This window comes from Struthio camelus, chromosome 2, assembly GCF_040807025.1.
Source record: "Struthio camelus isolate bStrCam1 chromosome 2, bStrCam1.hap1, whole genome shotgun sequence".
Classification (NCBI taxonomy): domain Eukaryota; kingdom Metazoa; phylum Chordata; class Aves; order Struthioniformes; family Struthionidae; genus Struthio; species Struthio camelus.
This window is the reverse complement of record NC_090943.1, coordinates 160,323,318-160,595,952: the sequence shown is the minus strand read 5'-3', so window position 1 is coordinate 160,595,952 and position 272,635 is coordinate 160,323,318. Positions and strand designations below refer to the sequence as shown.

General features: G+C 43.3%; 2 protein-coding genes and 1 long non-coding RNA gene across 5 annotated transcripts; all 3 read right to left on the bottom strand.

Annotated features, from left to right (window-relative positions):
- Positions 1–92,468: 92,468 nt before the first annotated feature.
- LOC138066087 (uncharacterized) lies at positions 92,469–111,479 on the bottom strand. Its single transcript, XR_011139320.1, has 3 exons — positions 111,316–111,479; positions 95,218–97,893; positions 92,469–95,112 (listed from the first exon to the last, which is right to left on the bottom strand). It is a non-coding gene; the product is annotated as an uncharacterized lncRNA (long non-coding RNA).
- A 9,977-nt stretch (positions 111,480–121,456) lies between these two features.
- Positions 121,457–210,204, bottom strand: FER1L6 (fer-1 like family member 6). Of its 2 annotated transcripts, none has more exons than XM_068933227.1 (41): positions 210,110–210,204; positions 187,323–187,405; positions 184,328–184,451; positions 183,204–183,258; positions 182,977–183,108; positions 182,209–182,271; positions 178,882–178,960; positions 177,037–177,193; positions 176,672–176,858; positions 174,776–174,968; positions 173,368–173,717; positions 169,952–170,060; positions 168,005–168,191; positions 165,710–165,830; positions 164,559–164,659; positions 163,825–163,915; positions 162,437–162,556; positions 161,142–161,294; positions 159,603–159,789; positions 158,914–159,038; positions 156,639–156,773; positions 155,930–156,079; positions 150,424–150,534; positions 148,527–148,688; positions 147,435–147,618; positions 147,084–147,268; positions 145,565–145,687; positions 145,395–145,434; positions 143,478–143,596; positions 142,015–142,146; positions 140,930–141,055; positions 139,730–139,857; positions 137,731–137,901; positions 136,684–136,844; positions 133,975–134,117; positions 133,610–133,698; positions 131,595–131,693; positions 128,938–129,179; positions 128,428–128,591; positions 126,290–126,390; positions 121,457–122,153 (listed from the first exon to the last, which is right to left on the bottom strand). In XM_068933227.1, exons 1-41 carry the CDS (start codon positions 210,127–210,129, stop codon positions 121,967–121,969), a joined length of 5,589 nt encoding a protein of 1,862 aa, XP_068789328.1. In that variant the 5' UTR covers positions 210,130–210,204; the 3' UTR covers positions 121,457–121,966. The 2 variants fall into 2 exon arrangements, with proteins under 2 accessions (XP_068789328.1, XP_068789327.1); XM_068933226.1 differs by lacking the exon at positions 210,110–210,204 and adding an exon at positions 195,630–195,712.
- A 33,771-nt stretch (positions 210,205–243,975) lies between these two features.
- On the bottom strand, positions 243,976–272,354 carry FAM91A1 (family with sequence similarity 91 member A1). Of its 2 annotated transcripts, XR_011139319.1 has the most exons (25): positions 272,244–272,340; positions 269,813–269,897; positions 268,906–269,057; positions 267,929–267,986; positions 266,790–266,857; positions 266,304–266,417; positions 265,102–265,192; positions 262,767–262,829; positions 261,539–261,645; positions 260,702–260,740; positions 260,475–260,587; positions 259,378–259,496; positions 258,869–258,981; positions 258,571–258,657; positions 257,635–257,767; positions 256,794–256,942; positions 256,179–256,313; positions 253,716–253,829; positions 252,385–252,457; positions 250,877–251,026; positions 250,315–250,422; positions 249,896–250,019; positions 248,601–248,670; positions 247,218–247,324; positions 246,516–246,654 (listed from the first exon to the last, which is right to left on the bottom strand). XR_011139319.1 is itself a non-coding variant. In XM_068933225.1 (24 exons), the coding sequence occupies exons 1-24, from the start codon at positions 272,313–272,315 to the stop codon at positions 246,460–246,462; spliced, it is 2,532 nt and encodes an 843-aa protein (XP_068789326.1). In that variant the 5' UTR covers positions 272,316–272,354; the 3' UTR covers positions 243,976–246,459. The 2 variants fall into 2 exon arrangements, 1 of the variants encoding a protein (XP_068789326.1); XM_068933225.1 differs by lacking the exon at positions 247,218–247,324 and having other exon boundaries at positions 243,976–246,654; positions 272,244–272,354.
- Positions 272,355–272,635: the final 281 nt, after the last annotated feature.

Below are 272,635 nucleotides of genomic sequence, written 5' to 3'. Positions count from 1 at the left end.
GCAGGATTAAAAGCAGGGAAGTGTGGGAGAAAACATTATTTGGATGTTGAAACTGGACTAGTGAGAAAAAGTGAGGAGTCAACAAGAGAGAAGGTAGGAAAATTAAGTCAAGAAGCAGCAAGACCAAGTCAGCATGTGAATGACTATGGTTCTTCACAGAAGTACGTACTTATTTTATCTTGGTGACATCTTTATTGGAGCTCTAGCTAGCGTACTTTTCCTGAGGATGCGTGGGGAAGAGCAGCTGCTCACCTGGCTGTTCATAGTGTCAGACTCCACTCAGGAGTTATTAGTTCGTAGAGAAACATGAATATACATTGCTTTAGATGAGCATATAAATTGATTGCAAGTCAAGAAGCATCATTAATTGAAATTTAAAATAACAGTCGTTGCTCCTGTGGTACGTGTGCCATTTTTCAACGGTTTTAACTGAATTTGGGTTGCCTTCTACAGTGAGATGACTAGCTTGATGGACAAGGGGAGAGCAGTGGATGTTGTTTATCTTGTCTTTATCAAGCTTTGGACGCAGTCTCCCATAGCATCCGCACAGAGAAATAAGCTGCTGAAAATAGCATACCGTGTGTGCTGTAATAATGTTTGCGTGTGACATACCACATCTGGAGGTAGAAGAGCTTGCTGAGCTCCTGTGCCTCGTTTTCTGTGCTAAACAGGACCCTGTATCTCTGTTATTTCTTAAATGTATCTCTAATTTGCTGCTTATTTCTCTCTCTCTTCCCCTTTTTGTGTATGATGGGTCCCAAAAGGTGTTTACTCTCCAGGTCAGTCTGCTCTGTGAGCAGGCTGGGGGTATAACAGCTGCAGGGTCTGCTGGCCAAAAAACTGATCTCGGTGGAATGAGTTACTTGGAGTGCATGTGAGAAATGCAGCCTGATCCTCCTGTAACTTGGCACAAAATACCTCTTCTCTTGCAAGTCAGGTTTATCTCCTTGAAGCCACCTAACGTTATCCTTGCCCTCGGCCATTCTCCTCCTGAAAGCAGTTGTTTTCTAATCAGTGCTGGAGAGTGCTACTCACTTAGAAAATAGAAAAACTTGGCAGGTTGGGATTTCTCTCTGATATGGAGATAGCAGCGGTAGGAGTGGGCATTTCTTGTTCTCTGGAGGGGAGAGGCAAGAAGACTAAAGAATTGTATTTTAACCATCTTCAGAAAGCCTCAGCATTAAATTATAGTTTAAAGTGTGGCTTGGGAGGAGATATAATCTGCAGTTGCCTAGAGGTGGGCATAAGGAAAAGACTGGTTGTAGTGTAGGTCAAAAAGATGTTAGCAATAGGAACTTATAAAATACCATCTGTTAAATAGTAATATTGGGTTCCAAGTATTCTACCAATATAATTACTGTGTGAGTGGGTTGTGGGATTGCAGCTGGAGAAGAGGATTTTCTTCTAAATATATTTATTACTGTAAGTCAAAAAAACGGAGAGGAGGAGATTTTTTTTTAACTGATTCTGCAAGTCATCAGCTTAATGTGACTATTAGATAAGAAACATGTCTTGAACACAATGAGATTTTAAAGCTGCTGGATTAAAATCGTTGAAACAAGTAAAGGCTGTTATTTAATTGCAGGTCAACCCTGATTATCTTGAATAATTCTGCTTTTTATTCTTTTACTGCTTTGCAATGCCTGTGTAACGTAGGGGAGGCCATCAGACAGCTGGGCTAGCTAGTTCTGGATAAACGCTTACTCAAATCCAGAGTGACCCTGGGCAACACAGTGGGGGTGACACAATGCCAGCATGCTTTTTGTTTTTCCCCAGCTGTCTGCCTTAGGCTCCTAGATCTCAAGTTTCTCATATGATTAAGACCTTTGGGCCCTCTCTGGAGGTATTGTGAATTCCCTGTAACAGGGCCTGAGCCTGGGCAGAGGTTATGCAGGGACCTTGAATGCTGGGAGTGCTGAAAATCATGTGCTGGCTGCAGGATGACCCAGGTGAGCAGGAGAGCCTTTTTGGTGATCCCTGCTCATGGGAATGCAGGGCAGGGATTCCTTCAGGAAAGAAGTCCTGCCACCTCTACATAGACAAGGGAGGGGGATAAAGGCCTTTTTTAACTTTTTCCTCTCTTGCTTTTACAGTACTCATTGCAATTTGCATTGCCTGCCTGGCAGTGCCAGGGATGGATGATAAGCAGATATGGGGAGGCAAAAAATGGTCCTTGGCTCAGGAAGGGCTCATGTCCCATGTTTCCTCATGCCGCCCTGACTCTAAACCATATGATGCCATCTCAGGGCACAGATAACATTCGGGCTGATGCAAAGCCAGCGAGTGCTGGTGTTGCTGGACTCAGGCTCGCTACTGGGGGGGGCCTTCGCAGTGCACTGAAACTGGAGATAGGGAAAGAGAAGGGTCAGAGTCAGAAACAGGGAGGAAAACGGAGGAGGACGAGGCAGTCAGAGATTGCTGTGAATACGAGTTTGTCATGAGGGAGGTACGCTTGAAGTCTATCAGGCTTGGATCCTCAAAGGTACTTAGCTGCCAAAGGAACCTGAATACTTCTGGATATCTGCAATTGCCTAAACCTGAAATTCAAGGGAAAGTTAAGGAATGTCAAATGTTTTGGCATCCAGAGGAACTGCAGCTAACAGGCTTTGCAAGCAGCCTCCTGAACACTGATACTTGCAAATTTGATCCTATCGGAGGAAAGGGTATTTCTTACACCCACTTGGAATGAACTCTTAAGAACGCTTCAGGACTATCTAAACCCTGGAAATTAAGGACTTGCCAGGAAGTCTCTGTTGTACGAAGACTTTCCTCATTTCTAAGAATGGCTTTTGTGTATGTATGTCCTTAGAGGCTCCAGGAGACCCACTGCTTCAGTGTGGGAATCCTTCAGCAGGCCAGGCAAAAGCAGAGATTTGCTGTGCGTCAGCTCATTCCTTTGCTTAGCCTGTCAGGCTGGGTATTGACATGCAGGAGAAAGTTCTTCTCTTTCCATTATTTTCTAAGAATGCCTTTAACACTAAACCCTTAAAATTCCGCATGAGATGATGCCGGTCTTGTTAAATACTAGAAAATTGTTGCTGACAAGTGTTTGTGACAATTTGTAAACAAACGAGACAATATGGAACAAGGGCATGTGTGATTTTTGCATAGGCTTAAAGAGAATCAAATTGTGTTGCAATCTGTTCTTCAGTCTGGTGACGACTACCATTTCGCGAAGAAATTCCCATTTGGGATAATCATCTGTTGTGCCTTTGCTGGGTACAGAGGCTTTTCAGGTTATCGTTGAACCTGTCCCTGATACTAGTCAGGACTGAGAAAACAGAAAGACCGGAGATGAGCAGATGTCGGTGTCTAACATATCTAGGAACAACCCCCTGGAGCGTCGTGGTGAGGACTGTGGTACTTAAACCCATACCCAGAAATGAGAACGCAGCACTGAGAGCAGCAGCATTTATAGTACAGTAAAACCATAAGCAGGAGTCACCCATTCAGACCATCTCTAATAAGGATGCTGATAGAAAGAGAAAATATTTAGGCATTTGAGAAAATTAGAAGAGAGAATGGCATGAATCACTGCTGTTTGTGAGTGAAGACAGATATCCAGTGGTCAGCGGAGCTGTGGCGGGGAAGTGTCCTATCTCCAAGGTTTGGCGAGAGCCTTGACTTGGGAGCTGGGAGGAGGAACTAGAGTCACGTGAAGGGAGACTTTCGGGGGTCATTTCAGAGCATCAGTTGTTTGGTGTAGGCGATGTCTTTGATGTAGCGTAAGACCAAACGCAGACATTTTGCTCAGTTTAACCTAGTAGAGATGTCGCTCATCCTCGTTGCCTTTTAGATAAGGTGGAATTGAGGACAAATTCACTTTGGAGGCAGAATGAGGAATTTGTGGTTTGGTGAGCAGTTAAATTTTATTCCTAATTTTTGTAATCTCTGGAAGGGCTTCTGTAAAACCTGTGGCATCTCTTTTTAGTTTTTGGTATAAATCTGAATAAATGAATAGCCAAGAGTGAGGCAAAATGAAAATACAGGTACTGTTACATCTTTGCACAGGAGGAGAAAGCAGTCTCCTGGGTCCAGCAGGCAGGAGAATACAACGCTGCTCGCGGTGTGGCTGCTTAGCAGCTGAGCCCTTGGGAGAGACCCAACAGGCACTGCAACGCTCCTGAAAGTTAAATGTGGAAAGTCCCTTCCGCGTTTTTGAGAACAGGGGCTAGTTTTCGTGGTATGATCCATGTGTTTCCTACTTCTTTTGTACTACAAGCCAGTCCTCCTGCAGAGGAGAATAATCAAAAACAAGTGGTAGTTATCAGTTCCACGTGGGTATTTGTAAGGGCTTTGTATTTTGCAGCAGTTCACAGATATCTATTACTATTAGGCAGACTGAATCCAATCTGCAGGTGGGATAGTTTTCCAGTGCAGAGTGTAGTTTCATCAAAATAGAAATGTTTAGCAGATACCTGCTGATTTTTGTGAGTCTCTAAGTGGAAAATCTTTCTTCCATTTAAGTGCTAAAGTGTTTCATTTAGACTTACAGAGAGATTATTGCAATCTCTTCAGAGTAATAAAACATTCTCAGCTGAATGAATGGAAATGATGCAAATGGAAATGAGGCAAATGAAATATTCCAGAACTGTAAAATGTTAGAAATGTTTGTTCTATAAGAAATACAGATTTAAAAGAAAAACTTAAATTTTTGAAGTTCCTTGTCAGATGTGCTATTGGCAATGTTTGTGCTTATTACTAATACATTTTTGGGAGAATTCATTATAAATAACAATGTATCTTGGCTGTGATGATGTTTGATCTTAAGATATGACATATTTAGAGGTTTTATTGTAAGAGATTTAGCACAGCCATGAGATTATACAGTCTGATCTCATGGACTCAGAGAATTTCATTTTATTGTTCTCCTTCTGAATCCGGTATCTTATTTGCTTAAACTGACACTTGATGCATTGCTTGGGTGTTAGAACTGCGCAGACTGAGGCGAAATATAACACAACAGAGAAACCTGGGGGCAGATGAGGAGGCGTATGACTGACTGTGAAAGGCAATGCCTTTGAAGGCTGGTGCTTTTCTCAAGCACCAAGGATAAATCTGGCACATGCACTAGAACTCGTTTGACCTCCACTTTGCTTTTTGAAGCGTAGAATGTCTAACTAGAGGGTCCCAGACCTCCTGCCATGAACGTGTGATGAGCAAGTGCAGCTCTTGGTTGATCACCAACCTCCTGGACATAGCTATGGCATTCCCAAGCGCTGCCTGGCATTCTTCTGGTGCTCTGGAAAATAGTCTGGGCCTGTGTGCTCAGAGGCTGATGGGGCAATGTTCAGCCATCAGTCTTGAGTGATTAGCTTTGAAGATGTGCTGCGGTTTTGTAAAGATGCCAGAGTCTGGAAGGCTTTAGGATGTGGATTTATTCATTCAAAATATTTCCCTTGTTGATAAGCAAGATAATCCTCTTCTGGTGTGGCCTCAGGCACGGACTGCAGTGGTCAGTGCTATGAACCTCATCTTCAAGGGAAGCACCTGGTTGATCCTGTCCCCTGTACAGGCTGCACATCAGCGTGTACTTAGAGTCAGCCACAGAGAGGTTGTCCTGTACTGTCCCACCAAAGCACAGAAATGGGTGCACCCAGGAGGAATCCAGAGGAGTAGTGTGTGTCCCCACTAGGGAATCTAAGGATGGGAGAAAACCGATATACTTTCCCAGCTGTATTTATTTTCTTGTAATCTGCTTCTTTCTGCTGGTATGTTTTTTACACCTTTACTTTGCAACTTCTCTCCTTCATCTCTCTCCAAAATTCAGCTTGCATAGAAGGGGCAGAAGGAATGATTTCTTGTGGAAAGAGAGAATGATTTCATGGCTAAGGCAGCTGAACACACTGTTCAGTATATTCCTAACAAACTGGGAAGGAGAATGAATGATAGCATTATATTTTTTTGGACAGTAAAGATCAGACCAAGTGTGGAGAATAACAGGATCTCATGAGGCAGAAAAACAGATGATATTCAATATCTGTAAGTGTATAGGGATGTACGTGGGGAAAAACAATCCTAATTTCATGTATAAGATGATTGGCTCTAAGCTGAATATTACCACTCAGGAGTAACGTATTTGGGTTATGATAGTTTGTGCCATGAAGACATCAATTCAGTTGCTCAGCAATGGTCCACAAATTGGGTCGTCTAGGAACTGTTAGGAAAGAGATGGACAACATTGTTATACAGCTGAAAAATATGTGGCCGCACCATTAACGTTATCCAGCATTTAGCACTGATCTGCCATCTCAAAATGTTTCAGAGAGGATGAGGATGGGATGGATCCTTTTTGGGGAATTACAGTGCAAGCTGAGGCTCTTCACCCTGGAAAAGATTACCGAGGGCGAGAGGCGACAAAGAAGGCAATATCTGCAATTCTGTCACAGATCTCCTGCCCCTTCCTGTCTCTTAACTGCAGCCTGGGCAAGGAGCAGCCTGTTCTGTGACCCCTGAGCGTACGGATAGCAGGTGTCTGGCTAGGGCACGTGAGCCGGACGGCCACAAGAATGAACGAATACATGGGCTGGAGAGAGCAGGGACCTGCTGAGCTCATGGTGCAGCTTTTCCTTTAGCTGGGTCACTCGTTCAGGTGTCTCTCCTCTACCCAGCTACCTGTTTCCACAGAACTTGCAGAAATGCGGTATCGTATATCGTTACCGTTATCCCCCTTTCAAATGTGGTTAAAAGTAGTCAATAGATTCAAAAGTTATAGGGAGATTGATGGAAAAAAAGGTGATTAGAGAGAAAAATCTCGTTTTTTCTCCTCTATGAAGAAATCAAGCGAAAAAACAACTTGGTGTATGGAAAAGTGTTGTGCTTGGGAGCATTTAAGTAACGGTAGACAGGTGTTATTAGTAAGGGTGCGTACATCTGGGCAGAAGTGAACTTCTGTTGTCCATTCTCCAAGCTGATCTAAAGCCACGTGGCCACGCTAATGCAGTGCCAAACTCGACCTAATACGTCCCTCCTGTGAGAAGGGTTTATTACTTTGAGGTTAGCACTATTCTGCTGCAATCGCATGGCCTTGGGAGCACCCACAGAGCAATTTCACACCGAAAGACCATTAGGCGTTTATCTGTAAGCATCACTGCTAGTGTTATGTATAGCAGAAAATTTACCATGATGTGATGTAAGTTTTTGTCAGCATGAGTTCAGGGTTGAATGCGTTATTCACAGGAAGAAAAGCCACTGCTGAATTATTCAGGACTTGCTGAAGAGGTCTCACCAAATCACCACACTAGCTTAATTTTTAATCAGGACTATATTTCGTATGCCACAGCCTGCAAGGCAAGGGCCCTCTATCTATTGCATAGTTTTCCTCTGCAGACTTGGTGAGAAGAACAAATATTTAATGCATAAAAATATGCGTATAATGAAGCATCAGTGGTTTTTCTTGGTTATTGACTGCACGAATGTGTATTGCAGCTTGTTTCCATTTTCCGAATAGTTAAAGGAGCGTATCCGGAAGTTGCTCTGGTAGCTGAGATCGCAGCAGGACTGCCTCGCGCTTGCCGCTCTGTGCGTTTGTGGAGGGGAAGATGTCTCGCTCCTCTCCTAAGGAGGCAAAGACATCACAACCCTCTCCCTGCTCACACTCCCAGCGCTCCCTCCTCTTTCTTTGGACAAAAAGTCAAAGTCCTAGGCTGGTGCCTCTGGCAGGTGATGCAACCGGAGCAAAAAGGAGCTGCTGCAGAGCACCACCGACAGCTGCGGGATGCCTGGAGCTACCCGCCGATGAGCACTGAGTGCCTGCAGAGCGGCACCGTGGTCTGGTCCTGCGTGGGTGGCAGGGAGGGGAGGGAGGCTGGGTGCTGCGGTCCCTGCGTCAACATCTCCTGCATGCACTGCCTGCCTTCTGTGCAGTGGGAATTCCCAACAGCGGGAAGACCTGCACTGGGAATTTGTTTTGTTTTGCAGTAGGAAGCTCTTGTTTCTCACAACTGAGGTAAATCTGACGTTTGTTAAAGGCTGAAAATTACCCTGCAACTGAGATTTACGGGGCATTTTAAAGGGAAACTCCATGCTCTTGGGGAAAGGAAAGTGTTTTCCAGGTTTCTAAATTGTGGAAGCTTGCTTTAGAGTCCGGGCAGCTGCTCGTTTGGCATAAATAATGTGCAATTAAAGGGAAGCATGTACTGATTTTTGCCAGAAGAACATCTGACTTCATATGTAATTTCCTAAAATCTATTGTGGAAGGGTTTTCCTGTTACTCCCTGTGTAGCTGTAAGGATTTTCTTGTCAAGGGAGAAGATAATTGGCTGCTTATTCCCAAAACATTGACTAAAAGACAAAATAAATCATAACAGGTTAAAATGTCCGTATGCTTTCTGAAAAACCTTTGCACGCTTTCTGACTGCATAAATATACAACTTTGGGCCAGGCCTGTGGCTATATGACCTGCTGCTTGGTGTAAAAGACATCCCCTTCCCCAAAGTTTGGTGGCATTAAAGTGCAAGCCCTCACTTTTATAAAAGGAGGTAGCGGGAAGAGTGCTGCTGAGGCAGTCAGGGATAAATTGGTATTTTTAGGCAAACCACTGCTGAGTGAGAAAATTTAATATGCAGAAGAAGAGAACTCAGTATGTTAGTAACACATTTGAAGGGAAAAAATTGTCCTCTTATAACTTATTTTCTTTCCTTTGCACATGATGCACTGATATCCTTTTTAACTGAATTTCAAATTTTTTTTCAAGTTTGCCTGGCTAGCTCTATTATGTGGCCCTAAAATGGCTATTAAATAACAAAGCACAAAAAAGGTTTATGCTTGTAAGTTAAACCCGGCAGTGGAAACTCTCCCAAGTGACATTTTCAAATTTGAATTAAACATGCATATAGCTAATCCACTCTGATCTGGCTTTCTTACGGTTATCCATACAGATAAGAATTCTTAGTAAGCACTTTGATTTATCTCTCTTTCCAACCCATTTCAGATTAAATGTCAATTATTTTTTTCCATTACAGCTTATTATTATACCATTAAAAATAGTGAATAAGAAGCTGATATATGTAGTCGCTTCAGTGTTGTCAGAGGCAAAGTCAGATTGATAGCTTCTCTGCAGTTTCTCAAAATACTGGGTTCTTCCTCTATCTTAACACAACATATTGTCAGGCCACGTTTTTATTAGGCAGGAAGCAGTGATTTGGAAAAAAAAAAAACTCTTGAAGTCCTTAGCTTTGGTTTGAATGTGTGTCTGAGTCTGGGGTTCCAGCATTTCACTGGTGAAGGTTATTAAAGCTTATTAAAAAAAATAGGGTTACCTTTTTTTTTGTTGTTTTGACAAGCAGTTAAAACACATGGCAAGTTTATTTATGCAGTTTCTTAAAGTACAAAGTTTTGCTGGTGCCCTTTCTTTACTGGAAATGTTAGGCAAGTTTTCTCTGTCCTTGGAAAGCTGTAGGTTAAAGGCTTCAAGGAGGCATCATCCTTCTCCCCAGTACCTCCAGCAGGAAGCAAGGCTGGATTCGAATACCTAAGGAGTCCTACGGAAATCTAGGAAGCTGTGGACATCTGGGCAAGTACTAAATATCTTCCCTGCCTATCCTAAACAGGCTATATGTATCTCCTTTTTGTAAGCACTAAATCTGTGCGTCCTGTAGCTGATGTTTCCAAGCACGAAGGGTGGTTGCAATTCATTCTTTCAGAGTTGCACTGTCCCTTCCCGTATATTTCTTTGTTCATTTTCATGTCCTGAAACCTTCCGAAGGCAAATCGGAGCTTTCTTTTATGGGACAATCCGCAAGGGCTCATCCTAACCCCTCTCTTAGCCCTACTGCAGTGCCAGCCTGCATGGGAAGTCCTCCTGGGAGGATTTACAGGACCCACCTGCTGTCCCCATCAACAGCAGCGGGCTGAGGAGGGAGAGAGATCATGAAACAAAGTGATTACAAGAGAGATCCTTGTCATATACAGACAACTGCAGGATGAACATCCTTTGAGGACTTCATTATTGTCTTCTGCTGTTTTGCAGAACTTGGCTGTTCTGGCATTTTGCGCCTGGGTTTTCAAGTGTAGGAACTCGGTAGATTCTGGGGTCATCTTGTGGAAATGAAGCTCTGGTATACTACGGAAAACTGGCTTTTACGGTCTGAATTGGTTTCTTTTGTTCCCCATTGCCACTGACAGCTTCTGAACAGACCCTCTGACAGTGTCATGAAGAGTCTCCATTAATTCCACAGGGGTGGTAGATATCTATAATGAAAGTATCATCCTGAAAAGTCAAATCGGGTTTGTTGTAACCTTGTGCATTTGGTAGTTCAGTCTGCATAACTTTGTAGCAGAAAACACATCCTTCTTGTGGGTAAACTGATAAACTGAGTTAATGCTTAAGTTGTTTTCATTCTGTGATGTCTGTTGTAAGTGATTGCATTAAAACCCACTTTTTAAATTCTGTAGGCTGTTAAATAAAAATCATCTGCTTGGTTTAGGCCAACTATAGAGAGTCAGAATTGCTTTTGGGTGTGAATCATCATTAAGTAAGTAGTAATGACAGCAAAGTAATACTCCCTATAACTTAAAAACTGTTCTAATGAGCTGTGAACACCCTTCGATTACAAGTTTCCATTATTTTTACAGTGGCAACCACACTGGCTTTCTTAATTTGTCTAAGTGAAAGCTAGACAGAGGGAGACAAAGCAATGTGTGTGAATGGGCTAGAATAAATGCCTGAGCCCATATGCCTTTGATCAATGGCTTGTGCTTTTCCAAGGAAGACGCTCAGTTAAGCTTCATTAAGCTCATTTTATTCTTAGAAAAAGGTTTGCTTTTTTCTAGGCTTTGTGTCATTACTTTTTTTTGAATGAAGAGCAGAGTTAGTCTGGTGGTGCCTAGTTAGCACTAGTTCCCCCTATCTTCAGTGGAGGAAGGGAGGTCTCTTCAGGAGGTGAGCTGTCGCGCCTGCCTTAGACCTGCTTTTCAAATGGGCAGCATCTCCTTTTGGAAGACCCCATTTTCCTCTGCTGATTATAGGAGCCCAGACAGCTGGTGGACTCTTTACTTATCTTCTGGAACAGCCAAAGTTCAGCAAGATAAATTCCTGCCCACAGGCAAATCTGCATATCAGAATGAAACAAAATTTAATTTAGAAACATGATATAAAAGCATTTTACTGATACCCATTTCAGTTGAATTCAGTTATCATTTAAATTCTATTAAATTTAAAAAAACTACAGAAGTTCAATTTCTCTCTTTTGGAGACGTAGCTGGTAAAAATATTTTATTGGCACGAATTATATGGGTCATCCTAAAGGAGCATCACCATTTTACTTTGCAGGAAAACTGTATACTTTAGACCCCTTTACTGGAATGCTCCCTTGTGTTGTTTTTCTGTAAAGTTAGTTTGCTTTGTAACATAAGTCCAGCTGTTCAGATTGGAACACATATATATATATATAACTGAATACTTCTCGGACCTCTAAAAATGTGTAGGCATGTTTGAAAAGCCACAGGTGCCTTGTTTGAAACGCGAGTAGCAGCAGGCAGTAGTAGTCCCCTCCTGGTCCTAGTTTTTCACAGCATGTCCTGGAGCAGGTTGCTAGAGGAGCAGTAGAGGAAAGAAGTCAGCTGTTTGCTGGAGGAGTAGCAGGTATCAGCATCTTTCAACAACCCACGTTTCTGCAGAATATGCTGACCTGCTGGGGTGGAAGTTGGTAGAAAGAAACAGCACACCGGTGAAATGAGAAAAGCAATGGGTTTCTAATGAGGCAAGGAATGAGCCTTGGGTGCCATGGGCCTGGCCGTGGGTGCAGGTGAGCTCTGAATTTGTCCTTGGGATCCATCTGCGTGTTATACTGCTAAGACTTTTCTGCAGGATAGGCACTGAATTTTCTTATGACACAGCCACTCCAGAAAGACCCCAGCAAGAGAAATTTTGGTGACGTTTATTCATCTTTGCCAGGATGTGCTAGGGCAACTGCACTTGTGCAGTATGAGTGAAATCTTCTGTGAAATCAAGGACTAAATGTATTGCTCTTGCACCTGTGCAAGAGTAATTCTAGTATTATTTGATAGAAGGGGAAGCGCCTCAGATCTTACCTGCTTCCATCACTTTGCACACTAAGGGCCAAACACTTCAGTTTTCCTTCAGTTGCTTCACAGCACCAGGTTAACACAAAATTAATGAAATTAGATGCATTTTTTTCTCTGAAGCCTCATACATCAGTTAGTTGGTAGGTAGTAGAAAAAGGAAACGGAAATGTAACCTAGGTCGTTCTGGATATACAAACAGCTAAAGGATGGTGCAAGTTGCTGCATCTCATTCCCGTCACATCCTAGTGATGGATCCGGCACAGGGAATAGCACAGCATGGAGGAGTGGTGTGCAGGATATAGACCGTCTCAGGGCTGTGCATCAGCCTGCCATTTGAGACCTAGTGAGATTAAAGAGTCAGCATTGCAAAAGTCCAGTCCCACTTAGTGCACCAGCATGTGTCATTTCAATCTAGATATGAAACGGGAAATTTCAGATAGCAGGACCAGGCACTGCAAGAGTAACAAGTGGGCCAATTTCAAAGGAGTTGGGAATTTTCTGGATCATTATTGCCAATAGGAAAAATATCTACATCCTAGCTTGTGTCCCAGGGTCCATACAGCGTGCTTTATCTGAAATAGCAGTAAAGTTCAAGATAGATATTTGTCTACCAAGAGGAGTTGCATAAGTTACAAGGAATGGAAAATACAGAGCAGGGATCCAGCCATAACGGTGGAAAATCATGAGGAACTTGTAGGGTGCGGCTTTGACGTCAGGTGACTTGCTGGTTAAATCTTGTGTGTTTATAGGAAGGAGGGGAGTCTTAGGCCTTGGGAGCTCTCAGGCATGTCCGTTGGCTTAGGTGACCACAGGAAATCACTCTATCCTTCAGGTATCCAGAGCGAGCTCCAGGACTTCTCCTGGCTCTTTCTGTGCAGTGCCTTGGTGCTGCAGACAACCCAGGCTTACGACGAGCACTGTAAGGCTTGGTGTTCACAGATTCAGTGGCCAGAGGCACCCTCTCATCATGGCACCCTGGCACAGATTAAAGCCGTTCCTCTTATTTTCCCATTTCATATCATATCTCATCATATACAGGATACAGGCAAAGCACCAAACTATGACGAGAAAGGCCGAAACGCTCGTTCTAGCTCGAAGAAATGAACTGCGTCAGTGGGATGCAATGGCCAGTGGAAGGGACAGGGGCCCAGGAGACCTTTGCAAGGTGAGCAGATGATCAGCGCTTGCCTCAAAGCAGATTTTTTAATGTTTCGTGTTTTTGTTTACCTGTTTCCCTCATAAAGTGCCTAAGATGCTTGTGAAGTTAACAGGAGATTTATGAAGGCAGGAGGGGAAGATGAAGGGATGTGTGCCAGCTGGCACTGCACGAATGACAGCAGCTTCCTTAAAATAAATGAGGCTGCTAACAAATCACTGGATTCTTGGCATATAATTACTAACACACATAGGCAAATGAACAAATGAATCATTTCATCAACTTATTCACCATGCTGTATGCCCAGCGCATATGAATTTAAGCAATGAGATTGTAACATAGGAAGTTTTTCCTTCTCACCGTTATTTTGAGATGCTCAGTTACAATCTGAGGTGAATTAAGTGCCTGTGAAAACCTCCAGTCCTTGCAGAGTCTCTGCAGGAGGGTCATAAGAGAGTCAGATGAGAAACCTCACGCTTGCTGTAGGATGCAAACTGTCGACCAAGAGTGTTTTATTGCACGCTACCTGCATTGCGCAGACAGGGAGATGCAGTCGCAGGGCGGGAAGGTGAGTTGGCAACTCTGAGGAGTGACGTTTCCTCCCTCGTTTACATCAGGGATTTTGTACTAATGCAGCTACGTGCATGCGGCAAAGCTGGTATCCGTGCAGCTGCGGTCGGGCTGCTGCAGGAGGAGTTGTTTGTGCTGTGCCCTCAGGCGGAGCTGGGTAGCGTAGATGGGCTCCTACCTTAAACCCATGCTGGAGTAGAGCTTCCCCTGCTCGGCCACCGAACTGGCGTGTTCCCAGGGAAGACTTTGAACCTGTTGGGAAACAATGACTGGCTGGAAATTTGTGCCGCTGGGGAACTTGAAAGCATCTTGAGGCCGTCATAATTCTCTTTTTTCCTATCTCCCATCCATGGAGCAGACCACAGACAGATTTTCACAGGCTCTTAAGCTGATTTCCAGCAGAAACAGCGCCAAGCTCTTGCTGACTCGGCCCAAATTGAATGGGTGACCCTCCGAGGAGGTGTGTTTCAGCAACCTCCCTACAGCAAAGCTGTGGCGTCTTTGCTAGTGTCAGTGGTTAAAGGCCACAGCGCAGATTTAGCTTTGGCACTGTGTAAATGCATACCAAAATCCAGGCCCTTCTTGAAGAGTGTACAGTCTGAATAAGTGGTATAGGAAGTATTCTTTCTTAAAATACGTGTTTCTTAATGTATGTGTTTCCTCATATCCACGTACATCATCACATCCAGAAGGGTTTTTTCCTTTCTTCTGCGCTTATGATTGATTAAAGATCTACTGAGAACTAATTACAGCTTACAAATCTTGATTACAGAAGTGCTCTGAAGCAGTGAATTATGAGTGTAGCCACAGCCATCCGTAATTCACCCTCCTTATGCAAATCGACGTGTTCTTGCTTTGTATATTTTTTTAGTTAAAAAAAAACACGCTCCCCCTCACTAGAAATTTGCCAATCGAGGCTGAATGTCTTTCCACAGGTTGTGCTGCAGCTACCAAGTTACGGGTGGAGGTTAATGGGTGAAACTCTTCAGCTTGTATTACGTTAAAGCAGTAAATGTCTGCGTGCAGGAGAGACGGACGCACTTCCGCTTTGAAAGTTCACCTGTCTATCGCAGTCTCTGAGGCAACACTGGTCTTACGAGTGGATTCTTTTGATTTGCACTGATTCTGTCCTTGATGAGTCATATAACGCTTCCTTGTTCTTCCTGGTGTATTTTAGGGGGGTAACATGTGCCCTGACCTTAGTCTCTGACTTACTGAATACTATTTAGATACCAGGTTCCTTGGTTTGGAAAAGAATGAGTAAATGTTACAGTGTTGAAATGCACCTCTCTGAAACAGACCTTCAGACTGTATTTGGGGTTTAGCTAACTCTGATTTGCTTGAGCTCAACAGGAAAACTCCTGCGCGGTTCAGCAAGGATGCAAGGACCAGTGCTAGGTGCTTCTGGAAGTCTCACTGACTTTGTTTCTGTGATTGTCCTAAGAATACTGCTGTACATCAGGCACCTCTGGCCTGAATTCATGTCTCTCAATGTGCTTAGGTGGATCAAGGCAGCACATATCACGTTACCTTTCGCGAGGTGAGAAAGCTGAGTTACCAGTGCCACTTGTCTGCAGACTCCGTCATGCCAGAGGAGGCGGGGTGGGCAGTGGCTGGCCCATAACCTAATAGGCAGGTGAGAGAAAAGTTGCTGCAAGCAGAAAACGTTAAACAAACAAAAGTATTTCAGAGTTCTCAGACTATGTTCCTATGACTGTCACCATTAAATCAGCTCCAAAACGCACCCGCTTCCTTACATGCCTCCTGGCAACACTGATTTTGCTTAATATGGCTCAATCCCTGCTTAGGGCCTAAAGCCCCTTTGCAAATTAAAAGAAAAGGTCTTGTTTACACCTGGGACCAATAAACATTATGCTCATCGATTAAAAAAAAGGTTCCCCAGGTATTGCCCTACACTTCCCTCTCATTTTTAGCTATAACATCTATTTTTCCCTCCCCTAAAAAACAGTTCCATGGGTTCCCAAAAGTCATAATTTTCCCTATATATTTGTTCTAAAGCTCAGCAAGTCACTCTGACTGCAATGCGTTTTGGTTTGAGTTGTGAGTGAGAGAGAAGATAGAAAGTCAGGCTGTTAGGAAAAACAGGTTTCGTTGTCATGCCTTCGCTGCTGGGCAGTTGCAAGAGACTTGCTTCAAGTTAGCAACGAACATCCCCTGTTTTCAAAACAGTTTCAGGACTGGTCCTTCTTGTCGGATGTCCCCCTTCTCTCTTAACAGTAAAGTTGCCAGGTTCCTCGAAGCACAATGACAGCCGCTCTCCTGCACAGAAATGCTCATGTGCAGCAGGTCCGCCAGGTATCTCTTAAATGTGAAATATATGTGCTTTCTGCTTCTATTCAGAGGGGAAAAATGGCTCCAATATTTACAGTAAAACAGCAAATTCTGTCTCTCCATACTCCTGTTTATTCAACTGTGAAACAGATTTTAGAAACTCTTGCCCCCTAGGGGTGTTTTCAGCATTAATAATTGTAGAAATGCATTCCGGGCTCTGAGCAGGAAGTACTTCTTATGCTAAATGAAGACAAATCCTGAATTCCAACTTCAAATTTCAGTTTTTCAATTCACAACAGTAGCAAAATTTGTATTCGTTTCCCTTGGCTCATATTCTTGAACTAAGAAATAAAATTGAATTATTCTTTTCTTATTCCTCCAGAGCACGAAGGAGAGACTGGAAGCACATTTGTAAATGTGAGTTTGTAAATAAGATGGGGTTGGCATGCAGGCAAAAGAATTCAGGTACAAAAAAACAGCTGAGCGAGATCAGAATATAAGGACGACTCAGGAGTAAGCCGACTGAGGAGACGGAAGTACATGACCAGATTTTCTTTTAGGTTATCGATAACTCTATCATCTCTGAAAAAAAAAGCCAAAGGAAACAATATGAGATTATCACACCAATTTTTTGCAGTATGTAGAAAGTTCTGAGTAAAACCAATCACACTGGCAGAAATTAGTTTGCTAATGGTACAGTACTTGCAAAGAATATGCTGTTTTAAAGGGGCACTTAATTTTGTGCTTTGGGAACATCTCTGGTAAGGAGAGATGGAGACTTTCTTGCTCAGGTTATGCTTCCTCCAGGACAGTTTGAGTTTGAAATGTTGTGCAATAAAAGGGCGACAGGACCTTTCTTTAAAATTAACCTTGACTAATTAGCCTCATGCTGCAGCCTCTTTTGTGCCTAGTTTTTGGCCCAGTGCAGGGCGGGTTGTGAGACCAGTGCTTGACACTGCAGGGACTGGGTGAGCAATTTATATATATTTGATAAACTGAGAGCAAAGAGAGATGTATCTTAAAGATTTTCCCTCTGGTCTCACCCTGGATGGGAGATGGGTGTCTCCCTAGATGTGAGATAGGAAGTTAGCAAAGACGGAAAGTTCTAACATGTCCGTCAATCCAGGACCCATCAAGAAGTGATAGACGCCACACGGGCAAGCGTGGGACTCAGGATGGTGCAGCCCGAAGAAGAGGGGTTTGCTCTGGGGTGCTCCCCAAGAGTTTAGGAACCCCGGGCGCACCACGGCCAGAGCCACCACACTGTGGGGTTGCCGTAGCCTCATGAGTGCAGAGCACGAGTGCAGAGCAAACCGAGTCAGCAAAGGAGAAGTGACACCGCAGACTCACACTGTAAGCATCTAGATACCTTGGAATTGCGTACTGATAGCTGTTGAATGTGCGTACTGGTAGCTGCTGACTGTGCGCACTGATAGCTGTTGAACGTGCAACTGTTAAACATGCGCACTGATAGCTGCTGAATGTACTGATAAGCATCCTGGTGACCATCCTGTCGGCATCCATACTGTTATCAGCTAAGACCATCTGTTCCATTGTCCAGCTATGGTCTGGCACTGATCAATGAACTAAGCCCGGGAAGGATAAAAGGGGGTAAGCCACATACCTCTGTGTGGTCTCGGACTCCCCGTCAGTGGGCCTGCGGACCCGACAACCCACCCATCAGCGGGGACGCCCCTGATGCCAACTGCCGGAGAGAACCTGAATCCTCTTGGCGCAGCTCGAGCGTGGTGAGAACAATCCGGGGAAAACTATACCGGAGGGGTGGCCCATAAGGACAAGGAAGGGGCGAGAGCGGTCATTATACCGTGCATCCGAGAGCAGTCATTGTACCGTGCTTCCGTGGCTTAACCATAGAGCTCGGATATGTGTGTGTTTTTGATTCTTTACTATACTTCTTAGCTTTGTTATACTTGTAGATTGTCTGCTGTTGATGGTTTAGTGTTGTCCAGTGTCCGTCATATGTGTAGAACCGCTTAGATCTAATAAATTCTTACATCTGACAAAGAACGATCTCTCGAGTTCAGTGCAACTAATCCCAGAATACGAAAGAATCCCGGACGCCCCTCTAGTGGCGCGTCACAAGAAGTCGTTCAGAAAGGGCATTATCTTCCTTGGAAAAAGTATTTCAACATATTGTCTGGAATGGTTTGTTCTGTTTCAGATGTTTAGCTATAAGACGGATATGCTCGACGGTTTCGTTGAGCAGTAGATGATTTGCTGGTGTGGGCTATGTATGTGTATCCTATGAGTCTTGGGAAATGTCTTATTTTTCCATCAGGAAAAGAGAGCAAAAAGATCAAATCACTGATAAGTTAAAGATGTTGCTGTTTTAAGACTTTTCACGTCAGTTTAATGTCATTCCTTTGGGGCTTCTGCATATTAGAATATTGATGCCATGCTCTGAAATGCTTTTTTTATTAACTAGAATAATTTTTCCGACTGGCATGTGCATTTTGTATTTCTGACATCTCTCAGTGCTTTCATTCTGTATACTAATAGCTGTGTCAGTGAAAAACTCATCACAAATCTTTTGGTGTGGTATATATTCAGAGCCGTGGATTTCTTCTGCAGTGTTGGAGTAATTAGGATAATGAAAATTAGGACAGCTTGCTGCACTCTGCTCCTTAGCGCTGTCTCCAAAACGCAACAGAAAGCAATCCGATGGAGCATGTCACCTCAGGAAGTCTCACTTTTCAGAGTAAAATTTTTGACATTCTGAGGACTGTTTCTGAGAGATATAGCTTCTATTCTCTGACATCGAACACACTTCAGACTATTTTAATGCTTTGCTGTCAAAGAGCCATAGATTTTCTCCGTACGATGCTTATAAATATGCTTTGTTTATTCTATGTAAAGAAACTGGTTCCCTAGTACAATCTCCTGTATTCAAACATATCCTTTTGGATTGTGCCCGTTTTACCAAGCAATCCGGATCACTTTGCAAAGGTAACCTGTCCTCCTGTTTGTTTCCAACTTTGCCAATCTTCTGCATATTTTACTAGCAGAAAGCTTGCATCATACTCAAAGCATTTATCAAGTAGTGCTGGCTCAAGCACTAATCTCTGCAGAAGCCTGCACCAAACTGATCCCCGCTGGCTATCTCTGCACCCAGGAACCCTTTGAGACCTATCTCTGAGCCAGCCTTTAATCCGTCTAATGCTTGTTCCAATGCCTACGTCCCTGTTATGCACATTGATGAATCAACTCACCACGTAACAATCAAGTGTCTCAGAAGAGTCCAAGAATATAAATAGTGACACCTTACCGGATCTGTAATCTTGTCAGGAAGAAGTCAAAACCTTCCTTTCACAAGCCTATGCTGAGTTACAGGCTGGCCCCTCAGGATTTGCTAATCTATCCCCTAAATTAAATAGTCATTTCAGCAATCCAAGATAACCTTCCTACATGCCTGGGGTCACCGCTTTATTATTTTTTTTCTTGTGGGAGCTCCTACAATTTTTCAACTCAGGGTAATTTCCACAGTTTCCCCAGAGCTGTTTCAATATCTCTGGTTTCTCCCTCTAAGGTTCTTGGCTGCAAACTTCAGCAGATGGTGCTTCACCTCCTCCTCTGTTCTTCCTGTGGGCTGAACACTATGTTCACCAATACCACACAGGTTATATATATCCCCTTGCTTCATTTGCAGCTCGGCATGGACAAGCCAAAGCTGGGAGCCTGGCTAGTCCTTTTTTGCCTCTGTGAGGGCTGGGCTCCTGGATGGGCGAGGGCACATTGCACGTCCCCTGGAGATGGTGGAGTGCTAGCCGGAAGACTCCTCTTCTCAGCTCCTGGGGTGGCCAGGGGGCTGCCTGCCCTCAACGGGGTGCGCGGCAGGGTTGCGCTGGCGCTAACTTGCAGCAGGTTGAGCAGAAAAGGATTCTTTTTGAGGAAACACCAGATTTCGCCATTGGGCTCCACTGCCTTGGCTTCTGCTGCACACCGCGGTGCCACCAGCAAGGAGACCTAAGGAGGCTGTTTGGAGAACAGTGAGAGTGCAGTAGGCTGGGGTCCAAGCTGGTGTATCTTCTGACAGGGGTTTCCTGACCTTGGCCTGAAGCTGGTTTGCTTGGGGAGCCCAGGGCTACTGTTCCTCACCCTGCAAGCCTTCGTTCACGTGGGCTCTGCTGTGAACAAAAAACCTGTGCCGTGCTGGCTGTGTCCCCCTGCCCTTCCCTGCACCCTTGAAGCGTCTTCTCGTGAGTGGGCTCGCTACTTCTGCAGGCACGTGGAGGCTTCCTCAAGCTTCGACATTGCCCAGCACGCAGCACCCAGGCCGAAACACACAGCAGCCTTCCCCTCTGCACGGCCACAGCTTTGCAGTGGGGCAGCATGTAGGGCTGAGACCACAGAATACCAGGTATTTCATAGCAATCGGGGAATTAAAAAAACAAAACAATTGTACGATACCCTTCACAACTGTCTAAACCTACACATCAAAATGCGATGAGAGCTGATCTGAAGATTCTCCTTCAAAATGTCACCAAAATCAACATAACCTTGGTGTGAAAATGTTGCAGCTTTGTTGTACCCTGAGTTTCCTCTCTGACTGCTGGTTTCTTGAGAAGTGTTCGACTCTGACCCTCCAGTCACAATCTGAAGCAGTTCATGGTGAGGTGAAGAAGCAATGAAATTACTTTGATTTTCTAGGCACCGTGCTCCCCAGAGCGCATGCTCCAGAAAACCTGTAATTGAAATAGCTCAGCATTGCACAGATAAAAATCAATGATCTATTCGTGCCACAGTTGGGCCATGTTAAATTACCATCAGAGTAATGTTCCAGGCAGACAGCAGTATTCATAAGCAGCCCCCAATGTTTCATTCAGGGCTCTGAAACCTCTGTTAAGGGACAGTTTCAATAACCAGGAAACACTAAACAAATAAAAGTATTAAGCAGTCCTTGTGTAATATTACTGTTACATAAAAAAAAAAAATAAACCCATCAAAAAGAAGCACACTTATTAGGGCCTTGTTTGCAAAACTGAATTTGGCTAAATCTTTACTTATAGCACCATTGAAATGACTTACAAATTAAAGGAAAGATGTTTTAGCTTGGCTGAATAAATAATATAATTACCTATAAAATTTCTATGCTTTCTCGTTGTTTTCCTCCTGCAATTCAATTTCATCCGTAGTTACACTGTCCATTTTCCTCTCCCCAGTAAAGTTTCCATCTTCTAGGTCAAATAAAAATGTTGGGTCCAATGATGTGCAAGTATGACATCATATTGCTTTTAGCTGGAGATGAGTCAGTCTCACTATTATATCATATTTAATGGATGCTCCCTGCGTGCTAGGTGCTTTCCAGACAAATGAAATAATCCCAGCTTGCAGGCCATGATAATAAAGGCAGGCTCGGGGGCGATGGGAAGCTGCGCAGCCACCGGGAGCGTCTTCTGTGGATTAGGATGGAGAAGACACAGGGGCAAGTCACAGGCAGACCTGCGTTTCTCCTGCTTGGGGGCACCATGCTAATATTTGCTGCTGGTCACCACTGTCAGACAGTTCAGGCTTTAATCTAGCACCAACTGTACCTCGTGTAGGTAATCTTTTTTTTTTTTTTTAAATAAAATCCTTAAGGGTTACTTTTGGGCACACTTCTAAACATACACCTACTTTGGCAGTGTCTGCTTCATCTCTGGCTCATGGCCCCTGGTGGTAGTTAGGAGAGTGACAGAAGATGGAAGATTTTGGACCTCTTGGACATCTTGGGCACTTTAACTAGGCTAGAGAAGCTCTCTGTGGTTCTGCTAGTGTTTCTGGTTGCTCATTCCTGGTGTCAATGCCAGATGAGCATGAGGACAGTGGTGGGCTCCTCTAGCACAATGCTAACAACTAGCAGAGCGATATGCCTCAGCACACTGGTGATTAGGAAGGCTCTGACGTGTTCAGACTCACGGTTGAGAATGGAGACCTACAGATTTCAAGGCTACTTTATCCAGATTTCACTTTAAAAGGTGCTTCATATGCAGATCTCAGTCAGCCAGACACCTATAGACTGTATAGTCTGTGTAGACTTCTGTTACACTCAGAAATCAAAGGCAACAAGACAACAGAAGATAGCATTCAAGTTTTTCCTTTTATGCTTCTGTCTCTTGACTTTATCAATGAAACAAATGGAAAAAGGCAGTAAGAAACAGTAATTTTTGAAGGATGCCTCCTTAGAAGCATTTTATGGTGATCTTTACACACTTGCAAAAAAAATTGCAATGACCTTTCATCCACTTGTGTAGAGCCACTTACAGAGGGCAAGTAACTCAGAAAGCTAAAATATCTTGTAGATTCAGCAGAACCAAGACAGACAGTGAAGACGAAGGGTCAGATCTGGGTCTAGTTAGCAGCACAGCAAACTCTTCACTGCAGACCTACTCGTTGGTTTTCAGTGTAGCATACCTGTCCATAACACCCCAGGGCCAGATGATACTGCCTGCTAAATATAGGAGAGGAACTTCAGGCAATGACCACAACCTCAGAGAAATTAAGGCAAATATTTCAGGAGAGGTTTCAAGACTCTACCTTCTTGGCACCATATCTAGAAGCTTATCTTTGAGCAAGAAATTCATCTCAGAAAAATGCTTGATATGAGCTGAGCTGCCCCACCAGCTGCTGCCGTACTCAAAACCTGAGAGCAGAGTCTGGGTCCCCGGATGTAAATCTTCTACCCATGCTTTGAAGGGCCACTTTATTGCAATGAAATGGAAAAGGTCCCCTTTCTGCTGCTTGTGAAAATGAGCTGATGGGTGTCCTGTGCTGCCTTAAAGTCCCTGTACTGGAATGAGTTTCTTTTAACATACTGACTTATTTCAGGTGTGAAGGGCAGCAATAGCTCTCCCTACTTTTATTAGGTCAGTAAGTGCTCAGCCCACACAATATGGAAAATGGTGTCCGAAGGTGGGTAAACACCTGTCATCTCAGAAAAATGACAGAAGGCTGTAATGCACTTTTCTCCTAATTGGACGCACACATCAAATCCTGTGCACATATTTTTCAGCACCATCTCACTTTGATAAGGCAATCACGTTACTGGGGAACTAAAATCAGCCATAGAAAGGCAGATCCTGCAAATTCTTGTGGCCAGTGGAGAGAGAGAGAAAATGGACAGAGCTTTCTCAGGATATGAAAATCAGGTCTGCTTTACTTCCACACTAGGTGGTGTTTATTGCGAGGGGTTTGTTTTTGCTCCAGCACTCAGTTAATGAAAAGCCCCAAACCAGCAAGCTGCCCCCAGTGAATAAATTAACCTTCCAGTGACAAGCTATACATGAAGAGAGTTTTGCAGTGAATCTTTTTCTGTAGCTTTTTATCAGTTTGTGATTCGCTGCAGAATTAATGAGAAGACTATGCAAAGCATCTGTCTCCTTGCAAGTCTCCTACCATTACTACAAGCAGGAATACTGATGTGAGTGCAACTGAATCTCCTGAATCTCTGTTATTTCCTTGTCTTTCCTGAGGTGCCTATGGAGACAGTGTCCCCAGTATCTTGCTCTGTGTATGCATACCTGCAAGACTACAGCAGCCTGTGCCTTTCTGCTGCCCATATGGCTTCTGTTTCTTCACTTTTCAGCTGAACAGTGAGCCTTGTTGATTCTCTGCTTCTCCATCCCTCCCCCCCCCCCCTTTGGTAGAACATTTGGGGTTGCCTTGAATGCAAAGCCTGAACAGATTTTTTTTTAATCAAGCTTAAAAACCAGTCCATCTTTAAAATGATTGCCTCTGTAATCATCTTTGATTATTATTAATCATCCACTATTCTGAAAATAGCAAGTTATATAAACAAAATGCTCTTCCCAGCCTCAGAAACTGTGTTTTGAAAAGTATTTTTGCATTCACTTAAAATGTTCCTGTTGATTCATTTTCACTCTGCCTGCTCTAGACTTCACAGATAACAGTGGAGTTATATATAGTGACAGAGTCTGCCAGGGGGAGGAAGAAGTATTTCCCAAGGAAGCTCTCACTGGGGTGTGTTATGTAACAGCTGTAGCCACAATCCTGTCCCACCAATGCTGATGGGAGATTAGGCGGCCCAAGAACGTATTTTCTGTCTATGTCTTTAATAGTCTTTGCCACTGGAGATAAAGTCTCTCTGGACATTACCTGAACGGGACAAGAGTCACAGTTTCTCCACGATGGGCAGCAGCACTGTCCTCTAGGTGGGAACGCTGCACTGAAGTCAAGAGACCCAATCTGTTGCTAGTTCTGCTACTTTTTAGGAACGTGAGTACATAAATCTCAGACAGTCATTTACTCTCCACGAGCTTTTGGGAGCAGGCGGAGCTCCTAAATGGATTTACACAGTTTCTAGCGCAGTAGGAATTTCAGCTTGGCAGGATGCTATGTTAAATGAAGTCTTTACTTCCCATCACCTTTACAACAGACAAGGGAGAAGGGATGGGCAGGAACACGGGCAAGAACCTGTGCTGATGGTCCCCTGGGCTTTGGCGCTGCTAGTCTGCTCGCTGAGCACATCTGTGTGCTGAGTCCTGAGCACCACAAGGCACAAAGGAAACCGGTAACCCCTCACTCAGCTGTCTCACCTCTGCCAGGAGCAGCTCTGGCAGTAATTTCTGCAACTCGAATTACTTCACCTTCTTTGAAGTTAATTCGGGACTAACTCTTCTAGGTCAGCAGACGGGGCAGGAGAGTCGGGGAATGAGTTATCACTAAGGGCAAGTAGAAAAACAGAGGATAAAAGTTTGAGAGGAATAGTAATAAAAAGGTCATTTGTGTGGGGGGCTGTGTTAGCATTACAGAGACAGCTAGTGTCATTGAGCCAATATAGCTGGTTCAACATGGTCTTTCAGTTGGTTAAGGACACCCAAAATGCCGCTACCTGAGCAGAACAACTCAGCCTGGTTTCTCCAAGTAAACCATAAGGAGAAAGATATGTTGCTCAGTGGTTCAAGCACCACATCTGGAGTTAGGAAAGGGGAACTTGACTTATCCTTGCAAAATACCTCCTGGCAGCTCACTGGGCTACGCTCCCCAGCAGCCAGCAGTGGTGCAAACACGGGTAGTGTGCTGTCAAACACACGCTAATCCACGGCACTGCTGCAAAATGGCACATGAACACAATCTCTGGGTCCTCTAGAAAGATCCTGTGCCTTCCTTGTCTGGTGCAGAGGGTGTCTGCATGTTTTGTGCTGTCCTCCATGGGATGGAGGGCATAGGGCACATTTACAAAGCATTTTGAAACTTTGTAATAAGCAGGCTATAAATATGGAAGGATAGTAGCTGTTTCATTAGTGCTTGACTGTGGCTGCCTCAGCTTCTTATCTATTTTTGAAGGGCAGCAAAGCTTTACTGCAGAGAGAAAGAAAGAAGGATGTTTGTTCTTGAAAATAAAATATTTGAGATCTCTCACTAAAGCTGCACGTGAACTGGGGACTGGATACGCTGGACCACACCGCAGGCAGCGCTGGCTCTGTGACCAAAAGGGGGCCCGTAGCGAGGACGAAGGCTACTGTTTCCTCCTCCGCCACAGACTTTTGCTGTGACCCTGGCCAACACACTTAGCTCTGGGCCACATGAGGCTGATGAAATACGACTGTACCTGTTCCCAGCTCCTGAGCCCGCTGCTGTGGGGTGGCCTGTGTCTCCCAGACAAACCTTCAGAGCATGCAGCTTGGCCACATCCCGCCAGTTGGCAGTGGTGTCTGGTCCACACTAAGCCCTGAGCCATGCCTGGGAATCACCTGGGACAGTGCTAGCTGGCCTGGGCCAAAAATGTGCTGGGGACCATGGCAATCATTTAATAGTGTGGAGTATTGAGCTCTGAGTGCCAGGGAACGTTTCATTTAGTATTTCTGGAGAAGGCACATCTTTGGGTCACCAAGGCAAAACCACAAATGTGCACGTGTATATGTGTGCATAAGTTCTACACAATGGCATATTTATGAGAGTAAATATAGGAAACTTTTTTTAGGTGTTTGGATTTTTATCAAAGGTATTTAGGATCCTAATGCTCAAAGAAATAACCAGTGGGAGTGAGATATCTCTGTGTATTACAGATTTAGACTACAGCCTCTGCCCCAGAGGGTTTGTGATCCCACTGGATACCTCCTTGCTAGTAGGCGTGAAGGACCGACATAAATGATGATATGCAATTTCCTTTGATTCTTCCCCTGCTTAGCATCATCTTCACTTGATAAATATCTCCTTTTTGCCAGTCATTTCCCGCCTGCTGCTTTTATGCCAGACCACAGAGAGGAAGCTCAGAGGTACTTAACAGGGCTTTTCAGCGTGCTGACTATCTTGCAACCCCCTGTGCCTCTGGAGCAAAGCTGAGGGTCATAAATCTTACTTAAATTGCCCTCTTAATGTGATCCCTTGGGGCCTTTTAGGCTGGGGTTTTGCTAGAACTGCTCATTAGGTAATGCTCTATTCATTCATTTTTTCACCCCATGCAGCTTTCACCAGCTTGCTGATCTGTAACTAGGTCCGCGGTGTAAAACACCGTTTCTATTCTAGAGCATTGTCTGCAGCTTGGAGGACATGATTAGGGAGGCTGGATAACGAATGGGTGAGACTGCACTGTTCTGGGGATGAGTGCTAAGTCTGTCGCTTCTACGAGCCTTGCCACTCTTTCTGGGAGGCTTGTAAATTGAGGAAAGTCATGTGAGGCCAGTTCATTGGCACTTTCACACTGTTTGTTACTGGCACATTGGCCCAGCAACCCATGAACCCCTATGGCAGATATCCAAAGAAACCTTCACGTTGAAACTGTCCTCATCTGTGAGTTGTCCGCCAAGATGGACCAACAGCATAGACTAAAAGATCAATCTGCTTAAAATGAAGCTGGCTGCCCAAGTCAGGCTGTGAAGGGGAAAATCTCCATTAAAGTTGGACTGGGGATCTCCCTGCCACTGTGTGAAGCAGGCAGCCAACACAGGGGCATTGCTGCTGGTGGGGAAGAGCAGAAAAAGGAGAAAAGCAGTGAGAGTGCGTTGGAAGATACAGTCAGCAAGGCAATCCCCATTAATAATGAAATATAGAGTTAAAATAGAAGTCTTGACACCTGAGGGAAGAGACAGGGCTGGAATACAGACAACCTCAGACATAGAGGAGGTGGGATGGAGGTGGAGCTGGGAGAAGAGGGAGGAGAAAGACAAAGCAGGCAAAAGAAGAGAGGTAAAAAGGCTGAGTAGCAGTGGAGAAAGGGAGAACAGTAGAGTGATTATCTGTCCTGATGCACGTTTTACCAACTATATTTTTTTATAGAGTCTCAGGAGAATGGAAGGGCCGCTCAGAAACCATTTTCTCTGTCATTTTGAAAAGCAAAGCGAAGTTACCTTCCGGCACTAGGAGGAAAAAACAATAAAACAGAGCTTTGCAGAAGTGAACTGAATTCCCATGAATAGCTAGGTCTGCCCTGGCTCTTAATTCTGTCCTTATCTGGATCATGCTCTGTATCAGAGACCTCATTCATGTCATTTTTTGAATCGGATAGTCAAAACATGTCCCTGTGTGCCCTATCCCTGGATTGGAAGGGATGAAAATTTAGAGCTTGAAACAATCATATACATGAGGAAAGGGAACTTACCTTTCCTCTGACCCCATCATAATCGGATTTTTCCATAGTAGCTTTTCTCCAAAAATGGAATCTACACATACAAGAATTTACTTTAATGACCATATAATCCTTTTCCAGACATCTATTAAATTTGAAAGTAATAAGTTGGCTTATTGTCTCAGTTAAATTTTAAAAAATCTGTTCCTAATAAATACCAGCAACCATTTCCAAAAGAGGCAAGCCTTATACAAGGCGTGCATTTGAGCTGCAGGAGTATTGAAAAAGACAGGAAAAGTCTACATATACACTCCTATGCACACACACAAATTCAAACAGAAGTGAAAACATAGGCAGCCGTCTACCTGTAGAGTGAATTTCCAAGTTAAAACAGCTATTGGTTAAATCTGTCTTGGAATATGATAAATTATTTAAATTTACTGGACGTTTCTCACACCAGATGGAAACAGTTCTCTGCTGACAACCACCATCTGGAGACTTTGGCCCCACATCTTGGACATCGGTCCCCTCAGTCAGACTCTCGATCCTGGTACAACAGAGCCTGGACAGGCCACTTCTCTGATAATGTAGTAGGCAGGAAAAATCACAGAATCACAGAATGGTTGAGGTTGGAAGGGACCTCTGGAGATCATCTAGTCCAACCTCCCTGCTCAAGCAGGGGCCTCTAGAGCACATTGCCCAGGATCGCATCCAGACGGGTCTTGAATATCTCCAGCGAAGGAGACTCCACTGCCTCTCTGGGCAACCTGTTCCAGTGCTCTGTCCCCCTCGCAGTGAAGAAGTTTTTCCTCAGGTTCAGATGGAACTTCCTGTGGTTCAGTTTGTGCCCGCTGCCTCTCGTCCTGTCGCTGGGCACCACGGAGGAGAGTCTGGCCCCATCCTCTTGACACCCTCCCTTCAGGTACTTGTAGACATTGCTGAGATCCCCCCGAGCCTTCTCTTCTCCAGGCTGAACAGGCCCAGCTCTCTCAGCCTTTCTTCACGGGAGAGATGTTCCAGTCCCTTAATCATTTTAGTAGCCCTTTGCTGGACTCACTGCAGGAGCTCCATGTCTCTCTTGCACTGGGGAGCCCAGCACTGGACACAGTACTCGAGATGTGTCCTCATCGGGGCTGAGGAGAGGGGCAGGATCACCTGCCTCGATGTGCTGGCAACACTGTGCCTCATGCACCCCAGGATCCCATTGGCCTTCTTGGCCACAAGGGCATATTGCTGGCTCATGGGCAACTTGTTGTCCACCAGGACTCCCAGGTCCTTCTCTGCAGAGCTCTGCAGACATAGGCCCCAGCCTGTCCTGGTGCATGGGTTTCTTCCTCCCGAGGTGCAGGACCCTGCACTTGCCTTTGTTGAACTTCAGGAGGTTCCTCTCCACCCAGCTCTCCAGCCTGTCCAGGTCCCTCTGAAGGGCAGCACAGCCTTCTGGTGTGTCAGCCACTCCTCCCAGTTTAGTATCATCAGCAAACTTGCTGAGGGTGCACTCTGTCCCTTCCTCCAGGTCACTGAGGAATACGTTGAACAAGACTGGACCCAGGACTGACCGTTGGGGGACACCACTAGCTACAGGCCTCCAGCTAGGCTCTGTGATCACAACCCTCTGAGCTCTGCCATCCAGCCAGTTCTCCATCCACCTCACTGTCCATGCATCCAACCCACACTTCCTGAGCTTACCTAGGAGGATGTGATGGCAGACAGTGTCAAAAGCCTTGCTGAAGTCCAGGGAGACAACATCCACTGCTCTCCCCTCATCTACCCAGCCAGTTGTCCCAGCATAGAAGGCTCTCAGGTTGGTCAAGCATGATTTCCCTTTGGTGAATCTATGCTGACTACTCCGGATCACCTTCTTGTCCTCCAGATGCTTAGCAAGAAATTCTAATAGCGTTAACTCCACTTGAGTTCAGAAGAATTTCCAATGATGTCCCAGAGACCTTATGGTATCCAAAGAGCTTCTGCAAAGCAACACTTCAGCACTTCATTCACAGCTACCTTTGGCTAAAAGACCTTGGATGCACCCCTGGATGACCCTGCTTTGAGCAGAAAGGTGGACTAGAGACCTCCTGAAGTCCTTTCTGACCTGAATGGGTCCGTGATTCTGCCAATCCTGCTTTCGATTATGCTTTTGAAAACACTTTTTCTCTTTTCTTTCTGAAAGAGAGGATTTGCCTGTGGAGGAGACAACATAACAAAACTGTTTGTATTCCCACCGTTCTCAGAAAAGAAATCAAATGCAACAAGGATTTCAAAAGGTCTCTTAATCTCACCGTCTCGTCCTGTAGTCAGGGTCAGCGAGTCTTTGCGAAGCGCCATTACATGGGCTAAGTAAACTATAAAGCAGAACGAGTGAGGAGGAGCCAACAGGTATTTTCCTGCATTTAATGAACAGTGGTGAGTCTGGTGCAGTTGCATGTGTGGAATGAAGCCTCATTTTTATCATCTTTCAAAAACCCTAGTACAACCCCCCCAAGCAGGGATTGCGTTTCCTTTCAGCTGCACTTGTTTACCTTTCAGTGGATCCCAACAGTAACCCGCATAGCTGTGGCCCCATCCTCCATCGGCAGTGGGTGCTTGTGGGGCTTGCTGGAGAGCCAGCAGTCCTGCTTGGTGGCCCTGCATGATATGCTGGAAGCCTTTCATCCTACACATTGCTTCCTAGTTCAATTCCATGATATGTAAAGCTAGCCTGGAAAAGGAGCACTGAATTTGGAGCTAGAGCCTCATTCTGTCTTTAGGACCCACAAAGATGTTCTAGGCACTGCTGTTGTGTGAGATGATTTACTTCTCTGAAATGTCAATTTCCACAGCCTTGCTGCCTCATTAAAAAGTAAAGTTGCTAACTATTTCTCAAGTGCATTGAAGGCCTGGGATGAGAAATCTATTTGGTTAAACATCCTCTGATTTTCGTGTGGTGATGGTAAAGTGCCTGCTAATTACATGGCTGGCTTGAAAGTAGCCACCCAGTTGCCTGCAGGGGAATGACTGTGCACTCCAGACGCACGGTCTCTTTTTTTTTTTTTTTTGAGAGTAGTAAGTAGATCTATCAACAGCTTGTAGATTAGAGGGAGCTGCAACTTGGACATTTTTCAGTGCAAAGCATCATTTTAAAAAGTACCAAAGAAACACAGCTCACTTGTTCTGTGTATAAGATACAGCCCAGCTCTTAATGCTCTACTTCTTCTGCAGGGAAGCAGCCATGCGGGGTTTGGTTCCACCTTTGAGAAAGAGCTGCATGCCAGGAGGGTCAGCACATAGGGCACAGAATAGCCTCTGTACCAGGGGAGCGCTATGTGGCCGTAAACGCCGTTGCATGACAGACGGAGATTTTGGTGCTTGGTGGAATCTGATTTCCTTTTGGAGACTGACCAAAGCTGTTTCCAGAAGCATTATTAATATTGCCCAAGTAAGTGGAGAGACAGACAGCAACAGAAAGGCATAGGTCACTGCCCCAGAAGCTTGCTGTGGGAGGGTGGAGTTGTCTAAATAGACATGACAGTCAAGGAGAACTGGAAAGAGACACTGGGATACTGGTTTCTCTAAGCTCACCCATCTTCTGACTCCAGTGCCTGTCCTTCCCCAGGTTCCTCCTCCTTTGGGCAGTTACATGCTCATACTTCATCTTTCACATCTGGGCAAATAAAAGAAAAATCTTGCTAGAACAATTTTCTCTGGAGCACTGTGTGCTGACAAGCAATCTGTCTGCTGCTTATCGTTAACACACACAGCGCTAGAGAGAGTGTCTGTGTCTGTGTCTGTGTCTGTGTCTGTATATTTCTAAAGGTCATGCAGCTGATATGCAAATGTCTGACTCATCTGCATTAGCCAGACCTAACATTATAGTGAACTGTATGTACAGACTGACATTTCATTTAGAATTTTGAGGTCAAAAGCCATATAAAAAAAAAAGAGAAAGCCTCCATAAAAATGCTATAAATGAACTTACTGTGTGGTTGGTCTAAACCCCTTAGTAGCTGCAGTAAAAGCGTCACTAATATTTTGGAAGATAACAATATTCTGAAGCAAAACTCCTCAGAGCCTTACAAGGCTCCTGTATTCCCAGAACATTACTGGAAAATGAAAGCATCCCTCTGTCCCCATGCTTCTTCGTTCCTGCCCCGTGAGCACTGCCAGTGGCCTCCCCATAGATTAGTCTGCATTTGAGATCCTGAAGGCTTTATATCACAGATTTGCTGGCACTAAATGTGAGTGATATTCCTGACTCAGTTGTCTGTTTTAGGTAGTAACATCTGAAAGGATGATTTACAGCACAGATGTAGGAACTTAGAATGAAATCTACTGGGACACAGCCTTGTTCCAGTAGTAGCCTACCTTTCAAGGACTCTTTTCTCAAAGCTTTCTCTGTGTATGACTCTTATTATTCTTACTATTATTATAACTATGACTGTTATTATTATTAAGAATCATTTGAACCACCGTATTGCTTTGAGGTCCCTACTGGGAAGAGGATGTTCCTGCAGTAGACACAATGCACTTGTATATATTGAGAGACGATCCATGCTATGGCGAGTTTAGAGCATAAATAGGTAAGATCAGAGGGGTGGGGGAAAGCAGGTGCCATTAACTCTAGGCATCAGCTTAGTGACCCGGCAGGAGTTTGCAAAACACTTTGGCTAGGACTCTGGTAGGTCAAGAGGGGTGTTGTCCCCTCCCTTGGGGTTGGGGACTGGATCTTCTGAGATGTCCAGTGGTGTTAGATAGGTACGGAATTATGTTCTGTGTATGTTCATGAGAAACGCAGGCTCAGTTCTGAGCTCCTCACAGAGATATTTGACCCAAATGCAGCGGCTACCACGGTATCAAAATTCAGGGCAGTGATTTGGGGCTGCCAGATCCAGGATTTTGTGCTGTCACTGGGGAGAGGTAGCCTGAGTCAAGGAGCCTGTGTGGGATACACAGTTTGAATCTTGCCTGCCTCGTCCCCATGCCTGAAGGGAAGGAAAGGATTTCCTTGCTGAGTCGACTGAAAGTGGTGGGCAGTATCTCCCTATATAAAACTCTGCCCTACTTAGGAACCCCAGAAGGGTCCTTGACAACCATATGCTTGTTACTAGGAAAATGCAATTGTTCTCAAATCGTTACAGGGCACCATTTGCCCCTGTTATTTAGCTGGTGGGAGTACCATCCATCCGTCTCCAGCTAGCTAGAAGTTAGGCATCTAGTCTAAGCTAGTTTTCTGTGATCCTGCTCTAGCCTTGAGAAGGAGAGAGGAACTTATTCGCTACACTTGTCTTGGCCACTGCCTTTAAAACTGAATGAATCTCTCTTTGGAAGTGTCCAAGCTCTCTTAGATTAGAGCTTGACTTTTATGTGATCAAATTAATGGAGGTTAAAACCAAACTCCTAGACTAGGTGACAGAAGCAAAGGTTGAGCTTCCCCAACAACTTAGCAAATTATTGTTGAAGATTTTTTCATAAGCTCAAGCTGCAACATTTTAGATAGCTATTGCTGGATGAGTTGAGTTGTAACTCAACTAACTCTTATGGGAAAGGGCATATCCCTTCCCATGCTTTTGTTAAGGTTGTGGCTTTTAACCCAACAGCAGACGTGACTGGTTTTTTTGGACCTCTTCCACAGAACAAAATATACGTAAAGGCTAAAGCCTAAGGATCCACTAATGGGGCTGGTGGGTTCTGGTGCCAACAGAGAGACCATTTAAAGTCTCAGGAATCTTGTAAGAAAAAATATGAGAAAATCTGTAGAAAGGGGCAGGAGCATATAAGTATGTACAAGCACCCCAAATATTAAAATAGCCCCAACATTTTAATCCCTGTGCTATTTTAACTTAGGAGTACATTATATTAAAAATGCCAGCTGTATTTATTTTATTAAGGTGTTGCTGGTAGACTTGCAGTCTAACACAGTTTATCAAGGCAATATCTTTTTAGTGTCTAAATAGAGGTGAACAGATGGCTTTTTTCGTGTGTCTTTTTAAGAAATCCCCTTTCTGCAACCAGGGAATGTCAGGTGAGTTACTCACTTCACTAATTAAATGGAACTAGCTCGCACTTGTGTATTAAGTTAAATGTGTAGCAAAACAGAGTTCAATGTCAGGCTAGCTGCCAGTCAGCACAGGTAAATTAACTGAATTTCCAGAGGGTTCACAGAAGAAAACTGAGCTGGATATGCCCATTTTCGGGGTAGGTGTGCATTCAGAGCACATGTTGCCAGCAGCCCCTCCACAGAAGGTTAGCACCATCATCTACATGCAAAATCCATTGGCTGCAGTTTGATCCAACGTCCAAGGGCACTGGCAAATGGGACCAAGGAGCCTTTTCATCCTTGCTGTTATCATTAGGAGTTGATTTGATCCAGCCCAGGGTAAGCACTACAGTCGCTTGGAGTCTGGCTCGGATGATGAAATGGATCAGTGATGAACATATCAAAAAGATAGCTACAAAATCGCATTGAAGATTTAGAGATTTTGAGCCTAGAAAGAGCCATTCATGACCATCACAACCTCCTGTATGACAGAGGGAAAAGATTTTCATGTGGTAAGGCCCAGATGTGTTACAATGTATTTGACTGTATTAATAATAAAATCAAATATATATAAATGTATACAAAAACCTACAGACTTAAATCTCATGAACTGTATTAAGAATATAGACTTGAATCTCATGAACTGTATTGAGAATATATATCTATGTGATTATCCAGTGGATTGGTGCTACTGAATATGAGCGAAGATACTGTGATAGTCCCCACTTGGCTGTAAACGTCTGTGATAAGATTCTCATTACTCTTCGGGGAGAAATAGGAACTTGAAGGGCTCCTCTGACGCTTTTTAGCATCTTCATTATGATACGATGTCTAGAACCATAAGAGAGTCTGCAGCACTGCCCTGTTTGAAAAGAGGAGGTAACGGTTAGTACAGAGGTAAATGTTTGCATTGCAGCATCCATGTTTGGTAGGTGAATCTCGCTCTGGTTTAACTAACTGGAAGGTTTTTAGGAGAAAAAGGGTGTGTTTCTTAGAGAAACCAACTGATGGCAAAATGAAAGAGCAACAGCCAAGTAGGTAGAACTTTTCTTGGAAGAGTTTGTAAATTAGTCAAATCATTAAGAAGAAAAAGTCTAAGGCTCATCTGTCATGCTTGAGAATTAAAACAGGAAAAAAATTTGCCCAGGATCCAATATGTTCCAGGGATTTTCCTAAACGAAGGCATGTAACTGCTGATTGAAGGCTGACAGGCAGGCCACATTTAAAGCATGCTTCCTAGGGATTAATGTTTTATTAGCGCTAATCAGAACCAATGGCAATTTAAGTCACTTTCTTTCAGATGTGTAAGGAATGGTGAGCAGAGTTAAGGCAGTAATAAACACATGCAGCTTGTAGTCTTTGTTGTTGTAAGTAGGAGCAATTCTGCCAAAAGCAAAGCTTTAATTTAGCTTGAATATTCAGTCTGGCCTATTATTATATTGCACAAATTGCATAGCTTTAAGCTTAATATGTTTGATGCCTCTCTGAACAGGCAGGAAATTTCAGTGAGAGACAGGCATAAACCACAAGCAGAACTGTTTTATATTTGGCTGAAGATAGCCATGTGTCATCAAAGTGTCCCAAATGAGCCTATTCGCCTTTACTGTTTAAAGGTTTTTTAACACAAAGGTTAAAGAAAAAAAGAGTGAATTTTTGGTGATGGTGCTGAAACATGCCAAAATATTTGCAGAACTGCTCAAAAATATCTCCCATGAGGAAAGAATGGTAAGGCAAGGGAAGCGTTTCCCGTCTTACAAACTCGAACACAAAGCAAAATAATCCCTTCGCTTAGCAGAGATTTTGGCCTAATCTGCAACGCTGAGGTTTAATCCTCACGTCCTAGGGGTGGTCCGGAAGTTGTTCTCATCAGGTGGTGAGAAGTTGAGGAGCATCTTCTCTCCTGCTAAGATCCAACTTAGCAGAATGTAGGGGGGGGGGTGAATTTGGGGACTCTGTTTATAGAGCCGGACACAGGAACAAGATCAGGGACATATGTTTTATTTCTTTCAGCAGCTGTGGCTCACGTTACAGACTAAGCTAGGGAGCATTGGCACATGCAGATGCATATGGCAAAGGTATGCAGCCGCACGTAGCAGAGGGCCCGATGGTAATGACGCTGAGCCCTAGCAGCCCTCACCGAAAGCTCTGTGTTTGCCTCTCTGGGCACACGCGAATGGTTGACCTTATGCACTTCTCCTCTGTGCCTTTTTTCTTGCAGTTGACTGCTGACAGTAAATTGCCTTCTGACGCAGAAAAATAACTGGGCCAAAGCGCACTTAGGCAGGAAGGAGCGAAGGAAAATGTGTGTTATATTTATACATATTTTATAGCTGCTCTAAAAGCACTGGCTTCTCTGTGCAGTATTTTGGAGAGCTCAAATCCTAGTAACAGTAGGGACTTGGTGGGTATTTCGGGTATGTATTGTTCTTTAAGGGGGTTGGTGTGAGGTCACCGCTGCCATCCAGACTGGCATTTTTGGGAAAGGACACCCTGTCTTATGTTAGGTCCCTTGTGTCTTATATGCCCTCTCCCTTCTGCTGATGGCAGCAACCTAGCTATGTAGCAAAGTTTAGCTTCCACATCACTGCAGGCAAAGCCTCTTAACAGTGACTCGCTGGAAAGTTATTTGCCAGGAATGCTGATTCTGTGGCCCAAATCTGAGATCTTTTTCATATGCATTTGAGAAGAATTTGGCTGCCCTTCAATTTTGCCAGAATGATTTTCTCACTTCACACACTCTTGCATTTTCTAGGAAGATGAGGCAGCACAACAGCCATGCAGTGCAGGATGCTCCTCTTGGCAGTTTAGAAAATGACTGTGAGCAGAGAATGCCAAGCATCTTGTTTCCAAACATCCGCTGCATGTCCTCTACCTCTCTAAAAGTCTGTAGCCCTTATCCTGAAAGTGAGAAAACTTCTTCATGCATAAATACATAAAACCTCCTGTTAGGTACATGTAAGTTATTTGACTTAATTAAGGAGCAACCCAAACACAGGAGTGAATCTCCTTTTCTACAGACCTTCAGTCACCAAGCCAGTTGATCTGTCTGCTGCCAAGGGTTGAAACTCCATCCCCTGCTTGTCCTTTTGGCAGCAGTCTCATTAAACGGAGTCCTTCCTGGCATGGCTTTCAGGTAGGAGGCATTCAGTCTTATCCAAGTGTTGTCTGGAGGAATGCAAGATAAAAAGTAACGAGAAGAACCAGATAATCCCTACTGCTGCACATTAGACTCAAAAAGCCTTCTTGATGTTGCCATTAGTCTTGCTCATACACAGTGCTCTTTTCACATTTTCTAACAGTGTCTTGCATTGAACTAATAATATCTGACTTTACAATGGCTTTCGGTGTGAGATTTCAAAGTGTTTCAACACAGTGGATAAGCACTCATCTGTAATTTGCAGGTGACTTGGTGATTCGGTGGTAGAAGTAGAAACAGACCTGGGGCTTCCTAATTAGCACAATTAATACAGCTTAACAGGATGGCAGAACTCAGCTTTTTGGTTTGCCCATGCCCACATGTGCGACATAGTGAAAGGTAATTAGTTTGGGGGTAATAATCTACATGATATGACCACTATTTCTCTAAGGTCTTGGGGATCAGACCTATTTTTTCATTTCATGTTTGTCCAGTACCCAGCACAGCTGTATTGTGCTCTGTGACCAAAGAGCTATTCGTGATAACGATATCATCATAATTCAGAATGGTCTCTGCATTTTCTGACCTGCCGTTTCTTCTGCGGATTAAATAATTAACCATGCTAAAAACAAGTTAAGACCTGGTCTGCATGACGCAATGGTAAAATGTGGGGTGGAAGAAGAGAATTATGATCTACTCTTTCGATAGTCTGAACTGCAACACCACTGAGCACAGCCAAGAACTGCAGTAAGTTCAAATGTCCAAAGTATAGCTTTTGTGTGCGTATTGTTAAACACTGCCTGACAGAAGAGGATGTTTTCCTGAGTTAATTACTTCTTTTTTTCTTTTTTTTCTTTCTTTTTTTCTTATTTTTCATTAAGACTAGCTCAGGCCATGAATGCAATGTGTCTGAAAGCTACAGCAATATGAATGAACTGAAACAAGAAGGGAAGACAGAGGTGATTTCTTGTGGCAGCAGATCGCAAGATGTAGGGTGTACTAGTTGTGTCCAACAGAGCTGGGGGTGCTTGCAGACATATTAAACAGGATTCGTCTGACCAGCATCTGCGATACAGGGACACTAAGCTGGTTACTTTCCTTCAGAGTCAACTAAAAGAAACGGCACCTCCCCAACAAGAACCCTAAAACAGACATCTGTGTTGAGTAGAAAGGGGGTTCTGAATGACTAGCTCAACCATAGATATGTCTGTAGTTAGATCAAATATTTCGTATATACGTGGGCTTATGGCTGCTCATACTCCTCTGTGGAGTTTTTCATTCCAGGTGGTCATGCAGTATTGTGCATCTAAAGGACGTGAAGCTGAGAGAGGAGGAAAGCTGAGCTGATAGCTGGTGAGGGGCGGACTTGTTTACTGTGAAGAAATGGAAGTACGTAAGGAGGTTAAGTGTGAAAGGTAATGGAAAAGCTTGAATGGAAATATGAGGACAGTTGTACATGGATGGCAGGTAAAGATGGGATATGGTCAGTGGAGCAACTGTGAAGTTAAGCAGAACCTGATACAGTTTTAAAAAATAAGTGTACTGGCTTCCTTCTTTTTAATCTCTTACAGTCTCTGCTGAAACGCCTTCGTGGAGAAAGGCTAATGACATCTGATAGGACATGCTGGTTCTTGAAGGTCAGAGCAGGAAGGTTCAGGAGATGAGACTGATGTCTGGAAAGCCCCAGATTTCTGTACTTTTTATCAGACTGTAGTGAAAGGTAAGGTGGGCAGAGCTCCCTTCTCTGAGACCATCACTCATCAGGAGAAGGTATAACCTGCCTCTTCTTCCGCACCAGAATATTTTAGAATGAGGAGAGATGATATTGGATAGTCTAACTTGCAGGAATGCAGGGAAAACCCACCTCCCCAGGGAACAGCTTCCTTATTCCTGACTATTTCATTTCAGATGCTGTTTGAGAACTTTTGCTGACAGGCTGGGTAAAGTTGGAGAAGGTTATGGAACGGGCTCTCTGGCAGAGCTGGTTTGGGGTGGCAGCAGTTGCAGTGTCTCAGCAGGACAGGCTGAGCTGGCGCCCTTGTCCATGCTGAAAGACGGCCACAGTTTTCCCTAAGGAAAGAGAAAGGAGCCCATTCGGAAGTAGGGGGATCACGCCATAGGGAAGACAGTGGGATCTGCTACAGTTGGACACTATATTAGTTTGGCTTAAAGACATCGGGCATGCAGCCCAGCAGCAAAGGAAATAAGCTCCTGGGGTGAAGGCAGAGCGGCTTTCCAAGGACTGCTCTGGCCGGCTGGTTTGTCGATGCAGATTCTGCTTCAAGCCTGTCTTGCCCACACAAACTGTCCTGCACCTGGAAAGCGATGTCCTGATGTTTAGCGGTTGCCTGTATCCCTGTTATTAATTTTGGTTGTGTTCTTTTTCTCTGAGTCCTCTCCATGCACCGAATTAGATTGAAAGTGTCTGTTTGGGCTAAGGTTTTGGGGATTACCTGGGTTATATGAAGCCTAGGACACTGAGCAAACCGTCTTTGTAAATATGTAAGTATGAGTGATTTTCTACCATGGAAGTGGGATTACTGCTTCTATTCAGGCCCTGAACAGCTTGGCTCCTGCAGAAGACACGTCCCGTCCTTGCTTGCCAGTGCAGTTCAGCTCCAGCAGGACTTAGGACTCATCCTGACCTGGTGCCGTCCCCTTTCTGACCTGGGGGCTGTGGCTGTGCGAGACGCCTTGCCCAAGTCAGCTGCACAATTGCCCCAGAGTCCTCTGGGGCCTGAGGTGGGCTTCCCCTTTCTCACCTCTCATTTTGCTTCCTTGTAGTTAGCTTACAGTTAGCTTATAGTTCCCTGTAGCAGCTTCAGTGGCACTGATGGGTGTGTGGAGGGCCTTTCTCATCCCACAGATCTTACCCCCAATCCCAGACTCGATTAGCTAATTTATTTTTCTTTCTGCCCCATCCTCATGCAAGTAGCTGGGAACACTTGATACCATTTATTTAGGAATTACACTTGTAAAAAGTGGTTTAGCAACTAATTAGTGCCACATTCTTGGAATTAACGCAGCTAAAAATTAATCCAGGTGGCTTACATTTAGGGAACTGGAAACTCATCGTAAGCAAGCTTTAAAAAGCTGGAATCGTATGTTACTGGTCACTCAGAAACCACAGAATTCTTCTGAAAATGGCCAGTTAGAGCAGGACTACTTATTTTGCATAAATATTTGCTGAACTGTTGAAGTCCTTATCAGTCTGTGCAGCTTGAGCCAAATATAATCCACAGCAGGCTGAACCTTCAGAGCATCCTGCTTTTACTTGCCTGATTGGAGGGATTTCGGAGCTGTAAATTGATGTGCATTTAAATTGGTTGAACTCAGTGAACTGACATTGGGTGAAAGAGAGCCTGATGGTAACAGATGGCAGCCCTGCTGCTTCCCGGAGGCTGGAGCAGCACCCCGGCACCAAGAGCTGCTCTGCTGTGGGCAGGGACACTCACCCAGCGCTGTCCCTGTCTCTGCTCCTGCCCCTGCCCCTACCCCTACCCCTACCTTGGGCACGGCTCTAGAGGCTACTTCTGCTAGGAAGTCTCCTGCCTCTCTCATCTGTTACTTCCCCTGTTGCTCAGTCCAGCAAAGGCCTCTAAATTGGACAGTATAATTAAAGTTATTCCGTCAGCACGTTCCAGTGCATAGGATCTGTGTATTGGGGAGGGTGTGGATAAATAGCCAAACAAATTATAGCTCACCTCTCTTGCTTTTTTCTTCCCAAGATACAGACACAGTCCACTCATCTCTTGGACCTGGAGAAAGAGCTTTCTGGTGTTTTTACGGGTCACTGAGGAGGGACTTGCATAATAAGTGACAGAGAACAACTTTGCATCTGTGCAATGATTAGCAGGTCCTGCTACTGCTGTTTTTACTCGTTATCTCATGCTGCTGCCCCAAAGGCACAACCACCTTTACAGCAGGAGAATGAGTCCTGCTTCAGTATTATGGGGGAGAAGACCTGCACTCTCTTTTCCCCATCGGTTAAATATATCTGCTGTTTTTTGGTGAAGGAATGTGTTTTTTCAAATGATTAAATAGACCACAGCAGTCCCCACTTCTCTCGGTGAGACAACAGTGGTCTGCAATATTTAACAGTTTACACACACAAGTTCACATCCCTTTGTGTTGTAAAGATGGGTAATGAGAACCTTTCTGGTCAAAATCCCCAAATTGCCGCTCTGTTTTTGCTGGCCTGGTCTGACCTTCCTTTTCCACCTCTTTGAATGTCATGCTTAGAAGCTATGAGAGCTGTTAGAAGCTGAGGGGAAAAAAAAGTACTGCTTTTCTGGTCTTTGGTGATTTATGCATAGGGTTATCTGCTGGTGCTTTGGGGATTAGCAGTCACAGCTCTCAGGTCATCGGCTAATTCTGCAGAGGCCAGAAGCTCCGGTTAGAAATGTTCAGCTTCAGCTACTGAGCGCTATCTCCTGGGTGCATCTGCAGTCACTTCAGAAGTCCAAACATTTTATAGAAATGGGCCAATTTTTTTGCTGCAAAGCAAAGGGACAGAAAGCAGCAGGACTTACCCCAAAGAGATCCTTTTGCTGGGCGGGGGAAAAGGCGCCGGCGCTGGTGCAGAGCCAGTTGGGATAGCCCTGAATCCGGCCAACCTTCCCCACACAGACGTGGACGTTTGCTGGCGGTGGAGGGACTGCATAGGCCAGGGGGTGGCTGCACGAGTGCAGCGGGTGCCAGTCACTCACCGGGGGGCCCGGGCTGTGGTGCGTCCCAGCTGCGAGCCCTTGGAGCTGACAGGCGCCGCGGCTTGCTGCAGGGAGGGCCAGTCCCAAGCACAGGGACAACAAGCCCCGTCTACTGTGTCCTGTGCTCTTCAGCAGCCGTCAGTGCAGATAGCCTCGGGACTTAGCCTCGGGGCTTTGGCTGTGACCCCATCTAGGACCTAGCCCATGTAGCTTCCATGTAGTTTTGGTATAAAACAGCTACGGACCATATACAAAATTCCAGATCCCAGATTGCGTTTTGTTAGGGCGCCCTGCTGTCCTGGCTGTTGGACAATAGCCCTGTCCTCAGTCAGATGCAGAACAAATGTGTCAAACAGTGCAGTGTATTTAAAGCAAGAATGGAGCATTTCATTTGAAACAATCTAGATGAAGTGAAAAAAAAATCAGTTCATAATCACTGATTGTTCAGTAAGCAATTAAAGAAAAAGGCTATTCTTTAGATTATCTCATTAAAACAAAGCCAAGGAGACTAAACAATTCACTGACACCTATACGTGCGATTGGCTTAAAAGGTCTAATGATTTGTCTTATTTCAAATATCTGGAGTGATGTTTGCCATCCCTTTGCATGAAGTCTATAAAATACCTTATTCATGCTGCTAACTGTTTCAGAGAGGATTTAACCCACAAAATAATCTCTTTCTTCATTAAACAGTCTAACCTTGCCCCAGGCAGACAGAATAACTGATGATCTCTGCCTTACTCGAGTTAGGACATGGTTGTAATACACACGGCATTTCCATGGGCCACGGAACATGAATGTTGGCTATAGCAGCCATCGGTGTTGGAGTGAAGAGGGAACATTTTCTTTATCTAGCAGGATCACTTGGGTGTGAAGTGTGCGTTTACTGTGCCCTGTGGAAGTTTTCAAACAGCAATAAAGCTGTTTTCATTCAGGGCAGCTTGGGGACGCTGTTCTGCATCTTTGGTCAGAAAGCCAGCCAGACGATGGCAATGATGGCAGGGATGATCCCCCACATACCACCCCAGTTCCTCTTTTCAGCTCCTTTCTTCTGTGCTTCTTTGAAGCTACCTGGGCTAACCTCTCCTCTGGTTGTTTCCTGGCTAGTCACCAGTTGCAGGTGGGACACTTTCAGAGAGAAGAGGTGAAGGAGAACGCGGCATAAGCAGCTGTGACCTTGGGGCTACGCCATCAAAGCACTGGATGAACTCACCATCCTCACGACACAAAGGCTGTGATAAGAGACAATGAGCTAAGGCAAAATTTACAGCCTTTTGAAGACCTCTCATTGTCCCCAGTTCCTTCCTCAGGGCTCTTTGGTGATTTAGGCAGGCAGTTGAGGTTGCCTAGTCCCTGCTGAGCAGACCTATGTTGTTTAGGCTCCCTCTGCCAAGGTCTATCCGTGGACATCTTTGCATTTGATGCTGGGGCTCTCCAAGCTGTTTTAGCAAGGATTCCCATTCCTAGTTCGAATCTGGCATCTGAAAGTGTCAAAAGTCAGGAGGTGTGGGCCCATGGCTACTACTGAGCAGTTTCCAGCCGCAGTAATCATCCTTTATGTCACAGAAAGAGTATTCTTCATAAGTCTGTCAACTGAAAAAAGCTCATGCGAAAACCTTGCAGTTGTCATTGCCTTTGTGACTATGTCCTGAATTCTTGAGCAGTGCCTTTGGGCAGCCCAGAGAAGTAAACTCAGCCAAAGTACCTGAAGAAAATGCTGAAAGCAGGAAGTCAGAAGGAAGCAGTGAAGATGTTAATCTCCCTTATCACATGGAGGGAGACGGTTTCCAGTTTCTCTGTAGGAAACAGAAGAGTGCTGGGTAAATGGTGTATGGCATTTCCATAGCTTTGCATTAATGAAGAGATAAGTCCATGCCACAAATCACAGCAGCATTTGCCTTAACACTGTGACAGCAGTAATGTATAATACGTTTTATATCTGCTTTGTACTCTCAAAGCACTTTGGATGCATTATTTCTCAATATTTTCCACAGTGGGTAGATTGTATTTGTCCAGTTTGGCAAAGTACAGAACTGAGATGCCTTAAAGTCTCTGCATTTAGATTTGTGACGAGTGGAGTAACTTCATGGTCCCATTTTTAATACTGACTTCAGTCAATTGTGCCTTGCAATGCTTAAGTACCTTTTACGATGTGAATCCAAATGATTTGGTGAAGGATGTATGACAAGTTACTCTAAAGACTAGGTTCTGAATTCAGCAATATCTGTAATTCTGTCTTGGGCTGCATTTGCTAGACCACGTCCTAGAAATGATTTATGGTGATTGATGATACTGTGGGGATAATCATTAACACCACTTAGGGTTTCTTAGGTCTATCCATCTAAAAATTTTGATTAATTCATTTTCACAGCACACCTGAGGAGGTGAGTGACTACTTGCCTCGCTGAGAGAAGGAGAAAACTGAGCTGTGCTAATTTACGTCAAATTATACACAAAGAGTTTCAGAGCCCAAACACAGCCTCCATTTCCTGTGCTTCACCCATGAGGCCACTGTTCAGTTGCAATAGAAATTCATTCATTTTGCCTCCCTTCTAAATTATTTTATTTTTCTTCTCAGCAAATAGATGAGCAGAAGAAATTTCCTGGAACAAATGTGAAACTTGATGGTACTGGAAGCCAAATTCCCTGAACTCCACTCCCAGGACTGGCAGCAGGAATTTGGCAGGGAGTTCAGTAGAAGCACAATAGTGCTGATATTTCAGTTGCCGTAGGTTTGTAGTAAACATCCAACCAATAAAAAAGTGGTTTAAATTCAAATGGGGCTCTGCCTTAATGCAATTATTTAACTAAAAATGCCAAGCAACTTTTCTGCTCTAGCCATGAAATAACAATATAACATCCAAAGTATTATGTTTTTGCCCTCTAGTCCCAAAATGTTTTTGGAACTCAGCCAAGGTCTAGAAAGAAATATATGCTGCTTTAAAATACCTACTAAGCCAGGAAGAAACTTATAACAGAACCTATGGAAAAAAAAAAAAATCAGATGTCTTTTTCTTAAAAAAAATTGAATGAGCATTTTTTAGAGGAGGGTTTTGCCTAAACCTGCTTACCAAAACCAGATATCAACACGCTTCCAGATGGTGTATATACATTTATAAATTAACCGGCCCACTTCCTCCAAGTCCTTGAACAATGACTAACTGGTCAATGGAAAGTGAACAAGAATTGGAAAGTAATGTAAATTTTGGCTGAAGTTTTTAAGGAAGTGCACGTAATGCTCATTTTTTTAACAAGCTTTGAATAAATTGCTATTGAACAAAACATACAATCACATTCTAGAGAAAAATGCCCACAATAATTGTATGTATTAAACATCTCCAAGCACATATTACAAATGTCAAAAAACGGATTTTGATCTGAAATGTGCTCTAAATAGGCTCTCAGTGTCCTCTGTTCCTATATATATGAATGATCTGAGAGCAATTCTTTGGTGAAGGTCATTATCGATTTAGAAAAAATGTGTATGACTTCTTAAATTTAGAAATTGTATCTATTAAATAAATAAATAATTTTAAAAAAAAAGAGATTTGTCAGAACCGAAGCTATTTCCAGGAGAAGGTTGACTTTAATAGCTGTTTTAATTTTAAAAGACCTGGTGATACTTTTAACCCAAAAGGGTGGCATTTATGGCTCAAAATGGCTTTTAATTATTTATACTATTATTTTTTGGCAAATCCAATATAACATCAAACCAAACAATTTTCTAGTTGCGTCAAGCTTTTTTGGACTTATAGTTTCATGCTTCCAAGATTTGGACTTCTTGTCCTGATCTATAAAGAGAGGAAGGCCTTAAAAAAAAAAAATCACTTTTTTTCATCCCCAAGATGGGAAAGCAATCAGATAAGATTTTCATTGATCGTGATAACAGTGATGTGGGCAGTTCATGAAGCTGACAGCCTGCAGGGCTAAGCCTTTTCTGAAGGCAGTTAGGTCTGTTTGGATAATTCCAACATAGCCAGCAGTGTTTGTCCAAAATACAGCCTTAGGTATCTTAAGTGCTGCCTGTGATTTGAGGTTGCTCAATATATTATCATCCTTCCACACTGTGTTACTGAATGCAGTAGACATCATTTAGCTAGCCTATACCACAAAATAGTTGTTTTTAAATCTTGCTTGCTGTGCAAAACAAAGCATCTAAGTTAGAAGTGTAATGCGGAGGCAACTATTCCCATCAGCTGTCGGCCTGAGAGGCAGTGGAAGTTATAGGTGTAACTGCCTCCGAGGGGAGTCCTAATGAATCATTTTTCATCCAGACAATTCAGCTCATGGGTTGTTCAGAGATCCCCAGTGCTGCTCACATCCTTGTAGAGGCTAATTCCCTCAGGCAGGAACCTGCAGACGATATCACCCTATAAGCACAAATAGGATTTTTTAGCCTTTTCTCCACTTGGGGGACAGCTAGGGCTTGGGACAGCTCAGGGAAATAAAAAAGCCAGTGGGGGGACAGCAGAAAGCTTTCTACTCTGAAGGCTTTTGAGAGAAGGAGTTTTTATCGTTATGGGACTTAATTCCTGATACAATAGTCTTACTTTTTCTTTCTTTTAATTTACAAGTGTCCTTCCATGGAATAAAAAAAGATTGTTCTGTGATTCCCTGTAACTATACTTCATACTAATACCGTTGGGTTTATGTATAGATGTGCCTAAGCAGGTCAGAGGATACCCCTCCTTCCTACCCTCTCTCCTCCAAAGAAAGCCCTCACCCATGTCTCACACTCTGAAAAGAAACGTTCACCATCTCTAGTGAATGGTGGTTACTTTTTGCACTCAGTCTAGCTGCCCGTGGTGTCTAGAGAGGTGTAAAAGCTCTTAGTTTCATTCTTTTGCACATTAAATTCCTCAGGTGGTCGCTGTAAATGAAGGCCTATGGTGGGTTTTGCCGTGTCACGCTGAAGTTGGATGTTTGACAAAGTGCTCCTAGTGTGCGTGGATCATGACTCTGGGGCCTTTCTCTGACATTACCTCAGCTGCTCTGGTGCTGGCAGGGACGTATCTAGGCTTGAGTCATGGTGAAGTGTCTTCCCCGCTGGTCTGGAAGAGCTATCTCTTTTTACCAAGGTTTCCTCACAGTCCCTTCTCCCTGAAGGCAGAAAAGTCAGAAGAATAGCAGCCGTCTGATGGAGACAGTGTTTCCCTCTTGCCGCAGGCAAGGCAAGGGTTGTGCCTTGGTGAACATGTCAGGCAGGTCCTTGCGCTCTTGGTGTGGGAAGGGCTGCTGGCTGTTGTACCCCGTGGGCCATGCCAGCAGGGCTGGGAGCGGACCCAGCCCATCAGGTGCCCAAGCCTCCGTCAGTGCATCTGTGGGATCTCAGCACCCTGTTCTTGGGATTAAGACTGGAGAAGCCTCTCTTATGTCACCAGTGTCCATAGATCTACTTTCAAGATGAAAAGGTGGAGACTGAAACTTCTTTTCTTCTGTTCCTCTTTGTCAGCACAAGCCATCCTTCTCAGACAGTGCAGCTATTAAAAAGGAAACCTCCGTATTGCAAGGACTCCCACGTGGCCTGAGACTGACAGCCAACTGTCATGAGACACCAGACTGGTAAAACAGCAGCAAGCTCCATCCTCATCCTCTGCCTAATGCCAGTAAAAATAGTGCATACCAATCCACTCATAGCATGGACACCATCCTAGCTACCTTCAGCCATCGAAAACTGCAGAGATGATAGCCAAGGGAGGGGGACAGGCACATCTGGAGAGACTATCATCCTACCTGACTTAAGCGCTGCTTTTAGGATAGTGTGAATTACCCCCTGGAAGTCCCTTTTTCTCTCCAGTAACTGTGTGTGGAACCAGACTAGCCGGACATGTAGATTTTTAGAAATTGTAAACAACTGCAGACCAGGAAAACCTAACCACAGAGCATAGAGTTTTACCTACCTTCATGATCATGTTTTTTTGAAAGTCTGACCTTTATTTAACAAGACTTTATGTAGGTACTTGTCTTTCTTTACCACTCTGTCCCCTTTAGACTCATTATTATATTAACGGCAGTATCAGTACAGTCAATGGGTCAAAAACACTGAATCAGTGACGCTAATGTACATGGGCTCACACCGGTTCTGCTACTGGCCCCATATGTTATTGAATATCTGCCATGCTTAATTCTGTGAATACAGCTTCAGCAGATGGATGCTTCTGTTTGCTTTACCCTTGTGCATAAAGGTTGCAGGATCAAGCCTACTGTCCATAGGGATACACTACTAGATATTGATGTATCAGAGATACCGGGTGACGTGTGATTTGCAGACCTCTGGGTAATAGACTTGCCCGGGTTTCTCTGCCTTGTTAAGCTGCACCAGCATCCTTAGCTTCCCTGTGGGCTGCTACACACAATTTGAGTCATGGTGACAGCACTTTGAAATGCTGCCAAGGGACATAAAACCCATTTGCTGGGTGACACGTGCCCTCTACTAGCACCATGCATGAATATTTGCCGAAGCGCCTGTGCTTGTGTTCCTCCAGCAGCAAACCCATGGGGTCTATGCCTCATGTTCTTGCTCATACTTGAACCTTCCTGTGCAGAAGCTCTGGTGACTGGAAGCATGCTGTTTCTGTACAGCCTCTCCTGCTCTTTGGAGAGGGTAGCTAGCTCACCTCTGCATGCACCTGATTTCAGGTAAAATCTCTATTTACCTTCACACTTCTGCCTAGCCCATAAGTATTTAGGTGTAAACTAGCTTATGACTGGGATAAGCCCCAGAGCTGGGCAAAGAGGGAGGACACTGACCAGTTTAAACAAGGATGAAATTGGAGTGATGCATTGTCCCCAAGTGCAGCATTTCTCTGGAGCTTACGGCCACAGTGAGCAGACACCCCACTACCATGTCCAGGGAGGCCAGAGAGAGCCCTTAGAATTGGCTGGAAGGTGGTGGGAAACCACCAGAGAGCCAAGACCTCTCTGATACTCAGCTGAAAAAGATGACAAATTACCTTCTGAGGCAGGGTCAGGGTTCACTGAATCCATTAATTCATGTATTTCTTAGAGCCTCCAAAAAGTCACCTTTTTTCCCTATTTGGATGACAAATGATCATGCATTGGCAGGGACCAGAGGAATTCTGCTGGTAAAATAACTCATTTATTTTGAGAGCATGACCTGGCAGCACAAGGCAGCATTGACAAAGTAAAAACAGGACGAAGCAGCCAAAATGTCTTCCCATGTCAAAACTCCGTAATCAGCTTTGTTGCGTAGAAAATTCAGGCTTTTGCTGGGAATGTAATCCAACAAAGCACGTTTCAAATGAATAAATTGGCTTTCCCTGAGTGTAAACCATGTGCAGAGATGTACTGAAACATTCAGGGTAGCTATGGTGACAGTATCTTCCTGCTAACAAGGAAATACATTGGAATTAGAAAAGTATTGGCAAACAACCAATAAATGTGCATACAGACTACATGAGTTTGAAGAAAAAAAGGGCTGCAAAGTTACTGAATGCAAGTTTTCAGAATACACCACTGTATGTTGTGATTATATTAAGAAAACAGCCAAAAGCACCAAATGCCCAATTAGCTGAAGGGCTGTAGCTTGGTAAGGACCACAGCATTGCACAGCATTGTCATTTGCAGAGGCTCTGATTTATCTCTGCTTGCACAGTTTTCAGCTTCTTTGGAAAAACTGTGCTGAACTTTTCACCCAGCTGGTGTTTGCTCACAGCCTGGACGCTCCTAGGCAGAGCTGTCTTGTTCCTCACACAGCTTCAAGACGTTGCCCACACAAATCTCCAGAGATCTTGGAGCGGATGGGTAACTGAGGGAGAGTAGTTACAGGATGGTGGGGGGCAGCCACAAGACTTCTTAAGCAACTTCCTTATCTAGCCTATAGTATCCACCCGAAGCATGAATCCACCATGATCACCACCGCACTTAAGAAAATTCGTAGTCTACGCTGTGTTTCCCACAAGTCACCCAGCCCCTCCACACCTTTCCCCATTACCAGATCCAGAACTGTACCAAGATCTCACTAAGCTGGGCAGCTGTTCACTAGCCACTAGTACGGGGGTATTCACGCTCATGAGTTTGTGTGTCTGTGTTTTGGGGAGTTAACCTCTTTGAATTTAACAGTAATACCCAATCTGATCGCTTTACCTGTAGCTCATAGTGTCTTGAGGAGCTGTTCTTGCTACACCTCCTGAGACCTCCCATAATAAAGTAAGAAGACGCACAACAGGAAGCATTCACAGAAAAGCATGTAACTTCAAAGGCTGAAAGTGGGCCTAAACATTGGAGGAGAGAGAAAAGCATGAAAAGGCACGTAACATTGTCTTCCAGATCCCTGCAGAGCAAATGGGGCACTTGAAAGAGCCAGTGAACGAAGAGCCAGTGAGCAAAGAGCCTGAGGACCATCTTGACAGACATTGTACTGGGTGCAACCATGTCTGTCTCTGTGTGCCTTCCCTTCCCAGTAAAGTGCACCAGAAAGCTCTTGGGAAGAGCATTTCACCATTGGAGAACAGGGCTACCAAACGCATCTGCACTGTCACTGGTTGCCTGTAGGCACTTGGTTTTCTGAGCTGGTTATGTAGTGTCATTGCAGAAATCCGTCTTGTGTAAAAAGCCAAGCTGTTTCCTTCTCTTCTGGTGCAGATACTCAGTTTAACTCCCCCTCCTTCTGAGGAGGAGTATTTCTCTTCAAGGGAAAAAACCTCAGCTTCTGCCTCTGCAGGCAAAGAGTATCACACCGTGTATATTTGCTATGAACAGCTAGGGCCAACGGTGCAGCTGGGGCTCACCTCGCTCTTACAGCACTTAGGGTGATTCTTGCCACTGCCTTGCAGCTGGTTGCTGCAAAGCAGCAGACGGCTTGTCCCTCAGCCCTCCCCCAGCAATTACGTATCTCTCTTGGCCTCTCAAACAGTGTGCAAAACACAGAATGCATCGATAACAGAAATATTTGCCGGGTAGTTTCTAGTCTGTTCATAAGGCCTTTCTATAGGTCATTTAAACTGCCAAAGGGACACACCATGATCATCCAGCATCTGCTCTTTTAATAGCACATTTTTAGCCTGCTGTAGGACAGATCGTTATGATTGATATATTTCTTCATTTCCCAAGGAAGCGAGGGTATGGTAGGACCTTAGGAAACACAATTAGCACAGCAACACTGCCAGCATGACAATGGAAGTGTGGAGGAAAAGGTCCTCACTTGAAGCTTGTGAAAACATTTTGTGTCCCTGTGATTATTAGGGGATAGCCATCACTAGTGTCAGCAATGCGTCCCTGATGATCTTTTTTTAAGTCTGAGTTTTCTGACAAAGTCTGTAAAATCATAGTTTGTTCAGAGAAAGTGAATGGGGAATGAAAGGTCACTGTCTCTTCACAGCACAGATGAGGAGCACTACGTAGCAGGTTCAAAACAAACTCCCCAAGGTACTGCTTCTGGCCACATACACACACTTAAACGGTGCAGCTCTTGCTGCAGGCTGTTATGAATGCAAAGATTTTTAGGTGGGTTTGGTCTAGTAATTCCTTGAGGGTGGAAGAAAAATCCATTGAAGACTCTTAAGCTCCAAAACCTTACTCTCATCCTGTAAAGTCCCTGAGCAGCAGTTTGCTGGAGTACTCCAGGGCAATGTTGTGCTATGGTCCCCTGTCCTTCCTCCTAAGGCATCTGCTTTAGCCATTTCCAGGGACAGGATAACAGGTTTTCTTCAGCATTAGTCTGACATGCTGCAGCTCTTCTCACCTGCCCGTGCTGCACTGCCATGGGGATGTGCACTCGGGGACCACAGAGAGGAGAGGCAGAGCTCTCTGCATGGACCTGACCTGTTATCTCCTGCGTAGAGTGCCAGTGCCGAGCAGCCAGACGCTGCATGGCGCTGTGTGGCTGGCTAAGGGCTGCACTCACTGGAGACTTGTCGAACGCCAAGCCAGATGCCCTTCACAAGCGCGCTGTTGTGACCACCTCCTGGACTGGGCTCTGGTGGGTTGAGTAGGGCACACTGCCGAGGACCGCGGTGTCCCCATCCCAAGGGCTGGAGGAAGCTTTCTCACAGCATCATGTGTTTCCTCCTGGATTGGACACAGCAACCGTCTCCCTGATGGTCCTACTGCAGCCACATCCCAGGACGATGCAGCACATACACCAAGGGAATCAAACGTCAAGCACTCTGTAGGAAAAAAAGATGCTGGGAGCTATATACTGGTAGTGTTACAGCAGCCTACTCTAGATAAACCCTCTTTGTCTGGGTCCACTGCTGTTGCTACCAGTGGAGTACCGACTCCTGGATTCGGCCTGCTCAGCCCATTTTTTCCTGACTGCTCTGGGCCTTGTTGCGTGGTACTTGGTACTTTTATTCGCCGCCTCCCTAAGAAAGGTTAGATTGTGTGGTTATTATTAGCATGCATTCAAGCTCTCTGAATGGCACTGGTGGCACATGTAAGAACATTCAGTAATGTGACCTTTTGTTTGTGCCAGAGCATGGGCATGAGTTCATGGATACAGCAAGTACCTTATCTCCAGCCCTTTCTTACCTCCCTTACTCTGTTTACAACCTGAGCACATTTTGGGTATGGCGAAATGAATCAAAGCTGATTTACGCTTTATTTAGCACTGTAGCTGCAGTTTTCAGTTTGACCCCATCAAGCATTTTCCTGCCAGCTTCATTTCTTTCGGCTCATTGATTGATCACTTGACACCAGAAACGTGCAATCTTCTTGTTGCCTTATTTATTTTTGCCTCTACAGTTAATTTTATGAACAGGTTCTTCAAATCAGTAGGTGAACGAATGGTCGATACTTCAGCACGGCTGTTATAGAGAGGTGCGCATCTGATATTGTTACAAAACATCAGGAGGAATGAGCCAACAGATATATGTAAAATGTGAGCTCAGCTTGCTCATTAAATGCATTTTTCATGCCTTTTTTTTAGTATAGGAAATGATGATGTAAAAGATGATCATCTAGGAATGAAAAAGTAAACAAATCAGTAATAATATTTAGTAAGTGCATATCATCTTTCATCTCAAGATTTAAAAGTGCTTTATCAACGACTAATTAAGACTCAAAACCAGCAGGGTGTTGCTGTAATGAGGACTGAGACATCCTACTTCATGCTGGGCTGAAAACAGTTCTAAGCATGCTAATAGGTTTCTATTGTAGATATCCCTGGGGTCAATATTAACAAGGGCTGAAATAGCCTAGGCAAATATTGATGTCAAGGTAAAAACTGTTGTGGTTTACAAAGGCAGCCACAGCAGTTTCTTCTCAAAATGTCTCTGATGAACAACATTTTAGCTCTATGTTTATTAAAATAAACATTTATTTACCTAGCTGGGGGAAGGACCACCCTTTTTAAAATTTCAAAAGCTAAACGAAGTTCCAAAGAAATACGATATGAATGTTTTCAATATTTTCTTCTGCAACCAAGGGAGTAAACCTTTTTCTTTAAAATAGAGGTGTTCACATGACCAGGTGACTTCCGAAGGTCTGGTTTTAAGTAAAACATCAAACATTAAGAGATTGTTGACAACATGAGTAGAGCTAGCAAAGTTAGGAAAAAAGTACTTATTGAAACTCAAGGCAGACCAAGTTTTGTTCAATACTTGCTTCAAGGATCAATAGGGGTTGTAATGAATTGTGACTGGCTGTAAAACAGCTTCAGCAGAGGGATAATAAAAGTGTAGTAAATTCTTACTTGCACAGGAATCAAAACAGGAGGGAAGTGCAGAATTCTCAGTGGAACGTGATATTAGCTAAGCTGTAAAATCTGCAAATCTGTCACAGATAAATTTTAAGGAAAGTTTACCTTTCTGCTCTCACCTTCAGGAAGGCTTTGATATTTCTCAAGTCACCGTAAGTATCCCATCCAAGAGGTGTAAAACTTCAGGCCCAACAACTGAAAACCTAAGTAGGGTCAAAGAATGATGCTTCTGTGGTATTTGTTAGTGAACTAGGAAGAAGCACGGAACTCTCCCAGAAGAGAAATTAAGAAAATCTTCAGCAATCACATGACATCCTTCAAGTTTTTACCCAGATCCAAATAGTTAAAGCTCAATATTGCTGAACTCATCACAGATTAAACTATTGATGTCCCATCAAACATGCAGCTTCTGCCTGAATTAGAAATAGCTACTAATGGTTTCTGTTCATGAGTTTGTTATATAATTGTAAGATACTCTCCCCCTGTATATGATAGCTTTATACCCACCCAATGAAAGACGTACTTTGATTTGGAATTTGTTGTGTGCAAACAGTGGCCCTTTCCACCGATAAAGATCCACTGAGGTTTTTGCTACCCCAGGGCTGTTTGCAGCCTGGTTTGATGCATCATTCTGGCTTGCTCTTGCCCTGCTACCCCTCTTGCCTTCCATTTTCCACAGTAGAAAGGTCAAGAAATGAGTTTCAAAATGAGGAATGATCCCTTTGGACTCCTGATTGAAGAGCAGATGTAAACAGCTTTTAAAATCTGGAGAATGATGCCCGCTATTTTTTTTCTGATTTCTGTTTAGCATGGAATTTTTTCTCTTCTTTTGCAACTTAGCAAAACAAATAGGATCCCACCCAGTATTTGGCACTTGGTTGTTTGATGTATGCATAGGCAACTAACTTGGAACACTTTCCTGCCCATTTTTTGGTGTGCTGCAAATAATCCTTGTAAATAATGAAAGCCATTTTCACAAAAAATGATTTGTGCTTTGCGCTTGATGTCATAATCCCATGTATTTTGCTTGTGTAGATCCCAACACTTGCTTCTGTGACTTTGTTGGGACAAAACCTGTGCATGAAAATCGTTACAACCACCATCAAGCTGAGTACACAGCACTGACCATGGAGCTAACTGATGAAATGGGCCACTTAAACCTGCACTAAAACATTCAAAGTGAGTAGGAGTCATTTCATATCTATGCAGGGTGACAAAAAATGGGCTCGTGAGCCACTGCTTTCTGCATCTCCAGAAATATGTCTTGTAGTGTGCATTGGAAGGGGCCTCCTTTAAACAATTCTCTTCCAAACCCTGTGGCCTAAGTTCATGATGCAGGTGATACAGATATGGACAGATACAAAGTTCTCTGCTTCATAGAAAGGGGATCTTTCGAACCTTTTGCTTCAGCTCCAAAATGCCTGTTTTTTCCATATAGAAGAGAACAAATCTAATCACAGCTTTACTTTTTGTAGACGGTCATTGAATATCCTACTGCATTTAAAGAAAACTCCTGGCAGCCATAGATGCAGGGAACAGTTGAAGAGACACAACATTCAGAAACCAGCATATGAGGCAGTTCTAGTGCATTGACCCGCAAGCTAAGATTCTGACTTTATAATTACAGAAAAGTCATATTCACTTCTTTAAATGCTCCTCACAGCACACACTTGTCTGCTGCCTTAGGAATCCACTAGTTGTACGACAAAGTCCTGACGCATTTGGCTCTCACCATACAACAAGAGAGGTGTTTTCCAAGGGCGAGGGGAGCACGTGAATTTGCAGGCTCCAAGCCGGGAGGTGGAACAACCTGGGAGCAGCCTTCCACTGCTTTTGAAAGGACAACAATAATTTAGAAATAAGCATTCCCTCTGAGAGGTAGAGGTATGATAGCCTGGGATATCTAGGAAGCTTCCTACTGTCTCTTCCCTGTATGTAAAGCTATCTCAGTTTTTCTTTAAGTGTAGTTTTTATCTGGAAGAAAATCTGCTGGTCACAAGGGTGAGGTGACCTTAAGCAGACAAAGCAGAATTGGGCTTTTTCTTTCTATGTACAGTAAACGCGTTAGACTGTATGAGTCTGAGGTAGCAACTAATTGTAAAAGATTCAGTTAGTCCATTGTTATTTTTTCCATCATTTTTCTACTTTTGATTGATAAAAATAGTTTCTTAGCCTCAATATATGAATAACAGAATAATCAAATGTATATGTGAGCATGTGTGGATGGCAAGCTCTATTTGCATATCTATATTTGCAAAGTATATGTTTATATACATAATTATAAATACATAATATATATATTATGTATATATTATGTATATAATACATATATACATAATTATAAATAATAAGACTGCAAGAGCTGGGCCTGTTCAGCCTGGAGAAGAGAAGATTGAGAGGGGATCTCATCAACGTGTACAAGTATCTGAAGGGGGAGTGTCAAGAGGATGGGGCCAGCCTCTTCTCCGTGGTGCCCAGCAACAGGACAAGAGGCAATGGGCACAAACTGAACCACAGGAAGTTCCATCTGAACCTGAGAAAAAACTTCTTCACTGTGAGGGTGACAGAGCATTGGAACAGGTTGCCCAGAGAGGTGGTGGAGTCTCCTTCCCTGGAGATATTCAAAAGCCGTCTGGATGTGATCCTGGGCAATATGCTCTAGGTGACCCTGCTTGAGCAGGGAGGTTGGACTAGATGATCTCCAGAGGTCCCTTCCAACCTAAACGATTCTGTGATTCTGTGATTCTGTAATTATTTAATTTAATCATAACATTAAAGTATATATTAAAACAAACATTTTTTTTTCCTTTCTCTAATACATAAAGTAAAAAATCTCCACCTCTGTTTGGAAAAGTGAAAGATAGCATCATGTTTATCTCCAGAAGAAGCAGTGGCTGGCTTTGACTGGCGTCCTTCGCGAAGCCGATGCAGCAGTGCCGCAGCTGTGGCATTGTGCCTTGGCAAGCGGCAACAGGCCGTCGCAGGAAAGCAGCCGGGCAGGCTCGGCTTCGGGCATACCGCAGTACCTTCACCCGAACGCAGCAGAGCAAACTGTGTTGTTTCAGCTCTTGTTTGCTATATCACAAGAAGGCCACATATCCCCCTTGACAGGCGTGAATAGCTGCCCTGTTTGCTCCTGATCAGCCAACTTGGATATTTAATATTCATCTTTATTGCAGCCAGACATATTCTCCACTCGCAGTGTGCCAAGTCTTTCCCTCCAGCTGCAATTTAATCATCTTTCAGTCAATATGTGGATTTGCTTCCTGCCTAAGCTGGGCATAAACGTCAGAGGAGTTGTATACAGCTGTTATTTTAAAGCCATTTGATCGCTTTTTCTCGCACAGTCAAAAATGTCAGGAACAAAGTGTGCTTAGATGTTATCGTAGATCCATTTTTGAGGGGTGTAACCCAAATGCCACGGAAAGGTGGCAACTTAAGGTAACTGGCAGGAATACAGGGCAACTCTGTGCTGCCTTTGAAATCCCTACACTTCTACCTTTTTCAGTTAACTTTTCTGACTTGCCAGTAGAAATTGATTCTGTCAATTCTAATTTCAAGCAAGCTGCCCGTGGAAGAAAAGTGAGGGAAGAAATGAACAACAAATCAGTGCAGAACTGTAGGAAATTCAGTGCATTCTGCCGTGCTCTAGGTCAGTGCACGTTACAGAGGCCAAAACAGGCTGACTCAAGGGACGCTAGAACAGGTAGAAACAGACATAAAGAATATAGTCAGTAGACTGAAACCCTTAATCCTATGAATATAAATACTTCAGCTGCGTTGCTATAGGTTAAATTTCTCGTTCCCCTCTTGAGAAAGAAATATTGACTATATATGTTGACGAACCATGTAGAAATCAAAAATACACTTCCTCCCTAGTGAAACTTCCTATGGAGGAGCGGATTGGATATCACAGAGGGACAAGGTCCCAAAGTTTTGAACGGCTGCTTTATTCGGATGTTTGAGCAGGAGCTAGGAAAAAATTAGGCACCTGTTTGGATAACAGGAGTACCCACCATCAGAGTAGACAAAATAAAAGCATATGTGCATTTGTGGAAAGTATTTCTAGTTTATTGTTTGTCACAAGCTAATTAATACCTGAAAGGGGGTAGGAGGGAGCCACCTTTCTGAGCAAATCACTGCCTGCCCGTCCTGGGGGGAAGCTCCTGGACCTTCTGCATCCTGAGAGACGACTTTCCTCAGAAGTGAAGGACCAGGCTGTGTAGGCTGCATGAGGTAGATCTGGCATGGTAGGTACTGTATGTCCTACCTAAATGACAGGTCTGATTAACCAAACCACTACAAACTGCGGTGTGCTCATCATGAGACAGTGCTGTGGCTGACACCTACCTGGAGCAGTTGCATCCCACCTGTGTAACATCTTTCTGCAGCTCTGAGCGGGAAGAGAGAGGGAGCATTTTTTATCACTCCCTATTTTTACTTCTCTATACGACACACAGCCCGATTTCAGTGGTGAGTGAAGTGCCAAAGCTTATCTAGTAGTTTCTGAGTTTGCAAAGTACTTTGAAACCAAATGGGTGAAAAGCGTAGCAATGTGCAATTTCTTATTAAGAGGAAAACAAGTTGTTGGACGATCTGGCAATACAACATCCTAACAACGATTATTTGGCCTGAAGTTGTCCTTTTCCAGGTTGGATGGGTCAGAGAGTAGGATAACTCAATAATCCAGCTATAAGGATTTTGCTTGGGTAGTTTAATGGGCTGCACTGAGTCTTCACCTCTTCCCCCTTAATCCTAGATCAACAACCATTAACTAGTAATTATTACTTCTCATGGCCTACTTTCCTGCTTGCTTTTATACCTGTACTTCACAAAAATATATCTTCTGCAGTTTTAGCGTGATGAAAGCTGCTTTCTGATGCTTTTCATTTGCAGGCAGACAAGCTGGATCACAGGCTGGGTTGTCAGACTTCGGACGCAGGATGGAAGACCTTGGGCGAACACAAAGAGGCCCGCCTGTTTCATCGACACCTTTCTAGCCCAAAAGGCACCAAGCATCCTGGACAGTCTGCAAGGCTATTCCTCCCAGCACTTCCTATTACTTGGTTTTGCATATTGTTTCAAGAAGTGCAACCTCAGTTTCAAAGAGGCAGGCAGAGTGATCTGGGCATGAAAGACTGGACTTTAATACTCTTATTTTTGCCATCTGAGGGACTGACATGGCTTTAAGCCTGGTGACCATGGGCTACTCAGGGAGCTGGAAATGGCTCAAAACAATGCTGAGCACAGGAATCATCAGCGAAGCCCTCTCTGTCCCTTGGTTCCTTCCTTCCAGAGCTGTTTTCCAGTACTATTCTTGCCAAGCGGAGAGAGGAAGGCTGGCCTGCTTTATGCACCCGCACGGTTGTCAGAACGGTCTGGGATTTGGGCATATGCCACACCAGCATTTCAAAAGGGTACGTGGATCTCTTCCCAGAGGGGAAATGAGGTGGAAACAAACTTTTCCTGGGGTGAAACCATGTTGTCAAAATACCCACACAGCTACTAATAAATTCCCATTTTCATAGCTGCTGTAATAGCACATGCTCTGTTGAAAAAGTTACGGCCAAAGTATACGTGCAGAGAAAGAGAGAGGTCAGGGTATAAGAACTTATAATAATGATCTTTTTCACGTATGGCAGCTTGAAAATAATGGAGAAGGCATGGGACAAATTTCTGTGGTTCCTTGAGTCTCATATGTATGTCCCCTCTGGAGAGCCTACAAGGATTGTTTGAAGTTTTCATCAGTAGTTGGGAGACACTGAAGGGAGACATTTGGGAAATACTGGAGGTTTTAGCAGGAAGTCAGATTGCTTTCTCTGTGATGTTATTCACTTTGAGTGGGATTTATACTAGCTGTTCTTCTGTTTTGAAGGACTGAACAATTCCATACCGTCTGGGTTGTACAGAAGGGTTATCAGGGTCCTAAATGCCTATAAATGGGAAGATTTATCCTGAGGTCAAAAATAAAAGTTTAGGATGAGAGTTTTGAGGCAAATTTTTTTATAAGTAAGTTAATATTATCAAAATGCATGGGTGGCTGTAACAGTTTAGAGCAGCTAAATTTTGAAGCAGAACTGATACACTTTGTAATGTTACTCGCAATGTTTCTCACCATACAGAACTGGATTTGCTTGCTCTTGGTAGTGGAGTCTAAACTTTCTAATAAATAATTTGGGCCAGAACACTTTTTTTGTAAGCTGGACAGACTTTTGGTCAATTGAAGTACAGGGGGAAACACCAAACTTAACTCCTAGGCAGCAACCACTTTTAGTTTGATTATTACTTTTTACCGTGTTTCGAAAAGATTTAGGTAATAACAAGAAAGTTATCAGAGAGGATTTTTTAAGCCTGCTTTGCAATAGGACAAAGCTTATGCAATTGTATTTCTATCTGTCCATCTGTGAGTCATTTCCTCCCAGTATCTTTCAAATCCAGCTTTTAGACCAGTCTTGACAACGATGAGGAGCCTGGGACTTAGTAAGCACCAGCGAGTCTCCAAGAGGTAGAGAAGAGAGATATTGGTACCAAGGTACAAAGACTCACGCCCCAACGCAGCTTATAGCAATGAAGGAGCTCAGCATCCCGGAAGCTCCCGAAGGAGCTTGTCCTTCACTCTTCCTCCACTCCCAGACAGTTTTCCTGGCACTGAGAGGCGACAAGAAGGTCATCTCTACCCTCCCAGGTCTGGATTGGCAGGGCAGCCTTTTTCTCCCTCTTTGTTCTCAGCCTAATGGGCTCAGAGACGGTGCACAAATGGCAGCTGGTCATCCTTTTCTCATAGGACAGCAGGGAAATAGGAGCAAGCTGAGCTCTTCTGTGCTGCTGGCCTCTCTCTCCCCTCTGCCGTAGTCCAAATCAGCTGATCTCCCAATTTGTCTGGCCCAGCGTCACCTGGTAGAACTGCTAAAGCAAAAAGCTATTAAAGTTGTGGTGTCTGGCCTTTCCAAGGCACACTGCCCAAAGCAGGGGTCCCTGTGTGCGTATCCAGTTGCGTTATGCAGCTGAAGCATTTTGATCTCACTGATAAATTTTTTCAGGGGTGAATTTGCCAAGGCTACATTCCCTCTTTCAACGTTATCTGTCATGATGTGCGTCCTGCAGTTTGGACCCGCCACACTTGCTTCTGGTCCTATTCATTATGCCCACAACGGTGCTGAATATAACAATGTCAGCACAGGAAAACTGGTTTCCAAGAAAAGGAATTACCCCTTGTTCTTCTGCCCTCTCAGACTGTTGTCCCAGCACTCCTCTGACCCGGCTGGCATCTCAGTGCTCCCCACCTTAAGCCTAGCAGGAAAGCTGTAGCGAGGTCAAGAGTGCCCGTCTGACACAGCGAGCTGAGAGGAGCTTGGAAAGCAGAGATTACTCTCTGCAGAGAGGAGCATTTGACGTTCCAGTGCTATTAAAGCTCTCGGATATAAAAAGCATTGGCCTGTTTTATTATTTTATGGGTGAGCCCTGCTAGCTGCGTTTCTTCAGCGTGGGAACTAGAAAGCTGTTGCTTTCGGATCCTGTGAGTCACTGATTTACAACTCTGTTTTATCATCATTTCTTTGCTTATAGTCTCACTGCGTGTGCTTCAGCCAGAGCTGAGTGACATGAATCGGACTTCATTCCGTGTCTGGATCCTGTCACCAAAAAAGGAGCTATTTTTAGCCTGAGCTGTGTTACTGCTTTTCTGAGCTGCTTGACTGGAGACTCTTCTGTACTCTTCCCTCTTCTCCCCCTAATATCTCCTGAAGGCTTTTCTACTTTCTCTCTCCCCAAGCTCGCTAATGAGGACATAGGGAATATACCACTGCTAGTAGGGGAAGCAGTGTCTTGGGATTGCACTGACAAGACTGTGTCCCATTTTTTCGCTTTTTATTTTTCCGATAGCCTATAGGCATTTGAGGATTTAAAAAGAAATTAAGAATAAATTCTGGGTTTTGCACAATGCCCTGAATGTCCCAGACTCTCTGTTTTCTAAGAACATATATACTCAAGGCTTTATGTGGGAAAGTGCCATCACTGAATTATGAGCAATTTTTTTGTTTATTTTTAAAATAAAACTGTCCTAAAATGTTATTGGTCCAGATAGGATCTGGTCTTGACTTGCTTAGTGTAGGAAAAACTTAAAGGCAAGACACAGCTTCTGACCTCTTACATTTAAGGAGTGAAAGATGAAACAAAGCAGAAATGAAATGATCAGAAATTGCTGAAGGCATCAGCATCGTGATCAGACCCTGGTCTTGTCACGTGGAGATGAGGATGCTTTTTCGCTCTGCCTGTAGTTTTTCTTGCTTAGACAAATTCTCCCGTTTTTCCCATTCACCGTACAGCCTTCTGAAACAGATGCTGGTTTGAGATTGTGCTGCAGAAAAAAACAAAACCAAACACAAACAAACAAAAAAAACCTGAGTGCATAATGCCCCTTTTTCTTCCTTTTTCCTAGATATAGATATTAAATTAATGCCCACAGTTGCCATTTGAAGCCCTTGTTGATAGTAAAAGCTTGATCAGCCTCATTTATACCATTTAATATTTCAGCACTAGGGCAATATATAGGATAGCACTTCTCACTCTGAATCTGATCCATGTTGGCCCAAGCCGTGGGGGCAGTTCTCCAGAGGCAAAATTTTCCAAGAGAGCTGATTTCACTCTCTCAGGTTATAATAATATACAATAATAGCAATATTGACAGTAGCAGTATAGTACAAACCTCGGGCAACAGCAGAACAGGAAAGGACACGTAGCTTCTCCTGAGATACTGCCAGCGCCACAAGGCTGCCAGCCACCACTTGGGGCTTCGTGACAAACCCTAGCAGACAAGCCTTCGGAAGTGTGCTGGGATAATTTTCAATGCAGAGGCACAAGAGTTTATTCATTTTAGCTGCCTCGAGCAGCGGCTGTCCTTATGGGTACTCAGACTGTAAAGGGTGGAGGAGAGACTTTAACGAATGGCACACGGAGGTGGGTGAAAAGCTGTGGAGGACCATGCAGGACAGGGACTGGGTGGTGTGGTGACCCTCTGCGCTAGCTCTTTCCTGAACTTTGCCCAGTGATCAAGACATACCTCTGCCATCACTGCCCTGTCCTCACGTCTTCCAATAGCAGTTACAGCTACTGGAATAGCAGTTACCCAAAAAAGCCTTTCCTTTCTCTAGCTTCCCCAGACTTTGCCCCCGGATTACATTGAGCTGAGATACAGTGGGTAAGAGTTTGGTCTTCCCCAGGCCTAGCTTATGATATCCCACAAACTGTTGAGGACAGGAATGGGAAATTTGTCCTTGTGGAAAAGTTAATTCCATTCTTCCAAGATTAGGAACCAAAGTGTTTGCCAGTAGTCCTGTGTCTCCCAAGACACAGGCGTGTGGGAGTACCTTGGTCTCTGTAAGATAAGAGTTTTTAGAGTGTTATAAAGTGTCAGAGACATGGGAGAAGAGCCCTCAGCTTCACAGGAGCCATCTGGGAACCCTGCACGGCTTCTTCAGCCTCTGCTTCTGCAGGTCCACCTCTGCCAAGGCTGTAAATTAGAGCGTGCAACAGAGGCGCTTTAATGTGCGTTGGTTGGCAGCAGCCTGTGAGGACTTTTTGCAGGTCAGAGCTGCCATGCAGCCACTGCCTGCAGCTCGACACACCTCCATGCTCCAGGGCTCCGGCAAGTAGTAAGAGTCATTTAAACTTCAGAGCCTACCAAAATACGTGCTGCGTCCGGCCCCATGGGCTCAGCAGTGTCCTCTCCCCTGCCTCGTACTCTGTGACTCACGGGCAGAATGAAGCTTCCCTTTATACGGAAGCTATGAAAAATAATACCCAGAAAGCACTCTAAAATACCAAGCCTTCGCTTCCAAAAAAGTGTTACGAGCAGAAAAAGTGATAGCTGCAGCAGAATGGACCTGTTACTGACAGTCGCAGTGCTTTTAGCAACTGGACTTACAAAATGCAAGGGTAAGATTAGCAAGGAACTAGATTTAAGTAGTGTGCATGCATGTATGTGTGTATGTGTTCAGGTTTCTAAAATGTAAAATAGCAGAAAACAAGAAAAACCCTGCAGGAAAACAGCTGGGGTGTTTTCAGACCGGCACAAGTCTATCAAAAGTAAATGCATTTCTTCAATTCTCCATTTTTTGCTTGTGTCGTTTTCCTAAAAGGACTTTTAATGATTTTGTTGTAGCAGAAATCTGTAATCCTACCACCTAGATGGAGCAACAACGAAAAGGCGTTTGCTGCCATTCCTTACCAGAATATTAGAACAGACTGCGTTTCCTGCATCGTAGCAGCCCTCTCAAAGAAACTCTTGTGGAAGGGGAATATGGCAGTACATTACATTAGATTACCTTATAGAAAGGAATGATAAACTGAAAAACTAACGTGAGTAGTTAGACATGACAATAAAAATGGTGCTGTTGGATCACCTGACCTCCACCGGTGCATCACCACAGATCTTTTTGGCCAGACCACATGTGTCAGACTTAGCTCTATCCTCCCTAGGATAGTTATACAAAAATAGATTACTTTATTTGCATTTTAATGCGTCCAAAATTATCAAGAGCGGAGCTGCAGGAGACAGGGACTCTAGTTCCCTTTCTCCGCCAGCAGTAATGTGGCTCCAGTGTTTTTGTAGGCTTACTTTGAACTATGGCCCTTCCTAATGTGTTACCACCTCTGCCCCTTGATGCCTCTGTCATCTATATTATTTCTGTGTTTGAAGCTTCGTGAAAGTCATGCATTTTCAGCTGGCATCTGGTTAGCGAACCACTTAAATAAGAAGAAAGGCTGGAGAGGAGACAGAAGTCCAAGTGCTTTTGGGACTGAGTGTAAGGAGCCCCAGGTGACCTTGAGCAGCCTGTTGCATAGCTCTGCGCTGTCCTGTGATCCAAGGACCAAAATAATGTAAGTGGAGACATATCACATCCTTGTCTTGCCCCAGTCCCACTGCAAGCCCCGGCTGATGATCTCCAAGTGCAGGTTCATCTTTAATTGTTCTCCTTATTGCTATTTTTATTCGTTCAATGACATTGTGGGCTGAATCCAGCTCTTCCTACGGAGACCAATGGTACTGGTAAGAACTGCAAACGGAGCTCAGACGCTGACAGCAGGCTCATTTGCAAGAGTTTGGAGCATTGACAGAATCCGGGAAACATTCAGCGAGCAGTGTATAATCTCTCAGGAAGTTTTGATGAAGGATTCTTCTTCTTAGCTCTGAAATGACACTTCAGAATTACAGCTTTAATGGCTGTAACGTTAATCTTAAGATCAACAGAAGGTGCACATACACGCTTGTTTATTGTTATCCTCATGCAGTAACTTCTGCAGCAGCTTCAGGGTGCTCTTGATAATGCTTAAAAACGCACTTGCCTCTGTTACAAAGCGAGACGGATGAGTTACTTTTGACAGAGCAGGAGAAAGCACACAAATACACTTTGGCCATTTTGTAAGGTTGAATTATAAACAACTTCTAGTCCATTAGACATTAGAAACTGAAAATGTGTCTGGGAAACTATTTTTTTTCTTGCATTTCTTGAATGTAATGGCAAAGCTCCTGTTTGCTGTAAAAGGGCAAGATCGTAAACATTACGGAAAGGATGATTTCTTTGTTCTGGTCAGTTCTATAACATTTTTGCTGCTGCAGCATCTTGTTGGAAAACATTTCAGTTAGGTTGAATGGCAGATTTACTGCGTGTCTCTTTCTCTGACACAGCGTTTGGCGCTTCAGAGGTGAGCCTTGCCGTAATTAAAAGTTATGGTATATGAAATGGAAAGCTTATTCTCTAGCTTCTTTTATTTTTCTATTAAACAAACAATTTCAGCTGCGTGTAACTTCGGCATTTTGTTGTCATTTGAACTGAGATGATTCCTCAAAGACTGCAAATTCATCACTTTGTCTTCCAGCTCTATTGTGGTTTTCCCTAGTTCATTTAATCTAAGATCAGATGATACAAATAATCCTCTTGTGCTTCTGCCTCTGCTTCATTACAACTTTTGAGTCCTTTTCCCCCATTGTTCTCTTGAAATACATTTTCAAAGTGCCAAGATGCAGCCAGGGTTATCAATGCAGCAAATAAATATTGAGTGAGGTTTTCTAGCATCCTCCAAAAGGACTGACTGGCTAATTATGCTTATCTTAAACACACCAACGTGTGGAATAGCATATGCAGTTCAGGTCACCGCACCTCCAGGAGGAATCAGTAGACCTTAAAACAGTATAGAGAAGGGCAGCAGGGACAATTTCACAGCTTTCATATGAGCAAAGACTTTAAAGTCTGGAACAAAAACAACAGAAAGGGTATGTGACAGAGGTCTGTGAAATTATGAGTAAGAAGGTGAAGGTGAAAAGGAAAAAAGTATTCACTACTTTTCATAACATGTGTCCTAGTGACAATCCAGTTAAATTACCAGGTAATAGGTTTAAAGCCAAGAAAATGACATCCTGGTTAAGAGAATGTGCAATTTAACAGTTGGACTTTTTCCTACAAGACGTGGTGGAGACCAAAATACAAACAGGCTCCAAAAGGGAATAGATAAACTCTTGTAGTAATGGGCTATCAGTAACTATTAAAAATAGTTACCTAGATGAAGCTTCTGTCTAAGACATCAGCAAAACACTAATTGTAATGCACCCTAATTATCTTGGGGGACTCTCTGTGGACTGTCTCTAGCCTGGCTGGAGGCCTGAGTGCCCACTGGCAGCTGGCAGGCGGGAGCTGCCTGGGGAGCACCTCTTCTGGCTTTTTTTTTTTGGCTGAGAGGGATCCAGGTGCTCTCTTCTAGCACCGCTCTGGGGTACAGATTGAAGTGCAGGAGGTTCAGGAGATTTGCTCCAAAAGTGCATTCCTGATCTGAATCGCGGCGCTAATAAGGATTCACTGTCACACAGTTATGGATGAATGAGCACCCCGACTGCGGTGGATTCATTCTCTTGGGAAGCAGAGGATGGGAGAAAGACTATCCTCTTCCTGTTAGTATCCATACGGGGGCTGAGGCATAATATCCATTTAATGCATCTAAATACAGCAAATCACTAAACATATAGCGACGTTGTGCAACAGATAGAGGTGCGTTAAAGGCGATCACGCGTCAGCTTTGGGTGGGAAACGTGCTTCAGGCTCATGGCTGCCACAAAGGCTTGAAATTTTGTAGTTTCGTGTCGTATGTGTCTCCTCCTGATCCGACAGCAGAAATCTTAAGGGTCATAAATAAGTATTCATGATACACTGGGCTGTGGGTTAAGCTCAGGCTCTGAATTTCCTTCCTTTCAAAGCAACGCAGCACATACATAACATCTGTCTTGCTTGGATATATCAGAAATGGAGAAAGAAAGCAGAGGAAAACATTGGAAATTCTGAAATTTGGTCCTTTTTCACTGCAAAGATATACTACTATTTTTCACAATTGCTTTATCCCTCCTGCTCTAAGAGTGTCTCACAAAATGATTGAAGTTTTAAAATTCAGAATAGAATCTGAGCTCCTTGCTCAGATCTCTGGGCTCCTTGCTTTTAACAGAGAAGAAAAAGGAACAAATGCTAGTGGAGGCAAGAAAGAGATGCACTGCTGTTGTTTCTCATGGTTTTGATCCGGGTTTCCATCTGGTATTATTTAGGAAATTTTATTTCCAAAATCTTGTATTTTTATAATAATTTCACCCTTCCTTCCTTCTTTTTAAAAGTGTCTCTCTTACGTGATTGCAAGACAAATTGAAAACATAGCCAGCATAAAACATACAGGCTCAAGCAGCAGAAATCAGAGAAAAAGATGTTAAAATATTTATTTAAAGTCTTAAAAGGATTACATCAGTGGTTGAATTTTGCGGCCTGAGCAAAGACCTTCTAAATGCAGCCCTTCACTTACCACTTCCCCTGGGTCACTGCAGAGCTTGTAGCGTGCAAGTCCTGTGGTTCAGTGGGAGACCTGGCAACTCTCTCCTGCAATTGTGAGAAGCAGGAACTCACACTGATGTCTCATTAAATTCATTGCTAAGTCACTGGTGACCTAATCAAAGATTCAGATGCTAAAAGCATTTTAGTATTATGCAGTTGATTGATTGATTACTACAGATAATGCACATATTTACATTGTATCGGTCATGTTCCTAGAGAAATGTTAGGAGGTGGGTACAAGGTATGGACAACAGGTTATAAAACAAAACTAACTATTAACCTTCAGAATTTTATTTTAAGAACCTAGTCTGGGGAAATCAAAAGGCACATAAAAGAGGAACAGACCACAAGGTAAACCTGCAAGATTCCTACCTGCTTCTCCGCAGGCAATCAGTCAAAAAAGCACATTAAAAGTTGTTAATGAGATGCAATATTCTGAAGAACAGCTGGTTTGCAGAAATGGTGCTTTGAGTTTTGTATTTTCTGTCAAAACTGGGCACAAATTTTATTGCAGTCAGCATGGAAGGACAGCATGAGCACTACTTTCACCGGGACAGAGATGTGGAGAGGCACAGGGCATGCCAGTTCATTCCAACCTCTGGAAGTCAGCAAAGTCTATTTAGTTTTTCCAGCTCTTTATTGGAGACAGACTGACGCTAAGCTTAACACATATCCTGACTGAATTGTGTAACACCTGCTCCAAAGCATCGGGCAGCACTCAAGCTTCTTATGAATTTGTTTTTACAAGCCCCTATCAGGGAGAGGAGTATCATCATCGCCTTTTTTCAGGCGGGTACCTATGGTGTAGGAAGATGAAAGCCCACCACACAATCAAGTTACTGTTTCAGCAAACCCATGGTCCTTTTGCATACTTGAAGCCTCTGGAAAATGTATAGTCTGAGTTTGTCTGATCCCAGCTGAGAGGCTAACCTCACTTGAACTGCTTCATTGGAATTATACCGGAATAACTGTCTTGCAAAGACACAGCATTACACAGAGGGGAACAATGGTTAAATAGTTCAGCGGTTGAATAATGCTGACAAAATTCTTCAATTAAACTCAGAAACAGCTTAGCCAAAACAACTGGGTAAAAAATAGCAAACGAAATGTCACTCCCAGAGCATGGAGTAACCATTTACTAAGGTACCGGAGACAGAGAACGGCCTGCAGTCCTTGCAGGACAACGGTGTGCACTGCTTCTGAGGGTAATGCTCTTGTCTGCTGAGCTGTATAAAGGACTTCAGTCTATTAGTTGGTAAAGAATCGGCCAACTTGATAACGAAAACCTTCACAAGAAAGACGTCTGAAAGAAAATAATAAGATAAGCAATACATCCTCAGCTGGCACATGTGTTTGAAAAGATGATGTGAATGGCTTTTATATTAAGACTAGTCACCAATTTCAGTCACTGCGTTTCATGTCTGATCAGCAGGATCTCTCCCGCCCTTGACAATATTATCCTTTTGTCAGTTGTGCGAATGTGTTCAGCCCTACAAATACACAAAGCTGTACCGAACAGGAGGAGGAAACACACAGCTTGACCCTATCTTCCGACTACGTTGGTTCCATGCAGGAGAGAAGACCTTTTTCCAGCCTGATAGCACAGTATTGTAATTCATTGTTTGAATAAATGCATCCTCTGCTAGATATTCAACACTTCTAAGAAGGAGCTGATGAAACTCATTTGTACGGCAGCTAAAGGATTCTGCGATGCTAATGGGCATCCATTTCCATGAGTACTGCATCAGTGCTGTAACTTGCCAGGCACGTTGTAAAGAAAAGAGGCAGTTGTTGAATGAGTCTAACAAGGTTTTTGACGATCAGTACTGAAATTATATGAAAGGGAATTAAGTTATTTTGCATAAAAAGTGGACGGTAAAAGGCAACACAAAAAGGTAGAACAAAACCCTTACTCTTCAAAATCTGCACCTAGCGTTTGTAATGCTCATGTGAAAACGCATGCTTAGTGACTTTACTATTGCAATTTTATTCTCCAGAACCAGCACCTCTAGTTTGAAGCACAGACTTATTCCTGAGCTCCCCATGTACCTTTTATGTATCCGATTCTGAAATACAGTTTCTAAAAACACTCTTCTGATGCTGATAAACTTTGGAGGTTCCCAGGACAGTTTCATCTCTCTTAGTAAAGTTTCCTGGGCATCTGAATGCCTTTTTAAAATGCCTTCAAGTCTCTCACTCTTGCTAGTGCAGAACAGCTTGTCAATTAATGTGCCAAAGGCCATTAAGTTTTACAAGTTACTCCTGTCCTGGAGCTAATAAATTTTGCTTGAATAAAGTCATATATCATTAAAACCATTATTTCACAGCAGCTATAACATATAATGCTAAAATTTAAAGATCTGATAATTTAGGACTTGTTAGAGTTTCTTATTTCGTAGGAAATGTAAATCACCACCTCCCAGAACAATAAACTCTAGTCCTTCTTCTTGGTTTTTGTGCTACAAAACCGTTTGTTTGCTGACAATCTACAATATCTCTATTGAAAGGTTTCTAATAGCTCAAAACAACATGCTTGCCCTCCTGTGCTGAGATTTGAACAAATATATAGCAAATTTCTGCAGAAACCAAAGACCAAAACAAATGAAAGAGATAAAAGGAACATTGTTGCCCCATTTGTGGATGAGCAATGAACATACTACAGCTGATTTTTAAAGTTATTTAAGTTATGTTCACAAAACTGCAAGTGACTGTGGTAGCATGTATTTTAGGTGATACCATCACTCACCCAAAGCCTCCTTCAAGTGAGGTTTAAACGAATCCATTCTGTTTTAAGATTACAGCAGCAAAGCAGTGCATACATGGTCTGGTACTGCACTGCAGCTAAGAAGTGCATCTTCAACTCGGGCAGCTCAGTCACTGGGTGGCCATAATTGCAAAACGGGAATGCTCTTTGGCCACCGAACATACAGAATCTGCCTCTAAAGGATTTTCCAGCTTCACCCACAAAATCTGTAGGCAGGAATAAGTATTAAACTACCTGTTCCAGTGCTTTAATCTGAGAAAAGTTTTCCCCCCCTTCAGTTCATTCAGCAAAGACATTGGAGAAGCAGTCTATTGAATTAATTGATGAAGAATTGACCAAACAATTGAAGAAAAAGGCTAAGTGTGCACCTACAAAGCCTCAAAATTGTCTGATTGGGATCAGTTCTTATCTGGAAAGATATTTGAAAGACTCACTATTTCTACGTCCCACCTTCTGGTGGCTATTCTTATATATGCCTAGTTTGCCACAGTCTGAATTCCAAGTTCCTAGTCTTTGCAGCTGCAGGGTAAGACTTGAAGAATAAATCTAGTGGCTCAAATACCTAACAGAAGGCAAAGGAAAAGGATTTTTTTCTTTTTTTGTCTAGATCTCACAGTTTTAAAGATGCAATTCTGTGCCTGATTCTTGAAGTGTGAACATTTAGGAATAGAGAGAAACTCTAAAACAGTAAATATGGGAGCAGTTCTGCTGAGAGCTCTTCACCCAGAGACTAGCGTATCCATTACTTATCACTTTTGACAAATTTTCACTCCATGGAGAATTCCTCATGCTGCCCAGAAAGTACCAGAAGAACAGTAGATCACTGTTGCACAACTCCACTACTAAGATATATAATCTTCTTGGTGACAGTGATTTCATTCTCATTCTCAGTGCGGCGCTGGGGAACTTCTGAGCAAACAGCTTGCTGGATTGGACTGAATTATTTAAGCCACAGCTGTAATGTGCAGTCCCATCCATGATCCTGTCCTCTGCTGCGTCTCATATGAGAAGGATTTACAGGCAGGAAGCTGGGAGCGATACCTCAAAGTCAGGGGAGACAGCTGATCTACTTTTTGTACGTAAACTGTCAGTAAAGGAGGAGCGTTGTGTCAATTTGCTGCCTGGCTTCTTGGTCACAATGAAATCTAACCCTACCAAAGTGACGAGAGCAGCTGGTTATGCAGAGGCTATATGCGATATTTCTGTATTAAGGATAACTTCTCAGTGAAATGAGGCAGGAGCACCAGCACCAATGCGGTTTTCTCCCAGGTGTGAAGCCCTGCCTGGGTGGTGGTGGTGGGGAAGTGGCATGCTTCTGTCCCCTGCATGGGCAACGGGAGCCCAGCATGGCCCTGGGCAGCCTGACGAGGGGCACAGGGTTGTGGAACAGCTTTCCTGGGGCAACACAAGGGATGGGTGTGTGTGGTCCAGAGGACCAGGCTGAAGCTCGGCAGAATTAACCCCACAACCACACACAGTGTAGAGAAAAGGGTGTCACCGTCAAATGCTCTGATCTACCAAATTATTTGCTTGTGTAGGCGTTGCTAATGTGGGCCATGAAATGACCGCAAATGTCCTTATTTTTAACAACACAGCAATTCCCAGCATTATGAAAGACTGTCGGAATGACTTGAAGTGATGTTGTATAACCCCTTAGTATCCTATTTTCCCATCTATAAACCAAAAATAGTAGTGCTACACCTAACCACAGATGCTGTGAAGCTAAAAAAAACTTCTGAGGCTTGGCTCTCAGCAAGAGAGAGAGTTCAGGGACATTGGCTTTGATGATGCTACTCTCATCTCCAACCCTGGCTCGACCCTATTGACTGTTTGCTCTGATTTCTCTCCTTTGTAGTAGTTCTAGGTACTAGCTATAAAACAAATGGCAATATATTTTCAGATTGAAGGGTGAAGCTAATATCTCCAAACATTCAAAAATCAGGAAAGTGATACAATCCCACAAAATTAAAAAAAAAAAAAAGCTGAATAATTTTCATTTACTGTGTTTTTTAAAAATTTATACGGATAATTAAACAATAATAATTTAAACTTAATTTAAATAATAATTTCAATAATCTCATGTGATGTTCTGAATGGTAGAAGCCTAGACTTTCACCTCAAGACTTTTGGCCCAAGCCTAATAGCATGTTTTCAGTAAAAGAAGCCTTCCAGAAATGCAGCCAATTCTGTTGAGAAGATTTCAAGAGTTGCAGAAGAGTCTCAGTTCCACACTAAGGGTTAGCATGGAAACTATTTAAGGAAAAAAATGAGATTCTTTCTTTACCAGATATGACCTCAGCATCAAGGACTTTCAGAAAGCAACATTTTAAAGCCATGAGAGTTGGCAGCTGCAGGAATTTTATATGACTGCTATTCACTTCTAGGTTGCTTGTGAATCATGAAACAAATGTTTGCACTTCTAGTTGCATGCAGTCTTTCCAGTTTTGCTCATGTCCGCATGCAGTGGACAGCGGACTCAGGAGAGCTTGGGAGACCACAGCCTGGGACAGGCCCATGGGTGTTTCTGTAAATTTTCTAGCACTGTGCCATTACAGATGGACAAGACTGGCTGGTATTAGGGACTCTTTCTTCTCATTCCCACCTGTGATGCAGCCATGATGCAAGGGCAGTGGGGGCATCTAACAGGCAAACAAACAAGTGCCCTGAGACAGAAGGACCGTCCTCAAAGCAGAGCTCCCCTGATTTGGAGGCAAGGTTGTGGTTCCCATTTCCAATTCTCATCACTCTGGTTTATTTTTTGGGACATGGACAAAGCATCACTTTACCATTTCACCCTGCTGGTTGAACCTACCCATGTGAGCAGGAGATCTTGAGCTATTGCGTGGTTGGCTCTGCTCCAGTTTCTGAGAGCAGAGGAAGAGAGATGTACCTACATATTTTCCCCCTCTGGACTGACTGGCTGTATTACCATAATGCCTAATCATCTTCAGCATGGTCCAAGTTGAGTATGCTACATGACAGGTATGCAAATAGAATGAAAAACACCTGGCCTTTCTGGATAGTGCATTGCACATTCTGCCTTATTTCACTCTTGGCGGGCCATTGTAGCAGAAGCAAAACATATTAGTGTGAGGAACTCCCTTTTTCTAGCGCTGAAACCACACTTGTTATCTTGGTATTTAGTGGTCTGGCTAATACCACACACAGAATGCAAAGCATGTTATGGCACAAGGCTGTTGCTGCTGATTGATCTTTGGTTTACTAATGCCACAAAAGCTCTCCCTAACCTCCTTCTGCTGATCTATAGTGTGGAAGTACAAGCTGAAGGCATATTCTCGTCAGGAAATAAATTCTTATCTTATTATTCAAGTAGATTTTCTAGCTCCCAGTCCTGTACCTCCCCGACATCTTGCAAGGTCAGGAATGGCATGGTGTTTTTTTGAGATATACCTATTTGCCTCTGGCCAAGCCACCCCTCAGAGCTCCAGGGGACAGTGCACTCAATCAGAGCCTATGCAAGAAATGGGATTTTACACGGGTCTTTACATGGGTCTTTTATGTTAAGCTGTATAACTGAGAATAGGATTTCAATGCTATGGGGGGGAAAAAAAAAGGAAAATGATTGCAAGTCTGTTTAGAAATCTATCTTCATTGCAGACTTTGTCTGATTTTCTGAAAGTAAAATAAATCATTTCCACCATAGCCATCGGAAAGTTTTACCGTATGACCAAATGAATGTTGCAGACCAAAGCTGGACTTCTCAGAAGCTGCACAGGGCTCAGACAGTAACTAGAGAGCTGAGGCCCAACAAGTCCCCTCCAGTCACCTGAACTGGAGCAGCTGCCCATGTCACTGCAATAAGAGGTTAAGCCCCCAAAAGAGGAAGGAAGTCGAAATTCAGTAGAAGAGAATACAGGCCAACCTTAATCACCAGAGATAAAGGCTTAAATCGTATTACTTTCCAACTGGGGAGAGCTAATAAACTGTTCCTAGTCAATTATTAATGGACAGGCGACAAAACTATTAATGTATATTAAAATTGCTTAACTTTGTATGCCCACAAAGCAGCCTGGCATCTCATTCTATCTTGATGGAGATAGAAACTTGTAGGGAATGATTCACCCTATCTGTTTTAAATATCACTGTAAAAATAGACAAAATGCACCTTCAATCTGCCCAGTCTGACTCTACCGGGTGTCTAGATGAGCAGTTCAGGTGGAGACATGGGGAACGTAGATGTCAGCATTTTGTCAGATGAATCCTGTCCATATCCACACTACCTTGTTTAAGACTCCTTAACATCGTGCATAGCTCAATGCTAAGTCGCTTAGGAGCACTTACTTCATTTTGGATTCGCTGATCTGCAAAAATAACAAAAATTGGGTCATTTTTCAAAGTCTTGACTACAGACTGGAGAGCTGAACACAGCTAACACACAGCTGTACACTCGCGAACTCACACACCCTTCAAAACACTAGAGGTAAATCTGAAAAACTATTAGCATAAGTTCATGCTGATTTTCAGCAATGGTTTATTAGGTTGAAAGGTACCCAGAGGAAAAACGTCATTTAGTACTTATCTTGCTCTGAAATAGAATTCAATTACTCAAGGATTTTAAGAGCTTTTCTTTAAGTGAGACTCTTTCTCCAGATTATGCACATTAGAAGCTTTATTTTCAGAAAGTCTTGCACAAAAATGCACAAAAAAAGTGTGCGCAACTCTGCCCTGATTTGTCTGCACGTTCAATGAGGTCAGACGCGCAAGCCACATATTTTCTTGCAACCACTTTCTTGCATGAGTACAAGGAGATATTATGTCATGGGTACCCACGAACGTAGCTTTCCAGTCCGCATTTCCCACCGACTGCTATCACCAGGTCCCTAAGTCTCCATCCCTAAGGATCTCCCTGAGCAGTTTTTCTCCACTGTAGTAGTTTAAATCATTTAGTGTCAAGTCCTACTTTATGATTCAGGTGCGCTGTTCTTTTGATCTGTCCTCTTGTTTAGTGCTAGCCCTCAGTTATTTGATAGCACTGTCAAATACGATCGATATTGTGCTGCCCCTTTCTCTCCAACTCCAGAGTCAATAGAATCACTCTCTCACTCTAATTCAGCCCAAGATTTTCCTCTTCCCCTCAGCTTGTGTTTAACTCTCAGGAGCTTTCTACAGTTGTGTATGAAAGACATAATGTAAAAAAAATTCTTCCCCAACAAATGGATCAAATATCCTCTTTGCCCTGTCTCTTGCTGCTGCTCGTTATATCCTCCATTTCCAGTAAGATTTAGAGCTATTAATACCTGCATTATTTTAAATGGCTGTTTGATGTGATCACAGCACTTATTAAAGGGAGTACTGGCAAGCAAGCAGACTACGCAGTGGATTTAAGGTATGAAATTATGTTGGGAGAATCCCTGCAGCCTGGGCACACATTGATAAATAATCATTGCCTTTCATTCATAATCTCTGTATAGAATAACTATCCCCTTAAAAGGTTTTGGGAAATTGTTATCTTCAAATAATTTTTTAGAGAGGAGTAGCTAATAGGCTCCTGGTTAACTAGGAAAGATCTTTGGATCTGATTCTCCACCAACCCTCATCTTTTTCAGTCCTTTATTTCAAAGTGAATGCAAATGCCTTCCAAAATCAGAAGAGCAACATTTCTTGCTCACTCCCTGCAGTGGAAGCAGCATCATAAAGTGCAGGGCTGCAGAAAAGGAGGCCCTGTGGTCCCCACATGTGGGAGTCACTGCCCTCCATTTTATCTGTCTCGAAGTTAGACGTCAGTCTGAGATCAGTGTCTGGACTCCCTCGGCAGGCCAGGGAAAGACGTGAGCTTTTCTTATCCCGGAATAGGCTTCTGAAGTTGGTGGGACCTCCTGCCTACTTGTGGGTGCCCATCTCTCTCCACTCTGGATGTGAGACTGCTGCCCGCGTTTGATGCAGGGAGCAGTAGTTAACCGCACTGTGTAAAAAAATTTGATGTTACACCTGTATTATGCAGACAGAGAGGAAAACTCTGCCCAGTTTGGTCAAATGAAGGGCTTGGTTCCCTAGTGCAGATCCAGCGCTGCAGCTGCTCACATCAGTGTATGCAGCAGGCAAACCAAGTTTGCACTGTCCTCCACCAGGTCTGGGTTCAGCTCTGGAAAAATCGATGTTTCCAAATTGTTTCCCCCCAGAAATTCTGAAATTTTCAAATTTTTCCCCAAAGCAATTTGCAGACCTGAGGAGAAAACGATGCAAGTGTCCCACTTCAGAGGAGGAAACCAAGAAGGTAAACCTTCTCTGATTGCAATTTTGCCCCTCCTGCTGTTCTCACAGGATTTGGCCCACCTGCTCTCCGCTGTGTTGCATGAGCAGAAAGCAGTGTATATCTGGATGCCCTTGAACAGTCTCCCAGCATGTTGCACAATCATTATGTAAGTGTAAATCACAAGTGCATGACCTCGTTGGACAACACTTAATGCTGTCCACGTACCCTTGCCAGCACGGTTCATGTAGTCGTTCTGCAGCCGCTTCAAGATCCATACCTATGTGCAGTGCAACGAGGACCAGCGCACTGGAGTGCTGAGAAGAAGGGAGGATGAGGCAATTTAATGTCTTCTCTACCGCCCTTGCTACGCACTCTAGAGAACTCAACATGTGACATATGGCAGCCTGCAGGAAAGTCCCTGTGGAAGAGAGTGTGAAGCAGGTCTCACAGCCACTCATGACCACCAGACTTGGCAACTATCAAAATGAGCTCTTCACAGATGACATAGTGAAGCTGCTCATAGCCTGCCAGGATCCCCTCAGGCCAGAGAAGGCCTCTCTGGACTATGAAGGGCATGCCTTCTGCTCTGGCCTGCCCAGCTTACTGCCTCTATCTCTGCGGCTGACGTTGACCTTTCTTGGAGACAAGTATGCCCTCTGCCTTTGGGAAGCCAGGACCTTTGTGTGTAAATTGGCTATATTAATCTTTTTTCAAGACACAGCTGGTCTTTGTTTTCTGAAGTGCAAAGCATACACCAAGTCACAAAGTTTGTGGAATGGGTTAAGCAGCTGGTAGCGACGGCTCCTCTGAAGGACTATTTAAGGAATAGAATTGGAATGGCATAAAGACTTCCTGTCTGGCTCAGCTATGAAGCAAAAAGCTCGTGGCTAGAGCTCCAACAGCCTTCAGGAGATTAAGGGCTCCTTCCCACTCTCTGTTCTGCTGCCACTTAATTCTGCTGTGTTTGCTGGCTCCCTAGACCATGCTCCGAGATACCTAGCACTGTCCTTGCACTGCACAAAGGGGACTTGGAGCCTAACTTTACTGCTGTGAAGTCTGAATGGTTGAATCTGTTGGTGCCGCAGGGTGGTGTTGGACCTACCCCAGTAGCTGCACCCTGCGGGACAGTGGGACCAGGCCATGTGGATCTCAGTGACAGGCCAGAACAGGAAGTATTATTTGCCCATTAAGATCCTACCTGCAGGTGTATTCTTGGTAGTGCATTTTCATGACTTGATGGGCTTTCATTTCTAATTACATGGAATTTTGTAGCACCATTTTAAAAAGAAAGGATTTGTTTTTCCTCATTAACGACTTTTTAAAAGACTAAGATATTAGAATGGTGGAGGAAACTTTGCCTGTAGCACACACTGAGCAGTAATAAAGGACTGAAAAGAATTTGAATGCTAACAGACTACTGTTAGGCATGTAATCGGGCATGTGGGTAAGGATTTGGAAACCTCGGATTTTGGGCAGATGAAGGATTAGGGCTTGGTTTGACCTGAATTCATGGGAAAAAACCTCTTTGCACTATTTATTACTTGTCTTGAAACAGCAGGATTACACTGTGCTAAGCACTGGACAAAGAACAAGCAAAATCCCTACCTGAATGAATTTACCATTTAGAGGAATGTAAAATTGCTAAAATAAAAAATTTCAGATGAAAAAGAAGTCAGTTGTTGACTTGTGCAAGAAACACTTGTGCTTAAAACTTAGCAACACGAGATCCTGGGTCATGCCTGTGGCATGTATGGCCACAGAAAGATATGAAGATCGTAGTTAAAATAGGCACAGAAGTAAGAACTAAAAAATACAAAACAGCAATCAGCAAAACGCAGTGCGCTCTGTATCTTAAAGACATTAGAAAAGGATAGGGACCTCCTATCCTTTTCATTTCCTCCTCCTCTCCCTTTCGTTTCCAGTCATTACCGCGTAGTACACGTGGCTAAGGCACTAGAGAAACAACCTACCAAAACTCATAAAATGGCAACAAGACTGCACACATGAGGAAATGTAATCCCGAACCTAGAGCGGGGTGGGACTGCCGGGCTGATTGTAGCTGTGGTAATTCCTTACAGACAGGAGTTCAGTCAGTTTAAAAATAGAAGTTGTCAGGCGAAACAGCAAGTGCTGGAGGCAAACAGGTGGCTGCAGCAGATTTCTGTTTGCAATGCTATGGTAGGGGCATTTCCATCTTCATTCAACCTTTTTTCTTCTAGCGAGTCAGAGGAAGACTGGAAAGCATTTTGAAATCTCTTGGCTTCCTATTGAGCATGCCCTTTCATGGGAAAACGAAGCTACAGCCCAATATAAAGTATTGCCACTTGTCCAATCATTGTATTGACGTTGTCTTTGCTTCCACAGTTCAGGAGGTTACTTAGCGGCCAGCTACCTCTTATAAATACAATTCATACCTTTTTTGTAGTTTCTGCTGTGCTCTGAAACACCCAACTGCGTCCTACTAATGTTTTCAGCCAGCTGCTTCTGACAAGGAAGGAATCTAGTCCTAAAGTCACCAGATTATGTCAGAAATGGGAGTAGGTAGAAGTAGACAAGCAGCAGCCAGAATAATCTAGTAATCATTCCTAAGGAGCACTTAGCAAATAGTCTTAGTGCCCTCACAGTGCGGGAATTTACTGGCAATGTGATCAAATAAAACTCAATACGTTGCAAGAAGAACAGAACGTGTTCATTCATTATATGCTACATGCAAACTAATAAGCAAGTCCTCAAACTACGTGCTTTTGCAGATAATTCATTTTAAATTGATTAGGCATAGACTTTTGTGCCTAAAATATGTCTGCCGTGGTTAAATACAGAAAGACACACCTTGCAGTTTGAATGGCTGTAGTGCTCTTACCTCCATCTGAGCTCCTCATCCTAAGCTCCTGCTATTGTCAATTTAAAGAAAAAGTAGGCAGTTTAAAATATGATTTATATGTCACAGATACTAACTTTAGAGTGAGATACCAGACCTTGATATGCCTAGTTCTCTCCACTGACTAACAACTAAGCTAGATGAGTGGCTCTGATGTGCTCTTCTCTACCTTTGACCAGACGAACCCCACCAAAGGAGCAATTATCTGAACCTGCAGTGTTTGCTGATCCTCTGGGACAATTTCACTGATCTGCTAGAGCTAGTAGTGTTTGATCTTTGTCTCAGTAATTCCAGGTAAAACGGTCTTTCTTCTCTTACGCATAGCAATAGCACAGCAGAGGAAGGTCTTGTGGGAGGGCTATGACTAGGAATAGACCATATCTGGGCAGCACCATTTGAAGTAAGTCTCTTTTTCTGGACTTTTGGTTTATATGTATTACTTTGAGGATGCCTGAGCACTGCCCCTTCCACTTTCTAATGATAACAAGGACCATAAGAGCTGTACTTTACAGAGCACATTACAATATATTGCTAAGAGGACAAGCAGTATAACGTTTTCTCACTTTGCTGAAATAGTTGTTGATAGCAGTATACCAGCAAAACTTTTCCGGTAGAGATTTCAGGCATAGACAAGGCTGGCGAAAAGTCCTTTCATCTTCTATAGTCAGGGTATTTAGGTGACCAATTTCCACTTGGCTTCTGCTGCAGATGTTTCCTGCTCTTCCAGTCTTTCTCCTGAAGTTTCTTGCCAGTTCTTTGTTTTCCCTTGAAATTTCTTCACTTTAGTAGTCTACATTTCTTGAAGGGTTCTGGCCTGAAATCAGAGTCTGAGAGTGAACAGAATCACAGAATCACAGAATCGTTTAGGTTGGAAGGAACCTCTGGAGATCATCTAGTCCAACCTCCCTGCTCAAGCAGGGTCACCTAGAGCATATTGCCCAGGATCACATCCAGACGGTTTTTGAATATCTCCAGCGAAGGAGACTCCACCACCTCTCTGGGCAACCTGTTCCAATGCTCTGTCACCCTCACAGTGAAGAAGTTTTTTCTCAGGTTCAGATGGAACTTCCTGTGGTTCAGTTTCTGCCCATTGCCTCTTGTCCTGTTGCTGGGCACCACGGAGAAGAGGCTGGCCTCATCCTCTTGACACTCCCCCTTCAGATACTTGTACACGTTGATGAGATCCCCTCTCAATCTTCTCTTCTCCAGGCTGAACAGGCCCAGCTCTTGCAGTCTTTCTTCATAGGAGAGATGCTCCAGCCCTCTAATCATCTTGGTAGCCCTCCGCTGGACTCTCTCCAGGAGTGCCATGTCTCTCTTGTACTGGGGAGCCCAGAACTGGACACAGTACTCCAGGGGAGGCCTCACCAGGGCTGAGGGGAGGGGTAGGATCACCTCCCTCGACCTGCTGGCAACACTCTGCCTAATGCACCCTAGGATCCCATTGGCCTTCTTGGCCACAAGGCCACACTGCTGGCTCATGTTTAACTTGTTGTCCACCAGCACTCCCAGGTCCTTCTCGGCAGAGCTGCTTTCCAGCAGGTCAGTCCCCAGCCTGTACTGGTGCATGGGATTATTCCTGCCTAGGGGCAGGACCCTGCTCTTGCCTTTGTGGAACTTCAGGAGGTTCCTCTCCCCCCACCTCTCCAGCCTGTCCAGGTCCCTCTGAATGGCAGCACAGTCTTCTGGTGTGTTAGCCTCTCCCCCCAGTTTAGTATCATCAGCAAACTTGCTGAGGGTGCACTCTGTCCCTTCCTCCAGGTCATTGAGGAATATATTGAACAAGACTGGACCCAGGACTGACCCCTGGGGGACACCACTAGCCACAGGCCTCCAACTTGACTCTGCGCCACTGACCACAACCCTCTGCGCTCGGCCATCCAGCCAGTTCTCAATCCACCTCACTGTCCACTCATCTAGCCCACACTTCCTGAGCTTACCTAGGAGGATGTGATGGGAGACAGTGTCAAAAGCCTTGCTGAAGTCCAGAAAGACAACATCCACCGCTCTGCCCTCATCTACCCAGCCAGTCATTCCGTCATAGAAGGCTATCAGATTGGTCAAGCATGATTTCCCTTTGGTGAATCCAGGCTGACTACTCCGGATCACCTTCTTGTCCTCCAGATGCTTAGTGATGACCTCCAGGATGAGCTGGTCCATCACCTTTCCCGGGATGGAGGTGAGGCTGACAGGCCTGTAGTTTCCTGGCTCCTCCTTCTTGCCCTTTTGGAAGACTGGCGTGACATTGGCTTTCTTCCAGTCCTCAGGCACCTCTCCTGATCTCCAGGACCTTTCCAAGATGATGGAGAGTGGCCTAGCGATAACATCCGCCAGCTCCCTCAGCACTCGGGGGTGCATCCCATCGGGGCCCATGGATTTGTGGATGTCAAGTTTGGACAAAAGATCTTTAACCTGATCCTCCTCGACCAAGGGAGAGTCTTCCTTTCTCCAGCCTTCCTCTCTTGTCCCCAGGGTCAGGGATTCCTGAGGACTGGCCTTAGCAGTGAAGACTGAAACAAAGAAGGCATTCAATAACTCTGCCTTCTCTGTATCCTTTGTCACCAGGGCACCCGCCCCATTCAGCAGCGGGCCCATGTTTTCCCTAGTCTTCCTTTTGCTATTGATGTATTTGAAGAAGGCCTTCTTGTTGTCCTTGACATCCCTTGCCAGATTTAATTCCAACTGGGCCTTAGCCTTCCTTGTCGCATCCCTGCACGCTCTGACAACGTCCCTGTATTCCTCCCAAGTGGCCTGTCCCCTTTTCCACATTCTGTACACTTCCTTCTTCTGTTGGAGTTTGGCCAGGAGTTCCTTGCTCATCCACGCAGGTCTCCTGCCCGCTTTGCTCGACTTCTTACTCAGAGGGATGCACTGATCCTGAGCCTGGAGGAAGTGACGCTTGAATATTAACCAGCTCTCTTGGACCCCTCTTCCTTCTAGGGCCCTACCCCAGGAGATTCCCCTAAGTAGGTCCCTGAAGAGGCCAAAGTCAGCTCTCCTGAAGTCCAGGGTTGCGATCCTACTCATTGCCCTGCTCCCTCCTCGCAGGATCCTGAACTCCACCATCTCATGGTCACTGCAGCCAAGGCTTCCCCCAACCTTCACCTCTCCAACTAGACCTTTGTTCGTTAGTACAAGGTCTAGCATTGCACCTCTCCTCGTTGGCGTCTCCACCACCTGGGTCAAGAAATTATCATCAATGCTTTGCAGGAACCTCTTTGACTGTTTGTGCCTAGCTGTGCTGTCTTGCCAACAGATGTCAGGGTGGTTGAAGTCTCCCATGAGAACCAGGGCCTGTGATCGTGAGGCTTCTTCCAGCTGTCTGTAGAAGGCCTCATCGATGACTTCCTCCTGATCAGGTGGCCTGTAGTAGACCCCCACAACAGTGTCACCCATGTTACCCTGCCCTTTAATCCTTACTCAGAGGCTCTCCACTTGCTCTTCATCCACCCCGAGGCAGAGCTCCATACATTCTAGTTGCTCCCTCACATAAAGAGCAACTCCACCACCTCGCCTTCCTGGCCTGTCTTTCCTAAAAAGCGCATAGCCATCCATGACAGCATCCCAGTCATGTGAACTATCCCACCATGTCTCTGTCACTGCAATGAGATCATGGCCCTGCGACCGCACACAGATCTCTAACTCTTCCTGCTTATTCCCCATGCTGCGTGCATTGGTATACAGGCATTTGAGAGAGCCAGTCAAGCACGCAGGCTTCCCAGGAGAGGTGCAAGAGGATCCTCCATAGCCATGTCCCATGCTGTCTCCCCTGGTTGTATGCACCCGCTGGAGGCATCCTGACTTGAGCGGTGTTTTACTGACTCCCCTGCCACTATACCACTCCCCTTCCCCCATCTTGCCTAGTTTAAAGCCCTCCGTACCAGGCTGGCCAACCTGTTGGCAAAGACACGCATGCCCCGCTTTGTGAAGTGGATCCCATTTCTTTCCATCAGCTGTTGATCTTCAAACAGAGTCCCATGGTCATAGAAACCAAAGCCCTGTTGCCAACACCAGCGGCGCAGCCAGCTGTTAACTTGGAAAATTCGTCTACTCCTCCTCCCATCCTTTCCCCTCCCAGGCAAGATTGAGGAGAAAACCACCTGGGCTCCCAGACCCTTCACCACCATTCCCAGAGCTCTGAAGTCCCGTTTGATGGTTTCCAGTTTGCCTTTCGTGTCATTAGCACCCACATGGAAGATCAGCAGAGGGTAGTAGTCTGATGCATGGACAAGCCTTGGCAGTCTTTCCACGACATCTCTTATTCGAGCCCCTGGCAGGCAGCAAACCTCTCTGGACAAGAGGTCAGGTCGGCAGATAGGCGCCTCTGTCCCCTGCAGCAGGGAGTCACCCACAACAATCACTCGCCGCTTCTTCCGGGGGTTCCTGCACGGCACAGGGTCTGCCAGGCCAGTTGCCTCTCTTGGAGCCATGCCCAGCTCCTCCTCGGCTTGGAGGGCGCTAAACTTGTTCTTCAAGGGTAAGTCTTGAGGAGGAGCAAGAGCCTTTCTCCTTCTACGAGAGGTCACCAGCTTCCAGCCCTCTTCAACAGCATTATGATGCACCTTTACACACGGTGCTGAGCCCTCTGACATCTCCGCTGCAGTGGGGGCAGGGGACTCCCGGAGCTGAACAGTCTCCGAGAACACCCTGTCAATCTCCCGCTCATCCTCTCGGATGCTACGCAGCCTACTAACCTCCTCCTGTAACTCCTTTATCTGGTGACGCAACTGGTCAACCACAGCACACCTCACACAGGAGAGCTGACTGTCAGCCCAGGCCTCGCAGAGAGGCCCCAGGCACTGCCTGCAGCCTGACACCTGCAGAGCTGCATCTGCTGTCTGAGGGTCTGTCTGGGTTGAGGCCTCAGACACAGCCGATGCAGCACCTCCCGCAGCCACTGGGGAACGTGCTCTGCGGCGTGTCATGACCATGCCCTGGGGAAGGACACACCACTGTGCAAAATGGAGAGGTGCCTTCCTTGCCTTCTGCACAAACTGCTGCCTCTGTTCGCTGCCTGTGTTGGCTGCGCTCTGGGCCTGGCTCTTCTATAGGCCTCTGCCTAGCAGTGACTCACAAGGGTGCTTGACCCACCCAATGAGGAGCCACCTGAAACAAAAGCCCCAACTCCCTCTGACCAGGGCAGCCCAGAGAGCTCGTTAGCAGCAGCCCCACCTAGCTAGAACTTCCCAGGAGAAGTGAAGTCAAGGTCCCCTGCAGGAGTCCTTGCCCAGCTCTCCTGGGAACGCTCCTGTCTCATTTCCATCCTTTGAGCTTCCGGAATGGCAGGTTCCATCACTGGGAAAATTTAGCATTTCTGACTTTTCTTGTCATTCCAAATTGTAAAGAAAACTCAGAAATTTAAAATTTTCTGCTAATACAGATATTTTCAGCTGTACCACTATGCCAGGGAATTAAGGAGAAATTTTTGATTCCACAAAATAAATATTTTTCAAAGGAAATTTGCTAATCTGGGCATTTGGAGCGACAGCTTAATCAAATCTATCTCTTCATCCAGTTCTGACTTTCTTCACTATACTGCCTTGACGAAATACTGGCTTAAGAAAGCTATTTGGAGAGATTATTCTGCCAGCATGCTATGCTGCAACATTTGCTAATGTTACTCAAATAGCTTTTCTCCAGATAGCCCATCAGTAGCTGGAATAAACAGTAGTATATATATTGTGACCCTCCTTTCGATTTCAGAACAAGATTAGGTTTATTTGCTATTATCATGTTTGCTTGGCAAATAGCTTCTGGTCATAAACTACCGTAAAAACTGGGATCACCTTCTGTGTTTGTGCAATCCAAAAGTAAAGATCAATCTTAAAAATTCACGATGCGATGCCAGTAATGACCTTATTTGCACACTCAGTTGATTATTTTCCCTGCATTTCTTCTTATGCTAATGAAGTCTCTTTGTTCTAGGTATTGGCTTTTCTGTGGCAAGGGTTCGAATTGCTGAATGCATTCCCAGTGTAAACCAATGTATTTAAATAAGGGACAGATTCGATTCAGTGAATTTGAAGAGCTTTTCTCCAGCTGATAGAGAGAAAATATGGGTATGAAGAATCAGAAAGAGCACAAAGGGATAGAGAGGGATTTTGTTCTGTGCATATGTTAGAGAAAGCAATATGAGTGCATATATTTGCATGCTCAGGATACACGAGGGAGCGGACTTCATAAGGCAGGCAATTAAAGTTTAACTTTGCAGTACTCTTGGAGTTCCAACTAAAGCCAATAGACCTCTGCCGTGTGGCTCCGAGTGAGCCAGCCCTGCTGGGATTGTAAAGCCGTCGCCTCGCTTCACCTCTGTCCTGGCCTTCTAACATTTCCTGCTGCGCTTCAGTGTGAGCTCTGCTAGTGCCAAAGCTTCACTGGCATCCTGTTCCTAAATCACTGTATGAAGGGATCTCATTGGCAAAGCGCTTCAACCTTTCCTCCTCCTCCCTTCCTTTCTTTCCCATTCTACTCTCCGCACCTTCAGCCCCAGGGGAGAAAACTGTCGTTATGAAATCTCTAAGTGAAATAAATAATTAGAATACCTAATAGCTCATCATCACAGTGATATAGGTGTCTATATCATAAAAATGGATGTTTTGTGAGTCAGATTTCATGCACTGTGACAAGTGCCACTGTTCTCTGAGGCTGGTTCCGACACACCACTCGAGTCTACTTGCTGGCCTGAGACGTATGCCATGCTCAGACTCTGCTCCAAACTACAAATCAGACTGTGTAATGTTGCCTGGTCATGGACGCAACTTGTAGTTCTTATCTTATGGATTCAACAAGCTCTGTAACTAAAAAGTTTTACAACATAGTTGACTACAGAAGCCACCCATCACCAAAAAACTTCTGGGTAAGAGGGTAAGAAAACAAGATAAAAGGACCATTTTTGTGTTTCACAACATTCTCCATGTAGTGAATTTTAGAACCAATTAGCCTTGACGAAGGAGGATGAATAAAAAGAAAAAGGAAAACCTGGACAAAAGAAAAAAAAAAAGACTTGTAGACTGCTGTAACCACTGAAAGCGATGTCACTCCAAGAAGAGACCCTGGTGTAGTCTTTGCACAGATCTAGGCTTATCCAAATTTGGGCCATAACCATTCCCAGGTAGGAAATGTCCTGCTCTGAGCTATTACAGTCTATCAAGCTTACTTAGTCTTAGCCAGTTCACCAGAATCTGCCTTCAGTCTTGCTGACTGAAGAGCTTTGGAAAACAGCATTTGTAGGATTGACCCTGTGCAGAGCCAGGACCTCTAGGCAGCATGAAAAAGACACATTCACTTCCTTTTTCTTTTTTTTCTATTTTACAATCTGTATCATAAATTTAGAAAACTTGGCATGACCTACACTATATTAAAACTAAGTACTTTTTAACTCATTACATTTTCCAGTAAAGAAAAAGCAAGCCGCATCTGCTGAATAAGCAGTGTAGAAAATGGCTCGTAACTCTCTGAGACACCTCATCTCAGCACAGCCAGCCGTCTCAGGCTGGGATGAATTGCACCTTAGAAGCACTCATCTGTCTCTGTACAAAGAGCCTTAGTGACTAGCTTTCATTAACTACTAATTTTTAGACTAATGAAATCATGTGAGGTTGATCCCATCCAAAAAGATAAATGTGAATATTTTGGTTGCCGCTAATCGAGTGGCTCAGTTTCCAGAACTCTGACTTGTCACATCTCATTTTCCAAGCCTGAACAGGGAGAGTAATGGAGTGTAAGAACCATCTTTCCATCTTTGTCCATATAGCCAGTAGGACACACGTCTTCTTAAAATCGTCTTGTCCATCTGCCTTGCTTCTCCCCAGGGCAGGGCAGAATCAGCTCTACCAGAGCCACAATGGGCATGAAGTCTTGCCTGTTTTCAAAGGAACTGTTAAACGAGCCCGTTTTGTGGTTATGCCAATCTCTCCTTATTCTTCTCTTAAGTTAAACTGATTGAATTCATAGTGAGAGGAAATAAAAATCCCAGAAAAAAAAATTTAAATCTGTTCAGCCAAGGATCCTAGTGGACTGACATTGTCTTATAAGTCACATACCTTGTTTAGTACAAGAAACTCATAACTGACACACTGCCAGCTCTCTCTTCTCACAAGGCTCATTAGGTGTCTTAACATGGGGGATTTGCTCTGTGTAAGGGCATGAGCAGAACAAGCAGTTTCAGACTACAGGCTATATTTGCTATCTAAAGCTCAGCTAGCTGGTTCACTGAATGGCTTCTTTCATTATCTGGATAGAGTGGACCTTACCAGATCTCACCTGTTGGCAGCAAGTGAAAAGAAAGATAGGGCATGTTGTGCTTGGAAGGTACCAAAAAATCAGTATTGGCTGTTTTCAGAAATAGGCTTCTGAAAAGATGGGCATGCCTTAGGGTTACTCCCTGATACTCAATCCAGTCTGTCTGAGGAGTCCGTGGGGAGGCTTGTCTTGACTTCAGTAGATGCTTCATTGTGCATCATTTCCCCACAGAATTATGATGGAGGAGGTAAACTGACTATTGATGGATTTTATACATACTGCCTGCCACCTGCATAAATAAATGCCAGATTTCTGCACACATGCAGAAATGTAAAATATTCCTAGGTAAGGTCCTCTAATGCATTTAGTAGTATAAGACAAATAAAGTATGTTACCAGACACATAAAGAGATAACAAAACTCTCTTTCCTGGGTACCTGATTATATAAAAAGATTGTGATGGAGCAATGCAGGCAAAAGGGAGGAGAAGAGGGGACTGAGAGTGTTTCACATAAAGAGAATGAGAAATCTAAGCAGGTGACCTGGGGAGAGATACACGACAAATTTTTGCTGGAGTCCATCTTTGGCCCATTAGCCAGTTATATTCATAAATCCCTCTCCCTGTAAGGGAAGACTTGGGTTCAAGGATGAAAGTTTCCAGTAGATGGTCGGCGTGGCAAAGCTGAGCATAACTACATTTAAAGACCTTTCAAGATCTGGGCTCCTGTGATTTATAGAGCTGAACTGCCTGTGACCTGGTGATGGAGTAACCAATCTCAACGGGGCCTGTGGCACATCTATCCATAAAGATAGCACTGTGCAGCAGCCCTTAGGGAGTGAGGGACACACTAACCTCTTCTGGCCTTTCAGCATTTGAGGAGTGTTGTGTGATATCCATGTATCAGAGCTCCACAGAGAAGGTGCCAGCAGATGGCACTCGGGAATACATAGACCAGTCCCTGGGCAGCATGGGCTGGAGAGAAGTTCATGCCCTTCAAATGGTTCCTTTCGTGCAGCACTTTCTATCAGCCTTTCTCAAAACACATCCCCAAAAAAGAAAAATCGGTTTCATTTCACATTGCAGTTCTTTGTGTCTATATTTTATTTATTTTATAGCTGTGAGAGTGAAGATATTGTTGCAGACAACATACCAGGGAAAGAGAAAAATACATGAACATTCAGGTGGGAGCATGAAACAGGTCACTTCTATCAAATTCCAAGACTGCAGTGCACAGGGTGAAAGAGACGGGAACCCTAGCAGGCACACATTTCCTACTCCACTCCAGTGTGCAGAAGAGTGCAAACCTCGCTAGAGAAGTCTTAGAGAGGAGTAGCTGAACCCCTTTTCCGGGAAAGGAGCAAATAGGATTCTCATGTTGAATTTTCAAGTGCAAAAAAATTATTTCATTTTATTTTCCGTGGAAGAAAGTTAGAAGCAAGGAAGAGCGAGCCACAAACCTCAAAGTGGAACCAATATTTGTTGGTGGATAGCGACTCAACTCAGCCAAGACCAGTGACACAGCTGGGACTAGGCAGTGGGTCTTCCCTATCCAAATCCAAACTATTCTACCTCCCTTATCCCCTTCATTCGGCAGTTCTGCTTCCTGGATCAAAAATACACCAGTTATTATTTCCTAGAGCACGATTCCCCTACTCTATCACTTAGTTAGAATTATGCGGGAGCTGCAAATGAGAACTTATATGCTCTATGCTGCTTGTGCAGTCCTGCTTTCATGATCCACATTTTCCAGATATCCACGTTTTTTCTTTCTCCTAGGATGACCATCTTTTCCTCTCTACTCCCTTCTTGAGTATTTCATTGCCTTCTCCTAGAGCTTTATTGATTTCCTTCCCTCTATCTTCAAAAACAAACCAAAAAAGGAGGTAGATGTTTTTAATGACTGAGTTTTACTCCTGAAGAACACAAGGCTGTGAACTCAGAGGAAAAAGGAAATTTCATAAATTTCTGCAGTTAAATGAATGCCAGATGCTGTTGAGTAAAAGAAATTAAGAGGTAAGAAACTCGCCGCTGGGAAGGAGGCTTTGTTGGCATTCTGTCCTCACAGAATTTTCAGTGCTGGAGAAGGATGAACTGCTGTGTCGATAGAGATACATTAGGGATTAATTTGGTCTTTCTTACTGCTTTATAATGTCATATACAGAGGATGTTACATGACAGTCTGAAGTATGCAGTTTTATTGAGACTCGTGCAATTACCTGCTGCCTCCCACGGCCTGCAAACAAGATGCGTACAGTGTGCATTTGCATAGGAGGACCTCTGCCTCCTTCTTCCACAAGCTCATGTGTCAAGGGCAGTAGGCTGAACCATCACGGAGGGAGGATCTTCATCTCATTCCTACCCCATTTATATTGATCTATTGCTGTGGGATGGCTTATTCTGGCCTAGGTACTGCGGGAACAGCTTTAGGCTGCCCTCCCAAGACCCTGTTCCTGGCCTTGGCAGAAGCGAGGTGCTGGGAGGCCAAGAGTCACGTTAGACGCAGCCATGGCTAATGAACCTCCGGACCCCGTGTGGCCTTTAGCTCAGTGTAGAGAGGACTATCTTAAAAGTTAGATGTCCTAATCTAAACTAGATCAGGAGCTCCAAACCAGCCAGAGAAATATTGCTATATTATTCTGTGGAACCTCTCTTTGAATAAGAATGTGAAAACTGCCATACCAGCTCAGAGCAAACACTCATCTAGCATATTTCTGCCAGGAGCCAGTGGCTGATGCTTAGGAAATAATGCAAGTCTCAAGGAAATAGCAGAGCGTACTTCCCTCAGTACTGTATTTCCAACCTCCAGAAATCATCATTTGGGGGGCTTTCTGTGAGAGAGGTTGGATCTGAACTGCCATGTTAAGTGGCTTATGATGTATCCATCCCATTATAAATTCCTTCTGGCCTTTCTTTGAGTATTTTCATATATTTCACCTCCGTAGCATCTTGAGGCAAAGAGTTCACAGGCTGATTTGCTACAGTGTGAATAAATGCTTTCTTTGGCTCATTTGAAACTGTTGTCAGGTATTATTACAAAGAAAAACCCTACGTGCTTGAAATTAGGTGAGGTGAATCCCGGGGAAAAGGCAGAATACGAGATAACGGACACAGGCAGACTGTGACAGGGCAGGGATATGCCAGACAACAGTAAAACAGTACCGATCAGCATGTAAAGCAACAGTCTTATGAGCTGCATACTGTAACCCATGTCAAATGTGCTGTAACAAAGGGGCAGTTTAAGGAGGGACCTGAAGGAGGAAAGTGAGTCAGCTCTGGAGTTGATAATCAGTTCTCCAACCCTGGGGCAGGTAGCACAGGAGAAAACAGAAAGTGATGGAAACCAGTGTTATGGTTCTGTGGAAGGTGGAAGTCCAGCTCTCCACGTGGGACTGGGGTGCAGAGAGAACTGGATGCAGATAGATCGATCAGTCAGGCACTCACCCATATAGATGTCCTTAGGACCCCACAAAGCCAGGCTCTTCTGCATGCCTTTGCTACACGGCAGAGATCTGTGCTCCCCGTCTATGGAAATTCATGCTTAGAGCGTTAAGTCCTTCCCTGAAACCAATTATTTCCTTAATGTGGGCCCCATTTCTGCTATATAACGTCTTGAAAAATAGATTTTAACTTTGTTCCCTCCACCTCGCGCATTCTTCAAAAGCACCGAAGCCGTGGTATGGTTATCGATTCAACTCCTTAGCGCTTGCTGGTTATACAAGGTTAGATGTGTAAGTGGGCTTTGGGAATCACCACAAAGCCTGGCAGACACGTAGTAGCACCGTGCGGAGGCATGCATCTGACAGCTACTACGCACATGCCCTAATCTGGACTGCTGATCATCCTGGGGGCTACTACAAGCCTACACAGCCCCTTTGATTCTAAGTTTATGAATGGCCTCGTGTGAATGGACACCTGATGGATATATCATCTCTTCCCAATCCATCATCTCGAGGGAGAAGTGAAAGGTTTTCTTTCTCAGCCATCTCGTGTGTCAAGCTAACTATGCTCTATATTTGTGTGTATCAGCATAACAGGTAGGTTTGGTTTGCGTGTATATGGCCCCTGCACCCCACCACTTCTTCACATCTTTACATCAAACCATCACTGGATGAAAAAAAATATGTCATTCTGGGAGCAGCTTTTAGGTCCTTCTGGCTGAGGACCCTAACCATGAGGGACCTTACGGCCCCTGCCTTTTGATTTCCTGGGCACATAGCAGCCATTAATTACAGGCAACTTGCTGAGGTGCTAAGTCATTTTTACCATCTGACTTATGTACCACAGAAACATGGGCCCGTGAGTTTTTCTGCAAACATGGTAATACATGGATCAAATGTGATGTTGTGGATCCTTCCAACTACTGGCCATTAATGGGAAAATTATAAAAGGCACTATCTGGGCTCATTTAACTTGCTAATTTTTAGGTAACACACTGAAATGGTTACTGATGTTTTAAAATAGTGGCATTTTAATAACCTATGTTTTAACAAATATCCTTTGTAGACTTACTCATGCCAACTGAATAGTTGCTCCTAACCTAGCCAGACCACACAAGAGAAAGCTTGGACCTGTCTCACACTAAGAACAGGCGTATGCAGCAGGGAAAGTGCTCAGCTGTGCGTTGCTGATTCCTCCTGGGCTTCATCAGCACGACAGCCACAGAGGAAATACTGAGAACATCAAGTGGTATGTGTTTTTGCAAGAAAGACTACATGAGGATCATTTCTTTCCTTTTCTCAGAAATAATCACTCCAAATATATATCTGGGAAGATCCTATTTAGGGATGATTAATCCCAGTCAAGGCCTATTTGGTGAGTGATATTAGAGGACTATACAAATGGAGGCACACAAAAAATGATATGATTTCTTGTTTGGGGAAAAAATTGAAGATGCTGCTTTTTTCCTAATGCTAGATGAGTCTATCCAGTTTATAGTTTCACCAACCCTTTTTTCCCTGTGTCTTTTTTACTGCCTGGTGCTTTTCGTCTCAGCAAATTGATAAAGCTTTTAGACTTTTAGAGATCTATTTTGTTTTCCTGTGTTACTCCTGTTGTACTCAAAATCCTGCAGAGATTTTTAGGAAGCTTGTCTGTCTCCAGATATGGTTATCTTGCATGAAATGGTTATTTGACATCATTTGCCTGCCTGGAGGGACTGTTACAGGATTCATCATCTCACGTTGATGAAATGATAGGAATTGAGTCAGAACATCCTCTCATCCTGCTATTATAGCGTCCTGACAAAATTCTCCATGAAACCTAGCTAGCCTGTGCATAACCCCTCTTAGGTCTGTTTGCACACAACTATCAGTAGAACTGTTGCTTCTGTTATGTGCATTTTCTTCTCTATGGTAATAAAAATCCCTGGGTTTTTTTCTTTTTCTTTTTAAACAGGATTACAGAAAAAAAGCATTAATATATTGATTCCTGGTATATCCAAACTCAGTTTACGACATTGCTGTTGTAAGTGTCTTATGTGATCAAGGCCGAAAGCTGGAGCATCCTCCAGAGCAGGTTTCTTTCTCTGGAAGTTATTCTGTGGTACTGCATAAGTGCAGTGCTTGGAGTTGTGTCCTGCGTTCAGGTTTACCTCTAGGTACGTATGTGCTCCTATGCACGTGAGGTCATACCCTCTGAATACCAGCACACGTGTGCCTGTGCTTTAGGCCAATATGGCTTTGCAGTAGCAGACCTGAGAATAAAGTGGAGACGATCTCAGCTACCGTAAGCATCATCAGAAATAAGCCCATCCAAATATGGCTCTGGATTAAAGTTGAAAAAAAAATGCTGAATCTTGGAGTTCAAGACACACAGAAAAGTTACGTGCTGCAGGATAACTGACTCTTTGTTTTTTCTTCAAGTGATAGTTCACACATAATTAATTTTACAGAACTAGCAACCAGTTATTGCCTACCTGAATGTGGGAAAAAAGGCCCTCCTTACAGAATGAGTATACAGCAACCTTACCAAATTTAATATATGATATAGATACTTTTATGAGAGAGAAATGGGACATAAACACATTACTAAAGGTCCAGATTATAGTCTTGTGGATTTCAGCTATTGATCGGTAATCAAAATAAGCAGAAGAGGCTGTCGGAGCCCTGGCTTGACTAACATCTCCAGGAATATAATGAAACAATAAAAAGCAAGGTGCAACTAATGTGACAAGGTTTAAACAGCTGCCTTAAGATCAGTTAAAATTGTACCCTTGAACAGGTGCATTATATCAGCTCCAAGGGAGGCCTGGTTTGCCTAGCTCAGAGGTAGGCACCTTTATCTGCAGACATTTACATTTAGCCGTTTAAATCCTGCCACAAGCTTTATGGCAGCTAGCAACCCAGGTGGACAACCTCTGGGGTTGTCCCTATAGGATATTCTAGAAAAGAGAAATATGGTGTGAGAGCCAACACAATACCAACTGGTAGCAGTGAAAGGTTTGGCTGTCCAAGTGCTTACTGTCATGAAATGGAAGCAGCACTGCTATATTTTGGTGTTAGAGCAGAGTCACCGGTGCCAAGGCTGTCTGTCCCACATGGACCTTCCCAGCACAGAGCTATTCCTGATGCAGAAGGAGCTGTTAATGCTCATCTGATTTGCTTGGTCAGCCCGGAGGTGGGGATTTCTCCTGGAGCACAAAGTGAAAGAAGTGTCTTACTGGAGAAAGTGGACCCCTCTGGAGCAGTGGGGGATCCTTCCTTGCCTTCCCAGGGCTAGGAGGAAAGGGTCTGCTCTATAGCCATGACCAGGGAGCCCCGGGCAGGCAGCAAGGGACAAGGACTTTCAACCTGTAAACTCAATGGAACTGAAAATAGCTTTTCAAAATAGCCGACACTCACTCTTTCCCACATGCCGATTAATGGAGGGAGCGTTTTTCCCTGTGGTCTCACGTGTCAGATCACTTAGATGCTTTAACACAACTTCATACATGAATTAAGAACTGCATGCTAATAAAAAAAAGAAAAAAGGTTTTTAAACTGAAGTAAAAGTTTCAGGTGTGACAACCCCCCAAGGAAACACAAGTGGCGTGAGACCGAGACTCCCTGAAGTGCCAGAAGCATTTCAAAAGCCAGTGAAGAAGATTTATACTGGGGAGTCTTCTCCTCACTCAAGTTGATGGAACATATCACAATGAGACTTATGGTGTGCTTTTCTCAGAGCCTGATTTTAGAGGAAGTCTACCCTGGTCATAGCGCTTGTTCCAACAAGGCACTGCAATCAAGGATGAAAAATAGGCATGAGCAGATTGTGGGTGTTCAGTAAGGTGTTATTGAGAGAGAAATCATCTTAATATACTCAGAGATGGAATCTAAATAAGACCTGAAAAAGTTCTGTGCTGGGAAGACTTGGGGAAGTGGCAGAGATTCTGTGGCTTTCCTCGGTACATTTTTCTGCTGTTGAAGAAATTATTTTCTAAGGCTGATTTTTCAGCTTCACAGGAGGTTCCCAATAGCTGAGTCACTGCTGAGAAAAATGCTTGATTACATTTTGTTTCTTAGCGTATAATCTCAGTTTTATACATAAAGTCACACTGAGCGAGGAAGTCCTTTGCCTTTGAGAATATGTCCCACTAATAGCAGGCAGCTTTGAGAGTAGAGGCAGATCCTTCTCCAGCAGCATATATCAAATAGCAGCCTTGGTCCGTTTGCCAGCTGCCAAGGGTTCGCAACACTGCTCTTTGAAGCTAACAGGCCAGCCTGAGCGAAGTGATGGTCCTTAGCCGCGGGAACAAGCCTTTGAAGCCAGTATTGCAGTACAGCAATGGACAGGAAGATGGAAACCTCAGCAGCACCAATAACGTTGTAACAACTCTAGACTGATGAATGAAGTAGCATAGTTCCCAGCACTGGCAAGAGGCTCCTGCTCTGAATGAAGAGCTGCGAAACAGTCCCAATCTGATCGCCACACCATACCTTTCGGGGGAACACTGTGCAGGTGTAAGCCTACCCAGGCTATGTGACTGTCTTGCTTCTGTGGCTGTAACCACAGCACATCCAAGTTCACACTGGATTCTTTTGGAGCTGCCCTCAGACAGATGTAAGATCCTACGTTCAATTAATTAGGATCCTAGGGACAGAATATCTGTTTTAATGACAAAGACAAGTATAACCGTTCTATAGTAGTTGATTCTCGGCCAACTTGACGAAAATAGCTTACAGAAGTTATCCTTACCACAGTCCTTGGTAGACAGAGCCAGAGGCGATGGTCTTGGCTTTGTGGTGATGTAACTCAAGTGGTCGCAGTGAGGTTGTGCCTGCTGTAGGGCAGCTGGATTGGCACCTGAGATACCATGTCTCTCTGCTGAATGAAGAAGAAGATTTCATGGACATACTTTCACGTAATGGCTCGTATATTCAGTAAAACCAAACTCAATAATAGCAGGTTCCATAACACCAAATGACTTTACGAATCCACTTGAGGCTTTGCTTTAGTTGATCGTTCCTGTAAATACAACAGTCATTACTGAAATACCCTTTTTATCTGACAAAAGCACTCTGCCTTCCAGAGGAATGCTCTTACTCCTAGATAGATAGTGTGTCTGGCACCCCTCAATGCCCAATTTAAAAGGTTTCTATTTTACACATGTAGGTAAGTAATCACTGAACATGTTATACCCTTATTTTAGTTGGCCAGGTAGTGATAAGAAGGAAAACCCCAGAATCCTGTCATACAGGTTCCATTAACTTATTGTCAGATGAAACAAAGCAGAGTAACAAAACAGTCCATTTTAAGTAGCAGATGTACTTTCTTGTTCATGACTTCACAGGCCAAGCCTTTAAACGCAAGACAAGGCTAATTCCTGCAACAAACTCCACGGTTTGTCAGTCTCCAGATCCCAGCCTCACTTTTTACTGCCTTTGCCTCCAATTTAAATATTATTAGCATCCATTTGGTTACATTTAAAAGCCTTGTCACGGGTGAATCCTAAATAAAGTGATTTCTGACTACCTTTTGAGCTTCTTTACTGAGAAGTTTTGCGTCTGTGATGCTTTGTCTCTTGTTAGTTGCAGTATCACACCTTTTATTTTGCCATTTCTCACACTTATTTGCTTACAGTATTCCAGCCATGGTAATGAGGGCTCTGACTGAATTTACATCTCCTTATATTGGCATGGGAAGAGTAAGAAAGATGCCAGAAAACTTAATATGTTACCTGCTCATTAAAGCAAAACGGAATCTGCATACACAAAATGGCATTACTTTGGCTATATTCAAGCCTACAGAAGTGACTTTTTCTTACTGACCAAATAAGAACTTGGACAAAATGAAAAACTCAGATTCTAATTTTGACTACAGAAAAGAAAGAAGCAAGATTTCTGCCTCAATTTTCTGCAGCTGAAATGTTGCCATTGCTGGGTGATTGCTCCGTTTAGCGAGTAATGGGACACAAACAACTTCTTTCACTGGTTTGCATGAGAAAGGCATTAACTGCAGGGGAAAATTTATAGAGAAAGGTGTATGCAGCCTGGGTCCTCCCTGCCACGTGCCCTTAGGTGGCTGCAGGAGTGCTCTGCTACCTTATTTACCAGTCTGGCATTTGTGTGACCTCCCTTAATGCATCACGTCGAGAATTTGGGTTTCCAGCCCAGGACAGGGGATTCAGTGCAGGGGCAAGTGGCTTGGTTCCTTTGGCTATGAGGCTGCGTGCCGCACGTCCCTTCAGTGGGTCTCATAGATCCCCTTTGTGGATCTCACTCTCTGATCTTTAAGGACCCTCCACACTGACTCACTCCCTGTGCCTGCTTCATCCACCCTCCCATCTCTGGAGGTTGCCAGCCTTAAATGCTTTAAAGGAACTTCTGGCCTCTTCCTGCTTTGCTTTTAACCCTCCACATAGGTGTTCAGTACTGTCGGAAGCAACGGGAGACATGCTCATCCGATGATGATCACAAGCCTCAGTTTATTTGCACCTTTTCATGACTTATATAATAGAGTTAATTAGCTCATACATATTGCAACAGCCAAGCTCCTTATAGGTTGCTAACATTAGTTACTTATCATGCCCGACAGCCAGATGCGGTCAGCCTGTTTGTACCGGCATTTTTGCTGATACAAAACCTAGCCTCAACCCCACATCCGCTCAACCAGACACTTCCCCAAATCCACGCGACCCAGGCGCGTTTCACATTGCCTCCTGACACACAGTTACATCCAAGCAGTTCTTGCAGCCGTGTCTTCATGTCTCTCGTCACGTAGCCGACTTCCCAAAATACCTTCCACACAGTACCTGACAGGTGCCACGCAGGCCAGCATGGGACTCGGAATGGTGCAGCCCATAGAAGAGGGGTTTGCTCTGGGGTGCTCCTCAAGAGTTTAGGAACCCCTGGTGAACCATGGCCAGAGCCACCACACTGTGGGGTTTCCCGAGCCCTCCAGTGACTCCATGAGTGCTGAGCAAACCTAGTAAGCAAACAAGAAGTGACACCGCAGACTCACACCATAGGCATCTAGGTACTGTGATATTTCGCACTGGGTTATCTGTTGAACATCCGTACTTCTATCCGTATGTGTACTGTTATTTGTTGACTGTACTGCTGAGCATCCTCTCGACCATACTGTTGGTATCCATACTGTTATCGACTGAGGCCATCTGTTCTATTGTCCAACAGTGGTCTGGCACTGATTAATTGAATAATGAACTAAGTCTGGGAAGGATAAAAGAAAGTAAACCTCATACCTGTGTGGACTCGGACTCACCGTCAACTGGCCTGCAGACCCGACAACTCATCCATCAGCGGGGACACCCCTGATGCCAACTGCCAGGATGAACCTGAATCTTCTTGGCTCAGCTCGAGAGTGGTGAGAACAATCTGGGGAAAGCTGTACCGGAGGGGTGACCCAAAAGGACTAGGAAATGGCGAGAGCGGTCATTATACCGTGCAGCCAAGAACAGTCATTATACTATGCATCCGTGGCTTAACCATGGAGCTCTGATATGTGTATTCTGTTTTTAGTTCTTTAGTAAACTTTTTAGCTCTGTTATACTTGTAGATTTTCTACTGTTAACTGTTTAGTGTTGTCCAGTGTTTGTCACATGCGTAGAACAGCTTAGCTCTAATAAAGTCTTATATCTGACAAATGATGATCTCTTGAGCTCAGTGCAACTAACACCGGAATCTCAAAGAATCCCGGACGCCTGTCTAGTGGTGCGTCCCAGCACCTTGCTTGCAGACGAGCATAGCCGGAGCCAGACCCTTCCATACGCCACAGAGCGGAGAGACACATCTAAGACAGTGTTCCCAAACTGGATGCGCATTGTTAACACTATCCTTACTCATACACAGGGTAATTTCTATTCAAGATAAAGGTATGAATTCTGGCTAGTTAGTTATTCACAGCATATACGCTTTTGGAGTAGCTTTTTCTCAGAGGGCTCAATGGTATGTTACAGGCATCTTCAGGTCTTCAGTGTGCAATTGCCATGCTGCTATTATACACTCACTAGTATAAGGTTGCTTCTTAGAAATATTTTTCCTTAAAAATCTTCTGAATCTGACCCTTTAAACCTGAACTGCTATGTAGCTAAATCCTTTCAATATCCACTTTATATCTCTTTCTAGAAAATGTAGTAACCATTTTACAACCAGGACATTCTTTTCTTCCAGCCCGTAGAAACCAGCTTATGTTATACATTATGTGTCTTTTAGGCTCTGGAATATTTTCTTGCTGCATTGTCACGCATAAAGAAGCTGCAGTACTCTGTAGAAAATATGAAAAAAGAATAATCTTATTAAACAAAAGAATGCATTAAATAGAAGTACACTGTTCAAAAAAGCTTCTTTAGCTATGATTATGCAGCATATAACCTCATATAGTAGAATACTGGTGTAGCTCTACTGGCTTCATAGCTGATTTACCTTGGTTAAAATAAGAGTAACTGAGCAGAATTTTAAATGGATTCAGCAATCACCTAGCCAGTAACTTTTGAGCTAGAATTACTCATTTTAACTAAGTCCTTCATTTCTTTTCATTCACTGCTCCTTGGATAGCTGAATTACTGCCTTTTATTGCACTAGAAGAGGGATCACAAAAAAACTGATAGGTTTAATCAATCTTCTGCCTCGTCTGTCAGCAGTAATCCACTATTGACAGAAATGGGAGGCTGAGTTTGCTTTAGAGACAGCCTTTTGGGAATACTGTTGTGTGGTCTATTTTATGTCTGATCTACAGAGATCATCTAATAAATGCAATCTGATTTGAGGTCTCTATACGACACAGAATTTAGATGACATGCAAATAAGCCACATGCCTGTCCTTTTCTTTTTTTCGAGTGTTCATGTTCCCTCTGAATCCTTACAGGAACATTTCTTTTGCCACCACTTCTGCTCAGATTCTGCCTGTAAGTCCACTCTGCATATATGATAAAGTGAAGTAAGAAAGATTTTAAAATGCCCTGGTACAATGAGATATCTTCCACTTCTCAGCATGCTGTGCACACACACTCTTTTGCTTCCCAAACACCTTTCAGCTGAAAGGTTTTAAGGATGGCCTTATAGATCCGCTGAGATTAATGGTGGGGAAAATAGAGTTCTTTGACCATTTCTTTCTCTCCTTTCTGCAGTATATGCCTCAGAAACATAAAAAATGGTAACTGGACCTGCCTCACTCCACCTCTGCCTTTTCCCAAGCATTAGAGCCTGGGATGGTCGCACCAGGCTAATTATTAAGATGACCCTTACTTGCCTTCTTTGAAGGTAAAAACCCTTCCAGTCCTCCAATTTGCTTTGTAAGGATCTGTCTCCCGTCGCTTCTAATTTTGCCCAGATGTAACTATCTGAGCTAAAATTTCCCAGCCTGGGAAATCTCCTTGGGTCTGAGTTTTAGGAAAACTTTCAGCCCAGGCAAAGATGAACACAAAGGTTCAGTTTCTACCACTTCTCTTTTCTCTGTTGCTTATTGACTTGAACTGGAAGGACTTGAGTTTTGGAAAACTGCAATCTCTACTGCTATGGATCATCCAATCCTAAGTGGCCTAGCTAATTAGAAAAAAACAAACAAACAGCTCTGTACATACCCAACAGAGACATTTACGTTTTGTCTTTATTAAGCAGAAAGGCTCCAGGTTGAGTGAAATAAGCTGAGCCCCTCACAGCTCTCGAAACAAGTGATATTCAGTCAAGTGTTAGAGAGGTTCCTTCTATTGCTACTTTTTCCTGGACACGGAAGTCACATTAAGATGCTTTTGATGTTTCACTTGCAACTTCCTTTCCCTCTAACATAAGTGAAAAAGTCAGATAAGTGTCACTCCCTCTCCCAGGATCAATATAGGACCTATCTCAGTTGATAATTTCTGCTACCTTTAAAAGCCCTCCTTGCATTTGGAAACTCAAATGAAGCATAAGCCTTTGGCATCCGTTTGCCCAATGTAACTGGATTACAGAGTCACACAATGGTTGACGCTGGAAGGGACCTCTGGAGATCATCTAGTCCAACCTCCCTGCTCAAGCAGGGGCCTCTAGAGCACATTGCCCAGGATCGCATCCAGACGGGTCTTGAATATCTCCAGCGAAGGAGACTCCACTGCCTCTCTGGGCAACCTGTTCCAGTGCTCTGTCCCCCTCGCAGTGAAGAAGTTTTTTCTCAGGTTCAGATGGAACTTCCTGTGGTTCAGTTTGTGCCCGCTGCCTCTCGTCCTGTCGCTGGGCACCACGGAGAAGAGTCTGGCCCCATCCTCTTGACACCCTCCCTTCAGGTACTTGTAGACATTGCTGAGATCCCCCCGAGCCTTCTCTTCTCCAGGCTGAACAGGCCCAGCTCTCTCAGCCTTTCTTCACAGGAGAGATGTTCCAGTCCCTTAATCATCTTAGTAGCCCTTTGCTGGACTCACTGCAGGAGCTCCATGTCTCTCTTGCACTGGGAAGTCCAGCACTGGACACAGTACTCGAGATGTGTCCTCATCGGGGCTGAGGAGAGGGGCAGGATCACCTGCCTCGATGTGCTGGCAACACTGTGCCTCATGCACCCCAGGATCCCATTGGCCTTCTTGGCCACAAGGGCATATTGCTGGCTCATGGGCAACTTGTTGTCCACCAGCACTCCCAGGTCCTTCTCGGCAGAGCTCCTTTCCAGCAGGTCAGTTCCCAGCCTGTCCTGGTGCATGGGTTTCTTCCTCCCGAGGTGCAGGACCCTGCACTTGCCTTTGTTGAACTTCAGGAGGTTCCTCTCTGCCCGTCTCTCCAGCCTGTCCAGGTCCCTCTCAGGGGCAGCACAGCCCTGTGGGGTATCAGCCACTCCTCCCAGTTCAGTATCATCAGCAAACTTGCTGAGGGTGCACTCTGTTCCCTTCATCCAGGTCAGTGATGAAAAAGTTGAATAGGATTGGATCCAGTACTGACCCCTGGGGGACACCGCTAGTTCCTGGCCTTCCGCTAGATTTTGCCCCACTGATCACAACCCTCTGAGCTCTGCCATCCAGCCAGGTCTCCATCCACCTCACTGGCCACTCATCCAACCCACATCTCCTGAGCTTGCCTAGGAGGATGTGATGGGAGACAGTGTCCAAAGCCTTGCTGAAGTCCAGGGAGACAACCTCCACTGCTCTGCCCTCATCTGTTCAGCCAGTCATTCCATCCGAGAAGGCTACCAGATTGGTCAAGCATGATTTCCCTTTGGTGAATCCATGCTGACTACTCCTGATCACCTTCTTGTCCTCCACATGCTTAGTGATGACCTCCAGGATGAGCTAGTCCATCACCTTTGCAGGGATGGAGGGGAGGCTGACAGGCCTGGAGTTTCCTGGCTCCTCCTTCTTGCCCTTTTGGAAGACTGGGGTGACAATGGCTTTCTTCCAGTCCTCAGGCACCTCTCCTGTTCTCCAGAACCTTTCCAAGATGATGGAGAGTGGCCTAGTGATAACATCCGCCAGCTCCCTCAGCACTTATGGGTGCATCCCATCAGGGCCCACGGACTTACTGGTGTCAAGTTTGCCCAAATGATCTCTAGCCCAATCCTCCTCAAGCAAGGGACAGTCTTCCTTACTCCAGGCTTTCTCCCTGGTCTCCAGGGTCAGGGATTCCTGAGGACTGGCCTTAGCAGTAAACACTGAAGCAAAGAAGGCGTTCAGCAGCTCTGCCTTCTCTGTATCCTTTATCACCAGAGCCACTGCACCATTTAGTAGTGGGCCTGTATCTCTTCCAGTCAGTTGTCAATCTTCAAACAGGGTCCCATGGTCATAGAAATCAAAACCCTGTTGCTGACACCAGCTGCGCAGCCAGTTGTTTACTTGCAATATCCGTCTACTCCTCCTCCCATCCTTCCTCCTCATTGGCAGGATCGAGGAAGAAATGACCGGGCCTTCACACTTCTTAGCACCATCTCCAGAGCTCTATAATCCCATTTCATACTTTCCAAGTTGCCCTTAGCAGTATCATTGGTGCCCATGTAGAAGAGCTGCTCCCATTGCTGTGCTGCAGTAAAAAGCTCCCACACCTTTATCTCTGTCCTGCTGATGCTTTTAGAGGAGAAAGACCATTCACACCTTATTAGCCCTTCTGAATAGGGTCTGTTCCCTGCTGCCATTCATGGGACCAGCATCCAGCTTCTGGGTTGGTTTCATGATAAAACTGGCTCTACTTCGATCAGACACTTATTTACAGCACATCATAAAGTGTACTTATCATACATACATTGTAGGTCATCCACAGTCCTACTGAGCTTTATTTGTCCACAGAGACTGAAAGTGACGTTACCAATGCAGAAGATGGAGGGGTCCAAACTATTCTCTCTCACACCTGCCTGCATACATACCACAGTGCACTCACTGGGAAGTAGATACTTATTTATTGTACAGTGGGGTATGTGGGAAGCAGCTGAAGGGGTTCTCATTACTTCGGTCCGTACTTGAGAGCAAAATGTTTTCCTTATTGTAAATAACAATGAAAGGCCCTATTGCCAAAATTTCTGACACTCGTGAAAGAATTTTAATTTCTCCTCATCTCTGTGATACAGTGTCACTCTCCTGAATTTACCTATGAGTGCTAAGTATTAAGTATTACAGAGGCCTACAGCATCCTGGGCTGTATTAGGCAGAGTATTGCCAGCAAGTTGAGGGAGGTGATCCTTCTTGTCTACTTAGCCCTGGTGAGATCACATCTGGAGTGCTGGGTACAGGGCTGGGCTCAGCAGTATAAGCGAGACATGGACATACTGGGGTGAGTCCAATGAAGGGCTGTAAGGATGTTTAAGAGACTAGAGCAGTGCTCATATGAGGAGAGGCTGAGGAAGATGGGACTGTTCAGCCTGGAGAAGAGGAGGCTCGGGGGGAGCTTATCGGTATATAAATACCTGGTGGGGGGAGAAAAGAAGGTGCAGCCAGACTCTGCTCAGTAGTGCTTGGTAATGGACCAAGAAGCAATGGGAGCTAATTGAAATACAGGAAATTCAATTTAGACGTAAGAAAGAAGTCTCTTACTGTGAGGGTGGTCAAACACTAGAATAGGTTGCCCAGAGAGGTTGTGCATTTAGGGGAAATGCATATGATGGGCACTGAATTTCATATCCAGCCGACAAAGAAGTAGGTGCATTTGTAGGTGGAACAAGTTCTGGTCTCACAGTGAATGTTATTCTGGAGTAACGCTCACTTGTCAAATCAAATAAACACCATTTTGCAGGCACTTAAGGGAGCTTCTTTGTGATTAGAGAAAAAAAATCAAGTTCTGAATGCCCTGGTACCTGTAAGTCCTGTCAGTTCCCTATCAGTTGCCCAGCACAAGTGTATGATGGACTGAGAAGTGTGCCATGCACGCTAGCCCTCTGTTCAATAACAGTCTCTTTCTTCATGCAGGACACGTGCTGGTTGTATCAGCATTTTCTGGTAACTATAAAAGTCAAATCTTTATTTTAAGGTTTCTAGGGGGTGTCTTAAATTAATTGCAGCAGGCGTAGGCAAGCTCAGCCACTCAGCTGAGCGGCAGAGCACAGGTGTTCGATCATTCTTATCTAATTAACTTACACTGTGATTAATTGAACCAAGCTGATTGCACACAGTCCCTCACTAGTCTGCCTTCTTTCTTCTCCTGCCTTTTGTGCCAACAGCAAAGTGTCAAATTCAGCATTGCTACATATCCATTACATTCACTAAACTGGTCTAAGGTGAAAGTAGGAGCAAAATGTGGCTCAGTACAGTGTGTTCCTGGGTTGGAAGAGGAAGTCTGGGACCCTCAGCACCTGCAGTAGGTAAATACAGCAGCAAAGTTGGAAAGGGCAACAGCATCCGCTGTCAACAAGGGATATTTCCCCAGTGTTCACATTTAATGAGAACTGTTTCCTTGTTTTACGAGAACCCTCAAACGCCATGAGCAGCGCAAGGACTACTTGCTTCTGCTTCCCCATAAGAAATGTGTTGAAAAAGACAACGCAAAGCCAGAACCATGTACCTGCTCTGTGACAGCAGCCCCGGTACCTCACAGGGAGCAGTGTGTCATTCTCCAAATCATTAACTGAATGTTCAGTGCAAAAGCTATTGCAAAAAGAAACAACTGTGCAGCCCTGCATTATGTTTTCTTAATAGAGCATGGGAATCCAGTCTTCTGCATTAATTACCTAAGCCCCAATTGAAGGGGAATGATATGGATATTTGGAAAAAGCCCATAGTGGTCAAGGAGAAAAAAAAAACCCTCAGATTAAATTCGAGATCCAGCCATGCTGAGCACCCATTCAGGACAGGAACATATGGTGACTTTTCAGCAATGTAAAAATAAAATGAAAAAAGCTGCCCATTTTTCAGAAAAACAATGGTCCTCAAAGAGGTTTGCACCTGCAGTAGCTTGACTGCAAAGACTTATTATTTAAAAGTGTTAATTTGCAGACACTTCAAAGGACAAGTAACTTTCAACTGTAATTGTATATTTTGAAAATAGTGAAGTGATTCCCAAGGCCAGCACAATATAGTTAGTATAAGTATGGTCTAGTTCAAAACTGCTGTTGCTTCACTAGACTTTTGGTGGCCTTGGCACAGAGGGGCCCTTATTCTTTCTGCCAATGGACCAGACGTGAGTTTTATGAGCTGGAAGAGGCTACAATGCTACACTCGGTAGCGCTGCAGAAACCTTCGGCACAGATGATGCAGGAAAATCAAGCTACGTTCACTGTGCAGACTGCTTAGTGCAGTGAGGGGAGGCTTAGGAGCTCTGGAGGACGGTAATCAGAGAGTCTATTAAGAGCATTTAAGCAGCAAGGTAGTCTAGAGTTCACCTGTCTCTAATTTGGGCAATAAAGCATGTGCCCTTTTTCACAGCCCCTGTTTTTTCGCAGCCCCTACTGTTCTGCACTCTGAAGCTGAGATTTGGCAGCTCTGCAGTAGCGGTGATATGACTTCTTCAGCATTTTTCCAAAAGCATTCAACGGAGGGGAAGAGGGTGAGACGGTAATTCTACGCATATCTCAGAGATTTAAGCGCATCCCTTTCTATGTTTCCTCTTTATTTCAGTACATCTCCCCCCGCAAAGTGACATAAGGTATCACTTTTAATTAGCAAACATCAGAGTTGCTCTTATTCTCTTGTCAAAAAGAAAAACTCTCTCCCTTGTCTCCCGCCCAGAATCTGCTATGCCTTTTCCTTAAAGAAAAATGAAAAGCAAACTTGCAGCTTGGCAGGATCAGCATAGTTACTGGAAAACTCTTAGAAATATTCAGGTTTTATGGATCATTTAAAAGTGCCTCAGGCTTTACAGCTCTTTCTTTCTTCCAGACAGTGCTTTCGCTCAGCTCCCATCTCCAACACCTCTCATAAGTATAGCTGGAAAAGGATGGAAGTCAAATGAAAGTATCTGAGTTGCTAAAGGTGGTAAATTTATTTTTGCAGGTTACGGTTTATTCTTTCTCAAGACAGAGCCTGCTATAAGCTAGCCTCAGGAGAGCTTGCGTACCCCCTGCTCAGATGCTGTAATTTTTTTCAGAGTTGCCTTTGTGCTCAGCTACAAATCAGATCTGAGTGCCCAATTTCACAGCATTCAGCCTCTCTTCAGGAGGCTGCAAAGCTGCCCAAATTTTCTTTTTCTTTAAGAAGCAGGAGATGAGGAGAAAATTAAACCTTATTTAAGAGTGTAATTCTTGCAAGTTTGAAAAAAGGAAAAAGAAAGGAAAAAAGAAACTTCTGTAGACTAAAAGAGGTTTTGTCCTTGATGTTCTATAGGAAAGTACTTGAAATGGGACTCAGGCTATCTTTGCTGTCTCTTAAAAGTCGGATGTGTCTGTCCATGCTTCCTCTCCTCTCCTGGTGGCTTGCGAAGAAGAGCTTGGCGGCTCTCATGCCTCCTCAGAGTGCTCCGTGCTATCTGAGACTAGTTTAAATACTACAAAAATAGGTTTATCCCAGGCTTATTTTCATTTGAGACTTAGGGAAAAGGCAGATATTTACCTCTGAATGAGTCCATTACCATATAAATAAGCCAGGAGCTGTTTTTATTTATGGGAGGCAGCGTATCTTAATGGCAGCCTGCCAAGAGTTTGAATTAATTTTCTAAGAAAGCTTCCTATTTGTCTGTTTATAAGAGAAGGTATCAGTAGCAACTTCATGTTGAATCAGGGCTAGTTCTAAAATCTGATTTGCACCCTATCTGATCTTGATTACAGCAAATGAGTAGCATAAATGGGAACGCTGAGAAGAGCGAACGAAGAGAGCACCTTCTGCATAACTGAAAAGTACTGGGTCCTAGCACCGGTGGCTGTTTTGGAGGCTAAACTGCTCATTCCAGCATGCAATTGGTTCCCTGGCAGCTATCATTTGGCTATTTTGAAGCTGTAAGAAATGCAAGGCTCAGTGTTATCATGAGGGAAAGCTGCAGTACTTTAGTTGTAGGACGGGTAGTTGAGCGTCTTCCAGGTTCTCTTTGAGTGACTCTCCCTCAAACTGTAAATGATTTATTTTCCCTTGCTGTAAGTGTTAGGAGTAAATTGTACTGACTTTTTCCTTGCTCTTTCTTGTTCTTTGTGCAACTTTCTGATGAACTGCAGGCTACAGTTCAGGAGTCACTACATAAAGAAAAGCCTCAGTACGATTGTAGGCAGTCCCCCAGAACGGAAATGTTAGTCATGGGTTCAAGCCCACTTCAAAGGGGACACATCAAACAACCACTTAACGACGACACGTAGAGCCCACAGTGAACATAGAGAGTAATGTGAGCGGGAAGGACATGAAACTTCCTCTGCACACAGCCGTTCCTCCTGTTCCCAGGAACAACCCGTTTCTACCTACCCAATCTATCTCACCATCAAACTTCTGCTTCTCCCCCAAATCAGTTCCCAGTAAGTGAATTTACACACAATAAGGATGCTCCTTCTGTCCTCCCTGAAATTATTCCCCATCCAAAAGCCCTCTCTATCTCTTGCCCTCACTTCAGGCAGGCAGCTCTCCTGATAAGCCTCAGCTTTGTAGGAGCCTTTTTGCCGCTATTGCTCGGCGAGACAAGGATGGGGAAGGATCTGAAAAGCCAAACCCTCCCAAGCAAATGGTAGGCAAGGGATATATATTGCTCTGCTTGCAGTTTGCCCTGCTTTCTGCCTCCACTCAGCTTTTAGGAGGCACACGAGCCCAGCAAAGAGAACCTGAGGCTGATCAGAAAGGGGGCAAGTTCCTCCTGCTCTGATTATTCATGTTGACCTAGCAAGGTTACCCGTGCTGAGCCCTAAAAGTCTTGGAGGTATGAGCTTGGTCCTATAGAAATGATGCTGGTCCCGCCATGGTTAAAACAGCCACCTCTGCTTCCAGTAGCCACATGGGGCAAGTATCACACAAAGCACTGAACTGGGCAACACAACATGCCCTTTTGGCTACAATGCTCTACATTTCTATCCTTTCTACTAATATCCTTCCACTTGAGAGATACCAAACACCTTTCCTTCAGAGACTGACTAACTGATAAGTAGCTAATCAAACTCTAACAACTTTTCTCTGCTCATATTCAGCTTTGAAGCCTGCTGCTTCTATTGCAGATCTGAAGAAACTCTTACGTGCCTAAAAACTTGCCTGATTTTTCCTTTTGTGCTGGTTGGTCTAATAGAAGATGATGTTTTTACTTACATAGCTTGTCTTCCATTAATAATTTGATTTTTTTTTTATTTTTTTAAATAAATATTTGCATGGGGATTTGCTTTAGGAGGCCATAATGTCTGAGCTTGGTGCTGCAGTTTATCTGCAGTATATGGAGCGACACAGTTGGGTTACCAGCTTCCTCACTAGCCTGGGTGGATTTACGGGCCGCTGCAGTCACTTTACTACACTTTATTACACTTTAGTAAGAGTTTTTCTTCTAAAGGATTTACTCCAAACATATGACTGCTTATAACTGTGAATTACTTATCCTGCAAACAGGAAATGGAGAAAAAGGAATAGATAGTAATGCTCTGGGTAGATGACTCAAATGTTGTCCTTTAACGGAACCGGTCACTTTGTGCTTTATCAGCCGAGCCATAGTGAGCCACTATATAAACTTTCTGGGACTGATGATGAGATAAGACACTTCTGGCATGAGGCGTCTCCATTTCATTGAGTGTGATCAGTGAAAGAACAGCACGGATTATGGGAAAAAATTGACATTCCAATAAAAATGTAATGAAAATGATAGATGTGGCTGAAAATCACAAATGACATGGTAGAATTTTCTCCATCTCATTCATTTGGTCTTATTGTTTACTATTACTCATTTTCAAACTGAAATGCTACTCTTTTGCAACTGCTGAGATATATTTATTTGGAATTTACATAGACTACTTTTCAGCTTTTGCAATAAAAGGATTGAAACCAGCAAAATAGGATGAAGTAGCTTTGTCTATTGGCCTAATTTTGCTCCACTGAACACTCTGGCTGTTACCTCAAGCACTGCCCCGTACCCATGATGGTTTGATTCTTAGGTTTATCGAAATGGCTTGTTCCGGGTCTCCACGGCAAACCACTCTGAACTCAGTGGATTTCTCTCCACCATCACTCAGACAGGCTGTAGCGGGTGCTGTATGTTCCTCTTATCTGGCACTGGGACGCTTTTGACTAAAAGTGTTCAGTTCTGCAGTCACTGACCATTCAACAGGCTTCCTGGGATCACTGGTCCCATCTCAATAAGACCCTTTAGGTGCTATGGCAGCAACAGCTCATTATACAGCCTTGGAGGAGCATCTGCACATGCAGAAAACACAAACCTACCAGTGAAGATGGCGTGGTGTCCCCTGACCAGGGCACTAAAATGAGAATGGTGGGGTGAGTGCGAGTGACCGTCTCATTTCCGCCTTTGCCCCACAACACCTTTGTAACAGTGTAAAAGGGATGTCCCATGCAGACTCTGCCTCAGCGTCCCATGAGGGACACCTCTGCGTGCTACCTGCTCCTCGAGAGCTGCACCCTGCGATCCTGGGGTGAGCCAGATTGGTCCCTGGGGCTGCGATCTAACTGCAGCAGGTTTCCAGTTTGGAAAGGCCTTCTCTTTCAGTCGTCATCTTGAGTCCTACAGTACAAAAAACAAATCCCGAACCTACTAGCAGCTTTTTTATAATGGAGCATCTGATCACAGTGCCTTCTTTTTACTATGTGTTCAAAACACACATTTTCAATGAGAGGCAACAGAGGCTTTTCCTAGGCTTCAGCAGGGAAATTACTTACTCTCAATCTGTTGACTTATTGAAGTCAGTCAGTCTTAAGCTCTACATACATCAGATACAAAGACTCCCACTGTTTTCGGTGACAGCAGAATTAGTTCCCCATGTAATGCTTTGCTAAACCAGGGGCTGAAAGCTTGCAGAGAGTCATTTCGGATTAATGCTAAAGCTGTGCCAAGGATGATTGACCACGGAAACCGTATTGCTTACTGCGTAATTAGTCTAGCATACATGCTCTGGCATACCAATGTTTCAAGAGCCCTGCTCTGACTTCGGGTTTCACAAGGATAGCTTTACAAAGTGCAAGCAGGGCTTGCAGGGCTGTGTGCAGCTCAGCAGATGACTCGCAACTTTGCATCAGCCGTTCAGAGCCCTACTCAGTTTGCTTACCTTACAATTAGGTATGTGGCAATACCTCACGAGTAAACCCACCTCTCAAGAATGGTTCTGTGAAAGATCTTAAGGCCTTTGGATGAAAAGCATTTCGATGGATTAAAAAAGAGATCATAGTTATGCATAGCCAAAAAATTAAGAGCTTGGTTAAAACTCTGAGCTGATGTAATTATAAGCAATGCAATCAAAGAGGTCTCACATCTAAAGTAGTCCCAAGCCATTCCCGGTTAAAATAACATTTTTCATTGACTTAATTGCCTTGCCTCTTCAAAAGCACTGGAAAAATGTACTGCCTGGATTTCTGAGACCGTGATTTATTTAACTCAAACACAAAAGAAATTGCCAGTGGTTTTGAATTGCCCGTAGCCTGTGAGAAATTTGCACAGAACGAAGATGGGGAGAAAGCACTAGAACGGCATCTGGGCCACAGAGCTGGGATTAGATCAGGTCACCTGGGAGTGGGCTGGTGCTGTCAAATGCTGATCCCGATCAGCTCTGAGAGGCCTCTGCAGCTTGCGAGTCAGCCCGCTGGCACACATCCCACAGGGCACCTAATTCAGCTGCTAAATCTGCTCCTGTCCGACTCAAGCTGTTCTGAAACCTGGGGCTAGCAGAGCCAGCTGTGAAATTTGGAGCAGGTTCCTGATTTAAGCTTCTCCTGTGGGCTAGGGAAGCTCAGAAGTTTGGTTCAAGTTCCGGCAACGATTTGTGCTTTCAGCTCTTCTTGCAAAATGCTCTTTTTGTAGCTCATTTTCACTTATTTCCAAGCAGGGTGCAAGTTTGTCAGTCTAAAAGACTGTAGAGATGTGATACACCTGCTTTTATCCTTCAGTTTACAGCCAATTACCCAGGTAAAGATAAAAATACAGGTTCGGTAAGGAACATGCCCTGAGTGCTCTGCGTCCCACAAAGCAGCTCTGAGCCCAGTAAAACCCAGTGTACATTTGCTTTTCATTGCTGATGGGACACGAGTCTGCTGGATCAGCTTTTAAAATGAAACGGGCACTAAGAAGCCGTAAGGCTGCTTTCTTTCAAAGAGGAGGAAATGACTTGTCCTTGCAGTACGGGGGCTGGGTGGTCTCCGGTGACAGAAATACAGTTTTTAGTGGATCATTTGACAGCAGTGAATATGTAATTTTAGCGGTGAGTGAAAGCTGGTTTAGAAGCCCTGTTACCCTGTGAGCAGGGACTCCAGGGAAGGCCTTGTGCCCTCGAAGCGTGCAAGCAAGTAGTAGTCTGAAAGCCGGAAGAGACCCGAAGATAAATAACTGATAGGGCGAAAGCAAATGTTACCGTTCGTGTTGCATGATCTGTTCATCCTTAAGCCCTGTCAGATGGGATCAGTTAGCAAGGACGGCATCAGCAAGGTAGGTTTAACATCGTAACTCTTCCATGAGCAGATCCAAAGCATGAATCAGTATTTCTTTTCCCAACTGTCCGTCCCTCAGTCTGTCTGGGAGGGCCTCAGGCTGCTTTCCAGATGAGTCAGAAGGAACTTGCCCGCGGTGAGAGTGAAACGAACGGCAGTGAACTCAGAATCAGTCCCTTCGCTTTTTGTGAAGCTGTTGAAATGAAAACGATGGCAGCAGTTAGTCTTTAGTTTTGTTTGCAGCAGCATAATTCTCCCACCATGAATGCATTAGCATATCTGAATACTAACCAAGTGGAACAACCTTTCAGGCAGATGTTATACCTTTTTCATTCTGTCCCTAAAAAATATTTTCGCTCTGGCAGAAGTATTTGAGTGTCTCAGGTCTGACACACCTCCAGATGCCAATCAGCACCCTGATGATTACTGTTTTGCAGGTGCAACTTACCTTTCGGTCCAATGGAGAAAGCTCCTCAGGTAACTGGGAAATAATTTGTCCAATGTAGTCAGAAAAGTCTTTGGCAATGAGGTGTTCAATAGTGCAAGATCTCACAGCCTGGAGTGGAAAGCTGGGGTGGAACGCTGGAGTTGATGTCTCCCAGTCTGATCTGTTGCAACAATCCCATGCTTTAGTCAGCCTGTGCTTTCTTTTTCCAAAATCCACCTGATTTCTTAAACCACTGAATGGAAATGGAAGAATTAAAACAAAACTGTAAAATTTCAGTCCCAGAATCAGAATTAATTTGGGAAAAAATAAAGTTCTTGGAAATAAACAAGATGTGGGACTTGACCTGAACTGAAGTGCTCTACAATCTTTAGAGGAACTTTAGAGCGCTGAAATAGAATTTGGACCACATTCTTTGGCAAATATGGTATTTCTAAACTTGATGGGTCATATTCCTTTTTAGCTGTCTGCGCAGCCTTTATTCTTACAAACCAAAAGCCCTGATCAAAGCCCGTGGAGTTAGTACAAAGGTTTCAGCCTTGCTGTCTTTCCTCTCACTGTCACATATGTGAGAGCCACGGAAAAGATGCTTACAAAGAATCCCTGCCTTACTTTTCAGAGCAGGAACATTTTAGGCATGTCCAAAGCTCAAACAACTGCAGCACCTAATAAATTCTTATTTCCTGAGCCCATGAAATAAGCCCATGTGCTGATCATACCCTCCAAAGGTTTGTCCTGGTGGGCAGTGAGCGTCACCCATGAGAGATGCCACTAATCAGCATCACATGGACTGCACTGGAAAAAGAAAATGCTCAGCTCTGCCAAGGGCCTACCATACTCCTGGGAAGGCAATCACAGTGCCTGGCTTTTGAATCCTGAACTCCATATTCTCATGTTTAAAGCATCCAGTCCATAAGCACACGTCACAAATCACATTAGCTACTCCAACTCGTTGTGTCATGGTGTTAGCTGCTGTGCCTGAGTGGGAAGAATTGACCCCTGGTACTTTAAAATCGGCTCAGGCTCCCAGAGCAGTGAATAGACCCTCCTCACGGTCAAAAATGCCGACAGGCCATCAATAGGCTTTGAGAAGTGTGTTGAGTGCAATGAGAGCTTATTGCAATGGCTAATTAGAAGTTTATCAGATGCATCAAACACAGCCAAGTTTCCTTTGCCATACAGTAATACTGACAAGCAAATGCTTCATCAGTGTATTAGAACTGTGTGCCTGTTTCTGGTGGATTAACCATTGCTTATCTATCAATCAGGAAAAAAATATCATCACTGATAATTAAGTAAATAAATAAATACCTCCTTCTCTTATTATATCCAGGCAGTCTTTGATTCTCTCTGCTTTTGGCACTTTTTCTAACGTTTTCCTGAAATCTGGCATATAATCTGCAGTGTACAACTGTAAGGTTCGTACCAGTGCGCACTTGGCACAAAAAATCTATCCGGATTTCATTGTGTCAGAGAGCACAGCTGTCCTTTAGCACAGCGGGGGCTTGCAGGTGCAATTGCTGCTTCTTGGATGTGAGATGCTTTGATCAATGGTGAAGGTTGCAGAGACAGGGGCTCCAGACGAGATATTTAGACCGGCTGTATCCACTTAGGCTGCAGGTAGCAAAAGTGAGTGAAGGAATGCTGTCTGAGCTGTGATACTCTAGAGTGATAGACTGCTCAGATTTGAGGAGCTAGAGCACACAGAGGCCCTTCAGGATAAGAATTTAACTGAAAGCAAACTGCAGAGAATAATAAAGAAGTGGAGCAAAAGGAAACCCCTGGAGGAAGGCAACAGCAATATAACCATATTGTTAAACCATCCCACCTAGAGAAGCAGACGTCCAAAGAGCTCTTCATCTATATTTGTAATATATGTCAGTAGTTCCCAGTTTCCAATGACTATCTGTCTTGCTTACTAACAGATTCCAAATTTCTGGATATATCTTTCTTAAAAGTGATTTGGGTGTGAAGTCATAACATCTGTAGACAGCCCCTGCAAGTTTTCCATATTTGCATTTTCATGGATGGCAATGGGAAATGCAGGACAGAGGCTGAAATGGAAACTAGAGATGTGTCCTCTGGTTTCCTTCCTCTTCAGCACCTTTCCCATCATTTCAGCTTCTAAACCAGCAATTACAGAATCACAGAATTGTTGGGGTTGGAAGGGACCTCTGGAGATCATCTAGTCCAACCCCCTGTAGTCAAGCCAGGTCAGCTAGATCAGGTTGCCCAGGACCATGTCCAGTCAGGTTTCGAACATCTGCAAGGATGAAGACTCCACAACCTCTCTGGGCAACCTGTTCCAGTGTTTGATCACCCTCAAAGGAAAAAAATGTTTTCTTATGTTCAAGTGGAATTTCCTGTTTTTCAGTGTGTGCCCACTGACTCTCATCCTGTCACCGGGCAGCACCAAGAAGAGTCTGGCCCCATCTTCTTCACACCGCCCCTTCAGATACTTGTACATATTGATCAGATTCCCCCCCACCCCCCCTCCGTCTTCTCTTCTCCAGGCTGAGCAGGCCCAGCTCTCTCAGCCTTTCATCGTACGGGAGATGCTCCAATATCTTAATCATCTTTGTGGTCCTTCGCTGGACTCACCCCAGTATGCCCATGTCTCGCTTTCACTGGGTAGCCCAGCACTGGACACAGCACTCCAGATGTGTCTCACCAGGGCTGATGAGGGGAAGATCACCTCCCTCAACCTGGTGGCAATACTCTGCCTAATGCAGCTCGTGAGGCTGTTTGCCTTCTTTGCTGCAAGGGCACATTGCTGGCTCATATTTGACTTGTCCACACGGACTCCCTGGTCCTTCTCTACTGATCTCCAGCTGGGTTACTTGCAGTGCAATTGCACTCTTCCACTTTGCTAGCCAGGAGGACCCAGCTGCTTGCAGCAAGAGTATCAGCCATCAGTGCAGCAAAAGGGGGAGACATTGCTGGTAACGGCATCCTCCCATGCAGGCAGGTCAAGCACAGCCCTTTTTAAGAGCTGAAATATGAAAAGGTTCTGTGGTGTGAAGGGAAAGTTACTTTGAAAGACCAGGATGCTGGAACTAGCATGTTAATTACTTGTCAGCGTCATCAGACAGAGTTCAGCCAGGGTCACTGAACTGTCTGCAGGAGAGAAGGGAACAGCTAGAGAACTTTCCAGTTTGCTTTCAGTGAAGGTGGAGCTCTGTTAACACCAAGAAGTCCTGGAGCCTTGGCAGAGAGGCATCTGGGGAGCAAATGCACAGTTTCTGCTAATTAATATAGCTTTGACTGGTCTCTTGGACCTGTTTGCAGAAATCCTTAAAAGACACACAACCTGGAAGATCTTTATGAATCATCATTTCTCAATTAGAAATATGTGAAAAGTTGTTTGCTCATTTGCTTTTGAAATGGGGGCTTAATTAGAAAGAGGGGAAGGAATAGATGGTTGTCATATACCAAATGTCTAGGAGTCTGGAACCAGCTCTTGGGTTGAGCTTTTCCCTAGCCACAAATAACAGTTAGCAAATGTATAAATTTGTCTGGAAAGAGACAGCATTCTATACTTTGGAGCTGAAGGAGAGCGGGGTTTTCAGCCAATCTCATAAATATCCCTTCTGGAGCTCACAGTATGCAGCACGATGAGGAGCTTCTCGTGGTAATCAGAAGCCATTTCTGTGACTAACGTGGAGGAAACAAATTCTTATACCATCTCATCAGGGAACTTGTTTCTTCCAAATGTAAGAGTCATTTTAATGTAGGTATTAGTCACTACAGAGACGAATCCACCAGGTGCAGTGCACTTTCCAGGCTGGGAGCAAAGCACAAAATCTTCTGCAGAATGCAGAGCCAGGCAAACCCGCAGTCTCTCACTGATCCTTTCAGCTTTTACGACCCCAACTGAACTACCTTCCCAGCAAACTCTTATTAGCATAACTCAGAAGAAGCAGCAACTGCAATGCTACAAGGTATTTCTATGCTTTGTGGAACAATCTGAGGCTACAGACTGTGCCCTGGGATTTAGGTATGATTTATAATATTCCAGGTAGCACGTGTACAGCTGTCTCTTACTTATATAGATGGCAGAGTGGTGACAGCTAAATATCAAAGGGGACCTTTACACGTGGAAAAAGATTCAAAGGTCTGGCTAAAGCCTTCCTTTTTCCTGTATGTCCTTAACACATCCTGAGAGGTGGTGACCACCTTTCTCCCTTAGGTGGTGACCACCTTTCTCCACTTCCAGGGTGGAAGTGGAGGATACTCTGCCCTTACTGAAGGGTACCAGGGCTGGCCTGAGCCTTTATAATACAGGCCACGCAAAATCATGGGACAGCTCCAGGAGGTGCAATGGCAGGGAGAACCCCAGGTACTCAGCCTTCAGATAAACTAGTCTCTTGAGCTATGATCACATGAACATCAATCATAGTGCCTTCAAACCTTTTCTGAGTAGCAAATAAATCTCTTTGCAGAAGAAAATCTCTTCAATTTTCCCAGAATTTTAACTTTCAAGAAAGTTCAGGTGATCCCTTCCAAATAAATAATCCTCCCTCCCCACGCAAAACCTGAAATCTAGGAGGTCTTGAGCTCTCAGGCAGTTTCATATTGGCCTTAAAAAAAAACGAAGTGGCACAGTGTTTTCAAATTTGTTCTCTCAGAAGAACAATGTTGTCATTATCACATGATAAATATGTATCCAGTCTGTTTTGGAGCTTAGTTTTTCCCCCTTGCTTTGTTTTGTAGGATGAATTGCTCTGTCAGCGCGTGAGTTCAGTATTCAATATTCACTACAACAATAATGCAGTTTAGCTATAAAAAGCTAACTTCAAAATGGTAATCCCATCAAAACGAATCAAGTAAACTATCCATAATTTCTATCAAACACATTATTGTCTTCATTTTTAAAATGCTTGCAAGAAGCTAAACAAAATAAAAAGATTAGACTTTCAAAAAAACTTACTCTTTCCTTATACACTGAGAACTGGAAGATGCATTTCCAAAAGTTGACCTTTCACTTTTTTCACAGTTTGGTCCCTGCTTAGGTGCCTACATGGGAAATATTTTAGATTTAATCAGTTCTTGATACTTTTCATGTTTCATATGAAAACCTGACTTGCTGTGCCCTATTAAAAGGCAAAGAGGAGTTCCATGGTAGAACCAGGAAATGGTGTTAGATCTCCCCATTTGCGATGGTTTCCTGCACAGAGAAACAGAGGGATGTACCGCTGCCAAGAGGTCTGTGCTGCAGCTAAGAGTCCGCATGACAAAGACAGGAAAACAGGACTCCGGAGCAGATCACTCGAGACAGTACTAAGCTGTAGACAGGAGTGTAGCCCCCTGGACAGCCAGAGTACCAGCCAGGTCCAGAGCTCTGTTGGGAAACAAGCTTGTGGTATGAAATGTACACTAGCTTCACAAGTACAGAAGCTGCAGAGGGCCCAGTGAGCTCTGCAGAAACAACTTTGCAGATGAAGGTGAGCGTGTCCTAGCTAAGCTCACATGAACCTGAGCCTGAAACCTCATCTTCCAGCACGGAGTCAGAGCTGTGCCTTTGCTGGGGACCAGGCCTGCTTTGGGACCCTGTGGTTGTCATGCTCTTCTGGGTGCCTTAGCCCCCATGGGGGCCCGGTGGGAACTTGGCTCACAGTGAAATCAAGCACAGCTTGTTTCTGTCTCACCCAATGGGTAGCAAGGGGAAATCAGAAAGACAAGGAAAAGAAATTATAATTTTCACCTAATTTATTTTTATCTCATGATAGTTTAAGCTCCTGAGCTGTGGTGGCAGAAGAGAAACCAATGCTTGAGCTTTTCTGAGGGGCTGCAGCACTGTGAATTGAGAATGGCTGCTAGTGGGTGCTGCACGTGACCCCATCCTTAACTCCCTGTGAGTCCAGTTATCATTTCACAATATGGTATTTTCCAGAGCAGCAAACATAAACAGTTGGTCTTCAGCAGGCCTTTGGGCTGGGATAGCTTTTGCTTACACAGATAAATATTATTTTGTGCTGAATATTTCCCTAGCAAGAGCCAGGAACAGCAAGTTTATCCTTTGGAAGTTGTTACATTGTGAAGTGTAAGCGTTTAAGATTTCTTTTTTTTTCTAACAAGCTACATGGTAATGCAAAATTGTAAAAATTCATCCTCAGCAGTACGACTCACCCTTCACCACTGCTGACTTAGTTACCATGCAGCCAAATCAGTGGTAACGGTTCTTCTCTGCTCTTAAAGTAGGAAATGAAATGAGACTGTGGTGACCCCACTGTGGTGACTCCATCATGGTGGTATTACTGGTAGTTGTCTGATTTTATTGGCCATGAGTGTAAGAGTAATATCCTGCCTTTGGTTATACTCTGTGGGTCCTGCTCAAAACATCTGCTGCTGCTTAAATGTTTTATGGTCTTGCTTGCCTGTCGTATTAACCTGTCAGTGTATATTCCAGAACTGAGCCAAAAGAAGTGACAGAGGTATAAATGAATAGATATTTTCCTTGAGGCCTTACAATTCCTAATCTGTTGCGTATATTTGATACTGCTCCCTTTCATGAGAGGCCCTACTGGCAAAGATCTGATAGCGTTTTTATATCACTTTCATCCTGCTCTGTTAAAGTGAGTAGTTTTTTCACATCTCCACACTGCAATGGCAGTAATACTGCATCCTCCTGACACGTGTAATAACAACGTTTCATAAAGATTTCATTTTCGTATGCTTGCGAATATGCCTGGAGCTGAGCTTTTCCTGCAGAGGACCATTCCTCTTTTACTATCACTTTATATCTTGATTATACCTTGTTTTTCCTCCCTAAAAGTAAACTTTCCATTTCCTTTCCTCGAATTTTTTTTCCAGCTGTATCATCGGAACAGGCAGAGGTCATCTTCCCCTGCTGCAGTGTCTCTGCCACTGTGCTGTTCGGCGTCTGTGGGGAGGATTTATAGACCTACGCAATTTAGTTTGAAGCAAAGATGCTTACTACGGACTGAAAATGCTATACATCCACTTAAAAGCAGTGGTTGCATGCATGGGTGATGACTGACTACTGTTTGCTCTTCCCATTCTCCCCTTCTCTGGACTGCAAGCTGAGAACTGTCTTAGTTTCGTGTTGTGCCCTGATGTGTCCTGTTGAAAGCATTTCCATGTTTCCGTGTTTACAGACTAGAGCTAGCTTCAGTATGGTCAACACAACCCTCTGGCATGTCTGTCCCCAACCAACATCTGGATGTGCCCGTAGTTTCAGAAAGGTCTAATCAGCTGAAGACTGGAAGCTGTAGAAAGAAGAGATGATCAATGGTCCTCTTGCTCTACAGATACTAAATGACAGGACTCTGCTCCTTAGATGTTAGCAGGAGGTGGGTTCACATCTAAAAATCTGACCCAAGCTACCTGAATTTGACTCAGAAGTAAATACACCCCAAACACGAATTCATCATCAACAGTTTCGGCATTAAGTCTCTCCATCTTTCAAGTTTGGCTCCCCAGAAGGATAATATCTGCTCCCACCTGAGAAGCTCTTTGGAGGGACTAAGCAATGTTTATTCTTGCAAGCCATATTACTCAAAGCAGGTCATGCCTTTTTAGATCAGCTGTGGCAGGCTATTATTTCGAAATATTTTTAGGATGCTTCCTATTCTGAGAGCCTAGCCTTACATCCACAAATCTTGTGTTTGCCAGTGGCAGCACTCGCTATTTAATGAGCTATTTGTGGTCAGAAATCTGTTGATAAAAGACCAAGTTGTACCAGCTGGCCTCAGAACTGAGCCAGCATAATTGTAGATCAATGTTGAAATAACTGCTCAGGACAAGGATGGCTTCTTTCTGTATGAAATAAATATCAGCCCCTGACAGTAGCAACAGTCCTTTGTATATACCTCACTCCCTATTAACCACAAAGCCCATGCTACCATAAACTCACTTCAGATGTAAAACCATAACATCTGGCATCTGCTTGTGTAGCTCAGCATTGAGAGATGCTGTATTTTGTCTCTCTGATACTTACTGACAGCTTCACCTCTCCAGCTACTTTGCAGCCATCTGGAAGACCAAAAAAAGAGGTATTCAATTTAGCTTTGCCCCATGGGATGATGCTATCCATATCAGCCGACACATGTGGAGTTTAACGATAAGCCTGAAGAGTTTAAGACTTATAGAGGATTTAGCTTGCTTACTCTGTGGCTGAGTGATGCTGGTTTTAGCCCAGGCTGCTGGGCTGTCCAGAGGCAGCAGGACTCCAGAGCTCAGCAATAAAGAAAAAGGGGGTTCGGGAATGGCTGTGCTGCAGGGGTTGAAGACTCCAAGGGCAGCAGGGCTGAAAGAGGTGGCTATTTCTCCTGAGGATACAAGGGAAGGAGGGGGACAGTATCAATGCAAGGTCGTGGCTCATCCAGACTCTGATCAGGACTTGTAGTGTTTCAGTCTCTTCCTAATGGCACTGCCATTGTATATTTGCTGCTGTGGTCCAGAGCCAAGGCTTGGTACCTGGAGCTGTGCAAAGCAGTGAACGCTAACCCATGTAGTGTGGTACTTTGCCACACATCTATTTGTAATGGCGTTATTCACATGCCGAAATAATTCAGCCATATTTACCAAATACTTAAAACATGAAAGCCTGAAGAAACATTAAGTGTCATCGTCAGCTGGACGGGATGTGGATGGGATGCTTTCGACTTACCTTCAGCCATCTGCCTCTATCAGCAGTGGAAAGAAGAGGCACTTTCAAAAGGACAGTTCACCCCATCTGAAAAAAAAAAAGCCTCTAAAATGCTTTTAAAACGTAAAGGGGGAGTTTCACTGCCAGCCGTTTCTCATGACACTGCAGTTAGCTGTGTTGTAGGCCAGACGGGATAACAGAGCTTCTTTGCACAGCCTTAAAACAAGCTGAGTACAAACCAAAGCCACGCCAGCATCCCATAGAAGTGACCCCTGAGAACGATGCCCATGGTTAAATCTTCGTTCCTGCACCCTGAGCTTGGCAGCACTCTCAGCATTTCTAGGATTACTTTATCTTCCCCTTTGATCCTTTACAATTTGCAAAGGCTGCAGAGAAGCTCAGAGCTGCATAAGAGTTCATACTCTTCATTGTCTGTATGACAGGAGAGTGATGGAAGGCTTTTTCTCAAAGGTCACCTTATGTCTAACCACAGATGAGGCCAAAGGAGATTTTTATAGCTACTTCAAACTCACATTCACTCATTTTAAGGGCAATCGAACCATTAGATTATCGAGCCTTGCCTTGCGCATGCAAGAAGCTGCAGCATTATTTGTATTCTCAAGGAGGATGAATATTTTGACATTGACAACAATTGTGGAAGGTTTCATTGACTGTTTTCTTCAGTCCTCTGTGACTCTAGGCGCTCTGCACCCTTTGTCTTCTCCATCCCTCTATCCACCCATTCACCTAGCAACAGGAGTCTCTCTGTTCCCTGTCCTTTACAAGGACCATTTGCTGCTGCAGTGCCTGCAGCTGAGTCCATCATCCTGCAACCCTCCAGCAACCTCCCCCTCTCTCAAACTACAGCTGGAAAAAGGTCTTTCCACCTCTGCTCCTTCCTCCTCCCTTCACTGCCACTTTTATCATTTACAAATATGCAAGACCTGTGTTTATAGAGCAAAGAGCCCTATTGAGAGACGCACGAAAAAATCTGCAAATGACACAAAGTGAAAGAATTAAATACGGATTTTTTTAAAATAACCTTTCTATCTCAGAATAATGGTACCTTTACCAAGTCATTGAAAACACTTAAAAGAATTGGTTACAAAATTATACAAGGACTGAACTGTAGATCTATCTCTGTGTACAGATTTTGCTCTCAGTATTTAATCACTTTTATATAATAGTAGTAATAATAATAAATACTTGATTTGTCAAGTCTCTATAGTATTAAGTAATTTACTTTCAAACTCAGTCTCAGATGCAGGATCAAACTTTAATTGTCACTAAATCTACAGTGGTTTCTTAATGATAATGGACATTAAGGTTGAGTCTGAATGAGCAGACAAAGAAGTAAAATCTTAAACTATTCTAAGACAGCTTCAGTTTCTGCTAGGACTAGTTACATTTTCTATTTACAAGGAAAGAGACGTGTTTCAGGCTCATTAATTCTGCATGCCTGAGTTTTATTTTTAACTGAAGTATTTGTACATGATTAGTTACGACGAGAACCATAATCCTATGATGATCCTACAACTATCCTACGACTGACTGCACCTGGCAACGTGTAGATGAAGAGCACCAAGAAGATAATAATAATAAGCAGGATTATGCCGATGATGATGTACTTCTTGTAATTTCTCCAGATCAGGTGATACAAACACTTGAAAGGATTTACAAACCAAGAGAAGGAGGTATCTGGTCGGCTAAAAGGGAAGAAAGCAGAAAAGAAAGAAAAACTTTGGTAAAGGCAGATTCAAAGCAACCCCATTGCAAAACTGAGTCTAAAAAGGAACTTTAAGTCTTGGAAACCCACTGAAGGGTTTATGAACTCTCCAGAGGTAACTTCTATGAGTTTTACCTACTCTCGGGTCACTCTTCTTCTGTTAGCCCCTGAGCCCATGCTCCACACGCCGCTGGGAATGACGTTCCAATTCACACTTCATAACTACTCCCGTTTAAGACAAGATAAGCAGTTCAAGATTACAGGCAAGACCACCATAAATTCTAAAGGATAAGTGCAGCTACCCCGAGATTCTTGAGTATGAAGCTCTCTATTCACTGCGATGAATTTAGCATTGCAATAGAAGTAAGGAGCCAGTACAACAAATGTGATTCCTTGGTGACGGTCATAGTGCTGTATCAGGCACAGAGAGAACCCAAAACACCATATTTTCGGAAGCAATTTTAACATAGGTCTCCAGACAACGAGAGATGGACCCCCAAATCTATTTTGTTTGTCTGGCTACATAAAGGCAAGAAGAGACACCTTTTCCTGCCTGAGAATATCTGCACTCTACCATCCTAAATTTTTCCAAATGTTGTCCCATGTCATATTCTCCTCCTAAAAAGCAGGCTGATAACCTGAAGTCCCTTCACACTGTGCAACAAAGCTGGCTGGGTACAGAGAGGAAGAGCGTCGTCTCCTTAGGAAAAATGCTAGCACAACTTCTTCTCCGGCATGACCCACAGCCTGGGAGGTAATTATGCCTGTGGTTTTGATAGCTTTACCCCTGCAACGAGCTGAGCCAACATCTGTCAGCTGTGTACAATGGGATGCCCTGCAGAGGACAGTGGTGCCAAGCAACATTACCAGCAGCAAAATTTGGTGCACATTTTCTTTCCTATCAAATATTACTATAATTGTGCGGATAGAACAGTAGGGAAAATAAAACTAAGAATAGACACCACAAAGAGCAATGACTATGTCTTACTTCAGAAAGCTGTTAAAGGAATATAAACAATGTCTCAGTCATCTTGAGAATTCAGTATTCACCAGGATGTGGAGGTGAATGCCAATCTGACAGAAAGTCAGGAAATCAGAAAGGCCAACTGAACATCTTTTAATTAAAAGCGTTTTATACTGAGGGTGGACATGGCTCAGAAATAAATCGACAAAGAAGCCCTCCAGATATAAAGGAATTATAAAGAAAATGGATACTATAAATAATAAAACTGATTGTACAGTACACTTGAGTAAGAAAGCCATTATTCTACGTGTTCCAGCTACTCAAGGGCTTTTCATAACTTTTGCAGACAGAAAAAACCCAAACCTTGTCTCATTCAACTAGTTTCCCGTGCAACGCAGGAATTTCCCCTGCTAGGGCTTTGAGGCTGAAAGCTTGCATGCCAGAACGGCCAGAAAAGCATCCTGTCGTGATCAACAGAGTTGAAAAGATGGATAACCTCACGGTGGTTTGGCCAGTAGGAAATTACCCTCTCTGTTAAAAACAATGCACTTTATTTCTCATTTCCATATTTTGCATTAGTCCCCATTTAGTCTTTGTCCGCCCTTATTCTGGTATATCAGAGAGTCAGCTACTGTCTAGTAGCTTCTAGAAGATAATGTAGGTTTTGAAATTATTTTGTTTCTTAATTTAAAAACTTAAGTATGTAAAATAAACTGAAAATCCTATTCCTCTCAGTGTGTTTGACAACCAAAGTGGGAATGTACAGGTACTGGCATGGAGATGTAGAAGTCCTAACATATACTTCCTTGAGACCCACCTCTTCCTGGAAATAATTCATTTGAAGTGCAGAAAGAATTTTCCTTCACCTATCAGTTGATTTTGACTACTGTACTTGTACGAACTTTGTATGCCACATATAGCCCTCGGTGGTACTGAACTGGTAAACTTTCATATCCAGTTCATGTGTGTTTCTGAGCTAATATAAAGGAGAGCCTTAAAAAAAAAGTGTGTGTTTTCTTGAACTGAGACATGTAATGTCTTGAATAATTAGTTCATTTTTTTGCAGTGCCTGACTATCTGACTGAGGCAGCATTTGCTATCCATCTGCCAGTATAATCTTATATGCTTTAGGATCTATCTTGCCTAGCTTTAAAAGTTAGGTGTCTGGTCTGGTGAGTCACGTGGGCTGCCTGTACAGCCAATATGGAGAGGAAGGACCTGCCAGAGGACAATTCATCTCTCTCCCCAGCTTCCCGGTGGTGACTGCTCCCATCCTAAGGTAGCTGTGTTAGGCAGGTGGGATGACTCCCTGCTCTGTCCGCTAGCAGTTATAGAAGGAGACTGAAAGAGTAGCCTAAGACTTAATACTCTCTTCTGAGATTCATAGACTTAGGTGAGACAATCCCCATCCTAAATTTAAACTAGGGCATACATCACAATTATGAGTTGAACTGGGTCGAGCCATGTGTTGCCTGTGTATTTCGCCATGAAAAAACATATGTAGAGCCTCTCCCGTAAGTCAGAACCAGACCCAGAAGACGACGCTGGCATTGTGAAACACCTCAGGACTGGCCGTGCAGCAGAGAAAGGGACTCCAGGCTAGTGACAGCCTTTTTGCACACTGGCACATTTGCAGCTAAAGTGCCCTTGAGGTGAAACCCAGGGAGCCCGGGAGCGCCAGACCAGACTGACTGGGGTACACGGACTGAGCCTAGTGATGAGAGCTTGGAAAAGGAGAGGCCTTTGAGAGTCCTGCTCTGGGCGGGTAGACTTTTCATTAAGCAACTACACTCCCTCTTAAAACTGCCTGAACTGGTTGCTTCCTCTACATGTATTTCAGAGCTATCCCAGACCTCCTTTCTCTGTAAGAAAGCACCTTCATTTTCATTCCTGTGAATCTTTCACACCGACATCTGTCAGGGATAGCTCATCCCGGCTGTGGGTAAAGATATTGGATTAGGTGATTGACTGAAGTCTTTCCAAGTCTAATTTTCAATGACACCTCTAATTTTCAGCCTAAATTTATACCCTTTTAAGGGGTATTGGCGATTCCAGCTTTATGCTCTTTTATTCTTTTGCATGTTCATCCTGAGCTATATAACAAGCAAATAAAACATAAATAGAATATACCACAATTACCATTATTACTTTCAATTGATTTTTAGGAAAAGAAATTAGAAAGAAATTCCTTTCTTTAGGAAGAAATTTAATTTCAGTTCTTTTCCTTATTTAGTTCATTACTATATACAAAGTATGTGAGCTAAAATGGATTAAAAGTACTTTTTACCCGAATACAAAATTCTCAGCTGTTTTTTTTTTTTTTTTAGCGTGACACATACTGAAAGGTAAAGTGCTCCTTCCAGATCACCTGCCTTTGTTAAATCACTTAAAATATCCTCATTAGAAAGTCTTATGTTGAAAAATAAGTGGCTTCATTCTTTGATTATAAAGCACAGTACAATTAGAGATAGATTTGTTACAGTTGTATGATTCCTGTATGCCCTGATTTTCGTAGTTTAATGTGCCTTTGTTTGCATGTGATCAGTTTATGCAAAAAACACTAGACATATACAGAGGTCAGTTTTCTGTTGGTATGTAGCAACTAAGACACTTATATGTGTGCAAATAATTCTTGTTTCCTAATACTCAGAGAAGTCTGTCTCCTAATGGTCAGATTAATAAAAACTGGTCATAGTAAAAGCTGAATACAATCATTTCAAAGTACTTAAACATTAGCCACTTATACTTATCCTCTTAATATAATGAATATCAACCCTCTGATTTTTATACGTGGTCAAACTGAGGTGTCAGGTTTATGAATAAATTACGGTGGTGTAAGAGCCAAATCAGCTGTGGCACTGGCCCACATGTGAACTCTAGCTGAGGACAGATGGAAAGTAATATGGGATTTATTTTGGCTTTATTTTGGCTGAAAGACATTTCAGCTCACCTGGAACAAGCTGCCAGCTATAAATGCCGCCAGCCCTCCCCGTCATAAGGGCGCACCAGGACTCACAAGTAGGCCAAACGGCTTTCTCAAGGTTATAGCATGAAAGAAGAGAAAAGCCAGGAGAAGCGCAAGATCTGCTCTTCCCCGGCTCCCACTGAATGCCTCTGCCCCCAGCTTGTTTAACGAATATGCTCCTACTCACTTGGGCTTTTCCAAGGGCTCAGGCTCCTTTCGAGCTTTGCCTACAGGATTCTTCTCAGCTTCTTCTGCTGTGACTAAGTGAAATTCAGCTTCCACCTTGCCCTAGATCAGAGAGATCATACATAAACATGTAATCCTAAGTTATTACAGTTAAATCACAGCAGAGTTTGGCTTGTGGAGAAATAAGGGAACCAGCCAAGGGTGAAGGAAAGTGATTAAAGAAAATAAGAGAAAGACTTTGTAGTTAAAAAAAAAGGCATAAAGGAGAATGTAGGCACCCAATTCCCAACATATGCTCAAAGATCAAGAGGAAACAGGTAGGATGTTTTAATCTGGACCTATAAAAACCTTTCCTGCGTCCTAAATTACAAAGGATTCGATCTGGAAAGACCCATTGCAAAATCTGTTCCTGTTCACCTGAACTATCACGTGTCTCTGCAGGGCTGAATAGTCGAGCTTGGAGCTAGGAGCCTGGAGGGGACAAGGTGCATTGCAGCAGCGGGGGAGAAATTTAGCCAGCTGTGTAGCTGGAGCAGTCAGGCTGTGGGGTCTCAGCTCTCAGGAGGAGGATGGCTGGAAATAAGATCTCTGTGCAGAAATGTCATGGAATGCGAGAAGCAGTGTTTGGGCTCTGTTCAGGTAATAAGAAGGCTAAAATAATGTGAGTCTGGCAGGGGGATCCAAAGTTCACTGGAGATCTTCCAGATGGAGTCAAAGCAGGGATCTGGGATGGGAGTCTCTTCATTAAACTTGTGGAAAGTAAGCAGTCACCTTCAGTTTGAAGAGGGGAGTGAACGTGAGGATGGTGCCTTTTATTAAAACGTTCTTCTTGCTGGAAGAGACAGCAAGATGAAGGACGGCAAGGTTATAGAAAAATGGATAGCGAGAACCCTTGGAGAGTCAATGAAAGTCTAGAGAGGGAGGGAGAGCCCCTAAAACAAGGCCACAGCAAGTGAATCTGGAGAAGATGGTTATTTTACAGGAATCTAGCTTGTAGCTCTTGGTCTCTGTCCTCGTATAGATGGAGTTGAAAACACTTTGCTCATGCTAACCCCAAATTTGAAAGTGTAGGGATGGGGTGCAGGGATGCCCAGGTTCAGCTCCAAGCTCCCAAAGTGCTCTGTGGCCGTGTGAGCTCACCAGCTCAGGTCTTCCTTCGCTAGCTTAGGTAGCTCTGCTTCATGGTAGACCTGCCTCAAAGACCATGTGCAGAGTTAACTATCAGGATGTATTTCTTGGCTAGATACTAGCAGCGTACCTAGGAAACAAAGGAGGAGAACTGTCTCTCGTTTACACTGAGGACTCCTGTGCTGCTGTAACAGTACAAAGAAGCCTTAAAGAGAGGCAAAAGGGAGAAGTTCTAATAAATACCGAGAATTTCACTGCAGCTGCAAATCATAAACAGGAAGCACTCCAACATTATGGAGAGAAGCTGTAGCAGAAGACCCTGAAATGAATGGATAGGTATGTGCTGAGTGAGTCTCACACCCTGCTGCAAGCACTGTTGCACTAAAGGCTGGCTTTAGGTCAATGAAAGTTAGTGTGGCTGCAATTGTAATCTTCTTAGGAGGATACTCTTCTTAATGAGATTTGCAGGGCTTTGAGGAAGCTGTCATTCCCCTTTGCATTCCTTTACCAGTTCCATCTTGCCATTAAAACAAAGAAATAATTGGCCTAGGGAGCATGCTTCAAGAGGAAGAGTGGACCATGTACTTTCCGCTTGAGATGCATCACCAGCAAGGAGAGTGATAGTAGACTCCAAAATCAGGACCTTTGTCCTGCTTAAAGTGTGAAATAAGTAGAAAAGAAATAAATAAGCAAATGAGATTTCTCCCAGGGATTCTTCAGCTGGCATAAAGTTGGCTGCAAACACCTGCTTCTCCACTCTACCCATCCAGTGTGTTGGGAGATGAGCAGTGGAAGGAAGCAAAGGAAAAATATAAAGTGCTCTATTTGCCTGAGATCATTTGAACCCAATCTACAGAGGACCACTGAAGCCTGTAGAGAAGTCCTATGGACTGTCTGTTCTGGTTTACTGCAGGCGACCTATCCAAAATTAGCATCTGTCTCTCTCGGGATTTCAGCAGAGCATATCAACCCAAGAGGAAAGCTTCCGTAAACCTCTAGGGAGCTGCCTACCGTGAGCTCTCCAGCCTTGACGAAGGGCCACCAGCCTCTGACACGCTTCTGCTGAAATATGGAGATCTTGTTTTCTTCACTTACTGCTACAACCATGTTTAGGTCACAACTCTTGGCTGTCTTGGCTGCTCGAGGGAACCCATTCAGGTTCATTTCAAGAGTGCCTGGAGGGAGAAATAATGCAACATCACTCAGAGACCAGACAGACATGAAAATACTCAAACAGCAGCTTCCAGCTAAGATACGCAGAGCAACGCAGCAGCTTGGGCCCAAGCTGCCTAGCTGCGAATCTTTCTGTACCATCAGACATTCATTCATATTGCCCTCGCATCGTCTCATCTGAATTCCTAATTAGTCACTCTCCAAGAAATGGTATAAGGTTGCAATTTGGTACTTCAGAGAAATATAAGCAAATGTTGGATGCCAGACACCTCCTTGTATGTACCTCTATAAAATAGGGGTCTGGGGAAAACCTCAGATGATGTTCAGACAGTTTCCTTGTATACTTACCCAAGAAATCATCTGAAGATAGTCTTTCAAAGTCCCACACCTGAAGAACCAGCTCAGCAGGTATTTTGCGCTCTGTCTTTTCCAAGGAAAATATATTTTCTCTTTTACTAACCACCATTTGTTTCTCTGCTGGGAGATAGTGGAAAGGGAACACAAAGCGCCAGTTGAAGTTCCCCTCTCCCGTCAAGGAGTTGTAATGTACATCTGTCTCCTGCTTGTCCTCTTCCAGGCCCTTTAGCCACCTACGGCAAGCACATGGTTGAATACATGGAAGTCACCAGGGGAGCTTGAATTGTGTTTTTTAGCCTTCAGTTACAAGAATGATCATTTCCTAGCTCTTTCCCAGTCAGTAGCACGTTAATAGCACAGTTCAGGACTGCGGCAGCGCAGTGACAGCTGTGGCTCAGGGGTCTCAGCTACCCCTCAGTCGTGGCGCAGGATGCAACCACAGGCAGTCATGATCAAACCTTGAGAGTGAGAACACGAATTTTTTTTAGATCAGACATGCAAAATTCCAGTTGGCTGTTCACTGTTGCCAGCCTTGTTTTGGACAGGCAAAGAGAGCATCATTTGTATATCCTTTCCTAATCACCTTCTATTCGTGCTGTGCCATGCTAATAAATTTTGTAACAATGCCCCAAGGCTGATTTGAATGCTTGGTGTGAGAGTCCCAATTGTTTGCAGTTGCAGTTTAAGGGTGTAAACGTGACATAAACATGGCTGGAGAAGTCTCCCTGCTTTTTCTTCTGTTTTCCCCTTGTTTTCTGATACAGTGTAAAAAACCTCTGACGTACAATGCTATGTTACAAAAGGACAGTGCTTTCGTGAGTATACACTGTCTTCTCTTCTGAAGCTAATGACGCAGCTGTGTGTGCTTCTGGTCTGAAGATGATTTATTACAGCTTGAGTACAGATTAAAATGTTTTGCTGTGCAGCCAAAAGCGTGGCCACCTCCATGCAAGCCCCATTATTTCAAAGAGAAATAGTGAAAACCAGTAACAGCTCCAAGTACAGTGCTGTCTCTAGTGCAGATTCATGCCTGGTAACAGGTTCTGGTGCCTGGGCTGCTAAGTGCGCTACCTGAACGTAATAAGATTTATGTCTTAATCACCAGGGCGCAGAAGTTCTCCACTCTTGGTTTTCCTTGTTGGCCAGCTCTGATGCAGACAGCAATGCTGTCACACTATAACGCAGCTCAGCCTGAAGGGACTGCCTGGTTATTTCCTCAGTTTCTAGCCTGCACTGAGTTTTGTGCTATCAGAGCTGCTCCGCTTCTACGCTGAATGCAATAATTTATTGCTAAGGTGTGTATGTCCATGTGAATGTCAGTAATTTCAGACTAAATGCCGCTGAAGGAACTGCCAGGCAGGGTTTGCTCGGCCAGTCTGTGCAATAACTACGCTTCTTGCATCCCGGGAGCTGTGTGGCTGTGTTAGTGCGCTTTGCTCAGGATAGTATCGCCTGCTCCAAAGGACTGGCACCGTTCCTGGTGCCCCTTGTAGCTTGGTCAGAGCTAGCTCAAGTTTCTCTGGCAAAATGCCTGGAGGTATACCCTGCAAAGGAATAAGAGCTGCTACCAGCCTGCTCTGTCCTTAGGCTTATTTTGGCTCGCTTATTATGTTCATTTGACTCCCAGAAAGGGCAAAGTGGAAAACATCCTTCCTACCCGCCTCACTCGGTCCTAGTGCCCCTCCTGCACCTCTCCACATCTGCCCATTCGCAATGCAGGAGGTAGTAGGCAGGAGATTCATTTTTCCATTTGCGTAACATCCTGGAAATTCATATTGGTATCTATCTCACCCTCTGCTATCACAAACACAGCAAGAAATCTAAGATCAGTCACTCATTGGAGATTTTGAATACTTGCTACTTCCCCTTCCACCATAATTTCTCCCTCCTCCCTCTCTGATACCTTCGTTCAAGTCCTGATCAGAAGCAGAAAGTGCACAGCACTACTCCAAAAAAGGAAAGTAATTTTAAGCAGAAATGTGCTGCAATATCAGGAAAGAGCTTGGTTGAGTGTTAGGCTCCACTTTCACTCTCTCTTCATTTTATATAAGTGAATTTCTTCCCTTTTCCTGTTTATCACAGTAATTGCTCTGAAGCTGACACAGGCTTTTAGGTTGCAGCAGCATCAAGAGGGAGAGCATTAGCTGCCAATGCAAGGTTCTCCCCACCGTGTTCACGGACACTCACCCACATAAGGAGTGACTGATTAGAAAGAATTTTCTATAGGGATATCCTGGGATACACCTCCTTTCTTGTCAGAATTCCTTTTCTCTGATTATTTCTACCTCTCTGCATCTGTGTAAGTCCTTATGGTTCAAATTCTGTAAGTGTTTGAGCTAAAGTGTGGGCTTGGTTCTCTTCTTATGTCATCTCTGCCTGAGCAGGAAGTAAGGACTAATGTCATTTTTATAGTTATTTGATTTTAAGAGAAAAAAATGATGAAGCAGTATCCAAAATAGATGACTAATTTGAACAGGCGTTCAGAGCAAAGGATCAAGGTCACAGAAATATTCTCACATATTCTCACATATTCTCACATGACATATTCTCACAGTGTAATTTTTGTGATTGATTTTTGAATCATATGTTATTTGTCCTTTCAAGGAACAAGTAGCACCAGTATGATGATGCTGTCCTGAAGAACTTACCCTTTTACATAGATATCACTTGATTTTTGCCCTGTAAAGATATTTTCATCTTCTAGAATTACATCCTCTGTATTCCAGATTATTACCCTCAGTTCATAGCTGGAAAAGAAAAGAAACAGCATTTTGTATAGCTGAGTTTAAGACCACACTAGCAAAAGATCTCTTTTTTTCTTTTTTAGCAGCCCTGTGCTGCGTGCAGACACTGGTAGAAAGCTGTATCAAATCATATTTTTATAATGTAGGAAATGCTATACTTGTGCAAATCTCTTAAGGCAGGATTAGCCTCAGGCCCCTTCTGTTTACTGGAGTGTCTAGCTATAGAGCAGAGAGGGTAACTCCTCTCTCAGCTCTGTGGGCATGCAGAATGACCAAAGGTATCACCGCCAGCTTTGGAAGATGGGAAGAGTCCTTGTTTTTCTACCTGCATGGTTCTTTTCAATTCTGTTCACAAAAATGCTGCAGTGAACAGGGTTAAGTTGGTTTGAGCATCATCATCAGAGCAGTCTGCAAAACAGCGAGCTAATAAAAGACAGAACTCCCTGGGAGGTGATTTTGTAAAGAAATGACTAAAATATGGTGTTCAGTGCAACCCAGTGCATTAAAAGGCAAGAGAAGTACTATTTAGAAATACTTCCACTAGGGAAGTTCAATCATCATCTTTAGGAACAATAATAAAAGGAATTCAACCTTTTTCATGCTTTCTATGTATGGATATTTATAGTGGTCATCAAGAGCTCTGGAAGCTTGAACTGAAATGTAGGTGTTGCAAGTGACAGAAAAAATTGGTATTCGAAAATCTGGGTATGCCTTGAGTCATTGTGTGAACTGCAAAATAAAAGATATGTTTGGAAATAACGACAAATGATTTTTCTGAAACGGCATGTGCTATTTGGGAAACACCCTCGTTCTTAGAGCGAACCAGGGTCTGCTGGAGCTGCTGATATATCTGCCAGTTTCACATCTAAGATCATTAACGAGAAATGTTTTCATAAAGCATCCCCGGGCCTATAGAGCCTGAAACCTGTTTTGCTGCAGCAAATCTGCACTTCTCTGCAAAACATGTAACCCATGTTTGCATGTTTTTCTTCTTTCTAATAAATAATGGTTTAGCAATATTTTTCCCTGTTTTTTTTTCTCTTGCAGGTATTTCTAATTTTAAATCTTTTTGGCCCTGTTGTCAAAGTATTTTACAAATACTTGTGGTCTGAAGAAAGTAATTGTTACATAGACTCTTGTTTTTGTCAAAGCTTGGATCTTTGTAACGTATTATTTCTTGTTCAAAAATAAATAATAGAGAAATAGTATCTGATGCTGCTTCAGATATAAAATTCCCAGGAAAGACCTTATTAAAATGCTGGAATAAGACTGATACGAAAAGAGGTAAGAACTCTGTTGGTCATTTTTTATCATTTACCAACATTTAACTAGCTTGAAGAGCTCTGTATAATATTGCAAACAGAGCTGGAGAAGTAGCTATCTGTAATGAGAGTGACTACTATTCCGAATGCATCTCAGTCTGTTGTTACTTTATGTGTTTCTTGAGTTTGCATTTGAAGCCTGTACTGGAAATCCAAAAGGTGCAATACCGTTGCATCAGAATAAAGATCTCCACCATGGTCAAGTACACTATCTAGCTGGAAGGGGTAATAAAAACAGTATTACTCTTTTCAGCTCAGAAAATGGATGATAACATCAGGATTATTAAGGGACTCTTGCCTCTAGCCGCTTGAAGTCCTATATGAAAATGAGATATCTTCCTAAAAGAGGTGTGATAGCCCTTGACGCAAAAATTGCCAACCCTTCTTTGACTTGTTCTTTTAATGGAGGAGACCGAACTAAACGCTTTCTCTCAATTTGAAATTGTGCACATCTAGGAAAACTTTTCTCAGGGTCACAGAACTGCGTGATAACAGTTCTTTTAATAGTTCTTTCCAGAGACTTAAGAAAAACTCAGTCTTTGAAGATTTATGCCACTGCGTGGCATGACACTGTGGGAGGAATGCACAGGTTATTACCCTTTGGGTTTTCTTGGTGAAATGTCCACTGGAGGTCCTGGCAGAGGCATATCTTTAGGAAACATGTCCACCCACATCTGTACACGACCCTTGAAGAAAAGAAATAAATATCTTTATGTGTGTGGCAATCTGTATATTGTCACATTATATATATATTATATAATACTCTATATTGCACATATTGTATAATATTGTATATATTATATATAATTTATATCGTCATAGTTAATATTGTGCGCAGTTTCCTGTATGATATAGCACCTGAAAGCTATCTCTGCAAGTCTGCAGATACCAATAGAAACCAGAATGAGTGGAGGAAAACTGCTCCTGGGTCTAACGACACCACCCTCTGTGAGCGGTCCTACCTGTTCAATGCCTGGTTTATCCTTGTGAAAGAGAGGCCGAGTCTCAATGTGCTCTGGAACCAGTTTGCATCCAACTCCAGGAATTTCTTCCCAAGCACGTAAAACCTTTAAGGAGAGATGTTCGTACGATTCAACTGGCTCCTCTATGGGAAAGAGTAAAACAAAAGGAACAACCAGAGCTGAGTTTCGTATAAAATCCCTGAGTAATATGTCCATTTAATTATTAAAGACCGTCATTAAAAATTTGCTTGAGCTAAAAGCAAGGTTTTATGTATCCCAGCTAAAAAGAAAGGGGTCTTAAAACACATTTAATCCCTGTAAATAAGGGTACCCACTGGGGTAAATAGAAGATTAGCACTTAGGTAGCAGTTAATCTATAAAACACAATGAATCATTTCACTGTTACAGCAACGACTTCTAACAGGAAGATGGAAGCACTCTGTGCAACTTCCCTTCTTCTTACAGATAACTGCAAATGTGAGACGTTACGGCTCATGAAAGACAAGGAGGCTTGGACTTTGATGGAGCTGTCAGAAATTAGTCACTAAGTCTTATATCTATACCTCGTTTTGCCTTGTGATGGCAAGAGGAAAGACCTCCCTGGAGAAGCAAACCACACCTGAAGGGAGGAGCAGTGGTGTGAGGGCTGAACAAGCCATGAGCAAGCGCATGTCTCCTCCCGAGAAGTAGTGCGCTCAGCTTGGCTGCTGTAGGAGCAGGAGACATGAGTGAAGGGCATCTCCACGAAGGAACAGTCCAGACGGTGAAGACGGGTGGATATTGAAAAGCAGAGAAAGCCTTTGAGTCCTTGAGCTTCTCTTTACTCCTTTTTTGTGTGAGTTCCACAAAAAAAGGAACCCAGAGATCTGAAGAGGGTATGTCTCCTCAATTAGGAGAGAAGTACCCAAGTGAGAAGAAAGTTAGGATCTCTTTGTCTTAGCAAAACAGCTTTCACTTTTCCTAGAATGTTACTAACTCTGAGTTGCTACTAGATGACAAAGGGCTTGTTTCAGATAGAAATCGTAGTTATCAAGCCCTTCCTAATAGCTCAGCGACGGAGGAAGGAGGATCCTACGGTTATGAGACCCAGCCCTCCTCTGAGTACCGGCATGTGTTTGAAATGTGATGCATTTCATCTAATTTTAGCCAGCCAACAAGGTTTTTAGGCTGAGCTACTCAGCCAGGCGGCCTGCAATGTCAAGTGGGATAGATTGTCCCTTGATAACCCCTCCTCTTTGTCTCAAACACCTTTCTAAGGACCATTTTCACCCTTTCAAGATAGCTATTTCTTCCCATTAGCTACAGGTAGACGAGTCTTTCTAGACTAGAGCAGGACCAACACAGACGCATCAGAGCAGCAGTCTGGATGAGGAGAATGCAGAAGGTTGAATGCTGTATCCTATTTCTTTATGTTGAAAAACTTGTGTACACAAGCTTTTCAGGAGGCAGGCTTTGCCATCTGTTTCTGCATTTCGTTCCTGTTGGTTTTCATCATCTTGTCTGATGTTGATTGGTCTGAAGCTCATTTTAGTGAACCAGAATTTTCACCTAACGATCCTGTTGCTGGCAGTCAAGTTCCCTCCTCCACTAGGGAAGAAAACTAGCAGGAATACTGGAGTCATAAAACATCTGCCCAACAAACCCAAAATGGATCGGCTCCTCTCCCTCCAACAGTGCTACCTGAGCAAGGTGTGAACTACGCTTTGTATCTATCAAAGGGAGTTTGACCAAAGAGGAATAAACACAAAGGAGTGAGAAGTAGAGGTTGCCCTACACTGCCTCAGTGTCCACTACTGTCTCCAAGACCAGCTGCTTTTGCTCCCGCTTCACAGTCTCCATCCTCACATACCTTTTCCTTACTGTAAGTATAAAACTGAATCACTGACGGCTCTGTCCCACTCTCCGCAAATGAGATATGAACACTCCAATTTGTAGTAGTTTTGCCCGTCTTTTCACCTGGGAGCCCTGAAAGCAACTTCAGTCCTGCCCTCTGGATTCATGGATCCCCCCCCCAGGTACCTGGATTTGCACGGGATCAGGTTAGTGCTTAAAAAGAGCAGTCAGAATGATAATAACCAAGAGGAGAATAACAACCAAGAGGAGGAAAGCCAAGCAGGTAAGGTAGGACCAGCAGGTAAATGGCCTGGAACACCAACATCTCTGATCTTGAGCAACTCACTTCACCTCTGGCCTTGCTTTCCCCCTACTTCTCACTGCTCAAGCCATGTCTGCCCTAGTGTGTCAGTTCAGATAGGGAATGCATTTTGAAGAGACTCCACCAGTTATCCTGACTTCCCTGGCTTTTCTTTTTTGTGTGGAGCAGGCTCAGAGCTGCAAGCTGCACTCCTTTCAGATGAAAATAAACAAGAAGGTAAGTTCCAGGAGCATCCTGTGTCCTCCAGCCACTCTCACGCACCCCATCCTTGGTACCGGGCAGGAGCTAGTTCAAAATACCCCCACTACCTAACATGTGAATGTCAGGTCCTCACCAAAAAATGTTTTCCTCTATAGATTCTTTCCCATTAAGCTATGCTACTAGGTAACATAGACACTGCCTTTATCACCACAGTCATGCAAGTGTTTCAGAGCGGAGACTGGCTCCAGTAATCAGACTTCAGAGTGCATAGGACAACAGGGCCCCAGGTGCAGCTGGGGCAGCCTCTAGGTACTGCTATAATGCAATCAAAGAACAATGAACTACTTCATTACCGTTCTCATCTTCAGTGAAGATCGTTTGTCCCTTAAAGACTTTTGTTCCTACTTGTATCTCTCCAGGCCTCATGAGGGGACCGCTTATTCTGTAGTCCTTACACAGCTTAGTTAGGATCTCGCTTGGCTTGGTTGCATCTCGCCATGCGTTGTACCCTTCTCTGCAAGAATGGAGTGGAGAATAAGGAGAAATAGGTAAAGTTTTCCTTCAGTAAAGTGCTCTTGACAGTTCTCAGATGGAGATCCACTTTGTGGCCAGTGGTTCCGCTATCAGCTTTTTCTCTGGATTGTCCAGTGCTACTTCTTACCTGAGATACATTCCTGTCTGCTCAGGTCCTGAAGCCAATACTTCTTTTTGTCTTTCCTTTCCCAGGACTGAGCAGGGCTCACTTTTTATTCTTAAAATACAGGAGAAGCTGGTGCAGCCTTTATCCCCAGCTCAGATAAAACGTCCCAGTCATTGGCATGCTCCAGTCATAGGAGAAGAGCCCCAAACTCTCACCTCCTAGCAAAGTGCTCCAACCTCAAGGTGCTGGAGTTAGTTTAGTTTGCTTTTGCCTGCATCAATCAACCTTTGTGCACAATGGCACTGCAAGAGCCGGCAGTCTGGTGCGGCTCCTGCTCACCCGCGGGTGCATGCCAAGATGCACAGGCTTTGCTGCAATTACTCCGGTTGTAGCTGCATAATGGAGGGCAGAGCTGAGCCCTTTCACAGTTTCTCTGACAGATTATTTTTAATTTGCCCTTTCCGCCCATCCAAAGGCAGTTTGTCAAGCAGAGAAGTTATACACAGATCGTTTGCCATCTCAAACACTTTATGAACAAAGATTAATGAAAAATTAATACCAATTAATTTTAAAATACCCACTTCCTGCTCAGGTTGGCAGCTACCCAAAGCCACTGCTGAGCTTTTTGGTGAAATTCAATTAAAATACTTCCTACGACTTCTGTGCTGGGCAAAGCGTAATATTTGGCAACGTCTGGAAATTCCCCTTCAAGTCCCTCATTCACTATGTACTGCTTTCTGTAACAGTCTGAAGAACTTACATTTCATACTGACTTTGTAACCCACAGGTTGCTCGATGCCTGCTGTAGAAACGATTTTCCAAATCAATTTTAGTTTCTCCAATGAGGTCATCTGTTCCCACGAAGTCATGGTCATAGATCAGAACTGTGAGCAAGGAATCCTTGGGCAATGTAGCCTGGATTTCGAATGATCTGTGGCAAAAATTGAGAAGCACGTGCTAGTCAAAGTGGTTTTGAAACCTAAAAGACTAAGTTAATGAATATTGTGCAAACAACATGTGGACATTACTCTTACCCTGCAAATTGTCTCATCTAGTAGGCAACGTGTTTTTGTGGGTAGTGCTTTTCGTTTTAATAAAATATCTGAACATACTGGAAACATGCAGGGCAAAAGTAATTTCTTTCTCCCGCTACTCTACCACCTCCTGCTACAGTTCTGAGCTTGTTCCCAGCTACAGCAAGCAGAGCGATGGGAGGGAGCTGGTCAGCTGCACTGGTTATCCTGATGAGGTCATATTCTTCCAACAGAGGTGAAAGCGTGAAAAGTATCAGGTTAAAGAAGCAGTATGTATGAGAGTTCTTGCACATTTTTCGGAACCTCAAAAGGGACAAAAGGGTCATCCGAGTCTTTTCTGGTTTCCTCCAAAAGCTCCAGATTAGATTTGGAATATAGGAATTTGGGGGAAACCGATGAAACGATCAAGCAAAAGTTTTAAAATAAGTTTCAAAAAGCAAAGAATAGAACCTGCTTTTCACTCAGAGCATATTTCTGTGGTAGTAATGGTATAGGGAAGACAAAAAATATAAAGTAATTTTAAAAGGGATTTGATAAATTAATGGAAGACAGGGCCATCAGCCCTACATTTGCTCCAGGTTTCTCCACAGCACAGGCAAAACTGATTTTTGTCTCCTGAAGGAGGAGTTTAGTCCTCTCAGAGCAGCCAAAGTCAATTTTGTAGCAGCAGCAAAGCAAGTTCTGGAGGGGACAGAGGTCTGGGAAGGCTCTGCAGCGGCTGTGGGGCCGGTCGGGCCATGCTGACCGATCTCAGGGCTGCTAGGGCAGTGAGAGCTCGTTGCTGCTACGGATACTACTACTGGGAAAGGGTTGCTGGTCCAGCCCCCCCCCCAATACTTTCATTGGCGGCAGCAGCAAGAGCAAGGACTATCCAAGTTAATTACCATCAATTACCATCAGTCAATTACCATCTCATCTGGAGCAAATAAAGCCGGCAATTTCCCATTCCATCTATATATCTAGTAATGGACACGCATTAAGGTTTATCAGCCATGATGGCTCAGTCGCAGCCTCTACTAAGGAAGAGATTAAATCACAGAAACTGAGAGTTTGTGTATTTTCTTCTTACACTTTTTTTCATTAAGTCTTTGCTGTTGCAGACAGGGCACTGGGCTGGGGGCATTTCAGTCCAGCCTAGTATAGTTCCTATATCCTAATGTTCTGATAGAATAACTCCATCCTGATGCAAAACATTTTCATCCTTAGAACAAGTGGACTTAGAAAAAAAATCATGGTTAGTAGAAATAAGCATGGAGTATTTGATAGCACAAAGCTGATGCTTCCTGAGAACTTGCCATTGGTGCTTACATTTGGAAGACGGGGCATTTTCAAAAACCTAATATTTTGTCTTAATCCTAAATTTATGAGATTTAGCTGTCACTCTGTTCAACTTGAAATGGCAATAAATATTTTGAAATCACACTTTGCTATGCTGATATTTATTTCACTTTAAACTTAACAGTTAAGAACATTTGACGCTTCATTTCCTCTCATGCTTTAGTTTACAAAACCTATCACAGATTGCATTTCAGGATGTGTTTTGACTGTTACGAAAACGAAACAATTTATAATCATAGGAGGTGACACTAGCTCTCAACATTTTAATCAGTACCATTACAAAACATTCAAGCAGGCAGACATCAGCGTATAATAACCACCCAGTGCTTGCAATAGCAGCAGCAGAGGTAGAAGCACCCCTGAAAATAAAATGAAGCCATCACTGACCTTCCAAATACTGGGTTTAGCTGCTTGGGAATATAGTTTTCCCTGTCTTTAATTTCTGTTTTGCCCAGTCTCAGCACAATGTAGGGATCTGACTTGCCATCTGGGTCAGCTGGGCTGAGGTTAAAAGCCTGTTGGGAAGAAAGACTGCGTCATCAAGGTTGAAGGCAATATGGTGACCACACAGGACTCTGGGTTTTCCCTGCAGGTCCTGGGGTGTCCTGGAAGTGCAGGGTAAAGCTCATCTTGCCTGATGTCGTAAAAATTCTGGCATTTGGGTTTGCAGACTATTGGAGAAAGATGATCGGGAGAAGGAGAGGGTTTCCAAAGGTGGAGCAGATGTGAGCCCCCTCCCCGGAGACCGCTACTGCTAAGAAGGGACAAAAAGTGAGAGGGAGAGGCAACGCTGAGGAAGAAGCTGGCTGCACTCGTGTATGTAGGATCCAGGAAAGGTTTTCCATAAAGATTGGATTAGATCCTTGAACAGTATAAAACACCACTTCCCAGACTGGCTCGCTGCATTTAAAAGAGAGAGCTTGGGAGACTTTACACTCAGGAAATAAAGTAAGCACTTCTATGCTTCGCATTTGTTTTGTTTGTTATCTTTTCTTTAGCCACCGTTCCTCCCCCCAGTTAGATCATCCGAATCTCTCCTGTTCCTCTGAAATATCCATCTCCTTCCGTCTCCTCCTTTCAATTTTCAAGTATGCTTCTTCTATATTTGATCCTCTATATTTCCACCTCTTCTTTTCCCTCCCAGGACCTTATTCACAACACCTACCACTTTGGTTTCTCCCAATTCACAACCCTCACAATACGTTCTCCCACTTCCCCCTTACTGAGAATGTCGTATTTACATACGTGCAAATTCAAAACCCCTCTCCTGATTAAAACTGGCGGCATTTACGTAATGTGACTGGAACTGGTTGTCCATACTACATTAATTACAGCTCTAGCCCCTTCAGTCTGAAGAAGTGAAACATTTCTCCATTCTGAGCTAGCATCTTGTGATTTATTGTGAGGAGTGTATAATATTTTCTGCTCTAAACATCCATTCCTAAAATATGGAACATTGTCTGAAATACAGTAACAAAAATTCTACCACAGGAGGTTTTCCAGAAGCTCCATTGCAAAGACGCTAGAGGTAAACTGAAAAGCCACGTGCAAGTTACTTCAAGGTTAAAAGAGCATCTGTCTACTTACCGCCACAATGTACACCCTGATGAGGACTTTGACGGAGTGGTTTGGCGGTATCCCTTGCAGAATACGGGGCTGCCCTCCCTCCAGCATGCTGGAGTCTTCAGGGCATGGGTATATGCAGAGGGAGCCCTGGGAATATATCGTGTTTTATTTCCATTAAAAATATATCAAGTGCAATACAAAAAAAGGCTTCAATGTGCTAAGCCTGATCTTTTTAAATATTTCTCTTCTATAACATACTGCTCTCTATTATTGCATCTAGATTGCTGCAAGAAGTACCTGCAAGCTCCTAGCTCTGCATTTTATTAAATTAATATAACAGCTGCAGGTGCTCTAAGTCTATTTTTGTAAGCATTAATGTTCTAAAGAAAATATTTTGCTCTTAATGGCACATTTGTAAATTGATAATTCCACTGAGTTAAATTCAGTCTGATTGGAACCCAGCTTGGAACCCAATATTTTCGCAGCTACTATACAAGCCATATAAATCAATATTGACTCATGCTTCTGAGAAAATCATACCGCCTGAAAGCAACTGGCAAGTCATTTGAAGAGAAATTTCCATTGCAAGCTAGCTGAGGAATTAATGAGTTTAAGATACCAGTTCCTCTGAAGTACAAAGTGCTTGAAGTCCTCCTAATATTATCTATGCTTTGAACAACATTTGTAGATTGCTTAACGGCATCCTGGATCAGGCTGTGCAATTGTCTCCAAAAGGAGCAACTATAAGAGCCTTCATGTAAATTAGTCAAAATTACATACAAAGTACCATAACTAACAGTGTAGAAAAAAGTTGCACTAGTGGAAACTGGACTACATAATATGTCTCTTTTCCTCCTGCTGTGATTTAAAACTTTTATGTAGTTCCTTATTTCAAAACAATAGCGAACACCAGGTGCTTGAAAGATGCTGCTTTCATCTATAAGATAACGGGAAAGGAAAAATACGATTCTAGATCCAATAAAAGAGGTAACTCTATTTATAACAGGCTGTCAATGTCTTTGTCTTTTGCCTTTGGTACACCTGAAATATGCATGAAAATATACAGCCTCTAAATTATCGCCCATCTAATTAGAATTTGAGCTCACCTTAAATTTTCCTATTACTCTGTCCTCCGATTCAGCATGAACTTCATCATTAGATTTTCCTCTTAAGAGCTGGAAAGTTTTCACCCAGTCTTCAAAGTTATTAAATTCACTCTCCAGGTCTCCTTCATAAATCTTTGAAAATAAGAGAATGCTCTTTTTTGTGGTGTGGTGAATATATTTATAGCAACTGCTTTATTAGAGGATGACTTGAAATCCAATTGTGATACAAAATACAGGTTTTAATAAAACCAAAGTTTTAGAAAACTCCTTGAGGAAAAGTAGTCCATTCCTCACTTAAAACAGGAAGAATTTTGTTCCTAACCAATGTCCTGCCCAACTACTGGAACACTGCATTAATGTAGCAGATAAAAGTGGCTTTAGAAGGCCCAGATGAACATTTATAAGCACTGATTTGGGGAAAAAGCAATGCAGATGGCTGCTTTTTCCTATACGAGAAGGCTCTGCAACATGCCTGTCACGTACTTACCCTTTTTGACTGTTTTGTTAATGCATCAGAACATGACAGCAAAAGAGACAATGATAAAGTGTTGTGGTGACAGAGCTTTAGCATAGGTCGAAAAGACTGAATAGTCTTTAAAAGGACAATTTTATCCTTCCCCCGCTATCTGTAATTTAGAAAGTGCTATTTAGTGTGAAGGTACGGGGCCTAGTTTAATGCCGTCTCTTGAAAAATGGAAGCAGTACTGACAGCTGTTTCAAACTCCTCTTTATTCAGCTGCTGTCTAACGCAGGCAGTCCTTATCTTCTCAGACCTCCACACATCTCTAGTCATTCTGCATGACCATAACGTTTTCGCTGAACTCCTTCTGTTGTTGCTCAAGCTTATCTAACGCAAGCTGAATATTGCCTCGCCATCAGGGAGGATGCACTGGCAATTGCAGTAATGTTTTCCATACTCTTTTTAAGCCTTTCTTAATACACTGCAATCTTTCCAACATGACATGCCCCAGTAACTACATTTCAGTGCTGGCATTGTTCCAGAAAAGATATTTTTAAGCCAAACTATTAAAACAATTAAGTGAATTGGCTAGGTGAAGTGACCTCATGGTGCAGGGATACTTTTGATTGATTAATTATATTTCCAAACATCACTACAACAGAGAAGAGAAGAAGGGAGAGGCGTTTGATATTCACAGTGACTTAATTCAGGTAACAATTCAGGGTTTTACAGAAGGAGAGCATGAAAACTGAATTTCACCTGAGTCTCACCACCAACATCTATATTGGAAAACTGAAGGTCTAAGGTCAAATGGGCCTACATGGTCTTGGCTCTCCTCTGGGCCCCATGTGCTGACGTGCACCATCACTATTATTCTATGTGTTTTATTCAGTTCAAAGTGTCTGAAATAAACGCAAGGAGGAGTATTACTTAACTTGGTTCCTGAGGACAAGCTTTGGGGAGACTGCAACTAGCAGCCTTACCTGTTATTCTGTTCTCTTACCTCCAGTGTTGCTAGGCTGGGAGCCTCTTCCTTCAATTTCTTTTTGAATATCTTATCCTTCTTCTTTTTGCCTGGTTCCTCTTCTACATTCAATGCAATGTGGTCAGAAGTCGACTTATCTGCAGGGATTTCATGACATCATTTAGGTTTTTAGTGATGGATGCCCATCAAATGTTTCAGATAAGGATGGGAAATACATCTTGAGGATTCCCTCTCTGTCCTCATCCATTCACTTTTACACTGCCAAGCAGCAGGTCCTCTCTTTTCCCACCACTCCTCCCAGACAGAGAGGTCACATGCTAACCCATCTATGCCTGACCCAGTCTTTAAGATGAGCTTGGGGTATCAAGCCTGATGTTGACCCATCCCATTCCTTCCCTGCTGGCTGCCTCCCACAGTGCTCCGCTCCTGCCTCTCTCTGTCCTCCCACAGAATGAACTAACAAACTTTTTTACCTTTCATGCAAAACGTCAGGCTTATTTAAAACTCAAAATCACTTTCAGGCTGACTGGTACCCTCAGATTTCCAAGTCACTCTTTGTCTACTAAGAGGCATCACAAAAGGAGCTTATCTCACCTTGAGAAAGCCCAGAAGCATGAGAAATGGGAGGAAGTATCTGACCAGCCTCGAGCCAGATTCCAAACACTGAGGGGGGACTTCCCAACAAGAACAGGATGAGCCCTCAAAGATGGTTCCATGATGGTTCAGTTCTTGGGCTGAGGTCTGGATTTTGAGTTCACTTCACTTTTGTTTTTTGAGTAGATCATGTATCTTTGATATCAATACCGACAAATATTTACAACTATAGAACTAATATAAATCTCAGTGCTTTCATATATGCGTAATGCTTATGATCACAGGTTAAACTTTGTAGCAAAAACTATCAGAAGAGATTTTACAAGGTCTTAAGTCGTCAGTCAAAAACAATATGCCACAACTGCCTGAATAGCACATGGGTGGATGTCACAATACCAAGCAAAAATCTAATTGTAACTGAACATCACGCCTTTGTAGAATGTTTTCTACCTAAATATTTCTCGCATGTGGATAGGAGAGCTCTCCTCAGAAACTGTTCTTTGACTTGTCTCTCAGTAGCACTGATGATCACTGAAACAGTCAGCTGCCGTTTCCAGAACGCTAAAACCTGACAATTATATGGAGCCTTCCATCCAGAGAAATCTCTACACCTTCTTTAAAATAGAAATCACCTCAATCACCAGTGAAGCCCAGTCAGCCCCAGCACAGAAAGATGCTATAGTTTAAGTCTGAATGGTAGTTCTGTGCAAACAGTGAACATTTGTTTTCTTTCTCAGTCTGCTCAAGCGGTTGCATTAGTCAACACAATTTGCTAGAGCTCTGTTTCACTGCGAGGAGACCTGTTAAGCCACGGAATATTTCCTTCTCCTAGTATATATATGTGTACACACACACATATGGGTACATATATATGTGTACACCCACACCCACACCCACACCCACACCCACACAGAAGCCAATGCTTTTAGGATCTTGTGCAAAAGGGTTTCCAGTCGACCCTAAGATAGACACAAAGCTTAGCAGCTGTGGGAGTGGCACACATGATTTGGGACCGTCCTAGCAGAATCTGCTCCCCTGTCGTTGATCCTAAATTGTATTCAAAATGGAGAGAAGTTTCTTTTTTTGAATCTGTTACAAGTGCAACCTACAGTTACAATCATCTCCACTTTCCATCACTTAGGACATGGAATCGGCAAATCTTTGTGTATGAAATTTGAATGTTAACCCAATACTGCCTGTGAAGTTTTAATGTACCCACCATCTGATCAGCTACAGAGGAAAGTCTTACTGGCATGATTCTGTTATCAGACATTTATTGTGAACAGTAACATAGTACAAAAGCAAAGTATTAGTAATACAAAATTCAAATAATTCACTCACTGTTTTCAGGTTTTCCCTCGTTGGAAAAAAGTTCTTTTGCCTTTCAAAAGAAAAAGATGATGGACAAGCTCCTTAGTACTAATGTAATAGCAAAAAAGAATCATTTAGCGGTAAATCTAGCTTTATAACACCGCTCAGCTATGTGACTTTTGAGCTGAGAGGTAACTTACTTTTTGCATTTTGAGCACAGAAGCATAGTATTTTGACCACCAATCAATAACATTTTCAGCTGATTCATCTGCAATTGTTCTTCTTTTCCTCTTTGTTGAGCGTCGGACAGATTTTTTCAAGTCCTAGCAAAGAAGAAAGAAAACACTGTTGAACTGTAGGACTAGTTAAAAATCGCCTGAACCGTGACATCAAGCATGAACAGATGTATATGGAGAATATTTCAACCTCCAAAAGCTAATTACTTAGCTAATAAAAGACAGTTCCTCTGTCTTTTATTCCAACACACTTCATCACAATTATCATATTATTAAAGTAATCTTTAAGCATTACCTTCTGCTTATACCAAAACTTTGAGCATTTTAAGTATTGTCACAGGAGCAATCCACACAAGAAGCAAATTTACCCAGAGAAATAGTAATGATGTTTTAAGTATCCTGATACAAATTGATTTTTCCTACCTTGAGATCTTTAAGTCTGCAAGTATTTTAAGAACTCCCATTATCCGTATTATCTTTTGGAAGAAGAAAGATTCCCAGTAGCTGCTGCAATTCAGCCGTTTTCTCCTCACAAAAAAGCTAGAGTCGGATCCTGAAAATCACCTGCTCATGCAGCAAATCATACGAGCTTCATTTCTGTTTAAAAAGATTGGCCCTAGTTTCCCCTTACACCCTTACTGAGAGTTGTCAGTTTGGCTATGGAGGTAGGAGTGTACACAGAAAGGTGGCAACGATAATTAATATGACACAGACGGCTAAATTACTAGGTTCCATCTAGGAATCTTTTCTTACTATACTTTGCCCTTACACATAAAAGTTGTTCTGTAACAGATGAAAGATCCAGACCGGGCAGCATCCATGCAGCTTCCTTGGCCTAATTATGAAGGATGCTGGAAACTCCTGACCATCAATAAACCAGGGGCTAAAGGAAGAAGTAGATGCTTTATGCTGCTGGAGAAAAACATCTTCTGAAAGGAAATTGAGACCAGTTTCTTCTGCTTTTCCTGTTGTTAATGAAAGAGTGATTGCAATAGGAGACACTACAGAGAAACAAAGAGCTAAAGCACATGCAACTGAACACAAAAAAAGTGGACAATTTAGAACATATACTACACTGTAGCTGTCCTGCTGACCAGAATTGCCTTGTTTCCCTGTGCTTTCTTTTCTGCTTGTACCCACCAACTGATATCAGTTTTATACTTTGACTGTAAGCTCTCTGGGATGCAAACTCTTTCTGCTCCATGTTTGTGCAGCAACTAACACAGTGGGGTGCTGTGTGCAAGATCCTGTGGGTGTTCCCAGCCATACCCAGAATCTCCAGCAAGTTGTTATCTGGAAAACTGCTCTGTTATTGCTATGACATCTAAGGATGTCATAGCTAATCATGACATTTAAGATAAGAGTTCATGAGTTTAAGATAAGACATTGCCATTTTATAGATAAGGGCTCCAGGCTACAAGATTGCAGCAGAAATAATAACATTTCTAATTGCAAGTTAGCTGGCAGCTTCAGCTATGCCCACCTTCTGTTTTCTCTCTTTCCCTGGTTGAGAGCCAGGGTGCTCTGATTGAGGAGCAGGAAGTGGTGCAGGATCTGCTTCTGGCTCTACTACTGTAGATTCACCATGCTCCACCTCAACATAGATATGACCAGCTGAAGATGCTTCTGCTAGGGATAACTCAGCAGGCTGGGAGGATTCAGCTGAATCTGAAATTGAAACTTTCCAAGTTAGGTAAGATTTGAGCCTACACTCGACCCCAAGACAGCACATCTTCTAAGCACATGCATAATGTTAAGCCTCTCAGCAGGCCCTTCACTGTTTTCATGAAATAGTGCTTTGGCTTTTCATTCGGGGTCAGGATTGGACATTTACCTGTGTGGGTTTCGGCAACGTTTAGTCTATTTGATGTAGTCTGAGGACATGGCTGAGCCTTATAAAGGAATTGCTTAAGGCAGTTTATGGTGTGCGTTCCAACAAGAGTACTCCTCCCAAACGCTCTCCAGTCGACTACACAGATACTGAGCGGCGGATGCAAGAGCTCATTTTCCGGCAGTTCCTAGTGGAGAAGGACAGACAGCAGAATAGAGATCATGCTGTAGAATATTTGTCATACACAGCAGTGAGGCTAATACTCCTCCCTCCTTTCTCCTCCCCAGCTATTAACATACTCAAAATGCAAAACGCATACAACCTAGGCTGTGTTGCTGAGTCCAACCCCATGCTGTCACTGACAATCATCCCATATCAGCCCTCTGGGAGAATCAGGAACATTCAGAGGGAATGAATACGGGCTGGAGGTTGTGTTAAGGCTGCTGATTCAGTATACAGCCACTGCTATTGGGGTTTTGATCTCCTCGTGCCTTATAAATATACTTTCATCTCTGTGGATAATGCCAGCTAGAGGAAATCAGACAGCATTTTTTTCTGATGTTGACCTTTGTCCAGTGAAACTACCAGCTCTTATGACCCAACCAACAGACCGTAATTAAATCCCCAGTCCATAACAGCAAGGGCTATAATGTGAAAAAGCCCAGAGCTCATGAGCCAGATACGATCCATTCACTTAAAGCCCAGCAACACACAAGGGAAAATTAAGAGGTCTGAAAGAAAATAAAGGAAATTGAGCTCTACCTTGCAAAATAGGAGAGCAGGAGGAGAAGAGAAGGGCTAAAAATATGCCTGTTATCTGGCAACAAGTTCCAACCTATCAGTAAAAGCTTGATTGCAACATATTTGCTTGCCTTCTTGAGACATGATTAGGAACATCATTTTCTTTTATCATACACTTGTAGCAGAGGTCTTTTAAAGCATATTTGAATCATTAGCTTTTTACACGAGAACTAATGTTCCTTAATATTTAATCAAGGCACAGAGGAAATGACTTGACAGGAAAGGATGGAAATTAATAATTAACACCTTGCCTACCACCGAATGGACAAGCAAGGAGCAGCATGCTGTACGCACCACTTCAAACCAGTCTGCAAGGACACTGAAGTTGGGATTTTTCTTGTAGCTCTGGATGACGGAGGATTTCACCCCTTTCCCTGCACATTCGATGAGAACCTGGGGGCGATCTACAGAGAGGAGCTGGACTTTCTTCAGTTCTCGGACTCCCCAGAACAGAACCTGTCGTAGGCAGACAGAAACCATCAGAAGCACACAGAGTCTCCTGCTGTGACCCTGTCACCTCATATCCCTTTGGGAATGCAGGATTGCCAGGAAAAACAAGGTGACTCTAGTACTCAATAACCATCGGGATTATGGTGGAAGTTAAAGCAGTTAACAATGTCAGCTTGTTGGCAAGGGGGTTATTGTCATCAGCAAACAGTAACAACCACATTTGCAAAAGTCTTCTTTTCAGCAGGGCAAAGAAAGAATCAATCCAAAGAGCAGAGCCTCAGATTGTTTGAAGTGGCAGAGCTGTTGGAGGGGTAAACAAACTGAACACAAGCAGAGATGGCTAACAGCACTCAGTTAGCCCTCAGGCCTGCAACAGGTGGGGCAGGTCTCCAGGCAGCTTTCTTTCAAAGGCCCATTCTCCTGGTTTGGAGGAGACTTGTTTTGTAAACCAGGGACCTGCAATTAAAACGGGGCTCTAGATGGGACGTAATGGAGGGACTCTGAATGACTTGAACACTGGGAGGATGGGGGACTGGTGTGAGTGGGATGCAGCAAGTCACACAGGGCCCCCAAAGTCCTGTTGGTGGCAGAGGGCTCTGGAGCAGCACAAGGGTCTGTGAGGTCCTGGGAGGGTGGCTGCTCTGCTCAGCCGACCAAATTAGAAGCCTGCAGCAAGGGTGCTTCTAGGCTGGGTACCGCAGAAATAAGTGGGATGAATTTCACAGCACTGTCAAATAGACAGTGTTCCAGCAGCGCAAAGCAATCTTATTGCAGGGGCAGTGGGAAGGCCTTCTCAGTACAATACTTACAGAAATATCTAAGCTTCAGGATTTAAGCTGTCCCTTTAGCATCAGTGCAGTAGCTCATGGCCTTCTTTACCTCACAGGTTTGGGTGTAAAAGAGATACTGCTAAAAAAAACTCTTTCATGTGTACAGAGAACAGTAGTTAACTAAAGGATGCAGCAGAGCTAGCTCCCCTTTCATAGACCAGTTGTTTGATCTTTGAAGGCAAAGCAGGAACAGCTTCTGAGCTCCTGCAGAAGTATTTTTTAGGAAGTGCCATCAGGTTACACAAGCAGAGTCTGACTTGGCACAGCAAAGTGGGCAAATATGCCACTTTTGCAAAGGCTGCAGGATGAGTGACAGGGAGTGGTGAGGTTGGGCAGAATCCAGGCACTGTCCCGACAAATGAAAAGCTGCCACATTTCCCTGCTTTTTAACATAATGGCACTTCGGGCCCAAATGGTAGCTGACTGAGAGGAGCTCATAGAAGCGCAAACGTTCACAGACAGGCAGGAGACATCCCTTGGCTGAAAACTGGGACCCAGAAAAGCCTGGGAGGTGGCTGAGGCTGAACTTCACTGCCAGTGGGGTCAGCTGCCAGGGGAAGGTCTCAGTTTCCCACAAGCATTTCCCTCGGCTGCACAGAGCGTGGGAGAGGAGAAGCAGCACCACCAGGCACGCTCTGCTGCGTCAGCTGTCGCTCCCCCGCTGGCCATGACTGTTGTCTAGCCCTGACCGGCTGCAGGAAGAAGCACTGCCTTGCATGCCCTGCACTGGAGAATCAATCCGATCTGACTTTACCTCCTATATTTTGGAAGTCATATGCTATTTTTGCATTATGTGATTCCCACCGATTAGAATTTAAAGATCATCATCACTACATAGTTAAAGCTTTATGGTTCAGTGAGAGAATGTAAGGATATGAGATTTTAAAACAGTCAGAAATATTCTAACTCACCTCCACTCTATATCTGCTTAAAATAGGTCGGATATTAGCTGGAACTGGGTAGATCTGGCTAACATCAGGTGGATCCAGTGGGGGAAGACTGTCTGGCTCTGACTCAGGAATCTGAAAAATTCAACAGTAGAGGCTTAGGTTGCCCTGTGGAAGAATAAAACAATATCAGAAATATCTGTGAATGGTACTTTAAGCATCAATTTAATGCAGCTTTTCAAGACACGTTGCAGAGCAGAGAAGTTACACTGTGAGAGTAATGTGACTTGAATTGCTGTCTGTCCTGCTGTGATGCTAAAACACTTGGCAGGAAGTGCGATCAATAGACTGAGTTAAAGCACCTTTCCAAAAAAAGACTCTTTTGTCCTAGTAGGACATAATCTGCCCTAAAGACAAGCATGTACTGATGAAGCATGGCAATTCTATTTAATAAAAATCCTGAGTAAAAGCTGCTGAGAAGACTTTTGTAGGAAAATTCTAGATCTGATGCTAGCTACAAAAAAGGCTGATAAGTTTAATACGGATGAGCAGAATCACATATTTGCCAGATGGACAGAATGCCAACACTTTTCAGCCATGTTATACTTTGGAATAGCAGTCTTGCATTATTCTGGAGACATTATTTTAGCTATTTGGTCACACCTACTATCTGCACACATAACAGGTCAGGAGACCTGCCAGTCTGGAAAACTTGCTGTCACAGCATCTGAGAACATGCCAGTCCCGTTTCCAATATTAAGGTCGGGTCCTCTGTAACTGCAATAATCTTGCCGCATGCAGCGCTCACGTTCTTCATGTGCGCTTGTGCATGAGCTTGTTCCACGTTCAGGAGCATATTTAGCTGTACTCAATGACCCTGCGTCAAGTGAATGGAGGGGCACGTATGCCACCATGCCTCTGGGGCTTGACGATCTCACCCTGCTCTTGCCATGCTCCAGACCCTTTTCCTCACTATGGGAAAGCTTTCTGTGCCTTCTGTAGGAAAGCCTCCTGGCTTCATTTCCCAGTCCCTTGCTAATTTTCAACAGTATATTGCTGATTCCTACTGATGGAACAGCTAATCCTGGATACCATTTCTAAGCGCATGAGGTACAAAAAGGTCATCAGGAGTAGTCAGCACGGATACACCAAAGGGAAATCATGCTTGACCAATCTGGTAGCCTTCTCGGATGGAATGACTGGCTGGACAGATGAGGGCAGAGCAGTGGAGGTTGTCTCCCTGGACTTCAGCAAGGCTTTCCACACTGTCTGCCATCACATCCTCCTAGGCAAGCTCAGGAGATGTGGGTTGGATGAGTGGCCAGTGAGGTGGATGGAGACCTGGCTGGATGGCAGAGCTCAGAGGGTTGTGATCAGTGGGGCAAAATCTAGCGGAAGGCCAGGAACTAGCCTAGTGTCCCCCAGGGGTCAGTACTGGATCCAATCCTGTTCAACTTTTTCATCACTGACCTGGATGAAGGGAACAGAGTGCACCCTCAGCAAGTTTGCTGATGATACTGAACTGGGAGGAGTGGCTGATACCCCACAGGGCTGTGCTGCCATTGAGAGGGACCTGGACAGGCTGGAGAGACGGGCAGAGAGGAACCTCCTGAAGTTCAACAAAGGCAAGTGCAGGGTCCTGCACCTCGGGAGGAAGAACCCCATGCACCAGGACAGGCTGGGAACTGACCTGCTGGAAAGGAGCTCTGCCGAGAAGGACCTGGGAGTGCTGGTGGACAACAAGTTGCCCATGAGCCAGCAATATGCCCTTGTGGCCAAGAAGGCCAATGGGATCCTGGGGTGCATGAGGCACAGTGTTGCCAGCACATCGAGGCAGGTGATCCTGCCCCTCTCCTCAGCCCCGATGAGGACACATCTCGAGTACTGTGTCCAGTGCTGGGCTCCCCAGTGCAAGAGAGACATGGAGCTCCTGCAGTGAGTCCAGCAAAGGGCTACTAAAATGATTAAGGGACTGGAACATCTCTCCCGTGAAGAAAGGCTGAGAGAGCTGGGCCTGTTCAGCCTGGAGAAGAGAAGGCTCGGGGGGATCTCATCAATGTCTACAAGTACCTGAAGGGAGGGTGTCAAGAGGATGGGGCCAGACTCTTCTGCGTGGTGCCCACTGACAGGATGAGAGGCAACAGGCATGAACTGAAACACAGGAAGTTCCATCTAAACTTAGGGAAAAACTTTTTTTACTGTGAGGGTGACAGAGCACTGGAACAGGTTGCCCAGAGAGGCTGTGCAGTCTCCATCCCTGGGGATACTCAAAAGTCATAGGGATAGGGTCCTGTGCAATGTGCTCTAGGCGACCCTGCTTGAGCAGGGAGGTTAGACTAGATGATCTTTAAAGGTCTTTTCCAACCTCAACCATCCTTTGATTTTCTCATCCCATGTAAGGCCAATCTGAAGCCTAGCCCGGTCTAGTAGATCTCTACACAGAACAGCTAAACCTATGACGTGATGATCACTCCTACCAGAAACTCAGGCTGTGATAGCACATAGAAGTAGGAACATTGGTTTAACAGGTGAACTGACAACCTACAGACTTAACTCTCTTTGGCTTCTTTGTGAAGTACAGTACCTAAAGAGTACTGAATACATATAGTCAAGGAGATGGATGCAAAATATCTTACATGAATTTAAAGGAAAATAGAATAGATGAGCTCTGCTGGGATGTGGACCAAACACCTTTGAAAACGTCTGGGTTCTAGGAAAAAGAAACACAGCTTTTGGAGTGCTTCATAGTTACTAAGCTTAATTGTCACTGTTGAAAGTAGAGATATAGCTCTCAAGGGACCTGTAAAGTTGAAGCCGTCTGCTTCTTTTAACTGGGCCATCTGTCTGTTATATACAGCTATGTACTCTGCTGTGTAGGATTTTAATTAGCATAAGGAAGAAAGGACGTATTTCTTAGTACCTTGTAGGTGAGGGAGATGTGTGGAAAACACATTTCCTAGCACAGCACCTGCAGCATGTGCTAGTAATAACATAATCAATAGCCATAATTCACATGAACATGTTTACTGCCTTTTATTCATGAGAATCCAAACCAGTTCATTTAATGGATTTCACAGAATTGAAGGCCAGAGGAGAACCTTGCTCTAACCAAGTCAGTGGCTCCCAGCACATTTCCTTACGGGTCACCATGGAGCAGTAGGGCCTTGAGGAGGGTCTGGTATGTGCTACGAACGGTGTCTAGCACTTGGGACATACCATGGCAGTATCCCAAAACTGCAGATGAGGAGCCAGGAAGATATAATCAAATGGGGTCCTTTTGAACCTGTAGCCTGGTATGCATGTCAGGGTGGCAGCAGAGTATCTACCATTTCCTCAAAGATGGATTGGAGACAATCTGTAAGTAGCTAGTCCTTAGCTATCAAACTTCATTCAGAAATTCTGACTTTGAGCCCAAAGGTACTCCCCCCCCCTTTTTTTTTTAAAATTTGTGAAAACATAAAAAATTATAGATTAAAAATCAACCTTTCCAGAAATTTCACACGCAGAAATTGCTGTATAGTATAGATGAACTTTTATCTTTCCTAAACCCCCTTAGAAGTTTAGGCATCTACAGGCCTCAGGCGGAATATCGCCAACATCTCCAATAAAAGTATCTCCACTAGCATCTTAGCACTAAATCATTATCCATTTGCTGGTAGGGGTCATGTAGCTCACGCTCACTGTTAGCACTTCCCTTTGAGTTCTGGTAATGAAGCATTGCAATCCAGTTCAAGTTTTTCCTTGCATCTAATGCATATTTCTAATCAAATAGAAATGTGTTTCTAATCATTTGATTAGGATAGATCTAGTTTTGCTGCACCAGTGTGTCTGGTTTCTATCAGCCACCTCCGTGATGCTGTTTTAAAACACAAACAGAAACATACAACTTTGTGAACTCTACCTACCTGTCGAGAAGTCCTGGCTTTAATTATATTCACCCTTTCTAACTGTGTATTAATTAATACTCAAAAATTTACCCTATACTAGATTAACTTATCCTTTGAGAAGCAAAATAATAAATGAATAAGAGGCAGAGACCACCCGAACCAGGTGTCATGGCAGATGTTGTCTCCCTGTACCGATTCCCTCCCCAGGGTTCTCAATTTCATTGTATTATCTGACTTAGATAATGGTGACAGGTGATCAAGAAAACTATGTTCACCTACAAGATAAAGTGACTTACGCATATGTAATTCCTAAACTGGCACATTTATCGTATCTTTTTTAAAACTAGAAAGCAAATGGCTATTTGTCTCTTTTCTAACAGCTTGAGAACAGATTACAAGGGCACAGCTTAAGAGAGGAAGGCTGGAGAAATCTCATGTCTCAGGACAAAATAGCCACATAAAGGGTTTTTTTTTTAAACTACTGGAACAGTCCCCTGAGCTCCAGGACTGTAAACCCTGTGCAGACCATGACATACGGTCATGTAAGACTGATACCAAACCTAGATTCCTGGATCTTCACTTTTGTTCTTTTTTCATATTGCAATTAAATTAGCAGTTCTCCAGTACCTTGCAACGCCCCTAGTTTCCCAAAATCTAACGATTACTAGTGAAGTGGAGAGTGCTTCTGCGTTACACAGTGAAACTCCATTAATTTCAGTGGAATTAACTTGGCGTAACTCAGAGAGGACTTTGCTTCACGGTCACAGTGAAATTGCACCGAACAAGAAGTGAAGAATGATCCAACGCGCTTAAGTGAAAGTACAGGAGGATATCTACCATCTATCTACCTTACAAGAGGACTTTGTTCTTTTGATTGAAGAGAACCGTTTTCAGCAAATCTCGAGCCCCCCTGAGCAAAAATGAAGGCTCCTAGTACGCATTAGTTGGTCTTGTCTTAGTCTTTTATTTTTATAATGCCTGGCTGCTTTGCTATATACATCAGTTTAGCTTCTAGCACTGACCCATGCATATCAGCATTGTTTTGACAAAGAAGGGTATAGCTCTTCCATTCTGCTTCTCTAACTGGACCAAATGGTATTTGCAGATCAGAATTATCGAGAGCATAAAGGGTTATGCCGGAAGGGGTTAAGAAAGAGGTTAAAAGAAGAGGAGAATGAATTAGTGATTAGAGATTTTCATGTCCATCCTCACACAGATCATCACACATGCACTGCTCCCATTATCAAAGAGAGAAAGTGGTAGTAAGAGAGTTTGGAGGTTGCTGAAATCATGCCGTGCATTATGGCATAAAGTAGGTTATTGCAGTAGCAGCGGCATTTTCACAGTTGTCCCACAGGCCAGAGTCCTACGTAAGATGTAGTCACTGGAAGGACAGCAGGGCAAGTTGGCATAGAGCATACAAAGGGTTGGCAGGGCTGCGTGCATGGGCAGTGGCCCTTGGTCCCCCAGCACGATGGGAGGAGTAACATTCAGAGAGCGCAACGGCAAAATGATCTTGCTCCGGTTGCCGTTCCCACCAATTTGGGAGGGTGGTGTGCTCAACACCATGGCTATTATTTTTAGCAGCCCGTAAGTTAAGAGTCCTGTGAGAGAGAGCTAACTGTCCAGAAAATCTAGTTTACCTCCAGAAGCTCAAATGTAGCAAGCAGGTCTCCTCCAGAAAGATTTCCACAGTACACCGGGTGGTAAGAAAGTTTAGGTGGTTCATACTTCTGAGCAGCCAGTTTCACCCCAGGGGCAGCCACTGTAGACCCAATATATTCTGCTTTACCCTAGACAAAGGAGAATACGTGTGTCAAGTGTCTTTGAACGTAACAGCCATCTCAGGAGCCAAGGTGATGTAGAGTTTAGTATTTGTGATCAAAACCTTCTCTTGAGGTAAACAGCAAAATAAAATGCAACGGCAGCTATGAAAATGGGGCAGCTGAGTCCTTTTTACCTTTTCAGGCATCCCACGTTTCTGAGCTCTGCACTAAACCAGCGAGATCGTGTCAGAGCTTTCACGACCAGAGATAAATCAAGGTCTCCCAAGACACAGATACAATATTTACAGCTGTATATAAGGAGGGAGGAAGGTGCTTCTAATTTCTTTAAGCCTGTCTTTGGATGGAAGATTCACTTGGGGAAAACAAAGCTGCAGCTTTGCAAGGATATTAAGTGAGTCTCAGGACTATATTCAGCTATAAACCATTGTAACACTGAGCTTCATTCAGGAAGGTCATCCAGATTGTGTGATAATTGTTTTAATGCCTATTCAGTGACACAGCTTTGTTTTTATGCTGTTGATAAGATGTAATAGCTCAGGATTTTTACTAAGAATTTCAAATTTACCACTGCATCGTCATCATACAGCTCTATGACAATCTCTGGGGGGAACTGAGCGATTTCTTCTCCATCGCCATAAAGCACAATATTGTTGAAGAGCAGCATCTGGTTCCAGGTGGGGGATAACGTCTGAGGAATGATCTAATGAAAACAAGGAAATGTTTAATATGCTATAAATAGATTGACTGGGAGGGCTTCAGCAGGATGCGCTGACACACTGGTGACATCCTTTCCCATGGCAAAGGTTGTTCCCAAACAACTCAGTTTCTGAGCCACTGCATTTTTCAGCAGCTATTCCCACCCAAAAGAACATGATTAATCTGCCTTGACGTCTGTATCTCCTAATTCTCCTGAAGTCTTTCTGTTTTCCTGTTCTCTGTTTGCCTCATGGACTCATCACAAACATTTCACTGCGTGACCTCCATTCTTTGTATAGAAAAGACTCTGAAATAAATTAGAAGAAGGCTATTGGTTTAGGAAATCAGGGTCAGGCCTAATGCTGTTAAATAAAGGCCTTACTGAAAAATGAATCCAGTTTTCACTTCTCCAGAATACATTTTTTCTGACTTGTTTTTTTTTTTCAATATAATAACACACTTTTATAAAAACACGATATTTTAATGAATCACTCATAATAAATCACTAGTTTTTAGTTTGTTATGCTTTAACTTTCATGGATGCTTATGGAATTTCATCACAGACAATGTTTTAACTGCCTTGGCAGGAAATATATTTAACAAAGATAACATTTAAAAAGGAAAAAATATGCCAACTGCAAAATGACTCATAACCTGCTATCATTCTTTTCAATGGAAATAAGGCTTTTGACTACAGTTTATTGTCACTTGGCTGACAATCTTCTAAAAACATGCAAGTTACTGTTGCCTGCAGTATTTTATTCAGGCAGTGAATAAACTTCACACTTCTGTGCCCATTAACTGCTGTCTTTCTGGGCCACATTTTACTTTCGTGAATCTGGTGCCTCTAAACACTAACTTCAATAACTTTATTCACCAGCTTCTATTGGAAGTTAGAATCACATTGGAGGAAAAGCATCAGTTCATACTCTCCAGGTAAAAGCAGCTTCCAGTAGAGAAAGTTTTTTGCTTCTCCCTCCCCTAATCACGTGCTGCAGAACTTTTTTCCAAGTAGGAGCTGTTAGAGATCATTTTAGGAGGACAGTGAGGACAGCCCAGAAAGTACAGCTGGGTTACGTTCTAAATCAAGTCTTTCCATCGTGCACATGATCAGCAAATTCAAGGTGCCACAGAGCTAACAGGTGCCTTTTCACACTTAAGCAACTCCACTGGCCTCTGATGATGAGCTCCTTAGTGCATAGCAGACACTGTCTTGCATTCAATAGTAGTATTCAAGATAAGGCACCTGCTAATGAAATTTAGCCAGGCTTCTGCAGTAGCTTTTTTGGGAGAGGGTTGGGGGGCAGGGAGGAGAGGTTTCCCAAGGGATACCGTGTTTGGCCCAGCAAATTCTGCTTATTTTCAGAGCTCCAAACTCCATTTGAACTTCAGGGTAGATGTGGAGAGCTCAGGACCTCTGAAAGTCAGTCCTCCTGTTCTGAGACGGACTATCCTCCCGACCATTTGTCAGGGCTATATTTTAACTCCTCTTGCAGGAGCTGTGTGGAAGTTCCTCCGTTCCCTCTAGAGGCTCTACTGAACACCCACATGATGACCATTCATCCCCAGAAATGTCTGAGAGAGAGGTGAGACCACTCCCCGTGGGCACAATTCTTCAGCATTTAAAGGATGCAGATCTCACATCTCACAACACCTTCAGCTCATTTCAACTTTGCCACCCTAAAATCATCCTTGTGCACTGCTGAATTCCATCGCCAAGACCAATGCTGACTTACTAATATGGCTACAGAAGCCCTATAAAGTTCTTCTTCTTTCTTTCCTCTGTCATTGCACACATAGACAGTAGTAAAAGAGAACCAAGGCGGGTTATCCTCACACCAAGCAATGACAATGGCCCAAACTCAAAAGGAATAGATGGAGAGAAAGGTAACTCACTTGCTACAGAGGCCTGATAGACCCAGGGAACCTGACATCTAAAGGAGCTGAGATAAACAAGTACTACTGCACCTCACAGAGTAGCTTACACATTTACCTTGCTCACAGTGGACTGTTAGGAGCTGCTCTTTAACAGCAGCCCTCTAACTTTTCTTGCTAGGTGCTTCCTTGCAAAACCAAGATTTTTCCTTTTCACGGCCTGATTGAGACAACTATGTTTTCATAGTGAAAGGGACTTTGCAGCTTACCTTCGTGGTCTGGCAGTGTGACATGAAAGTAACTTTTGCAAAGGGGTCGGAAAGTCCAGTGCTGTCAGCTGCAATGAGCCCCCTCGCCTGATACATGTGGGCTCTCAGCTGGAAGAGGTGCGGGGCTATGTCATTACAATGAAAACAGTAATGTCAGCTTCATGGAAATGATGCAGCACGCACACAGGAAGTGAAGCTCAACCACCCACCATCCAGCCCGGGGTCTGGACAAGGGGAACTGTTGCTAGCACCATTTCTTTAATGAAACACCTGATACACTCAGAAGTAAGACTCCTGTGTTCACTTAAAATCAACGCCTGATAAAAGTATTTACTGCTAGATTGTTAATTGTCAATTTTTATCTCCCATTACTTGTTTACCTCTGAGATATTCAACATGGTAGCTCCATCAGGAGACCTGAGGGATGCTTCCTCATCATGAGAAGATAGAGCCATGGGACGGGGAACAGAAAATGTAAGATAACAGTTCCTTTCTCTCCCAGTCAGTGGCAGGACTGAGAATCGGCAACAAAACGGGTCTTTTGTGATCAGAAGATGCCAAACAATGATCATCTTGAAACAGCTACTTTAAGCAAAGGTGTTGCAGCCCTCAAAATTAGAGGTATTTAGGCTTTGTGTTTCTTACAACCCTTCTTACATTGCCACTATACAGAAAAAACAGTGTCTTACTTTCATACAGCAGGCAGGCAGGCGGGTGCACCGTGCTGTGCCCTAGGCTGGTGTTGGATGTTGTTTTTGCCTGGTATCCCACAGGCAAGTTCTCCATGATGCTCTGGGCATATCTGGCAGGTCCAAGCCACAGGTAGGTGTCTACTTTTGCTTGCACGTTCCAGCCTGGCGGGCGTTTGCCTGGTAACTGAGGCAAAAATACCCATTATCAGCAAGCTCAAGATAGATGACTGGCTGCTGAGTCCTGCCAAGACAAAGTAGGTCACTAATTTAAAGGAGCATTCACTGAGTTGATAAACTGACAAATGACATGTCTCCACAGCGGGTGGTCCTGAGACCCATTTAGCACAAGGAACGTCTGTGACTCTTAGGGAAGTAATGACTAATTGACTCAGTTGAAAGCCTGCGTAAATGGTATAGTGGCTAATGTGCACAGGTTTATGCGAACTGGGTAATAGCTGCAAGCATGTCAATGCTATTTGATATCCTCCTTTCCTCAGACTTTGGCCCACTTTACACTGCGTGCGGTTTTGCCAGTCTCTGATAGCTGGTCCGGTGTATTACTAAAAATATTACTTCATGAGGCAGGTCAGAAAATATATTCTAATATACAATATTACTAGCCTTAACAAGAAATACCCATAATATTTCTTTCTTCTCTCCTCTAACTTCTTCCAGCTCTACTTAACTCACTGTTTCATATTATCTGTTTCTAAGGTAATTATTGATACTGACGTGACTGGAGAATGAATTACGTTTATTTTTTTTCTGCTTATGCAGGCAAAGAGTACCATGCTTAACAAATACCTATGACAATTTTCAAGAGGTTAGGTACTTCTATCTGCTCTTTAGCTACGCTTTATGGGAGCGCTCCCAACCACTCCTGATAGAAAGCAGCAAAAATGTTACTATACGAATTTACTATTGCCTAACGTGTTCAGGCTTTACCTTCTGGCCGTAATAAAAATTAGACTGCAGAATTTTCCACTGCTGGGTACTGCAGGTCGTATTGCCTTTGTAGGAGTATGATATCCACTAAAACTTTCTTCGAAAATAAGTAACATTATAAAATAATGTGGACAGGTACTACAAACACCTGGGCACATTTCAAGTAGCAGGTACTGCTACAGTACATCTGAATATCTAGGTTTCTTTGCTATCTTGAGCTAAGTACCTGCTTATCTTTTACCAAGCTCCTCCTGGGCTTCATGTGCTGTTTTCTGAAGTCTTTGACAGGAAAGAGGCTGTGCTTGTTCTACCTGTTTTTGTATATATCTACAGACAAACCACAGATCTTGCTATAACAAGCAGCAAAGGAATGAATCACTCAGACACCAAGGGCCTTGGTATGATACCGTGGTTAAAAAAGGACAAGCATAAATAGAAGAAGTAAGCCCTAATAACGGATGGCAGATATAAGTATGTGTACATTTTTAGTACATTACAAAGACGAACATGTAAAATACAATCCCTGGGTGAAATGTGACTACTAAGGGTTCCCAGAGAGTTACCTACGTGCAGGGAAAGTCCCAGACTTACTTTCAGGAAATGGGTTTTAATCTTCCCACAGTCCTTGCCTCTTTGCTCTTTCACTGGGGAATAGAGTATGGTTTTTGCTGGGACTCTCGCATACGCGACTCTTTTGTTGTTGCTGAGCATCCAGATGAACACGTCAGGCACTGTATTCTGTGGCTAGTAAAAGACAAGGAATATTGAACGAGCAGACTGAATTCTTCCTGCGAGCCACCATCACTTTCTGTGAAAACACTAGCTACCAAGACCCTAGTCCCATGCCTCTCCCACGGAGCAGCAGATGCACGCTCCGAATTGGAGAGGCTGTGCCTTCACGCCGTTGCAGTCCAGGCCTCCGTTCCTAAGCAGAGCCAAAGGTAAATGCTTTGTGTGGGTGCTTAAGGAGTACGTGCTCCTAAGAGTGAAATTTCAGGGGAAATTAAAAATCTGAGCGTGACCCTGGCTCAGGAAGCCCCTTAGCCACAGAGTGTGGAAGTTGGAAGTACCTACTGGAGAAGTATCAGCAACTTCATTTACATCAGCAAATCAAAAGGGACCAGGGACAAACTCAGGCACTGGTACACAATTATCTATTCTGCTTGTTAGGATGCTCCACGGCATGGCTTTGCCTTGCTCCAAATTTCCCCTAGTAAAGCCTGAGTGCGGTTAAAAGCAAAGAAAAGGCCGGGAGCTGTTCCCAGGAGGCTCTATGGACAAGGTCACCCTGTTTTGGGAAGGAAAAGAGTTTGGCAAACCATGCCAGGCCATGCCACTTACTCTCTAAGCCAAGGAATAGCTATAGCTATTACATAGCTCCCTGTTTTCTTCGCTGGCACAGACACAGCCCCCAAATTTGCCAGTAGACCATGCTCAGGGAGTAAACACTTGACCAGCTGGGTTTTAGTCTGATCAGATATGTTCTTACGCTATCCTGAACCTTAACAACCTGTGTATACAGCGTCTGCACTGTGAAGGATAGTGCAGAAACCCCTGAGTTCATAGCAGTCCAAATCAGTGTGTCCGTACAAGTGCAGACATGAATTTAGATCAGAAAGCAGGCTGTCTCTAAACCACCACAGCAGACATGGGGTGGCTTTTTTAAAAAACAAACAAACAAACAAAAAAGCCCTGGCCGTACAACCTAGCCTTACGTTTCCTACCAGTCCATTAAGAACTCCATGAATCGCGAAACAGGCTTGGGGCCGGAAATCCAAAGGAGAACTCTTTAAATAACTAGGTCAGGGCTTATTATTCACATGGGATTATGAAAATCAAAGTCTAGTCCTGGATTTCAAACTTGTTTAAATTTCTGTGTGGTTTACCTCATCAACTAAGAATCGAATTTTATCTATAAAGATCTGAGTCTCACGCATCATTTCCTCCAGTGACACCTTCTTTTTCTGCTGCTGAACAATTTCCTTGGCATCACTGGACATTGCTTCCTGCAATCAGGGAAGACAACATGTAGTAGCTACATTATCATGTAGTTTGAACTGTACACAGAAGCAGAAAACAGTTTCAGACTGAAGTTAAAAAAAACGCGGAGAAACTCGGTTCAAGGTAATTATTATCTTCTTTGTCACAACAGAAAGCTCCCAATTAACCTTGGGAGCTGAATGATACAAAATGTGAATCTCTCCCACCTCCTAATCATCTGTATGTATACTGGATTTATGTAAATCCCCCAAAATATGCAATTACTACCTAGAACTATAGGGCCTCAGTCCTGAGAGAAGGCACCACTTAATGCTGTGCTACAAACAGAAAATAAAGCTAATAAACGTTCAAAAGACCTTCATCCAATTTGGTTTCTTCTCACCAGTTTCCTTGGGAAGGTGACTCACTGCCCATAATGGAGTTAGATACTTAAACCCAGCTGATCCCCACGGTGCATCCTGTGTCTTCACATTCCTCACTGAGAATGCGTCTCATCCCTTCTAAATTTAGGCCCCAACAATGCAGGAATTCAAAGCTTGCTTTATATACAATGAGGAGAGATAGATGCCTTTAGCAATGACTTGTCTGGACTGTTTCTGATATCTGCTTTAATGGAAGATGCCCATAAATCTGCCTTGATAGGTAATACAGAGATAGACATAATCTCAAAAAAAAAAAAAAAAAAAAAAGATACACAGTGTAGGCAATTCCTCCTTTGCTCTGTTTAACCTGATCCAGATCCTGACTTATGCTCACATCCCTCTGGCACTTAAGGGAGGGAAAATGTGCTGGAGCATTGTAAAAGAAACTTAATAATGCGTAAATAAAGAACAGACTCAAATTAGAGCACACAGAAAACATACTGAAATCTATGTGTATATTTGCATGGGTCCAGGAATACCAAATGTCAGATTCTACTAGTCTTGGAGTTTACCTCCACCACAGTAGTTAAATAGCTAACGACAATGTTAATTGGGTATTATTCCATCGAACTCAGCATCATCCCACTGTAAGATACATTGAAAAGAAAAATCAGCTCATTATTATACTTTCTTATTTGTATTAAAGAAGAAGAAGTTCTGAATTATTTCAGGATATCTTAAAGCTCATGCACAGAAGACTTTACTAAAAAAAGAGTGCTCTTGGATATTACATTCATGCTAATTACAAAGCACTCCAATAAGGTGAAGTCAAATACTAATTAACATGTATACAACCAGTGTGCTTTCAGTTAACATCACTGCATCGATGCTTAAAGAAAAAACATTCATACCAGCTCTTGCTTGAACAGCATGAGTCTCTTTTTATCCAAACTAGTGTAGTTCAACCCTTTGGGCTTCTTTTCAGCACTGCTAATGAAGGCCCTAGGACACAACAAAAACAGATTCTTTATGTGAGTTTTTTCCGCTAAAATAGGTTGGAATGAAATGTTCTCTGTCTGCTGCAGTGCACAAAGCAGAAGACAGAGATGCTGAAATGCTCAGGCTAAAATAAATATTGAGCACCTATGCAAGGGTCAAAGAAAAGAGTTTAAAAAAAAACTGTATAGCATATTTCATGAATCAGGGTTAATACCTATAAATTAGGATTTATATCTACTTTGAGCTCAGTCATGACATCTGGCACAGGGCCCATGGAGAGGTTATCGCAGCATGTGAAATCCTTTGTTTTTATTTTAATTCTGCATATTTTTACAGTATGCCTATCACACACTTTATTCCTTCCCACTTATTGCCATACACATTCTATTCTTAGAGTCCAGAAAGCCCAAATAATAAGCCAGTGATTGGCAGTTTTCTATTGTCAATACCGGATATTGAAAATAACAACAAAATATTTTCCCTGTGGCAATTTGGAGAGCCCTTTGCTTTTATAGCAGAATAAAAAAATACATTTCAGTCAGTTCACTGTATTCTCCTTTACTATCACCAGCTTCCTAGTCTAGCATGGAATTTGTAGCCAACATATAAAGTTGATTTTCTGTGTGCATCTGTTGAATACAGTTACCTGCTTTGACTGATGAAATCACTTATGGTCTTCATCATTTTCTCCTCAGGTGCAATCTCCGAAACTTTGATCAAGTCTTTTACTTGCTCTAATGACTCTTCCTAAGAAAAAGACGTGAAAAAGCTGTTATGTAAAGGAGGGCACTTAGTCATTGTGCCAGTGTTATAATACCATTATTCACTGTATGACTAGCAAGAATGAGGGAGGCGACTTTGTAACCTGACAAAACAGCACCTTTGAAATATCACTAAGCTTGAGGCACACAAAGAGAAGACTCCAGCTGCATGATTTATTTTGACCTTTTCCGTGGCTCCCCAACTATTGCTTGGAGCAGCTTTGATTTTTTCACTTCTTTCAAGAAGGCCAGTGGGTAGGAAACATTCTCCACTAGCAAGATGGAAAACTACAGTTCTCCTCGTTTTGTTTACAGCCCTACTGCTTGCTGTAGCAAGTGACTCGTGCAACTTCTCAAAACTTAGCGGGTACCTGTATCCATACACAGGTCTACCCCAACACCTACTATCATCATTGAGAACTGGAATCTGTCCTCATATACTTAAATAAATGGCTGGTTTTCCAGCAAGACTGATGAACATATGCCTCTCTCTATATATTCAGATGCTTCATTTTCAGTCACTCTAGTTTGAAAATGCTGGCCTATAAGCGACTTTCTTCTCATGATCCAACCTTGCATCAGTATGACTTCAGCGTTATTGTTCATAAGACTATACGGCATTTGGTATCTATCAATGTCTTTAGGAAAATTAAAAACAGCCTAAACACATATGGACTGGGTCAGAAGATGCCAGAGGAAAAGCCATAGGAAACAAAACAATTCTAAACACCACATTTTAAATGTTTGGCTGTTCTGACAAAGAACAAAATATTTTAAAGGAAAGAAGACAGCCCTATAGCCAAAAAAAAAATTTCCCCCCAAAAGGGCAGTCAGGAATATTTGACTAGTCAGGAATATATCTGACAGACCAAAGCAAATTGGAAAAAAGAAAGGGACTGATATCTACTGCCCTTTCACAAACTGAATAATAATGAATATAGTTGGGGTAAATTTTGAAGGCATGTTTTGGGGAACATGACCTCTCACTGGCATACTCTGCTGAACACCTGAGCCTCAGAAAATGGTTGCAACTTACCAAGTGATCTGCTATTTTCTCAAGAGCATTGGAAGAGTACAAACGAAAGGTCTGGTCTCCCCAGTAGCTCTTGACACAGATGCAGGGCTTCCGCTCATCATATCGCAGGTACTGATAGTTCCTGTGAAAATAAAATATGGAGCAGAGCATACAAGTGAGCATGGAGTCTGGGAGAGGTACTGGAAGGAAACACGCTTTGATGTTCTCTCAAAGCACAGAAACCGAAGACGTCACAGGATGTGTTCACACGCGCTGCCCAGTAAATGCATGAGAAGAATGAATACAAGCATCAGTTAGGCTACCTGTGAGGTTTCTGAAGAGAAGAAGCTGAAAGCCACTGGATCTAATGTTGGCACTTTCCAGGGTGGGGAAAAAGCCAAGCCGTGCAGACAAGCTCTGAAATGTGGTGTTGTGGGAAGCAACAGGGATACAATGCACAGCACGAAAGTAAGCAAAGAACGAAGAGTAAAATCTGGTTACCTCCTCGGAGCATACTATTCAACACTAGAGGTCTCATCATCTTCCCTACTAATAATGGGGCACTGGAGAGCTCCTTAATGGAAATGAAGCTCTATCAACTGCTCTATGCTCTTCTGGGAATTGCTCCAAGACTGTGCCACCAATATGTGCTCTGCAGCACAGCGGAAGCTGTCCCACAAAGATATTTCTGGTGTGTAATCTTCTTGTGATCTTTCAGTATTTCCCCATAGAAAATAAAGGATAAAAAGAAAGGTGAAAGCACTTGGCATGGAGATGAGACCTGACTCCTTCCATTTCAGGGTGTCTATCTGAGTGGAGGCAAATTTTTAGGAAGTTTTGATCGTCCAGCTCCTGAAATCCAGAGCCCCAAAGGCTGAGCTGCCTAAACATGGGCATCCACCCGTGGGCCCAGAAAGGGCTGGGTCTTTCAACAGTCTTGTGTCATATTTACTTGTAGAGATATCTCAGATACCCTAGGTAACTTCAGATAGAACTGGGCACAAGTGTTTAACCACTAAACAAAGCTCAAAGAGATCAAATCCCTTGTCACTTGACAATCCTAGCCATATGTTTTAGCTTCCAGGCACCCCAATAGGTTTCTATAAGAGTTTTTCTGTTCCAAAGAGATGATGATCTTCTCTACCACCTCATTTGACTGTCCTATGGAATATCGAAAGAGAAACAGAATTTCCTAACTACTCTCTCCTCAATAACCCACAGCAAAGTGAACATTATTCATTAAATTATGTGAGTAGCAGAGCCACAAAGGTCTTGGGCAATCATAACTTTGGTGGTTTCATAATAGGGAAGAACGATCCAACTATCGCACACTGCCAGGACTTCTTTCCCTGAAATCCACAGAGCTCATAAATCCTTTAATGGGATTTGTTACTAAGGAAATTATATGGACATGAAATCGTTCATAAGGATTGAGTTTATTGTTTATTATTCCCTCTACGAGATTTGAGAGGATCATTTTTTTCGTTGTTAGTTTACCCTTGCTATATATTTTCATATAAATGTGAAAAATCCCTAGCAAATTCATAGTGTCTGTTTTGGATGTCGTAATGTTCTGCCTGTTCTTTTAATTAGCTAGTGGTTTTAATCTCCAAAAAGAGCTTCTGTTACTGTTTTCTACTGTTCATTTATGACTGTAAAATGTAGTGTTTATTTTATCTACTAGATATCCCATTAAGTACTGATTAATGCTAAAAATAGCCAGTAGTGAGACCTGTAAGATTCCAATACGATGTGATGGTCACAAAGTCACTATATGGCATCTGTGGCTGGCCAAACAGTTACAGACAGCACAAGAGGGGGAAAAAAACCCACAACATTTCACATCTCCATAATTTGAGGAAAAGTGGCCCTTAAAAGAGAAAGCTTTGCTAAAGCTGGAGTGAGCCAAAAAGCAAGTTGCAGATTTGAAGAATGATTCATTCTTTTACAATAGTTCTTTAACTCTAAATTCTTGTTAAGGGAAAAACTAAAAATCCCATAGTCTGCCATGGAGGATAATAAACCAGCATGTACCCAAATCTGCAGTATTGTTAATGAGGAGAGGCAACAATCTTTCTGTCAAACATTGTTTTTTCTCCTTCTATTTATTTATTTGCTGCAGAAGTGAAAATTTCTACCATGATATTTTCATTCTTGTTTTGTTTCACTAATTCTCATTTAATTTGATTGACGCACTGATTGCAAGAAAGGATGAGAATATTTTTTAACTCTGTGGAGGTTCAGAATCTAAACACAAATCCTTGTTTGAACTTCCCAGGGTCCTGCACAATGAGGTTTTGAAACACAGCTCCTCACCTGTTCCCATCTGTGACTAGTGGCTTCTCGGGGTGTGTGGTGGATATCAGCTGTGCTCCAAGGTCCTGAGAAATTTCATCCTCCCTCTCATGGAGCAGAGGGGCACTTTCTTCCACTTCTCTGTCAGGTGCTTTCTTTTTCCCTCCCGCTCCTGCTGATGCTCCCTCAGTAATATTTCCAAAGTTGCCTAGAGGCACAGGATTACAAAAGAAGGGAGGAATGAATAGGAGGTGACAAACCTCAGTGAGGCTTTAAAAAGTGAAAGAACAATGATACCAATTGAAAGTCTTTGTCATCTCTTCTTCATTACCCTTTTCGGCCGTACCACAGCGTATAAAGGTCTGGCAGGGCACGTCAGTCCCGCTCTCTGCTCAGACTCCGCAGCAGAGAAGGGTGCTTCCTTACCTGCGGTACCCGGCAGTACTCAAACACATACTACACCTGGCTAAGTCACGACTTCTGCTCCCCCAAGTGAAGGGCTCCTTTTGTTGCTGGCCTCAGGAAGATCATGGGATCTTCTTCTGTCCCCTGGAGAAATTCTCGGTATTTCTAGAATCAGGAGCCCCTGTGTGTCTTTGATTTAAATAGCAGTAGTGTCTCTTTTTTACAGCGTTACAAGGTCTGACCTCAGAAGCGCTAGAGCTTGTTTACAGCTGAGTAAATTCAGCACGGTAAGGCTGCAGAGGGGCCTTCACTAATAACAACGCTTGAGGGCCCAGCTTCGTACCTGAGGCTGGACAGTTCTGCTAACATTACGGCCGTCTTCTCTGATAGCAATTTGCCTTAAAAAGGCAGTTATCAGCAATAGGAAAGAGGTGCGTCTATCAGACTGGCAATTACAGATTTTATTAGACAGAAAACATTGAGGGAGAGGGATGTGCTGAATCACCCCATACAACATCCTGACCTCAATTTTGATTCAGCCTTTTGTGCAAATAATGGTCTTTTGGTGAATTTGGACCCAAATTTCAACTGTAGAGGAAGCTGGAAGATGTTCAGGTCAAAAGTTCAGAGCCAGACTCACCTTCAGTATTAATTCCAGCAGCATCATTTCTTGTCCGAGTATACAAATGAGTTTCTTGTTATTCCAGCCTTGCTTCTCACTAAGGTTTCGGCATGAATCGGTATCACGCGTTGACCAGCGTTTGTCATGGAGATCTCTCCTTGCACATCCCCCACACAACTGAATGCAGCCAGGTACACTAATGCAAAGTTGGCAAGTGCCAGAATGCTACTGTGCACTGGGGGTCTACTGGGACTAATACAGAGATGAGCAAAGCCCCGCAAGGAAAATAAGGCCATTTAACGCTTCTCTCTCTCGAGAAATTTCCTCTGTTTTGAAAATATTAGGCTGATGTTCATGGACATGCCTTCTTTTTCTCTTTAGTCTCCTCTCAGGGAAAATTCAGCCCACCATGAGGAGGACCCAGTGCAGTACAGTTCTGCTTTACACAGAAGGAGGACAGGACTTACCAGGAGGATTTTAGTGGACATGCTGGTATGTTCTTTCTCAGGCTTGGCTGTGCATCACCCCTGTGCCACCCTCACATATCCGCCATATCTATATATCAACAGGGTTGGGCAGGAGGGTCCTCCTGCGGAGGAGCTCCATTAGAGCCAGGGACAGGTCACGGTGGGCATTGCTGAATGACCTCCCCTCTGAGAAAAAATTTTTCGAGTTGGAGGAGATTGCTGGGTGAGTAGCTGTGCATCGGGTGAGATGGTATAGATTAATAGGGGGCACCTGGGAGTAAAGACAGCTAAAGCAACCTGACTGGAAGCAGTGTGGTACTATCCGGAGAAATGATGTTCACGGTTTAATTCAAACATAGAAGTCCTTATCAGAAGCCAATTCCTGAGCTCTGAGACGTGCCTATCAATAATACTCAGTGTCCTCTTGCTACCGAGACTCCCTCTCTGCTTTACAGAAGAGCTTAAAACACTTACCAACAGAAACCTCGAAGATTATCGGCTTGTCCCCAATCTTCCTATCAATCATCGTGGCTTCAAAAAACGTCCCAAAGAGGAGGAATTCCTCAGGCTTCTCTTCATAGATCTGTTGGAGAGGCATGAGGTAGAAATGATTTATTTTACTTTCTAGTCTTTTTTCCAGCACAGAGAAGCTTTTAGAAATCACTAACAGCTGTGTTATTGTTGTAAATCTGTTAGTCTGAGGCTGAGGTGAGACAAAATTTGTAGTGAGAAGTAATATCTCTTCCTGGAGAAACTTATATGATTGGAAAAAGAGATGAACCTGTGTGCCTTCAGTCTTGTCAGTACTATGCAGCTATATCAGCCAATCAAATAAAAATCATTACCTCCCCCTCCGAACTCTGTCTCACCAGTAGTCTCTATTAAAGGATTTCAGTATCTTCACATACTGTTATACCATCATCCAAACTGTATATCTGTAGCAGTTCAAGGGCACAACAGCAACAAAGCGTCACCATCCTGATTTAAGTCATTTTACAGTGAGTGGGGCCGTACTGTTTCTTTGCATTGCCGTGGTAAACGCTGACATTGTCATGCACCCAGCCAGGGGAGAGTTTTCCTAGCTCTGCTTCCCAGGAGAGATGATTTTAACCTACTGGCTATCAAGATTGTACTATCTTGATACTATCAAGATTTCAACCTGGCTCGGAGATGCTCAGCTCCTGGTGAAATCAATAGGATTTGAAGATCTCTGGCGTCCACATTTTATTAGACGTCACCCTTAGGACAAAAGCCTACTGCAACCAAATGGATTTATGCTGCTGTGCTCTGAACCACAGGCACAAAGGTGGGCTTGCCATGGTGCCGTCCTCTGCGGTTTGCTTTCCCTGGCATCACTGCACAGAAACTGGTAACTCAGTTGTCAGCTTTCCAAAAGTTTGGAAGCAGAGAAACCAAAGGGTCCTGACACAGCAGCACACCCAGGAAAACGTAATGACCTCCCATGGTGTTTTGAGATACTGTTTGGCTCTGTATAAACCTCTCGGAAACCCATCATCTACTTGCCCCAGCACACACTTTTGCTCAAGGAGGGTTAGCTAAACCTCCAGTGCTCTTGGGTCATTAACAAAACAAGCTGTTAGCCCCAAATCAAGACTAAGCTTAATGAAGCTGAATTATGTGCTTCCAGTTCTGCCCCAATATACATGCTGGCTGCCTCGGTCTCCTCAGCGTCACCCCACTGATTTCACTGCATGAATACCAGTATACTGAGCCCTACCAGCAAGACCAGAACTAGCCCCTTCTGCAACAGAGAAGAGAGCAAGGCAATGAATAAGATACCAGCTGTACCAGCTGTTTGTTTCCCAGCCTTCTGCCAAGCAGGTAACAGCTTTTGACACGGTCGATAGTCCCTTCATTTAGAAGCACCTCCTCCAGACACAGCAAAGGGGCATAGGTCTTCAGCAACAGCATTAGCAGCAGCTCTTCTCAAACCTAGCACTAAAACAGACTGCAGCTGCAGAGTAGCTTTAGCTCCCCTGCACCTGGATTATTTTCAGCATGAGCACAGAGCACGGTGTGCCTAGTAAAGCTGAGGCTCAGAGATTTTGACACACACGTCTACCTCCCTTCATAAAGAAAGCAAATTGCTGATATTTAATGTCTTCTTGCTGTTGGACTCAGTTGCTAATACTGGGCTATAGAGCCAGGTAATTTGCCTCTTTTATCTCAGGGGCTTGATGAAACATTTTTTGCCTTACTTCTAACGTCTTCTGTTCCTGCTTTTCATTTTAGAAAGTCATAATGCAATTACTGTGTCTGCTGTAGCATGAAATATTGCTGAATGTCAAAAACAAAAAAAAAAACAAGCAGTGCCATTTTATGTCATTGCCTCTCACTCATTCTGTATTTGGAGTTTAGACACAACTGCCAGCAGAACATCCTTATTATTACCATTAATATTTATTGGTGCTACAACAGGATTTGTTCATCTATGTGAACTATTCAGCTACAGTATTTGAGTCTCTCACAGTAATGCATTTTCTCTATATAAAGGAAAATAGAAATAGGCTTCTTCCTATGTTACCTCTAGGGCAATCTTCAGAGGAGAACTGAGGCACAGAGGCGATTTAAATTTGTATAACTATATAAAACAAGTCCAGGACACAGGTTTACACGCTGGCTTGCAATCATCCATACCACTTCATTCTTAGCACACTCCCTGGCATGGTTTTGACCTGTCCAGCTAGCACACATGCAGGCAATGACAGGGCACAGCCAAAGGAAAAGCCCTTGTCAAGGACTGCTCCCAAAAGTGCTCTAGGTATAATCACTCGCTTTAGGGAGAAAGAGAATTGAGGTATACAGATGCAAGCAGGGCCGCGCTGCCTAGTCTCAAGGCCAGACAGAGAACAATCCCTCTGGTTTTATTTACTAGTTAAGATTCAGTCAAAAGACCAAGAATCAGATCCAATACAGGACTCAAAAGTCTTAGGCAGTGAGGTGAGACTCCCACTACAAACACCAAAACTGTGATCAGTGATATACTGAAGTGGGAAGAAATTTGGGTATAAGAATACTTTTCTTCCTATTTATTGGGTAAAAAATGAAGTTTGTGTATGTAGCGATCTGCTGCTGCTCCCAGGCACAGTGATGTGATGGAGCAGAAAGTCGAAGCTGTGGTTCTCGAGTATTTGCTCAGCACCCAAGTCATGTCTTCCTACAACTGGGCAACCTTCCCAAAGCATTGTAGCACAGGTCCTTCCATGGTGTAAATCAGAAGAAGAGATGAAGTTAGCAAAGTTACATCAGTTAACACCAGTTGAGCCTGACAAGACAATTTGCATCCCCTCTCCTAAACAGATTATCAATCTAACAGATTATCAGTCTAAAACTAGTACTACCATGAGGGGTTAAAGGAGGAATAAAACATGCACCCAGCTAGGCTGTATCTCTTTGCACTTGCACCAGTCTTATATCAGCGAGCCCCTACTGACTTCAATTGACACCTTCCGATATTCTCAAATAAAAGCAAGAAATCAGACTTCAAAATTACAAGCTCTCCTCCTTGGCTGTCTACCATTTAGCTGGTATTATGTCACTTAAGTTTCTAGTAGAAATACATGGATGCAGCTAGTACAGAAGGGGCAATAGGATAAGAGACTAAGTTTTACGGAAACAGAGTCATGTGGAAAAACCTTACCTTAACACTATACTCATGGCTACAGTAATTACTATCCTACTCAAGATATTCTATGAGTTACAGGTGTACACTAATGCTCCATTTGTGCTTACGTCGTTGTGGAAAGGTCCCAAGACTCTGGTAGCAATGAAGAAGGTAGTATTCCACAGCCTGATCCAAATATGTGAATCAGCACCTACCTCGGAGGTTTAGGGATGCATGCCAATCAGTCTCTTAATCTCGTACTAACCTCTGAAGGCACATCGAACGGCTCGACTTCCACTTCAGTTGAGTTTGTCTTATCTGAAGGAGAAGCTGACTTTCCATCCTCCCCTGCTTTGTCATTTTTGTCTTTTCCTTTAGCTGCTTTGGAGTCTTTATCTTTAGATGGCAATTTAATATCTTTGACAATCCTTGAAAACATTGACTCACGGGCTCCTCCTGAAAGTATCTCAACAGCGATCTCAATGAGGAGACGTCCCCTGAAGGAGACCCCTTCTCCAAAACCTTCGTTAAGCTCCTGGTGATCGTACATGAGGCTGTGATTCCTGGGTGAGCCATAGAGATTGATCCAGGCAGGCCCAAAGGTAGGCAAGAACCCTGGAGATAAAATACATTTTCAGACTTTCCATTCAGACATTAGCAGGCTCTCTTTCACAGTCTGCCCAAAGAAAGCCTACCTCCATCACACTAAAAGTCAAAGCTAGACCCATATCTATTCAGGCAGAGATCATTTCATACAGAGCACTGTTTTGCAGGGCAATACTTAGGTACTGAAGAGAGACAGGGTGAACCAGGAACTCTGCCAATATGAAGCTCTTTCTCAGGAGGAGAGTACTAACACTGCCTGTGCTGGAGGCACGGAGTCGATAGCAGTTCTTGAGAAAAGGGGCTTGCTTCCGCAGACTGAGGACTAGGTCATGATGGGAGAGGAACAGAGGCTTTCTCACCTTGTACAAATGGTTCCCAAGCCCATGCTACTACTCACCTTAAATGATTTATTTTTTATTTTTTGATTAGTGGCTCAGACATACACATTTGAGTTGTCAAGTTTAAGGAGTTACTGTGCCTTTGCTGAGCTGTGATGAATGACCACATTCCACACTAAGATAAGGTAGCATAAATAAGGTTATACACGTTAGCTCAAACATCGGTGAAAAGATTTCAGGTAATGAACTTTATCTCACACACGTGACAAGCAAAAACACCAGCCTGTGGTAGTTCCTTGAGCTGTGATAACTCTTCACCAAGCCCTAACTAAATGCTTAGCTCTTCCCGGGTAGATCAGAAAGGGAAATCTGCTCAGCCCCAATTTGCACTTTGTACTTTCACTGCCAGGCAGAAACTGGCACAAGCTGTGAGCTTACATCAGTCACCCCTAAGGTATTAGAACAGATTATTGCCACAGGCACAAAAAGGTACAAAATTATGTAGTGGTCCTATAGCAAGAAAGGCATTGGCAGACCACCACACACCAACAAGTGCAATGTGATACAACTTCAGTTTAGACAAGAGAAGGTCTCCCAGAGCCAAAAAAAAGGTCTAGATGTTCACCTGACCTCTGTGCATCCCTTAGGTGGGATTAGTCAGTGCCTAGATCTCAAGCAAGTGGATTCTATCCAAAGGGCATATTTTGGAACAGACGTTTCCCCCTTCACCTTTGTCACCGTCTTGCTCATTTGATATTTTCTTCAAGTCAATGAAGTGGGTGGCTAAGGCCACATCATTCATGCTGCCTTCATCCCAGACCTGGATTTTGACTCTTCGGCAGAGTGGAGGGAACATTTCCTTGAAGACAATCTGTTCATGCCATACAGGATCTGCACAGTTTTTCTGCACTGTTGTCCGACCCTGAAATAAAAGTCCAGCAACTTTAATCCTAGCATTTAGGTCAGACTCTGGAGAATGATGATGAATGGAGTTCAAACTGCACTTGACAGCATTTCTCTGGTAAACTTCTAAGCGCAAAAATCCTGTCTAACATAGGTGAAACCTGAAAGTACCTCTGCTTTTCTATTAGCTAGTCTTAGCATAGAGCGTAACATTGCACTAAAGTAACAAACGCGGAAGATGTTCCTGTTTGCTTCTCTCCATATCTAATAAAAGACCACATTATGGCTTAAGAAGCCTCACTTGCACACAGCAGAGCTGGGAATAAGGTCTAATTCTTCAGGGCCCTTATGCACAAAATGTATTCGTGCAGCCAGACCTTGGCAGTTGTGTTACAAACTACACATCTTTAAATGGCCATTGAAATATCTGGATAGGAGTAATCCAGCATAATGGCCTTGTAGAAGATGGAATGCATTATGACTGCCAGGCTGTGTGTACCAACGGAACTACCTTAATTGAGGCAATTCATCTAGTATAACAGTTATTGTGGCTCACGTTCTGGGCAAATGCCTGCATACTAGGCATCAGGAGGCTGGAGCTATCCCCCTAGGTCTGAAGGAGATGGCAGGACCGTTCCAAAGATGTCAGGGCAACTACAGGCTGTCGCAGGTCTTCTACTTACATATTTGATGAGAGAACTGTGACAGGAATCCCACCAACATCTCTAAGCCCCCATGTTACATGACAGCAGGCAAACTCACATCAGTGACCCATTCTTACTTCTTCTTCAGATTTCTTCTAAATCTGAAGTCACTGCATGCATCTGATCATAGATTTTAACCCATACTAGTTCTGGATGTCATACTTTGCTATTTGGCTTCACAGCGTAGCACACAGTCAGCACCATGGGCCTCATTCCCATACCCAAACCATCTGTAAAGGACAAAACTGATTTCTCCCCAAAGTCTCCTTGCACATGGAAAGCATTGCTGGCCTAAAAACACATTCAGTTTGATTTTTTCTTTATTTAGATCAGTAATCAAGACAAGCTCCCTCTTACGATGTTACACGGGTTTAAGACAAGAATTAGACCCTGAGGCCTCATCTGCAAACCACCTAGTCAGAATAGCCCTCTCAGCAGGTCTCTGTAGCATCACATTGCGTGTTGCAGTAGCTACAGGAGCAATAGCGCCAGGTAACACTGAGGTAGTGCCTACTCAAGTGTTTCCTCTTCTGCTGCTCCCAGAAAATTTGCACTAGTCCTGAACTACAGCATTGTAATTCTCTAGTGAATACGCAGCCCTACAGTCCAAGCTGGACCATCTTTACTGATCTTAGTCCTGTTTCCTTTTTCCACTCTAAGGAGACCAGAATATAGCACTGATGTAGCACTGTGATGTATATCACAGTGTGTAATCCACTGTCTCATAACTTGATGCTTTAGTAACCAACTTACAGAATTGTCTTTCCTACTTTCCTACTGCCATCTGACTCTAATCTACTGCTATGCTGCTGATATTGGTCCTTCAGCTGCCATTAGATGTTTCCTTCACTTTGTTCCTACATAAGTTAGGAAGTGAGAATTTCTTGCTGATGAAATAAAAATGTGTTTTCCCTAATATACATAACAGTAAGTGAAAGTACATCAGCTCCGTTGCCTGCCTGTAACACAGCTAATAGGAAAGAAGGCCTACATTTGTGATCAAGAAGATCCCAATTACCATTTGACCTGCAAACATGACCACCACATAGGGATCCACAAGGTCCTTACTGTCGCCTATGAACGCTTTGGTGACATTGGCCATGATGCTAGAGTTCATCTTCGGAAGTCCTTCTGCTTTGTAAATTCGCACATAAAATCTGGCCCACGGTCTTTCAGATGGAAATCCTTTGGGGATCAAGAGGTTCCTGAAAGGAGAAAGAAGCCATTTCCCTAAAATGGAAAACTCAGACAATAAAGTGATTTTTTTTTTTTCACTACAAAATTGTAATTTCAAGTTAGCAAGGTAAGGACCGAAAGGAGAGCAGAGGACTTTTGAGGTACTCCATAGAAAAGGATGCAGGAAGAATGAAACTATTGCAGTACTTTTCAATCTGTTCCTCAGTATCAGTTATTTTCTGAGTGGCTTGTATTGTATCTCCTTTCCCAGTCACATAGATGTCACACTTCAGGTATCCCTTGGCTCCCGTCCTAATGTCAGCAGGGTCTGTGAGAAGAGCCCACTTGTCACAAAACTGATGACCTGTAAAAATACAAACACTCAGACAGATGATGCAAACAATGCAAACCCTTCTCCTCTCCATCCCCAGGAAGGACATTTCCGAAGCCAGAAAGCTGCAAACAAGCTTTGTGCTTTCAGGAGGACCTTGCTGAATTACCCCTGTTTATCAGATACATTGGCAAGCTCCAAAATGTAGTGTGACCAAAAAGGCAAAGCAGAGGATTGATCTAGAACTCAGCAGAAATAAGCTTATTTTCATCAAGGGTTGCAAAGGTCAAGGACTGAAGATCAGTAGAGGGTTGGGTAAGAATTCAGCATCCAAATTAAGGCTAGGGCTTTATGAGGAGAGGGCATCTTTCTAATGAGAACTGTTTGAAGAGATTAATACTCTTCTGTAGAAAAAACCTAGCTGAGAAGGCAGAGAGCCATCAGAAGAAGCCAGAGGCAGCCTTGCTTGAGCTACCCTTCTCGAGGAAGGTCCTAAAACCTTTCCTGGTGACGCGTATGGACAGGGATGAGACCCACTGGGCCAGCTACGTTCAGGAATATCAGAAGGAGAGGCAACGCAGCAGTGGGGGGTTCGTTGTGCAGCAAAGTCACAGGGGGCGAGGGCAGCCCCTGTGTTACTGGAGCGGGAGGTGGGGTAAGGAAACACAGTCCCCCCAGCCTTGCCTCAGCTCTCCTCTCCTTTCCCTCATTCGCCTTCACTGCTCTGTTTTCCCAACACCTCATGGTTCCTAATTCACTTGCATTCAGCCATTTACATTAAGTCCTTGGCTGTTACCTCGGCTGTGTAAAGGAGAGGGAAGGATAGACCAGAGTGAACTAGGCTGCTCCGGGATCCCAAGGATATGAGCTCAAGACTATCCCTCAGACACAGCCCTCCTGTAAAACTATGAGCAAAGAAATATAGGGCAGAATTCAGAGACTAAAGCAGTAGCCTGCCCGCTTCAGGCAGGCTGTTTCTCTCTATTTACTTTTTCCAGAGCCCTGAAAAGAGAGTGGTCTGAAAGACACATTGCTCTTAACTTTAGATGCCATAACTGGTTGACATCTATAGCAAGTATCCTAAATACCTCCACTCCTAAAGACTGAGAAGACACCTTGAGTAACTAGGGAAGAAAGAAAGAGAGGTGTTTTGTGGATGGCTGTAAAAACAGACAGGGGCCAAAAAGGGGTCCGTGAGCTTTATTTAGTTTAAAATTTCAGAAAGTGCTGGACAGCTCTGAAGATGGCAAGTCAAGTGGAAACATGCTCGCCTTTCTTTGTCGCGTCCTTCTTCTCTCTCCCTCTCCGGCTGGCCTCTCCTCTCATCTCCCGGTCCTTCCACACTCCCTCCCTCCTACCCCAACACAAACATGGCAGATTTTCAGCCACTCCATCATGACCAAGAAGAGTCAGGCTTTCTAAGCATTCAGCTCCCCACTCTGACCCCCTAAACAAAAACCAACTTTTCTAAAGTGCCCCCAGATCTACAGTTCCCACCAATGGGCAGATTTTGAAGGCATTTTCACTGCTGAACTCTCTTTCCAAAATTTAGGTGTTACTCTGGCATCTAAATAGGAAAGTAACTCTCCTGAAAACCTTGCTTCGCTTACCTCTTGGCATAAACCCCAACCCTCTGAAGGAAAAAAGCCATGCAGTTCCCTTTCCCCTACTCCCCTGCACCCTCATTTAACAGAAAAGAAAGCAGAAAATGTACTGCATACCTGGCTGACCATATACTGTCCCCAGATCTACTTTAAAGGAGCCTATCAGCACACTCCCGATCAGTTTATTATGCATAACCTGTTAGAAAAAGGCACATTAAAGAAAGATTGTCATTTTCTCTCTTTCCCATCAGCAAGAAACAACAATCCGTACAATGATCACATTTAGCTCAAAGGGAATTAGTAGTTGCATCCAGCAGTGGCCAAAGACAGATGTACCCAGCCAGGGTACACAGCAAGTACTTGAAATCTCTTCTTCACCCCCTTCTTGGGCCAATTTAGGAATCAGTTCAGCAGTATCAGGCGGAATCACCCAGGTTCGTCACAGGTCCCAGGTTCAAATAGGCTGGGATTAGGCGGCTGTGTCTTCAAAGCAGACACAGTTATATTACTTATACTGGCTCTTTTAAATAAATCGCAGTGAGTATAAACACATGGAGTACAACTGGTTCCACATTAGGCTGCAGAAATTATACCATTTTCTACACAGGTTCCATATAAACTGAGTACACTCACAGGGGAGAGAATTAAAGTGTTTCTTTCAAACATTTCAGTGTGCACATAAACCAAGAGATTCGATTCTGATTTGCCATCACACAAATGTAACAAAATCAAAGCAGCAGTGTAGATGTAAATGAGTATGAATGAGATGGCAAGCAGGCCCTGTTAAGTCTGTCTCCTTATCCTTCTTGTAAGCAAAGGAATTTAATTTAATTTAATTCAATTTAATTAATAATGTTACTTTGTTAGATAATTCCTGGATCTACGTACTCTTGCGTCTGGTTTTCAAATACATGCTTTCAGATTGCTATGATTAAATGTGTGCTTCAGTTCATAGACAAGGCAGAGGCTAGCAACGTATCCTAAGGCAAGACTGGCTCCAGAACCGTTATTTTCAAAATAACAGACATCTCACCTGGCCTGAGAGTGGTTTAAAAGATGGAAAAGTTTCTGAGTGGGCTGACTCTTCTAACAAGCCTTGGCCAAACTGCAAAGATAAACTAAACCCCTGGGATCCAAGGCCATCAGCAGGTGTTGAGAAATGGATAAACTTATTTTCCCTTCCAGTGCAGGACTTGAATGCAGCTAGATTAACTGCTGAACTGATAAACGATAGTTTGATACTTTTTTGTTTTCCTTGAGCTTCCAGAGGCAGATTTTTTCAGATAAAGATTTCAGATACAGAATTTTTTTCACAGATTAAGTGAATTCAGTGCATGAGAGATTGCTAGCAATGGAAGCTGTTAGGCTCTGTTTCTCCTTAAGTGAGGCTAAGCAAGTGCTAGGAAATTTTCCATCCCCCAGAGCTTCCTTCCTTACCAGCACACATTTCCTCACTCATTGGTGTTACGCCTTCACCTGATATAAATCAAACACTTTCTCTGAGCCTGATGAAACTATGCTGATTTATACCAGGTAGAGCTGGCATATTCCCATGTACAACACACTTGGAAAACTGGTATTTTCCCCTTTATCACTGGATATATGTAAGCAATATGAAAAGAATTTGAAATCCAACAGACTGCCTGCATCTTGGAGAAAAATGTCTCTGTATCTCAAAGCAGCAGCAGTTCACAAAGATTTAATGCCCCTCGGGCATTAGCAGTCCTGACTCAAACCATGTCAGAAGCACAGGGCCGTATGATGTGATATAAGCCATAACTGTGAGATGACACTGCCTCCCATGCAAAAAGACGAACCCAGTTTAAGCAACATTATCAGAACTTTGTCCTGAGGGAGAAGCAAAAGTTAGATCTACAGACACCCTATGCAGTTGTAAATGTTACTTCTGTGTACTGGAACTGTGTATGTGGTGCATTGCATCTGAGCTGGAGTTTAGGATGCAGGCTGTTAATATACTAACAGCATTGAACAACCGGTTCTCTAGTCAGCCATGTTTAAATGAAGGTTTTTGATTTGTGTAGCAAGGAAGTCACTTAATTAGCAGCTCAGCAGGCACACAGTGAGAGTCTTGAGGAGGTTTGGTACAGATGCCGTCCTATAGCTCCTAAGCTCCACCTGGCTCTACCAAGCTGGCATAGACCCTTTCCTGGTGTACAAATTTCCTGGGAATGGACACAGTCCTTCAGGGCAAAAAGAAGGACCTTCCCTGGGGCAGCAACTCACCAATCACTTCTCTGGCCAGATTGCAGCACTTTTCACAGTAGAAATGTAAAAACACTACATGAGGGGCTTAGCTTATGATATTTCTAACTAATCCAAATACTGCACTGTCCAGAATCTCATGAGCTCTTACCGCACTCATCTCCTGGTTTGATATATGTATTCAGTTTGCTAAACATGGTGAAAAAGTCCTAGAGCCTCAGCTAAGATAACGAGCATGGCTTCTTAGACTCGGCCTCCTAACCTGTAAATCAGCGTCTAATTCCCCAAATCCACATTTCTTTTAGACATTCTGAGGAGGGCAGACCCGGGTCTGACCTGGCTGGCAGGTGGGAGCAGAGGGTATTCTCAGAGCCACATGGCGAGGGGACATTTGTCTCACAGGCCATGGCAGACTGCGACAGGAGGTGTCCCTTTAACTCTAGCTGGTGAGCCCACACTTCCCTGTCACTTTGAAGCAACTGAGCTTGAGAAGTGCTCTGCCACTGGTTTATCTTCACCGGTTTTATACTCGAAGCCTGTCAGTGCTGTAGGAACCTGATACAATCTTTCCAGCAGTTTTTAGGGGCTTATTTTGGCAATAGATTGACAAAAAGAGAGCCCTTCCACCAGGGCTGTTCTGAGATGCCGCATTGCTTCTCCCAGATTTGACTTAGTGCAAGCAACGGAAACAGCACCGAATGCTCGGAGCCCTCTTTCCTAATTAACACCAGCAGCCACTGAAATTCCTGGACAGTGCAAGAGCCGCTGCTGAGGGTAGGATACCTGGATATTTCTAGCTAAAAACCACACTGTACCTGAGGAACTGAGATAAGCCAGAAGTTTCAGCTCAGTAGTTTGAAATAAGTGGCAGCTTGAAAATGAAGGGATGGAGATAATGCTGAGGACTCTATTAAATAAGGTGAAATTTTTCCTTCCACTCTGCAGGTTGCCAAGCTAGCAGCAAAAAAAGCTCTTCTGAAAAATGCACTCTTCATCTTCCCGAGGGTTACATTCCCTCAAACTGCTGCCAGCCGCCTTTCCTCCTTTCCCTCTCCCCTTCCCTTTCCCATTCTTCAGTATACTTCATGCTGAATTTCTAGCACTCTTAGCACCTAAAATTATTTGTCTTTTTAATTACACTAAGAAGAACCATTTAGAGCCAATGTGACACAAATAACAGTGGATCTTTACTTATAGTGCTAAGCTTTCCTCGGTACTTACAGAGATGTTGATAATTTTGTCGAACAGAAATACCTGTGGTCCAACGAAGTCAAACACGAAGTACTGTGGGAGAACAGAACAATGGATCAGGTTCGCCCTCGTGCTGTTGGCCAGTAATGCCAGCAACGTGGTTTGGCTTTCTGGGCTATCACACACAGCCCTGGTGAGTTGCTGGGGCAAAGGTGGGCACAGCAACCCCCTTTCCTTGCGCTTCACTCATCACCATCGTGGCCCGGACCTGTTTGCCACCACTCAGTCTCTCTCCTCCTCCTGCTGCTGCACGGCGCTGCCGTTTGCAAGTACCCCTGGTGCTCACTCAGCATCAGGAGATAGAGTCAAAACGGACAGGAGGTACTCAGAAGCCCAAAGGTGCACTTTGTTTTAGGAGCTGTTTTGGTCAGCAGCTGGGGAAAGCAAGCTTCAAGGGAAGGTTTAAGTGGGGAAATGGTAGAGCAAGGAGGTTAGGGGTCAGTTTAGAAAGACCTTCCAAATGGGTCATTTGGAAAAACGCACAGAGGCAGTAGTAGCAGAGGAGGATGTGATGGGGGGATCAGGGTGGACAGAGCTTGAGAAGACAAAGGAAGAGCTAAACCCAAGGGAGCTGTTGCCTGTGTTTTGCCAAGCTCAAAACTTAAGCAGCTCCTAGACAGATTTCACTGCTCAGATATGTAGGTGCTGCCAGCCTAGTTCATCTCTGTTCGAGCTACCAGGAGGTGGTCACCACCAGAACCATCAAAGAAAACGCCTTCTCCAAGACAAAGCACCTACCTCATTGTAAAAAGGGGCATTTGTGCCTTCCTTTACTGTTGTTTGCTTCTTCTCGTCACCAATTTCTATGATCACCACAGGGTCAATGTTCTCACCCACCAGCTGCCTGGCCTCGATGATGGTGATGGCAATCTGTGGGGCACAAGGACACCACACACACTCCCAGGCTCAGATTCAGCCCATCTGGGAGTTGCACAGGTGCAAAAAGGCCCTCACCCCGCACTCACCTGGTAGTTCTGGGTTTTCATCTCCTCCCCATGAATTCTGGGCACCAGCTTCGCCCTGTTTAAATCACAGATCAGATTATTAGGCATCTCCAGGCAAGAGCTAGTGCTTAACATGTGCTGAAAAGACTTTGTGTCACTAAGCCTATATTGTTTATGGGAGGTAGTTTTCTACGGACTCTTAGACTTGATTTCACCGGCGGTCACTCAAACGCCATCATTGGGATGTGCATTGTGGACAACAGCAGTCCAAAGGCTCAGATCTGTGGTCAGACAACAGCTGCGTAGTGAGTTGAGCTACAGTAGCAGACCATGGGCAAGGCCAATGCAAATAGAAAGAAATGCAAAATGGCGTCCTTCTCTTTGATACGAAGCTGGCTTCATTGTGTTTGCTTGTATCTCTGAGGAGGTCAGAGCACATGGAAAGACACTTGCTGCGGCTCACCTCTGAACACAGCAATTTGGTAAGCACCGTAATTTGTACTCTGGCAATTGCACCTTTCACTCAGAACAGCACCCAGTGTGTCTTTAACTTTTTCTTACTGCTTATTACGAGACATAAGAAGAGCATGGGATGCTCTTATCCAGCCTGCATAGATACTTAACAAGGAAGAATCTGGTAGAATCACTCCTTCAGTAGTAAAGGATTTCACCCCTGGATTTGCATGACACATTACTTCAGATCTCTCTCCATCTCTCATACATTTGGTAATGGGGAAACACTGTGCATCCACACAGCCCAGTGCTGTGTCTTGCATGAGAATGATTTCACCTGTTGATCCCATTAAACCTGACTCTATTCCTCCCCACTATGAACAACTACACAAACACATTGGCTCCTGTCTCCTTTGGTTCATTTTCATTAAGCAGCACAGTTTAGGCTCTCTCAGCTTCCATTTCAATCTCTCTCTGCAGTGGATAGCGTCTGGTGACAATCTGTCTTGAGCTGATAATATTTTGCTGACAAGTACATCCCACTCTGTCAGGTGGAAGTACAGGAGTGGAGAGAGAGGCGCTGTCAGCAATTAGATTTTCTGTCGGAAGATGCATTGCTCTGTGGCAATACCATTCCAGAGAAGGAAAGAAAATATGTTTCGGGATGTGAGGTAAGATATGCCAAGCAGCACCTTTTCCTCTTTGGGCTTAAGGGTGCAAAAATGCTGGACGATGCATCATTGCTTGCCACGTCTTCCTTTCCCTCTTCTTGTCTTCCGAGAGTGTCATGAAGATTTTCACTTTCGTTGTGATCATCTGGTGAACAAAACAATCAAGAGAATAAATTCCCCTCTGATTTCTGCTTGCAGAAAGCTAGCTTGGAGCAGAGCAGTGAATTCAGCAGCATGAACTGAATATTTTATTTATTTGGATATCACGATTAAAGATACATTTGTGCTGTGCAGCATTGACAACAGCAGTAGTCCCCCTCCTGCGCAAAGCCATATACTGTTTATAAATAGTGCCCACATCCCCTCTCTTCACTGCATGTGTACCCACACCGAGCACACGCACATCAGAGGCAAGTGACTGCTCCAGCTCTCATCTGGTAGAAAGATGGTGGGACAGATTATCATCATTTTTCACACATACTACTTCATAGCAGTTAGTCTGCCATTTGCGGTTTGTCATAGCAGTACGAGACCCTCCAGTCCCTTCCAAATGGCCAAACTGGAGCCTAGCTTGGAAAACATTTCTCGCCTTTCCCCTTTGCAGAGAGGAAAGACTGGAAGACAAAGCACAGAAAGAGAGAGTTGAAGAGTCTGATTCACATGATCTCTTCCAGACAGCTATAGACAGATAAGATGAATTGCTTCCAGAAGTGCCTATTTTTCTTTCTGACCATAAAGAGAATCTCAACAGCTAGCTCAGATATAGCCATCCACATATGACCAGAGGAGCCCTCCCCACACCTCTCCTTTTTGTCCTCCCGGTCCGGCAGAAGTCCCACCAGTACCTCTGCCCCTTGCCTGCCGTGTCTGTGTTCAATGCCTGCCTTAGGAAGGGAGTTATATGTTATGGGTAAAGGTTTAAAATTTATTGGCAATTCATTCCGATATTGATATTTATAAGTAGGAATGTTTAATGACGTTGGATATGAGCAGTCTCTGGTCTGGAAGTTATCAAATGGTATTCACAACAGTAAGGATGGCTTGGTCAGAAATACCCAGTGGCTTAGGTGACCTTCTGGAGACATCCCTGCAGTATACGAGAGGAAACACATCCAAGTGCATTTTCTGCACATAGCCTATGACACTGTGCTCCAACTACAGACCTAGAGAAAAGGTTATAATGGTGCTTCCCTATCTCTTTGCAAAGATGTGGTCACTTGAGGGACACTTATAAACTGCAGTGATGATAGCAAAGGACCATCCATGGTACAGGAAAACTCACTTAGATTTCTTAATCACAGGTCTCATCAGGCCTGAATGCATCTGTGCCTTTTTTGGCCTGGCTTCCCTAAGCCCCTATGTCAAGGCAGGTACAAACAGATGTGACTTTGGCCTGGTGCTCCAAGCATGAGCCAGCTCTGGTTGAGGTGTCCTGCTGCCCCGTTAGGGCAGCTCTGTGTTGGAGCTGATATGTACAGTCTCTCCAAAAAATCTCTACACTAGCAATCTCATACACCATATATGCTCTCTGACCGCCCCTCTGGCTCTTGTCCAGCCTTACCAGAACATAGGGAGGGTGAACTTGTCTCCTGGTCCGTGTAAGCAAGACTACTTTTCACCCCTTGAGGGCAGAGTGTCTGTCCACAGATTTGCTCTGCATCTGTAGCACCAAGTTCCCATGACTACCTCCCACATCCTATTTACTCTAGAGCAGGGTGTTTGATCACGGTCTTGTAATACTCTGTATTATTTGCTTTGTAGGCTAAAGTAGATAAAAATTGCAGGCCGGCTGGGACCAGGCGTGTGTCAGTGTGACGCGCTGCCTGGACCAATCTTTGTAAGCTCCATTTTGTTTCCATTAAGATGTAATGTCTTCTTAAAGTTTCTTTCCCTTCAAGGTTCCATTTTTCTAACATTTTTTTAAACACCTGAACGGGCATCCTTTTTTCCTCAATAATGGCATGTATGTTGTGGGTAACTAATCAGGTTGCAGAGGTGTGGATGCTTACAAGGAAGACTGAAGCAAATTAAAGTACAGTGTAGATCATGGTATATCTTATCGAGTGTAAGATAACAAACTCTAAAATATCTGTAATTGCTTGGAAGTTTAATGGTATTTGGCTTTCTCTGTTCCAAAGCCCGTGCTGTAAAGGCCAAAGGAGAATCTTTTTAAAAGTAGCACCCGTTAGCTGAACAGTGCTTATGATACAAAATAAGTATTTCTGCTTCTGCCCGGTAGCGGCCCAAGATATGGATGGCTGGTTTATTGCAGTACTATAATTCCTGGGCTGCACTAAACACTCAGGAGTCCATATTTTAAAAGACCCCGCGAAGTTAGAGGCAAGAGACCGTAACACACAACGACGGAAGGGGAATAGCTCGCTCTGGCTGAAGTACCAGTTGTGTTGAAGGTGAACAGGAGACTGTTTAGACAGGAAAGAGCAACAGCAGCGGGTGGGTGTGCAGGAGAACGTCTCATTAGCTTGGAAACCAGCAGTGCATTCAGAGGAAGAAACAGGAGCCTCCGTATGTCTTGTGGACGTGCCCATACCAGTTAGATAAAGATAAAAACAAAACCCTTGCACACGCTTAGGAGGAGAACTGCTGCTAGATAAAGCTTGCAGCCATCACACACCGCTCAGGCTGTGTCCTTACGGTTTCTAGCAGAAACAGATCTCCTGGATGGAATTACATACCTGCAATGACTTATCTATCTCTAGATTAGAGAAAAACCTTTCAAAACCTGTTGTCTTTCTGTGGGAAGAACCAGGCTAACATTTTTATTTTGCTCTATCAGATGCGGCAGTCTGGGCTCGCAGGATCTGAAGGTGGCTCTAACACAACAGCTAATGCAGAGGGAATACACTCGCTCTTTACTTGGGAGTGATAAGGAATTTACTGCTCATTTTATCAGTTACTAAGTCAATAGCCCTAAAGCAATTCAAAGTTCACTGCGAAATTAGTATAATCCCTATCCTGCTCTCACCAGCTGCAGTATTGATTTATGAGGCCTTACCCAGTGCGTCTTTGTTTGCAATAGTTAACCCTTTTTCGCCTTTTTTCTTCTTCTTCAGCTTCATGCCAGCAAACAGCCCCTTTCTGAAAAAGTAAAGAAAATTCCTCATTGTAATGCCTTCTAGGCCTTTTCTGTACTGGAATCTAGTTTAATTCAAGGATCTGTTGAGCAGCAGTTTTAATTTCCCAGTGAGATCATTTTATTTTGATTTTGATTTTCCTTTTATAGAAAGTAAACAAGGGAACGCTCTGGTTCTGTGCTTCACCTAATTTTGTTTCACTTCAACATTTGGCAGCACACAGGGGAACATACTAAGCAAAGAGCTGCAACTTCTTTTCAAACAAATGCAATGAATGAGAAGCAAAGAAAGGAAATCCATGATAAGCCTCCAGTCCTATTGGCTTCCTCCCCGCTCCCCCCAATTCTTCTGCCTCTGATGAGACCAGAGATAAAAGCGACTTGCAAATAATAGGTTCCAGGTCAAAAGCAGTTTTCCAGTGAATGAAGATAAGCATAAAAGTGTTTGTTTAAATTTCCTTTGTGAGGACGCCCACTGTGCCGGTGGCACACACACCACAACAGCTTTTGCAGTCTATTTATTTATTACTCTTTACTTATTCTTTACTTTTGGGGTTGGACAAGAACTTTCTCCTCAAGCTGCGTTACAGGGCTGCTTCAGCCCAACATCAGTCCCAGCTAGCATTGCATGCAGCTTTTCTGCCTCCTTCACCTGCCTGTAGCCACTTCTCCCTTCGCTTGATTGGGGCAATAATCCAGCCAAAAACTGACCCAGTTAAAGCTTTGGAGAAGATTTAGCCAGATCATTTCTCAGATAATGCCTGGTTAAAGTGAGGTTATATTCGTAGCCTCATTAAAGTTTCCTTATTTCCTATATTCACCCAGTTTTGGTCTCAACACCTTGCCACACGCCCATTATGCTTGTCCAGGACCAGGGAGCTTTCGTGAGGCAGGACATATGCATGGCCACAAGCACGCACTGATAGACTATCAACACACTTTTCCCCCCTATCATTAGAGTAATTATATGCTTAGATTGCTATAGGAATAAAAAAGAACTTTTCTGGAAAAGTACACAGCCCAACTAGCCCAAAGAAGCAGTTATGTAAACCTGATACCAATCAATGCTCAAACACCCAAAATCAGAGTGCTAAAGAGTGTGTTTAGCTCTAAAGGAAAAGTTACTGAAAACTAGAAAGGGAATCTGATAAGGTTTAAACATCCTATTCAGATTAAGCAAATTCAGCTGAGTTGCCAAGTCCAGGAGGAATGTTAGCAACGCTTAACTCTACAGCAGAGAGTGGACAACTTCCATACGGAGTCTGGCCAAAAAAAAAAATCATTACACACATACGACTTGCTGCAGAGAATCTCCTCCATGTAGGTCTAGCCTAAGTAAATGTTTTTTTCAGGGAACTGAAGGTATTTATCCTTCACAATAGGGGCAATCCATCACCTTAATACGTAAGCTACTTGTCATTCAGTGATAGCACATGTGCCCCACAGATTGTGCCAGAGCACACAAATAGCATGCCTAATGTGCTTAGGAAAGTCATTAAAACCTTTTGAGACTGTTCTATGGATATTATTTTCCTGATAGAAAAATTGTTCTTTTGGAAAGATAAAATGAGTAAACTTTCCTTGAATTTCCACAAAGGGTGTTTCTTTTCACCTCAGCGCCAAGATATAAATTTGATCAGCTGCTGAAACCTGGAAAATTACTTTTTCTTTCCCCCCACAAGACTGTGAAAATGTTTCAAAGGAGAGAAAATCCCAGGCATGCATACAGTTTCACCGAATTTGATTATGTTCCAAAAGTTATTCATACCCATTTGTTATCCCCAAAACAGGCACACAGCTGTGCTTGCCACCTCTAGGAAGATGCAAAGGTGTTGTGAGGAGAGGGTTTCCAATGCTCCTCGCATAACCCCCAAGGCCTGGTGGAGCACTGTGGGCAGTACACCTGGGGTGATGGACCGAATGGGGTGTCCCACTTTATTCACCTTTGTTCCACCACCTCCGCAGCTCAGTGCTCAGGCCCGCCTTCCCACATCTCACAGTGCAATGGCACTGCCACGTCCTTGAGCAGTGCCCCACGGGTCTTGGCGTCCCAGCAGCCTGCCTTCTCCCAAGACCCTGCCACAGCACCTCTGGAGCAAAATAATCATTCTTATTTCTTTAAACTGTGATGCCCAGTTAATCCAAGGCCTACTGGTATGGGGAAACGGATAAGGGATTCTGCAGGCACAAGCTGAAGCTTCAGGATTTTGCCAGCCACTAAAGTACATAAAGAGCATCTGTCACCGGCAATGCCCAGCAACAGTAATATTTGGGATATATTTTCCATCTAACACAGAGCTGCTGGTATGTTCACAAGCCAGTGCCCTCACGTGATGTGCAGGTATTCTTGACTGGCGGGAGTGCAAATTGTCAGATCCCTTTGACCAGGGTGCAAGAATGAGAATGAGTTAATGCAACACTCCCAATATCTTCTCCTCCTCCAATGCTCCATGGCTGCCACCGCCTATTGCTGCTGACCATGTCACTACACGTGGTGCACACTACAAACATCTTTGCCACAGTGAAAAGCAGGACTGGGAGTTTCCTGGCTGTCATGGCTGTCCTTCAGGAAGAAATATGGCACTGGAAGAAACTGGGATGTCAGGACAGACTTGAACAGATCACACGGGGTGCAGGAAAGATCGTTCATCTCTTGTTGTCCTGTGGTGAGGTTACTGCTGTTGTGGTAGCGCTAACAAGATTTAGGGCAGATTCAGTACTGACATACTACGTAATACGAAAATATAAATAATGATTTTGTTGCTGTCTGGAGCCAACAAGCTAATTTAAGATATAATAAAACAAATTCACGTCCAAAGAGAAGGTTGGAGAAAAGTTTCTACAGGCTACTAATATACTTACCTTGGAGGTTTCCAATTGAAAGTGCTTAATTAGAAGCAATTAAAAATCAGTAATCTCAGCTAATCAGGAACATTGCTTAGTACAAATAGGACTGAGTCTCTCAGCTCATTCCACACGGGAACAGTTTCTTAGATTGTAAAAAATCTGGAGTAAGGACTACTTCCTTCTTTTGCATATGTACAGCGGCAATATGGGTCCTAGTTTATGACTGTGATTCATTGATCTTTCCTGGATACAAACAGTAAATAAGAGTGAGACACCAACCATACAACAGCTTTCAAACTGCGTTGGATTTGAAGCAGGGATCTGCAAGAACAAGGGCCCATTTCCCATAATCAATGCCACAGGCCTAGTAGGTCTCTGAATTCACTGATTTGCATATTCTTCTCTCATCAGGATTTATCTATGGCAGCTTTCGTCTTTCCCACTTGTTAGCATTCCAAAAAAATCCTTTCATGCCCTTTTGTTTTCATTTAAGCTGTCCATTCACAGGGGCCTCATGATCAAATCTTGCTCTGCATAATGTTCTCTCAGCTATCATTTAATTGTAATCTGAGGTCTAATTTAAAGGAAAGCTGGAAAAAAGCACTTCAGACTTGTCAGCAGAAGAGAAAGAGCCACCTTACTAATCACTGAATCGACTTGGAGTTTTTCCTCGTTGTTTAAAATTAGTTTCTTCTCCAGAAAAATGTTCCCAGAAGTCCATGTCCTATGAAAATTAACACAGGAGGAAAATACCTTTCTACTGCAGGAACACTTGCACATCGTGTGTTCAACTATCACTTTAGGACAAGCACATTACACTTCATCCCTCTACCAGCAGGGGAGGGATTTGTGTCACCTCAGCTAGAAGTCTACCTCTGTCATCCTAGGTACCTTCCCAGCTGGTAGAGAGAAATGGGCACTTCCAGGCCGTGCGTTATCTGACTCGTTTAGATATTTACTGTAGGACGACAGGAAACACATTTCTCTCCATTTCTTATAAAATCAGAAGAGCAGCTTGCACTATCCTAATTCTGGTATGTAGTCCAACCTCACCTCATCGCTCACGGAGGGACCTTCAGTTCCCTTGCACAACGTCTCCTTCTCTCCACAGCGGTCCTGTGCCATTCAGGCAAAACCAACTCTTAACTTGCATTAGACCAAGATGCTCGTCAAGGCCCATTTTTGTAGGCATGAGCCTTGTGATAGCCTTCTGGCACACGGACCACACTCCCAGCGACTACAAAGTAATGAAAGCAGGAAAGCTGGACCTTCCTGGCAGAGAGAGTGGCCAGGAAACTACCATATAATTGTGCTGCCATTTAGAGGGACCTGGACAGGCTGCAGAAATGGGCAGAGAGGAGCTGCATGAAGTTCAATAAAGGGAAGTGCAGCATCCTGCACCTAGGGAGAAATAACCCCATGCACCAGTACAGGCTGGGGGCAAACCAGCCAGAAAACAGCTTTGCAGAAGACCTGGGAGTCCTGGAGGACACGAAGTTGACCATGAGCCAGCAATATGCCCCTGTGGCAAAGAAGGCCAACAGCCTCCTGGACTGCATTACACAGAGCATTGCCAGCAGGTCAAGGGAAGTGATCTTCCCTTCTCATCAGCACTGGCGAGACCCATCTGGACTGCTGTGCTCAGTGCTGGGCTCCCGAGACATGGACATACTGGAAAGAGTACAATGAAGGGCCCTGAAGATGACTAAGACATTGGAGTATCTGTCATACAAGGAAAGGCTGAGAGAGCTGTGACTGTTTAGCCTGGAGGAGAGAAAGCTCAGGTGGATCTTATCAATGTGTATAAATATCTGAGGGAAGAGGGTAAAGCAGACGGGGCCAGACTCCTCTCCGTGGTGCCCAGTAACAGAATGGAAGGCAGTGGGCACAAACTGAAACACAGTTTCAGGAACACAAGAAATTTTGTCTGAACATAAGAAAACTTTTTTTCTTTGAGGATGGTCAAAGAATTCCGATTCACTGGAATCGGCTGCCCAGAGAGGTTGTGGAGTCTCCATCCTTGGAGATATTCAAAGCCTGGCTGCATGAGGCCCCAGGCAACCTGCTTTTGTTGGCCCTGCTTTGAGCAGGGGGACCACATAGTCTCCAGAGGTCCCTTCCAACCCCAACTAGTCCGTGATTTTGTGGTTCTGGGGATCCTTGGAACCACAGAGGCCAGACATGGAAACAAAGACTATTTTATCTTGGCAAAGTACACCTCTAGAGACCATCCAGAAGTCCTCATAGGACAGCGTGAGTGAGCTACCAGCAGCAGACTATCCTCACTGGAGCAGATGCTCCACTTACCCACAGAGTCCCTTCCTCACTGAAAGCAGCAGTTTCAGTAAACTTTTTGGTATCATCAAAACAATTTAGTTCTAGAGATGACCAAAGCTTTGTGCAGCTCAGATCTGAGCCACCTCCAGTGCCTAAGGACTGTAAACCTAGGAGCCCAGTGACTGCTTTGACATCTGAGAAAGTGTTAGAAATTGAATAAACAAGAAAAGTACCATTCAGCTTTCTCACACATGAATGTAAAATTTGTTAGATGGGTCTGTATTTTTGCACACAGTTTTGCGGCTCCTTAAGATTCTGCCTCTTTCAATAAAACTTAATTTTCCACAGAATTTTGCAGTAAATCAAACACTATTGCATTGGAGAATAATTAACTCCACATTATTAGTTCCCATTTTCATTGAATAAACCCAAACAAAAAGAATATCTTTTTTTTATGTAAAAATGTAAGAAAGATTCTTGGCTCCTTTTATCACTTCCCCAATATGTAATAGTTAAGGAAATTGAAAGGAAAAGTAAATTATCTTATTATTTAAACTGATCATTTCAAGGGATAAAACATAATTACAATATGAAGATGGGGCTTCAGAAGAAAAAGTTTGATCAATTTATAACCATGATGCAAGTGTAACTGGTTAATTCAGAAACAATTTTTACTCAGCCAGTAACTCATTTGTGCTAATAAATAAAGTCCCATGGAAAATATTTATTGCATTAAAGTTAATTGTTGCAAAGGGCTAAACAAAACAGCAGCTATCTATCTAGTCAAGTGGAAAGCGGGAAGAACCTTAATGAATGATTAACGAAGTGTTCACTTCCTCCATTCTTTTCTCAGAAGCCAAAGGAAGATTTTGGCTGTTTATTCATTTAACTTATCTCCCTTGCCGGCGCAGGACTGCTTCACACAGCATATTGTCGGGTACTTTATCCTGATTAATCAGACTCCCTGTATTCCAAAATCCATTATTTCTGCTGCTATTCTTTCATAGTCCAGCCGATCTCATGAGCTGTCTTAACTTGTTTCCACTTTTCCTGATTTCCCACTGTTTCCTGTATTTTGACAGGTCCAAGGATTTGTAAGAGAAAAGCTTCAGCCTCTCAAGGAAGCTAGATACACAACCCTGTGTGACAAGCTGCTATTTAAAATACTTGCGTGGCACACACACAGGTATCTGTTCCAAGGCTTGGGGTCTGTCACATCTACAAGACAGCATGATCTTATGTCTGACCTGAGCTATTAATATCTCCTAACATATCAGCAACAGCAAGACAAAATTGCAAGGTGAAAATATGCTGGTCAATGTTAGTTATACACTAACTCTGTACATGCAATAGTGGGCTCTAAATTAGCTGTTACAACTCAGGAAAGAAATATTACTCTCTTTGTGGATAATTCTCTGTATAACACGAGAAATACCCTACGAGGTCAGGCCTGCTATCCATCTAGCGCTATTCCGTCTCCAGCATTGGCAAAGGAGGTGAGCCTGGCCACTGTCTGTGGTCCTTTCCCCCACCATCCACAATGTTTTTATTATGAATGTTATTAGCGGGTATATTTTTACCTAGTCCTTTTAGTATTTATGGATATAGATCATAAATACTATATCTGTGCATGGCTGAATCACCTAGCAGTCATGCTGGATCTGACTCAGGAAGAGGTTCATAATCGTATATCTGTCAAAATGATCAGAACACGCAATACAAGTTTACACCTAATCCACCATAAAGCCTCATGCTGCAAAATTAATCCATTCTGGGAACATGTTTGAACCGGAAGGTGAGTTTCTGCCGCACTAGCACTGCCTCGTGTGACCAGCACTATTCTTGACCAGGTGCTTGGATTTACTATCTCATCTCCCTGGAGCTGAACGGGTGTTTGGAACAGAGTTACAAAAAAAAAAAAGAATGATATGGAGAAGATGAACGAGTATTTGCAATTTCTCAGTCCTGAGACCACAAAACAGGAGCACTGCATGAAAATATCAGGCAACAGGCTTGAAGCTAAACAGTGGCAATGTTTTTCTATAAGGCACATAAGTCAGAACACACGTTGCCGGGAATGTTGTTGAGAGTAAACAATTCAAAAATGTTTCAGGTCCATGTATGGAGTTTGCTGACATGGACGCTGAACGTCCATCCAGCTCAGAAACTCCCCGACTGCAGGAAACCCCTTAGCTTAGGATCACTCTATTCCCATCCCGTTTCACAGACTCTTTCCTCAGGTATCCATCCTTGGCAACTCTGGGAAGGCAGAAACTAGGGTTAAGGAGACTTTATCCAGTTGCTCCCTTTTTTTTAGCGCTTTAATTCAAAAGTACTGTTTCCCTAGATGCTTTTATACGCTGATTAACTAAAAGATAATCTGAAAGAGGAAATACCAGATATACTCAAACACTCCCTGCACAACTTGTAATTTCAACCTTTTGAAGCGTGCACAATTCTTTCACAAATGAAATTCAACTCAAAACCTCCAACAAGGCTTTCGAGGCAATGGAGCAGCAGCAGAGGCCCTCTGCAAATGTGGACCATTTACCCAGGGACATATAGCCCTGGTTCTTTCAAATCCTGCCCCTCCTGCAGGGAAGCAACAGCTTTTAACTGATACATTTAGCATTCTTATAAATTAGAAGTCATGATAGCAAATAGGCCACATCCTGAGCAGATGTAAATCAAGAGCTGTACTGCATAATTACTCTTGTGTCAGGGCACAAGAGCTGCGTAATGGACCGACTAAGTATGAACACATACACCCACAAAATAACAAACACATTATTACCCGCAAGGGGAACAGATTTATCTCGTTCCTGCACCTCTTACAGTCATTTCCCCCTTTCCAAAGGGGACTTGAGCCATCACCTGCTGGTCTGAGAAAATCTTGCCTGTACTTTGTGCAGGTAGAAATGATTAGAGAAAGCAACAGACAGTATGGAACAGATAAATATAAGCAACAGTAATTGCTTCTGCTACCAACAGTTAAGGACTAAAGGGTTTGTTTATTTTCCTTTCCTTCAAGAAGAAGTCTTTAAACATGATCAGCTGAATTTAAAATCAGAGCTTCGGAGGATTCCCTACGGGCGTTAGACATACCTCTGGGACTGCGGTGTCATTGCTGAGGGCTCCATCCTGCTCAGGAATGTTTTTCTTCCAGGTTTTCTTGCCTTTTACACTGTGAACAGACTCTCCAAGCTCATATTTGTATTTAAGACTCATTTACTTGCATGCAGCAAATGGGATACCCGGTTAGGCAAGTCGGTAAACACTGAACTAGAACCAGGAATTCTCTCTGTGCAAACATTAACGCCTCTCACACCTCGCAGCCATCCGTGGGAGCACACCTGTGAGCCACACGCTGCTTACCAGTACCATCTCCAAGCTAGAAGGACATCGAGATCTTCGTGCCCACCGAGACACCTTAAAGAGAGTGAGCTTTTAGACAGACTGTGCAACCGCTCTCTGGAAAATTAGGCCTTCCAGTGTTTAAAACTGAGTAGTGCTCCCCAAAAATGGAGGCTTCTGACCTTCCAACTGAAATTTTACTTTTCTGCTTGTTTGGTGTCCTGGTCATTTCAAATAATCACTCTGGAATTCGGTAGGAAGTATTGATTTCAAGTAAATATTTGAATACTTCCAGATATTACAATTTGCATTCGTGTATGCATATGCAGTTACTATTTAATAAGAACATCCTTTCATTTTGCCTGTTTTCTCACTGTTTCCACTCATAACTCAGCTACTACTACAATCCTTGCCGAGAACAGGTTACAGAAGCAAAAGTCCTCCTTTTTTCTGCCACTTCCCAAAAGACTATTTTCACACTGCTCTTAACCTTTTGTAACACAAATGAGAAGGAAGTCATCCATTGAAAGGGCAGTCTATTAACACTAGGCTAAGTATCTTTTTAAGGATACCTTTGGAATTATGTACTCAAATCCCAGCAGGGTGAATTCATCCTTCCCAAAATATATCATCAAGTTCACTGCTGTGTTGAGGTACACAGAGCATGCGAAGCATCTGCAGTTTTACTCAGATACGAAGTGCAGCGGACAAACAAAACAGCATTAAGCGTTTTTAATCCGAGTGATCAGCCAAGTTCAAAATTCTGAGTCCTTCAATTTCTCTCCGACCAATTTTGACAGCTGGCTGCCCCCGAGAGCCTACAGTATTTGCTCTGTCCTGGTTCAGCAAGGGATAAGCATCCAGCCTAGCTGCCAGGGAGTCCTCAGTTAACCCCAGGTACACCCGTGTTCGACTTGAGCAGTTAGGCAAAGCTCTGTTACAAGGAGAAACTGGTAATTACATCTCATACAATCCTACATTTTTTAAAAGTGCATTCAAAATCCCATTTTCTCCAGTGGAGCAGAACGGGAAATGTTTTCTCCATTCGTCTTTCCAAAACTCCCAGTTAGCCCAAAGCTCCTACTCTGCCTTTTTGTGGGGATGTTTTTCTTTGATTCCTTTTTCCACTTTCTCTCATCCTCCTGCTGCTTCTCACACAAACAAGCCATCATAAAAAAAATATATCAATAATGAAAATCATCACGAGCACGTGCTTCAGTCTGGAGTTACGACATGTGCCTACGCTCTGGGTGGTGGCCACCATTTCTTTAGCTGTCTAGTTCCCTCAAAAAACTTCATAACTTCTTCAGTACAAAATGTTAGCTACATCGACCCTGGTAGGGTATAATAAAATATCTAGTAGCATGTAGTAGTGTATTCTAGTCCAGGGAGACTTGGGTGACACCAGAACAGTGTCCTCTCTGGGACACACCATATAGCGCTGTCACTTTAAAACACATTCAGCAAAGTTGGTTTTAAAGCACTCTGTTTCCAAGTGAAATCCTAAACATTGCGAGCAGCTCGCAAAAGCTCTCAGGGGAAGGGTGCTCACAGCCCGGTAACATGCAAAAAAAGGGCAATATCAAACTTTTAACTTTCAGAACTTCCAGCCATGTTTCTCCTGTGGGGCTCAATTCAGAAATGATTCATTACCAGTATGAGACGGTTTCACTACAGTGCCCTGAAATTTGCACTCGGATAAGCTGAACCGGCAACTCTGGAGGAAAAAAGCTATCAGGGGAGATGCAGTCCTGGACACTCCAAATCCTCCATCAGTAGCTAATGAGTCTTGCTCACCAAGGTCCCGGAAGGCAATCGAAATTTCCTTGCTATGGATGAAAGCCTCCATGCTACGCTACCAGCCTGCTAAGCCATTTGGGTCCCAAATGGCTTCTTTCTTAACTGCACAAAACTTCCCATAAGATCTGCAGCAGGTCCGCAAGCACCTCTTTTGCTCAGCTGGAAAGAGTGACTTCAGCACCCGATTAGCACTTGAGCAACAGAAGCTGACCCAAATTTTCAGCTCAATTTTTGCTCTGTCCTAATCAAGAATTTTCTTTTTTCTTTTCTTTTTTTCTAAAGTGGGTAACAAAAACAGCTCTTGACTAAAAGATAGAAAGAGGAAACACTTTGGAAGAAGGAGAAAGTGGAGATTACGTGTGTTTTGATTGTTTCTTTTGCACAGGAAATGTTTTCAGACTCATCAGACTTTAACAGTCCAGGTTCGATGTGCAAAGAGGAGCAAATCAACCAGCACGCTACATGGGCTGCTTGCCTGGAGCTGGCCTGCAAGGCCTTTTCCCACACACCCACCCCTCCTATGAGCTGTGAAACCTTACCAATATGTGATGCATGTCAGAAAGGTGCTTTAGCAAGCAGCTCACACCGAAGACACCTATGGCACCTGCCTTGCTCAAGGACTGTCCACTGCGATGAAAAGACAAGGCGCAATCTTGAAAGATATGGATGGAAAAAAAGAGCATGGCTCATCAGTCCACGTGCCTCCAGACTGGTCACCAGTTGGCATGAGGAAAAAGTCCTACTGACAATTTTATAATTAAATAAAATAACGGCCAGGAAAGGCCACTAGGGTGGTATCTGCTCTACTTATTGCCAAGAAGGATCACAGATCTGCTTTGTCCACTGTGATCCTTTCAACAGTAATTTCTGTTCACGTTTCCTAAAGTTTACATGTCCAGAGCTACCATGCCACAAGTAGGGCAGACACAGACTGTCTGTGTGTAACTATATACGCATTGAAATCAATACATGTTTGTAGATCGCCTGGTACAATGGAGAGTCTTGTCCTAGGAATTACTCCTTTCCTTTAGTTATTAATCACTAAAAAAGTGGTGACTATTACACAGAAAGCAAATGCCAAATTACCGAAATCACTCTATGTGTTGCTTCCTTCCTGTACGACAGTTGTACTGATAATTGCTTTCCCCTCACCCTGTGTCCCTCTTCACTAGTGAGATTAAAACTCTTCAGGAAAGAGACTCTTTCTACCTGTGCAGAAATCCTGGCCCAAACCGCGGGGTCCTGGCCTCCAGCTGCTATCGTAACAGGAGCAACGAAAAATGTCCCCACAATAATTCTGGCTCTTGCTGTCAAACAAAGCCAAAGCACCCGAAAGGGCACTGCACATTTTCGGGGATAGCAGTCTTCAAGGGGTCAGCCAAAAACGAGGAGAAGCAGTTGGTTAAAATCATCACGTTAAAATCAGTATAAAACAACAGGGGCTAGTTCTAGCTGTGGTGTTAGCACTGGGAAGTGGTGCTGAACGGCCACAAGGACGTTGCCTTTGCAAAACATTCATCTTATATCACAAAACACTGCCTGGACGGCTACTTCTCCCTGCACCATCCCGCTCTTCTCCCCTCCCCTAGTAAATGCCTGCCTGATAATATCTGGTGAAGGCGTTTTTTCATGCAGTGCCCAGAGGCTGACCGTTGCTTTTCAACTCCCACTGCTGTCAAACAGAAAACCCCTCTCGAAGAGAGACAGCAGGCTATGAGCACCGGGGCTGCTTCGTAGGGTGCTGCAGTGCAGTAATGAGCCTGCCCGAGGATCGGCATCGGGTCCTGGCAGCAGCTGAAGGCACCGCAGCAAGCTGCAAAAAGGGTTTGTTTCATTTTACGAATCTGAGGCTGAACAGAAAACTCTCTCGTATTTACAAAGCGGGTGTTTCCAAAAGCTGTCCGATAAACTGAGATGGGGTTGTGCCCAGCACCTAGTCATAAGCATTTAGCAATGTAAAGGAACTGGACAGCTTACATAAAGGGAGGTTTTCAATAGTCAATATGTTAAAAAAGTGACTCAGACCATCTTCTCTCATCAAACAGCAGACCAATCCTGGGCTAAGCCAGGATGTGCAGGGAAATAAAGGGAACAAGTGATGTGGAAAGGAAGAGAAAAGTCACAATATGGAGTTCATTGCCAGCCTCACCCCTGCCACATCCAAAAACGTTATGTAGCTTTGGGCGGTCCATTCAGTGAATGGGACTTAAAATACTTACCTGTCCCATGGGAAGAGTGTCAGGAGACTTCAGTGTTGTTAGAAAAGCACTCTGATGTAAACCGCAGTATTTGTAGAGATGGGCCTGTGTAACTAAAGAAAAACTCCCTTGAACAAAGTGCGTCCTTGCAACTAGTATAGGCACTCAGAAATCAAGTGTGCTTTGATTTAGGCTTCTCTAAAGGCTGCAAAATATAACTCTCCATCATCTTTGAACTCCTGAGGGACCCGATGCCTTTTGCTGTATGGGATCTGAACTGGTCCCAGGCTGAACATGCTGCTGCCAAATGCAAACAACTATAAACTGAAGAGTTAATTCTTGTTGTGGTATGCCAGAAAGCCTGGCCTGTAAATCACCCGCTGCTAGGGAGGCCTGGAAGTGTAGAAACAATGTTATTTGAGAGTAAGTAATACTTTACCAGAAAAACTGAGATGTCTAAATAGGCCATCTCCTCAGCAGGTATAAATTGGTGCATTATCTCTGTGACAGTGTGGCCCTAAAAATGAGATTACTATGATTTTTGAGGGAGTAATCCATGTGTTGAAATCCAGGCAGAGGCATCCAGCTACTGATCCAAACGAAAATGAGTAAAGAGGTCTGATGGCATCTTATTTAAAAAGCAGCATTTCACTGTCATAAGTGATGCCGCAGAGTTTATTGTGGACTAAGAGAAGTGCAGATCTGCAAGCGTCCGTACCAGACCGTGGCAGCCAGGGTGCACATTTCTAGGCTCCCGGTAGCTTTGATGGACATGTTGGAGACTCGTTGGGACGGGATGGAGAGCCACAGCCTGCTGAGGACCACAGGTCCTGGCTGGCACTGGGGAATGCGGTCAAGGAGTACGTTTCTTACTGAACATTGAACTGCTGGATGCTTTAATGCTTTGAAAAAGATGTTGAATTTGAAAAACAAAATAAATGTCTCATGAAAGTGAAGAATTACATTCAATGTCCCACCCAGAGGGACCATGACTTTGTGCTTTATCAAGCAATTTCACCTTTAACTCAGTCTTTTTGCACTTGCTTTACTAACGAGCAGCTCGACTACGCATCTTATTTCTCCTCTAGGGGCTTGTTATTCTACAGTACTCCCGGCACACTTAATCTTCTGCTTTCCAAAGACTATTTGCAAGCGTTGTCAGCATGGAGCTAGAAGGGGAGAAGAATAATTAAGTCCCAGCTGGATGGACTGAGTGCACAAAGAGATGCAAGGTTTGGACGCAGTTGTGGTGATCAGTCCCATGTCAGATGTTAGTTTTTTCAGGGTATGGACTAAGCCACAGAGATTGAACCCTCTTCTTCCTGCCTTTGTCCACACACACATCCCCAGTCATCAAAGGCTACCTGGGTCCTGAACACAAAACATCCTTAGGGCTGCCCTATTTACGCCAAAACCTGCCCAAATTGGATTCAAGCACTGCTGCACCCCCAGCCGTTCTGGTAAACAGAGTTGTAAAAATACACCTCCACAAGGAGAATGACGAGCTCTGTTGTGCTCTGGTGGGGAAATGAGTCTCTGCCTCCCACTCAGTACAGGGCTCTGCATCTCGCTGTTGGGAGAAGTGGCCCAAAACTGTGGCCCACCAATGCAAACCACAACCTGCTGGCTGGGTCTCTGGGAATGCTCCCGTAAAGCAGTAAAATATTCTGGGAATGTCAATTGAGCAAGGATATTTGCAAAGATGCTTTGGTTTTATCAGTACCTTGTTTGCATTGGAATGTAACCCTTGGCTAGTCAGCAGGGACATATTAATATCCAATGAATCCTTTCTGGCATGGGAACAAAACTAGAGTGTTTGCTGTAGGAAATGCTCAGCATCTGAGCTTATTACATATGCGGTGAGAGGCCCTATCAAGCAATCACGAAGTTTAAACACCGTTCAGGAGCAGGAGCAGGTTGGTTTCCATAAACAAAAGTGTCAAGGCACAAATCTTCTCAAAAGTCTCTCCATGCTACGGACAACCTTCTAGACAACCTTTTTCTTATTTTTTCACTTTGACCTCAGAAAGGCGGTAGCTCACCTTACCGAGTCCGTGATAAGTAAAAGATTCAACATCAGGAAACCTGTCAGACACGCATAAGGGCCCCAACAGGCAGCTGTGGAGGGTGAGGGATGTAGGTTAACCTCCTGGAGTTTTGTCAAAAGCTACTGCCAATTCTTGAGCGAGTAATGTAATTCTGTAAGTAAAGCTGCATGTGTACGAGATCAAAGTCATAGTTTTTGCACTGCTTATATACTTGCAACACTCTCTGGCTTCCTATTTCTGCAATCTTACATCACCAGCATTGGATCTCATTTGGAACGTAAAATACACTGTTAGATAAAGAGGCTAGTAGCAGGTATTTCTGGTATCTCTTTAAACAGGATGACTATCCGTCAGTTCTTGAAGTGTTAAGTATTCAATTTTTATCCATGGTGCAGCTCAGTGGGGCTATGAAATGCTCGACCTTAAAAGTCATATCTTCCGGAATACCCTCTTGTTCTGCACAACTTTCAAGCTAAATTTCAGTATGATTTTAGGGGGTTATCTTCACAACAGACTTTTCTTTTGAAAGTCTAGAGAAATTATGTTTAAACTGAGCGTTTTAGTGAAATAGCTGGTACTGTAATCCTGGCCAAGTTAAGACAGCAATCATTGCAGGGTGACTCATTTTTCCCTCTGGATAGCTTGTACCCTGCCCGGCGAAATAAACTCTTTCATTTTCTGGTCCTGAACTAGTCATGAGAGAAAGAAAAATAATATCACCTGGAACATAATTATTTGTAGAGCATTAGATTATTGCGCAGGCCAAACTCATGGGAGCTTCTGAAAGCTCCCATGTGGGTCACGGGACTGCTGCCATTCAGCACCAGGTGAGCCCTCGGATATGCTGAGCAGGGAGGTAGAGGTGGTCAGCCGCAAACAGGAGCTCCATGCTAACGCTCGCAAACCCATTATACTGGAGGTGAAATCAGTCTCTTTCTTGGTTTTACAGCAATTCAATTTCCCTTTGGTACCAGTAAATTTAAATTTGTAGAAAGAAAGTGTGCAACCTGCCCGGGCTTTCCAAAGAAAATCATTCAAAGCAGACTGTACCTTGCAGATAAGAAGGCCTGAAGGTTTCTCAAACAAACATCTCTCTGCACTTTTGTCATAGTCATCAACGTAGTATCATCCGTGGCTATTGCTCCTTTATTGTACAGGGGTTGGAGGGAAGCTGTTCAAACAAAGGCTGTACAAAATGACTGGGGCACTACTAGTGCCTCAAATAAACATCTTTATGTCTCAATATTTGCTTCCAGTCAACCTACCCTGAAAGCAGCCTGCCTTGACAGGGTGCAACTCATTTGAGTTTGCTGTTCTGGGGTATGAAACACCCTTTGTCAATAATAAGAACATTTGGTTGACTCGTAAACACTTTTTGTTACTGTGGTACTTTTCAGTAGGTGTTTGGGAGCAGCCAAACACCGGCAGTGGCAACCAGAGATGTTAGTATCACAGATAGATAGATAGGAATGACCAGCTAAAAATAGCTGTCTGCGTAGTCTGGCGTGGAGCCTGTCTCCTGTGTAAGAGCAAGCAGCAGAGCAGTCCATACTACAAGTCCCCATTGCATTCAAATGCCTCAATGCTAAACTCGTGGGAAATAAAATGTCACAACTGCATGTGTTGCAGTTGTGAACTGCATGTCAATATTTCAACTTTGTGACCTGATTCACAGGGAAAAGAAAATGCTGAAATATCAGAATTTTCTATAGGTTGAAAGCTGTGGTCTTTTTCCAGCTCAACGTCCTGTCTCCAAAGAAGAAAAATTTGGAATGAGCTTCCTCACAAAGGATCAGATCTGCGACCTTTGTGCCTCAAATTTCACCAGTATTTTACCGGGATCATTCAGTAAAGAAGAAAAGCAGGCAAACGTGAAATAAGATATAGATTATTATATGAAGAAAGATTGTTGGAGGCATGACTAACGTGCCTCTTTCTGTATAAAGACACAGAGAAATAATTAATGTCCTATTCATATTACTCAGAAGGAAAGCAATTCATCACTGAAGACATTTACCATATCCACTATTTTAAAAACATATCTTCTCTAGTACAATTGATCCACTTCCCCTTGTGCAGCACTCCCTAATAGAACTGCCGACCAGTAAGAAATAGAACTATTGCCCCAGCCTTGAAATAAAAATCAGTCACCGTGTTTGCCTTTGATGGGGTCAAGGAAGGGATGGCCCTACTGCCCGTCAGTAGTCAGGCTCCCTGGCAGGCCAGCAGAGAGAGAGAGGCCCTTCCAGACAGCACTTCATAGCAAAGGCTTAACTGGTATTATATGAATTGTTCTCAGAAGGAATCCTGCCCTCTGATGACAATACAAGGAGCGTGGCTCATATTTAATACCTAAAATTAAGCCACGTGAATAATCCCATCCAGATTCTAAGCAACTTTCTGCGGTGAAAAACCATTTGCAGAAGAAGATACTTCCTTTTGTTTACTCCAAGTGCATTCCTCAGGAATGCAGCAGAAAGAGCTATCTGGTAATAACTGGTAATGCTTTTTTCTGAGGATTCCAAAGGGATTGGCAAGGGCAAGCATAAACTCATTTTCAAAGATAGCAAAATCAAGGAACAGAGAAACTAACGGTCATACAGAGGCTAGACTACAAATCACAGTCCACGATTCCTATCTGCTTGCCCAAAAGGCAGGATTATTTGGGATACAGCTAAAGCATGTGAATAAAGTGAGGAGTGAAAGCTGATCTGGGCTTTAGAAAGGATTACTTATTTTTGTCACAAGCTATGCGTTACAGCAATTCTCTTTTTTTAATCTTCTATAATTCACCGCCAATAAACCCTCAGTACGAGCAAACACTAGCAGGAGCAGCGTGAGAAATGAACAGACGATACAGCTGTTTGCTCTCATTGGTGATACAGTCTTGGAACATCTCTCTCTTACAGGAAGCCAGCAAAATTTCTGATCCCTTTGCCTTCAGCAGGGACACAGTAAAGACTTAGTTTTTCCTGCTTGGAGTTATTTGTAGGAGACTCGTGCCTTTGTCAGCCACTTCCTCCACAGCAGCTTTTCTGGTGGTGCTAGCTAAAACCATTGGCCTACAGCCCAGGGGTATTGTTTTAGTGCTTTCCACTCCTCCAACCTACAGATGCACTCGATGGTTTGAAAGAGGCATAGTCAATGTGAAAAGGGTTCAGACAGACAACTGAGTTGCCCTCTATCAGCCTTAGCTACAGGGAATGCCAAGTAATTTAACTTAACTTAAATGTCTGTCATTCCAGGCTAAAATAAATCAAATTACTTTGTATTTTCTAAGAGTATACAAGACCAGAGTTATTACTGATGAGATAGAGTATGTGTACATCTCAGCCTCAGGGTTCATGCACAGATTGAATAAAAGGCTATTTTGATAGCGCTTTCAGGCTTCATTCGTGGCTCCAGCCTGCACAACCAAAAACACCGAACTTTAAAATATCCATCATCACTGAAAAGATTGTATATTTAAGAAATGCTTATTAAGAAATAAAAAAAAGGCTTAAGAAATGCTTTATTAAGAAATAAAAAGAAATGCTTATTAAGAAATAAAACACCCAGAAAATCCACCTCACCTCCTCTGAAAGCAGCAATGGTAAAGACCTAGCACAGAAAATACACTTGGCTTCTATTTTGACATTTGCAAAGGTGCAGCTTTAAAACAAACAAAAAAAAAAAACCAGGAAACAAGATTTCCAGGGTGACTTTCACCTGAAAGTAAAGTAGGAAATACGAACGCATATAGAAAAAGAAATTTAAGCCGAATGCTCAGCTGGTGTCACAGAGCACAGCTCCCCACCAGGCACAGATTTCCCCACTTACAGCGACTGGACCCAGCTCACTCGCCTGGCCAGCACTTCCATCAGAGAGCATGGAAGTGCTTTTGTTTGCCTCAGCGCCTTCCTTTCCTTATCCATCTGTTGATCCTGCATAAAGTCACAAGACGGGTCTTATCTGCATGTGATCTGTTGCCACAGATTTAGACACTGATGGCAGATTCATCTCATCTAACCTCAGACATCTCCAGGGAGCTGCTACTGCCCAGCCTGTCGTCCCAGGTGATTGGCATCAAAGTAGGGGGCAGAGATGCATCAAATGAATCATGCTCCAGGAGCATCCATTTGTCTCCATCAGCTGGAACGGGAGTCTAGATGCGTGAGACATCTGCGTTTGTCCAGATGAATCCAACCCCCATGGAGCAAGTACAGCCGAAGCAACAGCACGTAAAAACAATAAAAATACATATGAAACTTTGTAAAGAGATAGAGAGAGATTTCAAACACAGAAAGATTGTGTAGAGCATTTGTGTTCTGAGGGAAAAAAATGATTTTTTTTTTAATTTGGGAGGTTTCACTTGAAGAGCCCAGATGCAAGGGATTCACTACCCTTGCACTGAACCCCACATGAGTGCAATTTATCTCTCATGAGCTTAGCTGTACCCCAAGGCTTCCCATCAAGCAACTCGGTGTCAGTTTTGCCCTGAGTTGATGAAGGGGGACACGAGCTGTCGCGAAGCTCCAGGGGAGCACAAGGGGTGAGCTCTCACCCACTGCCTACAGTAAAGCAGATTTCCCCCTGCTCCAGCATGAAAGCTGGGATTAGCGATCACAGTCCTGAGGGAGAAGTCATGGAAAATGTGAACCTTGCCTGTGTCACCAGCACTTTGTCCTCAAATGCCATCTGGTGGCCCTTCTTTGAAGCCCTGGCCTTTTATATCCACATGGATCCTTTTAGTCAGATCACATTGCTGGATCCCATGTACGTCCGAACAGCCTACGTTTGGGCTATCTCCAGGCAAAGTTTCAGTGATACCTTTAGTTGCTTCAGGAGAGCAACATGAATGCAAGCCTCCCAGAACTTTTGCAGTAGCTCTGTGATAAACAGTAAAATGGTAATAAACATTTTTAAAGGAATAAAGAAGTAATAAGCACTCAGGAAGGAGACAGATGACTCGGTTCTAATAACAGGAGTTTCACCGTTGCACTCCTCCTAAAAATTTATGCCTCCGAGGCTTCCACTGCTCGTTTCGTGTTCTGTCCTTGTGGTCTGCCCAGGACCTGCTGCTTTGGGCTTACCACAAATACCAGTTAGATAAAAACAGAGCAAACTAAACCAGGGAGAGATGAGGATATAAGTTATGAAAGCACATTAATTATGCAAATCTTAATAAGCGCAGAGAGCTGAGCAATAACGTAATTCACAGGGGTTTGGAGAGCCTGTCCCGTCAGTCTGCGCTCCCTGGGACCAGGCCCGGGAGGGTCCTGCTAGAGAAGCATGCTTGTTCTCTGGTGTCCCTACATCACCCTGATCCTCCGATCCATTTTTGCCATGGAAAAGGATTCAAGCCGTGGAACGAGGAAAAGGAGGAAAGCTGCATTTTATGCATCCCTGAAGCAAAAAGTGTCCCAGAGCTATTTGTTTGAAGAACTTAAGAAACTTACAGTTTTATTTTACTCTCTTCCTTGGCAGAGAGCACTGTCTGGGCCTCATAAGCCACCACGTTTTGGCTAGGTGCGTAAGAAGCAGCTGGAAGTTTCCTGCTGTGTCCATGAGCTCTTTCTGTACAGACACACAGTACAGCTCTTGAGCTGGCTTTTGTCTTTCCCAAAAAGCAAAACTTGAGTCCGTAGCTCACAGCTAATCATGAATTAAGAGCACCTTAAGCACCGGCCCAGCATCCCTGGGAAGTCAGAGCTCTGGGTCAGAAATCTCAAGCTTTACATGTGTTGGAGACCTTCACACATGAGAGCAAGGTGTGTTAAGAGACAACGTGGAGTCCCAGCAAGGGGTACCAGTGGTGTGGATGACCGATAATCCACAGAGGGGGACAGAAGAAGAGGACAGTTACAATTCCCTGAGTGCTTACAAAGAAACCCCAAACCTTCTCTAAAGCAGTGACAATGCCAATGGAGTCAAATGCTTCTTTGCAGCCTCACAGAATTAGCCAGGGGAGATTTGGGGAGATCTAACTCCTTCCTTGGTGTGCTTTTCTGCTGCTGCTGACAATTTCTCCCCGCCTGCCTCAAGCCGAAGCTGCCTTGCAATGTGGGTTTCTTTCAATTTAAATTAAAATGAGTCATTTGCACCTTAATAAAGCCGCATCATTTATTCTTAGTAGATTAAATTCTACTGTTGGGCATGCTGATGAGCATTTCCTCATTTCTCTACAGTGATCTCAGAACCGCAGCTGAGACAGAATCAGAATCAATATGTAGAAGGTTGGTGCTAACAATGTATTAATTGTCAATATTTCCCTCCCTATAGAAACAAGGTTCACTTCTGAAGCTACAGTAGCAGTGTGTAAGAAAACAAGATCGTATAACTGAATAAAATATGAAACACTTTTGGTATTTTGCTTGTACACAAATCCAGAATCCTCAAAGTAAAAGATCTTTTGATGTCAAAAAGAAAAACCTGGGCAAAGGACCCACTGTTTTGCAGGAAACAAGAAATTGGTAGCAATATTTCCTAGACTGGATTCGCATCATTGTGCTGTTCCACATTTTCATGTGACTAGTTCAAATTCCCAAGTGCTTTAGCAGTGGCTGTTTATAATGCTTCGGACTGTGTGCAGCTATGGTTTCGTAAAAATCAGAAACATTAACTGAAATAAAATATAGAAAATCCATTAAAAACAAACCCTTATTGCTTTTCAAAGCTAATAAAGTGTTGAGAGTCAATTTTAAAGACTGTGAGCCTGTGAAGTCTCTAATGCAGGGACTAATCCAACACCCTGAGCATCTGATGGAAAAGATTTCTGTTGTCTGCCATAAGCACAGGATCAGACTCACAGAGCAGTAAATAACTCAGACTCCACCACTCAGCAGAACAAATCTCTTTCAATAGGAAGAATAAAAATTGATCTAAATCTTATCAGAGCTAATGCCAGATTCTTTTTAGGTATGGCTTCTTACACTATTTCAATGAAGGAAGCAAACCAGGGAAATAAAACATGCCTTTTTCTTTGTACACAACGCACAGTCCTAGAAGTTAGGATAGGCACAAATTAAAATTTGTCTCTGAGTGAAACTTATGCAACCATTACTATTAATTCACTGTTTATATAAATTAATTTATGGCATGTTCTCAGGTAAATCCTCTAAGTGCTTTGGCCAAGGTTTGATCTCAGTTCCACGTTTGTGAGTCCATAGCTGCTCTATAAAACAGGTCTGTTACCGGTAGGGCAAAATTTGTTTGCTAGTACTGCATTCAGCTCTACTGTAAAAGAAGGTAGAAATGAGAAATACACTATAAGCAGGACGTCCTACTTAAATCAGCTTATTGTGAATGGAAATATAAAAATGTATAAATAAACATGCATGCATACATATATACACACACACACACACACACACACACACACTCATAGACATGCACAAACATTCATATACTCTCTCTTCTCTTCCAGCAAAAAGCCAGTATCCTTTCCCTGTGAAAAATAAGCACTTCACAGATTAAGGCAGATCCTCATTTCATAAACTGATTTTGGTAAGCTAAGGTTATTTCCAGCTGCTGATCATCTGCTCTGTACTTAAGCACTGAAAGATTTAAGTGTCAAATTCTGCCCTTAGATGCATCCTGTTGAAATCAAGAGAAGTTTTCAGAGGGCAAAGTCAGGTTTACAAGTCAGGTTTATCCACCTAAGAAACAAGGCCTATTGTTTCTATGTACTCATTCAAGGTAGACTGACAAATCTGCAGGGAGAAATACCAGTTACATTAGACCGATTGAGAGAGCTGTAGAAATAACCCTCATCCCTTCAAGCTCCAAGGCACCCGGGTGCTCCGGGTGATTACTGCTCTCTTGCTCGCGCTGTTGGGTTGATGCAAGTTCTCCTCCTTGCACTGCTGGAGTGATGCACACTAAGTATGAGCCAGGCTAATCCTCAGTGTATTACATTTCTAAATAACAGTGGACAGGAAAAGAAAAACCTGAAGACACAAGAGACTGTCAGAGACAGTCATCTCCTCCCATTTGCAGTTCAGTGGAATTAATGATCTTTCCTTGAAGACTTTCCAAGACTAAACCTGTAGTAAGACAAAAGCTACTGATACAAATGAAACCCTCACACAAGCACATCAACACTAAAATCGTACGTTCTTAAGTATTTCTAAGCCTCATTTTTCTCACTCCAAAATGGCTTGCATTTTCACTATTACAAATAAAGGAAATATAGAGGACACATTACTTTGGCTTCTTTTCATCCATCTCCTGAGTTTCGTCGTTGCACGGTGTCAGACTGGCCTTCAGCAACTCATCCAGCACCTGAAAGACGTACCACTCTTCTCCTCCGGCTGCCGTAGGGATTCTGCCTGTGTTTATGATTAACCCACTGAGATATCCGCCACTCCAGGGTGAGGCTGTTTAAACACTTAATTATATTAATGACTCTTTTCTTATTCTAGATAACATTTCCCAACACACTGACGTGTGCAAATGTATTAACTGTTTAGTGAAGACTCTCAAAACTTAGTGGTTTTGGCTCACAGTGCTTCTTCACAGAGACCTTTTTTCCTCCTCCCACTGCGAGTGGGTTCCTGTTGCCGCAGCAGTCAGGTGGAACTGGCTTACAGCCAGACAGCATTTTGGCTCGTAAAACAGCTCCAGAAACACAACAGCCTGATGTTCCGCTGTGTAACTATGCCAGAAATGGGGTATGTGTTTCCTTTCGCAGAGTTTCGTGCAGTTCAGGTATTTGCAACACAGCTCCTCCTCCCTTTCCACACTTGCCAGTCCAGGCTACTACTCTTAGTGTAGAAATACCCAATGACATCAGTGGGAGTTTGGCCAAGATAGTGGAAAACAGTGGACTAGATAGGCTCAGAAAAAGCTCAGAAGTTCAGTTTCCTCAAGGATTCAGAGATTTTGCTCCTATATATCCTGGATAGAGGGAAAAAACATGTCATGATGAAGTCAGTCAAGGATTATAACAAGTTGCCCAGAAAGGCTGTGCAGCCTCCACGCTTGGAGGTTTTCAAAACCCAGCTGGATAAAGCCCTGAGCGACCTGGTCTGGTATCACAACTGACCCTGCTCTGAGCAGGAGGTTGGACTAGAGACCTCCTGAAGTCTCTTCCAGCCTGAATTATCCAATGAGTCTGTCCTCTGGTCCTGTATTCTAGTCTTGATAAAGGCATGTGCACATGTATCAGCATTCACAGCATGGGCTGAGAATGAAATCTGCTCCATGTACCGCTGTTAATGTTACCGTGACCACACAAGTTATTCCTCCTCTCTGAACTACAGTTCATCTCCTTTGTAATACGGGAATGAGCCTAGTTCCTTATTTCCCTGGGGCATTTCCCTTAGCGTTTCGAATCATAGCATGAAATTTTGAGATGATTCATTCAGCAAATGATACTCTATAGTGTCACAGCAATACAACAGACGTAGCATTTACATTGGTCCTTAGACCAAAGAGAATGTAAACGTTGGCACAAAGCACAGGTGTGTTCGAGACAATGAGAAATGTCTCGCTCATCCTACTTAAACCAACAGATCATCAATCTGCTGACTAAATATGAAGGCAGACGGTGGTAATCAGCCATTCATTTCAGCTCCCATATCAAAAATATATGCATGCTTCATTGTTCTTTAAAGTTCTTTGACAGTAGCTCTGCTTCGCTTATTAAAAAAATGCAATTAATTAAAAAGATAAACAAATTGATGCAACTAATACAATTAGCAAAAAGAGGGGAGACCTGGCTCATTAGTATTCAGTTCAGTAGCTTTACAATTCACATTCAAGTGTTGCCAAAAGGTCATGTTCAGGAGCTAATGAGGAAGAAAAGAAAAGCCTGGGCTCTTGATAAAAGGAGTGTTTACTACAGAAAAGTTAATTCTAGTCTTTCCAAACAGAAACTCCTTTCCAGCTTGGTTAAAAACAGGTTGTGGCAGAGGGACACAACAAAGGACGTTGGCATCTGTTGGGATGTTTTTTTGATTTGATTTTTCAGATTATATGGCTGTTTCAGCCCTTGGCTAGCCAGCACAGATGTTCTAGCTGTTATGGAAAACACACAGAGATTTGTTCATATGATCTAATTTAGACGTTGATCATCTGGCGGGGTTTCACACAGCAGTTTGAGCCAATTTAACAGCTCGATACCGCTGAAAGGGGATAGACGTATTACCTCCCTTCGCTAACCTCTTTTTTCTCTCAGCCTTGTTGCTGCTGCTCATGTTACGCCAGCTAGAGAAGCACTGCTCCGAGCACATTTAACTTACTAATCCAGCAGGAATGAGTGGACATGTTCCTGCTGGGCTCATGAGTGGAGCTGGCTTGCAGAGGAGGCAGGGAGCATGGAGCCAGAAGAAAAGGAAGGAGCGTGATCTCATGTGCGATCACGCAGCTGGGAGCAGGAAGCAGGACTCGGGGGATGGAGCCAATGCAACAAGTCATCAGACTGGCCAGGACACTCGTGAAACCTCTGTCTTAAGAGCTTGATTTAGGGTTACAGGCTCCTTGTGTGGTCAATGAAGACACTGGGGATGCTGCTCCTTCCTTGTTTTGTCCCAAGATAAGTTTATCATGATAAAGTAATTCTGGTGCTTGAGGAAGGACTCTTCCAACGGCAGACAGGAGAGGGCTCAGGCACAGACGTAGGGACGCAAAGGGAGCAATTCAGCTACCTCAGCAGGGTCAGCCAGTGCTATCTACGACGCTCCAGGATGTCCCCACTTGGCCTCCATTCCTTCCTCCAGAAACCTGTGGATGCCCCATAGAGCCTGTGCTTCACCTGCCAGCCCTTGCAGATGTCATAACATGGGATCGCTGGCATCTCCAATAGCACTAGACGCCTGTGTTTATGCTGGCCCATTTCGCTTGTGGTTCAGCAGACCAGAGGCTGCTTAGGTGTGACCCTCTAGTTTTCAGCAGGCAGTGCCGCGAACTGAGCTCCTTTCACAGTTTCTGCCAGTGACTAAAAAGCCGTGCCTCTGGTGTTCGCCCTTTACAGTGCTGAACGCTTTTACTTTGTATTCAGGGCATTTTTCTGGAGCTCGTTTAGGTCAGGGGATATGATAATTGGGGTGGTAATTATATGACAGCATTGATGCAGTTTCATTCATATTTAGGATACTGATACACCTTAAGGAGGGAAGATCATCTCATGCAATGCTAGAAACTCATCACGCAGCCATTGGCATCAGCTTGCCCTTGCTCCAGACACTTTTGCATCACAGCTCCGGGCACTTCCTAATGCACTGGTCCAAAGGAGGCCAGCAGAGCTGCACTGTACTGCTCTACATGAGCAGAAAGGGACTTCATGAGATTAAGTGATATTAACCTCACCCTAGCTATTTTTTTTCTCTAAACCTCTGGAAGGGGCCAGTCTCCTGGCTCCACAAGGAGGCCACCAAAGGCTTTTCTGCATGGGGGAGCCCAGGAGAGCTAATCTGAATTAATTTTTAACGTGGACAAATTCAACCGCATTAATCTCTACATAGAGACATATGCTCAGGATCAAAGTGGCACTAATTTGATTTGGTTTGCTGAAGCTTGGAAGAAGTGAATTAATAGAAAATGAAATGAGGGGTGCTTGTATGTCCTGAAGGAGTTTGTCTGGGAGATGTGTGATCCCCTTGAAGCCCCCAAGCGCAGAGGAAGCTGCAAAATATTAACTGTGAATTGGAAAAGGAGGGACCACGGTGCTCGTGTGCTGACAGCAGGGAGGAAAGGAAGAGGAAAATGTGCCGATGCCTTTTGATCACCCTGGTGCTAAGCACGTGCCAGTACCTCAGGGCTACTGCACACTCACAGAAATGCCAGGAACACAGGGTAAATTTATTGTATAAGCAGACTTCAAAGAGATAAAATGAGTGCAAATTCTTAGTGGGGCTTCTGCTGTCCTCTGACAGTGGGATTTGGTTTGGTATGAGCTGACACTCATTTCAAAGAACAACAGATGAGCTTTTTAACAAAAATGTATCCAGTGACTAAACACGGAAAACATTTTTGTGTTTCTATAAAGGAAAGAAAGACAAAAGCAGGTCTGTCTCGGCCAACCCATCTTCGGGGCTACGATGCTGATTAGAAAGAGCTGCTCATCTGGCCGAGGGATTACGTGAGCTAGGCACTTTCCTGGTGCCAGGGCAGGTGACTTCTAGAAATATCCTTGACTCATAAGTGTTTACTCATGAATATTTCCGCAACCCATGACTATAAGGTAACTTGATTAGAAAGTTTAAATGAGAGCAACCAAAAGGTGTGGCTAGCTTTCATTACATTGTTGTTATTATTACTTTGAATAATGCCATCATGCTTGCAAGGAAGAGTTTAACTAGCGTAGCACAGTTTGTCGAAATGCTGAGGAGCAGCACAGTCTGTGTAAAGCCCACTGCTGAACAGAAATGGGAAAAGAGGCAATGAGGAAAAGGGACCTAGTCAAGCAGAGGCAAAGCTGGCGGATGCTTCCATATGCTTCAGAAAGAAAGGTGAGGGGATACCAAAAGGCTGGTCTATGTTGAAAACTCATTCGGGGACTTTATTATGAAGATATTTCATTTACACTGTGGTCACACCTAAAAAAACCCTAGTATGGCTCAAGCATCCATCATTTGTTTGTTTTGTGACAAAAAGTAAATATTATGCCACTGTGTATATCTACGTTACCCTTGTACTTTTAATATTCCGTGCAGTACTGTAATATTCTGCAACAGAAGATGACAGAAGTGGGCAGGGTAGAGACGAGGAGGACTAATACGATCTAGGGTATGGAACAGCATCCAGACAAGTAACTACTGCAAAAATTAGCATGTTCAAACTTGGGAAAGAAGAAAAAGTAGGATATGATGGGGGCTTCAAAAATCATTGGGGGAATGGCAAAGATGAACAGGAAACATTTGTTCACTATTTCTCAATGTAGAAGCTTATTTGCATAGGATACGCAGCTAAGCTGTGGAACAGACGAACTAGTTCAGGTGCCGCTGCTTAGCACTGCACCATGTAATGTCGATACATCCAGAACTGAGTCAAGGTAAAACTGCTCCGTTCAGAGGACAAGGTTCTCAAGCACAGTAGGTTTTCAAAACAGTTTTTTTTTTTTTTTAATTCACACTTAACAGTGTGAATTTCATCTCTGGCTTCTCCAGTAGTTCAGGCTTCTCAAAGAAAGTCACTAGATTTTCATGCAAAAATTCAGTCCTAAAAAGAGGGTTATTAATGAAAGAGGATCGGAATAGTTTCCATGTACAGCTACTATAAAAACACTTTCCATGTACTGAACTGGAAGAAAATATGTCATTTAAATTAACCACAACTTGCTTTAAAATTTTGATGGCGCTTTTTCTCCACTTTCAGAACAGAAACCCCCCGAAACACACAGTTAACATCTTATATTGCCTAATTTAAGCTAGCACAGAGCCTGGAAAGCTGCCAGGGAGGCTGCATCCCCTTTCTCTGCCTTTCCACAGCTGAGGAAGGGGTAAGCGTGGACCTCCTCTTTCCAGGAAAAGGTTGTGGTCAAAGTCATTCAGGCCTGAGGTCTTCTGGAGGTCCTAAGCCACTCGATGCTCTGAAAGAAGGGAAGGGTGTGGCCCTCCTCCTTTTCTTTGGCTTAGTTAGTAGAGCTGATAATAGCTGTGACAACAGGAATTTCTGCTGGAAAACGTTGGCAGGGAACATCCCTGAGAAGTAGTGCTAAAGGGCCAGAGCCACTCTGAGAGGTGGGTTTTCTTGGTCCGTAGCGGCTGAATAGGGAAGGAAGAGAAAGAAGAACAAAATGCTCCATGCCAGCAATGCAAATAGCCTTGCGGTCAGACACCAGCCTGGAGATGCAAGGTCTCTGGGGTCAGCCAAGTCTCCCAGCAGCCACAAGTGCCCCTGTCACTGGCGTGTCAAGTAAGGCATCCTTCTTCCTGCTGTGTGGAAAACCAGTGATGTCTCAGGTTCATTGCTCACTCTTCTCTTGAAATCATGTCTACACCTTTAACAGCCCCACCTCCCTGTTGGCATCTGCTCCACAGCTTGCCTAAACCTGGTATAATGAACCAAATATTTTTAATTTGTTTTGACACAGCTCTTTGCAATTTGGTGCCCCAGAGTCCTTGTGCTAGAAGAGACAATGGACAACGTCTAGCCACCCCCTCCAGGCCACTCTGCACTTTTGAGACCTCTACCGCATCCTCCATCCTCTTTTTTCTCTTTGGAAAGTTACAAAGCTCAGTTGTTCTCAGCCATTTCCCATTCTTTGGGTCATCCAAGCTGTCTTCTTCTGAATCCTTCCTCTTCTATGATATTCCTTTTAAGGGGGCAAGTTTGGGCTGCCAGCATCACAAGGGCTTCAGCAGCGGCTGCAGATGGTAGGCAGCTCCTCACCATTAGCACCAGTGCAACCTGACCACAAGGGAAGATTTCTCCTGCGTTTCTAAATGCACAGTGAGGAGAGACATAGGTATTTGTCACACAGCCACAGCCTCTGAGTTGCAGCTGGCATGGAAGAACAGAGCACAAATGAAGAAAGAAGGAAGGGACATCCTGCACGCTTGATTCCCCCATCATCATCACAGCTGCACCTGAGGAGGACACGCCACAGGCAACCTCATGTGAGACTGGAGAGGGTGCTGGCATACACCCCGTCTTGCCGCTCGATCTCAAGAGCACAAAGTCCTCTCAACCGCTGCAGGGCATTGCAAGCAGCTAGTGCCAGGACAAGTTACGACAGGGCCAGGAGGAAAATGTGCACCATTGTGAAATCTAAGGGTTCAAGCACGTGGGACACCACGCAGCTCCAGGCACAGGTTAGCACGGTCTGTTCCCTTTGATCGTAGTGGGACCGCAGGTGCGCAGTACCCAACAGGACTGGACACTAAGCACCCACACACATGGACATCATGCAGGCACAGTGCTGCTTTAGGCACATTTCTGTCTTTCTGACATTACAGCCTTAAGCATCCTGTTTTTATTCCCTGAGTCACTGTATTTGAAGCATCAATAAACAAACATGACAAGGCTCTGCTATTTCTATAGTCTATGCTGTAATTCCTACAACTCTTGTAGTTCCCATCACCCAAACCCACACACGCCACGAATGCCTTGACAATAGCAATGTTTACAATACTGCTGAAAACACATTTACGGTACTAGTCTACAGGATGTCAGCTTTCCAGGCCTTCTTTCATTTCACTTTGCTTATCTCATAAGCGTACCTTCATCTTAACGCAATCCACTTCCCTGCCTACCCACAGATCTAACAAAAAAAGTGCAAAATGAAGAAAGCCATATACAAGCCAACGCACACATGGGAGGAAGAACTTGAACCTGCAGCCAAACTTCCTGTTATGCTGTTTTCTCTCCTCTTTGCACTGACAGTGAAGTTGCCACCTAATGTGGATGGCAGAGGTGACATTCATCTCTCCTTACCCCAGATATCTGCAGAGTAAATGTTCACACATGAATCAGTGATCTAGAGTCTTTTGGTCAATGGAGGGAAATAAGCATTGGGAGAGCTTGGTTGGCCTCACATCCCTCTAGAGAACCAGTGCAGGTATGGACACCTACTAGGGGAACCCACCCTTGTGCTCTCTGAGCAGTTACACGTTTAAGATTATTTGTGGCCTCGGCCAGGAGAGTGGATCAAGGGGTCCTTCCCAACCCTGTGGTCCTATATTATACTTACTGACATAATGAGAAGACATGTCTAATAACTAACGCCATGAAGGGAGCAGTTCCTGTTCATATACTCCTGTCAAGCTCAAAGCGTCAACCACAGCAGCCTTGCCCCTAATGTAGCCTTCCCATACTGTATTACTTGATACCACCTGAGAGCTACGTTATGCTTGGTTTTGGCATCAAGTGGAAAGAACATCATGAGAGTACGCACCCGTGTGATCACTGGCACCTTACCAGTCTGCTCCACAGGCAAAGCTTCAACCACATCCTTACAGGATGATCCCACACCTTCGCCTAGTATTGCTTAACAAAATCAAATGCAGCTTACAGAGGCTTTTATCTGGACCCCTCTCTGCTGTTATATGAGCACTTGCCAATGGTCTATCACACAGAGATTTCTCTGCCTCAAGCAAATGCCTCCTATTTTAATCAAATAAATTTCTCTTCCTCGTTTGCATCCTTAAGGCTTCCCATGCAACTCAGATGTACATATTTTAGTTTCTCTCTGCGATAAAACACTCCATATTGTCCATCCAAACAGCTGCATCTATATAACTATAGTAAAAGCATGACAAAGTTGGTTTTCTTCCTTCCTGTGTTGCACTTCTTGGTATCTCATACAGTTATGCTCTGTTGGTTTATCAAATTCACTAGCAATTTATTCATTTAAATTAAATCAGAAATGTTGTGGGTGACATTTTAATGCTTGTATGTTAGCAGATGTCCATTTTGCTTTTCTGCTTCAGCGGAAACAAGCTTATACAGAATTTTCTCAGCGGTGTCCATAATACAATCTCACCTCTGGGCAAGCTTCCAAGCCTCAGCCGCTTGGTCATATGTATGAGGGAGTGTTTTGCACTTTAAAACCTCTCACAGCATTGGCCACAGTAATCTTTCATTCTCCCTTCCAAAAAAATCATCTCCTCATCCTCCAGCGATTTACCTACTTGCCTACAAACACATTGCTTTAAAGTAACATTACTCACGGGATCATTATTTACCTATTTTTTGTATGACCAAGTAGTTATTGTATCTATAACACCACGTGTGTGTTCATTTGTTCAGATCCTATTCCATAGAATATGCTTGATGAAGAAAAGAGAACTATACCTTTGAATTGCCTTTGATTTTGGTGTGAGCCAGACCGAGCCCCCACATACACATAATGAATTTCTTCCCCTCTCCTTGATTCTGCATTAACAGTTTCATTCCTTTTACAAGCACTTGGGAAATGATTACTTCCCCTTATTAAGTTGGACTGCCATTGATTCTGATTTTCCCAGCCTTGTCTTTGTTTCTGTGTGCATGCAGTTATGGAGAATACTTAGCATCAGAGCCTTCTGCAGTTCCCCCCATTACTGTTCCTGTCCCGACTTCATTAGCATTCCTTGGAGTACACTTTTTATCAACTTCTGAACAGCTGCCCGCAAATTTCCATAATAGACATTTGGCCTCTAAGCACATCCGCTGCTAATGGATTTGGAATTGCTCTGTGTGTTTATGTGTGCCACTTCTCCCTCGTAATACCTGTGGGATAATTTGTAGACCATTTTTTATATTATGCCCGTATTTAATTTTCTTCACGATGTCTCCGAATGAGACCAGAATGGTGATATCTTCATACGGCCCTACTTCAAAGCTGCATACAGGACTTAAATAGGGAGTTACAGAAGTAATAGAACATATTCTGTCTTCTTGATGGCCCAATATTGTTACAGACAAGCTCCAGAAAAAAAGTATAGCAGAGGGCCAGATCCAGACAGCCTGCATTCAGCATCCAACATAGATACTGCCACCCCTAAAACACCCGGTCCCTGAATCATCTCTGTGATTTGCAGCCCATGAAATAACTGCACATATAGTTGATAAAGACTTCTCAGGAGTCCCACCAACCAAAGCAAAGGGCCTCTCTGCTGGAGGCAGAGCTCTCCCCGTGAGCAGCTCTTTGCTCCGCATGCCAATCATGCAGCTGGAAAACTCCAGGGTTGCATGTGAACAGGCAATTTTTGATTCAAGTGACTCAGGATTCCATTTTTAACCAAATAAGCCTTCCAAAGCAATGCATTAACTTTTGGACATAGCAAACATCTTCACAAATAGCCGTACAAGCGCTTCTGAACATCCAATAATTGAGTCCCTGACCTAAGTATCCCATGTGGTGTTCAGTTCTCATCAGTTCTAGCAAACTAAGCCACTAATAGCTCAATTCACTTATTCAAAATGCTAGGCAAATATCTCACTTACTATTATCAAAGCAGCAAGTTAGATGGCATTTGTCACAGTGCAAACAGCACAAACCCTTTACTCTGATACGATCAATGCTAGAGATTTTTCACAAGCATTTTTACAGCCAGGTTTATCTTGGGGTTCCAATTGTCATCATTTTATCGTTAAGTTTTTGCAAAGCATCATAGGGCAAGGGTTTTTCATAAGCTGAGAGCTGGGATGGGATCGCTCGAGAATCTCAACATTTCCTTAAAAAAATGCTGTCCATTTCTACCATCCTTCAGCTGCAGAGAAACTCATTAATACGCGAAGCAAAACCATCTACTGACTGAGAAATCAGAGAATAACTCAAGAGTCTTCTTATCTGTTGGAGCATTCTACCACTTGGCGGTGTGCAGTTTTTAATGTTCCCACATATTGTGCAAATCAGTCTTAAGAGATCAAAGAATTTGCTCAATTATTAGAAATTACATATAAGGAAGGGGGAGGGGGGGAGATGAAAAGCAAATTCCCTCTTGCAGTTCTGACAATGGGACTCCTTTTTTCCTCTTCCAACAGCTTTTTTTCCGTTCTTGGCTTATTTTTGTCCTAGATTGTCAGCCCATTGAGATTGTAAATATGGTGCAGTTTTTATGGAAAGTATCAAATGGTAGGCCGGGTAGAAATATAAAATTGGACTATAACATGGAGCGGTATCTGCTGAGCAGTCTGGTGCATTAACACCCCTGTCCATCATGTGTTCAGATCAGTTTAACTCAGCATCAGATACGCAGTTTACTTTGAGGAAGAATCTTATTTGAATACTACGGCCGTGAGAAATTTCCTTGTATTTCTGGCAAATGTTTATTTACTCAGTAATGATTTCAGACTCAACTTCAGATCCGAATACGCAAAGCCAGAACTGCGGTTTCCCTGGTTCCGTGAACTCACTTTCTGTAGCAGGGCGCGGAGGAGACAGCGAGGCTGGCAAACGTCACCTGGCAGTGTCCTGTTTGAGGATCTCGTTAGCCTTTCCCAAGTGTGCACCTCCTGGCTCTACGTTTGTTCTTCACATCTTTTTCCACGGTCACTCACATCTCTTCTCAAGAAGGACGATGGTGCTGTTGTGCAAACACAAGCACTCTATGGCTCACCAAATGGCTTAAACAACTGCTGCGTGCTTCTCAGTGTCTCTGGTTCAACAACAGTGATTACTCCCTGAGGTCCCCAGCCAGAATTTGGGTCCCACAGTCTTAGGACTCATTCAGATCCATGCAGAGAGACAGCCTCTGTCCCAAAAATCTTAAAAATCTGGGCAAACTTAGGTTGTGTTTTCGTAAGTGAACTGGCATATAAAGAGACCCCATAACATGACCTTCTCCTTATTGGGTTTGTTTTTTGCATCATCATGTACAAAACTTGTCTGGGTACAAAATGATAAGGTGAAAAATAGAGCCCTACTTCAGTAAAAAAAAATGAGCTGAAGAGAATGTGATTTCAGGAAGGTCACGCAGACCTCTCAAATCCCAGATTATTGGATGAATGAGGTGACCCACAGCTATACACTGAGTCATAAAATAGATCTGCCCTTGGCAGTGGCCAAGCTATATGCTGAATCAAACTGTACTAAAAATATGAAAGGCAATGGTGAAGGAAATGGAGAAGATTCTTTTATAAAAGCTGCTCCCATACTCCTTTTATAATACTTGCCTAGATTTTAAAGCCAACCACCACTGTCTGGACTCTCTCAGAGAGAAGAAAATGTAGCTGCTGCCTCAAAGCATTCGCTATCCAAACAGAAAAAAACATATGAGAGAGAAAATATTTCCCTAAGCTGCCTGTGATTTGACTCACTGCTTGTTAGGAGCGTTTGATTTGTAAATGGCAGAAAATATGCCCCCATTAAATTGCCTTCCCATACCAAACACACGCTGCAGAAATTATAGCCCCTATTAAACAAGAAGGCATCAATGAGTGCAAAAAGCTTTTTTGCTTCATTTCAGCTCTTCTGCACAAAATGAAATCAACAATAATATTTGCATAGTCTGTTTTGAACTGCCTTAAATCACAACAGAGATTGTGATGCCTAATTGTTGAACACATCAACGCTCTGCCAGGGTTAACACAGAAACAACTCACCTCCTTACAGCATCGTTGCAGATTAGTGAAGCACAGAAGCCAAATACTTTTCTTTCTGGTGTAGAAGCAAATTTGTTAGCCTGTAAAGGATCTGCTTTCTTTTAAGTAAAAAAAAGAAAAAATTCACTGCATTAAGCGTTTGAAAGTCAGATAAAAATAGGCATCGAGGAATATAAATATTGAATTAAAAAAAGAGAGAGAGGAGGACAGTGGCCTCTTTGCATCAGTTGTTGAGACAAAAGTGAAAGAAAATATTTTTTCAGGACATTTAGATTAGTTTTGTAACAGATATTATGTAGACTGCTAGCCACAGTTTTTCAATTTGAATTTAGATTTTAGTTTAAAAAAGATATTAACACAAAGTTCAGGCATGTTAAAATGTAATCGGTATAAGACTGAAACCAAAGCAGCACTGTAATAACCACCATTCAAATTGGAAAACCAGCTGTCAGTCACCTGTGATAAAACTTATTTACGTCACTTCATCATTTGAGCATGCATAGTCTTCATTTTTTCCAGATTCTCTTCCAAATGGGAATCTGGATTTTTCTCAAAGGAACACGGTTTCAGATCCAGGGGTAGCTTATCATATCACTTATCCCCAAGAACTAGGATGACCTAAGAAAACTGTAGCTACCCCGGTTCCCTCACGCCTGCCCCTTCTCTTTTCTGTATAGAACCCTTAAAAAAATTATTTGGTCCTTTATGGAAAAAATATCAGTAGATTTGAAAACATTGTGACATTTACGCCCAGTTTTTCTCCCATTTGAAAAGAATTCCCTGACTTGAGATGGGATAGAAGAAAATTCAGGATTGGTGAGATGCCACCTTCAAAAAGGCCACTTACAGGAATGCTTACATGTAAAAATGAGCAACTACACGTAGGAATCGCAGACGCTGCATTTGTACGAGTCTCTGTGAGAAAGTCTTCAGGGAAAACGTTAGATTCTTAACTCCTCCGCCTTCTTCACAGCTAACAATTTATGAAAGATTTAACAAAGTTCATTTAACTGCCATTGTGTGTTCAAGCACACGAGAATAGGATTTGAGGGAAGAAAGCCTGATGCTTTTTTGCAGAGGATAACAAAAATCCTTTGCCATCTGACTGCTTTCTTTTTTCAGTGAAGGAAAGGAGCATTTGCAAACACAGTCTGCAGCCCGCCAGCTCTTTCCTGGCTCCCCGCGGAAGCGGCAGCACAGGAGCTCCTGGACAGCTTCTCAGAGATCCGTTCCCACCCAGGCACCAGCAGCCAACGCTTGGAGAGGGAACCTCGGCGTCGGAAACGTGCACAGAGCTCTGCAAGGGCCACGTACTGACCGCATGCTGCAAATAACGGCAAGTCTCAAACCCTAAAATACCTTGTCAAGAGTCAAATATCAGCATATCAGAACCTGGATAAAGCCAGCAAAGAATCTGGTGATGTTTACTTGCAAAAACTCTAAGCCTTACTCTTAAAAGTAATTGCACAAAATTTGAAGTTTTACATCACTCAGCAACTGCTGAAGTATTTCTATGTGACTTTGGAAGCTCCTGGTCCAGCCTTTGATGGAAATCGGAGTGGAAGGTGGGCCTTCTACATCCTGCTTCAATGTTCTCCCTGTGACACTACGAATTGAGGAAAAAGGGGATGAAAGGAGGAAGGAGTCTCTTTCAGTCTCTCCTGAAGAAGTTCTGCTTTATGTAACTAAAGCTATATGCATAGGGCAGCCAGGCGCACACCTCACAGCTATTCTGACCGCAGTCACTGCTGCCCGGCAGGGCTGAGCTCGGGCTGCCTCCCAGGGCTCGGGCAGGCACGGCGGCAGCAGGGCCTTTGCTACAGCAGGAATTTTCTCTGCCTCAGCCCCAGACTAAGAGGGAAAACAGCAGTCCTGGGCAGCTCTTGACGTGTGCTGAATATGGAGCAAACACATCCAAGAAGACTTTGAGGGGTGGCGTCAGTGTTTTCTGTATTATTTCTTGATCAGCTATTTCCACAGCCAACTTACATGTGAGAAAGACAGGAGCATCTTTTTCTTTTTAACACAGTTCCCAGGAAGCTGGAGGCTACCATCACGCTTCATTCCCTCTTGGGAGGGCTCCTAGAGGCAGCTTTGCCAGCACCATTCTCAAGATTAACCTAACTGCGAGGTGTCTGCAAAGCAGGCTGGTGGTTCAGCAGACCTCGAGCCAGCACCTGGCCCCATACCTCTCTTCCTAGAAGGGCTGCAGCCCCTCTACCTCCAGGAAGAGAAAAAGCAATAGCGATCCCCTCAGCAGAGCACAGAGGACATGCTTCAGCAAAGACCAGTGTCACCTGATCTCTTCTAAAGAACTTCAGTAGATTTAAAGATACTGAGATAAATTCAACCTTGGATCTTGCCAGCAGTTGCCTGAATGACTCGGGCCCATCAGCGTCCCTAGAGACTTGGGTTAGCGTGGCTGAAGCCCACCAGAGCAGCTCAATTGCTAGCAACCTCCAGGCTCACTTATCCACAGGTATCTCAGATGGAGCAGCCAGAGAAGTGGCAGCTGAAGAAACGGCATCACAGCCATCAGAATCAGAAGAACCTCAGTGAACCGCAGAGTACCCAGGGTTCATATATGTAGCTCTCATTAATATACATATAGTAGCATAGCAGTACTACTGAATTAGCTACCTAGTTCTCTGCAGAGATAGGGAGGACCTCAAAACCCATCAAGACTCCCCTCCCCAGCAATGGGTCCCTGCAGCATTTCTCATAATGTGTGCCTAAAGCCACGTCCAGGGCAACCCCTTGCCACCTCTTCCTATGCCACCTGGCCTTCCCAGGAGAAAGATTTGCCTTAACGGGAGATTTCTTGCTGCTAGGTTTTTCAGCGTTTTGCTATAATATGACTTTACTGCTTTTCCTCACGGATCAGCCCCAGCTAGCCAGTTACGGTTTGTGACAGCTGCTTTGTGCAGCCAAGCCACTGCAGAGACACCAGCCAGCTGGAGCACACCAGCATGCCCAGCTGGATGCCCTTCCCTGCCTTCTGGGAAAGTGAGCTCCCATAGCAGTATTTTGAGCTAGAAGGTTTGGAGAAAAGGAGATTGGCCCCAAAACTTAATTCAGTTCCTCCTCCCCTAAAAGATAACGTTGTGTTCATCAGTGTCTCCATTCATCTGACTTGACTCTGGCTTGACTGCACACTCTGGTGTCGTGACTAATCACCTATTTGTCCTCTACTCCAGATGTTTATTCATAGCTACCCAAAGTTGTTGCACAGCAAAGACTTTCGTCCTGTCTGTCTGCATCACACTGTTTTAAATATTTCTTAAATGTTATTAGAAGAAGGTGTACGGCCTCCACCTGCTGTCATCTCTACAGTACTCAAAAATGGTTCAACACAGCTAGATGCAAAAAGCCAGCCAAGAGGGATGTTACCCTCATCCTCCCCTTCTAGCCCTCAGAGTAGCTTGTGCTGCTCTACTGACCAGTCCTCTGACTCACTCTGTTGCACTCCGAGACAGAAATGTTTTTCTTACATTTTACTTAGAGGAAATTTTCCTTTAGAGGAAATATTCCCCCAAATTTTCTCATGATGAATCAGGAGCAAAACAAATTATTGGAATAGGGATATTTCTTTTGAGAGGGCCTGGTGCTTGGCCAGGTCTGGTACTTAAAGGATCCTTGACTTAGGGGATGAGCTATTGCCTTCGTTAATAGGTGGAAAGCTCATACCTTCTGCACAGCCGGGAATCTCAAGGTGGTTCTTTCAAGCCCCGGGGTTATTTCTCTAAATGAGGAACACCTGTCCTCCGTAGGTCTCCTATGTGCCAGCGGAGGTCTCCTGAGTGTGGAGCCCTTCATCCCGCCCCCCGCTGGATGCTGCCCTGCACACTGCCTTCAGTGGTGACCTCACAAATCAGAAACAGGCCTGGCCTCCGTAGACCAAAAATGGGCCATAAAGACTGAAAGATGCAACAGAGCAAGTCAGGAGAGACCCAGGAAGCTGCTGGCTCTGACAGTCAGACACTGGACAGTTCAGCAAAAAGTCTATTTCAATTGCATTTTTTCAACAGGTAAACTATTTGTCCAACAAACATCACTCAAATGGAGCGTCTCAGCTCCAGTCCTGAAGCTTTAACAAACTTGTTTGCTCTTTGCCGGCATCGGGAAGGAAAGAGAACAACACCTCCGCTTAAATGTTTAAAATATTATGACGACTCTTTCAAGGGTGATTATAAACCGTATCTGTGTAAAGAAGCACTTTACTATTAGTGAAAGCAGTTTTCTTTTCGTAGATGAAATTGCCTCAACAATTTTCTGTTTAATTTTGCTTTATGTCTTGCTTTGAAAGAGATTAACTCTGTTTCTCCGGAAAATACCACTTATCTGTACACTTTGAAGTGAGCAAAAAAAAACCAGAACAGAACAAATTAGACTTTGGTGCAGACATGAATCTCCTTTGTAGTCTTGTTCCTTGTGAAGGACTGAAGATTAGTTTGCAAATTTTCAATCAAGTGAGGCTGAAATCTTCAGAGAAACCTGTGCAGCAGAAAGCAGATAATTCATCTTGTCTTATAGACTACATTTAGCCCAAGAAAGAACTGACAAAAGCACAACCGGCGGCACACACCTGGAGGAGGTACACGGCACGCACAAGGCGAGATTTGCACAGTGCAATAGCTGAATCCTTCCCTTTGCAGCCGGCCACACAGATTGAAAAACTGCATTTTAGTTCTCAGAATTCAAGATGACAAACTGCAGAAGCAAAATCCTATCGATTGCAGAGTAAATAAAATATGTTCCGAGGAAGACCTTCGCGTGACTTATTCCACTCAAAGGGCTCGTGGCACCCTGAAATGAAGCATTTGATACTCCTAGGCATAAATCATCTCCTACAGTACTTCTTCAGCAGTAATTCCCATAGAAAAACATCGAGGGGAAGGAAATACAATTAAAATATAGACTATAAAAAATACTTACATGATGCTGCATCACCCAAAGTTTTTTTTGAAAGTGAGCACACTGACACTATCCAAAGAGCATTTTACATCTAGCTCTAGAAAAACGCCATGCATATGTTTGGGCCAATAAAACACGTAGGCGTTTTACTTGGGAAACTACTGCATAATTTAATTTCTCCTTGGCTTTGTCCCAACGCAGGCAGTAGCCTGAGTTCGTTGCAGATGACACTATGAATGGTGGCACATTCAGACAGGAATCCAAGCTCAAAGCAAGAGTGAGAAAAAGCTATGGAGCATCTCAAGGGCAAGATCGATATGCCTGAGCGCTGGCAAACTGCAACCACTGCCTTGGCTCAGGCATGATGCCGATCCCACCACTGCTGATCCACAAACCAAGGCCATCAGCTCTCCCTCATCTGGGTCCCAGGCTGGGGCCAGGAGCAACAGGGCTGGCCAGCTGGCACTCAGCCCATGACATACGCCAGGCAGCAGAAGAGATGCAGGAAGGAGACACGAGATGTGTCAGTCACGTTTGATTTCTACAGAACATTATTTCTCAGGAGGTGCAATCTGTGGTCGTGGTTGACTGCACAGAGGGCAATCAATGCCGAAAGCACAACAACCGAGTTATGCTCTCCCTGGAGCTAGTCCATCATAGGATCACCATGCTACCAGCTGCATTTGACCGTCTTTCATATGTGATGAGTAAAGCTAATTTTCATAAAGCTGCTTACCCTCCAAAATGACAGAGGAAAGGAATCATGGCATCTCACATCTCGCTCGCTATTTATTCATTGCACGTGGATCAAGACAGACGGTGCAATAGTCTGCTAGTGTCTGCACCTAAAACGTGGGCCTCACGGTCAAGAAAGACAACAGTAGTTGCTTATACTGTGATTCACCAGATTTAAACCCATTTTAATAATCTTGTCTGCTCTCCTGCCAAACACCAGCGAGCAACCTCTAGTCTTCAGTCCTCTCAGGAACCTGCAGGTAAGGCCATTACGTATCTACCTTCTTCACTACTTCCTCCTGCAGGTGCCCCCACACCACAGCCGTGATAATTTATGTTCAGCCTTAAACTTATTAGGCACCTTTCAAATTCTGGACACAAACTGGGCTGTGCGCTTCCCTTTCCGGGCCATGGCAGTGTTAGTCATAAAATACTTGATGGCAGACTTGCGGCCCTGTGTGCAGATGTTTTAATTACCATTTACCAGGGCTGCTGTCCCAGCACTGAGTGCCTGGCATTGCTGCAGCTCAGTCCGAGCCACGAACAGGGTGCAATGAAGCTGCCATTCTGGCATGTCTCACATTATCACTTGAGACACAACATTTGGGTAGGTAAGCACACATCATAACATCTTTGCTGAAAACAGTCTTCCTCATCTCAGTGCACAGCGGAAGCAAAACTAATAGTATCATTACTGACAGACATTCACCTGAAACCTAGGTTCCCAAACAGATTCCTACATTTTGAGCACTAAATTATCTGTTTCAATCACATAAGGTAGCTGCCAGGACTTTACAACAAAATCAATTTCTAAAAGTTGAAAATGTTTTCATCTAATTAAAAATCATCATGTGGACATTTTGTTTTTTGGTCCAAATTATGAAAACTGCATCACTCTTAGATTTTTCATCTAACATTGTTCGCTTTTGGGAAAAAGTGAGCCTCACACTCCAATGATCTGTAACACTAGAAACAGCTTTTCTGGAGTCTAATTCTGTGACCTTTCAACCGCCTCAAGGCAGATAACCAAAATCCATTCATAGAAATGCCAGCACCCTCTAAAGCTTTTAAATGGTTCGTAAAGAACTATGGCACCAGCATCAGAGCAAAAGCTTTGTGGACAGCAAATGCTAGAAAGGGATTAAAAAAACACGGGTAATACAGTCACTTAAATATCTGCTCTTTTTGCAGATAAACCCTAAAACCCCCAAATCCTTTCTGCATTACTCTTATGCAGTGGGAACTCTTAAAAGTGCAAGCTCATTCCCACTCTTAAAAGTGCAAGCTCATTCAAAGGTTGCTACCAGATAAAAATCAGTTAATGTTCTCGTCCAGAAAATCAATGTGCTAAATGCTAAATCCCCCTGCCTACAGCATCTTGACAGATCTTCAAGATATAGATTTCCATAGCACAGCTAAGTATCATTATGTTCGTTTTAGTTTTTGTGTTTCAGTGTCTCAGTCATGCAAACAGAGCTTCATGCTTGAGCATCTTGAGCATCTCCATTGCTGTTCAGCCTGGAGAATTTAATCTCAACTTTGATAACTACCTCCTTGCTGCCTTACTGAAGGCTTTCAAATCAAGTCCATGGAAAAGCTTCAAGGGCTTTTTTGTTCCTTACCCACCGTTTTAAGAACATCACAGAGACGTCTTTGCATCTTTTATGAGGAGAAAGGAAGAAATGAAGGAAAATTCAGGCATCTTTACTCCATCTTTAAGGAACATCACAAGTCAACCCTTCTTTACCACTGCACCTACAGCATGGGTAAAATTTGCCATCTGATCTGGAGACTACATCCTACGGGAGTCTTAGACAACCACATAGTGCACCACATCTCCACCGCATCTCCAATATTACTAAGTACTTTTTGCTGTCTCCGATCAGCACCCCACCATCTACCTTGTTCTGAGCACCACCAAGGCTGGAGCTTTCACTTGCATTTGCCCGAGTTGTTTGCATTACACCATCAGCATGGCTAAGAGCAGATCGTACCACGAGCTGTAACCCCTGCAGTTGCAGGCTCTCAGGTGCTGTGCCATATGGAAAGCCACCGGGGTGCAGGAGACCACTCCTTCTCTCCCTCAGCCTGCAGCTGAGACCCAGAAGGACTTTTGAAAAAGGAACAGGGATCTAAACCAAACAGGAACGGGATAGCTATTCTCTTATTCATGTCGTTTCCATGGCACTGCAGGCATATCTGGAAAGCGTCACCTAGGCTCAGTGCTGCCGTCATAAACTGAAACCCAGCAAGATGTAGAGTCACACACTTAACCTGCAACCTGGACGTAATCCCATGTATTTCACACAACAACAATCGCACTTTGCAGAATACCCACTAGGGAGCTTCATTGCACCAGGCTGAACCATTATTATTGTCATAAGAATAATGTTAATGGACCGTGTAAACTATCTAATGAATAGATAGTACGGTGGGGTGAAGAAGGAGAAAGAAAGTTTAGCATCCCCTCTAAACTCAAGTTCTCCATTTCAACAGAAACAAATTGTTTAAAGAAACAAAAAAAAAGAATTTGGACTGTGAATTGATGCTTTATTGTCTTTGTCTTTTTTGATAAAAAAATACACATTTTTTATTGCTGAACGTTACCTAGATTTAGAAAGCTTTCCTGCTGCGTAATTGGTGCAGCCAAAGATAACAAAGATTACTCCTCTTGGAGTCATGTGATTGTATTTGACCGTCTTGTTCATTTTTTAAAAAACAGGACTACCTACTCTATAAGCTCTTTACAAACTGTTGATTCTATAGTCAAAGACAAAAACCTCTCCAACATAATTTTAGCATATTTTATGACCTTTTTAGGTTGAGAAGTCTCCTGCTAGCTGAATACTTGACTGTCGCGTCTCCAATACCATGTGGGACAGTGATCGCTTCCGCCAGTTTCAGTCACTTCATGAAAATTTGGTATCGTCTGCCTCAAAATGATGAGGCATCAAGCACAGAAAGTTAGACTTTTTTTTTTTTTTTTTTTTTTAAAAACAGGATTACCAGATTTAGATTTTAATTAGCTCCAAGCTATTCATTAATACCTCTGGTTTCTTCCTTGCCCTTCAGTATTCCCAGGACAGGGGTATTATGAACTTCTTGATGAGACAAACATGAACTTTTTGCTGTGAATTTATATATTTAAAACCTGTCTCTCAAAAATATCTGAAAGAAATGGCTGATGTGAAACCCCCAAGGAGGGCCCATAACACTTCTATGCTGACAGAGTTATAAGGTAGGCTTTTTTTTGCATTTCATAAGCACAGAACTCATCGGTGGTCTGACAGCGTTTTCTCTAGAGGCATTTGAGAAAAGGGGACATACTTTAGAGCAGGGAAAAAAAGGAAAACACACGTGGCATTATAGATGCATGTACAGAGATATATGCAGACACAATTCCCCTACCAGCTTCACACAAAATGATCCATTTGGCCCCTAAGCATCACCTACAGCATACAATGGTGTAGAGAGCCCACGATGAACGTGAGGCTGCCCCTGCTGTGCATAGGGCAGAGAGCAACCTCCAGTTGTTTTCTGGGCAATCAAAACAGTAAGTTCAGTCAAGTTTGCAGATCTGCAAATTCATTTTTCGAAGGCTCAACGTGTTTTAGATACAGCCCAGTGGAGGTAGCACAAAGCTGGAAGGTCTCTGGTGGCATCTCCCTCATATTCCAGTGCATTTGTCCCTCTGCTGACTTGGGCACAAGGGAGCAGACGCAGCTCCGTCTCTTCCTGGCTCCCTTCACAAGCTCTGGCAGTCGCACAGGGAAGGGGTAAGTCGAGGCAAAGAGGTTTCCATCACTTCTAAAGCATCAAAGCATCAACACTGCTTTTTGCAGGTATCACACAAACATGAGTGCAGGCTGCAAGACCTTTCTGACTTTGTTCCAATGTCTCAGAAATTAGGCCTCCAGGGGTGAGGTGCCTTTTCTTTAACAATGATTAATCGATACTGCTTATAGAAAAATTATTGGTGGTCTAGCTATTTTTATTTAGACAAATAAAATGGCACAAGGCATTCACATTCGTTCTCCTCTGTCCCAGTTAGGGCAAAGATAAGCCTGCAGCAAAAAGACTTGATATACAGCACGATTCTGTAATTTTCAGAGCTAGGCGCTCTCTCTAATTTTAAATATTAATAAGATACAATAAACCTCCAGAGATCTTTGCTCATTTTCCTCTTCATTCAATTAAACATTCTTTCCTTCCCCTGAACTGGAATCTCTCTCTATGCTGAACCGTTCCCCCCATCACCTACCCACATGCAGCCTTCATTTATTCGGAGAAGCTGCTGTCCCCATACGTCCCCAGCCCATACGAAGTGACACACACAGCAATATCATAGGAACTAACTGAGGATGTCTGTGCTGTTATAATAACAAAGCCTAGAGCAGCTACTGTGATTAAATACAGATATGCACCAGAAAAATTCTTCCTGGATCTGACCTTTGCCTCAGCAGTGCCGATGAGTTGTTGGCAGACACGACTTAACCTTTCCCACAGCTGCAATTAGCATCATGGATTCATCAGCTGCAGGGAGATTTTGATTTATTTGGGAGAGGAAAGGAAAAGCCTCCTGGGATCCTGGTGACTGTATTCATTACCTAAAAAGTTTCAGCATCTAGATCAGGCAGCCAGCGATAGGCTGCCTTTCCTGCTGTGCAATTCAAGAGTCTGTATCCTGGTCTGTGCACATGGGACGGGGAACTTCCTTGGGATGCCCGCTACACCTGCCCCTCCAGCACCACCAAAATCCTTCCTTTTCTAGGTATCCAAAGCCAAGCATTTGTGCCGGGTCAAACAGACAACACTTAACAAGACAGACAGGCAGAAAGATTAAGTCTATGAATTCAGTCTCAAGCATGCAGATCTCTATTTTCTTCCACAATCACATCAAAATGCAATTCAGTTCAGAGGTGGCAAAACAAGAATGCTTCTACTGCTCTCCTCTCTGAAACCCAGGATTTGTTATTTCCACAGTGCTGCCACGGGTTTATCAGAGTAAGGCAATATACGAAGCAGCTGAACACCACCATGGGAGAGATCACTGCGGTCATCTGTCAACTGTCCTCGGGCTGGAAACGTACCTATTCCCAGCGCGTCCTGATGAGCCGCACGTTACACACATTACATCGGCATATTAAATAGGTCAGGGCACTGGAGCACGTTGCTAAGCCTTCCAGCCCATCCTCTTGAAACGCTGTCTTGTTAAAGCCCTCTGAAGGAAGGCACAGAAACTGAAGCCACAGGGGAAATTACAAAGAGGTAAGATAGGCCTGTTTTAAGCGAGCAACTTTCAGTACATCTTGCAGCTTAAACGTGGCAGAAGGGAGCTCAGCACAGCCTGTCCGGGCTGAAGTGCCCCTAACAGACCAAGGAGTTCAGTGGGCCTCCCTTTGCTGTGGTCGCAGGTACAGAAACACCCACGTGGACCATTCGTCTCCTCGAGGCATGCTGCAGATGTGATGGCAACGGTTCTCATGGCATCTCAGGGAGGCTGAGAAAGTTGTATCTGCATCTCATAAACCAGGAAGCAGGTAGAGAAGCAACTTGACAAGGCCACAAAGGTGCCAGCAGTTGAGCTAAAAATCACAGGCTGGGCTCCTACCCCCAATTTAGCCCGCCCTTTCTTCGTGTGTGAATGCAATAGGGACTAAGGAGGTGACCACCTACCTCTCCTTTGGCCCCCTGTGGCCAGAGCATGTGGACCCAGCACCCAGCTCTGCCCTTCGCACAGGAGCCAAGCCTGACCCCTGGCCAACACACAGAATTACCCTTATCGAGGGAGGGCTTTGCCTTTTCTAAAGCACCCCACTCTGCTGAGATAAAACAAACTGCTGCAAGGTCTCCAGAGGGTCAGGGAGAAGCTCCACTCTCAGATGAACCAAGTTCATGCCAGATGCATTCATCACCTTTGCTGTTCACACCCCTGCCCACCTCAGGTAGCATTTCTATCGCAAGACCAAGATAAAGAAATTCATTCCGCTTTTTGGTAATGTCAGTTTTCCTTCTCAAAATAATTAGCATCAATTTCTACTGCCTTCTCCAACTGAATCTGTGGCAAGGAAATTTGCTTTCGATTGTTTCCTACAATTGCTCCAAAGCAGGGCATTTCCCGAGAGAGCAAGCGGAGACTGCCCCTCTCGCTGATGCTGTCATCATGTGAAAAAGGGAACCTGCTCCAGGGACGACGATTTTGTTGTTTTGCAAAGCAGCAAGTCAGCAAATGAATCAAAGCCATCCCCAGTAAGAAATGCCAGTATCAGTCATTCACATGACAGCAGAAAAGAATGAGACTGCAGTCCCCAAGTGCAAACTTTGATCATTTTGCTAGTGTAAAATGAACAGAGGCTGTAATTGCTCTGTAGTCCCTGATAATCCAGGAAAGCACTTTCCTGGGACTGCAGATCCCAGATCTGCAGGAGACGAGAGGTATATATCCCCTCGGTGGACATTTTAAATAAAGACATATAAACCACACTCAAAATGGAGATTTGAGATTTCTGCTGGGATTTCTATGAAACCCAAGATGAAACTTTCCTCTCCCACAGCCGTACACGTGCTGGATGTCTGAGAAGTGAAGGCAGAAACCTGGCTTATACCAGCCACTATAAAAAGAAGCAGCTTTCCACACAATATTGGGAAGTGATACCCAGGGATACTATAGTGTCACAGGCCATTCCTCTCCTCATTTCAACAGTTTTTAAAGGAAAAGAATAGAAAAGCAAAAGGCAGCTCAGAAGCAGAGGTCCAGAGGCCATCCTCAGCCCCAGGGCCGGGACTGGAGCTGGCACCATGCGTCCTTCTCGCCCAGGAGCACAAGCACAAATCTGCGCAGACGCTGCACAACTTGCCAGCGACGGCAAAAGAGCCGCAACCACCCAGGACCGCCTCATCGGCGAAGCCAGCGTAAGCGAGCCTTGGCTGGCCGCTAGCTCAGCCAGGACATTGGGTTGATTTAAAGCCAGGCAGATTCAGGTCACCAAGGACTAGATTGGAGCCTACGAAAGCCTAGGCAATCAAAATGCAGCTTTGACAGAAGCCATCACACACAACCGTCAAACCTGCTGAGACGGGGCAGGATGGCGTTTCTTACTGACAGATTCAATCCAGACTGCAGCAAGTCTAATTCAGACAGTGCTTATATCAAGCCCTTATGTAATTTTACCAAAGGAGTGCATTCGATAGATGGTAAGCGTTACTCAGGAGACAGAGCCTTGTTCTTAATCATTCATTAAATCAGGCTGGAAGCACCTGGGCTGTCCTTGCTGGCTCTACCAGGCTCTGTGTGGAAATAGGCCTCTACAGAGTGGGTCTGCATAGCAAGCTAATTCTGTCAGGTCTAAAGGAAGCCTGAATTTCACAAAGGAAGAGGGAGTGGGAGGCAAAAAGGGCCAGTTATATCCAAATTCTCAACATATTTATCTCTGAAAGCCAAAAACAGTTTGACCATGGAGATAGGAGTCCAGTTCTACAAAAACTTTTTTTTTTTTCTCCAAGCTAAGCCTGATCAGCGGGGTAGCTAGAAACATTGCTAGACATATAGAGTGATTAAAAAAAAAAAAAATCCCCTTATTTAACAGGTAAGTTCAACCAACATCTTCTCTGAAGCATTTGAAGATCTTTTTGTTGTTTTCTTCTTAATGTGTAAATAAACCTAATTGGCAGCTTGCTAATAAATTAACTCCTATTTTTAGACCTTGGTAGCCATAATTTAGGGCGGAGCAAATTTTTCAGCAGGTGAACAACTGTAAGAACATGCGAGGACCGAGGAACTGGCAAGCAATATTCTCGCAGAATAATTACGCAGCTCAGGTGCACCAATACAACTCCTCCATGTGGACACTTAATCCTAGATTAAAAATAACTCTACTCCAGAATAACAGCTCAGCCTTGTAGCATAATTATCCTGGCTAGCTTTGCCATTCAATTTCCCGCTACAGAAAAATTAGGCTTTATAGCGGTTATGACTGCAGAGATTTCATTTCAGCAGCACACATAGAGCATTACAGTTGAAAAGAGTCCACAGCATTAAAAAATTTACTAGAGTTTTCTTAATGTGCAAACCTCCATGCCTTATAGTTTGCTAAGCTTCTATCAAAAAGGCAGCTTTGTTTTTCTCCAGCACAGAACAAATTCTTCCAAATGCAGCTGCCACATACAGCTTTGTAGCTCTGAAAGCCTCAATTATCAGTACACACATTCAGAGACACAATTACTCATTATGGAGTTAGTATAGCACTAACAGAAGTAGCTCCCTGTTAGCTGGTTATTAAATATCCTGTTGCCGCAATTGCCCAGCAGCTCCGTCCTTCCTTCCAGCCCCAGACCCCTGTTACAGACCTTCCTGAAGCCACCTTTAATCACAGCACTCTTAAGATGTTCAAGAGCAGTTTGGGATGCATTTCATCTTCATCCCTTCTCATCCAGCACTGTAAAGGGGCCATCGCTGGACCCAGGAGATGCTGCATGGGCCATGAAGAACATAACACGGCACAGGTGAGAGCTGCAGCTGTTAGACAGAGCGCTATTCTGCCGTGAGGAGAAGCCCTTTCCAAAGGGCTGCGACGTGCTGAAATAGAAACACGGAGAAAGCTGTGGATTTGATCAAGAGGTGACTGTAGAAACTAAAAGCGACCATTGTCCCATCCTTCAACGACGCTTCCTATACTGTCCGCCCTGAGGTTTCAGCTGGCAGCCCCTACGTTCAGCCTGCCCGGCACCACAAAGAGGCAGTCAACTTCCAGCCGGTCTCTGCAGTCTTCAGCGTCATACTCCTTCCCTCAAATCACACTTCCCCAGTATAAGTTTAGCACAAGACTAATCATTGACTCCAAAAGGGAAGTTTTTTCATCATGGTAAGCTTCCTCAGTAGTAGACCACATAGTGTTTATCAAACTAAATTATTTTCTTAAAATTTTAAGAAATCAACCTGAGCTCTTCCCTACTCAGGCAAATGAAAACTTATTAAGAGCGTTAAAAATTAAATTCTTCTTCTTAAGGTCTAACAAGATCTATGCAATAAGAAGCATTTCTTCCTCTCACCCCTTCCCTCCTCCCACAAAAAGCTACTTGACCATATGTCTCACGACTGAGACAGCCCAGAAAAAACAAGGCATAACCCAGAGCCCAGGAGGACACCAATCTACATTTGACAGTTTGATAAGATAATCAGCCATGCCATGGCACTAGCTTTGATTTGCAACCAGTCAGAAAACGTCCAGCAAACTGTGAAAGCAGCAGAGAATCCAGCCTCATTTTGCTAATGTGAGATGGTCCAAAGGGGTTGGATGAAACTCTGCTTTTGGGGATCTCTTGCTAGGTGGCGTGGGTGAAGCTATGCTCTTTGCCCTCCGGCTGTGCTCGCACCGACTCTAAGCGAACATGCACAGAAGTTGTCCGTTTGGCAGCCTGAATAGTGCAAACAATCCACGCTCCTCAAGAAAAGGCAATCAGCCAGACGAAGAGGCAGTTCATAGGCTGCCAGAAAAGCCCTGCTCTTCTTGTGCCTTGAGAGCTCCCAGAGGCCCTAACGGAGAGCCAGGCATCGCACTGGGCGCTGCAGAGCCAGCACTGCTTCACGCTCCAGCCACGCACCGTGAGAAGGCACTTCTGCCCTGCCGCACTTCCAAAGACAAAGTTAAAGAAAGATGGCAACCCAAGCCAGGAGCTGCAGGCAGAAACCTAGCACCTTCACGGCACCTTCATCCACCCTTTGTAGATGGTGATTCAGTAAGGAACAGAGATAAGAGGGAAGATGGCCTGCTTAAAAAAAAAAAAAAAATCTAAAATCAAGAACTTCAATCCTATCTGGTGATAAGCAAACTCAAAAGCATTTCTCAGCTATAGATTAGTCTATCATATCTTTAATGCAAGACTGCTCTCTGTTGGTCTGGAGAAGCCTTGCTTGCCGTTCACATCCTATTAAAATGCTGTCAGGCAGCAATTTTCATTTTCCAGTATCAGCAGGACAGCAGTACTACTGGCTGGGAGTTAAAAAAAAGAGATTTTCAGGTTTATGAAAAACATAAGAATTTGTTCTGTATCAGGACAAAGCAGCATCCAGACTTTTCCCTTGATAAAGGAAGCAGCTGCTTCTGCCCAACTCACAGCAAGGACTGTGAACCAATCCTTCTACATAGGATGTTTGGGGGCTTTTTGTGTGTCTTGTTTTACTTTTAATCACCAGGGCACAAACGGACTTTCTTTCCCTAATATGCAGTTACACACAAACTATACTATTTCCAGCTAGAAAAAGCCTACAACTTCAGAGTAATGGTGCAGAGCAATGGTTCGGAGTAGGGAATTGAACCTGAGCATCCCAGGCAGCAGGAGCATCCCATCCGAGCATCCCTCGGATGCAGAGAAAAAGGGTCCTTCATATACGTAAAAGGATATAGTTGGAACTGAAGTTCATGTCCCGTTTGGAAGTGAAGTCCATGAAGTTCCCGTTTCAGCAAATCATCCCTTTCTATCCAAAGCCACTAGCAAAAAAGATCCCCACCAGTTCCAACAGGAGTTAAACAAATAAGCCATTTGCTGACCACCTTTCGCTAATCTTTCTGCGGTTTGCTACTCTAAACTGGAAGTTTACCAAAAAGTATGCAGAACAGATGTCCAAGAGCAAATTTCCACAAGCACCTCCTTTGTCACTAACTGAACAACCTGGTTCTCTCTCACTCACTTCAGCCCTCCACTGTTTTTTGTGATCAGAGGCTTGCCTCAGGCACCCCATGCAGTCATGCAGCTTAGTGGGTAGATGCTGCAGCCAAGGCCAAGCTCTACACCGCTGCTGGCTTTGCGTGGGGCAAACTGCCTATGCCCAACTCACCTACCTTAAAACACGCTCAGCAGTGTCCCCAGGAGCTGCAGTCTCCATCAATTAAGGCCACAGGCTTGATGTAGATAAATTAATTACTTCAATGCATGAACCCAACTCAAAAGATATCTCCAGAGCACCCTCTCTAGAAGATTTCATCTTGCCTCACTCATCGTATCTCACAGCATCTTCAACCATTGTGCAGCTAGCCTGAAGACAAATACAGAGAGCACTTCAACTTTAGATCCTGCCACCTGTTAGCAATGCATGCGAGATACATCCACTCTGAAGACTCGAGATGAGAAAAAAAAAAAAAAAAACCCTCCTCTCCCCTTCTGAAACATTACCACGCGTGTGCTACCATGGATAAATGCTCATTTGCACCCCCAAAATCCATTCACTCCTCTCAGGCTACATTCTGCATAGTTCTAAAACCAGTCTTCTAGGAGCAAGGCAAGAAACAACGGTCTAATGAAGAACAAGAGCTGATATTATCAGATTTGCTAGCCAAAGAAACTGACACTTTAGAAACTGCCGCAGGGAAATCCAGCTAACAATACTTTATAGGGCTGCCTTAGAAGCAACTGTCAAGGAAAAGAGCTCTTTATGGAAATTCGCAGTGTTAGAAATATAGAGACAGCCTAGACAAATTGCTAGCCGGGGTTAATGGAGAGCAACAAGTGCAAGGAAAATGTTAGAAAACTGAGCGTAAGCCGTCTGTCCAAAACAAATCCCAAATCTATTTCTGAATGAAATGACTACACTAGCGTTGTCAGCCTTGCCACTTAAGCTGTCCGCAGACACCTGAGGGAGTAGCAGGTCCGAGCAAGGGGAGGCTGCACACTGATTGTTCTACCTATGCATTAAAAAGATGCTTCAAAATCACTTTCCCACCCTCTCAACTACAGTTATCAAAAGTCTTATATAAGCACAGCACTAGGCTAAAACCACATTCTTCCTCCTGTTTCTAACGTCCCTCAGATCCAGGTTCCTGAAGTTGCTTTGACACTTAACTCCAACCCAGTTAGATGGGGAGCTCAGCGTTGAACCACCTTTCCAGAGCCCGACTTTAGTCCTCCAGAAGAACTGAGTTAGAGCAAGCCTGCTCCCGTTGCATTTACGGGAACAAACGTGAACATGAATCGGTTGCACATAAGGACTAACCGAGTCCTGTATCTCATCGTTCTCTCAGAGGTTCCTTGCTCTGCTTCAACAGTCCACAGACTGATAAACTGAAGTAAACTAGAGAAGTTCTCCTTAAAAACAAAGCTATACTTAGCGGTGGTTCAGGAGCTGCTTTATCAGAAACTGCGTTGCCTCTGCAGGCAAAGGCACAAAGCCAAGAACCACCCCGCCACCACGGTAATTTAGCCCCATCACCAGAGTCCACATTTTTAACAGAGCGGCACTACTGGTGCTGCTATTGTGGTATCAGTCTTTCACGTGCTGACTAATCTGCAGAAGCCTGATCCTGTTTATATTAGTTTCTGGCCAATGGCCGTGGAAGCGACAGAAAGCTGAGAATAAAATTTATTATTGTGCAGAACCCAGCCAACCTGTAGCTAATAGTTAAGCTATGACACACACACTCATACACAGCAATGTTTGTGGAAATACTTAGTGAAACAACAAGTTGAATTACGTCTGATGAATGTCACTCATCAAATCAATATTTGACAAAAGAATTAGTTCCATTATTTAGCTAGTTTAACAACCAGCTAAATGATATTCTGCAAATAATATTTTATCCATTTACAAAATCTCTTTACCCAGTAAATAGAGCTCTGCCTGTTAATTATATAAAATCGCCTTAGTTCAGTAGGGTTCTCTTATCAAAGTATATCTGCCTCAAGAATATTTTAAATTAAAAAAAAAAACAATTCACTTATTTCCTGATGCTGCCTGTTGCTGGAAATCAAGACAATACTAAGAGAAGTGCTGACACCTACAGGAAAGCACGTTCCCATGTGTGGAAACCTCAGCCTACCACATCCTACTGCATCGCTCACACTGGAAAGTCGAATCGGACAAGTGTATGATTTCAGCATCATATCAGAAATTGCATCTGATTCAATTTAAAATCATGATTGGAATAATGCCTTATCTCTCATTTTCAAAGCCTGTGTTTTGTTTCCATACTTGAGGTGAAAATGCAAAACCAGTCCAGTTCACGTTGACTGTTTGAAAGAGTTCAAAGAGCTAGAATAACTAGCCATGAAAGTACTTTTACAATTACGTTTCTACTGTCTGCAGTCTGCTCACGCCCTCAGCACCTCTCATTCCTGCGTCTAACTTCTTTCCCAGATTTTTTGGGTACAAATTCTCCATTTGGACTTGAATTCAACAGGCGCCAGTTTCCCACCTCCCTTTCTGTAAAGGTGAGCTCTAGGTTATAATATGCCAGTACAGACATTTTTCACCTTCTCCAGTTACTTTTTCTAGGCTAATACTCCTCCCCCTTCTCACCATTAGCTTCATTTCATTTCCACTTCTACTCTGTCCCTCAGTTACTGCATTCATTCTGTCATGATGATTCTTTCTGGTTTGAAATCTGGGTCAAAACTCTATTCACCAAATCTCGTGGTTTTACACAGGTTATACACGTCACAGAAGAGCAGCTTCCAAATCACCGAGGTTTGTGTAGATGTCACAGGGAACATTATATTCCAGATGACTGACTCAATCTTCCCTATTCTTTCTAAATTACTCTCTTCTCAGTCCTGGGGATCCCACTGCCATGCAGTTTTTCAAGACGCATACTTGTGCGCTGAAAAAACAACAAAACAGCATATTAATAAATACTGCAGAACGTTCAAATTATTCATTCGGCCAACTCTTTGGTCCGAACTCAGTACCGTCCTTGGAAGCAAAGGCCTGGATAGCCCATGGAAATCTAAAACTATCAACAAGGGTAATGCTGCCCTCCAAATAGATAGCATAAGTGGCAGACTTGCCCATGGGTACTGTGATAGAAAACAGAATAAGCAAAAACAAGTTGAAGTCCAACAATAGTGAAGTCCTAAAGTAACTAAACTCATCTTACTTACAAACAAAATACCACACAAGCTGAAGCAAGACAAACACAGAAACCATTGTTCTCAAGCAATCTTATCATGGATTCATATAACAGAGAAGCAGTTCAAAAGACGCAGCCAAACAATGTATGAAAGCTTTGCAGCAGTTCTCTCTACGGTTTCTCACGGTGCTTGTTTTCTTCCTCTCTCTCTTTTTTTTTTTTTTTTTTTTTAAAGCTAGGATGTTTCCTAGAGGCACGTTACATCTAGAAATAAAGAATTCTGTCAGCATTTCCCTCTTTCACACACAAGGGAAAACAAAAACTCCAGTAGGACAGTAAAGCCAACAGAAAAGATAAAGAAGCTACCACTGCAGCCTCCAAGGTTAGGAAATCAGGTTAACTGCCCAGTAACCACCTGTACAGACCTACACAATGGAGAGTCATACAGGAGAACTCACTACTGCTACAGCTCAAGTAGAGTTGTGCGTTTCTCAACAGCAAAATTGCCCCCCAAAATCACCACACGCATTCGTAACACTGGTCTAACATTATAGCTCATCAGTACTGAACTACCAGTTTTACAAAATGTGTTGCACTGCATTACTTACCCATTGTAAAACTGGCTGTACATTCCACTACACCAGCGTTATCCAAGTAATTTAAGTTCTGCATATAATTCAACACAGCCCTCCTTAAAAACAAGCATATAAAATTGCTTCATGTATTTTGCCACCAGGATCACAGACTAATTCAGGCTGAAAAGCACCACAGGAGGTCTCTAGTCCAACCTCCTGCTCAGAGCAAGGTCACCTACGAGATCAGGGCTTTATCCAGACAGGTTTTGAAAAACTGCCAAGGGTGGAAATTGTACAACCTTTCTGGGCAACCTCTTCCAGTACTTGGCTGTCTTAATTGTGAAAAAATTTAATTGTGAAAAAATTTGGTTTCATTTGAAAATAGCTGAGCTGCTTGTTGTTTTGGGGTGGGGGGGGGGGGGAGGCGTTATTAATATTAGCTTCAAATGCTGAGCAATAAATTCAGATTTATTTCAGCTCTAGTCCTAAGGAAAAGTTGGAATTTGCTTGTATTAAGCTGATAAAGCTAGAAGGCATGCATGAATAGTATTCAAATACAAACAATTGCCATGGGGGTGGGGAAGCGAAGACAGTCACGTGCACATTCTCAAGAAAATCTCAGATTGAATAAAGAAGGTTTAAAACTTAAGAGGAGGTTATCTGTTAGGTACCTTTCCCCATCTAGGTCTGTACTACTTTTTCTAATATTTGAATTAAACACTCAGGATCCCACTCTCCTAAGTGTGGGCCAAGAGATCTACTCAAACCCCAGTGAGGTTCCAATCCAAGAGAGTTTCCAATCTGATGCCGTTCTGCTATAAGCTAGGCTTCAGATGGAACAAAGAGATTATTTTAAAGAAAGTAACAAATGAAACATTGGTCTCACTTCATCTAACCTCTCAGCCAATCATTCACATAGTTGAAGAAAATGGGTCAGACACCAACCTTACATTCCCAAAAGCGCTGACAAGCGCTTTCAAATATCCAAAAGCTAGTAAGAAAACAAGAGGTAAGTGCTAGCTTAAGCTTCTGCGGAAGCAGGCAAAGACTCGCACTTGTTTCGTACAATTTGAAGTGTGCATTATCTATCTCAGTCAAACTCCACTGAAATATCTTATCTGTGACAAACCATTTTCTTATGTACTTGGTCAAAATACCACCCCGTGGTTTAGAAGATTAAGGATATGCTTTGCCAAACCAGAGCTCCAAGGCTAGAGTTCTCCCAGCTTCTGGGATACTGGCATCACTCCTAGGAACAATTTACTGGAAGACACTGTGCCAGTGTCTGACCTCAGGGAAAGCTGTCAAGTTTAAACTGTGGTTGAAGGAAGGAGCAGCTTCTTGTATTTTCCCTTACAGGTTAGGAACAGGAAAAAAGCTACATTAAAACAGGGGGCTTCTTTTCATAAAGCTGCATTTCTGAAGAATTGCACGCATACAGGAATAAAAGACATTCTGACGACAGTCAGCAGTTTTGCGCGCTACAGTGACAAGGTGACATTTTACAGCTGTGCCCAAGACGACAAAACTACTGGAGGTGAAGGATTTTGCACATGGTTTGACCTACACCACCATTTATTTGTGATCATGTTACATGTGCCAATAATTTAATTGAACACAGACTTTGTACAATTCAATATATAATATTAACAGTGTCACACTAGAAGATGTCAACTGTATTCAGTTACAGTCATACTTTAAAACCTTCAAAATACAAACTATTAGGAACACTGAACAAGAAAATAAAGGAAGATCTGAGAACAATGGTGGAAAGGAAGAGAGATAACGGGAATGTGAAATAACAGGAATCATGATCAAAAAACCTGAAAGTAAACAAAACATGCTTTCTAGCTGGCTCCTAAACATCTTCAGGTAAACCCATCTAGAACGAATACTAGTTGGGTTACGCCTAAGCACAAAGCCAACCTCTCTTCTGCAAGTTAAAGACAGATCTTGTTGAAAACAGAAACTTAAAATAGCTTTAAAATGTTGTAATGCACATGATTTTTCCCACTGTCAATAAAACTATCTGAAGAAAAGAGATTTAATTCATTTGCCTTTATTTGCAATACAATATAAAATAGATTCTTTTGGTATGAAGATCTTCGAGATCTTGTTTTTTTACACCACATTTAAAACAGTCACGTACATTGACTAAAGCCTCTGGACCATCCCAAGCACTGGAGCTGTAGTCGAGTTTTGGGGTATTTTATGGACTTCTTTGGTTGCAATCTATTCGGTAAACTTCAGATATGCAAACTTGAACATTTAAGCTCCTACATTCATTCACCGAAGCACCTAAATAAGAGTGGCTTGCGTTCTAAAAACTGCAACGTATCTGCAATTCTCACCACTAACTGTACGATTTATGGGTATTAAACAATTCTGAAGAGCAGACTAGTTTTATTTAAGAACATTAAACAACCTAGTAACAAAGCCTCAGTCAGTAACAGTGAAGGAGATGCAGTGAGGAGAACAAAATTTTTTTCATTCATTTCCAAACTTCCATACAACAGATTTAACCTGCACCATCACCACTGTATATGCTTTGTATGGACGGTGTGCATGGCAACATTTGCTACAATATGCCAGACTAGCTCATCTATCACAGCTCACTGTTGTAGTACTGAAAGTGCAAACCATCTACTGTTTAGTTCTGCATACTGACTTAATCCTCATATAACAATTCTCACGGCAGATCTGCTTTCTCTACCATTTCCCCCAAACTAACATTTATTTCCTCTTTAACTTCCTTTGAAGGAAATAAGGCAACCATCCACTTTTAAAAAAAAAAAAAATGAGTATGCGCTTCCTGTACAAAAGTCACTGTAGTGTAAATAATCAGCTTTATATAGATAATCAAGCTCTTTAATATATGCAGAATACTAAGTTCAGCTGCTGTTGGTAAAATCTAAAAAAAGAAACAGATGTTAGAATGAGCAGCATTGAGCAAACTGAAGTACTATAGACTTCCAGTTTCTTCGAGTGCAAGTCCAACGGTTATGCTCTAGGAATGCATATAAACCAAAAGAGAAAAGAACGGAATTTTCACAGTTCTAACTGACGTCAACTGCATTACGCTATTGTGCTACCGTTTTTTCTTTTTAAACTTCCATCATGTTTTTTCTTACAAATAGAACAGGATACAAACCCAAATGTTGTCATTCTTCTCCTGGCATCATCTACGCTACAGATTCTTGGTCCGATACATATTGTAGGCTAGAAACGACAGGATGGTTAAGTCTTCTTTTTAATTATGACAATTTAAAGCAAAGGAGGTTCCAGTAAAGAAAAGAGTTGGCAGAGTACTTCAGAAACCTGTGTTAAAACTCTTAATATTCCACATCTCTGGTTCTCCTAAGTATGCTAAATGAGACAGAATTTTTTTTAAGCTGGCAAGAAGTTGTTATAAACAAAGTGAAATTATGCTACATAAAACCTTCCCTTACAATTAGGGCACGAACATGGTTTTAGATGAAATACCTCAGCATCAGTGGTTGTCATAATGAACAGCTAACGGTTCAAGGAAAACAGACTCAGAGAAGTCTCTGTCTACAGATCCTCCACTGTTATCTTCCTTTGCTAATGACATTCATGTGGAAAATCAAGAGCTCTGTGCTGTCAGTCAAACGTTAATCAATAGGAACGTATCTACTTATCTACCTTAAAGTCAATTTATGACATCAAGCATTTTTCACAGCAATCATCATCAGCTTGAAATAACAATGAGGGACTACTCCCAGTGTGCTCGATCTTTGAAAGTCCTCGCTTCATACAAAGGAAAGAGCAACACAAATCTATTATCACATAGAACCTCATGAACAGAGCCAACTAGTTCAACTTCCCATAATTCCAGATCTCCATTAAATTATGCCAAAGATGAAACAGCACCACTCATTTTCAAAGCGGCCTTAAGTCATCGGCAAGGCATTGAGTCTGCACCGACTCAGCCTTCTATAAGTACCAAATCCTTTCCTATTGTGCCTATCTGTCAAGGCCTCAGAGTTAAGCTGAACTACATAATTCAACAATTCTTAATGCCCCACATTACCATGATACTTTTTTTTTTAAACAGTTGGTATCACTGAGCTTTCAGAGGAAGAGCCAAATCTCTTACCTTTATACAGAAAGACTTTCAGTAATACAGTACAAAACTAAACAGAATTTATGTCTGAGTAACGAACATAGAAAACTACTACTGCAATTTTGTGGTGACAGCATAGAAATTTAACAATCATCAGAAAGCCTAGAAAGGGCGTGTTTAGTTATAAAAGAAAGATTGTCTCAAGATAAAAATACAGTGCTGACAACTAAAAAGCTCTCTGTTGCAGCAAGATATGCAGTAATGAGTAACAAGTTCTAAACAGTTTAAGCGTTTCCCCAGTACTGCAACACAACACATTTTTGTAACACTACTTTTACATGGACTACGCTGCAGCAGACGACACTTTTTAGTGCTTGGCACTATAAATTAACTGTAATAGAAGAAAGGCATTTAGTGATCAATGCACAAGAATCCCTATTTATTTGACCTGTTCCTTCGTTGTTGTTGAAATAAAAATTGAGGAAGGGGACCGTCCATTCCATTCAGATAATACACCTTCTTTGAACATTAGATTCTTCGCAGGAAGAGGAACACCCGTATCTGCAGAAGTAGGCTGCAAAAGTGAGCTTGAAGAAGCAGCATCAGGAAACTGATCCACTGTTGAAATACCTTCCTACAAGCAAAAGGGAAAAATGCAGGGTCTTAAAAATAAAGAGAGAAACAAAGAAGGACTTAATAGCTATAATATGACAGGCTCATCTAATCTGCTGATACATCATTTAGTGTTTCCGAAGTGTTATTTTAATCCAATGAACATCTAATCATTATGGAAGTAAAAGCAGAATAAACAAAGGAAAGCATGAAGTAAGCATTTGTTTGCCTGCATTAGGTCTGCAGGTGCGTCATTCGGGTTCGAAGAAGCTGTCAGGGAAATTCGAGACTTAAAAATGAAGGGAAGACCTGGCAAGAATACACTCTCATTATCAAAAAACATCTAGTGATTTGATTACACTGCAGTCCAGCTCTTTGTGAAATGGAGTTACAACCAAGACTTTGTTAGTTTGTTTATGGGATAAAGCTACTTAACAGACTCCAGCAGCATTTAAGAGAACTACTCCCTTCCCTCCCAGGGCCAGACTCTTTAATCCTTGGAAAAGAGTCTGGTCTGCTAGAAAGATCGGTCTTTGGATTTGCCTTCAACTGCCCTTCACAAAGAGGGCTAACATGTAGTCTTACTCTTGTCCTTGACTGTGGTCTTTTTCCTTCAGGCTGTCTTCTTTCAGTCAAAGCAGCAATCAGTCTTTACATCTGAAATTCTCCAGTATCATTTTGAAACAAATGGTCTATCAAAAAGAAAAAGCCTAAAATGGAACTTCCTTTTTTTAATCTGGTGTTCTTTGAGTCACACTGACATATATGTAAACCTCTCAGAGCAGCAGCTGTATCAGCCTGAGCATGTTAAGCACTGCCACTCGTCTTGTGCTAAGATGCAGATACGTATTTGCAGGCACTAACTTGCCCATATGAAGTTTGGTTTTCTCAGTTTAAAAATCACTTCTTCATTTATATATATATATATATATATATATATATATATATATATATATAAAATATAAATATCTTTGTGTGTGTATGTATAAATAATGTATAAATATATATATTATACATATACACACACACAGACATACATATGCATATAAAAATCTCAGAGAGAGCATGTGTGTCAGAGAGATTAGGGCAGGAGTCCTTTGAGACTATGTTTGGCAGATGGCTTCAAGGTTCAAATCCACTGGGAGTCTTCAATATTCGTATCTTCAATACGAGGAGGAGGTTTCATGGCCACATCACCCACAACACTACCTGGTCAAGTTACCTGCAAGCTCCTTATCTTTCTAAGAAGACAGAATTTTAGACAAAAGCATCACAAAATATAAGCAACTAAGTAGTTTTACTTTAGTCCACTTTACTTGTGGACACACCTTGCTAGCACATAGCGTCACACAAGACTACAGGCAGGTTATGAACTTGCATAACAACTGAGCAGAATTGCTCTGTCCGTACTCTTAAAAATCCTCCCAAACAGGGTAAGTAGCTTTACTTATTAATACCCTTTAATCATAAAGTACTAGACGATCTTAGGATGAGTGCAAAAAAATAACGCTATCAAATACATGCAACGTATTTTATTTTTTTCCTAGGGAACACAGTTGACTTGAAATGCAGATAACATCTAAAAAGTTTAGTAGATCTGTACTCTGCAGTAGTTTCCCTGATGTACCTAGGAAGTAACCAAGCAACCATCAAAGCTGTGTTATAGCAAGAAGAACGAAGAACAATCAAGAGCCATACAAAAACAATGACAATAATTATACACAAGATGCAAACCCAGAAGTTGAGACAGAGTTTAAACAAAACTAGAAAGGAGGTACAGAAATACTCCCATTTTGTTACCAGTAACATTTCAGAGTTCGACAGTGCTCTTAATACAGCTACCATTTAAAGAAAAAGTACATAAACCAAACCACATGCGTTTCCACACAGCAAAGAATAGCAAGGAGTAGGGCAAAAAGGGATGACAGACCATACGGAATGATTCACAGCTGGACTGTGTCTCCTTACCTGGAATGAATGAACAAAATTAAGGACCTGTAGAGACAGCTTTCTACTGGAATGTAAGAGTTTTTGAAGGCTGTTAAAAATGAAAGAGGAGAGAAGGCATGTACAAATAAAGCAAATAAAAAGTTTAAGTGCATCAATACCCAGCCTTTCAAGGTGCCTAAACATTGCTAGGAAAAGAGTACCAAAGTAAACGACTCAAAAATAACGTGTGGTACATAACATCATGTGACAAGATTTGTCACGTTTTGGTGACAAAACCTCCACAGTAGTTCTTAGTACTGCTAATCAATACGAACAATTCGTAAGATTTTCAGATTTGCTCTCACCTGTCATCTAATTAATATACCCAATATAAGTGAGCCGTAGAGAAGGACATATAACAGATTTACTTACACAGGTAGTAAGCAGGCACCAAGAAAAATTAGTCAAAAATGTGCGTTCACACAGAAAGCTTGATAATAGTGTCATCGCTAAAAAAAGAGGCTAACTAAACACCAAACCATCTGCTCTTGAGTCCAGTCATGTGAATTTTATTTTCCCTGTTATTTATACTGTGCTGAAATGAAACTAAAAATTGCAATCGAAAAATGTTAATTTACAAAAGACATTAATACATCAGACTTCTTTATGTCTCATATTCTCATCTAGAACAGCCTAGTAAGCATTGCTTCTTAGATGGCATGACCAAGAGGCAGATCATCAGCACACTATTAAAAGCCAACTACTGCAAGAAAATCCCTGAGCCCTGTCTTCAGGCAGCCTCCTTTTGGTCTGTAGAACATAGCCTGGAGCGAGGTAGGGGGTGGAAATCAATAGACACTCTTTGCTGGAAAACACTAATCTTTCATAACGAAAAGCTACAGTCAAAAACAGAAGTTACCTTGACTGTAAGCCAGCACAAGGCTTAGCCAGTAAGATACCAAAAGTAATGAAAATTTCCACAAGAACTAAATGCATTTTACACCAAAGCTTTATGAGGAAGGGGGTTTGGGAGGTGGGTGGGGGTCTGTGCTAGGCCAGGAAGGGGAAAATAGGCAGGAAGCTGCCCCCAAAGTGCTTCTTTCTGAGCTGTGCTTGGACAGTTCACCACAAATTATTCATTTTCAATAATACAAGAACAGACTACTCTTTGCATTGCAGCTGGTATCTTTGAGCCTAAAAGTGACACCATCTGCCAACACACTAGAATTTAGTTACTCTATCAAACACAGCTCAGTTCTGCTGTTATAAAGTTGTATGAATCATTTTTTGCAGAAGCTCTGGACATAACCTGGCAAACCTGTAACAATGCTCACCTTTCTTTTCTACATAGTCCGTGAGTGGCAATTTTTCTGCAGACTTTCTGATTTAACTCAGAGCTGAAGAGCGGAATGCCAAAGCATAATTCCAGGGGAACCCATTCCAGTTCTGTTGTGGGTACTACAGGATGAAAAGCAAGACAACCAAAGTTTTAGAAAAGACAAACCAAGAACATTGATCCCAGAATTGAGTCTCTCTGATCAGGAATCCGCTGGACAGTTCACACTTTTGAAGACAGGAGCTTCATATACTGAAACGCTCAAAGATTTAAGGGAATGTGAATTTTAAGAAGAAAGAACACAGTGTTGCACTATCCCAAACAATATCAAGCAGCATACGTTCAGATCCTTAACGACAAGATTTCTGATTGCACTGAAAACTTACAGGCAGCACAAGCCTTCTGCAATGTTTTTACCTTCAGGGCTTTGCTTGACAGTAGAATCCACTGCAGTGTCTTCTATTACCATCTCAAATGATTCTGTACTCCCATTTACATCAGATCCGGATGCTAGTTCAGCCTCTCCTAGAAGTAAGGCAATTCTTACATAAATATTTAGCTGGTATAAGGTTAGTTGCTGCCTGATGTAAGAAATGTGACAAGTCTTGCCCAAAGCTGATATCTATAAAGCTAGTGAAAGCAGTATGGAGAAACAGGACCTTTACTGATTTTTAGGGCTGAAGAGCAGCTTAGAAATCTTCAACACACTTATGAAAGGTAGAGTTCTGGTATATAAAAATGACACAATTTACTTCTAATGCTTTGAAATTATTCCAGTCCAGTAATTATCAGCCAGCATTTGCTGTTTCTGAACTACTCACAAAGTCTACTGCTAATAGATTTACAATCAAGACAGTTTCCTAGTCATGTTAGAAGATATTTTGTAGACTTCTAAATCAAAGAATTGTAATCCTTTATTCAACTTTGCTGAAGTGACTGTGGATTAAAGGAACACAGCAGAAAAATACGGGTAACTAACCTCTTCCATCAGAAGCATCGCTCAGCTTTCTGTTAGCGTACCGACTTGCAGGGTTCAACATAGTGACATAGCCACAAAAATGTTGCAAATCCACTTTGTTTCTCAGTATTTTCAAAGCTGTATGAATGCCCATGTTCATACGAGAGAAGTCTAGTAGAAAACAACATATATTCCAGTTTACCTTACAAGAAGCCTCCTCCATACCCATATAGTTCATCTGTAGGCAAGGGTAAATTTTTATTGTCTGGATGTCTCTCTCCCGTAATGCTCCAGCTTAGCAATCATATTGGTGGGTCTGGACAATACATAACTGAACACTGTCTTCCCACACCAAATGCTAATTAGTACCTTATATTACAGTAAAGCTGTGGAGGAGGAAGAAAAAGCATAAACTGAAGATGACCTCCCTCTCTCTCTCTCTCTCTCTCTCTCTCACACACACACACGTGTGCACACACATACACACTTATTCAGGCGAGATAGCAAAGTTCAGGTAGAATCCACTGATGTCCAGCTCCACCGCTGCCACAGGCTTTCTTGGCAAATTCAGTGCAAGAGACATGCTCCACAGGTCTGAAGTTTTGAACAATTAAGAGTATAGTATTAGAGGGAAACACGGAGCTACAACAGAGTTGTTCATGCTAGAAGGAATGGCAAATTAGAGATTCTGCCTTCAAGATTTTCTGCCTACTATCAAGATAGAAGAAAATAAAGACTGACCAGAGAGAACAAATATAAAGGTAACTAATTTTGAGGCTAAAAAAAAATAATACTAAATTAAGAAATAAAACTAATTTCTAATTGGCCTAGATTTTTAAGTAGTAGCTTAAATAATCTGAAAGTTTTGGATAATTCTAGATCTGAAAGTTCACACCTTACGAGAACCCTCAGCTGAGAAGGCTATGGCCTCAGCTATCCAAAGCTTGTGCCCTACTCACCAACAAATATTTCAGAATATGTAAATTCCTGCCTTTGAAAAATCAGTTGAGCTAGGCAGACCTTGAAGGAACAGGAGATTTTGCTAGCACAGCTCTTCCTGGGGAGGAAAAAAATAAAAAGAAAACCTCTACAGTAGTTCCTAGTACCACTAATCAACACGAACAATTGATAAGATTTGCAGCGTTTGTTCTCACCTGTCTTCTAGTTAAGGCACGGAAAAGAAGTGAGCCTTATAGAAGGACATACAGTACGTTTACTTATACAGTTAATAAGTAGGCACAAAGAAAGATGCTTCAGGAAGCTACTTCTTTACCTCTATGCTAGGAGAGAAGAGAGGCTAGAAAACACACCGTAATTAGGACAGAGAACATAGAAAGGAGGAGATCGTATCTCTCTGAATTCAGAGCCAACTTGGCAGCAATTTAAACATTCTTTCAACTTGCTTGTCCAACTTGGATTGTAATTATGGGAAAATTTGTATTCAAAGGATTACTGCAACCTTGCCCAAGGTAACACGTGAGAAAAGTAAACGCTGTGCTGTAGAGATCACATTCAAGAAAGACAGTTACCTCCCTGCTGCTCAGCTTCATCAAACGGAAAAGGTATATGCATGGTTTCCCCCATTCCGTGCATGCCATGTCCCTGAACATCAAGAAAGTTAAATAAGCAACACAAAAATATAGTCATCAGCCTAACTTTGTTCTACTTGTGGACCTTTTTAAGGCAGGCTATCAGTTCAGTTGATAAAACAAATAAGCAGACCAAAGCAATATTCAAAAGCTCTTGGGTAGCTGAAATAAACAAAATTAAATACCCTATCGTTCCCCTCAAATGAACGAGACTAAATGCAATGATGTTAAACTTCAGTAAAGAGTAGCAATTTTTCTCTACAAATTTTAGCTACAAAGCTCATTACCACTGTGTATTTTGAAGGAGCAAAATAATAGAACTTCCACCCCAAGCGTGGAAGATTTTTGCGCAACCAAGGCTGTTACAAGTGGGGCTTTTGAGAACATATAATTTTGCGTTTGTTGTAACAATATCAAACATCTACTTATTCGAATGATTAATTCTCCGAGAGTTCACCTGAACTGATAAAACTGGAAAAGCTATTTAACTTCCCACAAATAAAGGGACAAATCTGCTTTATCGCTGAAATTTCTGATAAAGAGCATGTTTTACTTTTCACCAAGGCAGTCATGAATTATTTGAGCTGTATCGTACTGCAAGAGCTGAATATTAAGCTCTCCAGAAAAGTACCCTTCTTACATAACAATACATACCAAGCCACCTTGCTCTACTATTGCCTATAAAGCTTGTGGGGCTCTTCACTTTCATTGCAGCTTCCCATATCCCCAACACACCCCCAAATCCACATCTTTTTTGCTTACTGAAACTGTTCTGTCTACCCATAATGCAGCAGCCTTCTCACGTGCCCTGATAGCTCTACTCCCTGTAAGCCTTTGCTAAAGGTAAATACAACATACAGTAGCAAAGAGCTGCTATTAGCATCTCCCCAATACAAAATTGTACTACAGTCCAAAACACCTAACTGTGCAAGTTTTATATGTATAAAGTTTCACATACATATATGTAGGGATGTGTATATATATATATGTGTGCACGTGTGTGTATATAAAAACAAAAATTTAAGAATTACCTTGCTTATCAGTAACTGGTTTTTCAATAAATCTTACCACAATGTTTTGCAAGCTGGATTCATTTACAAAACCATTCTTTACCACCACCTAATCAGAGTAGTACTGGCTAAGAAGGCAGACACATTTTCCAGGTTTTGACAAAGAAATACAGCTCTCCTATATTCTTAATACCCTCTGCTGTGTAACAGCTTTACTCAAAATTACATATGCTTTCATCATTTATACAGAGCATTCTGTACCTGAATTAGAACAGCAGAATGTGTTAAAGCATCATTCAACATTGTGAGCACATTCGAAGTAGGAACTACTCCTGGGTCATGACCCCAAGACGTTATTAGTAAGCGATCATAACCCTAGAAGACAGAAATTAAGACTATTTACAGTAGTAATGGATTATCAAAGCATATAAAGTGAAATACTATAGTTAGGCTAACAGCATACTGTTACAATTAGGAAGTTACACCACAGGTAACTACAGTTCTATAGCGTTATGCTTTGTCCCAAGCACCACTCATGGTCATATTCCTGGTAAAGACAGAAGTTTGCCAACCTCAAAGTTAAGATGCTAGTTTGAACAGGAGGTATCTGTCACCAATTCCTGTAGAACTACACGGCCATCGCAGCAGTCTCCTAGCAAATAGGAGATGAAAATAATCCCACATAAATTTAAAAGTAAAATATATACTAGACAAAACTAACATTGTCAAAAAGGCAGCAAAGATTTATCAACCCCAAAAATACCTATCTGAGAGAGAGGGACAGGAAGAGAAAGACATGGACTAGGAAGCAACTTCCACTTCTTAGTTTTCATAACTGATTGCCTTTGTCTCTCTGTAAGAGTTCTAGAAGTGCCTTGACAGTTCATTTAAAAAAAAAAAAAAAAAAAGACACTGCAAAATAGTAGTAGGGGAAAAAAAAAAAAAAAAGCATTCACGTCTGTACAGAGGTGGGGAGGAAAAAAAGCTTCCAGTAAATTTGTGGTAACACAGAACGTGAGATCATTTAGCACAAGAAAATCTGATTGATTCATCAGCAGGCTGAACATTCAGTTCAGTAAGGAAGTTTTCCAAGGCTACCACATTGGACACCTCTTATTAATCAAATGGTACAATCCATACGTTTACCAGCAGTTTAAACTACAGATAAGACTAAAAAAAAAGTTTCAATCAAGTTGTTCTTCAACAGCCTTAAAAATGCTTTCTGCAATAGAAGCCTAGATTCACTTAATCCAGTGTTACTTTAAAACATGTCTTAGAAATAGGGAGTATCAACATTTTTAAAATCAGAAAGGTCATGCAGGGTAAGGGAAGAAACAAAGAGCCAGATGCAAGAGAGATGAAAAATGAAAAATGCATCTACAAATCCAAGAGCCAGAGATGGCTGCTGACATGGGTACATCTAAGAACACACATCCCTCTCTTAATGTCTCCAAACCACTCTTCTGTGTTCAGCTTTTCAAGCATCTACTCAGAATGAACAGGTGAAAACCGTACAGACCTGTCTCCAATTATAAATTCAAACTAGATTACTTTATGAACTCTGTCACGATCAATGAGACCCACAGCCTGCTAAGTCTCTGGTGAAAACTTTGCAGCCTTTCAAATCAAAGCCAATAGATACCACGATTTTTAGTTCAGAAAAGTTTAGAAGTACCCATGGCCACTTCTACCTAGGTTTGCCTAGGATACAGAATAGCTAATGGCACTCCTTCGTGGCACGTTTGGCATTATCGTCATCTCTGAGGTACAGAACAGGAGGGGGCAGCATCTAAAGTCTTCCAGGCACGAGTCGGACAAACCTATGCTGTCCCGTGGAACTCCTTGCCAAAGGCCTGTAGGGATGCTGTAAAGTTAGATGGATTCAAGGCTGGGGGAAAGGCAGAAAAGGGACTGAACAGTGTACAGATTAAGAATTCCAGTGACAGCCTCTAAACACACAGCATCATGGAAGCACAGTTCAGGAAGCTCTCTGACCAGAAAATGGGGAGGCTGGAAAGACCTTAAGACTAAATATGATATATTGGGCTTATTCTTCCTAAGCACCTATTTACAGCCACTGCTAGAGACAGCCTATTGGGCTAGGAAGAGCTTTTGTCTAATCTAGCATAGGTATATATATATATGTGATCTAGTGCAATCTGTACTAAATCCTTATGTCATTTAAGCTGCAAGGGAGAATTACAGCCTAGAACTTCAAAGTCTCCCTCACAGATTCCAACAGTGGGCAAATTGGGAGCGATCAGCTTGGCCACCCTCCAAACCAAGCAGTCACGTGTTCCAGCAGGAAGGGAGGGTGTCCACTCCTATACAGTACTAGGAAGAGCACCATATACTGCGCCTCTGTATTTCTTTTGCTACAGGTTTTCTACTTCTTTGTAACCCATTTGGGTGGGATTAAGGAGGGCTTACAAACTATATTCACAATGACTGCAGTACCATACTTTAAATTAAAACGGAAAGGAGTGGCACCAAATACACTGAGGTCGCAATGTGACCAGGAAAGAGATACAAGTAGCATTCTTTGTTCAAGAGCCTAAAAGAAAGCAAAAAAAGATTCTGCAAAAACTTGCTTTCTAAGAAAGGCACACCATCTGCAGCAAATTATACCTCCGACTTCAACTGTTATTCCTGAATGCTTTAGTGTACAGCATGCCTCTGAAACATTTGGAAAAAGGAAGGAGAAGAAATCCATGCATACGGTACCTGAAAAATGTCTGGAAGTTTTCGAAGACGTGTTCCTTTAGAGAGCAAGAGAGAGGGTGGTCCTTGTCCAGTTATATGGTAAATATACAGTTTGAACCAAACTGAACTGACTTCTGGTATTGCAGGTCCAATATGCTGAAGAGAGATTATCCAACAAATTGGAAAGAGCCTAAAACTGCAACTTTTAAACGTATAGATGTAATTCAAGAGTTAATCATTTTAAAAATATATAAAGTTAGTTTTGCAGCACAGGAGCTTAACTGTATTAATTTACCCTGCAAAGTAAAAATGATCTCCTAGGTACTTAGTCCAGTATTGGAAGACTCTCTACAGGAATAGTAAGGTAGTTCTAAGAATATGAATTCCAGCACAAAATACCATTCACTGACCCTACTTGAGCAGATATATTGCTAACAGATTAAACAAACTGAACGTAATAGGCATTCATATTTCAATTCACTAAATACTTTTCATTTTTCAGATGAACTGTCATAATATTCTGCACGCCAATAATTAAATCGTCTTAAAAAGGGCATCTCAGACTTTTCCAACACAAAGCTACTAAGAAGGTACGATAGTATTAGATTCTGGGGTTTTCCCCCAGTACTTTTTCACCTGGGGTGTACAGCTGCTAATAGGTCGAATTTCATTGGTGAGTGGTGCCATGGAAACCAGCAGGGTATAATTTTTGTTGAGAACTCTACTGCAGGTAGCTGGATCCAAGCCGAGCAAACTCTCACATCGTAAGAGATCCAAGGGAAACCCTACGTTAAGAACGTAAGATTCTTAAGTCATCAGCTGAGATGAAGCAAACCAAAATATCACTTCAAATTTTCCATTCTCCCCCGTTAAGCCATGACCGCATTATCTTCACAATTAAGTTTTAAATTATATACAGATTTATTCAAATTCATTCAAATAATTTTAGCAATTGCAGTCATATGGGCTTTTCTAGCACAAAATTACAACTTGCTCCTCACTAACTGATCCCAGGAAACAAGCACACACAGATATACTGATGAACCCAGACAGGCAAGACTTTAAAAATAGCTATCCATGTTAGAAGAATACACCTCCTTTCATGACTTGGAAAAAGTTTCTTTGAAGGAACTACTTTGCCTGGATAAATGGCGACTCCTTTATCAGCTGTCTTTGGAAGTGGATGATTTGAAACCAATCCCTTCCTCAAATTCAGCTCGTCTTGCCTTTGCTAAGCTTTAATCTGTTGCCGTGGACATTAAGTCCAAGCCTGTGCAGTTAGATCTGTCATCCAACGTACAAATCAGTACTGCAGACTCAAGGGATGATGAAACGTGATGTTCTGGCCTCAAAATTTTTTATTTAGTAAGATATTGATTGCTTTCTGAAATAGCAGCTTGATCAGAAAGCTAAGCGTCCACAGCAAACAGGTGAACAAACTTAGAAGGATTTCCTGATGAGAAAGCGTTCCCAGTACCGTTATTTGGTTGATCAGGCTGCACAGCTTGTGCTCCTAGGTCCTTGTTATGCCGCAGAAACAGTATCGTGTTTCTCAGTGTAAGTGCGTGATCAAAGTACCGCTGTGCTTCCCCTTCACCTGTACTTTGAACCTAAACAAGAAGCAAAATAAATGCATACCAGTAGCACATTGTTTCTATAAGCATCAATTACACAAATGGAAAAACTAACAAATCAGCATTTTAAAGCTCTGTAATTGCATAACAATTCTGCAGCTTACAGGTGAGGGTGATTTACAGCAACTATTAAGTGAACAGTGAGTCTTAGCCAAGGCTAAGTCAAACAGTCAAAAGTACACAAAGACAGCATCTATAAATCAGAACGATCACTCAGTCTTTAGGTAAAAAGATACCAGCCTTTAGATGTTCAGTCATCGTGGCTGGAAAAAAAGCATACTGTAATTAACAGCACAGTCCTACTGCATAATTTAAGAAGAACAATGGTGGAATTGTCTTAAAAAAGAAGATAAGCTAAACATTCCAGCAAGTAATGGTCAAGTTTTTCTACAAAAAACCACATGCACTTCTTCAAAAACATTAACATCTTACCAAAAAGAAAGTGACTGCCATTTAGCAAGCCCTACTGCAGATATGCATATGCACAGACTTGGACAAAGCCAGTTCTTGAACTCACTTTGCTTACCAGACCTGTCACATTCATGTACACGCACAGTGCATCCCTGAAAGCCACTGAAGGCATAAATGCCAGGAAGAAGCAAAATTTTAACCGAACCACTTGGATTCGGTATGGTCAGGTTTGTGTTCCTATTGCTGTATGGCTAAAAGAGGCTCCTAATGCAGTCCTACAAGATGAAAATATTGTTCATGTTTACCCCCCACCTCTGCTTTACACTTCAGTGCTGAAAAAGCATTTGGCCATGCATGTAATAGATTACCTTTTCCAGCTCCACCAAGAAACTGTCAAGAGATTCATCTGACAGTTTCCCAACTTCAAACATGGTGACTGCATGACTTTTCAAGTTCTGAAACAACAAAACAAAACTGTCTTAATTCTCCGAGAAGGGAAGGAATGGGTAAGCAAAAATTTGTATTAAGCAAAAGTGTTCCTTATTCTCTAAACAATTAATATAAATGTTTCTAAAATAAACAAAGCTGTATTATACTGATGTCCAAGTATTTTAGACCTTCTATGTATTTGTTCTTGGCATAACAGATCAAACAGCTTTGACATACTGGTGAAAGATTTCCCATCATTAGAAAGGCAGTGAGAGTGGAATCGAACAGGAAGGCAATACGCTTTGTGTGGCCACTAGACAGATTCAGGCTGCTCACGCTGGCTGTTTCAGCTATTAAAGGAAAAAAAAAAATCACATTTGTTTTACTTAAATATAAAATCATCAAGTTTAAGTCAAAAATATACACAAACCAAAAAACAAAAAAATCCTTAGATAATGCCATAGATTACAACAGAATTTCCTTGTCATTACTAAAGTATTAATTCAAATTTTAAAGTTGATAACTTTATGTTTATTAATAGCCATAATACAGACTAGCTAAATGGCTTATTTCTGAAGAGGCTGAAGAATTTAAACCAAGCAATAGATACCACCTGCCCCACTGTATACCATGCAAAAAAGGATCAACACATTCTACGTGTTTCATCTCTTTCTAGACCCCTTTACAGCTTATAGCCCTCTATAAATAATTGATCCTAATGCATTAAGTTCGCTATTAGTGCTAACCTGGATCATCTTGACTGTTGGTATCTGTATCTGTGGCTGATGATCCAGCTTCCTGTATGGGACTTCTGTTTTCCCCACTGTCCCATGAAAGCAGCATCTTTTGCGGATCCAAAGTACTCCTATTAATATGAATTAAAATCCACATCTACTGGTCACTGCAGCATTGGAGAAGCAGCTCTGCCTTCCAGTATTAGCACTCCATGCATAGGCACGCCTAATACATCTCTCGCAATACTTCCAAGCCCTAGACAAGTCCAGCTTGACGTCCTCAGAGGCCTGCCCTAGCTTTAGCAGAAAAGCTTGTACTGAGTTTTGAAATTACTGGCTTTGGAACAAGAGATCTGAAGAGCAAGCCATCGCATTTCAAGAAAAATCCAATGGAAAACTCTAATTTGCTTTAGCCCAGCAGTCCAAGTTAACATTACAGAAAGTTCAGGCACAGCAGCTGTTTTAAATGGACCAATAAACGTAGACTAAACAAAGCGCCTTATGCTTCTTAAGTAATACAACCTGGCTCTCCAACTCAGAGAACCTGTGGCTGACTACGATTAACATCATGTCCCCTGGATTTTATACATACATGTATATGTGTGTATGCGCATCTATACATACGTATACATATATATACGCATACACGCACATATATAGCCACGCACACTTTTTTTCAGGCTGTCAATGACAGAACTACGATGCTACCTCACAGTAAGCAAACATCATGTGCATTTTCACCGACAGCAGCACCAAGAGACACTGTCTCTGTACTACCACCGTAGCTATTGTTTCTGGCTCCAGGACATTAAAGCAAATGAACACTTGTCTGCCGCACGACTGAGTAACTGCGTATTTAAAGGTCAAAAAGCCAACACTAAGTAACAGTGATAAAAGTAGTACATTGAACTTACAGGGTAATTTACCACTCCTTAGCCTCAGATTACAGAGGTAATCAAGTATTCTTCTCATTACATACATTAGAAAGCCAAATGAGATTGCTTACTGCAGAAGTCAAAAGAAAGGAACCAGCAGCTCTATAATCATATTTACGTTCTAATTTTCTCTTTAATCAGAGAGGAGCTCTGTGAAAGAACGGAGACACTTACTTCAGTCTGTTTACCGAAGGAACATTCTTCCACGATGGATGAAGATTATCCAGATTTACTACTTGGCCCTTTTTATGTGCAAAGCCTAATCGACAATACATGGACACAGCGTTCTGAAGAAACACACATAAATATAATAAGGAACTACAATATAAAACCGATCTATGAAGCCAGGTTACAAGACCCAACTCTCCACATCTAGTAACAGATGTATTATACATACATACCTTTACTAAAGATAAGTCAATCTCTAGAACATTTGCAAGCTAAAAAGTAAAAACAAAGAATCAACAATCCGGAAAAAACAATCCAAAGTAATTATCACTCATGGGTTTTTAGTGGACACAGAGGGGAAAGGGTTGCATTTTTAAACACAACCTGTACTAGGAGGAGCAATTTTGTCTTCACAAACAGTAATGGACAGTATTTCCTAATTGTTCCACTTCAAAGCATGCAAAAGAAATACGAGGTTGCATTCTATTATGCAATTCCTGAGATAACCGTTTATATCAGAAGACATGCAAAAAGGAAAAATAAATCCCAACTGTATTTGACAGGTATTTTTCAGAAAAAAATTCAAAAAGTTTGAGAATTGGACTTCGTAAAAACACATTTCTCATATTAAAGTTATAAATACTTGTGTTGAAATTATTTTCCTACTTTAAGCCAGCTCCCTGCACGTTTTCATCGTCAGAGAAAAATTCTTTTAATTTTTTTTGAATCACATAAGCAAAACAGAATTAATCTGCTTAGGACAGAGGGAAAGTAGATTCTACTCCAATTTTGACTGGAATAAAATAGTCTACATGAGTCAATCCTGCATAACTTCACTTTAGCTGATGGCGTTGCTTCACTGAATTAAAGGTATACGTTTGGCCTGCAGAACAGTAAGTTACATCCAAGATTAAAGAAATAGGTTGGATCTCAAAATCCTCCAAACTCAGTGATACAGCTAAACGAGGTCAGTTCATATTTATCCATTCTTTCCCATAAGCATTTCACCAGTGTCCTTTGGGCCCTTTCAGGTTCTCCTGTCTCCCTGACACATGCTAAGTTTCACTTACCTCTGCCACATTAGTGTGCTCATCTATTGAGACAAATATCTTGTAGAGGAGAGTTTCAAAGTAATCACCCTGCACTCTGTTCATCACAAAACCTTCAAGTGGTGGCACTGAAAGGAAATACTTGCAAGATTACAATTTGGTCACTTTCTGTTTTAACCTGCTTAAGAACAGAAAAATAAATTTACATTTATTTAGTTTTCTCGATGCCTGTAATTTTGAGGCTTTCCCAGAGTTTAAAAAAGTCTAAAGGTAGTTCATACAGTATTTACATTTAAAATTCTCCCATCACCTGGAGAAAAGTAATGGTTGTCAATATTTTTTTCATATAAAAACTAAAGCCACTCTATCTTGCATCACAGTCTTGCACACTCCAGCTCATCCACTATAGATAATTCCCAGTCACCCGGCTCAAAAAATTCAAGGGAAAAGGCTGGCTTTGTAATCTGAACGGAGAGTAAATCTCAGTTCTGACCGAAAAAGAAGAAAAAACTCCAGAGCCGAGAATCCCAAAGCTAATATCTAAGCAGTACCTCTCCTGTACTTGGAGGACTTTTGCTTAGCTCGAGATATCTCTGCTACAGCAATGACAGGTATTTCTGCATGGCCAGGTTCCAAATCATTTAGGTCTTTGCAGATTACACTGAATTCAGAAGCCCCTGAGACCTAGTATAGTACCGAGTTGTTCAAAGGGCAGCCATATGCTGTGCTCGTTTAAGCTCCTATGTACCCATTACTATGTGGGTATTATGTGCCCACATTACTAAAATTGAGGTGATAAGACCATGACGGATGGAACTGATATTTATTTTAAAAAAGAATAAAAAATAAATTGTATCGCTCTAGAAGATAGGGGTCAAAACGCATGCCCTTTTGACAAGGCAACTATGTTTCTTTATACCGTTCTTCCTTTTTGTTACAGATATGTGGCAGGGGTACTTACTAAATCATGCCATAAATCTTTGAAAGTATCTCATTTTATGTATGCGAAATAACAAAATATGAGAATTCAAGCTGAAATGAATCCTATATACCATAAAGACAATGTTTTAACACACTCGAAAAACATTCGGTTGGGAAAAAATCTCATAGCTCAATGATTTGTTTAAGCAAACTCATGCACACAGACAAGCAGCTTCCGAGAAAGACAATTATAGGACAAATGAAATGAATCTAAAAAAAAAAGAAAAAGAAAAAGAAAAAGGTATTATACATTAAATTATTTACTTACCTGCTATACAGCTGTCATCAGATATTGGTACATCGAGGTAAATAAATCCTTTATTATACAAGCCTTTACAAATAAAAGCACATCATTTTACAAAAAGCATTATGCAAGGTACTAATGGTACAAGTAGAGTTCCCCATCAGTCAACACAGAATTTAAAATAACAAGTTAATAGCCTCCACAGGGGAATACTACTTTGCAATGCATGAATCAATAAACTACATTTAATATTAACCATATATCAACCTAAAACAGCGCTCCTTACTTGTCATCTAGTGCAATGCATTTGGAGCTCTACATCTACTCGTACGACAACAGAGCTAAAATAGAAAAGGGCACAGAAGAACGACCAGAGATTGAAGCAGCTACGTTTGACAAAAAGTTGTGTGTGTCTCTGCCTGAAAGTTAACTTGGCTTTCACCACCATCACTGTACTGTCAAGAAGAATCTGATTAGTTTGAAAGCGTTTTTACCCTGAGCTAGTTTTGTCAGCTGAAGAGGCCGGCCACATTTTGGTTCTGCCCTAACTCCGGCTGAAACTTGCGCACTTTGTAGCAAAGGTAAAAACTAAAGCTTGTGAGTTCTGATGGTCCTCACACATCCTTCCCAAGCGTCCTTCATGGAAAGTGTTTCATCCAACTACAAAAATAAATTCTGGAGCGCTTCAGCACAAGGCATCAGCAAAGGTGCACCAGATACTGAGAGGCATGCATACAAGAAGAGCAGCAATATGGTAGATTTTAAATGACACTTTAGTCCCATATGAGACTAATTTGAGCACTCAGCATCTCAACTCAGCTCTGCGGAGTAGATAACCCAAAGATAAATTTTTAAGGAAGAGTAAAACATTTCAGCACGGTTATCTTGGCGTCCTCCAAGTCCTGTAACAGCTGTACTCTGATAATAAAGCTTAAAGCTAGATCACACGTTATATAATTGGTCCAGTTTATTTTCAGTTGTTTCTTTGATGTTACCTAACATCACTCCATCTATATCACATTCAGTGTAACAGGGGGCCACCAACAATTCTCAGGTGAAATATTATTAAACTCTTGAATTATCATGACGTTTCATACACATGCACTTAGCCTAAGGCATAGCTATAATCCATAGTAAAATTTCAACCCCTCCAGTCAGTGCTTAAATAAGATGGCTGCAGTACACCAACGACCAACCTGAAATCACGCTGCTACAGTTGCTGTTGAGCACAAGCAGCGACACATACTCAGGTATGCAAACCTATCTGTATCAACAGACCTGCTTTAATGGATCAGGATGACATTACAAGCCATCATCCTCCTAAGGGTGCTTTATACTGTGTCTCCTTCAGAGCTGAGATTCACCTCTCGCAGCTGATGCACTCTTACTTACTGTACCTTAAATGCCAGAGTTTCGACCAGCCAGTCCTCTTCTCCGCTAAAATCCTACCTTACTAACAGTATTACATTGATTGGCTGAACATACTTTTTCCACTCATGGATTAAGGACAGCTTCCTCTAAACCTATTTTCCCACTAAGTCGTAAGCCTGTCCAACATAAGCAACATCAGGCCATGTACAAAGAAAGATGATCACTAAGTGTTTTCTGATTTTTTTTTTTTTTTTTAAAAAAGGCCTGCACTGCTTCAGATCCACTATAGAGCCTACCTCATTTTTTTCTACAGGTTTTGTTCCGTTTCGTTAGCAGGCAGTAGAATTACACCCACGTTTTTGGGGAAAAGTATAGTGCATGGATCCAACAGCTTGCAGTAAACCAAATATTTACATGCAGAGTTCTCAAGGAAGAGAGTTTGTTGGTGAATTTGTACTCTCCTTACTAATAGGATCTGTCTATACCTAGCACTTGTTATCCTGAAACAAGGAGCCACACATGCCCACAGTCTTTCAGTAACAGTTGCAGACCTTTGAGAAACAAGACAGCCTGTCAGATTTAAGCCCCGTCTTAGGGGCTGTGTCCAAACAGTACTAAATTTCAAAATCTCTTCTTTGAAGAGTGAACAGTGTCATGCTAGCATCTAGGATTACTAATACTGACATTTTCTCTTTTAGTTGCTCTCATCCATCGCCTTTCTCCCATACACAACCTTTACTGTCACGTTCCATGGGAGGAATTTGTTGAATCATTTTAAACAATAACAGAGCAACGCTTGCCAGAGGCTCACTATTAAACCTTTTACAAGATCAAGACCGCAGTCTGTACAAGACCTCGAATATTTTTCTCCACATCCTCTTATGCTTCAGCTGTCTACATCCCTTTTATTACTACTTTTCAGACACTGGTCTCAAAATTTACTGAGCGAGACCTATGAACAGAAAAGCCACACTGATTAAACACTTACTGTGAACTACATTGAAGTCTAGTGAACCAGCAAGCTGAGGACCCGAATCAATTATCTTATCAATAGCAGATTTCTCAGATGTAGTACAAATCTAGGTAAAAGAAATTATGTTAGTCTGTTGCAGAAATCAGCCTACGCATCTGAAATACTACCATGGCAAAAAAAAAAAGACTCAGTTTCAAATTGGTCGTAATTAATATCAGAATACAGGAAGTAACAATATTCCTAATCAGAATGCCTGCACTGAGCTCACTGGAGTTCTTTTTAAAGTCTGACATTTTTACTCTTGTCCCTGCATAAAGTCATGCATGCTCTAGGAACAATATTTAATTGGATGAATTTCAGGCATTTGCCAAGTGAAATCCACAGTCAAATAAGTTACTCTTTAAAACTTCTGAACTGAATGTTTAACTACGCAACTGGAAGCAATTTAGAAAGAGGTCAATTCCAGTTTCAGAGTAATTTGCTTCAGGTTAACTATTCTGAGTTGAGGGGATGTCAGAATATGAGTAAATCGGTGTCTAAGACATTCCCAATAGTAGACAAACAAAAAATTCCAACATTGTTTTAAAAATGTTCCAATCTAAAAAAAAAAAAAAAAACAACCTACAGAAAAGGAATTAAGCACAGGGCATGCGTCAAATCAATAGCTGACTTTCCATGTGAAGAGTTTGGCAATTTTCTGTAGGAGGAAACTGGGAGAAGGGAAGTAGAACGGGCACGAAACATTTAGTGACCTTGAAAGCGCAAAAGATGTGCAAACAACGAAAAGTAAGGAGACGTGAGGATGAGAAACAAAGAAAACACGTCAAAAAAGTCCACTAACGTTCATAATTGTAATGAAGGTGAAGATCCAGTCAGAACTGAGTTGTCAGGGCTTAAATATGAAATTTAAGAGAACACATTATCACTTGTTCTCTACTAATTAAAAGGACACACATCAATTACGACAGATTGGTTGATGCGTAATAACCTCAGCACTTCCTGATGGTACATAACCCAAGAAGCAAAAAAGAGGAAGAGGGCAGAACATGACAAAGAAAACAATACGTAATTTCCATTAGTTCCAATCTCTATTTCCATAAAAAGGTCATTATAAATCTGCAACATGGTCTTTGTCTGGAACATACAAAGGGAAGCCCCTATTTTCAGAGGCTCTCAGTATTCAAACAAAATTAAAGATTTAAAATGTATTAAAGTACCTTGATGTCATCCTCCGTGATGTAGCCAGACTGCACAACCCACCAAGCTTCTACAGCAATCTCCACAGGTTTCACAGGTAACAGATCACGAGCAGTTTTCCTTCTGAAAAATTTCTGCAGTGGTACAGTCCATTTGAGATAGTAATAAGTAGCATTTCACGTGTGCAAACAGATGCTACCATTTCCCTTTACTTTATATAAGCTGATGGTGGAGCACATTTCAGTACATTATATTCACAGACTGAACACGCATGAAGAGGGTATTAACCTTGCATGAAGAGGGTATTAACCTTGCCATTTAGTAAAAGTAGTACTTGTTCAGAAACAAATTAATTAGCAACACAGTACGGCTAATCAAATGTAACATAGTATTTCATTAATAAGACCCATGAAATGTTTCCATTCTTCATCTCCTATTAAAAAAAAATCTCTACGGACTTTGAGCACCGGGCGTGGGGGGGGAAAGGAAATTAAAGACAAACTTACTTTTGAAGACCTACACTGGTTCATTAGATCTATATACTGATTTCTTCCTATACCAAGTAGTCTCAAACCTGAAAAATAAGTTAGGTTTTTATTTTTCCTAGGGTTTAAGCTGAAGATGTATAAAACAGTCTTGAAAGGCTCAAACCTACTTCTAAAATAAGACTTCTAATTACTCTTTCCTCCACAAATAAAGGAGGAGCCAGTTGCTGAGGAGAAGTTCTAACTGATGGATTCTGTTCTTCCTTAGCCATTTTCCCAATGGGAACATGACATAGGGGTGAATTAAAGTTAACTGAAGTTGCCCTTTTTTAAGACCGTTTTCAAAAACTGCAGACTACTCCTCACCTGACTACACACCATTCTTAAAGGAGAACTGCATAAAATGCATACCAAAGGTGAAGAATGAAACATTCAACTATTAACATCTCAAGTTTCAGGTTTGATCAACACCCTCCCCACGGCAGCAGTCTGAGCTTTCTGCTATAAGACCTCTCAGGAGGGTATCACACTCTATCTGCTCTCCATCCAGTTCAATGGAAGAGGCTACATTTTTGCTGGAGGTTTGATTTTCTGCTCTCATCTCAGGCATCATCCCCATCTCTCCCTCCCACGTTCCCACACAGTCTAACAGAAGGCAGGATGAAACATCTGGCACAGTTAGAAGTGTCACAAGACCCTGGATTCTCTTTTCTCTCACAGCTGGTATATCATTCCTTGTTCTATACCGATGGTAATTTGCAGAAGTTCCAACAGCCCTCCAGTGTCTTCCCAAAGCTTTCTGCCCAATACATGCCAAAAAACACACTAGGAAAGGATCAGCAGCTCAGCCTGCTGAAGCACAAGGGCCAGTAACACTTTCTGCCCAGAAGTCCAAATGAGCAAGAATGCAATAAAAGCAAGGACAGAAGTTGCACAACGTTTTCTACTGTATTTGCATTCCAATTATCCTAACTCCAATGCCAACCATACGGGGAGAGGTCTGCACGGAGAGCACGCTGTCCTTAAAAGCACTATTTCAAAGGTTCTATGCCTTCATTCACACACACATCTTCAAGTAAACAGATGCCCTACAAATTCATTTTCAGATGCTCCATAATTTCAACTCATTTACAGTGGTAATGCAACCAGATAATACTTACAATCAGCAGCAGTAAAGTTGGGTAACGAATCATAGCTTTTTTCACTGTTCATTATATCCTTAAGAGACAAGAAAACTTAGTCAAAACAAGAAAGTCATTGCTTCAGAGAGGGAAGTCTATTCATATAGGCCAACATTAAAAGTTGAGCCTACTTGCATTTTTTTTTAAATTTGAAACAAAATAGAACTCTATTAAAGTCAGTTAACTCTATCAAACTTGCCAATTACTTGAGTAATCACTATACAGGAAGCTCTATACACAAAAATGATACTTGGGTCTAATATAAGTTTTGAGAATAAAAATGCTGACTGACAGAGTACAAAGAGTACTTGCATCTGTCTTCACACAAGAAAAAAACAGCACAAGAAACAGCTAATAGTAATAACACAAACCAGGTATTAGTTTATTCTACATAATACTGTCTACAGTCATTATATGCAGCATAAAAAAACAGTTATGATACCCAATGAAAATGAAACATGGTTGCCAGAGCACCAACAGAAAGCAGAACCATCTCAATTCTCACAAAAAGGACACGCTTCAAGCTTTTGAAAAAACTTCTAATATAATTGTTCTTTTTAAAAAAGAACAAAAAACCAAAAAATCCAAATGTGGTGTTTTCTAAAAATAGAAATTATATTTGCTTTATTAATCAAAGAGAACAAGATATCTCTTGTGCACAGAGTTTGAAGTGAAGAGTCACAAATCTCAGTATGTCAAAAGAGAAAGACTGCCCTAAGAGCGATTCCCACCCAGCTCTACATGACAAATTCTAGTTCTGGAGAGGTTTATGGGGACAGAGGGGAAAAAAATTGCAGGTACAAGCAGTTCTCCAGAAACTTTCCTTACTGCGGCTCGTTATCAGACTCTACCCAAAAGCAAACAAATCACAAGACACTGCCTAGTAAGCATTACAGAGTCATCACTGACATTCCTAGGACAGGATACAACTTCTCTCGCTGCAGTTTTGTACTCACCTCCATTATGCCTGTATAATACGAAAACGGTGTCACCCTCAGACCTTTTACCATGATGTCAGACAAATGATAAGGGTATAACATGAGATGATCTCGACTGTATTTTAACAGATCCTCATAGTATTTGCGCTCGTCTTTCTTGACATGCTTAACTACAGGAAAAGATGAGAAGAAAAAGTTAAGACTGTTCTATGAAATTTGAGTAGAAAATATTTTTAAAACACAGCAGCAGAGGAGGATTAAAAATAGTAAAATGGCAGTTGACCGAAAATAAAAAACAAAATAAAGGAGGGGCGCAGGGCATTCAGCATCCACGGATCTCGATATATGATACAAGTACTCAGAGCTTTAAAGGCTCACACTAGGACAGAACACATTTATTTCACAGGTTACCAGGGAGTGACACACTGAGGCAAAAGTCAGGCAGGCAGTAGAAAATTATCTTTTAATTAGTGGAACTATTATCTACTGTGGAAGGAGGAATGGATGCAGTCAGAGAAAAGTAAGTGGGAACTCTACAAACAAATTATAGCCAATAACTCATACAAGTCAGGGCCTCTGTCTACTTCTCATCTAGCAGCACGATTTGTTTTATTAGTCAGGTCTTCTGTTAACAGGTCTAAACTTATTTGAATAGCGCAGCATAACTAATAGAAACTTCACAACAACTGCAGGAGGAATTCAGGTCTATCTACCAACTCAGTAATCCTAGAAAGTACTTTCTTAGAGAAGCTCCTAAAGGGACTCAAAAGTTCAGAATTTTTCTTGATGCTTTATCATTTTAAAGCACATGTTTTCAGGGAGGGAAGGAGTTTTGACAAGGCTAGTTCTTGCAGTTATACATTAAGATAACTTCCACACAAAAGAATCAGGTAGCAATTAGAAGTTACGTTGCTTTTTCACTCACCTAAGTTATTCCGGTATCGTAACTGATTGCGGATACTGTAGAGCACAACCTGCCTTTCATATTCCCTCTGAGAGTTTCCAAGACCCTTAAAAACATAAAAGCATTTCAGCTGACAGGCATAAAACTCCTTTGAAATGACTGCAAAGTATCTTATAAGGGAAGATATGTGGACACTCATCGTTACTTAAGGAGAACCCCAATTCATTACATCGATAGTATCTTCAGAGTCTCTGTTAAAGGCCAAGAGTATCTTGAGTTAAATGGGCCCATGCACACAAGATGAAGATTTAAACACTAATCTTCAGATTTTTTTTTTCCTAGTACCATTTTGATCAAAAAGAGATCATCTAATCCTCAAATCAAAGGCTGTAAACCTTTCTAATGGTATAAAGCATCAAGCATCATGCAAAGCATACAGCATTCACAGCCTTGTAGAACAGGCCTGAATCGCTGTAGCATAAACAAGGAATTGTGAATGACCTGAAGTTTCAACTGTAGCACAACTGGGGAATCTAACAAGCTTATACTGCAACCTCCCCTTCCCCCACCCACCAAAAAACTGAACAATCCAATTGCAGCTTCACACAAGCAGGCAATCGAGTGATCTTAAGTCACAAGATGAAGGCATAAGTGCAATTACTTGACCATCATGAAGCATGATTTAAATAACAAAACAAAACAAAAACACTTTGGTTGAGGTTTTGAATATGTTATTCCAGAAAACCTCCCCTCAAAATTCTTCACATTATTCTTCTACTCTGAATCTGGTAAAAAATCAGAATTTTTTTTCCTGGTTCCCTCAACTGATGTTCACAATTGAAAAACCATCCTTACATAAGAGGACACTACTTCACTGCATATACGGGATAAACATTAGAGCAAGTAAGTTGACACACACAGTCCAGAATCGCGTATTAGAAAAGGAACGCTTGGTAGCACAAGTAGAGTCGATAATTAATTAGATATTCAAAGAGGGCTCCAAGGATTTTCTCCAATTTAAAAACAAAAAAGAGAAAGAAAGAAAGAATACTCTAAAACTAAACAACTGTATTCCAGAAGTTACATTAAATAAAAAATTGAATCTAACAAGTATATTTCTACCCTGAATCTGTTGGACAATAGTATGGTACTCAATCGGGCAGGTAAACAGAAAACACCATTCATGTTCCTCTTACAGACTAGCTCCTGAAGTCTCAAACTTAAGGAATTCAATTATTCAGGATCTAGAGTCACTATTCAGCCTCTCCATCCTTTCTCTTGTACAAGAGCAGGAATTGTTTTTCAGTATCTGCTTTCAAGCAGCGTAATCTGCCCTGGGCTGTCAGAGGCCCGCTAAACCTGGCAAATCAAAATTTCACGAGGATTTCATTTCCACAGGCCCCTCACTGCAACACCTCCCTGACTGCCAAAACCCAGGGCGGCACAAGGCTCCGGGACGACACCTGTCCTGGTTCACCTCGCGCTGTCCGGCGGTGGCCTGGCGAAAAACCTGCCTCCACTTGTCCTGTGTCTGCGTGACCATCCCGTGGGGAGACACACGCCCCACAGAGGGGCCCAACACACCCCCCATATCCCTCTCCCCAGAGGGAGACCCCCACACACCTCCATGCCCCCTCTCTCCCCACAGAGGGGTCCCACTCATCCTCATGCCTCCCTCTCCCTAAAGAGGGGCCCCACATGCCCCCGTGACACCCTGCACCCACAGAGGGGCCTCACACACTCACATGACCCCCCCCCACCCACAGAGAGGCCCCCACACGCCCCCATGGCCCGCTCCTCTGCCCACAGGGGGGCCCCCTACACCCCCATGGCCCCCTCCTTTGTCCACACGGGGGCTTCCCACACCCCCATGGCCCCCCTCCACCCACAGGGGGGCCCCCTACAGCCCTATGGCCCCCTCCTCTGCCCACAGAGGAGCCCCCTACACCCCCATGGCCCCCCTCCATCCACTGAGGGGCCCCCACACCCCCACCTGTGCATAGGGGGACCCCACATGCCCCCATGGCCCCCCCTCCATTCCCAGAGGGGCCCCACATGCCCCCATGGCCCCCCTCCACCCCCAGAGGGGCCCCACATGCCCCCATGGCCCCCCCTCCATTCCCAGAGGGGCCCCCCACACCCCCATGGCCCCCTCCTCCGACCACAGGGGGGGCCCCCCCACGCCATGACCCCCCTCCTCCCCCAGAGGGGCTCCACACGTCCCCATGGCCCCCCTCCGCCCCCAGAGGGGCCCCCCACGCCCCCATGACCCCCCTCCGCCCAGAGACCGCACACGGTCGCACGCCCCCTCTCTCCCCACAGAGAGGAAACCCCACACCGACCCCCGGCGGGTCCCCCCCGCCTGCCTGCCTGCCTGCCTGCCTGCCCCCGGGGCAGACGGCGGCGGGTGCCCGCTGCCCCCCGCGGCGGGCCGGCAGGGAGCCGGCGGTACCTGCTTGACGCTGGCCGGCAGCCGCCCCCAGGGGTAGTTGTGGCGGATGTGGAACTCCACGTCGATGTTCATGGCGACGGCAGTGGGGGGGGGGGAGGGAGGAGGCCCGCCGGAGCCGCGCCGCGCCGCTCAGCCCCGCCGCCGGGGGGCGCTGCCGCCAGGGGGGCCGCCCTGCCCTCAGCCCGCCGCCGCCTCCCGCCTCCCCGCCGCCCGCTTCCGCGTTACCCTCCCCCCCGCGGAAGCCGCCCTCCGCGCGTCACTTCCGGCGCGGACGGGAGGTGGGCACGGTCCGGCTCGGGGAGCGGCAGCCGCTGCGCATGCGCGGTGGCCGCCGGGAGGCGCCGGTGGGCGGTTGGCCCTCGCTTCAGCCCCAACGCTTCAGCCAAGCGCGT

Bases quoted from the DNA above. Each gene is read 5' to 3' on its own strand.
- FER1L6 (XM_068933226.1), bottom strand. From the start codon at position 195,664: ATGGAGCCCTCAGCAATGACACCGCAGTCCCAGAG. The intron at 178,961-182,208 runs GTAAGTACCGAG...TTTTTCTAACAG, and splicing joins ACAAAATTATCAACATCTCT to GTTATGCATAATAAACTGAT. The intron at 163,916-164,558 runs GTAACTGTATTC...GTTGTGTCCTAG, and splicing joins GATTTCATCAGTCAAAGCAG to GGCCTTCATTAGCAGTGCTG.
- FAM91A1 (XM_068933225.1), bottom strand. From the start codon at position 272,315: ATGAACATCGACGTGGAGTTCCACATCCGCCACAACTACCCCTGGGGG. The intron at 260,741-261,538 runs GTAAGTGAAACT...TTTACTTTTTAG, and splicing joins AGCACACTAATGTGGCAGAG to CTTGCAAATGTTCTAGAGAT. The intron at 250,020-250,314 runs GTAAAAACATTG...TTCATCCTGTAG, and splicing joins TGTCAAGCAAAGCCCTGAAG to TACCCACAACAGAACTGGAA.